At 40.3% G+C, this 251,029-nt stretch overlaps 4 protein-coding genes and 2 long non-coding RNA genes across 14 annotated transcripts; 3 read left to right on the forward strand and 3 right to left on the reverse strand.

Moving 5' to 3' along the window:
• Positions 1-354: 354 nt before the first annotated feature.
• myef2 (myelin expression factor 2) lies at positions 355-14,894 on the forward strand. Its single transcript, XM_042492069.2, has 17 exons — positions 355-549; positions 2,543-2,745; positions 3,494-3,546; positions 4,523-4,530; positions 4,629-4,722; positions 5,311-5,502; positions 5,603-5,756; positions 5,846-5,895; positions 5,980-6,040; positions 7,458-7,562; positions 8,077-8,121; positions 8,228-8,320; positions 9,563-9,658; positions 10,685-10,744; positions 13,190-13,347; positions 14,276-14,327; positions 14,510-14,894. The coding sequence occupies exons 1-17, from the start codon at positions 434-436 to the stop codon at positions 14,671-14,673; spliced, it is 1,704 nt and encodes a 567-aa protein (XP_042348003.1). The 5' UTR covers positions 355-433; the 3' UTR covers positions 14,674-14,894.
• A 514-nt stretch (positions 14,895-15,408) lies between these two features.
• On the reverse strand, positions 15,409-22,668 carry slc24a5 (solute carrier family 24 member 5). Of its 2 annotated transcripts, none has more exons than XM_042489412.2 (9): positions 22,335-22,668; positions 21,816-21,995; positions 20,208-20,291; positions 19,939-20,042; positions 19,674-19,774; positions 18,279-18,562; positions 17,962-18,168; positions 16,390-16,491; positions 15,409-16,127 (listed from the first exon to the last, which is right to left on the reverse strand). In XM_042489412.2, exons 1-9 carry the CDS (start codon positions 22,489-22,491, stop codon positions 15,805-15,807), a joined length of 1,542 nt encoding a protein of 513 aa, XP_042345346.1. In that variant the 5' UTR covers positions 22,492-22,668; the 3' UTR covers positions 15,409-15,804. The 2 variants fall into 2 exon arrangements, with proteins under 2 accessions (XP_042345346.1, XP_087931665.1); XM_088075539.1 differs by having other exon boundaries at positions 17,962-18,171.
• A 754-nt stretch (positions 22,669-23,422) lies between these two features.
• LOC148190371 (uncharacterized) lies at positions 23,423-208,503 on the forward strand. 4 transcript variants are annotated; one of them, XR_015777419.1, is made up of 5 exons: positions 23,423-23,807; positions 23,942-24,004; positions 25,575-25,712; positions 200,587-200,697; positions 208,048-208,503. It is a non-coding gene; the product is annotated as an uncharacterized LOC148190371 (long non-coding RNA). The 4 variants fall into 4 exon arrangements; XR_015777421.1 differs by lacking the exon at positions 200,587-200,697; XR_015777423.1 differs by lacking the exons at positions 200,587-200,697; positions 208,048-208,503 and adding an exon at positions 192,138-192,503.
• LOC121947165 (RING finger protein 148-like) lies at positions 28,060-31,121 on the forward strand. Its single transcript, XM_042492102.2, has one exon. It carries the CDS (start codon positions 28,491-28,493, stop codon positions 29,577-29,579), a length of 1,089 nt encoding a protein of 362 aa, XP_042348036.2. The 5' UTR covers positions 28,060-28,490; the 3' UTR covers positions 29,580-31,121.
• On the reverse strand, positions 57,602-79,218 carry sema6d (semaphorin 6D). Of its 5 annotated transcripts, none has more exons than XM_042492113.2 (20): positions 79,001-79,218; positions 72,270-72,441; positions 71,626-71,737; positions 70,514-70,574; positions 70,240-70,302; positions 70,014-70,115; positions 69,695-69,785; positions 68,450-68,569; positions 68,027-68,115; positions 67,035-67,252; positions 66,801-66,932; positions 66,029-66,184; positions 65,033-65,206; positions 64,557-64,697; positions 64,221-64,298; positions 64,034-64,092; positions 63,428-63,484; positions 62,767-62,949; positions 61,532-61,773; positions 57,602-61,424 (listed from the first exon to the last, which is right to left on the reverse strand). In XM_042492113.2, the coding sequence occupies exons 2-20, from the start codon at positions 72,391-72,393 to the stop codon at positions 60,306-60,308; spliced, it is 3,321 nt and encodes a 1,106-aa protein (XP_042348047.2). In that variant the 5' UTR covers positions 72,394-72,441; positions 79,001-79,218; the 3' UTR covers positions 57,602-60,305. The 5 variants fall into 5 exon arrangements, with proteins under 5 accessions (XP_042348047.2, XP_042348053.2, XP_042348061.2 ...); XM_042492119.2 differs by lacking the exon at positions 79,001-79,218 and adding an exon at positions 78,045-78,828; XM_042492127.2 differs by lacking the exon at positions 63,428-63,484.
• Positions 132,599-196,057, reverse strand: LOC148190372 (uncharacterized). The gene is made up of 3 exons (XR_015777424.1): positions 195,915-196,057; positions 145,397-145,491; positions 132,599-132,917 (listed from the first exon to the last, which is right to left on the reverse strand). It is a non-coding gene; the product is annotated as an uncharacterized LOC148190372 (long non-coding RNA).
• Positions 208,504-251,029: the final 42,526 nt, after the last annotated feature.

A 251,029-nucleotide genomic window follows, 5' to 3' on the forward strand; every position in this document is an offset into this window, starting at 1 on the left:
TTGACTTGGTGTTTTGGTGCAAACAATCAACATAGAAGAAGAATAAAAATATAGTAACTTTAAATAGAATAAGATAAAATATATATATATATATATATATAGAAGCAATATAAAAATATATAATGAAAAGTAGAATATAAAGAGCACAAAACGTATGTGCAAAAAAGTGTAAATGAAAGAATTGTAGATTTAAATGTGAAAACGCTTCATGTATATGCGTGTCATACGGTGCACAATCTTTTCAGATATTCCCATTTTATTTGTGCATTATGCCTCACTCCCTGACTCCAGTATACTACATCCCATTCAGCCATGCTGCCTAGCAACAGCTCCCAAATCTCGCGTTGGCGGCACAAATCTCACATCACATTTTGAACTGCGTAGCATCAGGGGCATCTTGCACTGTAGTCGTGTGGGGCAAAGTAACCTTAACATGGCAGATGTTGAAATATTTGACGAGGAGCCAAAGCAAGAGGAAACTACTGAATCCGCCCAGCCCGAATCCGAGGAGACACCCAACGTTACAGAAACACCTAATGGCGTGAAAACGTGAGTGAAAACGATGCATTGCTCTGTCCGTCCAGTGTGTGCAGCCGTTAGCTAGCTTAGCTAAAATGGAGTCGTGTGATGCTAGCTATTGTTAGCCAAAAAGCCTCTAACCTCTAATATGGTAACGGTTAAGTACCTGTGTGATGTGCATATGTTGTGTTTGTAGCTTACATTACGGCAAAATATGTCAGGCTGTGTATTTTTGTAACCGGAGAGAGTGAAAATGGTAATTGCATAACGCTCATCGTGGTGTAATGGGCCAAACCTTTTACGTTACCGGGTGCTAATCACGGTTGTCTGCTAACGCTAACGGAATTACGGAATATAGCTGTTAGCGCCTTTTAAATCAACAGACTAAATCTACCTTAACCCTCCGACCAGTTGGAAAACTCGAATACTTTGTTTCAGATGACAATAACAGCGGGCTGTAGCATCTCTGTTAACTCAAGTCACACATTTCATTGTACCAGGCTAACAATAACGTGTAACGTGACGCTAGCTGCAAATGGCTCCACGATAGTGCTCTGTTAGCTACTTTGAATGAACTACGCAAGCTATCGTAGCCCTGCTATTTTATCTAACACACACACTTCATAAATGGCAAGTTTTACAGCAGATAAAATGTTTCCAAAATGTTTTGCTTGTGTAAAATTTTAACTCTAAAAGCCAAAATTTCACCATATACAATGTATCCGACTCCCTATGTTTAGTTTTGTACCAATAATATTACGCATAGCAAAACGCTTGCAGAATCAAGTTACATCTATTACTTTTGAGAAAAAAGTGAATTCCTAATGTTCTGTATGGACATATATAGTATTCAGGCTTTATTATGCCACCTATTTTTACTATTTGTTCTCAAGCTAAGTAGTATCATTAATGTAGCTCTTTTATACAATATCATAATTTTTCGTGTGATATATAGGAAATTAGGAGCAACGTAAGACATAACACACTCACTCATGATGATTTTTTTGAGACTGGGAATGAATCCACAAAGCAGATATTAATGAAGTAAATATCAGTAAACATCGGGGGTGCAATAATTTTGGTTACTGCCACACAGACGATTTGATTTGCAGTGTTTCCGATCTATATGCTGAAGAGGGGCTTCAGGCCCAAGACGTCTATGTGGCAATAATCAGAATTATATTCAGAGCATGCTCTGATATTTAATTTATTCATATCTAATTGCAGTATTCAGCCAGTTTATAAAAAAAAAACCCTTTAATCGTGAGTGTGTTGTGGCTCATTTAATTTTTAAGAACTGTCTCTTATGTAGAGAAAAATAGCCTGTTAATAAATAGTTTAAATCCAAATTATGAACTTACCGGCTAATAAAGAACAGCTACAGTGTAGAGCCTTGAAGTAAAATTCAAGCATAACACAAAGATACCAATTTGCATAGTTATGCCCACGGACATCAACATTAACAGTAGACCCTGGTACATTTGATACCATCCCAGAGGACATATGTTGTGTAACACAGGTGATATGGAGAATGAGGTTAATTTTTTGTTTCCCTGTCTTACCTATGAACACTTAACAGATACACTTTTCAGTAAAATTGCCTCAATTTGTGGTGATTTCTTTTGGGTGGATGCCCATGAAAAGTTAGTTATGTTTTAGAAGATGAACCAAGTAATATGTTTGGGGACTGAGCAGTAAGATAACATGTATGTTGGAAAGATTACTACAGCGATGTTACAGTTGTGTCTTGTAAATCCATGAGGGTTGTGCACGTTTGTGTGCATTGCACGAGTTAAAGTAATCATTTAAAATCAATCAGTCGAATTAAGCTGTTTGATTCATTCTGTATGGCAGAGAGTTTTTTCAACGTAGAAAAGCCTACCTCTGAAAAGCAAAACACACAATAGGAACCTCATATCATAAATAAATTGACAGATCATTTAATTTACAGGCCACAGTGTGGGATTTCGGAATGTGGTTTTAAGATGGTGTCCTCTGACTTGTGTCTGTCTGCATTTTACAGAGATGCTGATGAAACTAAGCCCCCCAAAGAAAAGCATGATGCTAAAGAGAAGTCCTCCAGCAGCCGAAGAGGAAACCGCTACCACCCCTTCAAAGACAAACATGGTGGAGAAAAGAAGGGCACCCACAGGAACCGGGTGTTCATCAGCAATATCCCCTATGATATGAAGTGGCAAGCAATTAAAGATCTAATGCGGGAGAAAGGTAATGTCCCCAGTGATGGGGATGGTGTTATTCCTTCTCTCTATCTCTTCAGCTGATCAGAAGTTCTTGACCCCTTTTCCCTTTATTTATCAGATGTTGCATCCTGCTTCTAGCAGTAGTCAATTAGTTTGTAGCTTTTTCTGGATGTTCTTAGCGCAGATAGTAGGGAACCAATATAGTGTGATATTAGGTTATTGGAGTTCTATAAAAAATTTTGGATTAAGTTTGGGCTGATATGTCTGTGAGAAAAGGAAGATGAACTTAGTTCCATTGTCACTTGTTTTATGGCATTGTCAGCTCCAAAATGTAACCTCAAACCTGTAGTAGAATTGATTGTTGAATGATTTTGTTGCATCTGTTGCAAGGTGAATCTTGATTACATGAATGAAAATATTGTAATGAATTACTTATTGGGGTCTCAAGAAGCCCTTTAAAAGGTTGAAGGATAGCATAAAACTCCCAACTGCCATGAATGGAATCTGTTGATAAACTGATAATGTTGAAGTCTTTTGAATTTCCCAGGTTTTATGTAGCTGTGTTTCTCTCTGGCCTTGGCCTTTGGGTGTCTCAGTCACTGCCCAGAAAGGCATGGTGTTGTCTGGTGGGATGTTGGTCTGGGCTGACTGTTGATCATTAATGGGACATCTCCATCAGTAGCGGCATTGCCAAGGCCAACGGTGACTTGAAGATTTGGTGATTTAAATTCCTTTGTTCTTTTGGTATTTTTCCTTTTGTATGTCTCATGTAGTTGGTGAGGTTACATACGTGGAGCTCTTTAAGGATGCAGAAGGAAAGTCAAGGGTAAGTGATGTGGCCAACTTGCTGCACGAGGTTTTAAATGCCCTCAGCAGGCTCTCATTAATCAAGTGTTCTTTTAGGTTCTCATTCTCTGGGTCTTACTAAGTTACTGAACTGGAGATACTGTGGGTTGTGTTTAGAGCCTGATAGACGGCTAATGATTGATATTCATTTGAAAGGGAGATGTCCTGTTGATTTTTGGAAAAGTAGCCCAATGAACTAATTTAAGAGTGCACCTTTGCTTTTGTTGTTGTCACTTCAATTGGTGTAAAAGTTTGTTTGTTTGGCCATTTTCCAAAGGGAAAAGTGGGTTGTGTGATTTGTTTTATTGATTGACCCTCATGCCTCAAAATCTTATTTTACAATTTTGTTATATGGCACAGCTCTCTCCTCAAAGGAAAAAAATAACAGTTCCTGATCCTGTAATGTTTTTTTTGTTTGTTTTTTTAAAAATGTTTTTATATTAAATGGCAAAATAAATACTGTAGATATTACTGTGGACCACACAATCTTTTATTGCTGCTGTAAAATCGGTCAATCCTAAACAATGTACTTAATAAATTTAGTTCTTTTTTTAATTTTTTTTTATTTTCTACCTTAGTATTTGTGTCCAGTTCAAAATATTTAAATGTTTCCATTAAATTACAATGCATAGGTATGAGTTAGTGCTATATGTTTCTATTAACACTTTGTAATTTAATAAGTTATTATATGAAAAGTGCTGTCAACAATGCTTCAGATAATGAAAAAAAATGCTCTTATTTTAATCTTTGCAATAGACCAAACACAACCTAATATCTGCCAGCTTAATCCAGTGGACAAAATATGGCAGACATATACTATAGCAAATAATACAAGCATGTTGATACGTTAGATTTATAATGTTCCACTGCTTTGTCATCTATTTAACTGTATTTTGTTCACTCCCTCGGCTTTGGATATGTGCGTTACCTGGACTCTTTTGATGCTCGCTGGTTAGGGTTGTGGGTAAGACGCTACCTTATTTTCTCAAATGTAGAACTTTTTTTTTTAAATCTCACATGTGCATGGAGTCATCTGATGCCGCTGTTTTCCCTGTCCAATAGTGTGGTGGAGTTCAAAGATGATGAGTTTGTGAAGAAGGCGATAGAAACAATGAATAAGCATGACTTGAGTGGAAGACCACTCAATATCAAGGAGGTGAGAGCAAATAATGTGACATGATGAAAGAAAAACTGAAAACTTTGTTATTGTATGTCTGTCTTTAAAACAACTACTTGTTTTAGCTTAAGTTGGAAATAACCTTGTGTTTTTCATGATATGGAATGCATTTTTCAGAGAAGTGGGAGCTATGGAGTTATTAGGAGTTTTTAGTTTTTTAGTGTTCAGTGTCTTAATTTTATTGTGATTCAGAATTTAAAAAAATAATAATTATCCAACTGCAAACATTCGTCATCATGTTGTCTATACCAAAATTCTTCATATGACAGCTGATTGTACTTTTAGGGCCTCTCATTAGCTTTGAGCCATTTCTTGATTTTGTTTGTGGCTTTTCTGTGATATTGAAAGATTTCTAAGTTGTCACAAATAATTGAAACAGTAAATCAAATTATAATTTTAGTAGAATTAGAAATATGATAGACTGTGCATATCACCAAATATCAAGAATTCAATTGTGCAGTTGTCTATTTTCTTCGTTTTGCATCCCTTAGCTGGCTGATTCCAAGATCAGATTCATTTTAACATTGTTTTTGATCAGAAGTAATTTGTGAATTATTTTCTTCAAAGGACCCTGATGGGGAACATGCGCGGCGTGTGCTGCAGCGCATGGGAGGAGGACAACAGGGAGGTCGTGGGCAGGACATGGGGCCTGGTGGGATGAACATCCCACCCTCCATTGCCAACAACCCCAACATCCCACCTGAGGTCATCCATGCACTGCAGGCTGGACGACTGGGCACCACAGTGTTTGTTGCCAACGTGAGGAAGCAGGAAAAACAATATACAAATCTAGCTAGTGATGAACATATACGTTGATATAAGATAATGTTGTCTCACTGTCTATTTGTTGTTTTTATAGTTGGATTTCAAGGTGGGATGGAAGAAGCTGAAGGAGGTGTTTGGCATGGCAGGTGTGGTGAAACGAGCAGATGTAAAGGAGGATAAAGACGGCAAGAGCCGTGGGATGGGAACAGTGACTTTTGAGCAGCCACTGGAGGCTGTGCAGGCCATATGTATCCTTCAGCGTTGCACACTAAAATAGGAAAAAATGCAAAGTAATGCTACAGTTTAACTGTGACCTCCTCCTTGACTTTGCTCTCAGCCATGTTCAACGGACAGATGCTGTTTGACAGACAGATGCACGTTAAAATGGTATGTTATTTTTAGTTACTGTATAACTTAACAAGTGCAGAGGATGTGAAAATCAATTCTGTCATTTGTTGTGTGGTTTTATAGGATGAGAAATCTATTCCCCCTGATGATTTCCGTCAAGTAGAAAAAACACCTCAGTTACCACGTGAGTACACAGTCATCCCTCCTGTCAGTTGTTGATATCAGACTCATATCCATGGTAATAGGCTCAGTGAATTGTGTATTGCGCCAGCATTGTCAGTGAAAAAGATATGATACCTTCTGGGAACAAATAGATATTTTACAGTTAGAAAGGTTCAGACTTGTTTGCTGAGGCAGTATGGTAATGAAGGTAGGATAGCTGTTGGGCTGTTGATTTTATCTGTCACCTGCATGCTGCTTCATGAATAAACACATGAAGAAAGAAAAGCAGCCATTGCTACTGCAGTTGAATATTTGAAGTCTTGCATGCAAAGCATTTCTTTAGAATTTATCTTAAAAATGACTGTATAAAGTGGTGTGCAATACATGCAGTAATTGATTTTGTTTTACTGTATATACACCTATTATTTATTTATTTTTAATGTATTCATTATTCTAGATTTACTCATTTATATTTTACACTACATTTTGTATTGTGCGTCAATACAGCTTCTCCTCAAAGCTCCAAAGTGTCTGACTGAACAAACAGACAAATATTCAGTGGTGGAAAGTGACTTCTTTAGATTTCCACAGACTACTTTCTTTTAGTTTCAGGTTTAGTCAGACTTTGTATGGAATAATTTGAGACTCCAGGGCGCATCACTCGGTGTTTCATCCAGCCACTCGCACTGAGCTGTCATTATTATTGCCAGGGGCAGATTTGGGGGCCTGGGGCCACAGGCACATTGCCTTATTTTCAACCTTTCTCTAACTGGGAATGTTGGCAAGCTGTTGGCAACTATAGAAGAAATTGGCCTTCTAAAAACACTTTTCCCTGAGTAAAACAATTAATATTACACCGCAGAAGTTGTTGTTAGGGCTGCACCTAATGATTTTTTTTTAATCGATTGATCTGTCGACTATATTTTCGATTAATCTGTTTATTCCTGCTGACAAACATGAGTGTCACGTGTAAAAAAAAACACTGAGCCACCGTTTCTCTATATGTGCTGCAGCTGAATGCAGCGGAGGTGCGCCTGACAAGTGCAGCTCAGGCAGGCAGTCTGCATGCTCTAACTTGATAACATGGGCGCCGAAACAAAAAACAACACGCTCGGCGCTGCTTATGCACTCCTGATGCACGCCGTGTTACTGGCTTAACATCCTCCATGCGACACGTCGACACACGTTACATAAACCAACAAATTTATGTAATGGATTACGTCGATGTTTCGCCCCAGCCCTAGATCATGTAAAGATTTACCTCTTCATTTTCATTTTTACAAAACTACTTTGGTTTAAGTGCAAAAATTCTCTGTTGTTGTGTATTATTGATTGTTGATGAAGCTTTGTATAAATCGTGTCATTTCACTCACTCCACTCATGCGAGTAAATTACATAATTTAATTGTTCTCCTTTTTTCTTTTGTATTTCATATGTAGGGGGTCTTGGGGGTATTGGCATGGGACTGGGGCCAGGAGGGCAACCTATAAATGCCAATCGTCTGAGTGGAGGAGGAGCAGGCATGGGCTCCATGGGGCATGGAGGTCAGTCATCTCTCATATATTTGTCAATATGTTTGGGCAGAAATGCTCACACATCCTACAAACATTAAATCACATACTGTGTTGCATAGGGTTAGGGATGACAAATGCTTACCAGAGAGAATCAGATGCTTCTCCTCTAGTCAGTCAACACATTTGCACCACAAGGCAGCAATAATCTGTAGCTTTGAACGTCTTTATGTCATAGTTAGCATTAACAGACACAGTTAATGTGTAAACCACTCATCCATAAAGTTTTGGCTGACATTTTCACAGCTCATCTCTTGACCCCGCAGCAGCCTCAATATGGGGTAAAGCGATAAGACGAGCAGAGCTCCTACTTGCTGAAATACTACCAGGTGTTAGGATGTGACTGACATTATGCCAAAATTGCCTTTGTACAGTGTTTGAAAACCAGGCTACACACAGTGCATTAAATGGCTCCATACCCATTGGATGTAAATAGCCTTGATACAGTATGTGTTGGCATGTCCTGACTGCCATCTTTTTGCCTTAGGTATGGATTCCCAAGGGTATGGTGGAATGAACAGACTTGGAGGAGGTAAGATTTATGCTACTAATGAGTTTTTCCTGTCAGAGTTCATTATCAACTCTTTTGTGGAGGAAAAGAGGAGAATGATGTTCAAACTTGTTGCTGCTTCTGACAGGAATGAGCGGTGGCAGTGGCTTTGGGGGCATGGATAACATGGGCAACATGGGTGGCTTTGGAGGGAGAGACATGGCGCCTGGCAGGATGGGAGGTAAGTGAGCACATTGACTTCTACTGATGAGAGATGAGGTTCAGCTCGAGGGTTTACATAAGCTGGTATATGCCAGCTTTTTGCGGGTATCACGTGTAGTTGTCCAGCAGGTGAAAATATTCATGCCAAAAATGTTGACTAGGAAATATGCCGAATAACTTTATTAATAGCCAATTAAAAAGCTTAATCTTGTGTGACGGGAAAAATTGTGTGGGGTTTGGACTGAATGCAGCAGACTGGGAGAGGATCCCAACCTACAACATTAGTCAAGCAGCCAGTCAGACCAGAGGGGACGAAAAAAAACACAAAAGTGCAAGACAAAGAGAGGGACTAGAGCCGGCATCAAGGCAAAGCTGAGATGAGATGTGATTAAGGCTCACTCAGCAAATGGAAATCAAAGACTGCTCTGCACACATCATGACAGAGACATGGTTAACCTCTAACATCCCAGATCAGGCTGTTGTGCTGAATAGGTGGACCTTGTTCAGGGCCCAAAGGACACAAGACTCTGATGCAAATTTTAAAAATGCACTGCGCGTTTTGTATGATGCCACCAGCAGCAACATGCCCAAGTAACTGGATGGAATTTTCATAATAATTGTTGATCTGAATCAACTCATCCTTCAACTCTTAAAATGTAGCAGGACCATGGACAAATTGTAATTGCATTTTTTTAAAACTTTGTTTCAAAAATAAATCTACCTTGTTAATTAATTTATCCATCTTTTAACTTATTTTTGTGAAAATGAGTCAAAGCTCTACTGTGTGAATGTCCACATCTATGGTGTTACAAATCTTAAAACCTACTACTGAACCTAATTCCATCTTTTCCTTTATACTAGCACGTACCTGTAAGATAAATATAGATTAACCAAATTCACGATTATAACCATATTCCTACATAAAACCTGTCTTGGCACGGGACTACATATATATTACTTACCTTTATATTTACCTGCAGTATTTGAATAAGAAAAACAATATGTCCAAAAACATGTCTTAAATGTGGTAAAAGAATCTTGAATAGATCTTAAAAAGCAATAGGTAGGAGTGTGATACCTGTATATATCTTGTGTATATGGCTGGAATTCAGGATTAACAATGGCCATATTTGCTGTTGAAAAAAAGTCTAGTGTAAACCCTGTTCAGCTCTAGGATGGCACATTGTAAACATTAAGTTGCACCTCTGTTTTACTGGTTACTGAAGACTAAGGGTACATTTTTTTTCTTGTGTGTGTTGAGACATGTACCGGTCAGGAATGGGTGGAATGGATCGTGACTTTGGCCACAGTGACATGCCAATGAACCGAGGGTTTGGTGATTCTTTTGGAGGAATGGGTAAGTGATACTGTGATACTGCAGACTTAAACTTCAGACACAGTGGAGATCATATTGATTGACCTATCGCTAAGTCCAGCCCTCGAACGCCATGAGCTCATCATATTTCGTGCAGCCACACAATACTCTTGGACATCCTGCTCGTAGACCTCCATAGAAAAACATCAGAGATTTCAATTTTCCTGTGGTTTTATTTAAATTTCTACAGGTATAACTATAAAGTGGTCAAAAATGTGCATGAGGTAAATGAGGCTAGAGAAAAGTGTGTATTTTATCCTGTTCCCTAAATCTCACATAAACAGAGCTAAGTGTCTTTTTGGCTTAAGCTCAACGTAAAGAACATAAACAAACAAGGATGTGGACATTTGCTCTAAGGTAAGGCAGCATAGTGCTAGCTAAATTTTTTACAAAGTGACAAGTATATATAGCCTTGTACCTTATGTCGGCATCATCGTGTATAACATTACCTTGTGGCGAACTTTGGTAGGCAACGTTAGCTAAAAGACGTTAATGTTATGACCAACTTCAGCTTCATAATGTTAGTTCATCATGTCAAGTCTGTTCAACTTATTCTTAGTATTTTTGTCCCTTGATGATGGGACATCAGTGTTAACTTTACAAAAGGTTGTAGGTAAATCCCACCCAACTGAAAACCATTAATGGTAACTTAGCTGTAACTTTACAAAGAAAGCAAAGGTATAGTGGTAGGTAGTGATGGCATAGCGAAGACCCTTTTGATGGCTTCTATGTGAAGTAATGAGCCTCTGTCCCCAAAATTTCTGTATAGCATCTTTGGATATGTCTTTGACACTGCCATTGCCTGTTTATGCAGCGCACCGTTTGTTTGTCCGAGTGGGCTAAGGGGGCGGTGCTTAGCGATAGGTCGATCCCTGTGTAGTTAGGTTATAATGGAGTTTATGGATTGCTTTTTGTGTGCTGTTTTTTTAATCTGATTATTTCTGCTTGTACTGTTGTGAAACTGTTGTATGGTCTGATCTAATCTGCACTGACTTCCATACTCTTCAGGAGGAGGTTTTGGAGGAGGCATGGGCAGCGGTGGCATGGGACACATGGGGACTGGATTAGGTACATGAGATATTCAATCCACAGTTTTTCTAAATCTGTTGTATATCGATTGTTCCCCCTTACTGTAGATACACATTATCTTTGGAGGTCTGGTAAAGCTACAGTAAGCTCTCTTGCAGAGCCCTGGGCCACTTTACTGCTGTTGACATTTGAGAGTTATTATCCATTAGCATTTTACAGTCTTCTGTTTATGTAGCCAATCATGTAAAAGGGCGAATGAGTATTTGTGTACAGAGATGTGGAGTCATTAAGTGTCATGACTTGCTGAATAGGTGATGGGTAACAGGGTGGCCCCGGAGCTTGAGGGACTCAAATGACCTCAGTACAAGCATTGGCTTTGCTAATGTGTTGTATGTAAAGAGAACATGATGTCTTGGAGTACTGGTGTATGATGCAAACTGAAGTAGGATGGATGATGGTTGGATGGTGATCTACACTACATACAGTAGCACCAAGAGCCATAACATTGTATCTTTGTCAGTCTTTGGGCAGACAGGTGGAGCATGAGAAAGAATCTGATGTGCGTGTTAAGTGAGAGTAAGAAAAGCTAGAAAACTCGTTGAGCATTTGATCTGGACATTTCGCAGTTCTGCTATTACAAACATGGTACAGGGCACCCTGGTAATGAGGTCTAAAACCTGGAAATGAAAGAGCATTTCAGCACCTCCGGTTCCCTTGTCTCAAAGTCAATGGGTTTTTGGTTAGAAGCCTGAAACAAGGTCTGTGGTAAACACAAGTTTAAGAGATTTTTATTTTTTGTTCTACGACATAAAATGTGTAAATACCATACTCGCAAACTTAAAAGCTTTTATGTCTCTTAAATTGATGGTTGCTAACAAGTGGCTATGTAAGTCTACAGGATGTCATCACATTGAGCTGCGCTACACACGGCTTTACAGTCTCATAGTGGTGGCCACGCAGCTGTAGTTTAGTTTGTTTATAGCCTAACATTAGCTTTTTACTTCTGTGATCGCATTTAGGCTTAAAAAAAGAACAGAAAGTGTTCATTTGTGAAGATTATCTTGCTGAACATGACGAGTGAACATGATCGAAATTCCTATGGAAAAATCCCACAGGCTTTTTAATGAAAGAACCGGGTTGACATTAGCTTTCGGGCAGGCCCACAGGAAAGTCCCTGGGGCACTCTGTATGGCTAACATATTGAGCCTCTAAAGTTTCCTAGTAAGATCAGTGAAAACAGCACTTTTTAAGAATGATGTAATTTAATTTGTACATTACTAGATTTGGGGTGCTTTCCTCAACACTACTCCTTGTATGAAAAAATATTTGAAATTCTCTTTTGTACTTCATGTGTACAACATCTCCCCATTTATTGGAGATGTGTGATTGAGAAAAAAACCTTATGGCTTTATTTAACCTGTTCTTCTGATGATGATCTCAGTGATCTGAATGTAGAACATTTCATTGATTTGGGCACAAAGGGGCCCTTATTATTATTGCCATCATGCACAGCCATTCACAATATTTGCCTTTATTTAAATCATGTTCCAAATGACACCATACACCTCGACACACATTAGGCTAGTCCATTATAACTTGGTACGTCAGATTATAGAGGCTCATTAATCAAACTTCCTTTTATAGCAAAAGAGTCAATTTGTATTTTGTTCTTGAAATGCATAATAGTGAGCGGGCTGTTGTCACATAATACAATTTCACCATTTATGATATGATGTATAGGTTAATCACAACTAAAGTACCCAAACCATCTGCTTTTAGCTGCAGATTTGAGGTACCGTGTGTTGAGATCACGCTGCAATATCCAAACACAATATGATTCCCCGAAGAATCGCCTGTTCATTTATTGTGCTATTGTTGTCGTACCTCGTCGTGATTAGCACACTGGTTTCATGATTGAGATTATTTGATTAACTGAGAGTGTATTTACCTCACCACACCCTTTGATATCTAATCCACTTCAGAAAGCCCTTTTGCACTTTGCACTGCAGCACATACATGAACCAAAATAGCAGGTGCACCTGTCGACGCCCACACAGTTCATGCACTCAACACCCACCGCCTTGCTTGTTGCGGGTTTAAATGGAGCCCGTGGAGTTGTTCAATGTCAATGGTGTTAGAGAAGCTTTGTGTTTTGTATTCACAAGATAATTTACATAATTTCTATTGATTCTCTTCCTGGCGGAGTTGTTTGGTGACTAAGAATAAGCACAGATCCAAAATCTGCTTTTCCTGTAGAAACAACATCACAGTGACATTGGACTCACTGTTGTGGCTAATGTTTGAAGAGACTGAATACCAGTACAGTTTTCCAGTGTGAGCACACACTTCACTGACAGCTCATTTGACTAAATAAATGAAAAGCTGTGTATTAGATGGTGAAAGGCATCAGTTATGTTCAGTATATACAGTACGTTAGTCGAACTTGCTCTTTCATGAGTTGGTATGTGTGTGTGTTGATTGCAGGTGGTGGGATGGGAAACATGTCGATGGACCGGATGGGCTCCGGCTTTGACCGGATGGGCATGTCAGGAATGGACATGAACCGTGGTTTTGGAGGCTACGGAGGCATGTCGGACAGAGGCTCCGGATCCAAAGGAGGCTGTCAAATCTTTGTGCGAAATGTAAGTGCGGCTTTGATATCTTAGAACATGGCTAGTATAGAGAATCAGAAGTCTGTTAAATAGGATTGAAGTTACAGAGCCATCTCAAAGACCCCTCCACTTATGTCATTACTATTTCATTGATAAATATTTTTTTTAATGCGTTGATGCTCCAGTACTGATTAAGGTTTTTAATAGGAAACAACCCATGCTTGCCGTGCATTAATATAAATGGTAATGATGCTGTGAATAAGTTACATGATTGGTGTGTTTAGATGTATTAACTAGTGCTTTACTTCCCAGTAGAGTTTTGGCACATTTTCCCTCTGAATCTGACTCTTTCTATGATGTATTTTATTATATATACTTTATTGATGCAACATCTTTTTATTTGTATTGTAACTAGTTTTTCCTAGTCTCAAATATGTTGTCAATAGGCTTTGGCAGTGTCCAGAGTATGGGGTGTATGATGGTAGAAGTGTGTGGCGCACTACATACAATGAGTTAATATGAAAGAGGAGCGCCTGTATTTATCACAGTATTTGCCGTCTTTTTTAATTTGTCTATTTTAGTTTGTCTTTTAATGTATCTTTAATTTAGTCTTTTATTCTGTCTCGATCTTGTTTAATTCTGTTATTCGTGATATTATTTCTGTGTTTACTGCTAATATTCTTTGAATTGTATTTACTCTTGATTGGTATGAGTTGTTATTGTTATTTTTGTTTTGTAGTTGTTTCACTCTTTTTTTTTTAAACCCTTCTTGCTTCTGCTTTGCCTCTTTTGTCTTTGTAAACTCTGTAGTTAAAGATGCTATAAAAATAAATTTAGTATTATTATTATTGAAAACCATACCTTAGAGATTTTTAAATACTCCAGTATACCATTATACTGTGATACTGACCAAGCCTAGATGACAAATGTATGACTGAAGTATTCATCTGTGTTGCAGCTGTCCTATGATCTGACATGGCAAAAGCTGAAAGAGAAGTTCAGTCACTGTGGTATGTCTTTTGCTTCGAAAGAAACAATCTTTATTACTTTAAAAGCCATTTAAAGGCTTCTCTCTGACATCTCATCATGAACAGTCGTTGCACATGAATGCCAGATTTAACATTCATTCATTAACACTTTTAAAAAGCACTAGTTTTAAAATGCATTCATTGCTGATTCTTGTCTGCTGCAGGCCAGGTAATGTTCGCAGAGATCAAGATGGAGAATGGAAAGTCGAAGGGCTGCGGAACAGTGAGATTCGACTCTCCGGAGAGTGCTGAGAAAGCCTGCAGGATGATGAATGGAACCAAGATCAACGGCCGAGAGGTGGACGTCCGCATCGATCGGAACGCCTAGAGCTTTTGTAGAAGTCACACTAACACACTTCCACATTCAGCACACTTTGCCAATGACCTTTTGTTTTGTTTTAAAAACACAATTACTTCATATCTCCATGTGTCCACTGTTTTTTTTCTGTTTATATATACTTCATAGCTCTTTTATCTTTGTTTTGTAAACCCTTTTTAATTTGTCAGGCAGTTTATTTGAACAAATAAACTTTTTAATTTTTAAACCTAGTTGTTGTAAAATCTCCTGAGATCAAAGTCTCACATTTGTTCTTCATACTAAACCTGAGGTGCTGCTCTCTCTGGCATTATTGCTCAACACTGCCATGCAGTGGCCTCTCGGCGGTGGGGAAACTCCACATTAATCACAAAGGCAGCAGTTGGAATAAAGTGAGACCAGAATGGACATGGATTTTATCAGGCGTAGACTGCAGCACTGATAACGGGAAGCTATTTAAATTCACACATCTTTGAGATTTGTGGCAGTTTTTGTTTCAGCAGAAGAGAAACGGATGCTGTTACAAATAAGTATAGATCTCTTTCTAAAGTCCACATTGGTGCTGTTGTTAGCTGTAGTTTTACTTTTTATGTAATCGAAGAAAAGTGGAAAGTTTTTGTTTGTTTTTCACTATTTTTCCTGGCAGGTGATAAAGACTTTCTCATAAAAGCTTATCAGAATTACGTCGACGGGGCCCCTTTTTTGCCTTAACTCATCCGCTTCAAAAGGAGGACAAGGCCAAATGAGTTTAGTTGACACCTTTTATTACTCAACTCTTGAGTTGTTGGTTCTGGATTCATTTGGCCTCGGCACACACAGCTGTGACAGCAGAAGTCCTCTTTATGGGCCTTGAGTAAGACAGAAGACATCTCAGGACATGATAACAGGTCTTTGTTGTATAATGAGTCTGCTCTGGGTATGATGGGGACATACACAGGAGGATGATCTTTGGCACACTTTCATCTTTAGAGAAATATATATATTAGTAATGGAGATCATCCTCTTTATGGGATGTGACCAGCACACGTCCTTCGTCTTTGGAACCGTGTTTCCTCTTGACATTTGCATATTTATATTGTGTTTTTTGGCTGTTACTTGAATCTCAGTTTGAAAATATGGCTTCAGTCCCGGACAGGTCAGATCTCAGTCACTGCACAGTCTTATGGGATTATTCCCAATAATCCCCAGCTCATACAGGATGGACAGAGTGGCAAAGAGAATGTAGCAGAAGAGAGAAATCAGTCCCAATTTCCAGTCCAATTTCCAGCCGTTAACGTGAACAGCTACGAAAAGAAAGACAATTGAAAGGAGGAGCGTGGAGGAAATAAAGACAAGTCCTGAGCTGTTGACCTCTACGGGGTTGTTGGTGTCCACAAAAGCGGTCTTGATGAACCAAGGCAGGCCCAGGCACAGCATGTCGAAAACATTAGAGCCCACAATGTTGGACATGGCCATGTCAGCTTTCCCTGATAAACAGAAAACACGTTTATTTTTGACTTTGTCATTCCTAAAATATCTGATGGGAAAGTGAGTCAGCAAAGTGAATAAGCAATCAATAGTTTCCTCTTGTATGCCTTTCAGCAAGAGCTCAGTGCCCTGCTCTACATTTTAGTGTTCCTTGTAAAGAATAAGCTCACTAAGGAAGCGGTTGCTCTTTTTAAAAGTATTGTTTTAGTTTTGCTGGTCTCAAACTTTTTTCTCAGACTGTTGTGATGGACTGATGTTTACCTTCTCTGGCCACCATCACACTGGCCACAGTGTCAGGTATACTGGTTCCAGCGGCAAGCAGAGTGAGTCCCATAACTGTATCAGGGATGCCGAGGGTCTCACCTGTGTAAACATAATGCAAACCCAAAAATCAGAGTCCACCTCCTCCAGCAACATCAAGCTACACGTAGGAGAGAACAGCTGATTTAACTGTGACCAAAGGGTTAATAAATAATCACCCGAGGCAGGGTTGTGACAGGACTTTAGAAATACTGAGGTCATAAGACTGAATTCCTCCAGCAGAGCTCCGCCCACCTTAGAAAAATTCAAAGCCACTAACAACAATGTTTTGAGCATTTAAACACAATACAGAAGGTGAAACAGCTGTAAGAATACTGCCAAATTTTTGTCCCCTCAAAAAACTGTTAAACTCGGTATATAAATAAGGAGCCTTAAAAAACTCAACAGGTGTAATCTTTGAATATAAACTCCTTTTCATGTCACCATACAACCCCCCAAAATTTCCAGGAATATTACGGAAAACATGAGCCTGCGTCCTCAGTGACAGTTACGACTGATTGAAGGCTGTCGTGGGAAGTTGATCCACAAAAAAAGTATTCGGTTCTCAGATAGTTAAAAATACATATATGTAGATATATTACATCTTTATATTTTCACCACAATAATACAGAAACTGAATGTTTTATTTTATTTTGATTTATTATGTAATTAGTGCCATGAATATATTGGAATTGGCTGAATAAATCAGTTACACTGAATTATACCACTTAAGACTGCTGTAAAAAATGTCATTACACACAACAAAATTCTGTGACTGTTTCAAACTTTAAATGATTTTTACTGATTTCACTACTTTACTAGGCCAGAAAAATGTGATTGTCAGATTCCATGAGTTTTCATCTCAGGAGGGCTCCTTCCCTTCCTGTTAAACAATATAAGGCTGTGAGCAAGCAATGATGCAAATGCAACTGCATTTTAAGAGGGCAAGACAGCCCTTTCTAATTCTTGACTTCTCCAAAAGTTGTAGCAAAAAAAATAACCACATATTTTGAATTTGTCCAACATTGTCAGTAACATACGGTATATTTAAGTTGTACCTGCCTGGTCCCATGTCTGCTGTTTCATAAGACTAAACTCTCCTCCCATGTGAGCCTATCTGACTACAGGATAATAATCTCATTATACTTCGGTAGATCTACCACTGTCACATGATGAAGCTTCCCTCTCAGCCTGGTCCTGGGTCAGTTTTATGTTCTTGAGCCCGTGCCTTGTGGGTTCTTCTGTATGTACACCCAGCCCTCACATGACTGTTTCCTCAAGGGTGAAGCAGGCCGTAATCCTGGTTATGCACATGGCCCACTGGAGCTACAGTCAGCCCCTCTTAACTTTCCAGGACAATGGCATCTCAGGAATTAGCCAGCAGACCAACATGTGATTCTACTCTGCAAATGAGACATTTTTCTCACAAGTTGTGATCCGAAAAAGCTTCCATAACCTGGAGCGTGACGGGCTGATTTACACCTGCAGCTGAACTAACAACACTGCGGAAATGAGCAAAAGTTCTGATCTTACCAACAACAGTGACCATCCACACCAGTATGTATGTGAAACCAGAGATCCAGACAGCGGACATGAGGAAGGTTATCATGAACCATTGCTTCCAGAACCGTCTCCTGCAGTCAGGGATGGTCAGGAAGAGCAGAGTGATGATGGGCAGAGACAGAACCCAGAGGATGCGTTTCAGGTCGCTCTCCGGCACCGCAAACACACTTTTACTCTCTGCTGGGACAAAAACAAGCTATGAGTGGATTTGCATCACATCATCAGAGGCCATGAAGGTCAGACAAGCAAGAAAATGCCTAATAACCGCACCAAAAAGTGAGTTTTACCTTCAGGAATCTCATTGAGGCCATGCAGGCTGAGGGAGAGGTGAGAGTATCCCGAGTCGTCCTGAAAGATCCCGCTGTCTGTTCTGGAGCGACTGTGGACTCGCAGACTGGTTTCATCATTCCAGCCCATCAGAGGCTGCGTCTCAGTCTTCTCACCAGGTCCTTTACCCAGGCAGGTGCAGCAGGGGCTCAGCTTCCTCAGGACGAACTCACTGATGCGAAGGTCAAAGCACAGAACGACGATGTAGACGCCGTAGACCAGCAGCAGACAGGCAGCGTCATACCTGCAAACAGTACAGACACTTTCAGCATTTACATTCAGTCTTGACCTTGGGGAACTGCCTCAGAGAATTAGACTTGCTCAGATGTCAGCATATGACCAAAGTGCAGGACCACATGATAACATCAGAGCAAGTTTCATTTACTGAAGAGGACTGTGGAATACGGTCAAAAGCTCAGGCAATATCTAATAAAATGCTCCTTACTTTTTATAAAATTTGCCATAGAGAACATTCAGGGTATAATGACCTCGAAAACAGTTTTGTGTCTTAGCGAGTGATTGTTAAAATGTGTTTTAAATGACAAAAATGAACAGAATAAGGACACTATTTTGGGTTTTGTTTAAAAATCTGAAATGTCTCTTGTTCTTGCAGTGGTGGATGGTACATATTTACTCTATTATATGTACTTCAGTACAGTGTAGATTATTATTCAAGATTTAAACAGAAAAATAATCTCAGAGGATAAAAGCAAGTTGGAGACCTGAATTTTAGACTATATTGACAGAGCCTTCAGTCTATACTTAAATGTTTATTATGCAGAAATGTCAGTTGGCTACGGTTTATAAAAATGTTCGCCAACAAAAGTGAGAATAAAAGACAAGCCCATTTTCACGTGTTTGGCGTTTTGGCTCACTATATTTGCATTTTTCAGTGTCTCTTGGACGCCTTCTGCTGACAGTCTGGCACCCAGCTACCTTTTCATGCAGACTCGCCCTCACCTGAGCGCTGATACACACCCAGAAACAAATATTAAGAAGGAAATCAGAAAATACAGGTAGAGGGCAGAGTCCCTGCAGAAAAATACACCTTCACACAATTCTAGTGGGTCATGTGTGGTGATTGAAAGATTACGTCTGTAAGAGTCTGTACATTGATTTTTTGGAAAATCCTGCATATTTACATTTAAGTTTTCCAGTACACATGGAAATCTATCATTAACATTGATTGCTGGTGCAATTGCTGTGTTTATGAAATATAATTGTCCTATTTAAAGTACATTTATTATACTGTTCTGGCACAATAAACAGCTGTATTTGGCTTTGTCTTTTACAACTAGCTGTCATGTAAGGTTTGAAGATCATGTAACTGTATCCTGATGCACACTTACACTCACCAGTACACCTTGTTATCAGAAATGATGGCAATAACAGCAGAGACACTGATGCCATAAGCCAGGCAGTCCCTGAACAGTGGCCAGCAGGTGAGGCGGCCGGCCTGATAAAGGAAACAAAAATAAATGTTTTACAGCTTATACAACGCAATGTACAAATCGCTTCTTCCGCTTGACCCAGTAAAGGTGCCGCTCTCAAGTCCAGGTAGTGTGTAGTTGGCTGATCTTTGTCTGAATGCTGTGAGTGTGTGATTGTATCACAGTGTACCATAGAGGCCAAGAGTCCACACGCAGCGCAGATTCCTAGCAGGTTGTAGACGGCTGATCCCACGATGGTGCTGACCCCGATGTCTCCCTTTGTCACAAACACACCTAACACACATAAAGACTTCATCTTAGCTCAGAGGACTGGGACAGTGAGGAAGCATTGACAAAAATCACGAGGAAATGTTTGGATAACAAATACAGTACAGCGAAGACACATGCGACACAACAAATGTGCTGGTTGGAAATGCTGTGACACTGATGCATAATTACCCAGAAATGCTGTGACCAGTTCAGGTGCAGAACTTCCAGCTGCCATAAATGTGGCTCCTGCAACATCCTGAGACAGTCCCAGACCTGCAAGAGACAGAAAACATGACAGTTTACATGGTGTGGACAAAATAATAGAATCATCTCATTATACAAATTCCAATTCAACAGTAGCAGAAATTACAACCTCAAAAATGACCAGGACACGGTAACTAAAGCTTCATATATGTAATATTCACTGCAGGGCTACATCTAAAGTATGAAATTGCATTATTTCATATATGTATGTTATTTATCCACTCCCTGTAGGCTTAACAGTTAAGTGTCCAGCTTATTAACAGTTACTGAATTAATTGTTTATCCCACTGACAGAAAATTAATCAGCAATTCGTAAAACTCAGGGGACAAAGGGGACTGAATATACAGGGCCATCATGAGAGGAGGGCCCGCAAACATACTATGAAAAGCTGTAGATGCAGGGAGGGGCCCTAAGGGAATGACCAGTCCAGAATTTTGTGCTACGCCCCTGTTAATCTGCACAGTTTTGATAAAAGTTTAATTGTTATCATTTAATAAAGCAGAAATGCTATACAAACACACTAAGAGACTCACAAAAATGCCAGAAAGGGGTAAAACAACCACAGAGACACAAAATAATGGAAAAGAAACGTAAACAACTACAAAGTTATTCAAAATGACTCAAAGAGGCACAAAATAACTAGGAAAAGACATAAAATGACTATAGAAAGACATGAAATGACAACAAAACAATGCAAAGCAGCTACAAACAGACGTAAACTGACCCCTAAGTGACACAAAATGACACCTGCAAAAAGGTGCAAAGAAATTACAAAGAGGCTAAAGTTACTGGCAAGAATCTTAAATTAACACTAAGAGACATAAAACAACTAAAAGCATGCAAAATGGCTGTAAAGAGACAACATAAACTAGCAATAAGAGGCTAAACAACTCTAAAGTCTGTATGTCTTGCTCTAATAGAGGTGGTGGGGCCTTCTGCATGTCTGTGCCCAGGGGCCAGTGTGTCATCATCCATCCACTTTTTTAAAATTTCTACTTTTTTAAACAGAAAAGCCCATAGTATTCAATGAAATGACCACTGTGCTTATTGTTATTACCCAGGATGTGCAGCATTGGTTTGTGTTGTGTGTGTTTTTTTAAATATTCCTGCTATGCAATCAAAAATAAACACACACAGAAAATCAAACTAAAGCACTGCTCAGTTAAACACACATATGCACAGATCCGTGTAGGATCCTTTGATTTAGTACAGGGTGTGTAGGCTTGATGGGATGTGTGTTTTTGTTTTGTTTTGTTGTATTCCTTTTGTGTCTCCTATTTATTTATTTGGTAATTTAAAAAATCCTGGAGAAGAGCAGTGTCTGCACTAATGTGTGAACTCAGACAGCATCAGTCCACATGTAAGTATCCCTGCAGTATCTGTTCAGTCAGTCCTGTGAAGTTTGCCTACAGTAGTAATCTTATAAATCCTCATTGTTTCCATAATGACATTACATTAGGCTGCAGTGTGACAGCTCGTGTAATGATGCAATCACACCAAACCTCCCATAAGACACATTTCCTTTCACTTACGTTCACTAATCACTTCAAGTGATGGCAGAAAGTAATCATCACAGACTATCGCGACAGCCAGGAGCATGTAGAAAATGAGCATGAAATAAATGACCAGCCCTCCATCCTTCCTCTCCTGCACCGTGAAGAAACCCTCAGGAAACTCGGAGGATTGTGGTGAGATGCAGTCAGTCTCATTCTCTGAAACACACACACACACACACACACACACACACTGTCACAAACAAACACCAGCCTGTTGCTGTAGTTGCCTACTAAACTGCACCAACATTGTTTAAACTCCTGCAGGCAGTTACACGGTATTTTATGCCAATAAGACATGAGGATTAGTAGACCAAACACCGTCACACTTACTGAGCCACAATTGATTACACTTTTTAAAACACCTAAATGAGCCGTGGCATTTTTAATGACTCACTTAACAGACTAGAATAATAAAAAAAAATTGTGAGCGATTTAAAATGATTATAAAGTCAGCAAAATCCCGCACATCTACATAGACACGTATGATTTTCTTACCAAGAGCCCGACGCACCCTGGCAGAGTGGCTCTCCTGAGCTGTTTTTGCTGTAAATGATACAAGCTGGACCGTGCAATACAAAAATATTACAAATCCAAGAAAGTACGGTATAAAATCTTTTCTCCTCTTTTTCTGCAGAGCTGCAACCTTACTCATGGTAAAAAAAAAAAGTGAAATTAGCAATTATTCCAAGGAGTCATAGGCTATGTTTCTTTACTTTAATAAGCTTGCAAAAGATTAAAGGTGGACCGAAACTGCCTGTAAGCATCTAACACTACAACTACCCTGCGAGCTGCTGAGAGAGATCATTGAGGGGAGAAAGCATCTTTTAAGGTCCGGTGCTACCAAGAGTGGGGGATCACGAGTTGTGAGTCATTCCAGTCGACTTGAACATGCTCCTCCAGCCTGAGGCGCATCAGGGGTGTAATTCATGATCGACAAATCTCAACACACACACACACACACCTTTTTATATACCAATTATGTATATAAAAATTTTATTTTATTTTTATTTTTATTTTTTACAAAAAATAAAAAGAAATAAAAGAAAATAGAGAGAAAAATGAAGAAAATGTAGACGTGTAAGTTAGGCAGGTTGAAAAGCTTAACTTTTCGAAATGTATTTATTTATTTTTAACAAAATGCTTTGAAGCTTGATGTATCAACAAGTGGAGAAAATAATAATAATTTACTTTCATGTAGGCTACTGAGTGACTACAATCTGTCAGTGGGAGTTACTAAGAATTAATAAATAATAGATACGCACATAAATAAATGACTGACTGACTAAATGAATGAATTAATAAACGAATTAATAAATAAATAAAAGCATTTTTTTACACTGAAATTTATGTTGCAAAGCCATCATCATTCGTTAAAGGCCTACAAATAAGATAAAACACATAAATAACTTGTGACAAGTTGGATGCTTGCTTGATTTCAATAATGAGATACTTTTTTTGAGCATTCTTTATATTCAATTGTAAAAAAAAAAAAAAGGCAGTTTGTAAAAACTTGGCATCTACCTTGTTTAGGCTGTGATTTAATCACCACCCAGCTTGCAGGCCAAGTGAGCCAAATCAAACACACCTAGGAAGTCACGTGACCGGCCGCCAGGTGCATGTTGACTTCACCGTAATACATCCATGATGCTGAGCACGAGGAGCAGGTTTTCCTGTGTTAACTTTCCCTTACAAATCTCTCACTGACAGAAATGCATTAGTTTAACCCCTACTGCGACTTTCCCATCAAACATAACCAAGAAACCCCTCTCTCCTGTCAAAACGTCCCCTGAGTAACCTGCTAATATTAGCTAGTTTCTCACCGTTTACGATATTCGTAGACAAATATCTGAGGTCTTGTTGGTGAATATGAACAACATAGTTGAAATGCCGTGTTGTTATTAGCATTGATAAAGAGCTAACACAATAAGGAGGACTTTGCAGTGTACAAAACGCGAAGAAAAACGACCGGTGAGTACAACAACATGCTCGTTCATGGTTCAAGAAATGTGTTAATACTTGTGTGTGTGCACTGTATATCGTTCAAAACAACAAAACAGCTGTTTTTTTTAGCAGTAATATGTAGCCTGTGTTTGTGTCTGCAGCCACTGTGGAGGTTAAATCGTGTCCATGATGCTAGCAGGGCTTGGCCCGACCAGTTGCAAAATGCAAGTATATCGGCACACTTTTACCAGCTAGCCTACTATGGCGGTGACATGAGGCCTATCACATTTCTCAATTAAATGTGATAAAGCAGTGACTTTAGCGGTTAACATTGGCATATATGGTGCCTTGCAAAAGTATTGTTTTCCTATATCATTGCGCTACAACCTGTGGTCTAAATGGATTGTATTGGTATTTTTTTGTAATGAACCTACACAAATTAGACAACTTTGGTGAAATGAAATGAAAGAAAATCAGCTGTTTGAAAAAGATCTGTAAAATAAACTTAAAAGTGGTGTGTGCATATGTGTTCACCCCCTTTGCTATGAAGACCCTAATTATTTGGGGTCTTCTCCACTTTCAAATTTTTTATTTTAGAGATTTCTTTATTAGAACAGTTTTTTTCAGTTCATCTCACCGAAGTTGTGAGATTTTGTTTAGGTTCATTACAATAAAATACAAATAAAATCGATTCAAATTACAAATTATTCTCCAAAGTGACAGAGGGCCAGGGCCTAGATGATGTACAATATTGGATTTTTTGACTATAAATAACAACTCATTGGGCCAATAATCAATAATGATGTCGATATGTCTACTTTTTTTGCCCATCTAATTTTAGTGATCACCAGGTCTCCTCTGTGGTTGAATTAACCCTTTGAAACCTGAAGTGACACCACTTTTTTTGGCTGCTTTCAGATGCCTTTCACAAGTATTTTAACATTTGAACTCTGAAGATTTTGCTGTGATTTCTTTAGAAAACATGGGAAAATGGGCATTGAGCAACCTGGTTAGGAATGTTCCTTAAACAAATAGAATATTTCCCCAAAACAAATTTTTGGCTAGTAGAAATGCTTTATGGCTAGTAACTTTGGAAAACCACTAACCACAGTTGCTGGTGAGCAAGTGTCAGGGTATTTCATCTCTGAAGCATGCAGCTCATGCTTTTTGCACCTGCTGCAGTGTATCCACAGTGTTGTTTTTGTTTAATTTGTTTGAGTTTGTCCTCATTTTGCAGTTATTTCTCATAAGGCTACACTGGGGAAGGCTATTGTGGAAGTTGTAAAAATATAATTTGTTTGAACACAAGGGCTCTGTAGTGTTTGGTGGTATTTTTGATGTTGTAGCCTATATTTCGTAGCCCAAATATATTCTTTAATAAATATGATCATATCATCAACATTAGTGTCATATGCAATTTCTTCTTTATTGTCCCTTCACCCCCCCCTTTCTCTTTTAAAAAAATAATGTAATGCAGAAACTCAGCTTTTATTTTAACTGACCTACATTTTACTGTTACCTACACACCAAATTTCTTTTGTTAAGCAATCGTACATTTATTTGAGGATAATATTCTTTGTGCTCTTTCCAACCCTTCTTGATTTATATTGATATGACAAAAAACTATTACAATATAGATGTGACAGTGACTTTACAGTTGCAGTGTATTCAAATTATAGACAAGAACCTACTTATATTGCAACTTTTATTATACACTGGCTACAAGTAGACTTATGTGACACAAAAACGTGTGTGTGTGTGTGTGTGTGTGTGTGTGTGTGTGTCTGCCTGCAGAGTGACGGGTTCTTGGGCTTGTTTGGACATGCCCCAAGTTTCCCCCAAACCCCACAGACCAAGGAACACTCAAGGGACATTCAACAGATGGACAGCTTGTCTTGTCTTCACCGCCGAGACAGACCTGCAGGACAGCTGGTAGGCTGCTTTACTTACTTTTTGTCAAACGCCCTGCACTGAATTGTGATGGTTGCATGTGCTGAACTAACAAGGTTTATGAATGCAAAGCATGATTCCATGAAGATTGACAAATAATTGATTCCTAAAAAGTCTACTTGGCATTTGGATTGCATTAGTACGCCCGGCACGTTGGCCACATTAGGCTGCACATACTCTCTGTTGTTGTGATGGATGACATGAAGTCTAAACTGAGTTGTTTATTGTCAAATAATAGACATCAGTGAGTAAATGGCGCCCCCGTGTGGTATAATTGGAGTGTATTGTGGGCTTTTTTGATTCATCTTGTAGTTTGACTACATTTTGACATTGAGGAAATAGCTGTGTGTGACCATCCTGGTTGTCAGGGAGATCCTGAGTTTTAGTATATAAATGATCATTCATCTGTTCATTCTTTGTAACCGCTTGTCCTCGTAAGGGTCGTGGGGGGGCTGGAGCCTATCCCAGCTGTCATCGGGCGGAAGGCGGGGTACATGAAATAATCATATCCAATTTAAACTCAGCTTAAACAATGAAATGCTGTTTCAATCTGCTTCCTTTTACAAAAACATAGTTTATTGTTTATAACTGTTTTATATTCATAATGCCACGTTACATTACTAACTTGGCATAACTTTTGAGCAGAGTTTTAAAAAATGTTTCAGATTATTTCACAATTATGTGGCTATAATATATATTTGTTGGTATTTATTTCCAAGATTATTTATTTCCCTTATTTATTAATTTAGTACTTAATGTTTGGATCTGATGAGGATCTGTCATTTTTTATGTTTCATAGTTTTTCATTTTCAGTTTTTTTTGTCATTTTTTTTTGCCAGAATTTAATCACTGGACTGGCCAACAATACAGTATGATACTAAAACGACAAAATATCTTTTGGATAAAATAATCCGTATTCATTACATACACTTCCATCATGTATTATATCATCTTCAGCTGCACAATTAATTGTAATATTATCAAAATAGCAATATGGACAAGTGCAATATTCAAACTGCAGGAGGTGCAGGTTTTTTTTAATGAAAGTAAAATGTGTCACAACAGATTATATAAATAAAGCATTTTGGTGCTACAGAGATGCCCCAGCCAACAAAACATGTTCCACATGTATGGGAACACACTTGCTTGATACAGACACTAGCAAATAATGCCATCATCATCATTTTTATTTTTTTTCAGTGAAAATGAAATGCAAAAATTACCATTCCCAGTAAAACAGTGACTCATATTGCAATCAAAATATTGTAAAAATAACAGCAATGTGATTATTTTCCTTTTTTTTGTATTTCAGACAGCTCTGATATCAGCTGTTATTATTTCCAGTCTTTTGGCCTGGACATGTGAGCAAGTGCAGCAGCTTTTGTGTAATTTGATCTTTGACCAGACCCATAATCTACCAGTAGATGTCAGTATTGATCCAGAAAGTTTTAGAGGATATCTTTTACAGGACATCTTGAAAATGTGATTCATAAATTCACACTCGTAGGGTAGACTGTTTTTTTTAATGCAGAAACACAAAACATTTCCCTTCTTAAGTTAATATGGTATTAATGGGGTTCACACAGTGCTAAACTTCCTGCTGTGTCAAGGTAATTATTTGAGTTTCAGGAATTCAAGGGTCAAAGCAGCACCATTGTTCTTGTTATCAAGAACTGTTAGCTACAGCCACACTAAGAATAAACACAAGGCTCTTTTTTTATCTACAGATTTTTGTCCTATTGAGATAAATTATTTAATAGCACATTCCCGAGAGGTCTGAGTACTGCTGTGTGTGTGTCTGAGAACCAAGGTAAAATAGCAGCTTGCAAGAAACCTCTCCATCTCATTTGTCATTGGAAGCCTCTGTCAGTGTGTGTGTGTGTGTGTGTGTGTGTGTGTGTGTGTGTGTGTGTCTGTGTGTGTGTGTGTGTGTGTGTGTGTGTGTGTGTGTGTGTGTGCGTGCTTTCACTTGTGTGTAAGAGGATACAATGGAAACTCAACAATGCCTCGTTCCATCTCAGTTGTCACTGCTACATGTAGCTGTGTGGAATGAAGCTTTTTAAGTGCCTCTAGGTATCCGAACAAAGAGAAAACCTCTCTAAATGTGACCTTTAAAATGCTTTAAAGTTGCACACAGTATATAATAGTCTCTGTGTGTGTTTGTTAAAATGTGTGTTGGTGGCAGAGTGTTTGTCTTTCAGAGTAAATAACCACCAGGTAGAGGAGAATAACTTGTCAGTTTGCTTTTCACAACACTGGTCTCGGTCACAAAAATAGAGGAAGGAAACGAGCTGAGCTAGAAAAACTGGTTGAGGTGCTTTACTCATCATTACACAAGGGAAAGTCAGCTGCTTTTATTAGTTTCACAGGATTGCTCTGTGTTATTGACCTAAGTCCATGGAATTATCCTTATCATTTGCCTATCGCGTCTTGCCCTCTCTGTTCCTTGGCTCTTGAAACTGCACAGGTCTGTGTTTTTTGTGTACTTCAACTTGTTGAATACCAGCACCCTGCCCTCTCTGAGGAGTGCTCAGTGTTCAAGGTTCAGGAAGATAACGAGAGGTGAGTGGCTGACGCATAGCTCGTGTTGTGTTACCAAAGGCTCATATCAGATTACGGCAGACAGCAGCTCGGCTGAAACCATAGCTGTCTTCAGCTCGCTGTTGCTCGAACAAACCAGGAACTAGGACTAACAAAGGAGTTTTAAAGAAGCTAAAGGAACAAACTGAGGGCTACTGTTGTTTTTAGAAGAGCGTTACCATGGGTAAGAAGACACAACACTCTCTGCTGCTTTTCCTGTGTTTGTTGGGGCTTGTTCACCACTCTGCTTCCCTGGTGTTTTGGACCGCCATGGTGGAAATAAGCTACATTGACAGCCACAATAAGACTGTAGAGAAATACTGTGAGTGTGGCTTGTTTGGCCGTAACTCTCCCCTGGAGAAAACCTCGGGCATTGTTACACTTCCCAAGGGAGACCCCAAAGGCTGTGGCTCAGAACCTGTGTACACCCGCAACTCCAGCTCCCCACCTTGGATAGCGCTGGTTAAAAGGGGCAACTGCACCTTCAGTGAGAAGATCAATGCCGCCAAACGTCAAGGAGCGGCTGGCGTGGTGGTGTACAATGTGGACGGTAGTGGAAACAGCACCACTCACATGGCACACTCGGACGCAGCTGGCATTGTGGCGATCATGATTGGCAACGCTCAGGGCATGGAGGTTGTCAGGCTGGTGAGGAACGGGACAGATGTGCAGATGCTCATTGATGTGGGCAGCCCGCACGGACCCTGGATAGACACATACTGGCTTTACTTCCTGTCCATCGCCTTCTTCATAGTGACAGCAGCCTCCATCGCCTACTTTGTGTTTATCTCCGCAAACCGTATCTACAATCTGAGCATGCATAGGCGCGCTGAGAAGAGGCTGAAATCTGAGGCTAAAAAGGCCATCAAGCGTCTACAAGTGCGCACACTCAAGACAGGGGACAAGGAAGCCACCTCTGATTCCTACATGTGTGCTGTGTGTATTGAAAACTACAAGGCAGGGGAGGTGGTGACGGTGCTAACATGCGAGCACATCTTCCACAAAGCCTGCATCGAGCCGTGGCTGCTGGACAGGAGGACCTGCCCCATGTGTAAGTGCGACATTTTGAAGGCCCTGGGGGTCGAGGAGGAAGTAAAAGAGAGCTTTCCCGCTGAGTCGCCACCAGATGTCACTGTGATCACAGTGGCAGGAGGAGAAACCATGTATGAGGTGCCACTGACTGACCCAGTGAGCCCTGACCCTGAGAGACAACAACATCGCTATGACAACAGGGCCTTTGAGGCAGACTCGGAGGCTGGGAGAAGATGAACAGCAACGGAAACAAAACAAACCAGGACACATTCAAATTGAAAATTTTCTAGGATACACTGAACCAGCACAATGGAATCAAACTGTAATATTCCAACAGGAGAAACAATCTTCTCGTAATGCAAATAGATTTTAAAACGGATTTAAAATGCTCATGGACCTTGTGTAATTAGCTTGGATGACACTGCATTTTCCTTGTGTCTGTCTAAGTGTGTAAATACTGGGTGTGTTCATAAAGCCAACTTAGATGGTTAGAATAGATTCTTAGAGCTGATTAGTCGTGGCCTGGTGCCAGCGTCAGATTTCTGCTTTGCATAGTGTACACACCAGCTCGACACTGGTCAGGGAGGAAGCACAGGAGAGCATTTGAAAATTTGTTTGAAATTGAGGCCAAATTTCCACCAACAAAAAGCCTTGTTGGCTCATACTCCCTCACAATTGACCATTGTGTTTTAAATTCAGAGCAGGGTTTATTCTCTTAATAATAATGTTAATTTTAATTGCATTTACGTAATAAAATGAGAAAATACAGATAAAAGACAATATGTTCATAGGAGATACACAACCACACACACACAGATAATAAAATACAAATTAGTTTTGATACCAGTTAATTCAATAACTGCCACATAAATGCAGGTCAAAAATAGGTTTTCAGATTTAATGGCAATTAATAATTCAGTTAATGTGAATAATTGGACTTTCATTCTGCTCTTTTAAAAATGTGATTATGTTTTTCCATTATGTGAGGTTGTTGGGCTTGATTCACAAACACACCCTTATGAACACACCCTTGACAGGAAATGCAGCATGACACACATAACACTGCAGTGAGTGAATAACATCACCTGAGGGTGCTGGGACTCATAAGAAACATGGTTTGTGGAAACATGTTTGCGACTTATGAATCAAGAATTTTTAAGTCCTTAATAATATGTTGGCCCTGAGCTACTTTTGAGAATGTGGCAATGCAATAAATGTCGTAAAAACTGCACAATATGCCTCTAAAAAAATGCTATCTTGACTGTTGGATAGGGGGAAAATGATCTTTATGTGTAATGGATTTTGAAATTATATATATCGAGATTTATTTATCAATCATGTCAAGTTCTGTCTGTTAACGGCAATAGCTGTATAGTCCTTTTGCATCTCTAAACAGCTGATTTTCACGTGCAAGCACATTTTGTTCTTGAGCAAGTCTTCCAGGTTTTTCCTTTGAGTTATTGGGTGTTTGTTCAGTTCCTGTGGTCTACCTCTGAACTCTCGCATGGGTAAATTATGGAGCATGTTTAAGATTCTTGCAATTCAGAGATTAAGTGTGTCCCGCGGTAAATGATAAAGAATGATTTGTTTGCTGGTGGGGATATGCTGATAATGGTACTTAAATATATTTTTCTACACTGAATCAGTTTCACGACTGTTTTACAGATTCCAGGAGTCTTAAATTGTTCTGTAAAAATGATTGTAACTTGCTGTATTAAATCACATTGATGCTTCTTAGAATGCAATAAATCCCTCAAAATGAGGCCAACTTTAAGAGCATATGTGCTTGTAAGAATGGTGTTTCTGTGTGAATGTGCAGGTGTGCTGCTCTACATTCGGCAGGTCTATGTGTGTCTCACTTTCAGAGCTATGGTCTCGTTCCCAATAACTGTGGGAGAGGAGCGAAACTGTAATTACCTCTGCACAGGTGGGAGCCAATCCGCACACACCTCGAGCTTGAGCTGGATAATCATCATATCACATAAGTAGAGGGGCCTGACCGAGCAAGCAGAGATATGCAGCTGTATGCCAGCGGAATGGAAATATTATTTTTTATTATCCCTCAATTGTGATTGGGAAGTAGACCCACAGTTAAGTCTGTAATGAAATTGCGAGGCATCGTTTGAAGATTTGTGAGCATATTTTCTGGACTTGGGGCCTGTGTCATTATAAACAGCTGATTGTGAATTCTTAAATGAATGTGTGACCCTTTGGCACAGATTATGTCCTCAGGGTGGACATAGGTCGAGCAGTTCATCCAAAGAGTTATTTGTCCTCTGGGATTGTTTGTTTAAAGGATTTTTAGTGGTCTGAAGTGGTCAAAGTATACAGTATTTCACCAAAAAGTTCACAGTAAAATTGGATAAAGACTTACATTAATTTGCCTAACTGAAGCATTTGGTGAATTCTTAACATTTTTGTTGGGACCCCTTTGTGAGATCCTGAAACCAGGACGCAAAGCACTACTCTTGAGCGTCCTGTCACAGTCCTTACTTACTTCACATGCATCATCACTTATTTATTCAGAATATTAACCTCTCTTGGTGCCATGTCCTCAGTTTATCTGAGGCCACTATGGTCATGACATGCTTGTTAATCCATCCTTGCTCTGATGGCCCTTTAATCTTTTTCTTCCTAAATAACAATATTCATTTTAACATCCTTCATATCACAGCACCATGAGAGCAAGTTATTTAAAACTTAGTGTAGGGAAGACCGGGGTTGGTTGGCACGCTGTCACTCTCTGCTGTATTTTTCTGGCATTTGATTTATGTCAGACTATTTTATCTTGCAGCAAATAAAAGGTTTAGTGCACACTCAAGATGCGATGATGCATTTACAGACACCCCAATTTGCAAATTGGTTGATTCCAAGTACTAATCCAATACTATTATGTAAAATTTATTTATTTTTTCAGTTTTTCTTCGCCGCTCTTTAACAGTAGTTGCTAGTGGCTGCACTGGTGCTACAGTGCAGAGCAGTGAAGAAGAATTGATTTCAGGGAAAACTGAAAATTTACTTTAAAGTCAATAAATAAATAACTTGGTATCCGATAGCGGATCTAGCATTTTAGGCAGCATCGGAGGCATTAGCGATACTGGTATCAGTATATTAGCGATACTGGTATCAGTATTTGAACAATTCTTATGTACACAAATGTTCTCTTAAAAGTATGACAAAAGTCATGTCGTTCATTTGTGCCAACTAGCTGCATCAGGGGCAAATGTTGGCACAATGTTAAAATGCTTTAGTTACACAAAATATGAAGTAACCTATAGAGACAACACGAACATTTTATTCAAACAAGAACCATAAAGCTTGAACATTTATCGAATATCTACTCATCTTTAAAACATGTTGCCATTAACTATTTAAATAAGCATGATTAATTTGCAAGATTTATGAATCCTTCAAAATAATGTTAATCTCTCAAAATACAGTTACATTCACAACCATTATTGTTACAAACCAGCCCCAAAATCCCAACCAACTAAAACCAACCTCTCTCACATTTGACCCAACTTTTTGATGACCTCATGTTAACAAGCTACAATCACTCATCACAGACTTTCAAATCTTATATCAAAATGTAGCTCAATTCTTTGTCTAAGAGATATAACACGTTTCTAATTTTACAGTTCGATTAGTTAACAGACCAACTTTTGATACTCTAAAACTGAAATATTACCATCAACGAAATAACTAGTGCTTTTGAAAAGTTTTCAGGTAGTAGATGAGTGCAGGTCAAGACAGCAAACATTGTGATTTAAATTTTTTGTTTCTGTGACCTTCAAAGGACCAGAAAATATGGTGCCAACCCGCCTCTGTGTGAGCTGTGTTGAGATATGCGAGGTGTCCTGGTGAGGGGAGTTGGGGTGAAAGGTGTAGATGCTAAAGCATGTAGACAAACCGTCTAGAAGTTTGCAGCAAAAGCACTACAGTGTAAAGCCCTGAGGGTGAGCCGCGTGTCTCCTCTCATGGTGTTCCCTCTCCCCTCTGAGGGCAGCGTGCACTGGATTTCAGGCTCAGTGCTCTGAGCTCAGCAAAGATAGGTCAGATGGTTATAGTGGTATCACAGTGAGACAGAGAATCAATACTGAACTAACTGGCCAGGCTGGGAACAACTGGCAAGCCCTGGGTTAGAGGCACGCTGTGCTCAGCGGTGGCGCTCCTCTGATTTATTGCAGTTGTTAAAGCGAAAATTGAGTCAGAAGGTTTTCATTTAATGGCATACTAGTCTGTGGCCGTACTCTAATACCACACTTGACCTTCAGTTCCAGATAGGAATCAAACAGTGGAATTAACTACGGTAGTGGCCTGAGAGCTTATCTGCTCCCATACCGTCTAATCACAGCACATATCTCATGTTTTCGATGGCCATGAGTACACTTGGAGGCTTTGGGACTGAATAGAAAATATAAGAGGTAGGGCTTAGTTTGTGTTTAAATAAAGGTGAAGACGTTGCTTTATGTTCAGGCTTCAGGCCCGTGCTCCTGGCTGTGTCTCAGTGTGTCCATGTGAATGTTTGACACAGCCCTGCAACACCACCTGGTGGTTTCCGCTCGCAATGGATTTGAATTCAGTGCCAGCGAGCAAAACTGGTCTCAAGCTGGTCTCATCCTTTCATTTTTGCTCCTCAGGTACAGAGGGCAATTTCTTGCTTGAGTGCAAAGTACAGAGTAATAAATCCAACCATAATGAAGTAGAGTACTTCACTGGCTGTATACTTTAATGCCCCAGTTGAGGAGTTCTATCCATCTATATATCTATCAGGCTGTCTCTCTGTCCGTCTGTGTGTCTCCCTCTGCTGTGCAGCTTCAGCAGAGCGAGAGACTTTCTAATTAAATTACAGTAGTTGGTCTTGTCTCAGGCTCTGTTGTCCCAGACTGTCTGACTAATTATCTTAATGAAGGAGGGAAATTTGATTACAAAAGTGCAGCAAAAAAACAAATTAATCCATTTAGCCACTAAGTACAACATAAAACATTTCTTTCCTCTCTTGCTGCTTACAGAGACTATTAGATCAAATGCTCTGGTAGATATATATAATCCCCCACTCCACATCCTTAAAGTTTCATCGGCTCGGAGATGAAATGCAAATATTGGGTATACTAGTCAAAACTTCTCCAATTTCCAGCAGGATTTGGCCAGTTTGTTCACACCAGTGACTCTCAGCTTGCTTTGTTTGGGGTCCACGTTTGCAAAATGACAGGAGGCCAGGGGCCAGTCACAGCAGCCCCATACATGTTTCTGGGATTTTAGGACATCTCTAGTATTTTAGTGTGTTTCTAAGATTTTAGGCAGGTTCTAAGATTTTAGGATGTGTTTAGGGACTTTTAACATTTCAGGACATTTCTAGGATTTTAGGACATCTCTAGAATTTTAAGATGTTTCTAGGATTTTAGGACATTTCTAAATTTTAGGACGTTTCTCAGATTTTCTTGAATTCTCTAATTTCGGGACGTTTCCAGGATTTTAGGAAACTCCTACGATTTCACCACTTTCTAGGATTTTAGGGCACTTCTAGAATTTTAGGATGTTTGTAGAATTTTAGGACTTTTCTTGGATTTTTGGACTTTTGGGAGATTTTAGGACTTTAGCGGCTTACCGAGGACCTCTGTCTGGGGGTGCGGGGGATCCTTCACTGATGAACAAGGTCTGTTTTCATGCTGATTTATGCACTCTGGTACCTTATGTAAATTAAAGGTACAAAAACAATTCCCAGTGTGAATCACTTTAATTTTATAGTGAATTAGAAAATGGTTTGGGGGGCAGTTTTGGCCCACTGACTGTAATTTGAGTATTACTGGTTTACATTATTAGGGAGACTTTGGCTCAGTTCGACTTGGTTTGTATGTGGCTCAGTATTATCAATGCAGGGGTGTTTGCTGTGAGCATCATCTAATCAGGAACTTAGCATGCCCTGCATAATATTACCACCACAGCAGCAGTTTCAGCTTTGTCCAGGAGAGTCTTCTGTTTGATGTTGTCAACCGTTTCCTTCCTCTTGTCGTCCCTCTGGCACATCAGATAGTGCTGAGAGCACTGGACAAAACAACTCCCATCCTGTGTCGTTGTCTTACTGGCCTGTCCTGTCCTATCCTGCCCTGTCCTGTCCTGTCTTGTCCTGTCCTTTGACATGTTGGCCAGCTCATCCCACCATTGCTCTCCTTTTTCCTGCTGACAGACAGTAAAAGGGTCTGCTTGCGAGGTTAAAGGAAAAAAGAGGATGTCTGAAGAGTAAACACCTCTGACTCAAGGGCAGGGGAAGGAAATGATGTCACTTCTTGTTTTTTTTCTTCTCTCGTTTCATTTCGTGTATTCACAGAGTCGCTAAAAAATGTTAACAAGGACATGATATTAAGGAAAATTAGACGTGTGAAATGGGACACCCTGATAAGCTATTCGAAGCTTGTAAATAGGGGCCCAGACATTAACAGTACAAGTTTACAAATATGAATTTCATATATATATATACAAATAAGCTCTTTTTAATGACCGTCAAAGATATAGACATTTTTATTGAGCTTTCACGTTCATTCCACATCGTTGTCTACATCCCATATGACCCTACTGTAGGTGAAAAAACAGGCTTTTCGTCTGTTTTTTTGTATCACTCCTTTCTCTTGTAACTTTTTATTCATATAAAGTGCTCAATCTGGTTTGGTGTAGCTGCCAAATGGGCTGCAATGATTAAAAGTCTGCCATCTACTGGAGAAACATTAATACAACATTATGTTGACTACCTGAGACACTGAGGGAAACCTCCTCACTCATGATATCCTGGAGGAGTTGAATGGCTTGATTTGTAAACCGTGTGTATTTTATGTATGTGTATTTGTGCGAATGAGGTGGAGGCGACTTATAGTTAGTCTGACATTTAGAGCAGAAACTGATAGTCGTTTAGTCTAGTCTTCAGCTTTTAATTGTAAAGATTTGTTGCTTTCCTTTGTTTTATGTGACAGGAAATATGGCTTCATGACTAACCGAAATAGTATTAAAATTGCAATATGGATAAGTTCAGTGTCCAAAATGCAGGAATTGCAATTTCTTGATAGCATTATACATATGAGGCAATGTGGTGCTACAGAGGTGCCTCGCACTACAAATCATATTCTAGATGTAAGGAAACATGCTTGTTTGGTACAGACCCTAGCAAAAACCACGTTAACATCACTTTTGTACTTTTTTTTGTATTAGTGAAAATTAAATGCAAAATATATAATTCCCAGGTTGCCCAGTAGCTCACCTGATAGAGCAGGTGCCTCATGTACAAAGGCCTATGTCCTTGTTGCAGCAGCGGCTGGTTGATTCCAGCCTGTAGCCCTTTGCTGCACGTCATCCCCTCTTTCTCACCCGTTTACACTAAAAACTTGCCCTAGCAAATAAAGGTAAAAGCCAAAAAAAAAAAAAAAAATCTGAAATAAAATTCCCACTAAAAAGACTCAAATTTCAATAGCAATATCCATCAAAATTAGTGTAATATGATTTGTTTTTGCATATCATGCAGTCCTAACAGGAAACTAAATTTTTTTTTTTTTTTTAATTGTTGTTGAGTCCAACCAAGTGAGAAACCTTCAAGGCTGAAAAATAAAGTCAATGCGGAAGTGCCAGTTCATTATAAATAGCCCCTTGAGGCTGGCTTCAAAACAGAGTAAATCCCCGTCACCTATGTTAAAATGCCCAACTTAACCACAGAAACAAACATGTTTACAGCCTGATACAAAAATGGTTTTGGTCTCGTTAGCTAATGTTAACATTAATGACAACTGTACAGGGGTTGAATTATTTTTTATAACTCACCAGTTTACATTTTATTAAGGCCCAAAGTTACACATATTTAGGGGCGGGGCACCTTGAGTGACAGGCTGTCTGTGAGGAGTTGCTACACTCTGAATCAGATCCAGGCTTCAAAACGCCACTCAACAAACCAATGCGCAACACCACAGGAGCCACTTCCATTATTTTTACAGTTGCTGATCAAAACAAGCCGATTAAAATATGTTTCTCTTGGCTCTGGGGAGCAGTTAAGGCATTTAAAACTTTCACTCAATAAAATAAACTGTTTATTGATAATCAGCAGAATAATAGATAATGAAACTAACTGCTAGTTAAGATAAATTGAGTAATAATTATTGGTAATAACAGTTGTCGCCTCTATTTTCCGAACCTCCTGCCAGGGGGAGTGGGACACATTTGGTATTCTCTCCTGCTGATGCGGATTCCAATCATTCCCAACATTTGTGCATGTAATTGCCTCAGTCCTACCCCAATCTATTTGTCATCTATTTCACAAACACACACATCAGAGAGACAGCAAGAGAGAGAGATAAAATGAGAAGCTCTGTGTGCCTCAAGAGAAACCCACCTTTAAAGCAGAAAAGGTCTGAGAAACATGTCTGCATTCACAATCAGCCTCTGTCTCAACAGCCAAAGTGATGTCTCAGCACCGAGCGTGCACCTGTCTGGGACCGGCCCTGTACTTATCAAACCAATTTGCTCATTTTAAACCCGGCCAATACGAATCCTGTGTGGTTTTCCCGTCGATAGCCCTGTTTGTATATACTTCATGAAAATGATTTGTCAGCACTCAGTCTCAACGATTGAGCCGCGGCCATCACACGCTAGAAAAATATCCTCTTGTCTTACTCTGAATGTTGATGGCCTGAGGCAAGGCTTCAACCAAAGTTTCCTCTCCTGAAGAAACTGCCACTCAGCACAGTTTGACAACACGAATCAATGATCAAGCTGCTTTTCATCAACCGCTGCCATTTTCTGTAATTTTATTCATGCACATCTTACCGGAGGCTCACTTTTCAGAAATGTCAATAGTTTGTGAAAGTGAGCATGTATGTGTGTATGTGTGTCGCGCTCTCGCCCAGCAGTCCATCCATCCAGTCTGATTAACTCCTCATGTGTCCTGTTGCCTGCAGCGATTAATTAATGACCCATTTGTTTAATTGCAAAGAGCTTGCAGGACAAAGAGAAAGGCAACAGAGGGATCACGTGGGCATTGGAGGGGGAGATGTTTGTGTTCAGATTCTGACGAAAGGGAGAGAGCAGGTGAGATAGGTTTGGGAACAACTAAAATTGATGTCAGTTCAAAAATTTAGTGTGCACTAGTCCCAGGGTGTTAGAGACAAATAGGCTACAGGCTGCTGTGTCCCGCTGTTTCCTGCCGGCCTTGTCTTTTTCTGTCCCGTCGTGCGTGTCTGTGTGTATTTGTGTGTCTCCATCTATTCTGTGTGGGTGGGTGTATATGTGCTTAAAGTGACACAACAGAAGCTTCAGGTTCTTCTCTGTCTCTTTTTGTGTCGTTCTGCTGAATGTGCTTTTCCTGGATGCAGCACACATTGTCAACAGTCACCCGTTCGCTCTGACCATCTGTCGCAGGCCTGCCTGGGCTTCCCTACACAGTTTGTCCACAAGCTGTAGCTGCCATTTGGTTAACCAATAAAAGTCACTCGAAGGTTTGTCCTAATTTTTGCACCCAAAGGGTCAGTAACAGGACATGGCTCAACTTTGGTTGGTATTTTTAAAGAAATAGTCGCTAAGATTGGGGGAGTCTCAATGCCAGATTCTCATCTTTAGTATGAATAGAGATGTGTTTTGGTTTTGTTCCTCTTTGCATCTGTGTAATATTGTAGGCAGTGTATTTTATACCTAAAAAAAAAAGAATAAATGGAAGGATCATCGTTATTTTCTTTAACCCATTGAAGTCTGGGCAAATTGGCTTTATTTCTTTGAGAAATGTTGGAAAAAAAAGGCAAAAAAAAAATGTTCTTAAAAATATTTAAGAACATTTTTTGTGACACAATGTTAAATGTAATTATGGTCCTTATAATTACAGTTTTCTCCAAGCTTTTTACTTTTTCCCTTGACATTTTCCATAGCTATTTTAAAATAATTCTCTATATCTACAAATTTCTTGCAATTTGTGGAACGTTACTAACCAAGTTGCTCATTGCTTTTTTTCTTTAATCCTTTATTGGTGTAAGAAATCTCCTCAGTCTGTTTTCTGTTTCATCTGTACGCCTCATATCTGTGTTTCCTGTGTCTGCCATGTGTTTCCTTCAGCAGTCCAGGTTTCTCTGCATTTACATTCATGCCAAGTCACCATGCCAAGATGGGTTATGTCCACTGGCTTAAGTTGGTATATACAGCAGATGCTTTCACATTGTGAAGTAATATAGAAAATGGATGGGAAAGGAAAAGAGAAGAGGGAGGATGAGTCATTCATGGGGAGGAATAGGAGGAGGCTGCAGCAGCGGTCGAATCTAGAGGACAAGTCTGCACAGAAGGACAGTTTAGATGTTAAAGGGATACACTGCTAATTTTTAACAAGCTTTGTGTCATAATAATGTGGGTAAACTTCCAGCTGTCTTACCAGTGCCCAGATCTTGTCATCTGGCAGTTTTGAGCAGGCTCCTGGGCTGTTGCTCAAATTACAGATTATACTTCAGCATTCACGTATTGACCATCACCCATGTAGCCACCATGAAAAAGAGTATAGAAATGGATCAAGACAAAAACCTGCCCCTCCCTCTTTCTCTCAAACTCAGACGAAACTCTGATCAAAAATTAAAATGATCAAATGTTAAAAATACTACCATATTGCCCATTTTTCCTGAATGTTTTCGTAAACATGTTTTAGAGTTGTTTTTCATATTTCTCACCCAAAATGTTTCCAGAAATATATTTTAGCTCACTGTGTAACTGCAATATGAGATTGTTTGTTATCAGATGGCTGCCATTGTGTTAAATGCACAAACTCGCATTACGTCACCCAACAGCAGGGAATGCTTTTTGGTCCAGTGCAGCACAATGCAGTCTGCTTAGTTGTAGGTTTTCTACCTCACTTTGAGCAAAAGTGAATGTTACAGTCTTTTTCCTCTGTTTTCTCTGGTTATCTACCAATTTCAAAAGTATTTGCGTTTTGCTACAGCATAGACAGCTGTGTTTATGAAAAGACCATCTTTCCAGCAGTGAAATACAACTTTAAGAAAACTGATGAAGCATACTTTTTTTTTCTGAGAATTATCTGCCAGAATCAGATAATGTTCCCTTTAGAACAGGATGTGCTTGGGTGCAACAAACCAGCTGGTTTAAATTCAAATCAACAGTTAGACATCTGACAAATTATTTCTCCAAATCTTGCAATTCATACCCCAAATATTGTTTTATTTGAATGATACACACGGTTGTAGCCCTGAAAGGAAGCTGTACATTCAGTAGCATGAGCTCATGTTCTGTTGATCATTTCTCCCCAACAACATTGTCATCACATTTGTTCCTTGTGACTGTAACATTTATGTGGTGCAATACCATTTTACACACACCAGAAATCATGTGGCCATCAGAGAAGCCGCAGGCAGGAAACTAAAGTCTGAGATAACATCCCGATTGCATAATTCTCAGAGTGACTTCTTTTATTTTTCTATGTCACAAACTTGTACACTAAGCCACTGTTAACAGCACAAATCAGCTGACAAATGCAGAGTGTATCTACTGCATTGCATAATCTGAGTTCAACTGTTGTCACTAAAAACAAAACTGAAGGTTTGTTGGTTTGTAGAACCCCAAACTGCAGCTTTTGAGTTTGCAAATAAATATGTAATGTATATAATGTGTATTTAGACATGTGAGTACTTCTTTTTTTTTTAGTCTTTGTTTTTCAAAGAAATGCCCTAAAAGGATAGTTCAAACTTGTTTTTTTACACTAAAATCACAATGTCAGGAGCAGTAGAGGCCTCAGGGCTGACCAGAGGGGGTCTGGCTTGATCAAGTATCTGTCATGGATGTATTATAGGGAAGTCAGTATCTTTAGTTCCCTTCTGGTCAGCTGTTCATGTGCATACAAAAACCCTCAATTATTAAATCAACCAGCACGTAACTTATATGTTATTGTTTCATGTCTTAGTTTTGTCAGGTATCGTCTTTGTGTCTAATTGACCAAATTATCAGGTTTTCAGTAACTCTTTTAGTTTGTGCTGGCTAATATGCGATGCAATGTATTTTCTTTTGTAAGAGAAGACAAAAAGTGTTGTTGTTGCTGGAGGACAATAGAAGTCTTTGTCCTGACTTTCTATATGTGCAGGCATGAATTACATCCCAGTGAAGCGTCCTTTGTCCAGGCAATGGGATAGCTGGTCTGTGGTTGAGATGAGGCCTGAGCAGGGGAGGGATGTGGAGCTGAAGCTGGGAAATAGATACAAGTCCTTGGCTTCAGGTAGGGTCATCTAGAACACCACGTGACGTTGCGTAAACAAAGAGGATCTTGGCCTCAGGCTGGAGGAGGATTGTTACACCGATGAGAGAGAAAGAGGGAATCACTTGACAAAGTTTGTTTGTGTTCGTCCTCTCAAAACTGCAGCCACGGCTCTTTGTGAGAGTTTCCTGTGGTCTAGACTGAGTAGACTGAGCTGGGATTTGTGGTTAAGGTGAGGTGAGGAAGCCACCAGGGGAGTATCATGGAGCTCTCGCTTGGTGTCAGAAGTTTTCTATTCAGCAAACCTCTATAAATGGTTTGTGGGTTAATGATAAATGGTATTAGAATTGTTTTTGTGACAATTAATGAAAACAACTTTGGGTTGCCAAGTTGTAAAAAACACCCAAAACAGATTTCTTCCTTGGATGATACTTGCCGTGTCCTCTCAGCTAGCCCTCTAGTTCATCAGGAAGACTGATCACCTACTTTCTAGAAAATGCCGCATCTGAACCATAGTCCATTTATTAACAACAAATTAACATTTACCACTGCAGACTTGATGAATTGTGGTGAAAACCCTTTATTAATAACTTATTAACATATATTACTCCAGACATGATGGCTTTTTAGAAGATGAGGAACCACCGTGCCCACAGTTGTAAATGTCAATAGGTTGTTAATTAATGGATTTTGGTTTAGAGGCTGTGCAGCTTTTTTCCAGAAGTTAAATAGTCCAGCAGTTGACCAGTGGATGCCTTCAAGTGAATGAAAGGAATAGTGTGTCATTTTGTTTATTTGCATTTTGGTGTAGAGTTAGATAAGAAGATAGATAACACTCCCATATTGGTCGTTTGAATATAAATCCACATCCAGCAGCTGGGTGGCTGAGCACTGAGGGGAATGTGGTAGTGTGGGTCTGTCCAATATGTACAAAATCTGAGCAGTTTGCAGGCAACCAGCCATACAACAGAAAGTTTTTGCTTCCTGGAGTATACATGGTGCCATGCCATTGCTCTGAGTCTGATGAACCAAAATTGTAAAGCCCCATACAAGTACAAAAATGTCCGAATGGACATAAAGCCCATCTCTCTAAAAGCCTGTTATCCCCAAAATAAATGCCCCTCTCTCCAGTGTCCAGTTTCTCCAAAAATACACACTCCCTTTAGTTAGGGTCACTTTCTCAGTTGCATTTGACCCACCGATTTCTGGTGTTTTTATAACCTTTTGTATGGTCTCAGGATTATGTCAGTCGGGTCAGATTTGATGGTGCAATGCAAATATTCAATGATTCGTTTTGTTTTCCATACAGGGTTCTGAAGTTTGAACGGGTCAGTGAGACGTTAAGTGTGAGCTGCATTAAACAAGCTAACAATGCTGATGATGGGTTGCAAATGCACAACAAAATTTTTTGAAGAAACTAGAAATCAAACAAAAGCCAGAGAATCTATTGTATTAACTTGATGTGAGCTGTAAATTCACCACTTCTTCACCTTATGGTGCGATCTCTCTCTGCCTCCATGCCTCTGCAGCGTGTCTGCAGCTGCAAAGAGTAGTGTGAAAGTCAAGAGTACTCACTCCACAACCAAATCTAATGTAGTACACTGCAAAGAATAAAACAACAGCTCAGTCTGAAGAAATCTCAGTTGACAGGGTCTTTGACTGATAATTCGAGTCTCTGACTTTCAGGGACATCCCTAGTTTCCCAGTATCATGCACCATTTCCCAGCAGCATTGAAGACACAGGATCAATGTGTTTTTACCGACCCTTCGCTGTGTTTTCCATTAGCATTTGAGTTTTTCATCAACCAGTCCCTGCGTTTTTGACTTTTGTGTGGGTATTTTAAGCCAAAACATGATCTTTTTCTAACCATAACCAAGTATTTTTGTGCCTAAACCTACAGAAAAGTACAATGGAAATATTTTTTTCTGGTGATTGGGTTGTCTAACTGCAAGGGATGTGTATTTTTGGGGTATTTGGTCATTTGAACAATGGACATTTGTTTGGGGATGCCAGGTTATTGGAGAAATGGACTTTTGGTCCAATGGGTATTTTTCGGACTAACAGGGCTCCTTAATTTTTGACCATTGGGATTGGTGGTCCCCATCTATATAACCTCTAGTAAAACTTCAAATTATTTGATTAAACAAACAAGATATATCATGGTAGTTAGTGAGCTTTAGAGTTCTGGAAGGCAGATTTTGTTACAGGCCAGAGTCTGTCCAGATGTTTGTCCTTTTTTCCAGTCTATATGCTAATATAACTGACTGCTGGCTTCAGCTACTTATTTATCCAACAGACGTGAAAATGTTCTTCTTCAATCTCCTAATCTAACTCTTCATCAGAGAGCAAATATTCCTAATAATACCTAAAAATATAAAGCAAGTGTCGTACTGGAACAAGGTAAACAAGTATTCATTAACCATTAACGATGCCATTAGTTTGAACTTGCATACCTGTGCCTTATTAGAGAGCGGCAGTGACTTGGTTTGGACATTCACAACATTAACACAGATAAAACACACAGACTCACACTTTCCCCTCCCTCTCTTGATCCTCCTTGTAAATAAATGTAATTTACAGCCACTGAGCAGGATGGTCCCTGGGAGTTCAGGCACGGCAAGCTCAACTAAATCAACTTTGACTACAACAACAGCTCTAACAGCAGGTTGGTCATCGAGGAACTGCTTGGAATACAGGATCAATGAGAGGGGGAGCAACAGACAGAGAGAGAAAGAGAGATGGCTTACCGGAGGGGGAGGGATACACTTCCTTCATCTACATGCATGAGTACACACACACACACACACACACACACACACACACACACACACACACGCACGCTATGCTGACTCTTATCTGCAGCCTGAGGGAGTCAGTCAGAGTCAGCGAGGTCCCCCGCACAGAAATAGTCGCCACAGCTCTCCACGCCTCTTGATTACTGCTTTAGATCTCAGCAGGTGAAGGACAATATTGTTCAAGCATTGTATGGGAAAACCCAGCTTCCACTCCTCAGCCGTACCTCACATTTACATTTGTTTTTTGCCTCCTGAGTTCACACCCCTCTCTATCTCTGCACTGAAATCCCCTAGGAGAATATACGTGGGTTCATTATGCATATTTTGGTGTGGAAACCTTTTCCTGAGGGATTTATCTACGTTGATCAGTTTTAATTGTGTGTGTGTGTGTGTGTGCCCCTCACACCAAATGAGCCAGTATTTGCGACTGGCCATGTGAAGTGATGTGTGACGCTGGTAACTGCAGGCTATGATGGGATATTTTCCTTATGAGTGACTGGGCCGACGCGTCATTCTCTTCAGGCTTTTGTTTTCTTGCCCTTCGAGTCAGATTGTCTGTGTGTGTGATGTATCATGGGTGTTTGTATGAGTGTGCATGGCTTCCTGTGTGTGTGTGTGCTTGCGTGTGTGTGTGTGTGTTTGAATGGAGGGTTAAGAAATGGGCCTGTCAGAAGTGAATGATCAGACTAATCAGGTGGAACACAGCAGACAGCAGGATTAAGACACACTGGAGAGAGAAAGCCCAAATATAGCCAGGGTCAACAAACACTGCACGCTAGGGGAGTGTGTGTGTGTGTGTGTGTGCGTGCGTGTGTGTGTGTGCGTGTGTGTGTGTGTGTGTGTGTGTGTAGACGCAGTCTTGTGGTGTTCCACGATAGGCCTGTTTTTTTCTATTTAATTACTTTACTGTGTTATGACATGATAGTCTGGGAAAATCCATCATCAGCATCACTAAACCTTTTTTTCTTTGTGAGGAGTCTTGTCAGATTGGGGTTTAAAGGCACACATAAGCCCCTTTAACACTGCCTTTTCAAGGCGGGAATGTCACATCATTATTTCACCTGGCGGTTCTTAATAAAAGGTACGATTGTGGATTTTGGGCACAGAGTTGTCTTGTCTTTAAGGTTGCAGCGGAGGTGATAACAGCGCAGAATTAACGTCTGCATAAAAGGTACAGCCAGCAGGATGGGTGTGACCTTTCTGATGATGTTTTATGGTGAATGGTAAATGGACTTTCTCTTGTATCGCTCTTTTCTAGTTGTTCGAGCACTCAACGCACGTTCACACTAGTTGCATTCACCCACTCACAAGCACATTCAAGGCTAAGACTATTGAACAAGATGCCAACTGCTACTCAGTTTTTGAAACATTAACACTCACTCACACAGTGACGGCACAACCATCGAATGCAATTTGGGGTTCAGTATCTTCAGTTCGGATTCTTTTGCCACTTTTACGCAGAGATCGTGCTATAGGGCTGCAACAAAGTCCCCCCTTTATACCTCCCCTGCACTTTTACTCAGAACCAAGCGACAGCGGCATCATTCTGCTCTTGTATGTGATTGTACACTGCATCGCGGCATCCCACGAGCAAAGGAGGCATGACGGCCGTGACGTTTAACACACGAGTGTCTGCCTCTAGCGTTACATAAAACATAAGTGTCCGCAGCACTTTCTAAACCATAACAAAGAAATAAAACGTAATTCACAATCATTTACTGTCTCTGTTATATGCCAGCTGATCTCGTCCTCTGCTTGGAAGGTAAGGAGCTCCCAAACCTCATTATTTTCCCAGTTTGCGGACATTTATGGCCACCGTTCTCATTTGAATTACCTGCTATGCAAACAGCTACTTTTAAAATGTCCCACAGTGGGTTGCTCACATAAATACGTCATTAAAATGTCACACTTGTGCTGCCCATTGTCACATCTTTCTGGCTTTACCTTTTACATAGACCTCACGACAGTGCTGTAACTTCCTCCTGTCCCCGCTAAGAGAGGAGACCACTCTGTAGTGTAAATGTGGCTTTTGACATGCGCACTGGAGGAGCGCAGGATCAAACTGCTGACCACCAATTTTCTGTTACCTGGAGTCACCATGGTGGCTCGCCACTGTTTTGACGGCCCAAGATTCAAAAAAATGTCCCATTACAACGAAAGCCCATTTTTCCGACAGCGTTATCCCAAAAACAAACAGCCATTGCTCCAAAGTCGTGTTTCTCTGAAAATACACACTGCATTTAGTTTCGGTTTCTCAGGGGAGTTTGAGTCACCAATCCTGTGTTTTTTAACAACCTTTCTCGCAAGTGTATTTTACCAACCCCTTGCTGCTTTTGCATATGTATCTAATGTTAACCGTAAATGAGCCACACACACCGTTATACCTCTTTTGCTTCCGGGATGTCGGCATTTTATCTAAAATCACACACTGGGGTGCTGCTTTTTGGCTCTGTGTGAAAAAGCAAAGGTGAAGTAACGCAGGAACTTCATAGCCGCCCTGCGGGGTGATCTCTGTTACAAAAAGGGCTTCACACACAGAAACATAAACACACCTACAAATCTACAGCAGCATTTACACTGACATCCAGTATCATCTGCTTTTTCTATTGGACAGCTGCTTTGGCCGCTCAGCCAGTTAACAAACAAGCAGCTCTTTCTCCAGCAGGCTTTAATGGCATTAACTCCTAAGTGGAATGAGTTGTTTTGGAATAAAGCTTGACACATTGTTTACCTCCTATAACAATCAACCCATTTAACATAAATGAACCTTACAACCCTAAACGGATAGATCATCAGCAGAGGAGACAGCAGCCTGTGTTTATCTCCTCCATCTATCCATTTAGTTATCCAATCACTGATAAATGTACATGCTTGCGCTCATTTGCACAGACAAATATTGATGTTGCTTTGGTTTGTAATGCGTGGAAATCAAAACAATCATTAATATTAATGGCCACTCTATTTAGAGATAATGCTCACATTCATTATCATCCATTAATGTTTGTTTACCTAATTTGATTGGACTATAACCTCCACAAAGGCATTATGTGCACTCCCTGGCATTGTTTGTGTGAGGAATCCTGAAAAGGAGGAAGCTAATCGAAATGAAAGTCACCCTGTGAAAGTTAGTCATATTAGCTGCTGTTTCCAATCAGCGGCATGCTACAGCGATTGTCATGACACCGCCAGGGCTAACCTTTATCATATTTCACATCATGTTGTTATCTTTCACCTCATTACGCTTCCAATCAGACTTGCGCAGCATTGCCAAACGGTGTGAATCCAATTTTTCTTTCTCTTTTCTCCATCTTTTCCTCCGATGATTACGTTATTTTTTTTCCAGTTGTCTCTTTCTTATCTTCATCGCTCGTGTTCCTCCCTCTCTTCTCCTCTCGCGGCTGTCTCTCCTGAGCCGCTCTAATTAAACACGGGGTCGTGGTGGTACAGTCTTACAGCCGAGCAGAGGAGAAAGGCTCTAATTCCAGCTCTCAGGATGAAACTCTGACACACAATGGCCCTGCCATCCTCTCTGCCCCCCATAGATTCCCAACTGAAAGCCCTCTCCTCAGGCAGCTTTTTAATAGGCCTCCCCTCACCCAGCGCATACACCCACACACACACAACATGCATATAAGCACACATGCAAGAGCACGCAAACACACGTGCACCTATGCAGCAACAGCACAGACAGACGCACACACACACGCGAGCCATTGGCCCCCTGTGTGTGTCTGTCACTTGTGCTCCAGCTCACACTGCTTTGGGCTTTTTGAAGTGCTCCTAAGGCCAGTCGACTGCCTTTTTACTTTCCACATCATGCAGAGGCGCAACTGCTAAGCTAAGGCTACTACTCCGACTAGCCGGTATCGCAAGAGCAGCACTCAAGGGCAGACTGTCGGGGGCTAAAGGTTTTTGGCCATTTTCTCCACATGATGTCGATTTTTAAAAGCACTTTGTGCACAAAGATTTAGCTTGAAAATTTATTGTGCAAGCAGGTAGTACTCCTGACTGGATACAGGTTTCGAAATGGGTTTAGGTCTTTAATTTTTAAAGGAAAAGAAAAGCTGAAATTAGACTTTAAATTGCAGAAAAATTACCTCCATTTGATGCCATTAATCCCAGTTCGGCTGGCAAGCAGCTTAGTATATTCTTCTCACTGTGGTTATTGAGAGACAGCTAGAGAGAATAGTTTGGGATTTTACATTTTTTAAAAAATACCATAAAAATAACAAAATTAAAAAATAAGTATTGTTTGTGTAGTCACAGCCAGATATATATCTTATTCCTCTGTGCTGGTGACCTCAGTTGTTAAATTGTTAAAACACAATAACCCTGGCTGACATGTGTCTTCAGTAGCCTGAACATGAACACTATAGTAAAAGTGTATTGATCCGCTGCAGAAAATAGTTCCTGACGATGCAAGTTTTTTTCTAAAAACTACAGTGCCCACTTTTTTTTAGAAAATGACTGAGCCTTTTCAAAATGAAACTATATATTCGTAACGCTATGCAAAGATTTGTATCTTCAGTAGGGCAGGGTATCGTTAGAAAATTACAATATCAGTAGTAATATCAGCACTCTTAAAGTGACAAATACCAATAGAGTACTTCAACTGATACCCATAATATGAATGATGGTGTAGTAGAGTCATACTTTCGAAAGTCTTGTTGGCATCTTGATGCTAAACTTTCAACTGTTAATACACAGCACTTAACTTCACAATGAGATCTGTTTTTGTATAGGCCTAATTTTTATCTTTTAAGGGTTATTTAACCCAGTTTCCAGAATAAATATTGGAATTGTAAATTTTTGCAAACCACAGATATCTAATATTTGTACTTTGTTATGTAGCGGATGTGTTGAAACTTCATGTTTTAGCAACGCTGTGGTTAATGTGTGGTTATATTTACTCACGGAAACAACTTGGTTATGTTTAGGGAGAGATTGTGTTTTGGCTTAAAATACCTTTCTTTGGTGCCACAATTGCAGCTGAAAATGCAATTATTTCTTGCTACATGTTTTGTTGTTTGTCTGCAACCTGACAGCTGTCACACCTTGGTGCCATCCACAATGCCCTCCACCTCCTGATAACAAAGTCAGCGCATATACATAAAATCACAACTATGTCACTTTAGAAACATTAATGATAAAAATGTTACTACTGTAGCCAGGATTTTCAGAAATGTACAATGCCAGCATTTTCTTGTGCCACCTGGGCTGCGGTTACTGTAACGTCTATATGTTTGTCGTAAGACATTATTCTTAGCTATATTTAGAGAGATAAAAATGTCTGAAAGCTTCTTTCAGGTTATGCATGCAGTATGTGCTGTTGAAGATGGGGGTGGCGCTAAGCTGTATCCTGTAAGTCCAGGGTATTGGATCGTTGTTGGTGTGTTTTTGCCCTGAATGATAATTCCGCCTGTTGGAAAGACTAGGGGTTGTTGTGCAACATCTTGGCACTCAGCTCTTCCCTCCTTTCCGTGCCATCTTCTCCCCTCCGTCACTCTCTGTCCTCGCTCCTCTTTTTCCTTCCAGCTACCCTCCTTCAGTCCTCCGCTCTCTCTCGGAGACTGGAGAATGCCCTCAACAACACAAAGAGACAGTGTTCAATCAGGATGGGAAGAGTCAGAGAGAGCTCATCTGCTCAGTGTGACGCCCATTACGTATTGATCTGGGCTCTGTGCAGGGCGGCGAGGGCACGTTTGTGTTTGTATCTATATAGATGAAAAAGAGGGAAGCAACAGTTGCTGGCTCTGTGTCGGTCTTTGTGTGCTGATCTCATTGCTTCTCAATGATAAACAAGATTGGTGAGGGGATGGCTGTGTGGAGCAGAAGCAGAAAATTAGGCAGCTGATACAGCAGCGTGCTCGTGAAATCTCTCTGCGCTGATGTGTATAGACTATAAGCCCATTGATCTGTAGGGAGAATTAATTTGCTCTGGCACTAATGCAGGAGGGAGCTAACTTCACGTTGTTAGCCAACGTCAGATCCAAGCTATGTTCAATTAAGCTCGGTAACAAAAGCTGAGCGCTGCACTTACAACAGCCCAGCATAATCTGATTCATGGGACACAGTTATATAATATAATATAATAATAATAAAGTTGACCAAAACCAGCGTTACAAAGTGCTTTACAAATAAAATCACACTAAAACACACAGGAAAATTAAGAAAATTACAACTACAATACAAAAGAAAAATATAAAAACAATGGTTATTTTAAAATCAAACACAGTAAAGCCATAACATTCAGTCATTATTTACTCATTTTCATGCTGATGGAAACCCGGATGAAGTTTTATAGTCCCTTTAAGTGCAATGTCAGATGTAAGGTACAGTGTAACTTACTGATAATTACTGAGTACACTGTGCATTAAGAGTACACTAAGAATAAAAATAGACCTAAAAACTTTTAAAACATAAATATAGGAACGCCTTTCAATAAAAACAAGTCTTCAAAACTGATTTAAAAGAAGATAGTGATGTAGCAAGCTGGAGTTATATTGTTGTATTTTTGTAATTCACACAGCCTGTCTTTGCGCAGGTGTGCTCTGATCTGTAATGTATGTCTGAATGTGTTATTCCGATCTGAGCGGTAATTAAAAAGGCTTTGGTGTGTGTGGGGAAATATTGCTGCGCATGGCGTAAGCTTTTTATCATTATTACAGCATTTTGCTCATTCAGCCTCAGTGTTTGCCTGAGGGTAGGTCTACACAGCAGGCTGTTTATGTGTGTTTGTATCCGGGGGCTTTCCCAGGCTCAGGGGTTTGCAGGTGATTTGGGTCTCGTCGGCTGCGATGTGTACGTTCTCGTCAACCCTCGGGGATAGGGTGTGTGTGTGTCGGGGTGTGTCTCAGGGTGAGAGCCTGGGAAGATGTGATTTCTTTATGACAAAGCACCGTAATAGCAGGCTTGGCTTTAGTCATAAAGCAATTGGGATAATCCACTGGTTTACCAACAAAGCTCTCAGAACACCCACACTGTAAAGAGCCTGAGTCAGGCTTCAGAGGGGGGAAGATGAAGAGAGTGGAAAAAACAACAAAAAAGAGAAATAAATTGTTTTTCTACCTTGACAAAGCAGGTCGAGGGTTGTGTAGTGATCAGATGGACACTTTGTTGTCATAATCCTTGACCTAAACACGTGATACCCTTACAACAAGAGTTAAACTCTGTCAGGCGTTTACAGTCTTGAGTGAATATGCGCTTGATAGGCTTGCTGCAACTTGCTCCACTCACCTCTTCTTCAAAACACACTTTTACTCACACACGCTCACACACAGCTTGGTGAGCAGATGAAACCTGACAGATAAGCACCTTTACTTGCAGGTGCTGGAGCGTGGTCTGTGCATCTTAAAGAACCACATTGGACAGATAGTCATCTCACTCTCTCCTGCTGCTCTTAACACTGTTCTCTATCTGGGTCTCCTGACTGTTTCTCTCAGACAAGCCTGTATCAGCGGGTTGATGCTCTGCATGGTAATACCGAGTGACACGAATCTAGATTCAATACCTTGTTACTCTAATTTTACATAGTTCTGCCTTTAGCAAGTTTAGGGTGAGAGCTTGGAAGTTTATTATGCCTACACGCAGGTGACAGCCGTGGTTATCTGTCCCATTCTTGTGAATGAATGCAATGTCTTGGGAATGCCTTGAGGGAGTTCTGTCAGATTTGGCACAAACTTCCACTTTGACTCAGCGATGACCTGATTTGATTTTTGTGGTCAAAGGTCACTGTGACACTCCATCCATCTCATTCTTGTGAAGGCCCTGAGAGAATTTCCCCAGATTTGGCACAAATGATCATTTGGATTTGGGGTGCCCAGTAGCTTGGTTGGTAGAGTGGGCGCTCCATATACAAAGGCTGTATACTTGCCGCGGTGGCCGCAGGTTTGATTGAGATCGCTTGGATTCAGCAGTGTTAGTTAAAGGTCAAAAGTCAAGGTCACTGTGACCTCATAAAACATCTTTTTTTGGCCATAACTTAAGAATTCTTATGCTAATTATGACAAAATTTCACTCAAATGATAGAATAAATTGTGATGACTTTTTATACCCAAAATATTTTTTAGTAACATCCAATAACTACAGACTTAAATAACTATGAATAAAACTAGATGGACTCATGTTGATGTTCTTCTTCACTGTGTGTGTGACGTCCACCGTTCGCCGCCTGCAGGAAGAGGGCAGCAGACATTGTACAGTTAGCAAAAGTAGTGAAAAGTTAACTTTAACTAAAAGATAAAATGAAGTTCAACATATGTATGGAAGCCCTAAGAGGCAAGTTAGTGAGGGGAAGTAAGTAAAAAAAATAAAATAAAAACAATCCTGTAGCCACAAATGTTCTTATTTCTTACTTTTTTCTTCTTTCTTTTTTTTTTTTAAAGATTATTTTTTGGGCTTTTTATGCCTTTATTCCAAAGGACAGGTTAAGCATGAAACGGGGAGAGAGAGAGGGGATGACATGTAGCAAAGGGTCAGGCCTGGAATCAAACCCACGCCTGCTGCAGCGAGGACACAGCCTCCATACATGGGGCATCCGCTTTATCCACTGAGCCACCTATTTTCACAGATATAAAAAAGTATCTTATCCTGGCAAAACTTTGTCAGTTCTTCATAGATGAAAAAAAAGAACATAGAAATATTATCCTGGCATAACCCTTTTTATGTCATTAACAGCAGAGAGAATTTTATTTTACATAGATCACTATGTAAATACATGGATCACTGGATGGATTTTTTTCCCCTCACTTGCCTCTGAGGGCTTCCATACATAGGCATTACATTTGAATGAGCCTTTGGTAGCAGTCAAAACAATTATGAAATGTAACTCTCTTACTTTGATGATAAATATCACTACCAAAATTAGCTTACTTGCTGACATGTCAACATTTCACTGATGGCTTTAGCATAATAAAAGTATGCTTATGTGTTAATTGTAACCTGGAACGTCACGTCTCCAGAATATCTTGAGTGATAGCTTTGTGTGTCTTCATTATTATTTCCTCAATGTCTTCAACATTATAAGCTTGGCAGGGCAATAATACACCCTCTCTTGTCACATCTCATTCTTTTCAAATTCCCTTGTAACTTTTATTTAGCTGGACAGTTATTTTTAATGTTTCTTTTGTTTTTTTTATGCAGTTATACTTTTTGCATGTTTAGTTAAATGAAGATGTTCCTGTTGAGTGTTTTACAGACCATACCAGACTGTTCTTTGTTTCTGAATGTGTTTCTGCCTCCACAGTGTTGTGTGTGAGTCAGACTTTAAACTTCAAACACATCACAGGGAATTGTAAAACTTGATTACATTATCCAGTTGTAACTGAATTGAGAGAAGACAGGTGTGTTGGTGTGTGCAGGTAAAATAGAGGACAGAACATGCATTATTCTAATAGTGTACTCAAGGCTACAGAGCTACTGTATGCAGACTGAAAGAGGACAAAGAAAAAAAAACTGATGAGTAACACCATCAATGTTCTATTTTTTGTTAAATTCATTTCTGGCCTTGATTGTGTAATATAATACATTGCCTTTGTGGACTCAGCATAATTATTTCCATATGTCTCCCATTCCATTTTCCTCCTTAATAATAATGTCTCATGATAAAACACAGGTGGTAGTGCAGATGTGGGCATTAAAAAGAGGTTGTCATGTCATTTTCTGGAGGTTATCTTGGAACACAGCAGCCATTAACTGCAGGGGGGTCTTAGCAGCCATTATATAATGTACCAATGAATTAAAATCGCTGCAACCTAGTTCTCTCCCTCTCGCCATCTCTCTCACTGTCTCACTCTGTGGTGTCAAAGCAGTTGATTCTGGAGCTTGAAACTAAGAGGGGGAGAGCTGGGAAAAGTCGCTGTATGTGCTTTTGTCCCTCATTAAGCTGCTTTGTTTATAGTTTATCCACTTTCCAAAATATCTGTATCTACTCATAAATGCTTCCAAAATACTCGCCCCGTCCTGTCTTCCTCATATTTCAACAGTCCCTCTCTGCTTCTTGCTTTTGCTTGCCTGCTTTTTAAGTTTTCAGAGACCATGTGTGCCATTAACCAGCTGTCAGTGTAAGGGTGCTTGGCACATGGATTAGACTTTGATGGCTTTTCCACCACTGTAGAGGCTGTGCTGCAAAACTTTTTTTTCCAGTCCAACTCTGAGAAATTTCGGCTTCCTCCCTGTCATTTAATTCTGCTTTCAAATGAAGCATTACCCGGACACTCTGTCAGATTTTAATGCATTAGAGAGAGCTCGTGTACTTGCTAAAGCCTACAAAGAAACCCTCTAAGCACCTTTTCCATGACTGAGGCTGGTAAATGTAATTGCTGGTTTCACCTCCGGGCTTTTAAGAAAAGAGGACAGGAAGGAGTACAGATGGATGATTTTCGGTATAATCACCATCCTTAAATTTCTAAAGAGATGCCGCAGAGAAAGCCAGAAAAGGAGAGAAATGGACCAAATCACCCTCTCTGTGTTAGTATGTAGCACGTGTAGCGTGCATGTTTGTGTGTTTCTGTATTTTCGGCTCACGAGTGTTGCTTCTCAGAGCACATTTTAATCTGCACTTTCAACTTGAGCAATTTGCTTTCATCTTCCTGTATCTAGATGAGTGACCTTGTTGTGTTCCACTTACACTAACTAAGAGATGTGTATTTTTTTTAGCATCAACTTCTTCTGTCCCTTGTGAAGTGAAATAAACGCGCACACACACACACACACACACACACGTCTGTATGACAACAAACGCATGCTTTTTTGTCCAGGGAAAAGTCGGTGCTAGTAATGAGACTAAGTGTGGCCAGGCGGATGGACAAGTGAATGAAACAGCTACAGAATTACTGGCTGTGTTTGATTTGCCTCCACTAATTCAAAGAGACCATCTGATAAATTGAGAGGATGGGATGTACATCAGAATAGCAAGAGGCGCCTCTTTGTTGTTCCCCATTCCCAACCAAATCACACCCCAACCCCCGTCAGAACACCCAGAGGGGAGAATGTTTCCCTTGTGAGTGTGTGTGTGTGTCTGTGTGTGTGTGTGTGGGTGTGTGTGTTTGAGCAGGAGAGAGGGAGAGCTGGGTTGCTAGGAGGTGCGAGTTTTCAGGAGGTCCTGCTGAAAGCAAATGAAGGAGCACTTGTGTCAACATTCTGATGGCAGCGATGAGCCTCAAAGCCTCCCAGCCAAACAGCCATAGGGCTGTACAACCTCCCTGCTGAAAAAGCAGGAGGTGCACTCTCAGAGCCCTCCTGAACTTCTTCTTTATGTGCACATCAGTGAGATGAAAACCCTTATCTGACCTTAAATGTTTCCGTGGTTGTTGACTTGCGTCTGCAGGAAGTTATAGCATAAGTGATGGTAATATATGATGGTCAAAGTTGTCTTGTGGTGTTTTTTAAGATGATGTTTTGGCCATTTTTCTTCATTCGATAGTAAACAGTGAAGAGGCGTACAGGAAATGTGGGGAAGAGATAGAAGAGGGATGATATGCAACAAAGGTCCCTGGCTGGATTCAAACAGGGGATATTGCTGTTATGTGGCATGTGTTTTTAGACCGCTAAGCCACCGTAACATCCCGTGTTTGTGATTTTGATGCCTGCATTCCTGTTGTCATGTTTTGACACTAAATCCTGTTTTTATGATGTATTTTTCTGCATGTTTCTAGGCTTGTTATGATAACAGTTGCTCAGTCCTTGGGGACAGTAACAGGCCATAGGGTCGTCAATTTAAGTCCCAATATGGGCAAAGTATGTGGACTGGCAGCTGGAAAGGTGCCAGCTTACTTCCTGCTGAGGTATCCTTGAGCAGGGCAGCAAACAATAAAACTGCTCTACAGTATGTTGCTCATGGCTAACCCATGGTACGTCTTGTTGAATGTGTGTGCTGTGTGTGTAGGGACGATTGCAAAATGTATCAAAGCATCTCAACTGCCAACTGCTGCACATTGTAGAATAACATATGAGGCACCGATCAGAAAGACCTTGTTTTAGCAGCCTGAGGAGGCTTTTTAAAAGTTTTCAATTAGACTGAAGCATTTTGCTAACTGCTTGTGCACTGCTGAGCACCTTATGTTTTTGCAGGAGAGCGCCCTGAAGGCCTTGAGTTGAAAAAAAAAAACAACAACAAAAAACCCCAATAACATGAATTGAAGGGTGGGTCCTCTGTGGTGGAGATGAGTTAGAAGTTCGAAAAAATGACACCAAAATGTGTCTCAGCATATACTTTAACTCTTAATTCAGCTAAGTGAAAAACATTTAAGTACTGTAAAAATAAAAAAATAAAAAAGCTTGTAAAACAAATGCCCTGTAAAGAAGACAAAAAAAAATCAAACAAAAAAAAACCGCTGGTGCGCTGTACCCAAGTCTTGTAATGGTCATGAAAACCCTACTGTATATTCTGGCATCATGTTAGCTAAAATGTTAGTGAACTTCTTATGTAAACAAACATGCATGTAAACACAGGGGCAATATTGTAAAATCTATGGACATGACCTAGTACTTTTGCTGACTGTGATAAGTTGATGACTTGCTTATCGTGACAGGCCTACATGTTTCTGTATTTGTGTGAACTGTACATGACAGTCTGTCTGAAGTTCAGCATGTGCATGTTTGAGTGAGTGGTCATGCCTCAGTGAGCATTCTGCAAATCAGAAACACATGAAAAGGGACTCTCCTTCATCCAGCCGTCATGTCTTTATTCTTAGTTGGCAGCTAATCTTATCACAAGCCTATCTGTGCGTAACATCATGCATTTGGATGTTTATGCTGCATGCATCTAAATGTAAGCACGTGCGAGTGTGCGTGTGTGTGTGTGTGCATTCCTCCACAGCTCATTGGTGACTTAGATCTTATGCCTTGAGCAGCAGTTAGTCCAGATGTTTGGTGTCTAAAATGAACATGCTACTTTGGAAACTTTCCCACATGCTATCTGGTGTGGTTGACTCTGTGCTGGCCCCAAACTTCAAAACAACCCAGCTCTAAAAATAGTCTGAAGCCCTTAATCATTCTGCAGACTCTTCATGTCTCTGATAGTCAGCTCACAGAGCTCAGCGAGGACACATGCAGTATTACCCGCCCGAGTCATGCTCTAAGTACCGAACGCATCTCATGGCTCTTAGGCTGAGCTCACAAGGCACTAAGTATCTGATTGTTAACGCTTTGCAGCTCTCCGTCATGCTCTCTCACACCAGAAACACGTGACAAAACATATGAAACCCAGCCATGCTTAATTCCACCTCCTTGGCTTGAAAAACCCATCAAAAGCCACTTGTTCTGTGCCATAATGTTTTATTTCAACTATACATGCCGTGTTAAAAAAATCAACAAAAAATATCATGAAACAAAGACCATCATTATTATTTACACATTCACAGTACAACTTTACAACATATCTACACGCTCAAATACTCTGGAGATCGTATATACAGCTGGCCTGGCATCGCCATGTCGCACAGTATTTAAAATCAAAATTACATGACAAAATCTGGTTCATCTGCACATACACGGAGCTCAGACTGAAATATAAAGGCTTCAATCTAGATTGCAACAGAAAGACCCAGTTCATATTGCAATGTACAAGGCAGTTGAGCAGTGTATGTTGAGTGTATGTTTGCGATGTCAGTGTGCATGTGTCGAGTAGAAAAGAGAGCCCAAACACTGGTTAGATGACAGGCAGAAACATCTTTACATACAATCATCACTTGTAAACAAAATGTGGCTTTGGGCTAAACAGGCAACTGACTCTTGAATGGGATTGCAGATGTCACCCAAATAATGTACCCGAGAGAAATGATCCCTCAGTCGTCACCGCTGGCCAATAGAAGCGATTCCTTTCACTGCAATCCTGGGGAATTACGGACACTGTGTGACCGCCGCCCATGCCAACAGACGGCTTTCATGTGAACACTGTGTTAATACATTGGCTGTGGGCAGGATGTGCTGCGTTGAGCCGACTGCTCCACAGTGCAAGGTCTAACCACCCTACATCCCACTGTCAAGAAAATACATTCACTGCATGGCACCTCTATGGGGTGGATTAACACCATTCTTTTCAACACCGGCAGTAAAAGAGAAAAATTGATTCAAACCCCAAATATTTTTTTAACTGTCCTTTTGTACGACCACCATCCACAAGCGGAATACCCTCCAGTCAAATTCTTTTCACTTCGGTTCGGATTAGGTAGCAATTTCCCAACACATCCTGCTGATTTTCAAATTGCTCGTATAAAAAAAAATGTTTATATAGCATATGACAATAACATACAGAGGACCAATCGACATTGCCAATATTGTATACTGTAGTAGTTCATTTTGCGAATAAGGCACACAATGCACAGATTCAGGTTCACTTGCCTAAAAATATTTATACTCCTTATTTATAGTATTTAAGTATTTACAGGATCTTGTCATTCCCAGCATGACTCATTTGGACACATTGGTAAAGTGTTGTGTTGATTGTACACTGGCCACTTGCAGGGGAAGCTGCACAAGGGAACACGGGCTGCAGAACCAGCACGGCAGATGACAGAGGTGTTACATCCATGTATTGTTCTAGGGTCAGTTTAATATGCCTTTTTAATAGGATTAATGTAGAAGGAAAACTCTATTGTTCTTGTATTAGGGGACACACAAGGTTAACGGAACAGAAGTGCCCTGAAATGTTGAATTCATACACATGGGCTAAACCATTGGTGTTGCTTTAGTTTCATATGGTAAATTCTTTAAATAACACAGTAAAACATTATAAAGGCGAATCATTTTTGTTCAAAACTCATTTATAAGATGAGATGAGACATATTTTTTCTTAATACCATTGCTACATAAAGAAAGAAGTCTCTTAAACCACCAGTATAACTCCTACAGAGGGGCAGTGGAGGTTAGGGGAGGTTTCAGTCCAGGAGAGAAGCTTTTTTTTTCTCCCATGTACCAGTTTTAACAGTGCGTTTGGTTGCTCAAACTTCTAATTCTTGGCCTCTGTCTGCAACACACACACACACACTCACACACAAGCAGATGTGCACGCCACATCTTTCAAGAGTTAACCCAGTCTGGTTGAGAAATAAATGCATCAAAGACAAACGCCTACGTCTAAAACCAATAGCAGCAAATGTACTAAGTAAAATTTCCCAGTGAGTTACAGAGTTCCTGTCCCAGTATACACCCAGCATGACCAACTTAACCTCAGTCTAACCTAAAAACACTACAGAATGACACAAAAATATGGGTTTAGACTAAGTTCAAATGGGTTCAAATTGCACCAAAGATGTGATTATATTATTGAAATGAGAGACGGTGTACAAGTGTACAGCCTTACACAAATCTGCTTTCCAATCAGCCAACACACACACACACGCATTAATGTTCACTCTTTTTCTCTGTTCGCTTGCTGCTTGATTCAGCTGTCAGCGGTCATAAGCAACACGCATACTTATGATTTTTGAGTTTCCTCTCCCCTGCCCCCGGCCATCTTATTACCAAGGCATGGCCTACCTCTCCTCTTTGTTCAGTTCACATTAGTGGGAAAACAGTGCTCAAGGGCAGTGACAAACGAGACCCATTCTTCAAGTATTCCACTGTTTTTAATCTGGCACCACACACACACGCCATAGCGGCCCCGGCTGGTGTCCTAAACCTCGTACCTAATATGGGAACGGGCAACACCGAAGCCCAGATACAATGGGAAGCAGCAGATTCACCACTGTCCACTTTTCATATCCTGTGGCTACCGTGACAATGGAGGGGAAATAGAGACGTTGGGAGCGAAAAAGCCCCAAGGAGTATCTTTGGCCACATGTGTGAATTTCCCTTTTTAGTGTGAGTGAATGTGCATATCATTTAAAGGGGGAACACACCTCAAGTTGATACACAAACACACACTAGGCCCTACCCCATCCGTACCCCCCACCTAAGCCCTCAGGGCTCAAAGCTCTCCAGTCAAGGCCAAGAGCTCACTCCAAAGTGTCCATGCTCTTTTAATAACTGTACTTATTTACCACTCGCATCTGTGGAGTCTGTGGTGAAAACCCATTGGGTTTAGGGGGCACATCTGGCTTTAGCGATGGGGTCCGTTTAAGCCCTGTGCGAGGGAGTGAGCCATATCCACTGTAGCTGCTCTGTCGGGACACAGAGGATGGGTGGGCTGAGTGCATTCCTGCCCCCATCACTCCGCCTTGTGAGTCAAGTCTGGAGGGGGGTGTTGGGGGCATGTAGCCTCCTCTGTTCATACTGTGTTGGCGAGACACAGACACCCCCATGGTTACCCCATTTGGTGAGGTGGATAAGGAGTGCCTGTGAGAGGCACTCCGGTGGAGTTGATACCCCCCTCTTTGCCTCTCCAGGGTGCCCCCCATGCTGCCCGTTGGTGTTGTGGGAGTGGTGGGCATGGGCACATCAACCCTCTTGGTGGGGCTGTGCCTCGGCAGGGAGGTGGAGGGAGAGTACAGGGAAGCCTCACGGCTGGGCACCTTGGGGGGTAATTCAGTCAGTTCCTCCATAGGCTCCAGTGTGAGCTGCTGCCTCGGGCGAGGCCCCGGTCCCTCTTGAAGAATGGCCTTAGGGTTGGCCACTGAGTCATTAAGGTGTTTTAAAAGGTCATTTAGGGTATTTCTGGCATCCACAGACCTTTTTGGGTCTTTCCTACTTCCCTTAGAATCTGGGTTCTTCAGCTTCCTTTCAGACGAGTGTGGAAGTGTATCATCTCCGTTGTCAAGGTTAGGGTGGTCATGTGTGGCATTGGGCAGGACAACCGCACTAGGGATGTGGGAGTGTCCCAAGGCCAGGTGAGGGTGGGTGGAGTTAGGAGGAGCAGGAGAAGAAGGAAGGAACTGAGGACTCTTGGCTGATGAGTTTGGCTCATTACGAGGCCCGCTGGCCTTGCCGTGCGCCCTCTCCCACTGGTTTTTGATGGGCTGCAGGCTTTTCTGCTGAAGCACCGGGGTAGACTCTGGTGTAGGCAGGGCAGCCAGCTCTGGAGGCTGACAGCCATCCCGCAGGATCATGGTCTTGGTGTCTCCGTTGGGTGAACTCAGGTCTTTGCTGTTGCTCAGCAGATTGGTGTACAGCTTGGGAGCATCAATGTTGGTCTGGTACTCCTGAAAATGTGACATTAAACATCAAAAGTAACATTAGACAGCTTGTTCATTCACTGCTCTCTACAATAGACTTTGCTGTAGCATCAGAGCAGTTTATATGACTGTACCTTTACAGGGCTGTCAAAGAGGCCGTTTAGCTTGACAAAGCTTCCAGTAGAGTCGGAGCATGATGGCGCAGACTCTGCATCCTTGTGGACATGCCTCGGCTTACGGAGGAATGAGTCTCGATAGCAGAACACAATCAGACCAGCCAGGAGAGCACCCATGAGAAAAGCAGCAAACACGCAGGTGATGAGGATGTTCATGTGGACCATCTGGTTGGTCTCACCTGCTTGGATATCCCACACACCTATAAAACATTGAAGTATTGGTTAACCCCCTGGTGAAAATTGTCAGAGTGCTCAGCGAAGCGTCCCTCCCCGTTCAACAGCAGAAATGTGCATGTTTGTGTGAGAACACAACCATGCATGAGTTTCTGACTTTACACCACCCCCCCATACAAGGTAGTCAGTCAACCATAACCAGATATATTGACACATTCCAATTCATCTAAACCCAGATGAAGAAGAAATAAGGTGAAAGTTGGCAGAAGCTGTTAGGTACCCACATCCATTTCCCCATCTATAAGAAGCAGTTCTACGTTAGTTCAGAAGACTTAAAGTGTTGCCTTGATCCACGTTCCACTAGAGGCTTGTTGTCATGCGTTTGTACCATAAGGTTAGGAGTGCACTCTTATCTGTGAGGGAGAGCCAAATCAAGAGACCAACCAACAGGAAGTTGTTCAGAGGAAAGAGAGGCGTTGCTTGTCTCCATGGTGATGAGATTCTGGAAGTTTGTTAGTAACCACAGACATTGAAAGAGTTAGTCATCCACCGTGCGGCCACAATAGTGATGCGGCAGAGCAGGCCCAGTCAATGATCTACCAGCGAGGGTAAACTATTACTAGAGCTAGAGTTAAAAATCTATACCGGCAGAAACGAAAGCTAAAATCAAACAAAAGATTTTAAAGAAACTATTTGAGTGAGTGCAAGGTTTAATGATCAGAAAACTAGGATTAAGTAATTTAAAAGAAAGAAAGAAGGAACATAAGGAAAAATTAGAATTTAATGGAAAGAAAACAATAGTAACATGAAAATATAATGTGTATAGAAACATAAATGATGTATTTAAAAGAGAAATTAAAATCTGCCATGTTATCAAATGAAATCTAAATAGCTGCCAATGTGTGCACGTGTGTGTTTGCATATGTGTAGATTCACATTTGTGTGGCTTAGTGAGAGATGTTGGCAGCTATCAGATCAGGCTCATTGCAGCGTGTTGGCTGCCTCCCTGCGGGCCTTACCCTCTTGGCCCCCTGGGATTGAGTCTAAAGAATGGGAGGTGGCTGGGTCATCCTGCAGCACAAAGCCTGAGCCGTAGAGCTCTGGACCAGGCCCAGAGCTGGGGCTCTGAGTGGGTATGAGTACTGGGGGGTGTATGGGCCCACTGGGGTGGACAGTGACTGGCGCTGATGAAAACTCCATGTCTGTGGTGACAAACAAATTGTTAAAAAACTGTGCAGACGTGGGTGAAGCAAACTGTTATCATCCCGGTTAGTAGGGATGGGAAAATGGTCATTTTTAGGGTTAGTGTCTGACAAAATAGTGGATAAACCATATCACAGTTCACAGACCAATGAAAGTACATTCTTGTTTTGGTAATTTGGAAGGGGGAAAAGGGAGAGGTTCAAAGAGGAGTTGGTACACAACAGTAAAGATGGTAAGGGATGGTGGGTGGTCATGCAAGAGGAAGTGATGAGTGAGGAGGGAAGTGAATCTGTGCTGAGAAAGAGCACTGATGTTGCCCATGAGTCTGTTGTTTGTGACAATGAAAATGAAGCAAGTGATGTTAGCATTCAGGAGGTGTTTGGCAAGAAAAAGATGAATGGTGGCAGTGGTGGAAAGACAGGGCTGGAGATGCTGAACTCAAGGAAAGAAACCATTTGAGTAAAAGATCAAACTAACCAGAGGTAGGGTCGCCAAATGATTTGTAATCTGGCGCTGATGTAGTGCCCAAAAATGCTAAAAGAATTCAAAGGACAAGAAATCAGTATAAAAGGATTCAGAAGTAAAAACTAAAATTCCTAAGAGACACTAAGAGTGCAGTTTGGTTTAATGATAAAAGATATAAAGCACCCGCTATAGCAGTGTCCTTTTCTCACTAGAGGCCCTCTGGTTCTGATCAATACTGAGGTTCAGCCGGGTCATGTTTAGTTGGTACAAATGAAGGGACTGGCGTTTCACAGTAAAATCAGCAACATTTTCTGGCTAACGGATATCTTCAGACCTACCATTTGCACCAGCTGAACATGACCCTTAATTGTACATGTCCATGTTTCTGCCTCACAGGTGGCATAAGTTACAGGTGGCCATGTACTGTATGCAGATGTGTGTGTTAATATTACACATAGACTTATGTAGGGGCAAGTTACTGGAGTGGTTACTGGTGTGAGTGTGCAGGCTCATGATGTGTGTGGAGATGATGCATGTGTGTGTCTGTGTGTGTGTATCTGTGTGTGTTTGCATGTGTCTTTAGGTTAGACGCCATGGCAATGGAAATGAGATTCGTACCGTGACAGTCTCCCAGGTGAGCGGTGTTTCCAAATTCAACGTCCTGCTCATATCCAGTCCTGAAAAGAGAGCGAAGCAGAGATGGAGAGATAGAGAGAGAGAGATGAATCAAAGAGTTTCAGATATTCTCTCATTTTCTCATCTTTAATATTTGCACTTTATATCATAGCTGAAGGCTTGAACTCACAGAACACCAGGCAGTATCCTCTCACAGGCCCCATGAGGTTTCCAGCCACAGTAGGGGTCTCTTGATGCAATGCAGGACCTGGAGCCATACAAACAAACACACACACACACACACACACACACACACACCATCAGAACTCCAGGTTTAATCATTCTGGGAAGTGCTCTATAATCATTTGCGACTGACTGAACATTAACCAAAAGGCATAAGATGAAGCCGTTATCATTCCCTTTTATGGCATTTACTGAAAAACAAAACAATAAAGCCACAAACCTATGACCGACCGTACAAGTAGCACGTATAAACCCTCTACGTGTGCACTGGCGCGTCACTTACTTGTGGCAGGAAGAATGCCTTTCACAGCGACTCAGGGGAATACGGATGACGCAGCTTGAAAAGGCGACATACAGGCTGTGTGCGTCTTTGTCCACGTGCAGCGAGAGGACACGCTTGTCATCCTCTCGGTTAGACAGGCACCTGGGACGGGAAGAGAGAAACCTGATCAGGGGTTTATCAGATGAGTCTGTCTCTGGTTTCAGTCTCGGTAGATTTAATCACTTGTTAGGTGGAGAAGTCACATAAAGCTTTCTCTCACAGTTTAACAGGGTTTTAACCCCTAACACACAGCAGGGTGTTCGCATCCACACATAAGCACAAAAAACCCCAATCAGACACATACTGTGCATGCACAGAAAACAGACATCTGTGCCAGGATGCTTCACTTTAAGAGTTGCTGACTCCTTGGCCAGAAGAGGAAGAGAAAAAGAGAAGAGGGGCAGACAGGGATGTTAAAAACGTGTATGTATTCCTACTTGGCCCTGTTGAAGACATCTATCTCCTCTAGAAGCAGGCTGTCGTTCAGAGACACAGTCGAGGTCTTGGCCAAAACCTTGAGGACAACCCCCGACTCAGCCCCGATGAACACCACTGTGTAGTTCTTGTGAGGTCCTGCTTCATTGTCCACAGCCAGCGCTGTCAGTCTGTACCTTCACACACAGCAGAGGAGCATGTGTTACGCACAGTGGGGGTTATCCCATTCAAAACAGAAGACGCCATTTTGAATACACACATCGCTTTCGGCTCTGCAGTTACACAGTAACACACGGTGGATCCAGAGACATTAATATTGATATCTCCATATGTGACAAAATGCTAATTGGGTATTGAACCTCAACTGTTTTTTCAGTACTAATCTGAAGGTGTCTGTAGCATCGAGTACAGAAAGTTTTCAGATTAACATATTTCATGGTCATACTGTAGTATAGCTTTGTTAATTTTACACTATTTTATTAAGCCAGAGCTCTTGGAGAGCTACTTATGATAGACTGCCTTGAGTATTAAAGGTCCAGTGTGTAGATTTAGGGGGATATATTGGCAGAAATTGAATTTAATATAGTAAGTATGTTTTCTTTGATGTATAATCACCTGAAAACTAGAATCAGTGTGTTTTTGTTACCTTAGAATGAGCTGTTTATATCTACACAGGGAGAGGCTCCTCGTTTCATTTCTACAGTAGCCCAGAATGGACAAAACAAACGTTGGCTCTAAATGTGGCCCATTTGTGTTTTTGTGTTTTTGCCCCTCCGTGACAAACAGTGTCAGTAAAGTTCAGTGTTTATATTAGTTTAATCAACACCGGGAGAAGTTTCATCTGGTTGCAATCTGCACTCCTTACTGATAGATGCCACGAAATCCCCCTAAATCTTACACACTGTTAGTTAGTTAGTTTAAAATGATATTTTTAATAAGTACTTTAAATAGTAGTACAGTAACATAAAAAAATATTACAAATATGCTTCTGCGTTTACCTGACGCGAGTCTTGGTGAACCACGGCTCGTCCCCAATAGAAGGCACAGCTGTGTCCATGAGGGGGTGGGACTTGATGAACTGCAGGGTATCGTCCGGGAACTCGATGGAGCTCTTTAAGGACGCAGCTGGACCATGACCTGCACAGCACCCGGGTCTAGGATGGAAAGTGCACACAAACAGAGGGCAAAAGGTCAAAGATCAGCCTTCAACATCGCACACCAGGGAGTAATAATAGTGTGTATTGAAATGGATGAAAAGTGCAACGAGAGGGTGGGGGGCCGAGGAGCAGGTGCTTATTAGGATCACAAAAAGGCCTCAGCTGGAAACATAAAATATACATATGCATGGTTATCCTCCATTAATGATTTACTGGGGTAATGAGGTGCTTTGTGGACTTTGTGTTTTGGACACAGGGCAGGGCTACAAATATACGTGCCGACTGTAAACAGGTTAAATATGCAACGCGTCTAATTATGCCAAATTAATAATTTAATCATCAGCAGATGGTGAATGTGTGTGCTGGGTCAAGGCTAATAACTTCATCCCTTACTAGTGAAAAAGATTTGATTTCATTGAGTTTAACCTGGACAAAGAGGGGTTAAGAAAAGGGGAAAAATTGACAGGTGGTAAACAGATGCTGAGTCAAGCGCCACCTGCTCAGACAAGCCAAGTTTACAATCAAACATTGCTTTTGTTGTTTTGCCTTCTTGGATCTGTATGCTTTGGAAGATTCAGAATTTTTCTTGGGAAAGGAAATGTTCATCACATACCGAGGTTTGGGGAGCTTCTCCTCTGGAAACGGAGTCCATACTGAGTCAGGAGTCTTCTGCTCTTTGAAGCGGCCCCAGAATACTTTCTCGATGTCGGCCATGGAGAAGGCACACACTGCTGACCCTGGGATACTGTGGAGGAATAAATACATCAATGTAACATCAAAGCATGACCTCTGCATTTTTTATTTCCACCCTCGGTATTGGTCAAATCAACAACTGACAACAGCTCACCTGTTCATCTGCGTGGTGAACACACCCACCACCGAGGGAACTCCGTTGATGTGGATGATGTCAGTAATGGACTGAAGCACGTCAAAGTAGAAGAAGGACTCCCCGGGCACCGAGCAATTCAACCTCGCTTTCACAAAAGATGTCCAGTGCTTCTCCAGCACCCGCTGCGACCCACCGACGTCATTCTTACAGATTCGGGCCACACGAGAATACACAACCTGCGAGAAGGAGCGGAGGTTTAAGAGAGGACGGAGCCGGGTGGAAGAAGAAGGAGCGAACGTCACTAAAAACACTTAAACATGCTGAATTATGCATCCCTCCATTCTGTAGCAACTCGGGACAGACGACTTAACAAACACTTTAACTCTGAGCGTGGAGATTGTTCACCCTGACTGGAGCAAACATTTAAAAACAGAGCGCATCCGAAGGCTGGCCTGATGCGGCGCCATATCAATGTGTGTTTGATTGCACTTATTACCAAAGCTTGGAGTTTAAATGAAGTGTTTGAAGCAGTCGGTTTTGACGGTTTTAATTATTTACCAGTGCAAACCTCCATCAGAGGCCAGGTGTCGCCCAAGCATTAGTCAGGTTGAAATATTTATTGGCTGGTGGCTGATGGAAGATGATGACTTCCTGCGGACCCGTCTCAGTAGGGTCAAATCTGAAGTTCAAACATAGTGCATCCTAATGCCCTCTGCATGTGTCGTAGCGAGAGGCAGACGTGGAGCATACAATCTGCAGGAGACAAATCCTCTCGCTGTGTAATGGTTTTACATTAGTAGAACATTCCCAGCAAACACTGGCTGTTGAAATTTCTCGTGTATTCTAATGTGAAACTGTCATCGCATGAATGGGCCCCATTACCACTGGGGCCGATTTGTGGCAGAAACACACGCACTGAGGGAGGTGTAAGCCTTTTTTGGATAAAGGCCCGCATACTGTATCTGTGCAGAATATGTAATGCGTTATAAACGGCAGGTGCGCTGTCTTACCTTGCCCAGATTGCTGTGCTCCACCGCAATCTCTCGGTAGAAAAAGTACACATAATTCCCATACTCTGCTGCGTGCAGGAAATGAGGTTCTGAGGGAGAGACAGAAACAGAGAGCTGAAGTGTATTTCTGCACCGTCACCACCACTGTGCATGTTGAATATTTCAGGGATTTGTACAAGGCTGTATATGACTGGGGGTGACCTAGATTGCCTGGGAGAGAACAGGCCATATCCCCATGGAGCTTGGCAAGGCAGGAGAGCTCTCTATCACTTTAAAAACAGCTCTGACAGCCACATACATGCATACACCACGCAAAGGCACTGTGGGCATTTAGCTGGCTGGCAGGTGGATGCGTGTATTCCCAGGAAAAGCAAAGGGGAGAGGGAAATAAAGATTGAGAGTGATGAAGAGGCAATCGCTTACCTTTCAGCCATTTGGAGTCATATTTGATGGTCCTCAGGGCTGATCCATCACCCATGCTGCGATAGATGACAGAATCGCTGGCTTGGAAGTCAGCTACAGTTGCAGAATACAGCTTCCCCTCTGAAAAACAAAAAAGGAGTTAGGGCTCCCCTGAAAGCTTTGAAGCCTAGAGCTTCAATCGACAAAGTAATTGACAACAAAATCAGTATTTGAATGCTCCATATTATTAGCTATTCAGTGGCAAAGACTTATAAACTTTCTTTTGTGACTTTGACATGCATCTGGAATAGTTCAGAATTTGTAAAGATGACCCCCAAAGGCAGAGTGCCAAATATGTCAAAGGAAACTGGTATGACACAAATCTACAATGAGCTCACCTAAAAAAATGAACCGTAAGAAAAAGCTTAAGGCTCATTTATACTCCCTTTATGTCTGAAAATGCATGTCCGTTTCAAACGTTGTAAACTGACTCACTGACATTGTAACTTCCATGCATCCTTTATATAGCATAGATATAGCCAACAGATGACTCTAGAGAGTGAAAAGTTTCCCACAACAACAAACAAGATGACGTTGGAGGAAGTCATAATAATGCACCTTTAAACAGAGGCAGTGTTGTTGACAGCAGTGGTCTGTGAGGCCATTAAATACATCCCGATGTGGATGGAGAATTCTTTTAACTTTTTCACTATATATTAATATATATTATGATATCTTACCAATTTCTCAATGTTCTGCCATTATTTCAATTACTTTGTTGTCTCTTACAGTCATATCAGTCGCTTGAACAATGATTCACTGCATCCACTGTCTCTGTTGGTCCTAATCAAATGTTGAGCATAAGCCGTAAAAAATTCCTTTTTTAGCTATTATGGCTAATGTGCAACCTGTATGCTAACATAGGGGCTAATTGTCACTTTATTTTAGGTGCATTGACTGATGTCTTCATCTCTTATTTACCCCCTGCCCCAGCTTTGATTAATCATAGATATTTATCACTGAGGCTTCGATTTGGATAGCTCCTTAAAAGAAAACAGTTACCAAAAACTAGGATACACTTCCTTTCAATTCTTTGTTGTTCCTCCTCTTTTAAAATGCTTGATTGGCTGAGTTTGTTATCGCTGCAGGCACTGTTTTACCGTGGCAAAGACTCAGAGGTGATAATGAGAGCGTAAGTAGGAACCCATTAGTTCTTCTCCTGCAAGACTAACTATGTGTGTGGGCGGCTGTGTGTTTGACCCTTACCAGCGAAAAGGGCAACGTTGGTTTGCTTGGAGTCAAATGGGCATCGTGCCAGACCATTGATCTCCTCCCCATCAAACTCGAGGTTATCCAGCTGAAGGGAACACAAAAATCACCCACACATTAAGAAAGTTTCCTCGAGAGACACAGCGAAAACAAACACACATGCATGCACATGAATCAAACAAGTCTAGTCAAATATATCTAACAAGAAATTAAAATGAAGTGTGCGTTACCCAAATGATTTTAAGGGGTATTTGCACAATGTGTGTGCCTGTGTGTGCACATCTGAGCATGCAAGGCTGTGGCACTGGATACTGACCCTGTAGTATCTGCACATGGGGTTGAAACCGTTTGTACCGCAGATGAACACCAGGTCATCGTTTCTGGGAACCAGCACTTTGATGAAATTGTGGCACTCGTCCTGAAAACAGACACCCAACATGGGACAGTGTTTTTAGGGGCAGCCAGCTTCTCGGCTCACATGTTTAATCCTCAATCCGCTCAGTGGAATAGAAAACAAAAGGTGAAAGGCTTTTTATACGTACTCTGTGTTTTCCCTTGACGGCACACATGTCTCTGTCAGCTTGGCCCGATCGCCATGTTAGCTTCTGTAAAAAATCCAACATGGAGCATTAGACACACGCACGGCACGCCATACACACACTCACACTCACACTCATGCACGCACTCACACAGTCCTCCCTTTTCCACTCTCTCATTTTACAACCTGTCCAGTTTGTGATGAATGGCTCTGTATTTTCTATGGAGCCCTTTTTAGTGTGTGTGGATTGAGAGAGCAGCTTGTGGCGAGAATCTTACCCGGTAAGGAATGATCTCATTCCTGTAGGATTCTCTCAGACTGACCAGGTACACCTGATCTCTGTGGGCAGACAACAAAACACACACAGCTCAGTGACACAGCACAGGGATACATCCTTTTCACTTTTGCCATTTTAAAAATAAAAATCTGCGGCTTTATTAGCGTATATTTCATATAAGTATGAAATTCTGATTAAATGAAGAAAAAAAAGCCATTTTCAACATGTCATTTAGCCATCTCTTGTGTTTCACATTGTTAGAGGAACTCTGGAGCATAATCAGCTGCTCATTTGCATTGTTCCCCATTTTTTCTATTTGTTTGCCATTATGAGAATATTTCTCTAAATGGTTCCTGTCATTAGAGCATCTCATTTGCTGTGAAGGATGGTTTCAGCCTCCTCTTGCAGTGGGAAAAACACAACCTTTTAGATTGCAGTGATATAAAATCTGAGGGAAACCAATATTTCCATTTCAAAACCTGTATATTTTTCTGTTAAAATGAGACTAAAATATAGTTCAGTCAAATGTCTGTTATGTTAACAACAATGCATTGTTTTTTTTAATCCAACTGCCTACAAAATGAAAACCTCTATACCATTTTACATGACAACCACTTATTGTTTTGATTATCTGTGCTCATGAAAAATGCAATAAACCATTGGGGATCAAATTTTATCAACCCTTAGAGACCAACATTTTACTTCACTTTCAGTGAAAACATGCGAATACCAAAAACTGGCAACAAGGAGGATGCTGTGATACATGTGCTTGTGATTACAGGGGCTCCAGAGGTGGGAGTTTTATACTGTAGATGTCGACTTGATTTCCTGCTACAATATTAGTGCTGGCGGCCAGATTAATCCCAGTGCCCATAAATACCAAAAAGACATGTAAAGATGCCAAGAAATCCCTGACAGAGCGTCAGGCCGGCATGATAGACGCCTTTACTCGATCAATACCGCCCATATACATCAGATGCAGGCCTGGAAGCCACAGATCCAATAACACTAAGAGCTTTTCCCCCCTTACGCCACTGTTTACCTGCCAAGGAGTGACTGAGTATATTGGTATGGGGGATGTGTGAAGGAGATGGAAATAGTGTTTGAGTTTACCTGCCAGCGATGAACAGAGTGTCCTGTATCTTGGTCATCAGCTGAAAGTCAAGGCGGTGCTGTGACTCGTTGCCAGAGGGCCTGCCTCTGAACACAGGGTACCTCCGCGAAACTGTGAAGACATCACACACACTGTTAATGGGAAATAGAAACGGACTGATAAACCACACTACATTTAACTCGACTGCGCTGATTGGAGAAATATGCTGCATGTATGTGTGCTTTATACAAATCATCCTGCAATTAAGGTAATGGCACTGTACAAACACAGACGGTATATTCTGTGTAATTATATCTGTGTGTCATTGTGTTTGTGCGTTAGATAATGGCTGCCTATGTCAGCACATCTCTCCCTTCTCATAGCACACCACAGAGATGAAAATGAAATCCACTTAATGCCTCAACTGACCATCCAGCAGATTGATTTTATTACTATGAGCATGGCATGCTTGTGTCTGAACTGCTGACACAACTGGAAGAAGGTGGCTGCTGGTATTTGTCTTTATTTCGCATGCAGCTGGACTCGGTAAAAAGTGTATATTAAAGATTGCTGTTGTCTTTTTTAGTGACGTTGCAGTAATTGTAATCTCTACCCCACCTTCGCACGTCTCTGCTGAGCTCATTTTGCGTGCGTGTGTACTCACAGTGTGCGTCAACGACATCGAGGGGTACGGTGTCCTCTGGGAAGCTGACTGCGAGGAGAGTGCGTGAGGCTGTCAGCAGCAGCAGCAGCAGCTCACTGAGCAGAAGCGCAGCTCTCTGGCCCATGGCTGCTCACAGACGACACTTCCTGTTTCACTCTAGTGGAGATGTTACCTGGAAATGCACACAAAACGCATGCTTTTGTTGCTTGACATGTGAAACATTTTGGATTATATATTTAACCTTCTGCTTCAAACTGGGAGCCAAACCCTTAGTTTAACTTCATTTCTCCCACTATGTCCGTGAAACAGAAACATAAGGCACACATTATGCCCTCTCAGGCTTATTGATGACTGAGCTCTCAGTGGCAGTGCTTGGCGTATCCCCTCTACCTCTTGCTACATCTGCTGTCTAGGCGAAGGTCAGCCAAGTGACCGGTGGGGTATCTCGGTGTGTGTTGGATGCAGCGGAAGTCCACTCTGTTAGACGCGTGGCAGGCCTGCTGTCTCTGTACATCTGTGCTCCGATTGGTTCGTCCTGGGCCAGGCTCAACACTAATCAGCACATTGCAACTTCATCACCATCAATTGTGTAGCCTCTGCTCTGACCTTAGCTGACTTCTATTAGCGCTCTGTTGGCTGTTATTGCTCCAGCCTTTGCTTTGGGCGGGTGCGGTTTATTGCAGTGCAGTGATTCACTCGTCTTTGTCTCAGGAGGATCAAGTCATCTACAGTTGTTTTGACATAGTATTAATATTTGTTCATGATAGTTTGCAATGCATCTGATTGCAGATATGATATGCCAGCAAGTACATTGGTAATAATTCATTGTGGGAGTGGCAGGAGTTTAGTGTGTATGTTAGTGCGTGGAGGAGTGCTTTAGAGACAGACTGTGTCTGTGCATATTAATGATCGGTGTACATTCAAATATTTATAAGCCAAACAAATTATTCATGCAGGCAAAGCCTGAACGGATATAAACAATTTACCGGGAGACGTCACACAGGCAGAGGGATGGATTAGCTGGGAGCACACTGGGATACACACACACACACACACGGCTGCACATACATAATCACTCTTTCAAATGGTGTAATGCAAAGACTGATGCATGTGCATGCACACACACAGACACACACAGTATTGACTCATTTTTCAATTAGCCCCGAAGCACACCTGCTCCAGTGCTGTCTGTGGGCCCTGCCCGCCAAGCCATTAGTGCTTTGATTGATCCAAACAGGAAGCATGGCAGATAGGCAGCCAGCGGAGGCAATCTATGGAGTTTGCCATAACACTGTAGCCATGTGAGATCTCTGTAACTCATAACATGGTCACTTTCATCCGGTTATAGGCTGGAAATCTCTGAGGAACTTTTTAAATCGTTCCCGACTGTTCAAGACACCAGATGAGCTGTCATACACATTGTCGTCAAGTAGAAAATTAGCCATCATGAGGTGTTTACCTGACAACACGAATATACATCTATAAGTCACCTTTTGACATTGTACGTGGATTACATAATGCACGAATTGGCCTTCATGTTGATCTAAAGCGCACAGCATATTTTCCAAGCTCTAATAATCCAATTTTGGTCGGAACCATTCCCGTATGACGATGTGTCACTAAAAAAGAATAGAGGCGGTGGAAATGGAAGCGGAGAAATGCCAGCGTGTTTTAGTCATCAACAATGTGTAATCATGACTATTCAGCACTCTGTGGGATATTGAGGCCTCTGAAAGAGCGATGTCATTATGACTAAGTAATGCAAGGCCTGGACGAGAAAACGCTTAATCTCAATTAGAGCACTTAATAGTTAAATTATGTGTTTGATAATTTGACCAAATAGAAAGATTGAGGGCCTATATCTTATCCCATAACTGCAGTCATCGATGATGCCGGAGCAGTAACTCTAATCTAGATACAAATGAATCTCAAACGATCCACAGATCTATGCACACAGGCTCCCAGACCTATACCGAACAACAACTGTCAGCGACTTAATCTAAACGAGAAATGATGGCACCGCTCTGCAAAGAGACACCGTGGTGTTCCTTAAAAGCAGAGCAGCTATTTTTTTTTACTACCTGGTTCAGACGCCCTCACACCAAGAAATGTGCTGTATTAAAACCCAGGCAATAAATTGCTGAGTTTCTCAGAGAAGCAGGGGACAGGAATAGATACCAAACACACAACAATAGGGGTGAAAAAAGAGGAGCTATGAAAGGTAAATAAACCAAGCTCCACATTTCAATTCTATAGTGCTATCATACAGGCTGCAGGCGCTGCTTCCAGCCCAGACTTGGCTGTGTTCACAGGTAAATCATTTCCTTGGTTGTCAGAATTTAGAGTCCTGCTCTATGGCCCCTCTTCGTGAGTGCACACCACTTTTTTTATTCTCCCCCACTAAACAATTCAGGAGAGAAAAAAAACGACGAGAGGCCCAGCTTCAATCTCCCATGATTCCTTGCATGGTAATAGCCACACTGCGGAGGCGAAGGCTTTCCTCAGAAACTTTAATGTAAAACAGAAACAGAAGACATCCAGAGGTCAGCGATCTAAAATTACTTCTCAATCTCTAGTGAGCCCAGCGTGTTTTCTATTGACTATTCTTTTGCGCTCTCTGGTTCCTGCCCTCCAGTGTGTGTGAGTGTGTGTGTGTGTGTGTGCGCGCGGGGGTGTGTATGTGTGTGCACACACATATAGGCCTCAACAAGCCTAGAGATGCTGGGCTTGTCACGCAACTCGGGTGCCATTCAGCCTTGCCTCACTCTACCTCTGTTATTACAGGCTTTTCAATGTCCTACAACCACGCACGTTCCCCGCTGATGTTGTTGGCTCGGGCCCATGGTGTTAAACACGGGGAGGGGGGAGGAGGGGATTGCTATTTCTACTCATGGTGGGTGTAGGGGTCTGTAGCCCAATTCTGGTAGTTACTGCTGAAGATTTAGTGTTCAGAGCTCAAAATGACAGATTAACACATATTCTCCTCTTAGCTGTGCTTTCACTGGCATATGTCAGCCATAACCTCTACCCCCACTGCAACACTGAATGGATGTAAGTCCTATTGGGAGGAATTGGGGCCAATAAAAGGGAAGACAAAACAACAGCGAAGCGTGAGGTTTGGTAAATTGTGTGCGAGTGTGATGGGTGGATGTAATCCCAGCGGAACAATGGCCGCTGCTGCTCGAGGCTGCTCGGCTTGTCATCTTGCACCCGTAGTGATCTGTAAACCAGGAAATCAGATAGCCCAGGAGTTCAGTTTCAGGTAGGGATGCATGATATTGGATTATTTTGCTGATATCTGATATGCCGATATATAAAAACGAATCTGACTGACCCATATTAATATATCCACTTTTCCCCCCAATTTTAGTGATCATCAGATCCCTTCTGTGGTGGAATTAACATCATATCATGCATCCTTTTATCGAGATGGCCCACCAGCAGATGGAGACATAAAATACAATGCATTTGTATGTATATTATGTTCATTCATAGTACAAAATAGGAAAAATACGTCAACTAAGGGTTGTTTTATACATGTTCACTTTATCAATAATCCCCATATCCCATATTTCATTTGAACATCAATATCTGCTGATACCGGTGACGCCCTGATATTGCCCCTTGTTTCAGACATTTCACTCTTCACACTTATGGTTTAAAATATGTGCACAAGCACTGTCCAAAACTGGCTGTGTCCTACGACTAAGGTTGTCTCTGAGAAAGTAATCAAGATGCAGCCACACAGGAAAGTGAGTCAGCCAGATGATTAGAGCAGCCACCACACAGGCCCAGAAATGATTACTACTCCTTTTCCCACTCCTGTAATAACCCCCAGCCCTAATCGCGTGCTATTTACCTAAGGATCACTTCTGAGGGGCTTGGTTGGACTTGTTGCTTCAGAGATTTGGCAGGAGAGGGCTGTGCCACACTAAACCGTGCTTCCCTCCCTTTTCTTCACTACCTTGCAGAGAGGAGGAGTGAAACAGGAGAAAGGCTGTTCTCAGCAGTAGTTCTGCTATAGTGGAGCACAAAAGGGGCTGAGCTGCAGGTGTGACCAGGAAACAAAGGGGGCTTTGGGCTAGTCAACACAATAGAGCCCCACCCCCGGTTTGTGGACCTACATTTAGAAGAGCTGTTCTGGGGCTCCTAAAAGGGGGTTCAAAGCACACAACATAAACATACTGACTCCAAATGCTGCCTAAACTCTTACCACCCAACCAGTTTACCCCTGATCAACCTGGTTTCAGAGGAGCACTTTAGGCATATGGTTTAAAGGGTTAACACTGATGACTGTATGGTTCAATGGTGGTGGTTCCGGGGTTACAGCCGGCTGTAGTGGAGGTTAACGGTAATCGTTCTGGTCGCTGAGTTCTGACCCCGTGGCCAGTGAGGCGAAGTGAGACACACCAGCCAGCTGTGCTGTCAACTAACCCACAGCTGGTTCTGATGTTTAGACCTGGCCAGAGTTTTGCGCTCCTGCCAGAATCAAGTTTGTAGTTTGAGAAAGCTGTGACAGAGCTCAGACACTCCAGAGTTTTGAGGAAATGTATACATCTAGAGTTGTATTTCTGTAACTGGGTTGACAGATAGCACAGATTAATTTTGATCACAGACAAACACAATTTTAACATGTGTGTACACTTTTTAGTCTTTTTTATTTTAATTTTTTTTACACCAGGTGTGTGTAACTTAAGAATAAGCCCTTTGGCTGGTTATTTGTGTCATCTCTTTTTGCCCATTTACTCAATTCGGCACAATTTCCTTAAATTATGAGACACGGCAGAGTAATCCCTTAAACTACCCACACTTAAAAGCTTCTTTACGAATCAAATTAACCACCCTAATTCACCCTATATTCTTTTATGATCCTCCTGTTTCTTTTCCTTCTCTCACTGGTCATTTTTCAAGTTTTGCGTGGGGATCTTCCGCTCCTCTTTTTGCGCACACAATCCACGCAGCAGCCCGGGCTCTAATGCAAGCATTGTGCGGACCGAGGCGCAAAAGGCATTCAAGTTTTCTATCCGTGGTAAATCTTTTTCACAACCCCTTTAGCCCACATGTAGGACTCATACAAAAGACAACAAAGACGCGGGGGACAGCGGTGGAGTGACAACTGTGATGGAGCTGCGTTTTAAACTGCCTCCACGGCCACTTAATGCATGCACAGGGCTGGGCTCTCGTGCCGCTCTGCCTCCAAAAAGGTTACGAGCGCTTCTCTCCGGTTTATTATCCAATATAAGAATACCATAATGAAAATTGGGAATACATTAAAAAGATTAAAGGCATCAGTGGAGTGAGCAGTCAAGAGCCTGCAAGTCAAATTGCCCATCCTGCTCGTCTTTTGTTGTTAAATCTTGTGTTTGCGAGCACAATCATGCGCATGTTACCTTTAAACCAAGTTCAATTTTCGAATCGGAAAACACTTTAATTTATGCATTAAACCATTTAAAACAACTCTGATTAATACAAAACAGAATAGAGGAGCTATTGTGAGTGAAATTATGGTAAAATACGGACATGTGATTTGTCTGCAAGACCTTTCTAATGGATAAATCATAACCTATGCGTAAATCTTTATTTTTTTATTTTTCTGTATATTTTACTTTGAAATCTAAGTACTTGATTCCTTTAAATTGATTATGTTCACAAAGTAGATCCCCGGATAGCATAGGAGCCAGCACTGATGTGTCCTTCATTAAATTAAAGGTCCAGCTTACTAATAAAACATAAAAAATGCACTATGAGTAATTAAAAACCACCGAGGACACCTACCTTGTGTGTCCGAATTCACTCATGAATGGGGCAATCCGACTGAATGTCATATTCCTTTGGTAATCCATTCAAGAGAAAACACCCAGCATGTGATATTCCTGTTATTTTAAGCTCCATCCGGACCCCACTTTTTCTCCCTTTTATCCAGTTGCGCGTACAGATTTCAGCTCCGCTCGCCACATACGAGCATTTTGCCTGGCTGCTCTCTCTGACTCCGTCCCCGGGCCCCTGCGCTCTGATGACTGATCTTCAAAGCTCTGCTGCCACGACCACACAGCCCCCTCCTCCCTCATAGACCGACACACCAGCCCCCTTTCCACTACTATTAACTTTGGAAACCAGAGGGAAAAGACATAAACATTAACGACGCGCTATCCTCGCTACGGCGCGCAAAGACTTCATGTACAATCATTGATTTAATGCTGAGTTAAGATAATAGAGGGCGTGTGGACTTGACGGAGAGCGTGAGATCGCACATATCCACCGGGACCAAAACAAATTTACGCAAAAGTCTTTTCTGTGCTTTTTAAAAAAGCGTTATGACTGCACAACTTTAGTTTGACGCATGGCTTAAAAATGCAATGAACTTAATGTAAAGAGATTTCTGACAGCTTCAATTGGAGGGCAAACTCTCACACATAAAGGGGTGACTTTAGATGTGGTTACACCGCTTTATGTGCGCTGGAAAGACGTTTCCGAGCCGGGCACACAAATGCGCCCTGAAAGGAATGAATGAAGCGTAAATTGGATTGAAGCATAAGCAAAAAATAGCCCGCACTTGAACTATTTCTGTCCTGCAACCATCAGTTTTGCAGAGCAGCATAGCGACGTGGTCAGAGCAGATATTTTGTATCCCAGCAAAGACTTCTCCTCTCTAGTTTTCCCCCTCGACTTTCACTGCGTAATGCGGCGCAACAAAAGTGATATATATCCACGTAGCGGGCAAAGAAACTCACCTCATCTGAATTGCTTATTTTGTATCCTTTTTGTGTTGCTTGTAAATCCAGAAAAAAATGATTGTGCGCGTCGTAGTGAATCAACTTCTCCTGGCTGGGAGAAAAACAAACTAATGCACGGCAAATGGTGTAATTCGACCCGTGTTAAGTCAATCCATCCAGAGAGAGAGCCACAGCCTACCAATAAGCAGCGCTCTTGCTCCAGTCCCTCCCCCCACCATCCATCTCTCCTCAGTTTGGTTTGGGCTCCTCTGCTTTGCTCTGGCTTCCTTCCTTTCTTTCCTAGAGCTTGGAGAGAAAGAAAAAAAAGCGACCCCCTCCCTCCCAGTTCTCCTCCTGTGTGACCCCGTATTGCACCCCCCCCCTTTTTTGTTAAATCCCATCCCCCAACTCCAAGTCAGCAAGAGTGCCTAGTAAAAATCATTTCAGCTGAGTTGTGGCTGCTTAGTAAAACACAGCTTTAGAAATGTTTGGATTTAAGAGAGATGGCTGAAGCTCAAATGTCCTTCCAGTTCAGCATCCTGCAACTGATTTTGTATTTAAAGTGGTGAAATATAAATGTAAGATACATATAAGTGAAGTAAAAAGTTTTGCATTTATGTCACGTGTCATGCATTGTATCTTTTAGCAAACTGTTTTGCTGTTGTATACGTAACCCTTTGAAACCTGGATCGACATCCCTTTTATTGTGCTGCATTCAGAAACCTTTTTACAAGTATTTTAACCACTGAATCCAAAGCAATTGGTTTTATTTCTTTCAAAAACATGGGAAAAGGGCAAAGTGGCAAGAAATGTACCACAAATTGCAAGGAATTAGTAGATTAAGATTAAGATGAGTAGATTAAAAAAAATTCTGGATGACTATGTTCATGATTTAAAAAAAAAAAGTAAAATTATATATTTGGAATTATTTTACAGAATTATTCAAATTTTTGAACTTTTTTTTCCGGTCATTTCATTCTTTTTGTTGTTGTTGCTAATTTTCAGTTAATTTTCTTGTACTTTTTATTAATGCCTTGCTCATTTTTGCCTTATTTTTTCTCTAATATTGCCCATCACCTACTTTCTTTGTTTTTTTAAAATAGCAAGCCAATTTGCCCCAGGTTTCTAGGCATTAATATAGAAACACATAAAATGAACACGCCTGAAAAGAATAATGTTACATGGCCACAACCATTATAAACACAATAAATCTCAAGAGGTATTGTACATTATCCCTTCTTGTGTGAGCTGCAGCTTGCCTATACATACGCATTAAGCAGTTTACATGTGTATGCAAACACCAGTGTGAGTGTGAGTGTTTCCGTATGCATGCGAAGCTGAAGTCGTCATTGAACGTGTCAGGTCGTTCCAACCAGGTCTGCGAGGGCCGCACAATGGAGGCCCATTTGCACCCCATTAGAAAAGCAGGTTAGCAGATGTGTGAGAATCTCTCTCCAGCGAACACACACACACACACACACACACACACACACACTCCTGACAGCCCCCATTATGAGCTCAGAAAGTGGGATCTGCATCTCAATACTTGCACAGGAAACACTAGTTTGCACTGCTGATCTGCCTGATCCTGGTTTGGCACTTCTTGCATGTCTTTGTCCCCGCTTGTCCCTCACTTGTCCCACCCTTTTCCTCTTTTTTTTTTTTTTTTTTGAAGTGACCACTTCCAGATATCCAGTCTCTTCCTTGGACAGTACCGCTCTTTTTCCTCAGGCCCCCCTATAGTTTTCTATTTTTCTTCAATCTCAAGAGGGTTATCTCAACTGATAGAGTTTATACCATCATTTATGTGACTTTCAGCCCCTTTCTTATGGCCTCTCGTGCTTCAGTCTCACCGCTCAACGCTTCTGTCAGTACTAGGTTACCTCTGTTTGATGTCCCAGTATCCCATGGGGACTGAATCAGCACGAGCATCTATTATGGTGGGATGGGGGGAAGATGGATAGATCAATGTGTCGAAAGGTTTGCGCCGACGCAGGTACTGAGTGTCAGGATGGGTGAATATATATATGGATCTGTGGGTGTCCGGTGATTGGTGGGTGTATTGATTGGTCTTTTTTTTTCCAGTGAATTGACAGTTTTATCATGGGTGTAATGGCAATGTGACACTGTTTCAGTTGGTTTTAATGGGTTTTGTTGCACTATTGTTGGCTTTGACAATTCTCAATGTGATTGCAGTGTCATTATTTTTGCTATTAACATGAAGTGTCACCAACCCAGGCATGGTGAAAAGATAATTCATGATTATACTATCAAAAATATGCAATTTCTTTGGACCATAACAAGATGAAGATGACAGTTTTTGTTTCTTTGATTAGAATTTTCAATGCAAAACACGTTTTTGCTGGAACAGTCACATATTGAAGTCACGTGAGGTTAGATGACTATATTGAGACATATTCACAAACATAGCAGCAGATAGAAGTGGAGCAGATGGGTGAATAACAAAGGTTTTTGGGGCCGAGAGCATGTTTGGATTGATAGTTTGGATGGACAGATGAATGTATTGATGTTGGGAGATGGAGAGATGGATGGTAATAGTGATGGTGGGAGAGAAGAGCAATATGCATGGACGCTGGCAGGGTAGATGGAGGACAGAAGGCCTGTGCTGCTCCCAAAGCTGGCTATACTCCCCTGGGGACCTTGCAGTGTGTAGGTCAACCCCAGGGGGTGTGTGAGGGTGGGCCTCGGGGTGCAGAGGAGAATGTGAGGGCTTGGCCTTAGGTTGGGCCAACCAGAGAGTGCACTATCCTCCACTCCCTTATTTACTGCCTGAAATGCCACTACAGATGGCCATGTGTCAAGGATGGAGGCGGCAGGCTTAAGGTTGGGGCTAAAGGCTAAGGATGGAGTGACCTCCGGGGTCGGATGTTTTACTGCGACATCACCATTTCCCACCAGCTAATCGGAGCACTCGAGAATATGAAACCCAACAGGGCAAGTTAAGGCGACACATCTAGAATAACAAAAGCTACAAAATAAACTTGTTTTATTGAATTTAAACATGTCATAGACACCTCAATAAACGTCCTTTAATAATGAACATACAACAGAAAGACAAATAACCTGTTTACACTCAGTTTTAAGATGTGTTTCAGTGAAAAGAACAAAGTGGACAGCTTAGACACATTGTCGTTCACACCTACCACCACTTGTGTTTTGATTCCATTACTGCCTCTGCCTCTCCCGCTAGACGGCCAAAGGGCCCTGTGCACAATTATTACATTCCCATTCTTGCTAGTCAGTGGTGTCGGTACAGCTGGAGAGTAAGAGTGACGATTCTCTCTAGAGCAATCAGTGGACGGTAGTGTTTTTAGCTCCACCTTTTTACTGTCGGATCAGTGTGGTAGGTACCTTAACAGAGGGGTGACGAAAAAACAGGGAGGCATGAAACAGCCCTTTTTTTAACATTCACAACTAGGACTAAAAAAACGTCTTGTTTCAAAGTTATGCTATATTGTATATTTCGTTTACGTCATCTGAAAAACATCTACACTTATGGCCTGAGACGAGCCAGGTCCTTCAAAAATAAAAGCACCATGGGTTCCGCTTTGATATATTAAATTATAGCAATACTTTATGTAACTTTACTAAACAGTACTTTCTTAACTTACATACTTATTTAACATTGTAATAGTATTTTATTCAACTTAACCATAACAGTAGTTTATGTAACTTGATTTTATGTCAGTAGCTACTTTAGTTATAACAATATTTAAATTAATAATTTTGTTTTTTAATAGTTTACAGTAATTAAGCAAAGATGTATAAATATGGACTTTATTTATAACCATTTGATTTAATAACTTAGATTTTTAGTACCTTACAGTACTTAAGCAAAGATTTCAAAATCTGGACTTTATTTATAACTATTTGATTACTTTTTTTTTTTTTTAGTATTTTGCAGTACTTAAGCAAAGACTTCAAAATATCGACATATATATTGTGTATTCTGATATAGCCTAAAATTATAGCAGTATTATTTTAAAGCCATATCGTCCATCCCTATTCACAACTTTTGACAATGTGAATATAAAAATAATTGTTCTTTTGTGTAATGAAGAGAACTGAACCAGACTACTTTGTGGAAATTAGGCTAATGCATCTTGGTGGTTGTTAACGCTTTTTATCTAGTGCAGTCCACAATTGCACAAGAGGCATTTTAAATCTAAGTGTAAACAGGGTCAAAGACGTCTGTGCTGTGATTTGTCCAGTTTTCAGACCTGATGAGATGACAGTCACAGCAGCAGTGATGTGCTAACTAGGAGAAAAGGTTGTGTGCTCTGCGGCTTGGCATTGAGTCTTCTATCAGATGGCTGCCTCTCAGGGTGAAGGCAGTCTGGATTGAGCCTCCATGGTGACCTCTGATTGATTAAGAGGCCATTTCTGGCACTTGGCTGGCCTGGGGCACCATTTGTCACCTGACTGTGCAGTCCTGTTGAGAAGCTTCGTGTCCTCCAATCTACACTCAGGCCTTTTTTTTTTTCTAAATCCCCAACTCAGCCAGACCCACCAGGGCCACCCATGTCAAAAATCTGTTCACTCATTCTGGTGCTCAGCCTTTTGGATTAGAGTAAACACCAAATGGCATGTTGAAACATAACGAAATATTCTACACACGAAAAGCTTTTTTTCTGTATTTGTCTGATGCTCCTGTTTTAAAAAAAGCCAATTTAAGTTATATGGTCAAAATCGTAATCACCAAAAAAAGTATTTATTCTTCTGCTGTGATAGCAAGTGATTCTGCAGGTTCAGTTTGATTTAAGTAGTTCATAACTGTTTAGATCCACATGTCAAAGTTATTTTATTACTGCTCTTCAGGTGAGCTGCAAGTCACAGATTGTAGGTTTCACGATTATGCCGTCCACTTTACTTCATCAGCTTCTTTTATAGAAAATTCATCCTAACCAAAGGTCGGAGAAAGGTGACCAGTTTTATAGCCGACAGTTAAATGCCCTGCCTGGAGTTAGGACTGAAACATATATCTGTAATTTGCAGTGAAATGACCTGTGCTCTGTTTTCACATATTGCTCCTTCAGCTTCCTTTTTTTATGAGATTATTTTGTAGATGAGGTAAGGAGGGAAGCAAATCTATTTTGTCATAACTTGTTTTCCACTCTGAATTTAAGGAAATTACAGTATCTAGTTTGCTTTGATGCAGTCCTGATGACTGCCACATTTACTCAAGGAAATGCGCGGAAAGGTATGAAATAAATTCTGATATAATGTAATTGTGTTTATTAGAATTTTTCTCGGGGAAAATGAGAATGCTAATCATATTCATAGCCAGTGCTGTGGGTAATTTGCAGGCTGCGATAAGCTGCCATATCAACATGAACTGCTGATGATTGAGTGACACACCTGACATTTTCGACTCATAATTTATTGATCCTATTTCAGTCCCCATCTAAATGTTTTAATCCGTTTGGCTATCGAGAAGCTCGCATAGGAGAGCTATGTGAAATGTTCCCGGATTGGATCTGATGGTGACACAGCTGGCCTTGGACTCGTGTATGATGACGTGGCTTTAATGCATTGCCACCTTGACACCATTAGGACAATGCGTTCACCAATTAAGGATAGCACTCTTGGCCGAAGCCTTGGTGTGGGAGGGAGGCCTTTGTTAGGGGGCAAAAGTTTTATTACTTCTGATAATGATAATAAATGCCTCCTCCCACACACTATGCCCTTCATTACTGCATTGATCTCATAACATCTCTGCTAAAATCCATCACTGTAGCTCAGTTAATGAATGTTCCAAACATAGCAGTCAACCGCGCGGATGATCCAAGACCTTGTCACGTTCGCAGTAATGAAGTTAATGAGCGAACGGAGGAGTCGACATTTTCGGGGAGGGAGGATATGACTTTATATAGGGTGGAAGAGGATAGAAGCGGGATTTAGCAGGCTGAGGCTGAAGTGTGAACAGGGAAGGAAGAGCCACAGAGGTTGCACCGTTCACACGCTCTGAAGTATTCTTGTGTGTGCGATCTGGCTGGCACACATACATAGACAGACATGTACAGAGACGCACACATGCAGACAGGTGCTGCGTGTGGTACTGACTGTATGGTGAACAGCTGTGTGTAGGAGATTGTGCTGCGAGCTGGGAGGTTGCTGTTGCATTTTTGACCTTACCACCGGACGCAGCATTTGACACAGACAGACAGACAGACACACACACACACACACAGAGGGCAGCTGCAAGGTGCCATTCAAGGGCCGGAAAGCCAACTGCACACACCCACACAGAACTAACTGTCTCCAGCAGGATATTAGCCCAGTCCTATTTCTTATTTTTACCTCTTTCCCATTGTTTTTGAGATCCACATTCAGACTGTACACGATGGAAGACGCTTTTCCACTTTTTCCCACCAGTGGTGGTAAAAGTATGCAGTTCCTTTACTTAAGTAAAAGTACTAATATCACACTGTGAAAACACTCTGTTACGAGTAAAAGTCCTGCATTGAAAATGTCACTTAAGTAAAAGTAAATAAGTATAATCAGGAAAAAATACTTAAAACTACCCAATGCAAAAAAATCTAAAAAAAAGTTAAGGACTTAAATGTTTATCAAAATAGTTGGCTATGAATTTTCTGTCAATTGGCTTATTGATTAATCAACTATTTGTTGCAGCTGGACTTGTAACAAAATATATTTTACAAATTCTTCTTTTGTTTTTTTTTATGCAAAAATCTTAATTTGTAAAGTAACTATTAACTAAAGTAGCCCAACAAATGTAGTGCAATAAAAAGTACAATACTTCCCTCTGAAATGTAGTGGAGTAGAAGTATGAAGTTTCATGAAAAGAAAATAATTAAGTACAAGTACCTCAAATTTGTACTTTAGTACAGTACGTGAGTAAATGTACTGAGTTACATTCCACCACTGACTACCACTATACCAAATGAAGCCAAAATATCCCTGATAAGGCAGCTGCCATCTTGCGCTGTTGATGGTTATTGTGGACGTGCAAATATTAGTCCCTTTTCTGGAGAGATGCAGTGACAGACCTCCACCAAATACCTACCATCAATCCAAGCAGCATTTGCAATTATTCCAACTAGTCTGCAACAAGTTAATGAGACTCAATAAGTAAGAGATAAAAAAGAAACAGCTGTGACATTTTCACTGGCCTCCATGCTACTTTCTTTTGTCCACTAACCTGTTTTCACCCCTGTCCGTGATGTCGAATGTGACGCACCAGAAAAAAAAGACATACTCGCCTGCTGCATAGCTGTGTCCATGACTGTGGTCTACTGGCAATAGCAAAGGAGTTTATTGCCTATTTTTAGTGTTTTTTTCTCCTGAAAAGTGCCTTCATACATGTAATAATGTGGGTGGACAAGGGGTATTAAAGAAGGGGTGAAAAATAGAATAACTTCACTGATGGACTCCAGCTGAATTTTAGGTATCATGTCATCAAAGGGGGATTGCACTACAAAAGTGTAACGTAAGTTTAGTAGCTAGGTAGCTTCTGAGACATCAGCATACTAGCAATTTCAAAATTGATTTCTTATAACACTCGGTTTGGACTGTTCCCCTGAAAATCCTTAGTTTAGTGGGCCATGTAACACCAATACTTCAGCCTAGCCTTCTATGCCAACAAAAATCAGGACAACCTCGCCCTAGACATGAACGTGCCAAATGGAGGGGTAAGTGCTTAGTGGTAGGGGCAAGGGGTGTATTGGGATTGGGCACATTCTACATTTGACCCTGCAAGATAACCTACGTCTGCTGCACATCCCAAAACTGAAGTAATATTCCACAGTCTGTAACTGATCTGCCATACCTCTGACTCCAACCAGACCCCCAACCTGCCAGAGGGAACACTTAAACCACATCTGACGGCCCAAATATTTACCTACCCCCTTACCCAACCCGCGTACTGGTCATAAGCTCCAACGTCAAAACACTGTCCCACCTCCCATCCTGGCTGTCAGTCGCCAGCTAAGTCCTCCTTGGAGCTTGGAGGCTATCAGGGATTTAAGGGAAAAGCCCTTTATCCAGGGACTTTCTCTACAGGCTGGGGCGAGCAAATGCCTCATGTCAGCAAAACACCGTAAATGCTGCAAATGGCATCTTTTCTGCTTCTCAGAGGTGGCAAACAAACTTCTGAGAGAGCAAACACATGGTGTATATATTAGGAGTGAAATGAATGACTGGAAGGACTGTCGAGTTGGTGCTCGATTTTCACTTTATTTATTTTTATTCTACATCTGTGTTTGTAAGCATACATTTTCCTATCCAAGCAGGCATTTGTACTTGAGTGGGCGTATATAAAGGTTGCGCTGGTGGGATGTGATGCCACATGCTGATTAACCCTTAGGTGGATTGTATTGGCTAATCTGGGGAATTAAGCTCCCAGCTCTCAGGAATGCCGTCGGCTTCTTCATCCAGACCAGGTGTCCACACAAGCTGGGGGACAGTGTGTGTATGTCTCTGTGTGTGTCTGTGTCTGTGTGTGTGTGTGTGTGTGTTTGTGTGTGTGTGTGTGTGTGTGTGTGTGTGTGTGTGTGTGTGTTTGTGTGTGTAGAGGAGGAAATGACAGGAATCATGCTTTACGTCCAGGTGGTTGTGGCACACCTTATTACCAAATGGCCCAATTGTTATGAGTGAGAGATAAGAGATAAAAGTGTCACCTGTCCCTTTAATAAAGGTGGCATTAGGAGAGGCAGCAGGGAGGAGAGCAGCTGGAGAAGGTAATCCCGATTCTCCAGGTCAGCCATCAGACAAGCTGTAGCAGGCCCCGGTTACTCTAGCCTAATTAACATACACCAACAGGGAAATCTTTCCTTCTCAGACCCATGTTGCAGCGCACACCCAGCTCTCCAGCCAGCCGTTGCAGGGTTAATACTTTCCAGCCTCCACACTTGGGATTTTTGACCAGCTCCAACATGCTTCAGCTTCTGCTTCATGTTACACCTCCTCAGGGGATCAAAAGATAGATGAGTAAATGGGAAGTGGGGAGTTTTTCCTTGGATATATGACGGTGATGTGCGTCAGTGCTGTTTCATCAGTGAATTGTTTTACATAGATACAATTTCTGCATGATTATGTAAATTGTGTGAAAATATATATATTTCTTTGGTTTTGGTGAACTGACTTTGATAGTGTTGGTTAAATATTGATAAAGAACATTTTAAAAATGATTAGAGCTGTCAGCATTAACCCAATAATTCCAATGCGACTGAAGTATGTACATAATGCGTTTTTTTTTTTTTTTAATGGCGTTATTGGCCGGCCGACATTTCTGTCTTTAAGAGGCTGTACTGGGAATGATGATACTGTTGTCACATGACACTAGAAGACTTATGGAATTCAGCGGTACCGACTAGCAACCATTTAATGCTAGCTTCTCAGTAAGGGGGCTAAATAATACCCCAAAGTTTGGATAAAATTTGGCGATGGTAAAATGGCATGGTTATGTCAAAGGGGTCCCTTGACCTTTGACCTCAAGATTTTTGAATGAAAATGGGTTACGTCTCTCCTTTACAGACATACCCACTTTATGCCAGTCCCATGCAATTTCTTGCCATTATTGATTCCTAATCAAGACCATCTGGAGAAGAGCCAACCAACCACTATTTTGTAATGCAAAATAATGCAATTGAAAACACGTAATTAAAAAATGTGATTCATCTCAAGTAACTATTGAACTTATGCGATAACTGCGACTTTAAAAATGTATAATTTTACCGCCCTGATAATAATATTTTTCTACAACACTGGTCTCATTTGTATTTGTTCTGGCCATCATTTCTGTCAGTCATGATAGCTTTATTCTCACCAAATCTGAGAAAACGCACAACAAAAGGCCCAGAAAAAAACAGAAAGCCATCAAAGAAGTAGTGGCGATGATGGCTGACTGTTGTGACGCTTCACGTCGCCTGTATCTAAGTGCTTGAACACTCCACAAAGACTGCAGCCAACGGCCAACCAGCTAGTATATTCCGCACCTGCATGGAAGGAAATGATTTTCTCCAATAGCATGTGGCAGGAGTCTTATTTCATTCAAAAAGGGTAACCGAAAAACGGACAGGAGGGATTCAAGGTGCTATCCAGTTAGCACGTTAACAACTTAACCTGATGTTGAAAGAACAAAGAATATTTATTGTGCGCTGACAAACAAATAACACAAACGATTACAAACCGTTTCTGCAAAAGAGCTCAGCGGCTAAAAATGTAATATTACTGAATATAACAAGTTTGTTTTGATCTCACGCCCTCTTGACTTTAGTTGTTCCTTTGCTTTCCTCATTTCTGTTTCTCCTCTCGCGCATGTCGCTGAATTACAGATCAGAGTGATTCACCAACAGAGTCTCTGACGTCGATTCAATATTCTAAATCAGCCAAAGATAAAGCCGACAAGGGCCGACAGTGCGGGACACATCATAAAATACTAGGGTGACAGACCCCAGACAATACAGGTTGTAAACAAGCCAACGGTTCAGTTAAAGCAGAGACTTAGTCTGTAAGCTGTGATGAATGTTTACAGCAGACACTTTGGGTAATACTTTTACAATTTGTCTTCATTTTGTCTTCCAAATAACAAAGTCTAAACTGGGGTTTTACTCGACTGTCTGACTGCTCCTGTTTCTTGCTGTGTCAGAAAAATTTTTAGCTATTCCGCTGCACTCCCACATCTCAGCATTTAACTTTGTGAGCACTGTGTTATTGTTATTGATAGGAATGATGGCCAGAATTACGAAAACACGACTTGGGTTGTAATAAAAAATAATCATCATTCAAGATCTGTCTGTAAGGTGTGTGAAAACAAAGTTATATGAAATCTATCACTGCGGCTAAGCTTTCAGATGGCTCCACATTGGCACTCATTACTTACTTACTGCAGCGTAAAAGATTGGGAATATGTGCGAGACTTTCACTGACTGTCACCCACCAGGTGGAATGTGAAACACACACTTCCACAAACACTTGGAGACAGTCGTGTGGGGTGGCCGGACAGAGATGTGCAACCCTGGCGTCTGACCCCTCACACACTCCTCTACAACACACACTCGTCCATTGCTCATCCCCCCTCCCACGCATGCCCTTCCTCAAGTGTGTCTCCAGCTGAATGGTGGAAGGGAGGGCGTTCGGGGTTGGGGGGGCGCGAGGGTATCAGGTGTCATTTAAAAAAGCAGTTGTCAGGACTGGCTGAAAATGGAGCATGGCTTTATTCAGTCTAAATTGTAGCCTGGTGAAAACAGCGTGGCCTCTCTGTGCCCTCCCACAGTGGAGTGGCCATTTCTGTTCGGCTCTAAGAGTCGGTTTAATGGAACTCTATTAAGTGCTCTGTTATTATGGGATTGATTTCTTCTTCCTGTTGCGCCAAATGAATATTCCGATAGATTTCTCTGCTCCTGCTGGATGCCAGCTGTCATTGAATAAAAATAACGTCTTATGTCTCCCATAGGTAGATTATATTTAAATTAAGTAAACCTAACTCATTTCTCTGCTAAGTCATCTGGCTTTGGCAGCATCACACAGCTTTACACACACACAGCTATTTTTTCTCTCTATTAGCCTCACACACATAAGTGCATGTCCGAGCGCTCACACACACAGCTGGTGGGGATTACAGGAGAGGAAGCGGAGTGAACACACAGGGTTTCAGAGTCAAAACAACGGAGCTGGACTTGACCTTTGACCTGTATAGCCATTCATTTGTTGATAACATCAGTCAGCTCCATAATGCGACAGGTCCAGAGTGTGTACAGGCCATTAAGTGCACTCGGGACAGACAGACAGACTCTTTACAGAGAACAAAACCCCCATCTTTGACAATACACACTCCCTTCCAAAGGATTTAACTTAAGATAGTGATGACTGCAAAGTATATGGCTATATGATAATTAATGGCTTCCATTAGAGGGAAAACCCTTCCTCTGCACTTTTCCTGCTGGATGGAGTGCTGAAGTAGCTTAGCTCTGTGTTTCTGTCCTACCTGGGGCTATAGACAAGTGGTATCCTGCATGTAAAATAAAGTCTTTCCCCCCTCTGAGCCCCTCCTCCGTGGCCCCCATTCCTCAAGTTAAATCAAGTCTTCCCATCTCTGCCTCCTCCTCTTTCTCCATCCAGGCATAGTTAATAGGATCATTTCTTATTTTTTAATATCCCAGTAATCTACATCATATCACATTTCCTCCTAGTTTGTTGAGTAAGGTGATAGAGAGGAAGCAGGGAATATTTCCTCTCATGACGATTGAATAATGATCTCTGCATGTTATGGGTGCGTGTCTTTATCTCTGCAGAGGCACTTAAATGTGCATGTGTGTGTGTGTGTCGGTGCACTGTTGTTGTGGGATGTTAATTTTATCTCCCATTGGGCTCGTGGCCGTGTCGTGGACTAAGTAGAGTCATTTACCAAAGGTTACAGCTGCAGTCATGGATACCAGCAGATGATAAGTCATACCAATGAGCCTTATCCTAAGTAATCGCGCTTTATATTCAGCGCCGCTCTCCATTTCTCTGTCTCCCTCTCTGACGTCCGTCTTTTGGTCTGTCTGCATTTTTTTTTTACCCCTTTATTTTTCAGTCTGTTCCTCTTTCTTTTATCCCTCCGAAATCCTGCTAATTCCCACATCCTTTTCTTAATAGAGAAGAGCTAACCAGCATGTAGCTGTGAGAGGGTTATTATACAGTCTGCCATTTTCAGTGGATCACGGTATCCTCACTACTATATCACATCCACCGCTATGGAGATATGGAAATGAGACAGCGGCCCTCAACAGGGGCTCTCAAAACAATTATCTATACTTCATAGGCAGGAATGCTGCTGGGCCAGTGGCCAGTGCCCTGGGCTTTCTCATTTCTCTAAGAGCTAAATGTTGCTGACTTGCTGCTTTCTCACAGCATCAGCCTTGCCCTTGTTACAAACAGAGCTGAATGGAAGTCTTTTTTTTTTTTGCTATAGCTTGTCCTTGTGTTTGCAGCCAAATGGCAGAGACAACAGGTATTGTGTGACAGTGAGGTTAGTGGGGTTTTAGAGTTGGTTCAGCAGAGCGGCACAGTGGAGAGCCTGGAGGAGAGCAGATTGGAAGACTGTGGATGAGAAAAGGAATTATGTATCTTTAAAAAAAAGATGTGGATTTCTGCTAGGTTTTGATAGTTAATTATAACTTCTGAACATTAGACAGACTCATATCTTTGATTCTAAATGCATCAAATAAACTTGTTTTTGACGCCAATAGGTTTTGATTCCTAATAATGCTGTGTAGTGACAAAAATCTGGCAATACGATATGTACCATAAACAGGGGTTACGATTCAATATATTGCGATAAGCAGTAGTGTGGTGGTAGTTGGTGAGGTGAGCATACTACTAGGTAGATGGGTGGGCTACAGAGGAGGAAGTATGCACTTTCCTATATGTTCCAGTGGCGTTTAGGCTGATCGGTGGGTTTATTGTAAAAAACCTAGAAAAAGAGGAGGGTATGTTCTGTATACCTGCAGATACCCTCCACTACCCCACAGGTAACGGGCAAGACAATATATTGTGATTTCTTTGAAATACAACATTTAGGAAAACTGTTAAATGAAGAACACACCTCCATACGTATATACGCAATCGGACCAGTGGGACCAGTATTTATATTTAACACAGTCCCTGTAATGTAATGGCGGTATGTTGCTATGTTAAAGTGAAGGAGTCAAATGGCTGAAGACACATTACAGAACAAAATGAGCCACTGCCAAGAATATTTGCATGTAAACTGTAAAAAAAAAAAAAAAAAAATCCATAGTTTTTTTGTGAATCAATACAGTATCCAAAACATATTTGCATAAGCTATTCAGTAATTTCATATCCCTAATCTGTAGCCATATCTCGTATATGATCCCAACTTCTGTATCCGGTTGGTGAAAATTAGGGATGAATGATAATGGATTTCTTGCCTATATTCAATATGCTGATATATAACAAGATATGTAACTACTCATTTGGCTGATAACCAATGTCCATTATTTGTACACAATTAAAAACTGTGTAAAATCTATTTAAATGAAAGAAACAAAAAAGAAATGTTTTCATGATGGCCCACCAGCAGATGGAGACATGAAATACAATGTATGTAGTATTAAATTAATTATGCAAAATAAGAAATTACTAATGCTGCGCACTGAAATTTTCATATACCATACACCCCTGTGAAATTCCAGGAAGTTATGAAGGTATGAAAAACTAGATGCGGCCCAAGCCTAGTCTGCAGCCACTTTAAAAAAGGCCACCCAAAAAAATCTGCAAGAATCAGTCCCAGTTTACATGTATGCTATATTTACAATATTTTACTGCTTTACCTTGCCATCAGGCAGCCCTTCTTAATGGAGAACTGAAGTTGTTCTCAAAGCCACCACTCCGTTAGTAATTTTACTTCACAGAACATGGGAGTAACATGGAAAAAAAATATTGCAAAAATAGTGTAACACTTAAAGTATAACTTAAAGTATACCTTAAAGTATAAAGGCTACGTTTTGCTATGGCTCCTTTCCAGAGAGGTACATTGTTGCTGCCCTGCCAGGAAAGGACAGTCACACAATACATTAAAAAAAGCACAGCCGAAATGTCAGATAGGTTGAGCCACCGTGTTTAACTTTATATCTTTAAACATTACAGTTACAGCTGAAAAAGACAATGATAAAAGTTTGCCAATTTCACGTAATGTCCGCAGGTGAAATCACTTGACAGCTGTCTGCCTGGAAGTGATTGTAATTAGCACGACGTCAGCTGGATTCCGTCTGTTTAAATACTTCATACAGAAATACACATTACCTCAATCTCCTGTACCACTTTCCCATTTCTCTACATGCTTCCTTAGAAGAAATTCAACCCCACTTTATGACACAACTCCAAATTGCCAAAGTTTCCTATTTCTAGATTTGAAAAGCTATATCTGAAGATTTTACGTGAAGTCTTGCCAGCGTTATTACTGCAGGCTCTTTGATCTCCCTGCCAGAGTTTTTGAAAAGCAAAAACACTTTAAAAAACATGTTTCATTTGTAGTCGTCTATCAGTATGAGGGTGCATGGTGAAAGTTGGCCTCCTCGGCAGTCTCCTAAGGTCTGGGGTGTATCCCTAAATGACCTGCGGGGTCTTGATAAGTCTATGAGTCATGTGGATATTGCTCATGTGAACATGTAGTCAGCAGTAATTCTGTAATGAGCAGTTTGTGTACGTCTCTTTTTGTGTTTGTTTGCCCGCCGGTCTGAGCCTGTGTGTACATGTAGAGCCATGACTGATGCGCAGCCAATCCCTAAAGTTGTGGAAGATGTATGTGGGTGAAAAGTGAACTCAGTAATGAGCATGTGTATGAGGAAGATTCTGACTGTATGCTTGCGAGTCCGTCTATAGCCTAAGGGGGTTTGGGGCTGTGGTTTCAAGCTTTTGAACAGAAGGAGTGATTAGGCAGGAGAGGCAGACAGAGATGTGTGTCAGTAGCATGACTAGCCGTGTGTGAGTATAGGATGAATGTTTTGTGGTGGCTGGAGTTCCCCCTGGATCAAGCGCACACTGTTTTCAGATGACTGTTTTTAGCTGCAGCTGTCGCCCTTCGCTCTGGACATGAAAGACTGAAGGAAAGAAGAGTGAGATCTAAAGACCAAGGATCCAAACAAAAAACACAAAGCGACGTCAAGTCATTCTGCACAGCATTGACACTGTTGATTATGTGGGTAGAGCCGATATTACTGCCTGAGCACGCCAACGCTTTGGGCTGTAACACACTGACACACCTGGCTGAGTCAGCTGAGTCAGGGCATGCGCTGCTGGAGACATACGGGCGTGTTCATCTTTATTTACAGGAGTTTGGGTTGAATATAGGCTCAAAAGATTTTTCTCCTCCCTTTTTCCTGTTCTCTGTCTTCCACTCTAGGTTGGTGTTATCGTGCTTCCCCACCTCCTCAGTTTGTAATGTGCTTCTGAAGGCTCTGTGGGAGGAGATCAGCCCTCCTGTCCTCTCTGTTTGTGTCCTAACAGCCTCGTCCTGCTCCACACAACTTGCTGGCCACAGGCAGCCGAGGGAGTGCAGCACTAATTGCGCAGGTCACTGAGGTTACGCAGCCTCTCAGAGTCTCTCAGCCTCCGCCTCCCGCTCTCAGATGTGGTTCAGCCTCTACTCACCACTCTTTTACTTTATAATAAGGCATGACATCACAGTTTACATTGCCATAACAAATAAATACTGCACTCTGATGCTTGCAACTGGAAGCTCAAAATGCATAGCTGCAGTAGAAGTTTACTTTCTTGTTCGCTTGAGAGGTTAGTCATGTCGGGAATCCTTGAAAGCTCCCGCATTTTTCGGCATCAACCTCTGCTCATCTAAAATCATTTAGAGCCTGTTTTGTTTCCTCTCCTTTTTCCCTGCTGTGTGTGATGTAGGAAATGTAGGAGATGTCTGTCTTTTCAGGCGGGTTCCGTTGTCTTTTGTGTGTCTTGTCTGAAACAGCATGTCAGCCAGGCGGGGCGGCTCTGGGAGGATGTGTGTGAGAAAAAGAGAGTGTGTGTGCTGAATGAAATGTAAAAAGCAGTACGCCTGCCTGCACACACACACAACAGCCTTTGGCCTAATGGGAGCTGACACTCTGACAGGCTCTCTGAGCTCTTTATCTGGGCCTCTCGCCTCAGAACGTGCGTGTGTGTGTACATGTTTGTGCTGTGTGTTTGTGCGTAGTGTGTGTGTGCTTGCTCATGTGTGTGTGTGCATGTGTGTGACCCCAGCGGTGGTAGTCGCCAGGCCCCTAGAGAGTTCTTTAACCCCCTAACAGAGTCAGACTCATTTACATTGAAATGGGAGAGTGGCAGGGCCTCTTTATGGACTGTTTGCTTTCGCTCTATAGAAAAGCTTCAGCTCCACCTCTTGCTGTCACACACAAGTTCACGCACGCAAACACGCACATGCATACACACATGCAGCGTCACGCTAGATACATGGGAATTTGCTCTGCTGCAGGTCACACAGTTGGCTCTCCAAACTGTTTTGCCCCCTTTAAGGATCTGGATTGTGTGTGGATGCATGAGTTATGAGGGGTCACAAAGGGCCGCTGGTTCAGGTCTGTGTGACTGAGGCCATGTGGTTGTTAGCTGAGTGTTTTTCCACCTCTCACTACTCCTACCTTCCTAATGACTGCTGGCTAGAGCTGCACTGGAGTCCCCCAGGTTCCCGTCAGCTATAGCTGGTCCCACAGTCCAGATAAACGCTGCCTGAGGCATAAGACTCTAGATCAGAGCTCCCTCCTCAAAGAACTTCCTCATCCTCCAGAGGGGAAGCTCTGAATCTGACCCCAGACCTGTGTGTCTGTGCCGGCTCAAGGCTGTAAAGGTTCCCAAATCTGGCGGTGGCTGCCAGTGAGAGCGCAGGTCTAATTATAGCAAGCAGGAAGTGAGTGGGAAGGAACTCTTTGATGATCCATACAATTATATTTCTGTCTGGGAAGTACTGTGGCTGAGGAGGGGAGCATCTCTCCTCTTCTTTCACAAGTCCGTTTCACTGCCTCTTCTATAGCAAGGACTTGTGCCCTCTTTTGTAAGCCTAATGTACTGTTTTCCCCACTATCTCCCTTCTTATCTCTCAGTTAGGGCGTTCTATAAAAAAGGAGAAAAGAGTACGCTGTTTGAAGTCAAGTGGCTGGGTAAAGACCAAATAGAGCAATGTTTTCCACCTGTCTTGTTCTCTGTTCTCTAATTTCTTCCTGATAAATGTTCACTTGCACCAGCTCTCCCGCTCTGTGGCTGCAGCCCCCACCTTCAGAGTACAAATGTTTTTGTTAAAATTCACAGAGAAGTGCAAAGTGGAATCTATATTTAGCCTCTGTATGTATTGTGCATGCACATGTACATGCATGGTGTGTAATGTTGTGTTTAAATGTTCTGGACTGGTGAACTTAAAGGCAAAACTGCCGTACAATTTTTATTAGACTTTTTTTTTTCTCTCTGTACAAATATAGTCTTTCATTAAAATATATGAGTTTTTTTATATGCTTCGTGTAGAGCCAATGTAACAGGTGGTCAATAAATAGCCGGGTTGCTACAGAGCCATTGGATCACATGCTTTCAGTAGTGTATGCTGGGCTGTTGGGATAAAAATGTGTTTCTGATAAGGCTGAACAATATAGTAAAATAATATAATGGCGATTCAGTATGCAATTTTTTAAAAAGTTCCTCATTTTCTGTTTTATTCAATATATACAAACAATAAATCATTCTGTAGTGTAACCAACAAAACACTGGATACAGTCAACATACTAACTGCTCTTTAATGTGGGTCAGGTCTGAGCATTAATGATGAAATGAGATGACTGAATAGATATGATTTATGTTATTATTTAGCTGTTGAATTGCAAAAACCTTCACTCAACATAAAATTTTATATCTTGTTACTTCAAGCCTTGTGAACATGTAATATAAGCATTATAACTTACATAAAATCTGAAAAAAGAACAACAGGCCTTCTGTGAACATTAACTTATGAAATATCAATATAAATCTTACTGATCTGTGGTCAGTTATGGTAAAAGAAATCATGAAAACTAAAGTGCACACCAACTGTGGCTCTCTAAACATATTGAGATAACTCAAAGCTTGTTGCAAACATGTTGTTGATTTGACCCAGCAGTTGGTAAGCAAGACATGGGGAGTTTACTGGGGTCATTTATTCATGGACAAACTGAAACCCACACTCTAGTCTACATTTACTACCACTTGACAACTTTATTCTGTGCCCCGATCACCAACGGCTGTCTATTCTGAGTGCACCCGCCGTTCCACCGTCATTCTCTCCCTGTGTCTCTCTCTCTGTTGACCACTAAGTCATTTTCACATGGTAGTCCTGAGAGCATCAAAGCTTGTGCATGGCGTAGCATTTTACACGTTATTTTCTTCATCTAGTCTCATTTGCATGTCACAGGTGTTTCTGACCCTCTGGTTGGTTAGAAGTTTGACAAGTCTATCTGACATGAAAAAATCATTATTGACTAAACATAACTTTTAGTCAAGTTATGTTTACTTTATACTTAAACATAACTTAAGAGTAGATGTTTACTTAACTTTTTCAAGGTAATCTGATGCATAGATTGTTTTTGTGTACGATCAACTTGTCAGATTTTACAGTGTTAACAGAATATTTCGTCACCATAGAATTATAAGGATCTCGCTGACATTTTTGTCAAAATTGAGTTATTAACATTTTTTGGAGATTTTTTTAAAAATTAAAGTTATATGCATTTTTGAACTTTTTATTTAAAAAAACAAAAAGGTTTGTATCATTTATGCAGCTGTGAGTGCAAAACTTTGAAGCCTTATATCTCAAAACTCTTCAGGGCGCAGATAGAGCCTTAATTCTAAGGTGTCGATTTCATCCACAAAATTTCCATTTGTAAATCAGTTATTCTTACTGTGTTACCTTAAATTTACGAAGAAAACTTCGTATTTCTCGCCTGTTTTAAGGAAACGGCAAATACATAGATTAACTGATTGAGGACCGTGTTTAATAACAGCAAAACTATATTAAAACATCACTTTACAAACTCATGATTCTCAAACTTGGTCCCTAATAAATCAATATGTTTGACATTTTCCTTGGAAGCATCAGAGAAACATTTTTTTGCCATAAGTGCAACTTGGCATGACACATGGATTTTTCAAATGGTCATTTTGTGGGTTTGGTATTCCTTAAAAAAAACCCAAAAAACGTTATAGCATGGCTTTTGCAGTTTGAAAATTGCATCACCATGATGATTTGAATGCAGTTGTTTAGCTCTAGTTTCCAAATTTCTAATTTGCCATAATTAATATATTCCAAAAATATCTAATAAGGATTAAGGTTGGAGTAATTTTGCCTGAGGACAAACGGGAAGAACTTTGAATGATAGAGTGCGAGAGTAAAGTAGGGGCAAGAAAGCTCACAACTTGCCCAGAAGATGGAGAGATGAAAAAAGGGAACTCACACATTAATATCGTTTCCCTTAGCTGCTGATTTTAACTTCTTTCAGCCTGGAGCTAACAATTAATTACTATAAATTTTAATTATAATGACACAGTGTATGAATGTCCCTATCAGGAAAGTATGAATGAAGCACTTGTGTGCCAGTCGTGTGGCAGCCACACTGTTTATCAACGGGGCCGTGCCCTACAAAGAAATGTTCATGCGTGGTTGGCTTGACATTCAAACTGTGTTTTTAGGATGCAACAATTAATTTTAGGCACATTTATACATGTTTTAGCTGCACACCACTTCCTTTTCCTGTCGAGGATGAGTCACTGTGTGTGTGTGTGTGTGTGTGTGTGTGTGTGTGTGTGTGTGTGTGTGTGTGTGTGTGTGTATGTGTGTGGTGAGTTCAGTCACCGCAGTAAGAGCAAGCCACTCTCTGCCTCCCTGTGATGAGATCCAGATGGAAATTTTCAGTGGATTGCCCACTCTGCTAACCATTATGGTTCCTAAAATGTTCCTGAAATGTTTTTTTTTCTTTCTCCTAAAGTCTCTCGTGCTCTAAGATAGTTTTACACAGAAACGGACACTTTTAGACTTGCAGTTCATGTCCTCTAAATACTGCAGTGAATAAGTTAAATCTACTACATCAAAGGGCTGCTTCACTTTGCTATGTCAAGACCTATCGTGTGCTCCCATCATGCCTGAATTATCAAGAACGTCCCAAACATTACCTGCAGTCACTCACATCAAGAGAAGAAGAGAACTGTTTCTGCTTCTTTTCAGACTCTCCCCTGGATGTCTCATTTGCACTGCCACAAACCAGATCAAGAGGATCTGTCTGTATCCTCAGTCTTTGGTTGTAGGAAACTCAAGGAAACCCAAACAGGGTGTTTTGAGCTGTGACAAACAGACCCACCACGGTCCAAGAAAAAGGGCTTTCAAGTTAGTCCAAGTGGTCTACCACTTATCCCATCCATCAGCTCCCCTCTGGGTATGGGACACAGATCCAGGGTCAGCTTACTGTTCACAAAAATACATTCTCAAACTCATACACAACAACAGCTCGTTGTTGTCCGATCCATTTTGGGAGGTAGCAGGTTTCCTGCTGTTTTGTGGCTGGGAATCATATTTGTGATAGAGGATTTTTGATTCCAGTTTGTGATGCCAGTTTAAGTCTTGTACTTGCTAGGTTAGGTATTGTTGTTGTTTTCTGTCTGATGCCTGTTCTAAAACATTTTTTTTTAAATGGTACCGGTGCCTAACAGTTTCTGACCCAATACTTAAAAAAATACAGTAAATAAAGCACAAAAAGTTTAATGAAATTTTTACTGCAAAGGCAAGTTTAAACTTGAAATTGTTAGAATATAGTTGACATATAGTTGACGTTAAAAGTGTACTTAAATATACAGTATGAATATGGGTAAATATAAAGCATTAATAGCAAATTCACTATAGAAGAACGAAACCGGTCACATTAATTTAACACTAAATAACAATTGAAGGACTACTAACAGCAAAATGGAATTTGATTTGGGGTCTGTAATTGGCTCACTAACGCAGGAAAGACTCAGCAGCCAGACATTTCTGTTATATTTTTAGGAGTAGCTGAGACTGTCACTACAATAAGAACAGCTGGTCGACCTCAGCAGTCCACCTTAAGAGAGGCTGGGAGGCTAACTTACCTTGCTAACTTTGGTGCTAACCCCCTTCACTTTAATCAGCGGGTGACAAGTAAGACACAGGTGCTTGACTCGAGTCTTAAGGAGTCGTAACATTTATTCATTGACAAAAAGCCTCATCTGTTCACACAGTGCCACTTCACTTCATGCTCTGCTCTGGCTGCTGCAGCCTTATTGTCACCGCCACATGTTCACTTACTTGTGCTCGCTCAAATTTTTGTTTTTTTCTTGTTTGCGCACCCTCTCTGGCTCGTTATTCACATAACCTGGCACCAAAATGAGACTTCGAAATCTGCGTTGTAATTCGGTCCAGTAAGAACTGGTCAAAGTTTTGGTACCCACCCTAGTACTCGCTCATGACCCGGTGGCACAGACCCCCACATATGAGCTCGTACTAAAGTGTCTATGCTAACCATGTTGTTTGTTGCATCATTCACCAAAATACCAGGAGGTGTAAAAATATCATATTTTGTGAGGAAAAAGAACTCAATGAGTGTTACCCGTGGATTATGAGACAAAGGGCCCCTGGGCACAGAAATAAAGAAGGCCCCACCACCTAAATAGAAGCAAAACTCACAGACTTTGTGGTGGGTTTACCTCTGTAATTTTGACTTTTTTGGTTGTATTGTGTGTGTCTTTATGTTTGTTTTGTGCTTCTTTGTGGGTTTTTTATGTCTCTTTGTAGTCTTTTAGATGCTTGTTGATATGTGCTAATTTGTGTGACATTTTGCAGGTGAAGTCCAGGTAGACTCCTAACACTTTGGGGTCCCGGGCCATTGCACGGTAGGCCCGTTTAGGAATCCTTCCATGGATGAAACATACTACTTTCATGCTGAGTAACTGTAACAAACTCATATCTCATATCAAATATTCAAGGACATACTGTACTTTATCGCCTTTATACACTTGCTGTAAAGAGAGAAGTCAAATACAATATTTGACTCAATTGGTGAAATGAAGGTTGGAAGGTTGAATATCTCATAAGAAATGATTCAGCTGGCAAAATATTAACTCAAAGGAAGATTTTTAAGATCTCCTATTTTTAAAGCATTTGAAAACAAACTGACTGCCTTGATAAAATCCTGGAATATACTGATATTAAAAACTTTGGGAGGTGCACGACCATGTACCGTAACATCTTGTGTAGCCTATGTGCTTAATGCAAAAAACAGCGACGACTTTATATATGGCTTGTGCATGTTGTGCCGAAGGACATAATGCCGAGCATGAATCAGCCTCCTAGGAAGTGCACCAGGTCTTGGAGCCAGTTTTTGTGGAGGACAAACAGTGGAATTACACGTAACGAATTGGTCACACGATGCCTTTGGGCCCAAAAGACTCACATTACAAAGACTTATATTAGAAATATATAAAAAAAAAAACAGTTGATATAATTTTTTAAGCGTCACAACCTCCATGAAATGACTTGTTTTACTGTCAGAATTTGAACCTTTCAGTCTGATACCATTTGAAAAATAGACTTGGCTGGCGAAAGTGTCTAGTGTGCTTGATTTACGGGCCCAATGATACGGGAAAAAGGTGTGCATCATAATTTTGTTTACAGTAGTTGAAAGTGCAACTTTTAGAAACTTTGAGCAACTTTTATATGAGTGAATGGGGCCACACATCTGTATCCAGTTCTCTTTATACATCCATGGCATAAATGTAGTTTATGTATAACTTTAGGAAGACTAACATAGGACGACTATCTTTAAATATGGCTGATTTGCAAAAAAAAAAAAACAAAAAAAAAACACAAACAGGGCATGGGAAAAGGAGTGCCATGCACTCATTTGTGTGTGTGTGTGTGTTATTATAGTTGCATGTGTGTGTGTGAGAAATAAAGGATGAGAGATAGAGAGATAGCTTGTGAGAGTCTATTAAAGGGTTTAGATGTTCAGATAAATATCTAATGATTGTTATCCAGTGTGTTTATGAGTAGTAGTATTGTGTGGGATCATGGCGGGCTATGGGCTCTGCTTCATGTTTGCTTCAAAGAAAGCTCACGCTGAGAAAATGCCAACAGCTGATGAATTCTTCCCCAGCGCAGCAAGGTCAACCAGTTACCTTGAGAACACACATCTCCCTGTGCTGTTGTCCATTTCTCTGAAGATGAAAATGAATTTTTAAAATTGAACATGTATATTTCATTGTTCCAGACAACACAGGGGTCTTGGGGTGGTGCTGCTGAGGGGTTTTCATATCAGCAGCATCACACACAGCCACCAACAGTTAAATTTACAGAGAGGAAAGTGAGCCAAACACAAAAATGAAAACAAAACATGAATCTGTCTTTTATCTCCCTTTCACAGCCAGACATACCTGCTTATCTCCAGCTCTGTTTCACCTCTCCCTGCCTTTTACTGCCTACTAAAAACCACAGCTGCAAACTTTGCTCAAACCACTTTACAGTGATGACCTCAAATCTCAGCAGGCAGGGTACTTGAGTTGAGTTGTTGCGTAAATTTGTGTATTTTTTTTTTGTCAGACTTCACTTGTATTGAATAATTCACTGGCAGGCCTATATATAGGGTTAAGACCACTGTGGTCTGTATTTTTAGCTAGCTCCAGGCTTTATGTAAGGCTCTTTATATAATCCCAAGGTTTAATGGTACATTTTTTTCTGTTGGGCCACACTCATGATCAGCAGATACAGTGTCCGATGACTCATTATCCATCACATAAGACACTGACATAAGTCGTTTTCTCAGCTGTATCAGTTCCAGACAGTGTCCAGAGAATCAGGTCTGGACGTTGTCCAAAGTTTCTGTTTTACACATGCAGCACACAACAGGAGATTGTTTGTGTTAGATGTGTTTTCACCAACTGGAAATACTCTGGGTTAGGTGAAGGGTGGCTCCTCAGTAGAGGAAGCAGAATGTGGATTCGGGCAGGGGTTATTGGGCTATTACCTGCTGAGGCAGCGTTCATGCTTGTTGTGGTCAGTGTTGAATTTAAAGTACATGAAAAAACTAGCTTCCTAGCTAATATGAGCTAGCTTGCTAATAAATACTGTAACATATGATTTTTTTGCTCATTTTCTTACGTTCCATTCCTGTCTCCCAACTTACTGCCAGCCAGGCAGCGTCTTTCATGTGGGGCAGTTTGTATATCAAACAGTATCAGCTAGTTTGGGGCGGCTGTGGCTCAGAGGTAGAGTGGGTCGTCCTCTAATTGGAAAGTCAGCGGTTCCATGCCCGGCTCCTCCGGGCAACATGTCGAAGTATCCACGGGCAAGATACTAAACCCTTAATTGCACCCGATGCCGCGTCATCGGCGTGTGAGAGAGTGTGAATGATTACTGAGTAGCAGGTGGTGCCTTGTATGGTAGCCTCGGCCACCAGTGTGTGAATGTGTGTGTGAATGGGTGAATGTGACAGTGTACTGTAAAAGTGCTTTGAGTGGTCAATAAGACTAGAAAAGCGCTATACAAATACAGTCCATTTACCATTTAGTTAGACAAGAGTTTCACCTGCGCTGCATTCACAGACCTGAAAAAAGTCTGAATTTAGAGAGGGAGAATGATATAGAAGGGACACACACACAGACATTTGCGAGAAGATGCAAATTTGCTTTGCCACCAAAAGTAGATGTTTTATTTGTCCCTCTGCTTTTACTGAATGGAAATGATCGGAGGAGAATATTCTGGTGTTAATATCACCGTGCCCTTACAGTGCGGTCACGCAGCCAGTTCATATTTCGGTCATAAACAATAGAGTTTCTTGCTTAATTTGTCTGTTGGTTTTGGCGTCGGTGCTTACTGAGGGGAGTCTCCAAATTTTGTCTCTCTCCAGTTAGACATTTTCGTTACTGTCTTCATGTATATGACTTTTATTCTTTAAACCACGGATGGTCTTTTTCTTCCGGTTTGATGTGAATTACATGATGGAAATGTCCCTTATGGTGAATTCTTTGGACAGTTACCTGCACCATTCACACATGGGCTCAATGAGACATCACATCAACTATGTACTAAGGAGCTGTTAAGATGGATTAAGTCTATCTAATTTCAGGTCCAACTGATTCGGACATTTGTGTTCTTTATGTACAGCTCCTCTGGGTAATGTCCAGATAATCTCAGGTTTTTAGTGCATGTGTGAAAGGGCTCTACACATATACACACAGCCTGGCCCTATTATCATGCAATGTGTGTTGTCAGATGTGTGTGAGGACATAATGAGCACAATCTTTTGCATAGGTGCATAATTCTGTGCCAAATTTGTCTCCCTTAAAAATGTCACAAAAACCTTCCATCACTGCCTTTTATTGCGTGTTATATATATCCATCTACACACCACTGTAATATCACACCTCTGCCCATCCTGCACTGATGAGAATGAGTCACCAGCCAGCAGGCATTAAACAGCCTGAATGGAGGCTGTGAAAGAGTTATTAGTAAACACATTTATCTTCCTGATGTGCCCTCTGTGAAAAGGGACTTAAGTCTGCGTGTACCGGCATCCAGCGGTTTCTTATCTGGAGCTAAATGGAAGTCGTGGTGACAACCACAATTAGGCAGGACAGCACAGGATGGGAGAGGGTCACACACATGGTAATTACTCTGTCACCGCAGCGAGGCCAGTGACACTAAAATACCGGCTACAGATCAACGAACACACCACTGAGACAAATATACGCATCATTAAGACAAAATACACCGTTTCAGATATGCCGTCGCTGTGAGGAAGTTGGGCATAATTTGTGTCAGGCATCAGGAGCCAATGATGTGTTTATTAAGTCATAAAAATGTGAAACAGGTTCAGTGTGCACGTTTCTCACTCAGCTACAGAGTGAAGTTTACTGATCGACTTCTGAAATAAATCAGGAATGACTTGAATTTAATTAAAACTGTGTCTGAACTCTTGACTTCCAAAGGAGCAGCGGATGGCGAGTGTGCTGTGATACCTTATACACGTTCTTGGCAATCTCATTTGTTTGCTATTCAATGGCGGAGGTGAAAATATTGAAAGTTATCTCAAGAGTGAGTTATTATTGCAGCATGGGTCCAGGCAGGTCCTCAGAGCCAAAACAACAGTGTTGGCTGGAACGTCCTTTGAAAACAAACCTGAACTCTCTCTGGCACAGGACGTTTATTTATCCCGCAGATTTGGGCTCTATTGCTCCAGGCTGCCTGACACAGCCATGCTCCATATTTCATACATTCACTATGGATAAACAACAGTGACTCTGACAAGTCCTACTTATTCTGAAATATGTCAAGATGTATCTGTATGTGTGTGAGTGTGCATGTACTGTACGTGTGTGATAAATGTTAAATCTGTGACAGAGCAGCTCTGCCTAGAGCAGTCCTTGAGAAGTTGGTACTTTGTTGAATGATTGAACTGTCTTTTTCTCATATCTCCCCCTCTTTCTCACCCAGTGTGTATCTATCCGTCTTAGTCTCACCCTCTTCCCCATACTTATTGTTTGTAGTCACTTCCCTCTTTTTGCTCTCCCCCTTCTTTGTCTGAGACCTGGTGAGATGCTCAGATAGTAAATAAGAAAGTACACTGTACCTGCTCAGACATATTGATCACACACATCAGTCAGATGGCAAAAAATAGATTGTGATTAATGGTGACTGAAGGACTGGATGTGTTTGACAGAGTTTGTGCGTGTGTGTGTGTTTTTGTTATGTGTGCATGTTTTCCACTGGGCCCAATACGTTCTCTGGGATATTTACACCCAGAGTTGACTGATAACATAATTAAGGTCGTGTAGTGATCTGTGGCGGCTGTGTTCCCACCACACACACCAAACCCTGTCAGTAAATAAAGCTGTGGCCCAAGAGGCGATCCTGTGACACAACATATATTCAGTAGAGTTACACACACACGCACAAACACACACACACTGAAATGAATGAGGATTTCTGCAGTCATGTCACAGAGCAGAACGGTAGCTCTTAGTGAAAGTACATCAGCTCTTCTGTGTAACAAAAGACAGCTGATGTTTATTTGACATTGCTCATCCTTTTTATAGCAGCAGCAAGAGGTGTGTTTTGGAAAATGATGACATTGTGCAATTCTGCACACCTCAAATATGTTACATTTGCACATTTCATACATATCATGCCAACTTTTCTGAAGTAACGTTGTATATGAGCTGACTTTGTCATCTGAAGGTGAAGGACAAGGTGGATGGTATGTTACCTATACGCTGCAGACCACAGTTTGAGACCAACAAACAACAAAAGTGGTTGTGTTTTAGTGACCCTTTGCTGTTTTCACATGTTGGATAGTTTGACGAAAAGTGGTTCTTTTTTGCAGAGACATCACTGCTCTTCCTTCTGGTATAGTGCCCCCCAAAACTATGTATTTTAAGTCAAAACATGATCTTCCTAACTATAACTGTAGTTTTTGTGCCTAAACCTGACCACATGTTAACCACAGTGCTGGAGTTTCAACATGTCTGATACAAACTAACTTGCAAATGTAATGTATCTGTGGTTTACAGATACTGATTGGCTTGACCAAAGAGGCCAAAAAGGGCCACTGTTTTCTGAGAAATTATTTCACCACACACATTTCAGACGTATTGGCATCATAACAGTCTCACATCATGTTGTAAGGCTTCCCATTAAAAATGTCACTATGACTAAATGACATGGTCACTAGTAAACTAGAGTTTATTCCTCCCTCACTCACCCCTCACAGTCCCCTTAATGCTTTGGGGGATGTAAACAGGAAGCATAATGTTGCAATGGCAGCATTAAAAGCATGCCAAAGTAGCAAAACAGTTCTTGCATACAAGCTGACCACATGGATGTACTGACAACTATCACTGTATTACTTTGATACTGAAGAAAGTGGTTATTCTCCTTCTTCTAAAGACATAAGTGTCTTTTTAAGGGTTTTAAAGTACCTAAATGCCTCCAAGAGCTGTGCCTCGCCTGCTGCTGCAGATCTGTGGACCAAACTATCCTCTTGTTTTTTTAGAACAGGCGTATACACCTTTCATCATGCGCAGTATCTCTCCCTCTGTGCCAACCGCTCAACTTAGAGTCTGAAAACCTCAGGGTAAAACAAGCAATATTTAATATGTTAATTACCTTTGTTAAGCCAGTTCCCCATTTGCAGTCTTTATGCTAGGCTACGCTAATAAGCTGCTTACAGTAGCTTCATATTTATCCTGAGAAGTGTCGAGTTTCTCATCTAATTCTCAGCTAGACAGAAATTGAACGTACTTTCCAAAATGTCTGAATCTTTCCTTAATTTTCATTTTTAGAACTTTGATAAATCTCTTCATCCCGCCTGTGTGTTACCATTCATGACAACATCAGGGTTTTTGGATGTGTCTGAGGAGCTACTGTATGTACGACATAAGTTAGAATGACACATTACCGTCTGATATTAGATTATGGTTAATACTTGTGCTTTTGAAACACTTCAAAACACTGAAGTTGTTTTGCTAAGGTGGCAGTAACTTGGAAAAATACCAATGCATCATGCGGTTTTGCAAAATCCCTGCTTGTCAAACAATTTTGGAATAAAAGCCTCGATGTGTTTGGGCTTGCCCAGACTGTTATTATCACTGAATTGCTCTATTTAAATTGATACAAATGTCTCAGCGGTGGCCGTGATACATTTTTTTCTACATAAATAACTTTCTTCTTGAACATAAATCTGCACAATCTAAATTCTGAAGGACAAAGCTCTTCTTAAAATCTAGTTTGTTCTCTAATTGCAGATGTCAAGGAAGGCTCTGCTTTAACTTGTCCCACCATAACTCTTGAATGTGTGTATCACTGATGAGAGTTTTTGCAATGCTTTTTAGCTACTTTTCATTTTTTTCTGTCTTGGCTCTTTATTTTGTGTCATTTGTGAATTCACGTGTCGGTCTTTCCGTGTGTGTGGTTTCTCTTGAGACAGAAGATCATCCCTCTCTGCATGTTACAGACTGACAGGTCCCGTCATTGGAATGTTAATAGCAAAAGCCACTGCAACTAATTAGGCTGTATGTGAGATAGTTGTCACACTAAGCATGTCTCATCAACAGATCAAAACACCATTTTATCATGCAAATGTATGTTTTACATTGAAGCATATCTTTCCCTTAGAGGAGTCTCTATGAGTACATTTTAACCGCCAACCTCTTTATGGTGCACTTACCATCTATATCGTCAAAGGGGAACAAAAAGACCCTTCATCATATGACCAAGACTGACCAGCCAAATGCTTTCAGACTTGTGAGAGGATTAAAGACACTTTCAAACCAAAAACAAAACCTCCACATCTCAGCTAGCTGACAGACAAGTAGGATGAGAGCGTGGGCAGAGCTCTAAGAAGAACTCTTGGCTGGGAAAGCAAAGGGAAACTAGGCCAGAGAGGCCAGAGGGGTTGTGCGGTCCACTCTCCTTTGGTTCTCAAAGTGATGATTTTGCTTATGTAGGCACTGACAGGTCCAGAATGGATTTGTCTGCTACCACAAAGGTGTGGATACATAATAGGCTAGCACATAGTCCTGCTGTTACATTTGTTTTCCACTGAAAGACGAGCTTTAGTGTACAAAAGCTTTCAAAGGAGAGAGGATCCAAACTGCATCCGCAGAAAGGCAGTTAAATCTGAAAACACAGTTTACATGTGAAAATGATACAAAAGGATTTGCAGGTCATAAATATCTCTATCTCCTCCGAAAAGCCAAAACAGAAGAGGAAGAGCTCAATTTATTATTCTTTTCTTCTTTTGAGTGGCAAAGAGCAAAATAATGTACCACCTGGTAAAAAGTGGGGCAAGCACAACCAATTCTGCTGAGTCTTGGCAGGTACAAACCTGTCTGTCGCCTCCCGCTCTCCAAGAACACTTACATTGTGTCTCAACATAGTTGAACACAATTTTGTTTTTCTTGTTTACATTTTTCTACGTTTCCATTTTCAGACAACTGGAATGAGTATAAAACATAAACTGTAGAAAGACTGAACATAGTCAGCTCCACTGAACTCTGAATTATGTCATTTGAACCAGATTTGGCTGTTCAATGTGAATATTAGATGATTTGTTTTATTTTCCATACAAAGTGTTGAAGTTTAACACGCTCCTCATGGTGTTCAGTTTAACAGTGGCATTCACATCATATAGTAAACAAGCTAACAGCATTAATGACAGTTTGTAAATTGGCAAAAATATTTTTTGCCGATACTAGATATCAAACAAAAGCCAGAGACTGTATTGTATTACGTTGCTGTGAGCTGCAAATTCAATACGTTCAAGGAGAAGGTCTCACCTCTCTCCCCCTCTATGCTGCTGTGTATTTACTGCCTGCATGTCCGCAGCTGCAAAAAGTAGTGTGAAAGTTAAGAGTACTCATTCCGCAGCAAAATCGAAGGCATATTGGTCCCCAGAGTTTGCACTGCGCAGTGCTGGGCATTGCAACTGACGTGTTAACGCTGTCAGCCCTATAAGAAATATATTTTCGCATATTTAGCTTGTCCAAGCTAGCAACAGTATCTACGGGGGGTGGGACTTTGGATCGGTCAATTTGTTGTAACTGAGGTGTTGATCAGTGGCTGTTCACTTAAGATTTACTGGTGGCATAAAGGTTTGTTTTTACAATAACTACCACACAGCACCTGTGTCTAAGATGGCATGAATCTGAATTTCTGCTCCATTTTATCCACTTACCCGAAAACCTGACACAGGTGCTCTCGGTTTTATGTTTCAACAGCATTTCTGAAAAGCTCAGTCTTGGGTGTGAAAATGCCGGCTCAGTGTGGATGGAATGCCAAACTGGAGATTTGGCCAGTTTAGCTTGGACGTGGTCCTAGATGCACAACATCTTAGTGTTTCCTCATCCTGTTCTCGTCCAAGGCTACAAGTCCTACATAACTTCTTCTGCACTCCACTCCGCTAACCCAGTGCTTCCCAAAGTGGGTGGCTTGAGAACAGTGTGTTTTTAAACTTGTTCTGTCCGAGCACAACCCGTCACTTCAAACATTGCTTTACTTTTTCTTTTTTAAGGTGTATCACATTACCAGGGTGAATAATTAGTAGCAGCTACAGAAAATGTACAAAGTATTACATTCCCATTAAACTACAAATAACGACATATGAGACCATGCTGTAAACATAAATTGGTACTCTTTCTTCAGTTGTGTCCATTATCAGAGCAAAAACATCAAGGGAAGGAAGGGAAGTTAATCTGCAGAATAAATACTAGTAACTTTAGCTACAACAGCAGCAGCAGTGTTTGACATCAAGAACAGAGATATTAACCCGGTTGCTTACCCCTGTGACAAAACACAACCTCCCAAGAAACAAGAAAACACAACCTAACTCAGCTAGTTTTATCAGAGCTCTGCCTGTAGGATAGGTACAAAATTCAGCATTGGCTAAGATACAAAAAAGTTGTTTTAAGCGTGATCAGAACTGTTGGGTCATCAGACTGGACATTTGTTTGATCCATGAACCCAACAAAATTAGCGCATGCATGCATGCTTTCCCAGTGTCAGTAGACCAGAGGCTGTGTACAGTGCTTTGCAGCAGATGAGCATGCTCTCCGTTTGGTTTTGTTTTTGTTTTTTTGGTGTCACATTCGATGATATGATGTGGCCACAAAACAGCTTCATAAACAGTAGAAAGCATCATGGAGACCAGTGAAAATGCTACTGTGGTCTTACTTATTTAGTCTGTTTCAAACTAGGTGCCGACTACAGTTGGAATAATGTTTGTGTGGTTATTACCTCATGCTAAAAAAGGGCAAAAATTAGCCCGCCCGCGTGCTGTATTTTTATCACTGCCCATTGGAGCGAATCGGAGCTGGAGCCGATAAATACCAGTCCGCTCTCATTCTGAACTCGTAAAATAGAACCCCAAAAGGCACTTTTCACGTGTGCTTGAAACGCTGCTGGACAGTGCCATCAGGTTAAAACACTGCCAGTAATGATTTAATATAAGGAGCGCAAGGGTGCCTATAGGGCGGGAGTGGTGGTGGTAGGGTCCCACAAACAACAGACATTCATGCTTCCCCTGTGAATGGGATCTTTTTTTTCTGCACCTTACCATGTGCCTCCTTCCCCTAAACTTAACCATCCATGCCAGCAAGTGCATTTGTTGACACACTGGCATTGGTTGCCATGTGCTTTTGTTGCTTAAACATAATCACGTGCAGCATCGTCTCTCCATATGCATTTGTTGACATCATGATAGCAGCAGCATCCCAGGAATGCAAATACACACAGACAGATACCTCATACAAATAACACGTACAAAGTACAGTCCACTGCAAAGTGGTAATGTGACGAACTGGGATGAGAACGTGTTTTAAATACCTGTTGACTACTGCAGAGTCATTGTTCCTGAGAGTAAATGCCCATTGTAACCTTTCCCTTTTAAATACATAAGCCAGCTGTTAGTGGATGTTGGTGTTTTATTTGTCCATTCGGGGTTATGTTTTGATAAATGTGCCTTTTTATTAAGCACACTTAAGTGAAATTAAAATTTTTAATCAGAATCTTTCTGCAGTTACATCAGCTTAACTTAACACAGCAAGAAAAAGGGGACAAAAGTTGAATTTGTAATCTCATTACACCTTCAAACCTCCCAGATGAAGCCTTCAATCGAGCTAAACAATACCACATATCCACTGCATTGTTGCCAACCAGAAGTCAAACGGCGGCTTTCTAAAGGAAGACAATGGGCCTGCCAATTGAAAGCAGTCATTCTGTAGTCTTGAAGGAGGCCCTGTGTTACCACATCTAGTTTTGTGGGACCTGTCTAGAGCTCAATTCACAGAGTCTGAGGGTCTTTCATCTCCCTGGGCCTATCACTCTAAGCTGGGAAACAGGAGCTAAGGGACCCTCAACTCGCAGTACCCCGGCCTGGCTTTCCTGCCCTCAGACCCCTCCTACTCCTGCCTGTCGCACTGGCCCTCTCAAAGGAGCCTTTCAGTATTGTGTTGGGGCCCAGTTCCAGGTCAATGGGAGCCCAGAGATTTAGAGCTGGAGTCTGAGTGGGAACAAATGGTTTGTTTGGTGAGCGGTCTGAAGTAGCTTTAGAGCCTCCATCAGACCGAAGGTATTGCTGACTTAAGTATTTAGTATTACTGCAGCAGAACTAATATGACTGTGATGACAGAGGTGCCGGTGCCTGCTTTCAATCCTATCGCCTGGTCACAGGCAGAGTGAGGGGCGTAGGTGCTCAAACAAAAAGTTCATGTAATCTTTTATTTTTTTTTTTATTGATATCGCAAAACTTATTCAACACATCTCAACAAAATGCCACAAAATGTCCAAGATAAATTAAAGCTGGTGACACCTGCTGTGGCATTTTCAGAAACACAATTATACTGACCTGTGAGGGACTGACATTTAAAAGAAACACATTTGCACCCATCAGTGGAATTACTGCTGCAAATCCGATTTAAGAGACATATGAATATATCCAGGGTTGAGCAAAGAAACCAATTTAATTGCCACAGGCAGCGTCACTCAGGCTGAATCAGTACGTGTCCGTCTTGTTTTGATCTGCGCCGTTGGAGGAATGCCTCTGCATGTGGAAGGTCGTATCCTTGTGCAGGGTGTGCTTTGTCTTCTCCCCCATCTGCCCTGAGTGGCAGCTCAGCTTCATTTGGGAGACATCACCTCTGTACTCTATCTCTAGCTGTCTCTGCTCAGGCCTTTGTGTGAGTCCCAGCCGTTGATTGGGCTGTATAATGTGACTGATGTCCTCTGGGCAATCTGCTGTTGGGACAAGGACGTGCTCAGGTGATCCAGAGGCTGATTGGCGCCCGGCTAATGGAGAGGACACCGTGACCTCTGAGGCTGTCAGGTGCCAAACTGGTCTGTTAATTATGCAGCCAGACACTAACCTGCCGCTGGAACCAGCCTGCCACCGCCTGCGTGGCGTCTAGACATGCAAACACCTAAAAATTCACTGGCTTCACCAGTCAGTGGGCATCTGTGTGTGTGTGTGTGTGTGTGTGTGTGTGTGTGTGTGTGTGTGTGTGAATTTTGGACCATCTGGTCTCAGGCTGAACTGTCTCTCTGAGCTTTGTGTGAACATCAGAGCAGGGGATACTTCACTACTACTGCTCATAGGTGTGTGAAATGTCCATATTTCCCCCAGTTATGATTTCATGGCTGAGCAATGTTGGACAGCTGACCATAACATTTCACTTTCTGGCACTCCCTGTCCATTTCTTTTTCTTTTTCTTTCTTTTTCTTTCTTTCTTTCTTTCTTTCTTTCTTTCTTTCTTTCTTTCTTTATTTATTTCTTCTTTTCTTCCTCTCTTCCTTTCTTCCTTTCATTATCCTTCCATCCTATCTATACAGATCAACATTTTCTTCTTTATATTTAGCTCTAAGGATGACAATGGTTAACTGTTAAAGTCTGTGTAAACAGGAAAATGAGCTCTTGAGTTTGTGGCACCACAGAGAGATATGTTATTAACCACCTACCCAAATCTGAATGATTAAAAACATCAGCAATCCACATTTATAAGCAAAAACTCCACTCATTTATGAAGTCGTGCATGCTCCTGCATTGCCTAAAACACGGTTCTGCTAATGTTTCAAAATAAAATGCCTTGTTTCAACAACTGATGGGATTCTGTCAACAGACATGTTGGCAGAGGGCTTTTATTTTGAAATGGAAGCAGGGAACGTTGAGTATAACAGATATCTTTGTATTTTCTCATCTCTGTGAGAGAGAGGCTTTTAAACTGAAGTAAAAGGGGGTATAGAGAATTTTAAAATCACCGTTTTCACTGTCTATTTCTGCTGACAACGGCGCATGGCATGCAGAAAATAATCGGCAACGCCGGACTAAACGAAAAAGCCGTCTGGTATTTAACGTCATTTTGTGCTTTTGTATTAAAAATGAACGTATCAGTGATCAGTTAATGGGTGTCAGGCTGTAGAAAGCAAAATTAAAACAACCACAGCTATTTCGCACACATTGTTAGTATACTTCTGTTGACCTGTATAGCAGTGCCTTTCACCTTATCACCTGTGTATGGAGAAGTAATCAAACATTGATGTTTTTACTGCTTTATCTGCTCTCCTCCTCCCCCTTCTCATCATCATCATCACCCACCACCTCCTTCTTATAATCCTACCTCTTTAATTAGTCTTCTGTATGCTCGATCTACCCCCAACCCCCTTTGTCTCTGTCCTACATCTCCTTATTTGTTTTAGCTTCAGATGGTCTGGTAGATAGGCTAATTTCTCTCTCCTCTATCACCTTCTTTAATCAGACATGCCCTAAACCCACTGTGTTGTGCTCTATTACATGTTATACACTATACGTGTGTGTGTGTGTGTGTTTTTGTGTGTGTGGTCTATTTGGTTATTGCATTGTTAGAGGCGCTGGCTGCCACCACTATTTCTTTTGGACAGACAAAAGCCTTGTTTTGGATGAGGCATGTTTATTGTTCATGCTGACACTGCTTTTATGACAGAATGACTAATGAGTACACTCAAGTGTGTGTGTGTGTGTGTGTGTGTGTGTGTGTGTGTGTGTGTGTGTGTGTGTGTGTGTGTGTGTGTGTGTGTGCGCGTGTGTGGCATAAACACTATCAAAAACAATAGCAATTGGCAGCATCCTTAAATCCTGGCAGAGCACAATTTATGATTTGAAATGAGTGCGGTGTGCCTGTGAATGAAGGGTAACTGAAGGACACTGGCGAGCATCCGCATCCTGCAAACCTTCAGGGAAGCCTTTTCTGAAGGAGATCTCTATTGTGCTGCAAAAATTAATTAATGTGAGCACACGGCACCTTGTCTCGATGGTACAAAGCTCCATGATTATCTACAATAAAAATAAAGATGGAGTTACTCTTCACCTTTGCCTAAAAGCTGTTATTGTTTAACAAAAATAAAACCTAATCTTTCTATTCATGGTCGTCGGGTCACTCGCCCATAAAAGTTCAAGTCTTGCTGTCTGTATTGCACTTAAATCAACAATGTAGACATTTATGCTCCATCGACAGAAGAATATTGAACTCTTCACCAAGCAATAAAAAGCAATAAGAACATGGGTCAAAGTCACAGCACTCACACAATACTATAAATAAAGAAAATATGTCCCTGCGGCTTCATTTTGAAAAGTGTTTATGTGGAATAGAAATGCACTTGTAAAGTAATAAGAATCAGGCCGAGCATGCACTTAACAAGATATGACTACAACAAAATCAATTATTATCAAGTAGTGCAGATAGTTTGGTATATATCTGTGAAGCTTTTTTTTAAGAAGGCGAGTTTTAGAAGAAGATTTACCACGTCTGTTAAGTACTGAGTGGGAAGGGAAGGTCAGCTCAACAATGAGGAGAGAGCAACAGAGTGGAGGCTGGGGGTTTTCTTTGGGGTTGTACCGGAGAGGAGATAACGGGTATGTTGTAATGTCTGTGGACGTCTGAAGGTCACTCACGCTCCTTGCTCCCACGCATGGTGATGTCATGCAGGAGGAGGATTGTTAACCAGATCTGGCATTTGATGTATATTGAAATACGACTGGGCGGTATGGCCATAAATTTTATCATGATAAAAAATTCCCTATCAGTTGATTTCATAATCATTACAAGTCAAAAGTCAAATCATTATTCTTTTAAGTTTAAAGGCTGTTTATTGCTTCTGCATTAAAGTTGATGAAACCATATGGTTAACTAAATTATGTTTTTTTGTCAGAACATGTCAAACAGTGGAACATTTCACAAATCTGTAGTGAAGTCAATACAGTTATAATCAAAATAATGTCAATTAATAAAATGATTAACAGGCAAAGAAATCTTTTGTACAGACGGTTCAAAACATTTTGTAAGTATTTAAGCTGACAATGTGAACAGAAGAAAGAAATCCCAAGAGTATTTTCTGCCGTCACAATTCTGACTGCTTGCTTTTTTATTGACAGTGTTTACTCTCAATACTTAAGTATATTTACTATGATAAAATTACTTATGATACGTAAGTACAGTAAATGTCATACTTAAGACTTTTACTCAAGTAATAGTTGATGTTAACATCCGCCAAAGTTGCTAAGAAATCTGTACTTTTTACTCAAGTACATCTTTCAGGTATTTTATCCACAATTGTGAATTTCTGCCATTTCTCAATCAAAACAATAACAACAGGGGTGCCTGGTGGCTCAGTGGATGGAGCGGCGCCCCATATACAGAGGTTGCATCCTCGCCGCAGCGGCCCTGGGTTTGATACCGGCCTCGACCCTTTGCTGCATGTCGTCCCCTCTCTCTCTCTCCCCCTTTCACACTTAAACTGTCCTGTCCATTAAAGGCAATAAAAGCCCTAAAAATAGTCTTAAAAAAAAACTACAGACAATAACAACAGAGAGACTTTGAGAGTGTTGTGAGGTAACGTGGGATCATTCATTGCAGATGACAGTCTGTCTGAGATGAGTCAGGTCGAAATCATGTTCAGGTATGAGACGTATTAAAGTGTTATTTGTGTTACATTTAGTCACAGTTTTGTCAATTTATTCTAATCAAATAGCTGCAACTAACATAACATTGCTAAATGACCATTAGCATTAGATGAGTTGACTACTCATAGCCTACAGCCACTGTAGCTGACTTTAAGTGGCAAATTCAATTGTGGGGTAGACCAGCTGTTATACTATTGTATATAACTTCATGAGCATGTTGAATATAGTTGTAATGTTACAATGTTACCATACACATTAGCTCAGTTACTGCATTAGCTCGATAACGGTAGGCCATGGTGATTGTTCTCGTCTTCTTCTGTTTAATGACTGGTGGCAACTAGAGTTTAAATACAGACATATGGGTGGATTAATTATATTGAACATATATCATAATATGATGTATATCTATCAAGCAAAATTATATCAAAATAACTATTGTTTTATTGCCCAGCCCCAGACTGAAAGATTGTTCATTTTCCTTCTATTTTTTAAATTTTTTTATCCTCAAAAGTCTTAGGCACGGCATGTAAAAATAGATTGCAGTTTTATATCTCACACTAAATCAGTTGAGTTATCATAAAATTATATAAAACATTTACCAGACTGTGGGAACAGGAAATGAATGACCAAGGCGAGTCTTGGTAGCTCATGCTCTCAAAGTTTATATTTTATTTCCTAACTTTTAAGTTCCAATATTAACTCGAAGTTAAAGCTATGGGGAAGAGAAGCCTGTGAAGACAGTGATATACTAATGAAAAGTTTTACTTTCCCCAAAACAATGTGTATAAAAATAGTCAGAAGCTCATACAAATTATTTGTGTACAGTTGCTGCTGCCTCATATTGCTCACAAAGTTGCACTGCATTGAGGCTGCGCAAAGATTAGAAGGTAACTGCAACCGAGGGAAAGCCAAAATAGCAATGTTAAAAATTCTTAGAGCTATCTTAACACTGATGGCGAAAGTAAAAAAGTAAGAAATGCCTCTGAGGGATTTCGAAGCAGTTTAATCAGCATATATTTTAACAAGCGTATGCCAAGTGAAAAGACATATTAATCAGTGAGACATGTGAAACTATTTCAGCAGGGGAACTTTGCAGAGTTAATGTGTTTGTTTCATCAGTAAAAGTATTTGTTTTCTTTGCAATCTTGTTGCGCTTTGATTTTACAAATTGTATGCCAACGTCCTTAAGCTCTGAATACATCTATGGAGGTCGAATGAGTCAGTCCCTCTCATTGTGCCATTCCTTTCCCACCAAATACATTTTCTTCTTTTTCAATAGCATCTCTCTCTGTGTGTGTGTGTGTGTGTGTGTGTGTGTGTGTCTCTCTCTCTCTCTCTCTGTGTGTGTATGGACACAGCTGGATGCTAAGTGAGCAGAGACCTCTCGCAAGAGAACAACGCCTGAAAGTGGAAACTTGTTTAGTGATACAACATCAAAGTGTGAGTGATGAGATGTTAAATCAGTACAGAGTGAGTGAGTCAGTGAGAGTCTGGGCATTTATATCACTGTGTGTGTATCACTGCCCTGTTTTCCTGCAATGAAACCTTTACTGTAATTATATGGTAGCCGCCATACAGAAATACTGTTGGGATAATTATTGAAAAACATCACCACTGAACTTTAAAAAATGTCAACACTGAACATAATCTGTGGTTTTGTAGAGCTGTAGAGTAGTTGGTTGGAGCTGTTAATTATATTTAATATTTGATTCTGTTTTGTTTAATGCAGCCTGCATTTATTGCATGCTTGTAGCTATAAAACAAAGTTTAAGCCATTCACTGCAAAAACATTTGCAAGCTTGCATACCAATTTGGGTTTATTTACTAACAGAAGACACTTTAATTGATCACTGTATACAGGAAGTTCTATTCTTTTTTTAAGATTATTTTTGGGGCTTTTTTTTTATTATTTAATTGGGCAGCTTAAGCCTGAAAGGGGACATGCAGCAACGGACCGATGCCAGAATTGAGCCTGCGGCCACTGCAGCGAGGATGTAGCCTCTGTACATGGGGCACACGCTCTACCAACTGACCTAATGGGCGCCCCAGGAAGTTATAATTCTAAAGTTCACACAGATACAGGGTTTTGTTTTCTTCTTTCACAACAAACCAAATAATGGGTTCAATGTTGGGTTAATGCTCTGCACTCAGTTGAGGAGTTAACACCCCTTCCCAGTTTCACTGGTTCAAAGAAACACAGGATTCAACTCTGAACTATTGCGAAGCATCCTGCCATCCATGTGTTGCTGGTGTAGTTATTTGCTTTGGCCTGACCTATCAACCGGATGGAGCTCTCATAGAAAACATAGAAAACAGAGATCAGCAAACTCCCATGCATTGCAAAAAGGGTGTCGCATACGTCTTTGTATGTGTGTATTTGGAATGCCAGATATGTTTGTGTGACTCTGCATCTACAGTACTCTCATGTCCGATTCTCTAATGGTTTCCTGGGTTTCTATCCTGCAGCTTGCCAGTTAATATTTCACTCAGATGGATGTAAATGTCTATGAAATAGTAACAGGGACAAAAAATTATGTCTGCATAGTCTAGTGCAGTTTACTTCATCCAAGCAACCATTTCGCTGACTGTTTGGATGTTTGGTCCAGAGTCTGACAGTGGCATTTTTTTATTACTAAATCAAAACAAATACTCCTTCCATTTTACAGCAACTTCAAATTCAAGTTAGTAATGAGCAATGACAAAGTAGGCTGAGACTCCCATGACTGGAAACATTTGTGTTAGAGTTAAAGCTGGGGTAGGCAGTGTAATTTTGGCATCATTAGGCAAAAATCCTGAGTGCTTTGCCCTGACCTCCAAGCCCTGACTTCCCACTGGATCAGCAAACTTTCTGTTGCTGCTGTTACACGGGTTAGATGTGGCATTGCCAGTCCATTGTGACACCCAGTACTTGGGAATTTGAGCTGGTCAAATTAGAGCCACTACAGCTGCAGATCGAAGCTCCGTCTCCTAAGCTTCTGCCTGCTCTCTTACCAGGAAAGCAGTACACTGCAGCAGAGAGACGGAGAGTTAAGTGCCTGCCTGTCTTGCTAATTATTGTCTCATTTGTGGTCTGGTAAACAGAGACAGAGGGACAGTGGGGCAAAGAGGAGCTGAGCAATGAACTGTGTGCAACTCCACAATGAAAAAAGACAAAATAAATCAACATTTGGGAAACACTAGGCTATGTATGAAGCACATGCATTTACCCATGGTTGTCTGGTAAAAGAGGTTTAGGACAGAGTTGCAGGAGGAGGTATTTGCAGATCCTGTCTAGTATTTTTGCCTGCCCCAGCTTTAAGGACAAGCCATGCTAAAACACTTTCTGTTGTGCTTTCCCAACACTGTCTTCTTCTAAGTGCTCCCACAGTCTCTATATTGACAGATTACTAAGAGGAATGGTCCGCCTGTCCTCTTTATATTCAAAATGAGGTTAGATTAATGATATCATCGCATAAATTGGATGCTGGATGACCAGATGGTTTCAGGGACATTGCGTATGTGCAATCACAAAAGGCAATGTAAGGACATATTCTTGAAAAAAAAAAAACAATTAGTGGATTGTTGGTTTAGCCAACAATATTTCCAGAATATAAGTGAATTTTATTCAGTCGCCTAGAGCCTCTTGCTACTTGTACAAGGGCAGCCCGTCACTAAAACATCCATTTGCTATAGCCATTTTTTCTCTACAGGGTCATGGCAATCTGACTCTAATTCCAGCATGCATTAGGTGAAATGGAGGTGAATGAAATTTCTTTTGAAATGCTCACAGCGTTCAAAGTAGCATTTAAAAATTCAAAAGCAACGTCTCTTTCCAGAAACTGTGGCCCAGTTTTTTCTGGATAATCCACAGAGGCACTGCCACTGGAAGCAGTTTGTGCAGGGACTGTTTCCCCAGGAAAAAGTAATTTAGACAAATCCTAAAGCATATTGTTTTGTTTTTACATGAGTAAAATCTTTTTAATTCATACATTTGTTTTGGCAGTGGTAATGCAACTTGCTGATTTACTTATGATTTAACAGTTTGCTTGCTTCGCTGTACATTGACATATAAGGAGCAGCTGGTTGCAACTGATTCCTTTACATGAAACTATTACAACACTACATCACTATTAGTTACTGTTTTAAATTGGATAGATAGGATAAAAAACCCACCATTATTAATTTATTGAAAAGTTTATTTATCAGTAATAGTTATTCAAATTGCCGACTTTGAAGGGGTAGCCCAAATTACTTTGTGTGTAGGCACAGCATAGTTTCACATCTATCTGGATGGATTAAGTTTTTTTCTTCCCAACCAAACCAGAGTTGGTGATTGTTAGAACAGCGCAAAGATGAACTAAGACTGCTTTTGTGAGTTTTGTTTTTTTTTTTTTTTTGTCTGGTTTTACAAGGATAAAATTAGTGTTTTTTTAAATGGGGTGTGGTTGGTTTGAAAATAGCGGTTTTCCTGGTTAAACAAAGAGGATCTGACTCTTTATTAAAAAAGTCTATATCTGTAGGGATTCTTTCCATAACGTTATCTAACACTTGTAATAATCTGAGCCTGTCAGTGGCAAACACAGCACTTTTAGTGGACATAAACTGATGGTACACAAACCCTTAGTGGTTACAGTGCAGCATGTTTTGTTCTTTCAGAGTTTCATAAATTGTTGGACCCATTAGTCATATAGACACAAAAACGTGAAAAAAGGGTCCAGTTTGAAAAGACAGAAGTTCCCCTTTTCACAATAGCACACATACAGCACAGTGGACATGTTTTACAAGCTTATAAAACTGTTCACGTTGGAACTATAGTATGCATTGTGTAACCATGAATTATGAATTGCCTAAGCACCACGTCACTACTGGTGTTTTGAAATATACCGCTGTGGATGAAACGCTGTTCTCGTGTGCGAAAGCATGTCCCCTGACGCTGAGATCCAACGTCACTGGAAGAGACAGAAATAACGTAGATAATCTAATTTAAATATTTATCCTCGGGAGACAAAGGAGGAAGTGCTCTCTGGCACCACTGGCAATAGTACTCCTCCATTCCTCTATGTCCCTCCAACAAGTCAATAATCTAATAGTTCATATCTTCCTCACTCCAGATTTGTCAAAGGTATTTAAAACACTGTTGTGATGGAACTGGTGAGCCTCTGGTGGCAGATATCTGGGTTTTTCCTGATGGAGTTTTACATTAAATATCTGCAAATGAAGATTTTAGACTAATAAAATAATAACTCAAACTGATGAGACAATGAAAAACACAAGAAATGAGAGGAAAACCACCAAGGTTGCACTCAAGGACGAGTCAGCATCAGGGATGTTGCACATATTTGCCAGGTGTGCCTCTCTCTCTCCTCTCTTTCTCTCCGTCTCGCACACACATACTCACACTCGGCACCTCTTCTCCAAAAAACCAGGCCAATCTCCTCCTGTCTGTGGAGATTGAGCTGCTCATCAGAGCCTGTTAATTACACCGTTCTCTAAAGGGATGACAAGTTAAGCCACTCTCTTTTCCTGGTTGGGTCTGAGGCATGGAGGCGGGCCCAAAAGCTAATCTCAATAATCCATAGGGTGGAAGGACACATCTTTGCTGTCATCAGTCATTGACGATTTCAGCTATTGGCTAGCGGAAAATAGCTGTCTCCGTCTCCTGCCAGCTTCTACGGAAATATTAGGAAACATACCCGGGTCCCTGCACAGCACTTCACCTCTGTGGTCCTTTAACACCTCCCCCAACCTCAGCGTCCATCTCTGCTCTCCCCGATGCCCTGCTCTATTACAGCTTGAACAAGGACATAATTGCAATTTAACACAGTTACAGACACAGAGGAGATATGAGTGTCTAGTGGGAGCTTGATGGCTGGGTTTTCCTGCTCCCTGGTCTTCAAGGCCTCCTCCCGTGGCGAATACAACACGGCCTACATGGGAGCACTAATCTCTGTATGGTGGGACTTTCACAATGTCTTTATAGCGTTTTTTTGAATATGCTTTGTTATAATGTTTTTGCTGCAAAAAGGTACATCCGGTTATATCTGTACCTCCTTTTGCTGAATCTTTGGAAGCACCCAGTTTGTCATTAGCAGTGCCCCACCTCATCCATGTTACCATCAGAACATGCTAATGCCGCTGTCTGTTTACTCACACTCCCTTTTTGTTGTTATGTTATGATGATGTTTGGAAAAGGTCAAGTGATGCATCTGTTTACCCTAACCTTTCACCAAGAGCTTTTAATTAGTGCCAGCATCACTCAGCATATGGCGTAGTTTGTGTGGGTGCATGTGTTTGTGGGTGTGTTAAGTCGGCTCATGTACATGTACAGATGGGTGACAAATTAAAGGAGAAAAACCGATACGAGCCACCAGAACAGCTTCACCAGTCTATGGCATAGATTCTGTGAGTCTTTCGCACTCTACAGGAGGGATGGAAACGCCATCACTCTGAAAGATATTCCCTTATTGGGTGTTTTGACAATTTTCGTGGATGGTAGGGTTGGGTTGCGAAACCTGGTGCCAATATGGTACGACCGCTACCTAAAGACTGAATCACAACGTAGTTTTCTACCTCAAGGTGGACCAACTAATCTCATTGCGGTGACAATCTCCAAATGCAGGACAGCCAAACATAAATTGACAACATATTCCATTTTTTTCTCTATCATATCAACTCTTGTAACTCTTGTGTTTGCCTGTGTAGCAACTCAAGCATGATTAACACATTCATAGTTATATTTAGGCACTCACAGCTTTTGGTTAATGTTACGGAAGCTTTTTGTACACTCATCATTTGCCCGGTCCACCTCCTTACAACTTGCACTTTTTATTTCCATCATTGCTAGTAAACATAATCCAGGCAGCAGTTCCTCCTCTTTCAGAACATAACTGGCAAAACAAATCAGTGTGTATTAATGTATGACAGGGTTACCTCATGTCTTGTCTTGAATCATCTGCATTCAGTGTTTCTTCACTCACTGATTCATTTTTCTCCTTTCATTTGTCAAGATCAAGATCAAGATAAACTTTATTGTCCCCTCAGGGAAATTTGTCTTGGGCCACAGTACTATACAAAGCTGCAATCACAAGCTATACGACACAGACAAACAATACAGCAAGGTGAGAAAAAAAAAAACAGTCTGACACAAATTAGATGTCACCTGCAGATGAGGAAAGAGAGTTACATGGCCTTCATGTATTGCACCTGCCCTATAAAACTGCACCAGCCTCTCCTATCACAATAATATTGCACAGTATAATAATGCACCAACAAAAAAAAGAAAAAAAAATGTAACTGTTCATGAATAAAAATAAATAATATCCGTGACAGACAGAAAGACAGACGGCATATCACAGATACATAAGTCTTACAGAGCTAATACACAACAGACAAAGAAAATGAATGAGTATATGACACACCACAGATTGAAATTCCATTAAAAAAAATGTTTTATTTATTAAGACCTCATATGGTGATAGGAACAAAGCTCTTACACTGTAACGGGCCTTTCTGCACATGGATAGTCTTTACCTACATTAATGTTCGTGCACAAGGATTAAAATGAAATCAAATAACGATAATAACAAATATAAAATAGCAGGTATTATACAAGGATAAAATAAGATAGAATAACTTCAATAAGAGCAAGATCGATAGAGGTTAAAAGTATCATAACTTATCAGTAAAGATAAAAATGACTAGTGGCTAGAAGCCATAAAATTGCTACAGTTGCTAAAATTGAGCAGGTTACTTGTTAAGTAGAGCAACAGGAGCTGTCACCCTCTTTTATGAGATTGTTTATGCAAATCAAACTGTGGGAGCAACTTTGGATAAAAATAGGGTCAGCAAACATGTTGGTCCATGTGTATACGTGTGTGGATACTCAGGAGTCAACTCAGCAGTTTGCCTTATCGCCTTGTATCTGAGTGAGCTGATAGCGCAGCGGCCTGTTTAGCACTAGTTGGATATTAATTGGTCTAAAATGAACAACAGACTAACCCCTTGAGCAAACAACCCAACCCAGGTCGCTTATTACTTCAAACATAGTCTGATACCTTCACACTTGTCCGGTGCTGTATTATTATTTCACTTTGATTTGACTAAACAAATCTGCACAAGGACTTTTTCTGAGAGCTGTTTTTAATTCTCAACTTTTCTTCCATGCTTCGTTCTCTTCATTTATTTCTTCAGTCCTTCCTTCCTTCCCCTCCTTCCTCAAACGTCGCCTTACATGATGAAGTCTGTCCACTCCAGCCGTTTTCTCTCTAGCCCAGTAAATATCAATAGCATCTGGGTGATATTTACTGGTGTGGGGAAGATGAATGCCCTGCTCTAAATGCTTCAACCTCATTGCCTCTTGGAGTATTAGTCATGTAAACAACGTCTGCTTATTAATGGTAAAAGCTTTCCCTAATGATCCACACCTCACATGAGTCTGAAATATCAAGTCAGGGCATAAAGAGCAGCCATAGATCATCATAATGAATGATGGGAGGCTGGCAGAAGGCTGGGGGAGGAGACCTGTCCCGATGCTAATTCACTCTCTATTTCCCCGCCTGATTCATATGCTGTTTGGTCATAATACATCAAGGCTGTATGATTCTTCCATTAAAGCAGCGAGTTTTGCTTTCACTTCACTGGAGGTTATTTGTCAGCATTATAGGACACTTATGTATTTGGTAGTGATGCCAGTTTTCCCTAAAAGTCAACAGCAAGAAGATACACAAGTAATTGCACGGAGAGATGAAATCACATTCTGACTTCCCTTTTTTTGCGCGTCAAGTTGTGCTGAATCCCGAAGGCAACTCCAGCATGAATGCAAGTAATTTACAAACCTAATCAAATGTGCTCAAAAGGAGCGCTATGTGTCTTTAAACGAGTGTGCTGTTATCTGGCTGACATGATCAATCCCCTGAGAGAATTCATCAAAGCCCTGTTGTCTTCATCACGCTGGATGGTTCTGAAGAAAATTGGCATGTATGTGAATTTGTTCTTGTCAAATGTCGGGTAATCAAAAGCCAGCCAGCCGTAAATAAACAAATTCACTTCACTACACAGTGGCATACTAACTAGCTTCACCGCAGTATTGCTCATAATGGGGTGTGATTATTTTTATGGCGCTGCTGAGCGGTCAATGACAATGATAATTCCGTAATGAATCAGAAGTGTACCTGTGAATTTGCTCTAATTGCCTCTGTCACTTATTCACCACATCCGCGAGCATGTTAGTTTTAATACGTCCATTCTGTGTAAAACACCAACCCGTCCGCATCACATCAATGGGATAATGAAAGTGCCTCAGGGAACAATGGTTAGGGGTCAGGAATGGGCAGCGGTGCATTAACGTTGCTGTAAGAGTGTTACATTATCCACGATGCAGGTGGATGTGCCTTCAGAGCCTCTTAACTCTGATTATTTGATTCACCAATTAGCTCTGAAGGTTTGGATGGAGAGGCTAATGGATGGGAGACTTAAGCGATGTCAAAGCTGCCTGCCTTCAGTGTTTCTTTTTAGCTGAGACCAGCGAGATAAACCCACATGACATGGTGATGAACATGTAGTGGGCATCACATGTAAGAAAAGGTTTATTTTAAAGGGATAGTGTGGGTACTCTGCAGTCGGGCTGTATGGGGTACTTATGCATAGTCAGAGTATTAAATACTTTGTGAATGTGTGATAGTCTTGGTAACATCTGCAAACATCTGCAAATGCAGTTCTGTGTGTGAGTTGGTGTGTCAAGTGACTTGTGTGTTTGTGTATGATTGTCACTCTGAGTTATTGTTGTTTGCAAATTAAAGAAATGACAGATAAGTTTTGTTTAGTTTTTACTGAATATTTCAAGACAAACTGTTTTTGTTGACTCATAAGAGTGTAAGTTAATAATATAATATTTTTGTCATGTCATTAAGAATATTGTTATTGCAAAAATGCCCTGAAATATCATGACATTACTTCAGGGACATGTCGCCCACCCCTATTTACACTGCTTTAATTTTTAGCAATTTCTGCCGGCGAAAAGAAGCTGTTTATATTGCTCTTTTCAAACCTACTCCATTGAGCACAAAAAGTAATTTAACATCTCTAAAACTGGAGCTGCTGGTCCACTGCCTTTTTCGGTTAGTTTGTTTGTGTTATCGTGTGACATTGGCATTTGAAAAGGTTAGTTTGGTTTCACCAAATTCTGGTGGCTTTGATTAGAGCAGATGGGGAGCTGAAGCTGTCCCCAACGGCCAAACTGAACGGCTTCCCCATCAGAACGGGTTGTTCTCATCAAGGTAAAGCTGTGCAAATATAATATAATATAATACATAGCACAGGCTTAAACTGTTTTGATAGGGAATGTGTTTGTAATTTGTTTTTAGAATAAGAATTGTTGTATTTTTGTCTTAGAATGAGCTGTTTATATCTACATACGGAGTAGGTCCTCTTCCAAGGAGCCCCATCATATTGTTCTACTGTAGTCCAGGAAGGAAAAACCGAAAACTGCCTCTAGATAGGGCCATTCACATGTTCATGAAAGCCACCGTAGTTCTCCTAGGCGTTTGGCACACTGGAGAAACTTCAATTCTGCAACCTCTCTGTTAAATGCCACTAAATCCTACACACTGGACCTTTAAAGATACAAATGAGGTGTTTTCGTGTTGCTGCAGTTTCTATAGCATCTGTGCGTGAGAGAGAAAATGTGGGAGTATTGCAACACAGGCAAGACACAACCAGGGATTATCCCTGCTGTTTTCTCCTCTCTGTTCCTGGCCTCCAACTTGAGCAACCAAGCAGCTCTGGAGCTTACACTCTGTTTTGAAAGACTGGGAGGAATTGTGTGACTAACCTGTACAGGAGGGGGTGGAGATTTGTTTTGAGATATTGTTGGGTGGAGCATTGGTGGCATGAATCGAAACATTATCTGGAGTGGTACAAGGACCTTGGAGTGTTGCCAGGTTTTCTTTTTCTTCAGAAGTTAATGTTTGCAAAAAATTCCCAAAAGGCAGTTGAATGCATTAAAGCACTAAATTGCACATTATTGTCATCACAGTATTTTTTTTTCAACATAAAGCCTGTGTTACTGAGTAGGCGAGTGCCAATATTGAAATATGTGTGCTCACTAAGCAGGGAGGGTCTCACGAAAATCCGAGTTGCATCTTGGTAAGTGCTGAATTCAGTGTTTTTTGAGCTTGACCCATACAAGGGACTAAAACTCAGGAATATGTCAGCCTCTGCTGGTTAGACTTTCACCATTTTTCAAGGACATCCTGTCTCTTACAGTTCCTTAAACATCATGAAAGTCAAATACCTACTGGAGTATTACTTAAATCAAGATCTGTGTGTAGTCTTTACACTATATGAGTGTAAGGTGTAGTCATGACAAGTAGTTGGGAAGCAGGGTGGCAGCTACATAAACAGTAGTTGTCAGTGATTGGTTGTTTGTCACGCTGGCATGGACAGTCACAGCTTCATGTTAGAGATAGCTGCTATTCGGTCCACTGAGCCTGGATCTTTCAACTTGCATAATCATCAGCAATTCTGTGTGCTGGAGTGCCTTAGTGGGCAGAGAAAATGAGCTGATATCAGCTCAGAAAATCACTTTATGTTGCTGGGATCATTTTAAAAAAGATGGTAGTCTTTGAAAGGCACCGGTTTGGTAAGTTGGCCAAAATGCTATGTAGAGAACATGTTGTTCTGCATGAAATCTGGTCCCAAGAAACAGATATTCCCTAACCAAATGCCGCGGGTTGTAGAATAAACAGTAGCTTGCAATTTGTATCAGTCCTCTGTTAACATAGGGCAATATGAAAATTTCATATCATCAGTATCCCGGCCAAAATAATTGCAATTTAAGATATAATACTGATAATGATCAAAATAGGCTCACAACTCTTTAAATGCCAAACACTGGAATTACTTTGACTTATATTTTGTTAAGAAACAAGTATTTTTTTAGTGCATCAGAGCTGGGACTAGACAGCTTTCATTCCCAGCCACTTTGTCACATCCCTAGGTGTGTCATATCAAAGCCAAAGGCAGCCTTTGGGGTCTTTAAGAGACACATTGGGCTTTCAACTAACAATACAGAACCATAGCCAGCAATACTTATTTAACCTTTTTTAAACAGGAAAAATGCCATTGAGAGCGAGCGCTCTTTTACAAGGATGCCGTGATTACAGAACACAAAATCAATAGAGGCACTCAAAAAATGCTGGCAGCAACTGATTTAGTATAATGAGTGAGAAAGTCTGCATAGGGTGGGAGAGAGGGGAGGTGGATGGGTCACAGAAATTTGGACTTTCATCCTGGAGACCACAGTTTGTGTGCTGTGTGAAACCGAAAGTCAGTGTTGTCTTAATGTAACGTTACGCAATTTATGTACAACTGCTTCACACTCATGTCACTCAGGCAATGTATTTACGCCATGTTATGTTACGCAACAGATATACTTATTTTAAGCAGAAACATGTTTTCCCCAAACCTAATTAAGTAGTTGTTTTGCCCAAACTGTACTGTGACAGTTTCACAAAATCATCCGCAATATAAAATATTTAAGACTGGACTTGAATATTCGGCTATTTAGACATTTGTTAATTGGGTAGGTAATGGTTTTCATTTTAGGGATTTGGATATTTTTGTTTTGTTTTGTATGTTTTTTTCAGAGGACAAATGTTATGTCAATGTTTGTGAAAAACAATCTTGATTCTTAGTTGTTGGAGTTAGTATGCTCCGCTTCTGTTTCGCAGGGCTTTGATGGTTATTATTTAGTTATTATGAGTAGATTGTAGGTCTATAGTAATTTGTCTATGCTAATTAAGATTGTCACATGCTGTGTAATGTCAAAAAAGTGCATAGAAAGGTCACTGAATCCAACAGCTCTGGAGTTTGTAATGCCTTCATCAGTCTAATCCAGTCTTTCCTATGACATTAATAACCTGTGTGCGGACTGAAGCTTCGATATTTTATACTGTACCATCCCTAATTTTCTGTCAAGTTTTGTTTTTTTATCACTTTCATTTTAGCCTGAGTGCATTCTGAAGCGTTTAATTTGAGCAGTCATCCAGTCAAATTCCCATTAGACCTGCAGTCTAGTCACGTAGACTTTACTGTGCCTGCTTATGAGGTCACCATTCAACGGTCAACTGCCCAGTAAGCACTGGAAGAGATCAATCACCATTTCCACTCTGACAAACTCTAGAATCCTGTCCAAGAAGGGCGATCACTCCCATGGGTCCGGATCAAATCTCCCGGTCTCACACATAGTGCATTACTTATGACCAGAGAGCCACTTGACACAGGAGTGGTCAAGATTATTGCTTTATTGGTGGCAAGAGGATGTCATTTGAGATGCAGCACAAGTAGCCAAGCTTTAAAAGCACAGTGGCTCTCAGATTCCCACTTGTAAAAGTGCTATCAGACCTGTCCAGCCAGCTACGGCGCCTGTGCTAGCCTTGGCACTGGCACTAGGCTGGAACTGGGCCGGGCCTGGGGCCGACTGCACATGAAAACACAGGGACCATATCCTGAGAGGAAATACAATCCCTCGCTCCTTCCACAACTCCATCCCCCACTGTCTGCTCCACCAGAGCCTGGATCTTCTCTAGTGAGAAGTGTGTTTGGGATTGTGTGTATAAGTGCCGGCATGTTTATCTTGTGTGAGGGCAGCGGGTGTGAGGGGTCACTGTGTAAATATTGTTGGAAAAAGGAGGTCTTGTGCCTGCGTACGTTCCATGGAAGAGTTTGCTTCTCTGCGTGCATTTTCTTTTTCCGCAGTCCCACATGTATATCATCCTGTCAAAAGGGATTTTGTGTAGCTTTTAATGTGAACGTGTCTTAGCTAAAGCCTTACAGTACGCTGTTATGTGGAGAAGCGGGGCTGAAAGTGATGACACAGGATCACTTCGTTTCACCCCGCAGCCTCAGCTTGACCCAGGGCTGTATCATAATAATAGCTCTGTGTGACAGCCATACTGCTCCACTCAGAACAAATGCTAGATGACAGTTGTTCCTATGTGAGGACCAGCAGGCTCTAGCTGCTGCTGGTGGCCTCTCTTCAGCTCCATTGTACTGAAGGTAACAATACAACTGAATGGTACAGAGCCAGAGCTGGTGATGCTGAGGCAGTTGTACACAGCACCCAGAGCAACATGCGGCTATTAATAATGTAGCTGGGTCAAGGCACTGGGGAAAGGATGAAGCCGAGAATGGTGTGTTCAAGGTTGACTTCACATCACTGAATGTACATATTACATACATACACAGCACTGGAGTCCCTGACTGATAAAATAATGGATGTAGCTACCATGACGTCACCTGTTGGTGTGTGGGCTGCCATTTTGAAGCCTCTTGTTCTGCCTTTTGGCTGTTGCCATCCATTTGGCTGATTGGGTGGAGCTGTGAAGGAGCGAGGGGTAGGGATGTCCCGATAAAGTTTTTTTTCCCCCCTGATCCCAATCTGATTCTTTTGACAATGAGTATCTGCCAATACCAAGTCCCGATCCGATACTTGTATTTATCTCGATAATACAGCGGCACTATGCACACTTCAAGTACTGTAAAGTTATTAAAATTAAACAAGTGTATATACTTGACAGTTAAATATCTCTGCATTGCAATACAGGAAACATGTCTGCATCTGAATTCCTAAGGTTTGGGTTTTTTTTTTTCTTCAAAGTAAATAAACTAAAGACAATAAAACAGACTCAAGTTTTATGGCTCCTATCACAATTCCACATAGTGCAGCATTTGTTTTTTTCAATAAAATAACAAAATAAACAAACTAAAATGTGTCTTTAGAAATAGCTCCTTTAGTGTAGCATTATAATAAAATTACAGAACACTATATATGAGTAGTTTGATCACAATTCCACTTCAAAGGAGTGTTATAGCTGAACTTTAACATTCCCACTCACAACAAATAAAAATTGATCACAATTCCCCTTATTAAAGCATTATAGTAGAATTAGTTCACTAAAAATGAACATAAAATTCAATTCCACTTAAAGTGGTGAAGCAGCTTCAGTTGAACATGAAAATAATCTGTTTCTACTTACTGGAGCAGCAGCATTTCAATAAAACCTGAATATCCGCTGCAAGTCAAACTCTCCGTTTATGACACCTGTGTGACGGCGGAAGAAAGAAAAGGATTGGGCGGGGCGTGTGCTCAAAATAACCAATCCTGATCAGTTAAAAAAATGCCTTGAATGGACCCAGTACTGATCCTTCTGGTCTTATTGGGACATCCCTATTGAGGGATGGATCTAACTGACATCCCATGTTTTCATATGAAATCCTGGAGAATCAGGTCCAGGTCAGATCCCTAGTTTCCCCTTCACACATGTAAAACTCAACAGGAGATTGTCTTTGTTGATTATCTGATGCAGTCTCACCTGTTTGGTCTAGGTGAGGGATAGCGCCTGGGTAAAGTGTGCAGAGGGCAGGACATGATGCAGATTACAGCACGGTCACATAGTCTTTTTTTAATCTGGTTATAAACAACTTTGTCTTTTGCTGGAAACATGTTTATTTCTGCTGTTAAGTTGGACATTTCAACATCTATGAGGGTCTATGGGCTTTGGCATGCTTTTGGAATCTGCCTCTAGTGGCCATTCAAGGAACTGCAGTTATCGTCACTTTCTCATTTGCTTAATTTTGCAGCCCCGCCACCTGACTGGAATAGCAAGGTGCATGAAAAATCCCTTTGTGGTTTGCATTTCATTCACACTCTCCAATCAATTCCCAGTTCCAACCAATCAGATGACACGTTGAGCCAGGTGTGTGAATGCACTACTAATCCCATACCCATACACCCCCTTCAGGATCAGGGGAATCCCCAAGCTTCAAAAGAGCGATCTGGTTCACTACAGGCTGGCCAGGTCGGATGGCTTTGACAGGGTCATTGTTTGTAATGGCCATTTTGTGGTTGGGGGGGACACGGGAGGGTCGAGTATCAGGCCGCCTGGACAAACAGTCACCCCACTGTTCTGCAGCAGAGAACACACAGAGAAGCCTCAATTAGTTTCTCCAGTAATCTCCCTCCTCTGTCACATGATCTGGGCTGTTTGTAATAACACACAGGGGGCCGGGGCCGCCCCGGTCAGGAAATGAGATGATCCATGGATGACAGCTTAGACACACAGCAGCCACTTATCTGTTATTACTATGCTGCAAAAACAATCTCACTCTCCCCTGTGTGTGTGTGCACACATGCATGTGTTTGCACGTGATTGCAAGGACACGCACAAAATGAAGTGTGATATCAAAACAAATCAGAGATCAGGAGATTAGACGATAGTTAAGGCTAATCCAAAACTTTATGTGTGTGTGATTGAAGGGTAATCACAACTTGTTGATACCACTGCCAGGTTCACTGTGATTTTGGAGCTGTTTTTTCTTATAAGGACACTGCTGTTAAACCTTGAGCAATCCTTTCACTGTAATAGGCCTCTGTCAGCCCACCAGAGGCCCAGCGTCTGAAATAATCAGCATCAACATCACCTGTGTCATGTTCTCTGTCAGTGATGTGGATATTCTGCTCCGCCCTGTACTGTATCCATCCTCTCACTGTCCCGCCGAATATGTAGGCACTATCAGTTAAGGAGCAGGACTGCAAATGATGACTATGTAGAGTGTACACACAGATCTCCATAAGAGAGAGAGAAAGAGAGAGAGAGAGAGAGAGAGAGAGAGTGAGAGAGACCTCCTCTGAAAAGCTTCAGTTCAAAGGCTGAGACTTGCCTCTCTCTTTGGCTCTTGGCAGAGTCAGAGATCAAAGCTAAACGCCGAGCAACAAATGTGTGTTTCTGTCACTGGCGATTTGTCTGTGTGTTTGATCAGCAGCCTCCCTTATCTCCCTGCCTCACTCTGCTGCTAATATGCAGTAATGGACTGCCTTTCATGAGACAAGAGACGGGAGCTTGATGTGAAGGATGTGACTGAGGTGAATGGAGCAGATGGGAGGACACTTTGCAGACAAATCACACAGATTCCTGAAAACTTGACAGTGCGTGCACAGTTATATGTCCATGCACATAGATTAGAAATAATTCATGTCCATCTGTAATTGGTCCGACATTACTGCCCTATAAAGGCTTACCTCTGAACACTGAAACTGAGAAAAATGGCTTTTGACTGTTAAGCCAAATATGGTATGTGTAGAAAAGTGGTATTTCACATTAAATAGGTATTCATAAAATGATTTAATGCCAAAAAGCCATGATCAGTGATTTGACCTATGACCCCAAAAATGCATTAAAATTGTAGTTACTACACTCTGCCTTCGTATGACTTTACGCCCTTGGTCACACTGCCTGCGTGAGCAGAGCTTCATAGTCAGTGTAGCTGCTGAATATCTAGATATTTGGAGTCTCGTCTTTTTTTTTGAGTTGATATGCACAGGTTTTTTGTTTTTTTTTTTACAAAAAAATCAACAGTAAAAATTGATTTTTTTTATAATCAAACATTCAACCTTTAATTACAATTTCAATATCTGTATCTGTCACAGTCAGGAAGAATATAAATTTAACTAAACACCTCCTGTTTTGTTTCAAATTAAAGCCTTCTGACAACATTTATGTGGATAGAATACCTTTATTTGTTAACACAAGGCAATTTATAGTTAAGTATTTGCAGTTCTGTGTTGTTGACAGTGCTGTGGCTTGCACGGCTTCATAAATTTATGATACAATACAATAAGATAAAATGCAATGCGATGTGATACTATATGATACAGTATATCTTTATTGTCCCTTTAGGGAAAGTCTTGCACACTGATGCTGTGCCCATAAATGCCATCACAGCTGCGATAAAACAACCACATACAAGCAAAACAGCACTAGGTTTACTAAATCACACCAATAAATTGCATGTGCAAATTATTGCACATACATTGCACATAACACATAATGCACACACCCCATTGTTGAGACATCATAGAACTATTTCACATCCCTGCAGTCTTAAGCAGTGTTGTTTAAAAGCTAGATAGAGGTAGGAACAAAGGAGTTTTAAAACAGTTGAGTTTGCAGTGGGGAACTCTGTATCGTCTGCCAGAAGGCAAGAGCTGTAGCGTATCGGCTTTTAATTGTGACAATACAAAACTCACAGGAGCAGGGAATGCTGTGGTAGCAATGCTGTCTGTGTGAGCACTGCATGTGTGCGAGCCGCAGCAGTTAAGCTATTTAGCCGTCATGCACTGCTCACTCAGGCAGTTTGGCCTCGGTGTTTAACAGCTATATAGATAATGTAAAGTGCAGTAACTATAATTTTTTTTGTCTCATATTTTATAATATGAGGAAAAGTGTTTCATTTCATATTAGATTTAATTTGTACTTACATTTGTACAAGCATAGTAACAGGAAAATTTTAAATAACTGTTCAGTGTCATTTTATTGGTATATTTATTTAATCAGTGTATGACATAAATTCATCATCTTCATCACTGATTTTGTCATTGGCATCATCCTCATTCTCACATTCACCATTTACTGTACTATGCATATGCAAATACACTTGTAGTATTTAAGATAACTTTATTGCAAGAGCAACATGTTTTGACTTGTGGCCCTCATCAGGGTCCCTGATGTTTCTACAGCTTTGATTTATCTCTCCTCTCCATGCACTTTTGACAAAAGTGAAGTTGCTCCCAAAATCCTCACCCTGCTTCTCTGTTGTCCTAGAAGCCCAAAACTCCAAGAACCCAAGGCAGAATGCAATAACTAAACTTATTGTAGTTTCTATTGGGGTTTTGATTGGATTTTGTAGTTACTGCAATTTCTGTACCCTATTTTCTCTAGAACAGAATAAGATTGAACCAGGAAATTTTGTCGCAAGACAGAAGAGATAATTAATTTCAGTCAATTTTGACCATATTTGTAGTTACTGCAGCTAGCCTTTGTAGGGCAAATTACTGACAGCATCATGCAACATGCACTTTTTGATAAAGGCTAATATTACATTATTGAAATAGAGATATGCACACCTGATCCTCTCTGACATTTCCTAGATTACAATCCTAAAGCACTGATAACCTCCCTCACTCCCAGTTTCTCTCCCTCCTCTGTCTTATTCAGGGCTTTGCATATATTAAGAAAGCAGGCAAATAAACTTCCTTTTCGTAGTTATTTGGATAAAAGAAAATCCCGGCTTTGACCTTTTTATGTTAAAATCCATGTGCTCGTTGGTAAAAGGATAACAAATCCCACAGGATGGTTTGAAAGGCCTGTTTATTCTGCCCTTAGTCCGGCGAAGGAGGAAATAGCTTGGCTTTTCCAGTTGCTATGTAAATACTAGAAGAAGTGTGCCACTGTGCTTCAGCAAAACCGAGCATGATGTTTTTATACTGTGCTCTTAACTTCACGAGCGGCTAATTCACACAGAGGTGTGTGCCCTCACAATGAATTAAACACTTTTTGCTGGTTAGAAGTTCTAAAATTTCACTGGAGTTGGATTCTGTGTTTTTGTACATCTGGGGACAGATGCTTTCACACTTTTTTGGAAGAGTGGCATTTCAAAAGTGTCTGACCTAGACAACCATAATGGCCCCATGTCCTCCCAAAAGTGAGAAAGTGACGCTATCAGCCTCTCTGCTAAATTACTGTCCCCATTGACTCCTAATGCCAGCAAGATGGGTCTAATTAGAAAGGTCAGATATAGCAATAGATAGGCGTATTTTATATTTGTGTGTGTGTGTGTGTGTGTGTGTGTGTGAGTGAGAGTGAGAGTGTGGTTTTGTGAGGTGGGAGAACTCTTCCCGTAACAATGTGTGCACTGACTATTCCTGAAAGCACCCTGCAGATAAAATGACTCCAGTAAAGAGCTGTGTTTAAGACACTAAACTATTATCCCAGTCCCTGGCCCCCACTGAGCAATCACCTCTGCGGTCCAAGTCAGGAGAGCTCCAATGACACCAGCTGGCTGGCTGGAGCGCAGACCGCAGGGTATTGGGACCGTCTGAGTCCACCTCCTTCTTCTCCTGCCAGCTCCGCCTCACACTGTGCACAGCTGGACAGGAACTAGATTAATGTTGTTTGTGGGGCCAGCGTTAAACAAGAGTTCAATGACGCTGTAAAGGAGGATGGGTTTGTTGTTGTTGAACCAAAGAGGCAGTAAAAGGCCAAATCTGAATGTGCCTTTTGAGATGTGTCCTGCATGCACCCAGGGTCATGCTGGTTAATTAGAAATGGTGTATTTTGGCTTCATCACTCTTCCTTTGCTTTCTTTTTGCCCCTTTCGTGAATGATATATATATGGGTCTTATTCAACATCAAAGACGGAAATATACATATAAAATAACATAAAAGAAAGTGGGTAAATAAATGATAAATATACTCTGTGCCACAATCTCCCCTACATTTTAAAATGTCTCTTGACATTTGACACCTTTATGATTTTAACAATATGAACTTAAACACACTACAACTTCAACTTTTGTTACACAGTTACTTTAACTACACAAATGGTAGGAGTCACCTCACTCTTCAGTGTCGATAAATTACAGTGGTCTCCAAAACATTAAGGGAGCTTCAGCGTTTGGCAAGGAGAGTTTATTATAATGTCCATCATATTAATATCACTATTACTGGGTACGCCGAGAGTGGTATAAGTCAGTTTCTAAGGCTGTTGTCTGTCCCTTCATGGGTACAGGTGGCGTGAGGGTGACATGGCACTGTCTTTAACATCAGTGCAGGACAGGTGTTGTTGGACCTGTGCCTCCCTTGTGTATCCCTCCAACACCACACTGTCCTCACCGGTGTAGTGTAGTGTGGGTGTGTTAGGCCCCGGAGTATGAGGGACTGGATGTGGGATTTCAGAAACAATCACAGGGCTAGAGAAGGTTACGATGGAGCACTCTTCAGCTGCAACTTCATAGACAGGGCCATCAGGAGTTTTTCCTTGGACGATAATGAGCACCTTGTCCTCCTAGTAGGATCTGAGTTTTCCAGGTCCCCCATGCTCAGACAGTCTCCAGGTTGCAACTCATGACCAAATGTTTTCTTGTCATAGTGCACCGTTCCTCCCGCAGCCTTCCTGGTTGCTGTGTGATTAGCGATGGAATAGGCCTCTCTCATTCTTCTTTGCCAGTTTGTCACATAGTCCTCATGCCTTTCATGTTTGTCACTGACATCCAGGTTGAACAAGAGGTCAATCGGGAGCCTGGGGTATCTGCCAAACAGGCGGAAATAGGGGGAGTAGCCAGTCGCCTTGGAGCGTGTTCAGTTGTAGGCATGGACAACTTTTGGCACAGAAGTCTTCAAGTCTGCCTTCTCCTCCTCTGTCAGGCTCCTTAACATGCTGATCAGGGTCCTGTTGAATTTTTCTTCTTGACCGTTCCCCTCTGGATGATATGGGCCAGTGTGGGACCCTCGTATACTCAGTTCTTTCAACCTCCCAAGGAGTCGGTTGTGAAACTCCTTTCCCATGTCATGGTGGATTTTACATGTTAAGCTAAATCGGAGGACGAAGTTATTAAATAATCTATCTGCAACAGTTTTGGCGTCCTTGTTTTTAGTGGGATAGGCCTGTGCAAATCGTGTGAAGTGATCTATTACAACTAGGATGTGTTCACGTCCCTGTTTACAGGTCTCCAGCTGCAGGAAGTCAATGGACACCATCTCAAAGGGGTAGGTGGTCGTAATAGATTCCTGTGGGGCTCTCATTTGTCTTTGTGGCTTTTTCTTTTTGAGGCACTCACATTTCTCTGTGACAAAATGTTCCACGTCGACATGCATCCTCGGCCAGAAGAATCAGTCTCTGATGAGGCTCAGTGTTCTCTCCACTCCGAAATGTCTCGTCTTCTGATGAAGCTTGTGGAAGAAGAAGGGCATGGAAAACTCGAGGCAGGACAACTTGGTCTTTCTCCACTACTCTTCTGTGTAGTACTCCTTCACCACTGAGATATAGCTTCGACCACTATCTTAATAGGACACACACGTCAGGATCTTCAGTGTTAAGCTCAAGGCTTGAGGACCTCTGTTGACGGCTGAGGTACATGAGAGCTCTGCCAACCAAGAACATCGGAGGAGGCATCTTGGACTAGGCTCAGTGCTTGTACACACACACTTTCTCAGGTAGGTTTCTTTCTTCTGTACCATTGATGGTATTAGGGTGAATCTCCTCTGTGCACTCACTCATAAAGCTGGTGATTTCAAGAGGCATACGTGATAATTCATCCGCATGTGCGTTGGACTTGCCAGGCTGGTACTTTATGGTGAAGTTAAAGTCAGCGAGCTCTGCTTCCCAGTGATGACCAGTGGTGTTTATCTTTGCAGTGGTGATGACATACAGTAGGTGAGGGGCTTGTTGTCAGTGTCGACAACAAAGGATGGGGCATGATACAGATGATCTCTAAATCTCTCACAGATGGCCCACTTCATTGCCAGGAACGCCAAGTTGCCTGAGTGCATATGATAGTTTTTCCCAGGAAGTGCGAGTGTTCTGGAGCCAACCATGTCCCACCTTGTCTCTGATACAGGACGGCCCCAAGTCCATCTTGTGAAGTGTCACGATGTAGTACAAAGGGCTGTGTCAGGTGCCTTTCTCACTTAAACAGAAATTATTCTAATTAAGGGGGTGGGGGTGGGCATGGGTGGGCAAACTGTTATTAGTGCTGGGCTGCTGTAGAACAGCAGGGGAATCGCCATGGATGTATGTAAATATAAAAAGCTCATTCAAAGGTAACAAAAATATAACAATTCAAAACATAGTTATGAATATTATTTAGCATTTCTGCCAACAGATGTCCCTAAATGTACACAGTAGGCCTTTAATAGCCCATGAGCCAAATATAGCACAACACACGGATATATATATATATATATATATATATATATATATATTTAATAGAATTATTCAAGGTGCTTAAACCTTGGTTATACTGATGGTACATTTTTTGCAATAGCTGTCGGTGAGATGCAGTATAAATAGCTTCCATATTTGTACAAGTTAGAGAAGCTGTTGCCTCATTTATTTCCAAAGTACCACATCAAGCTTAACTAATATTTTACCTAATTTACTTGTCACTGGTATGGCGAATGGCACACAGTTCAATAATATATACAATTATTGCATTAAATATTGCTACAGTACAACCCAGATAATGATATGCTCATAAATCACAGCCCCATTTATTTGGTAGTAGCAGCATTTATGCTGGTTTATGGTAGAGTTGCTGTATTTTAGAAAGTGTTTCATCCATTTATCCACTGATTTGCCCTGTGGTTACCCCCTTTCACGGCAAATGCCATTACCTGCAACACGCACGCATTATCCTGTAAATTTATATAAACTGATTAATTATGATGCATCGATCTTTGTTGTAATTTTGATCTAGAATATTTTCATGCTGCTTGCTTTTAATGTGCATCAATCATATGCTCCCATGGTATTTTATCTAATTGGTTAATTTTGTATGTTGATTTATCTTGTCCTTGCAGCCGCCTCATTCACAGATTTCTTTTTGCATGTAAATTTTGTTGTCTTCATTTTTCCAATGTCATTTTTAACGGTGCACTTAGAGGTACTTGTGCTACATTTTATTAATAAAAGATACCTTATGCATCAATCAGTCATTCAATCAATCATTTATTTGACCCATGAACCAGAACACAGAGTTTAGCAGGATGCTAGTTCAGCTGGTGCCCATCTTCTCCATCTTTCTATCAATGTTTACAGATAGTTACATTTGAAAACCTATTCTCAATATATATATATATATAACAGTTCTTCTGAAAAGTTTTCTTTTTATGACTGCAACAATATTTCCCTCCTTGTTTACACTGTTTTTTGGGGGTTTTTTCCCAAGCAGGGCTGTCAGCATTAACATGTTAATTGTGATACAATTACGGTCCGTACATTTTGGGTTATACATTTTAACTGCATAAATCGCTGGCTGACATTCCTGTCTTTAAGAGGCTATAACAAACTTTTAATGTTAGAGTGATAGTACTGATATCACACAAAACTATAAAATCTGAGGAATCCAGTGGTACCAACCATGCCAGGAAGAGGGCTTCATAACACTATAAATTTAGGCAAAGGAAAAATGTCATGGCCATTTCACACTGGTTCCTTGACTTCTGACCTTAAGGTATCTGATTGACAATGGGTTTCATGGGTACTCATGAGTCTCCCCTTTACAGACATGTCTACGTTATGCTAGTCCCATGCAGTTTTTTGCCGTCATCTGATTCCTAATCATGACAGTCTAAGAATTGCTTCCCCTTGTCAATATGGACTTCAAAATTGTTTTGTAACGCAAAATAATGGAATTTCAAAAATGTGATTAATCATGATTAATTATTGAAATTTTATTGAAGTGATTAATTGCAGTTAAAAAAAATTATTCATTTCAATGAGCCTAGTGAGTGAGTGTTTTGAGTGTTTTTGTATTCAAAGGTAGAAGGTAGATTTATTCGTCAGTTTTTAAACTTTGTTTAAAAATTATATTTGTTCTTGATTCTGCTACATCTTTGAGTATGGAGTATATTTGAGTAAGAATTAGAGTGTGAAAATGGCTGATTTTTTAAAATTTTTTTGCTGAGATGTAAAACACAGGGATAAGTATTGCAGAGCAGATTACAAGTGTAATGACAGCAGCCTAATGGCAAATCTGGCAGGCAGACTGGAGAGTTGAGGTAGAAGCAGGGGGATATACTCCTCTTTACAATGGGGACTCTGCTTCAACTAGCAGAAAAAAATGACTTAGATATGTCTCTCGGAGAAGAAGACGAGCATTATCTTCCTCTGGGATTAATGACCTGCACTTTGGGTTGTTCTTACAACAAGAGAGAGGATTAGCTGTTTATCTTCAGATGCTTTTGTAGGGATATGATCTGTCGTGAACCTCTGAAACTGTAATCACATGCACAGAGAGTGTCTGGTTCCTGGAGGCAAGGGGACAGAGAGAGTGAGAGTCTCAGGGGGGATAGGGTAACAGGTGGGCTCAATGCCATTCAGTAAGGGTCAGACAGCACAATGCTAGCATCTCCCTTTGATGCTGATACCATCTTCTGTGTGTGTGCTCAGCCCTGCTCCCTATTTCACTGCTCAGCGACTTTACATCCAGTTGCCTCCAATTGTGTCTGCAGAACTGCCCCCGGATCCAATAACGCAGCACCACTGTAAGACAATTACCCGCTTTAATAACGGGCGTCATTACACACCCAGTGGATAGAATATGAAATACGAATTCTGAATGCAAGTGCGGGCCCGTGTGTTTGTGTGTATGTGAGAGGCATCAAATCCCATCTGTACCCTCACTGATCATTACAGGAAGTCTTTATGAGTTTAGTTTCATTAGAGCCGTTAGAATTCTCCTTAATGACAATGTTTAGGTGAGAATAATTTTCATTATGTGAGTGATGACTGGTTTGTCACAGCCTAAATCCCCTGTGTTTTATTATGTGCACAGAAAACGCATTAGCCAACTATCCAAAATGTGGCTTTACATAAAAATCCAGGCGTCGTGACCATTGTCAGTCCAACAAAAGCATTACCGCAAGAAACAAAACAAAGTTGTTTTTTTTTTAACCAAGCTGGAACTTTATAGCCGTTGAACAGTCATGCATTTTCATTGGCTTAGTGGACTAATGCCAGCCATCCATAGCGTGCATGGGACCATAACATAGAGAGAAGGAACTGAGAGAAAAGACGAGTGGAGAAGGAGCTGATAAGTCATTTATGAGACATAAATTATTAATAAGCATCATGATTGCAGAACAGAGACTGAAAACACACAACGCCATCTGGACTATGAGTATGGTTTGTCAAAACAAAATGGATAAATGAAATTTTGATTAAGTTTATTAGTGGGTCTGGATCTAATTTACACAGCCATTCACTGCCATTTGCCCGAGAGTGCTCGGGGTCAGAACAGTGATTATCTTGCTGACAGTATGGCGCAGACGTAGGCATCCTTAGATTCTGAGCTACTCAGTTCAATGTGTGGTCATTACAATATTATGATAATGTGCTTCACTTTTATTGTATAGTAAAGGTTTAATGGAGTTGGATTAAGTTTATGAGAACAATATAAGAGCGAACAACGTCTTTACTAATCTTCTTATGTGGTGTGATAACAACAGTACTGGATGTAGAGTTTGTCCATACTTTATATTGGTAATTAAAGAGGCTGTACTTTTTCCCCATGGGCTATTTCTGCAGTTTCAAGGGTAGTAAGAGAAATAAAAAAATTAAAAGTATTCAGCCATTATTATAAATTGGTGTGATGCTGAACTGTAGTAATTCTATTTTCACACTAATCACTGAGGTACCAGCTATTATAGGCCGACTAGCCAGACTATTATAGACAGACCTAACCTGAGTTGTAACGCCTTAAAGCCAAGCATCAACATTGAGAGTGTGAAATAAATAATAAGCAAGCAAGAAGAGAAGTTAAAATAGGTAGCTGAAAATAGTCAATGGTTCAAGTGATTAGTCAAAATTAGTTCATAACTAAAAATTAAAATTATCAGCCAACATAGCTGTGCAATATATTGATATTATATCGATATTGTGATATGAGACTAGCTACTATTTTAAATTTTTAATGTCGTAATACAGTAAGTGTTTTTGGCTGTAATACAGTCAAGTGGTGTAATTTTTTGAACTTACAAAAACTTACTTACTTTATAACCACATTGACGATGAAGATTTATCGAAAATCTCACTGTTTAATTTTTTTTGTGAAAGCAGTCAACCCTACAATGTCATCACAATATTGATATTGATGTCTATAATATAATAATAGAATATAGTGTATTTGTGTTTTCTACTTGCTTTTCTTCATATTGCCCAGCTCTAGCTATGTATTCAATAAAAAGTTAAAACTATCTTAAAATAATGGATAAATGGTTGGATTAGTGAGCTAAAAAGTAATTGATAATGGAGTCAATAACTGGGTGAAAGTAATGAGTAAACAGTTTAATAATTGGAAAATGGTAATTTATAAACCACTAAAAGTTGTAGGTAGGTAGATAGATAGATAGATAGATACTGACAAACTAGAGGAAAAAACAACAAAGAGTGTCTTAGGAAGGTGTTTGACTGCCAGAACAGCTTCAGTGCACCTTGGCATTGATTCTGCAAGGTTCTGAACTCTGCTGGAGGGATGAAACAACATTCTTCCAAAAGATATTCTGTCATATGGTGTTTTGATGATGGTGGTAGAGAGCGCTGTTAAATCTCTAAAGTGTTCAATTGGGTTGACACCTGGCGACTACAAAGGCCATAGCATATGATTCACTTTTCTTTTGACTCATCAAACCATTCAGTGACTCCTCGCAGCCTATGGATGGGAGCATTGTCATCCTGGAAGAGATCGCTCCCATCAGGTTAGAAATGTTTCATCGTAGGCTAAAGGTGATCACTCAGAACAGCTTGGTATTGATTTGCAGTGACCCTTCCCTCGACGGGGACAAGTGGACCCAAAACATGCCAGAAAAATGCCCCTGCAGCATAACAGAGAAACCAGATCCTGTCACTGTAGGGGTCAAACATTCAGGCGTGTACCGTTTTCTTGGTGTAGGTCACACATGCAGCCCATTGTAGAATATGATGAAAGGGCAATTCATGCAACTATCACCTTTTTCCATATCTCTACAGACCATTGCCTATAGTTTTTGCGCCACCAAAATCTCAAATATGTATCCATCTTTGTAAGAAGGGGTTTATGCACTGCAGCCCTGCTAAACAATCACTCCATATGAAGTTTGCTACAATATACTGGTTGTAAGGTACACCGTGTAATTAAAGCTGACAGTTATCATACCATATACATTTGATTAGCTATGATGTTAGGAAATAAATTGCAGTTGGATAGAGAATCTCACCTTCATTTTAGTCATTTTTAAATGGGAGACTTTTTACACAAGTTTCAGTAAAAAAAAAAAGGTTTCAAGTTTCAATTATAGTGGAAATACATTTGTTCAGTCAAGTCTAACCTTTCTGTTTTCATTCCTTTATGGGTTGTTTTGAGTTATTATTATGATTCTGAAAACCGTGATACCATGAAACAATATTTCTGGTTATCATACTGTGGAAATCTCATAGTGTCGCAATCGGACTTTTGTGTTTCCTTACATATTGCAGTAATGCATCCATTGTGAGCTGTCAACCACAATTTTCAACTCTATTTACTGATGTACACTTTTATGTAATGCTACTTAACATCGACTTTAAAATCAGTTGAAATGAACACATTTGTAAGATGATGGGGTACGATTAAGGGGCACTTGAGCTGATCTGATAGGTATGTTGCGGTGCTTCAGACAAAAAAGGTCGGGAACCATTCCTTTAGTCTAATCTATATAACTAGTTTCTGGTGTCCATTGTTTTTCTTATTTATTTTTCTGCTTAAAGTATGTATTTCAGCAGAACAGCACTGTGCACGAAGTAATCCATGCATGTCTGGTGCATGTCTGGCCCTGTCTCTGCAGCCCATAGGTCTGTTAGAAGATATCCTTACCTCGACTACGCAGCACCAGCTAGGGGCTCATATCATTCCTTGTTGCTTGAGCAGGTGTTTTACTGCTGTGGGAGCGTTGGCACACGCCCAGAGATCTAGAAAGAAAAAGAGAGAAGGAGAGAGCGAGGAAAATGAGAGATTCTGTCATGCACTGGGTCAGAGGAATGCCTAACTATAATCATCTGTGATGGTATAATCATAGCTCAGTCAAACTTCACTCCAGGCTCATATATCCCCCCTCCTCTTACCACAGTGCAGCGCGCTCTCTCTCTCCCTCTGATATGAGTGAAACTGGCAATCTGACTTTAAAGAGCCAAGTCTCAACTTCGTCAGAAGAGTCTTTATCATTCCAAGAGTTTCTTTTTTCAGGCTAATCTACGAGCGCTTTCCCCATTTTAATCTGCGTCTGTGTATGAAGAGTGTCCCATTGGGGCTGCCATACACTAGAAGATTAATGAACCCAATTTGCAAAAGTGACCTTTTGGCTGCTAAAGCACTGGCGCTGCTAAGCCTCTTAATGCCTGCTTTAAAAAAATGTTGTTATAGAGAGCAACTCTTCAGATAAGAGCAAGGAAAAATAAGCATATCAGAAGTTAGAGGAGGAGTCTGGATTAAAGTCAAAGTGATGTGGCCACCATACTAGCCCTCAGAAGACATGTTTTAGTTTAAAAATGTAGGATGATCAGCGCATTAAACAACTTAATCAGAAGTTAGGATGATACTGACACATGCTGTAAGTACTTCTGACAATGACACTTAAACTAACAACAGTCAAGCGTCATGGGTTCACGTCATTACAGGCACATCCTTACAATGGAAAGACAAAAAGAACCATGTTGTGAATATACATAAAATGATTAAGGCTTCATTAAACTGCCTCCTCTTTAGGAATCCACAGTTCCCCTGGGTGTTGGGCATTTAAATCTTTTCGTCAGTATGAATCTGAAGAGATATTTAATGACACTCACTTCAGCATTACATGACGAATAGTTAAGCTCCATCCTTAGCCCATTAGGAATGTGTGTTCTTCATCAGTCACAAGATTTTCTGGCATTTCATACCAAAAGAAAATGGCAAAATCCTCTTAAAGAAATTGGAAGAGACTGCAGAGAAGACACGGCGAGTTCAAATATTTACTTCAAATCGGATTTATTTTGATCTACTATGTCTTACAGACTAATGAAACCCAGAAAACAAGTAAATGGTGTCAATACTATTAAAAAAGACACCCTATAAATGTTACTTATTGTTAATCATTAATTTTTCAGATCCTGACACATTGTTAAAGGATATTTTGCTATTTTCATCAGGGAGGAAGAGATAAAGATGAAGGTCATTCCCATCTGTGATTGTCTTCCAGTGGCGGATCGAGAATATTCAACGCCCTAGGCAAGCTTCCTTTACCATCCCCACCCTCTTACAATTATTGTGTTTATTACAAACAAGTATAGAAGCTAATGAGAAATCACAAATTAACAATTTTGACTAACAAACAATTAATTAATTAATATAAGCAACATGTCCAACGAAGGAATACCACTGTGCACATTTGTCTTCTTTTTTTTTTTTTTTAATCTACTGCTCCCAGAATGGCTTTCGTCTTTTCATTTACTCTTACTATGAAGCTGCTTTCAAACTGCTGTGCTGTAACTGCTCTGACAGCCGCCTTTTGTGAAAGAATTGACCCATAATGCAAAGCATTTTTTTAAGTGACTGCGATACCAGTCAGATGCATTGATGTACACTGGCAGAAGTGTAAGCTAGCTTGCAGCTGCATACTGTAGCAAGACAATGCAAACTACTGAAATTACCAGAGATTGTGACATATTTGGACAGTTTACCAGTCGTTTGAATTTTCGTCGAAATGTTATCTAAGGCCCAGTTTTTCTTCTGGTAGTCCCATATTTACTTTGTGAAAAAAAATACTTTTACTTTAAAAATGTTAGTTTCAGGACTCCCTTCAAATATTATTTTAACTGAATTTGAGAAGACAAAGTAATTTTGTAATGATTCAACTTCTCAGATTCAGTCAACTTAAAATTTAAGATAGCATGGACCCTAACTTTTTAAAACAAATACCCTCTTTTTTACAGTGTATAAATAATGGGTGCAGCTACCATGATGTCCTCCATTGGTTTGTGGACTGCCATTCTGAAGCCTCGAGTTTAGCATTTCAGCCATCACCATATTGGTTTTTTGAGCCAGAAGTGACCATAGTTTGGGTGAGAGGCTGGAGTTTGGGGAGGAGCAAGAAGTGAATCTAACTGAGAAGCAAAGGACACTATTGGTAGACAGTCTGTCATAACTTTTGGCCTTAATAGAATGTAAATGGGTGAGTTATAAAAAAAAAAAAAAAAAAATTCACCCTCTGTACAGTTGTCACAAATGAAATTAGAGACAGAAACTTTTTTTCGGTACCAGGCTGTAAACATATTTATTTATGCTGTTAAATTGGACATTTTAACATTGGTTTTGATGGGGATTGGTTCTGTTTTGGAGCCAGCCTCAAGTGGCCATTAGATGAACTGCAGTTTTTGGCACTTCTGTATTGGCGGCATTTTGAGGTTGCCACTTTGGTTGCTAGCACCGTAACTCTGAGCATTCAGTTACCAGATCCTCCATCTTGCCTTCTTTCTGCTTCCATGATGTCCTCTGTTTGACTGTCTGTGCAGGAGGCAACCACCAGAAGTTCAGTGTGTTGAACTCAGAACAGCAGAGAAAAATCTGTCCGTCTCATTAAATATACGTCACATGGGCAACAACCACTTTCTATCCCTACCACCATGTTGGAAACCGCTTCCCCTGTGCTGCTTTCTCCTCATTAAAATGACCGTTACCGTTTGGCACTGTGAAAGCCCCTTAATGCTCTTCTTACACACTCCACTCAACTGAACCCATCAGTGGTCTAGCATGTTCTGACTGTGCCTGTCACTGACTGATGAACACATTAAGGTGAACCGCATTGCCGGGACTCGAGGTGGTACCCCAACTATAGACTGACCATTAGCATTAGATCTTTAGATAGTTTTTTCTTTATAATCAGGGGATAACTTGGTGCTATAAAAAGATCTGCCACTCTTGTTCACTCTAGTTATTTGTCCATTCGCTGAATATCTGTGTGGCATTTCAGTTACAGTCATGACAGTAAAAACATGGTGAAGATCTAACATGTGGAACAGGCTCATCTTGAAATTTGCATACCACACCCTCAGCTCAGTTAAGCCATTAAAATTAAAGCTTGTTGGCACAAGGCCCAGACAAATTGTAGTTGACAAAATGAAGGAATGGAGTGGACAGCAGACAAACTGAGCCGCTATCATCTCAGTGAGACAGAGGAAATAAGAATTCCACAAGCGTTTTTATGTCACTTGCTGCTCATCAATTTAAAAACTCTTTAGTCTTCATGTCCCGAAACAAAAAAAATGGGCAGGATTTCAATTTATTTGGAAACGCTGTCCATTCAGTGTACAGAGTCTAAAATGCATTTACTGCATTTTGAAGGTACATTTAACTTAGGAATATGGATATTACACTTCTCAGACACAGACTTCTGAGCATTTGGGTAAAAAAAAGTGATGGCAGAAGCACTTTGAAGGCGCATTTTAGCGTGAGCATCTGTTATTTTAGGTTGGTTTAAAGGTTTGTAACGAGCAGTCTCAAGCTGTTCTTTCTAGCCCACAGTCCCGCGAGCCATCACTCTCACTGCGAGGACGTATCAGCCAGGCTTTTAGAGGTATTGTAAGTGCACTAAAATATGATTTAGCTGTGGAGCACTGCTCTAATTCTTTAGTCATTTCTCGTATTCCCTGCCATATTTATTCTGTTAAGATGAATTAAATGCATTTAAAGGGAGTAAACTGAGCAGTGGGGCGCCTTGCCATGCTCCAAATTATGAGGCAGAGTGGTTATTCAGCAGTCCCTTTCTCTGATGGTAAATAGTAGAGTTTAAAAGAGGCTGTGGATGGTTTTGCCATTGAGTCTGACATTGGCAGAGAGATTGATTATAGCGTCATTCATTTGACACAAATGTATGTTTTAAAGCAAATGGGCGAAACATCAGATCTGTCAGGAATATAGATGAGGGTGCTTTTGCAGAGGCAGTCTGATAGCAGATATATACCACACTGACTGGGAGGTATTTTTATTCCTCTCACTGAGATCCACTTTTTTTTTATTTTTTGGAGTTTCTTTCACAGTCTGTATATGTCTGCAGTATGTGTGCACTCTTATTATGTGCTTGTGTGTGCGTGTGTGTATGTTTATAAGCGATTGAGTGTGTGACTAACCAATCTTGTCATTGAGGAGAAGCATTCTGGCAGTACGGTGTTATGTCATATAACTGAACCTCAGTCCACAGACTGCATCCTGTCAAAAAAATTACCTCTCTGTTTCTCTGCCTTCTCTCTTTGGTCCTGGGTTATGAAAATGTAAAAATCTTGTGAAGTTTCACATTCTCTTAAAAGAAATGGAAATTATATTCATTTTAAATAGGGTTGCGCAACACATTGATATTGAATCGGTATTGTGATTTATACAACAGTTAGTTCCCGCCACGCAATTTGATTGGATAAACATGAGCACTGGCACTTTTGACTAATCATATATCACCCAGACGTTCTAAACCGTTAATTATGTTAACTGTTAATGAACCTACTTTAATGATTGTCATAACAAACATTGCACTGCAAAGAGACACATAATTAGAAAATATCATCAGAGGTAAATAATAAATGGTTGTCAGAATAGGACGTAAGTCTTGTCTTTTCCTGGTTTTAAAGGCTCCATTAAAGTGATGTCATTTTTGGAACTTACCAAACTGTTGGTCGTCATATCCACATTACTAATGATTAGTTATCAAAAATGTTAGGTCAATGCTGACATTGAGGCATTTCGTATAAAATATTGTGGTATTTTAATATTCTCCAAGTGTGGAAATTGTTTGCTATATAGTCACAGATAGAACAAGCATCTGGTACCTATAAACAGCATAATTAGGCTAATCACTCTTTTGTATCACTTATGAAAAGACCTTTGATATTTCTTACACCACTTGATTTGTGTAGGAAACAAAACTGGCAGATCTCTTTAATTTGTTACAAAAATGACAAGAAAAACAAGGCTTACTGTTATGTAAAATAAATATTTTTGCACTTTCATTGCACTTTAATGTGTTTTTCCCATGTTTAAGGGCCACTGGATTGTTTTTCACTCTGGAATACATCAGACAGCGCATGTAGAGCATTAGTGCTTTTCAGCCTGCCCGCTGCTCTGTGTTTGATTGTATTGAGGAAGTAGCATAATGTTGTTTTTTAAATGGACAAGAGCAGTCTGTTGAGAGTGTGGTCATTGGGTGAGGACATTAGTTACCCCCTCCTCATTCACACAGCGTGCTCACAGGAGCCGAAGCTGTCACCTAGCAACCAGCAAAAAGTTTCGGGAAATTCCTGTGTGTCTTTGCTCAAAGCAGAAGATGATTGAAATTGTTTAACTGGAGCAACAGACACACAAGTTTGCCAAATAAAGTTATATACAAGAATAGATACTGTACTTTTAACCAGGTGTCTTTTTCTCCTTATGCCCTGCGTGGTCTCTATTAATACAGCAATATTCTGCTTTGTGAGGTAAACACAGTCTGTGCTCAGCTTATTATTGAAGTATTTAGCATCTGTCTCTTGATAAGAAAAGCTCAAAACTAATTAATGCCATCTGAGAATAGCGTGCAAAAATGCTCCTATGTCCTCGCAGTATGAGACTTGTTCACAGTGGGGAGGGGGACAGACAGAAAGAAAATTAATTTGAGACAGGAGTGGGCAATGAAAAAGGGAGGAGGGGCAAATACAGGCGGAGAGAAAGAGAGGTAAAAAAAGAAAGAGTCCAGGGAAGCAGTTCAGTCTGGCCCAGGCAGGGTCCCTGGGTTCCCCCCCTTGGTTCTCTGTTTACACACAGAGAAATTTCGGACAATTTCACAGCTCCCCTTTCAGTGGCCATTGAAAAGGGACAGATTCCTTCCTGGTTACTCACCCTCTATCCAGTGAGAGTGGTTGCTATCATGGGAAAATCCAAACCTTTGGCATCCTTAGTGGGTTAGCGCTCTGCGTCGTGCTATAGCCTCAGTGCAAACAGCAGCCCCGCGTAATGCCTGTGAAATCTGTGTGTGCGTGAGGTTCAGGGCGCATTGCTGGGATTAAATCAAACAGGACCCCTCATTCAGGGGGTCCACTCTGCAGTGCCGGGTCTGTTTGCATTCATGTGGTTCTTTCAGTGAGGTCCAGTAGGAGCGTCTCTCTCTGTTTGCTCTGCGCTGGAGAATGTATACGGCATTGTTTCTTATATGTGAGCTGACCCTGCCAGATGCCACGGCCACAAAAACCTCTTCTCCTTAATCAGACAAGAGTGCTCAGAGGGCAAGGTGGCACACCGCCATTCATGCCCAGTGGAAGGAGAGGAAGATGGTGAAAGGACGACATAATTATGAATGGATGTGGCAGAAAGGGAGATGCATGATAGGATGGAAGTCTGGCACGGGAAAACAACGATAAGGCGAGGCCTGCACCGTATTTCAAGTGGATGGAAGAGGCCCAGCTCTCTTTATGATGCCCTTAAATATGCTTAAACTAGCCCTGGTCTCTCTGCCCTCCGTCTCTCTGACAGGAGCTATGGGCCTCTTTATGTCTCGCCCCAGGTGTCTCGTTACACAGCCACCTTAACACACACTCTGAGAACAGACTCATATAGAGTAATGACACTCGCAGCTGGTGTAAGCTAAACTATTAGAATAACATTAGGGCCAAGCACAAAAGCAACCGCAGAAATTTTGTGACTCTGTACGTGTTACAAGGTTATAGAAGCACTTAAAGGGATACTTTGCTGATTCTCAGCCAGCTGATTCTCAGCATCATAGCAAGTACGTGTAAATGAACTATGGTAAACTTTCCTCCGTCTTACCACCACCCAGACCTCTCTGCACATCTCTGAGCTCAAATCAACTGGCTCTTTGACTGTTACTCAAACTATACATTGTTCTACTGCATTTTTGTTTGCGCACCACCATAGACACAAAGAGTTTAGTGGTGGATTGAGAGAGAGCCGCCCATCTCTCTCTCTCTCTCTCTCAAACTCGGACCAAACTTCCCTACTTTTTACCAGTGCTAAGATCTCCCTATTCATCTCTCAGTTAAAATCTGCTGGCTCTTGGGCTGCTGCTCAAACTACAGATTCCACTTCCACATTTTTGTATGCCCATTAACATGAACACAAAAGGTATAGAAGCCGACCGAGAGAGAGACGCCCATATCTCCCTCTCTCTCCAACTCAGAACAAACTTCCTATAATCTCACCAGAGCCCAGATTTTCCTGCACATCTCTCAGCTCAAATCCACTGGCTACCAGACTGCTGTTCAAACCACAGATTGCACTTCCACATTTTTGTATGATTGTGTGAGTGCAGAAGCGACTCGAGAGAGCTGCCCCTCTCTGTCTGTCTGTCTGTCTGTCTAACTCGGACCCAACTCTGATCAAACATAAAAACTAGGCAGTGCTGATCAAATACAAACCATGATTCTGTTTCAGTATTGCCAATTTATCACCAAAAATGTCCTCAGAAACATATTTTAAAGCACTGTTTGGCTATATCACAAGAGTTTGTGAAAAGGGAGGAGGCTGAAAAAGAACTGAGATCAAAAAGTAAAACTAAGCAGTGCTGATAAAATAAGAGTTTTGTTTTTGTGTTGCCTATTTCTTAACTAAAATATCTTCAGAAACATGTTAGTGCCCTGTTGGGCTGTAATATGAGAATTTGTGATCAGGAATTGAGAGCCATACTGTTTTCTTTATTGTAAAAACGGAGGCTGAAAAAACTGAGATCAAACAAAAGAATCAAGCTGTTCTGATAAAAATACTATAGAGAACTACTACTATGTTACTGCATGGCCTTTTTCTTGCATAAAATGGTTTCGGAATCATATTTTAGCTCACTTTTTAACTGTGAAATGAGAATGTTTGTCACCAGGCAGCTACCATATTGTTTCCTGTGTAAAAGTGGTCAAGCTTGCATTACGTCACCCACCAGCAAGAGCATTTCCTGGTCTGATGTGGTGCTGTGCATTCTGGCAGTTGTCGCTTTTCTACCTCTTGAGCAAAGGCAGATGCCATAGCCCCTTTTCTCTGCTTTCTCTGGTCATGTAGAACCAATCTCCAAAGTATTTGTGTCTTTCCACTGCATAGACAACCCAGTTTTATTAAAAGACCAACTCTCTATCAGTGATTTACTTCTTTAAGCGTGTTTGTGTGCAGCGAAATTTTAGCTATGAGTTGAAACCATGGGGATTTTCTGGTAAATCCCACCAATGCAAAAAGAAAAGCACTCACAGACTCATTCGTGATACTGTGTGTGTGTGAGTGTGAGTGAAATTGCCATTTGATTTGAGGTAATTTAGGTAACCAGGTGCGCTTGGCAGTGCTCCTCTATTCTATTATCATTGAATATGGTGAAAGTTGGTGGGTTATGTATGTAGTTAGTGTGAGTGGTGTGAGACAATCTGAGGCGTAGCTTTGAGCTGAGTATATTGATCGCTCTCAGCATCAAACAGAGAAGGCAGCTGGGAGACAGCAGGAGGCCTCAGCGTTGTCGAAGCCCACTAGTGTACTTCCTTTCGTATTTTGCTTTGTTCGTGCACTTCCCTCCAGCGCCCCGCACCGTCCCCCAGCACCACCTCCTCCTCCTCTCTCAGCAATGGCCACTCAGAAGGCAAAAGAGATGGGCAAAGGAGGGGAGGAGTGGAGGAGAGAGCCAAAGAGAGAAAAGGGAGAGCACTTAGTCTGTAGGGCATTAATAAGCATAGCTCTTGGTGAGCAAGCGCTTCCTACATTCCCACACAAAAAGTCATGCACAAACATACACGCACATATTCAGTCGCTCGCACACTCAGTGATGGTTGGCCACTTGCCAGCGGCTCCCTGGGGTTGAAAAGAGGGTATGTGTAGTGCAGACTACAGCAGGAGTGGCTGTCTGAGGGAATGGCAGAGTGTGTGGAGCGCTGTGCCACTGTGGGACGGTCCATTATCCATACCCCTCGGTCTGCATTTCAATGGTTCTTGCCAGAAAAGAGAGAGCCAAAGCGTCAAGCAACAGGCAAAGGCTTCCTCTCCTGAGAATCATATGTGTCTGCACATTCACATATCTAAGTTGGCTGCATGATTCATATTCAGGCTGAGTGAGAGCAGCGATGTTGTTCCTGTTTTAATGACCTCCCCTGTCATTCGTCTTATCTCCAGCCTCATGTAGATGTGGCATGCTTAGCTGGCAGGGACTTGGGTGGACTGGGATGGCCTATTTGACCTGTGTGAACAATAAGCTGCTGGCATGACCACATGCTGAATACCACACTAATAAATCTGGTAAATAGAGACGTCCACAAAATTTTAAGCACATAGGTCATTTGTACAAGCAGCTTATTATGACCTGTTTTTATGTTGATTGTTAGGCCACAACCTGTATGATGGCGGCAAAGGAGGAAGTCAGGTGACGAAGTATAGAGCGACAAAGTCCTCAGAGGAGATCAGGGTGTATGGATGGGTAAAACAAACACAGGACTTTCACCCATGAGAGCACTGTTTGCGTCCTGTGTGAGACCAAAATTCTGCTTTGGCTTATTTTAACTTAGGTTCTTGTATTTAACTCTTTAGAAAGAGTCAGTGGATTGTTAGGTTGTCAGGTTGCCAGGTTGTCAAATACCGACACAACCGAAAGCATTGGTATTTGATGACCTGGCAATGAGAGTCAACAATCAACTAGCTTTCTCCAGAGTTACACACAAGACTATCAACTTGCATAAATAAGTTAAAATAAGTCACTGTTGACTTTTGGTTCCACATGGGATACATACAGCAGTCTTTATTAGGAAATCTTTCTCCAGAGTTACATTCTGCACTTTTAAATGTACATGACATACTTAACTTACATCATTTACATAACCCGAAATTATGTACGTTTGTGCCAACTTATTCTAACCCAAACCATGATCTTTTTTGTGACCCTAGCCAAGTAGTTTTATTGCCTAAATGCAACCATGTATGTCAACATTCACAACATTAACCACGTGTAAAACTGCAACAGTCATATTCGGCCTGTTCTGTTGTTTAAGTATGAGGAGTGTTGATCTCCTGCCAGCGGTCAGGGTGCTTATTTAGGATACACTCCTGCAGGTCATAGGAAAGCCACTTCAAACCAAAGATTCATAATGAGATGAGTTAAAAATTGCAACTACTTGTAATGAACCGGTTTGCAACAATTTGAAAACCTGCCAGTTTACACTAATATGAACAGATGAGATGATGTATCTTCTCCATGGCAACAACTCTCTGTACTTGATTTCCAGCCTTTCAAGCTTATTTTGTAGCTGGATATAATTTGTAGCTTCTTAAAATATGAATGAGGAAAGTGATGGTGAGATACTTGCTACAGTTGCATTTCTGAAACGGCAAAATTTAAATAACCAATAATCTGAAAAATCAGTCGAGTAATGTGTGTGTGCGAGCAGCAACAGCAACCTACCACCTGACACCTACACATAGTCAGGACAGACATAGGCCTACATGTAAACAGCCTTGGGGATGTAAATGAGAAGGGCTCAGTGGGGATGGAGGGCTGTTGTCAGAGAACGCCACAGCAAGCACACATGCAGTCTGCACTTGTTTTAACTGGACCAGCGGACTTTGCTACAAGATAATTAACTACTGACACACGTGGCGTGCCACCGTTCCAAAACTAGCCGCTGATGACTTGACAAGCTCAGTTGCAGGTGGCACTATCAGCCAGCTTGAGTCAAACTGAGACTGGCCAGATCACACCACTGCAACGTTTCTCTACAATATTCTACAACAGTTTCATCTTGTCGCCAGTCTGGGCTTTAGTGGGTAGAAACAAACAACCTGTGTGGCTGCATGGGTTGGAGAACTTGTTGGTCAAAGAACTTAACAACCTCCTGTCTCAGCCTCGATCAGAGATGCTGGTTCCTGCATGTATGGCCACCTGGCTGCATCCACCTCAGCCCGCAAGCGTTTGGTCATCTTTAGGGAGTGGCACGACCAGGACGAAGGCCAACAGCCTAGACAGCATACACAATGACCAGAAAATAAACCCACCAGCTAGAGCAGAAAACAGGCAGCAAAAAAAAAGAAAAATATTGAAGCAGAATGCAGTGAAAGTGGTCAAGAACAGGAGAGTGAGTGAGTTGGGGATTTATTTGAGTGACTAAAGAAATACACATTCAGCTACAGCATGAGTCATTTGCTCTTCTTTTACAACATATAACAAAATTATCTGTTTTTTGGATAAATATTTCTATAATGTATAAGTGTCACCAATGAGCTGAGTTCTCACATAGCCTTTAGTTCCACTAATAATAGGAATAATTGCTCAATCATAAAAAAAAAACAATCCCCATTGTAACATCTGACTTAAATGTTCCATTTCAAGAGATTTTTTTTCATTCCACCTCGTCTAAAGCTGAACTTTGTGTCGTGTCATGTCAACACTGCTTTTGATTACTCTCCTTTTTAGGAAAATCTGTACTCTCTCTGCACATGCTCACTCACTTGACGCCCCCCCTGGGATGAGCGCACTATTTTTTCCCTGTATTGTTTGTCATTTACTACCGCATTTACCTCTTTTCTGAGCTGTGTGTCTTTCTCGGGGGAACCATCTTTGAATGAGGTGATGTTTACCGGTTTTGGGGATATAAAGAAAAGCCGTTCAATAACTCCAGGAGTGGTTACATTCTGATAGTGCTGTTGCCTCAGAACAAAAGCACAGCAGTGAAAAATAAAAGTGGCACAATATTTAGTGGGACAAGCACATTCCTGGCGAAACTATCTGAAATATTTGCTCATGATAAAAGTGCCAGCGTCATTGTAATGTGCATTTAAAGAAGTATTTTGCCGATATAAAGAGAGTCCTCACATAAAACTAGGCAGTCTGTGCTGTAAAAAGATGCAAATACTTTTGGGTGGCAGACAATATGAAAATGTGTAAGTACAGCCTGTAACCCAACGAGCCAACAAAACTAAGAGACTCTGCTAAGTGACGTAATTTTCGCCATGGGTGGGAGGAGGGATATGTAGCCACTGGATAGATGGTGTGGAGTTTACCAAAGTTAATCAACACACATTACCCACATTGTTTGATACAAAGGTGGTTGAAAATCGGCAAACATCCCTTTAGGAATCATTATTTTTTTACTTTTTAGTGTGGAATAAGTAAATGGGACACCTTATGTGATAAATCTATTCCAGCTGATAAAGGACTGTCAATTAGGTTTTAATTGAATTAACTGGAAATGAAACAATATTTGAGAAAAAAAAGCACTGTACTATATAACATTTTCCACTGAATAAGTCCCAGGACAGAAGAATATAGCTTATTGGAAAGAAAGATAAAATCAAGAGGATAGCTTCTTAGTAGAGATAAAGAGACTTTGTTGGCAATCACCTCAGGGGAGTCATTTTAGTGTGAAGTGGCTGGAGCAGTCTTTAATTTATTATTGATCTCCTGGTTCCATCAGACTTGTCTGTTTGTACATTAAGGGGGCTATTACTGTCCTTCAAAGCATCCCCTGTCATTTAAAAGACATTTGGCTTATTTTATTGGTCTGTAGGATAGATTTTCAGCACTGTGAGGGACAGGCAATGTTTAGCTAAATCAAATGTTTGTGTAGGTCATTTCAGAGGAACAATAAAGGCTTAGTCACTCCTTGGTGATAGTAAGAAACACGACTGTACTTGTTTCCATTAAAAATTGATGAGGCTGTTTGTTTGCCAATGTAACATGGGTTTGTAATTGCTTGTGTGATACAAGAGCGATCTATCTATATTCTAGTCTGTGTATTCTACCAGAGGTCATTCTCATTTCTAGCCCCAAGCACCTCAGTTTCTCCTGACTTAAGGAAAACATGGAATATTCAGGAGCTGTAGAGGAAATGTGCATGTGTAAAGGTACACTGAGCAACTTACTGCCTCGAGGCAACGGTTGTGTATTTTTAGCCCTGACCTCCTCCCTCTCAGATGGTCAAGTTCATGTAAACTTGCCAGTCATCTTGATGAGCTGTCTACCTCAAAATGGATTCCTGCCTGGGGCCTGATTTACACAGCATGCATGCAGCAGAGCCACAACAGATGTTGAACACACCTGATATGCAATAAAAAAAAGTCAATCCTGGTGGTCACCTGTGTTTTGGAAGCACAGGTTTTATTGGCGTCATATTAGCTTTGTTGAACTATTGTTTCTTCCGGCTTGCTTCTTTCTTGCTGCCTTTATTGCTTCTCATCTGACGTAACTTTCCTTGACTTGCCTTAATAACCACAACTCCATTTAGCTCCAGCCACAGCCCGCAGACAGGAAATGTTATACTCCTGTTACACCTCAACAGAGGAGGCACACAGGCACCACTTCTGAAAATGAACAACTCTATTGCCTGACAAAAACATCAACAGTCAAAGATTCAGCAAAACTGCGGCTTACATTTAGTACTAACATTTTTTTTTAAATTCAATGCTAATGTTTTCTATATTTACGCATGGCAAATATGTTCAGATCAAGGCAAGATCCTGATGAATAGACTAAGGTTGAGGGTTAGGCAACAAAACACGTTAGAAATATTGGGAGGAGTTTGTAGTTATGGTTCATACAAAGGTGAACACCAAGTGCAGGTTTGTGATGGAAAGCAAACTCTGGTAGCCTGCATCAAAGTTGCTAAACAGCCATACCTGACCACCACCACACCTTAACTTCCTGCCTTGCTACACGTAGGGCACACTACTTTTTGCTTTGCCACTGAATGTAATAATGAATAATGTGTACAGATTTTCCAGGATATTGGGCTGACATGGAAAGCCAATTTTGGGAAAATTCCATATATTTCGATATATATTGTGCCATGTGTTGTACTGGTCTGTTGTGGTGAAGAAGGAGCTGAGCCAGAAAGGAAAGCTCTTGATTTGTGGTATATGTTCATGAGTTTTGGGTAGTGAACAAAAGAATAAGATCAAGATGCAAGTGGCCGAAATGAGTTTCGTCTGTAGGATGGCTGGTTTCAGGCTTAAGTCTCAGACAAACTTTTCACATTGAACATTGGCAATGTCGGTGGCAGCTTTGGTCACATGTGGCTCTAGTCAGAGTACAATTGAGGGTCTGCTGGGAGGTAAGCTTGAAACTAAAACTAAGAAGATGCTGTTGGGTCCAGAGTGAATGTCTTGTAAATATCCAACTTGAAGCTAACTTCACCGAGGCGCAGCGGCTGCAGCTGGCTTAAATGCAGCGTTTAGGCCTGGACTGGAGTTTGAACAAGAGATAAAAGCATGCACAGTTGGTGCGCTTGCTATGTGTGCAGACACGCAGATGCAGAAACTATGAATTGGCCCTTAGAGATAGGGTGAAGAGCTCAGACATTTCGAGAGAGCTGGGAGTGGAGCTGCTGCTCCTTTGCTGCCAAAGAAGCCAGCTGAAGTGGTTCGGGCATCTGATCAGAATACCTCCTGGGCACCTCCTGCTAGAGGTTTTCTGGGCATGTCCAACTGCTAAGGGGCCCTAGGGTAGACCCAGAACACGCTGGGGGGATTATATATTTTATCTGGTCTGGGTACGCCTTGGGATCCCCCAGGAAGAGCTAGAAATTGTTGTTTGTGAGAGGGATGTCTGGAATACCTTGCTTAGCCTGCTGCCCTCGTAACCCAGGTCAGACAAGCAAAAGATGATGGATGGATGGATGGAGGGATGGAGGGATGGATGGGTATATTCTCTATAAATATGTTGTCAGACAGACACTGAAAATGAAGCCTATAATGTCTTTCTATTCTTTATTGCTGTGTAAAACAAGGATACTGCTGCATAAGCAGAGGCATCAGCAAAGCGTCATTGCCAATAACAGATTACACAGCCAGACTGACAGTTAACAGTATTATTTCCAGGGGAGACATCGGTCTTACTACAGCTGAGATCCCATGGTCGTCCTCACTCTCACTTAAACATTACACTCAGGCTGTGTTTTCTTTGTTAAACTCACCAGGCAGTATTACAAGTAATTTATATTACATGAACCACATAAGAAGTACTTGATTACTATTCATATCACTGCATGTGAACATATTCACACACACACATTTTTACATGTTGGAATTATAATTAGCCGTATTCCTCCCACTAGTCCAAACACTTCGTTAACATAGCGCACTGTTTCAAAATATCTGACATGCATTAAACATGGCTCTTAATGAACGTGACCAAAATGGCGCCAGCTTGCTTTGATCTACATGAAGGATCTCTGAACATAATTATTCATAATCTCTGTTTTGTGTGCATGGGTATGTCGTGTGTCTCTGTTGGACTGTGCTCTGCTGCATGCTGCTCCAAGCTCTGGTGCGAAGTAACACAGGAGCCCTCTGTCCCCCCTCCTCCTCCCCTCACATTCACATGGAGGGGTGTTCGGAGGCCAAGCCATCTGCGTGCTCCTCATCCACTTTGGAATTCATCATTTAGGCACCTTAAATGACCCCACAGACCAGGTAGCCACCAGCAAGCTATGTAATCAGCCAGCCAGCTAGCAAGCAAACAAGCATGTCAGCCAGCGGAGAACACTTTCGGCCAAGTATTTGAGTTGGGGGAAGCAGCTGAATATATTTGGAATAGACGAGTTTCGGAAAGATAATCATGGTTTTTGCTGTGAAAAGGGAGCAGAAGGGCAAGCAGAGGGTCTGGCTGAGAGGGTAATGGGGCTAATAGGACTGGTAAATGAAAAGCCAGATGATGATAACTCGGCAGCTGATTCTATCTCGTATATAGCCTCCGCGGATGTGCGAGTGTGTGTAAAAGAGACAGAGAGAGAGAGAGAGAGCGAGAGCCAGGAACTGAAGAGGAGGGAGTGGTACAGAGGCCAGAGACCTCCCTCTGGATTTGATGAATCCTTCACAGTTCTGAGAGCTTTATGAAACATTTATGATGGACGTCATTTCTTTCTGCTTCTCTATCATTGTCTCTCTATCCGCCCGTCTTGCTGTGTCTTTCTATCAGATAGAAGCATGAATTTCAGTCAACTAAAATTACACACCTGTGTGTACCTTAGTTTTTTTTTTGGTTTTTTTTTTACCCTGACAGCCAATCAGTTTCTCTTTTTTTCTGACTCCTGCAGATTGAATGCTGCCCACGGAAGTGAATAATTCATCTATGTATTAACCTCAATACTTATGAAGTGCAAAGCCTCTTTGTACCCATAGTGTCTCTCTCCTTCTCTCTCTCTGTCACACACACACACACACGCACAAAGACACACACAAATAAAGAAGTGCAAAGATCCGACTGGTCTTTGGGACTGAGCGACTTTTTTTTTATGATTTATTTACTGCTCACCAGAGCTGGTTTATGATGTGAGGTTTCACACACATACGCACACCCATCCACCCATCCACACACGCACACATACACACATACACACATACACATACACATGCGCATACTGTACGTGTGCATTTAAGTGCACTGTCAACAAACAGGGGATCAGTCTCTTCCCCATCTGCTGAGTGTGCCAGTTTGCCGCAGGCATTAAGACACCTTCAGATGTTTCTCACACACACACAAACACACACACACACACACACACACACACACAGAGATTCACCCACGACAGTAGGAAGAAAGTCACACCACAATAGCATATTCAATGCAAAACTGGAGCAGACAGCCCAGTAACAAGAGGCATAAATTACTCTATCTCCCTATAGGAGACAACCCCGAAGAAAAATGGAAATGAGATTCCATGGAGAGAATTGAGTTTTCAGCAAAATGCAGTGATCATTTTCCTTAAATATTATCACATTATCTACTGGATTGTGGTTTCCTTTCCAGAAAAACCCTTCTATTTGATCCTGTTGGTGTCTTTAATGAGAAAACTTACATTTCATTCTAAAAATTTAAGGTAGCACTTAGCAGAAAACGATGCAATATATCCCCAGCTGCCACACCTCAAAAGACTACCTCATTCAATCAATAGTTTTTGGCTTTGTGCCGAATCAACTGCCAAATTCCCGACAGACTGTATTCCATCGTTTGTGTTCGAGCTGCATCAGATGGCACTAAAATCATTCGGAGGGATGCCAGCTCTCAGGCTGCGGTGGTAATTGTGGCTGTTTTCTTGGTTTGATCTCATTCCAGCTCATGTGCATTGACACTGTCTCTCGAGCCTAGATCTCCGTGTCTAAATGGGATTGGACAGTTTTGGTATCATGACCTCCGTTCAGCTCAGCATGACAGCAGAAATGTGGATTGCTGTCAATGCATTCCCATTAGCTTACCTACTGTATGGATTTTTCCTTGCACATAGATGGCTTTCATTCTATGATATCGAGCTCAATCCCCCGTCCCGAATGCTCCCTCTCTGTTTGATTAGTCCCAACCATTATCCTCCATTTTCAAATCAATATCTTTACCCAGGCCAGTCTGTTGGGTGGCAGAGGCACAAAATAACTTCTATTGAGAGGTGCCCTGAATCATTTGTCAACATGCATGTTTTTGGCTGACTGCAACATGTTTTGTAGGGCTGCACCCAACTCTCACTTGAATCATATGTGCCTGATTTCGACCATTTGTTCATTTTTTTTACCATGTACAGTTTTAGAGTTTAAACAGGGTTTGACAGGGTATCAGGATAAAGGGTCATGCACATAATAGGCTATAGTAAACAACCCAAGTTAGCCCTGTGAGCTAATGCGTGCTAACTACACCTCTGGTTCTGTTGGGTCGCAGACACAAAATGAAGTTTGCTAAAAGGGTGCCCTGTATTGGTCATCATGTTTGTTATGCCCCATTTCGTCCAAAAATAGTATCTATATATGGTATTTTAGACAAGACACTGCAGCAGACAAGCATGCCTTTCCTCCCCTTTTATTTATAATTTTAAATTTTTTACTGGTGTTTTGTGTTAAACGTCACATCAGGAAATCAGGTTAGCAAACACTAGAAAGCAACATGGAGGCCAGTGAAAGTGTTAAGTTGGTTACTTGGTTATTTGTCTTACTTATTCAGTCTCTGTTTCAAACCTGGTGCAGACTAATTTGGATTTATGTTTGAGTGCAGCTTGGGCGGAGACAGAAGGTATTTTGTGACAGAACATCATTACATCTCGCCAGTAAAGGGGCACTCAGATGTTGTATTTCCATCACTGGGCTGGAGGCGATAAATACTCGTGACTACTGCAGAGTCATTGGATCTGGGTGTGAGGACAAGGACTTTATTGACTAATTTCAGCATGTTTAGTAGCGCTGTAACTGACTCAGAATTATGTAAGTCAAATCTGATTTGGCTGTTTAATATAACACGGAGAGGTCTCCAACTCATAATAGAAGTATTGCACTTTCAGGGGGCAGACCTAATGTTTAGTGCATGTTTTGTGAAGCAAATGTAGACTTTTTTTACATCAGTCCATTTCCCAGACTCTTATGAGAATTTGGGGTTCTAGTCAGCATAATTACCCAGATAATTCAGCAAACCAGCTTCTTGGAACTAACCCAAGGCCTATTGATGATAACGCTGATTATGATCAGCTGACAAACGCAAAAATTATTTCTTCAATCTAGGTCAGACTCCTCAGTTGGGGTTGTGAATTTTGCTGAAATTCATCTGGTGTTTGGTCTTTTAAGTAGGTCAGTTAGATCTTCCCAACTGGCTATTTCTGATTCTTGTGCAAGCATTTTGTCTTCCCATGTTTTATGCTGTTAAATTGTTTTATTTTGTGTTATTGATAGTTAATGAGTTACATCTACAGTTGCAATATGAACACCTGTACAGTCTACTGCAGTGTGATAAATTATTTTTGCATTGCCTATATCTTGCATCAGGTGTTTTCAGAAACATATTTTAGTGTATTCTTTAGCTTTAAATTGAGAAAATTTGCTCCAGCCGGTTGACAGTGCTTTGAACTGTGGTTAACTATTTCCAACATGGGGGTAACAAATGTTCTTATTTTACAGCTCAACAGTAACTAAAATGTGCTCCTGAACACATGTGAGGCAAGAAATGGGCAATGCAGGAACAAAATCTTCATTCATATTTGATCAGTGCTGTCTAGATTGACAGTCTGACTGCAGTTCATGAGCAGTGATTGACAGTTGCATTAGAGACTCCTCAGTTCTTTTTGAAGAGTAAGGTAGAGTTTTGCGAATGCCATAGAGTTCCTGAGACCCCGGAAGCTAATGTAGTCCTGGTTCCTTCGTCAAAAAGCTTGTGGGATTTTTCCATTGGATTTTGGATCATGTTGCTACAGCTACAAGGCTATAAAACCGTGTTTGTCATGATGTCATGATGAGCCACTTGTTAGCAACCGTCTTTTTAATGACACATGAAAGCTTTAGAGTTTGTGAGTGGAGTATTTGCTGATGCATTTCATGTTATGAAATGTTCAAGTATCTTAAATTAGTGTCAACCACATACCTTATTTAAGGCTTCTAACCAAAAACTCATTAAAACCCCCCCACTGACTTTAAGACAAGTGAATCTGAGGTGCTGAAATGCTAATTCATTTACGGTTTTTAGGACTCATCACTGGGGTTCTCTGGTCAGGAGAGGAGGACGGACATGATTTTTTTTTTCCATCTGTCTCATGTACTTTTTTTCAGAATATAGTGAGTTTCAGCAAAAATTGCAAAAAAAAAGTTATTTTCACGAAAGTTGTAGCTTTCTGACTGTAGCTTTAAGTTCCATATGACTGTAGAAGTTCTTGATATTGTGTCCCAGTTTCACGGCTTTTGAAAGATGCTGAATAATTGAAAGTTTTCTTATTTATGAATCTGCTTGCACAAAGCTCAGCAGGTGACGTGCTGAGAGGGCTTATCAGCTGTTTAACAGGTCACAGGCGTCCAGCTGGCTAAGCCCCTTAGCTTGTGACCAGAAGCACCCCTGACGTGATGTGACTCCTGATACCGACTCAGATAAAGCTTACTACACCTACACCTGGCCGTCTAAGCTTACTACCACTCTCCTGCTAGGGTATGTCTGTGTTTGTGTGTGTGTGTACGGACATAATGACAAGCAGGCGAGTTTGCTATAGTATCCATCTGTACTGTATCTGCATGGCTGCCTGCTTAGTATTCCCAGGTGTTGTGCGCTAAGCTGCATGTAGCTCCAGACAAAAAAACAAGGGCGAGTTAGAAAAGAGCTGTGAATAATACATGTGCTGTTGAATTACATCTTGACACAGTTAAGAAAATTTACAATAAACCTCAGAGACAAAGGTGTGTGTGTACGCATGTGCTGGCATGTATAGTAAATGTGTGTGCAGGTGCGTCTGTGAAATGGTAGCTGGTTGCAGGTAATGGTGTGTGACAGCGGAGCACCTGACAACAAGGCAGGGACTGGGAGGGCTACCAGCAGCAGAGCAGAGTAAACAGTGAGGGACCTGCGCCCCGTCCTGCCGCAGAGCCTGTGAGCATACAGCCATTTAATTTACTTACTGCACTAATGCAATTATTGCCACAGTAATTTACAATGTCTAAGAGGACGCTGTCTTTGTGTGTGTGTGTGTGTGTGTGTGTGTGTGTGTGTCGTTGTGTTTAATTAGTCATGCTGGACCTCTTGAGAGAGATGTCTATGGTGTGTGAGTTTGGGTTAGTATAGCAGTGTGTAAGTGCTTGTACGTACACACTTTATATGTGTGTGCAGTCTCTTGAAATGTATGTCTATGCCAGTGTGTGTGTGTGTGTGTGTGTGTGTGTGTGTGTGTGTGTGTGTGTGTGTGTGTGTGTGTGTGTGTGTGTAAACAACACCATCTGCCTGTGACTGTGGAGCTAAAATCCCTGATAGCCTCTCGTCCCCGTTTCAGAAACAGCTGATCAGTCATCCAACTAGCTGGCTGGCAGCTACATCAAAGACATCGCTGTCTCCGGAGAGCCATGTGTTACACACTCAGACACATCACCTACAATAACATGTTCACTTGAACAATGTCATCATATTGGTTGGAGCAGAATGGCAGTAGCTACAACAAAACTGCACTCAGGTGTAGCTTTGAGTGGCCCAATGGTGTTTAATGAGATTAAAGGAGGCAGAAAGGTTGAGGTCAAGTTTAGGATTGGAATAGACCCACAATGTTTTTACATTAGACTATTAAAATAGTATTGGTAATAGTGATTTGACACAAAATATATTTGTGCAATTTTTATTGCTTTCAACTGCAAACTCACCTGCCAAAACTAGATGTACCAATCACTATGTGAACTGTTGCAGTTAGGCATTCAGTAACATGATAAATTGCCTGTCCAATTTTCATTAAAATCTGACTGGTGGTGTTGTAGTTACAGCATTTCAAAGTTAGAAACTTTGTTGTACAATATCCACAGTGCCAATCTTCTTTAAGGCTGTGCCAAAATCACCCAGTGATTCAGTATTTTTTGGAGCAGTGTTGTGTATGTTTGTGTGTGTGTGTGTGTGTGTGTGTGTTTGCGCATGTGTGTGTGTGTGTGTGTGTGTGTGTGTGTGATATCACATTAGTGTTAAACATTTTGACTCTAATTGTAGCAGCCATGTAAAAGGGTTGGGTCACCACAAATACAAACTATATATTTATTCATATTATAATCTTAAGAACAGACTGGAAACATTATTCATAGGTAATATTGCTTCAGTGCTGTAGTACAGCTGTCCACAACTGTCCACAGTGAGGCTGACTACCCAGAGTAATCAATTTTTTTTTTTTGAGAAGAAACATTGCTGTAGAATATTTGAAATTTCATTTTGCACTGTGAAAAGTGCGAGCACACTTTCATTGTACAGGGTAAGACATATTCTTTGGCAGATATCCAATAACCTTGGCAAATAGAACATTCAATAACTAAATTGTCTGGTTTTTTTTTTTTGCAATGCAGTAAAAAAAAAAATTCTTAAATGTAACCAATTTAAATGCTTAAATCAAAACAAATCAAACAAAACAGTAGAGTTTTTTTCATATTATTTTGTGGCATGTATAGTGTGAGTCAAACATAGTGAAGGAATTCATCATTAATTATGCTTCTTTTAGCACTTACATCTTCATTTGTAATGTCTGATGACATGTTTAATATCGTGAAGTAGGACAATCAATATACAGTATTACCTCTTTTTCACCAAAATTAACACATAGCCAATATGCATGTTTTTAAGTGCAGGAAAACTTTTTGGGTTTTTTTTTTACTGGTGTGTCACATTTGATTCTGTGGAAAACAGGTTAGTAAACAGCTGAAAGCATCTTGGAGGCTGTTGAAAATGTTACCATACTTACTTCCTGTTTATATCTGTTACTTGTTAAGTATTTCTTTCATACTCTATGCAGATTTATTTGGAACAATGTTCGAGTGCTGCTCTGATGGAGACGGACAGTATTTAAGGGTGGCGCATCATTGTATTGTGTCGTGAAAGGGATGAAAGTTAGTGCATTCATCCTGGTGTCTTTTATACAATTGGAGCTGTTCGGGGCTGGAGCCAAAAAATACCCATGTCTACTGCATCGTCATTTGTCCTGGGAGTGAATGCCAACTGTAACCCTTCCCACTGAATACAAAAACCAGATGTAATCAGGTGTTAGTGTTTTTTTGTGCAGTCACAAAGGGGCTTATTTTAGATTTTTTTCTGTAATTATTATAAAGGGAGCATGTGATACTGTCCTTGCAGAGTATTAGCCACTGGTGCAAACAACTCGCTTCGTCTTGCCTCACGTGAACTCCTTGTCGTGCCTATTCGGCCACTAGTATAGCTATTAGACATCCAAATCGGGTAAGCAAGGTCAGTGTGTCACTGGTAGTTCTCAGCCTTAACCAAGCACGGCTCAATCTTGGCTGCGCTCCAGTCAGAGACATATTATTAGACTGTACCTTACCCCGGCACCTAGCCTGCTTCAGCACGAGAGACTTACCTCACACAGGCCACGCTAATTAAATCTCCCAGACGCCCGGGCTTTTAATAAAGCCTGACATGACAGCTTGGCCTGTGCATGTCAGTGTGACCCCATAACCCGGAAGCTGCCCCGTGTGTTTGTATTCATGTGTGTGGGTGTGTGTGAGTGACACTCAGGCTGCGGGTCTTGCCATTGGGGGAAGGGGCAGACACCTGTCTCCAGCCCAAAGAAAGGTCAGTTTTCAGGGGTATGGGAACGACCGTGACTCAGCAGCTCTGCTGCAGAGGGCAGCTACATTAGCAATACAAATCATACCACAGGGAAAGGAGCATCTGATTATCATTTTTTCTCGTCGGTGTCATGGCTTCACTTTGTATGGGAAAGTGAGTGCGGGCATTGATTCTTAATAAATAATTTTGCCATTTCAAACTTGAGCAGTTGCCCTGAAGATTGATTTTCTTCCACTTTCATCTACAGTTTCTAAATGCATCCCGGCCACATTTGAAAAAGAGCAATTTTATCTTCTCATGTGGAAATACTCAAGTATACACTAAACAAATAGTTTTGAACTGCTCAGCCATTAAGATGGAGCCTGCCTGCAGTCGTAGATTCCCTTGTTTTCCACAAGGTTGAACTTACAGGAAAGCTTTTGGATGGATGGTTGGATGGTTGGATGGGTGGATGGATGGGAGAGTGGGTGGGTGTACATTGGGACAAAAGGTTGGATGGTTTGATGGATGGTTGAACAGAAAACACTGAGTAATATGGTGACAGACTTTCAGGCAGAAATATAAACAGGCAGAGCTTGGTGACATCTGTTAAAAAGAGAAACCCTCTAAACAGCTTTTGTGGATTAACAGTAAATGATTAAACCCTGTTAGCATATGGATAAACAAGTTAAGCTTATGCATCAGCATGTGTGTATGTGTCAGTGCTCTTCCTGCTGCTAATACCTGCCACTCCCAAGGCTCTTGGTCAGGTAACAGAACAAAAAAACACGGGAGATATCAGTTTTGTCTCATTTAATAACAGCATTTAATGTACTCTTTCAAATGTGACCTCACCTTCTCCTAAATTTCATATTGCACCTACCTTATTGCCTCTGTCATTCATGTGGGTGGTACCTTTTAAAATTGTGTACAATTGAGAGTAACCAAATCATTTTCAGAACAAATGGTAATAATAGTGATTAGGTATTATCTCAGCATTATCTCAGCAGCAGCATAGAGCAATCTCAGTCTACTGACCTGGATTAGAGGGAAATATTCACTGCAGAACAAAAAAAAACAACTTTATTTGTCAAGGACAATAAGCAGAGAATCAAGAATGCATTCTTGATGAGCAAATTAGCTTCATTGCAGAACCATCTTTGTGCTCTGTTTGATCTATTCTGCCTGTGTATTTATAAGTCTGCAGAAATTTTATAACAAGCAATAATTAGTTGAATCATATTAGAGCGTGTGGTAATGGTGCTGTGGAAAAAGCAGGTAAACTGGGTCATGTGCAAGAAGACTTTGACCTATATTCAGAAGCATTGAGTTTCTAATAAAGCAACTCTTTCCAAACAGTAGAATTTTGAAATATTTATTATGCCACCGGTCCATTCCTTCATCTTCTACTCAGTGCAATATGGTTTTGTTTTGTCACTTTAGTTTTGAAATTCTCTGCGCTCCAGACAGCCAAGATGGATTACTTTGAATGGGCGTCTGTGCCTGCACTGCCCATTCTAATTCAGCCTGGCTGCCACACCCACAGCTGCTGCCTGGGGCCAGTGCGAGAGCCGAGAGCAGCGGGACAGAGTGGAGCAGCGGTGAACTATGGCTGCATGGGGCCAGACTGAGAATATAGGTCATCCAGCCCCACAGATGAAAGATGCATAGCACTGGCTGCTGGGTGGAAGCGGGGTGGAGATGGAGTAAATATAGAGATGCTTCCAACTCCTCAGCATGGGCAGTTTAGATGACCACAGGGAGGGATAGAAAAGGGCATGTGCAGGGTAGATGCAGAAGGGGAGGATGAGAGTAGGAGTGGCATGCAATCCAGGAAAATTCAGGAAATGTAGTGTAGGGAGAGGCATGGGTGGGGTGTGTGTGGTGGGTGAATGAGACTCACAGGAACAGGAGTGTGTCAGTGTTTGTGGGAACCAGTATCAAATGCTCTTTCTTACTGATGAAGGGGAAATACAAAAAGCAGGCTCCCCTCCTCGGAGCAGCTGCGGCTGGCACACAATATCGTCCTCTGTTCGCCTGTGGCTGGTGGTGATCGGGTTGCGAGTGTAAAGATCACACTCACAGTGCACATATCCTTTTGTTTTCTTCAAGAGTTGAGATTGATGTGGTCACTTTTATTACTCTGAGCAGTGCGGCTTCACTCGCTGTAGCGTAATCTTAGTGACACAATTCAAATGCAATCTAAATCAACTGTTGATTTGTCTAATGTATTCTACTTTAAAGGGACAGTTAGCCCACATTACAAAGTTTTTTTAAATTATTTTCCTCTGGTAGTGTCAGTCATATGAATAGTTTTTTGTTCTGTTTTTTCAGGTTTCAAGAGATCCGTCTCTAAAATTTCTTGCTGCCATCTCAATACAATGGAGGCGAATGGAACTTTGTTGCGGTGCTCGCGGCACTGAAAAAATGTCCTGCTTACTCTGGAAAATCCACCGAACACACTTTCAACAGTTTTCTTTAGAAGTACTTACCACTGAAGAAAAAGCCCTTTGAAAACTTTTGACTGTGTTGTGTGGATTTTCCAAAGTAGCAGGGATACAATTCCTGGGAAGAGTTGTTGCAGTAGATTCTTTGAGCAACACAGATGACATAAACCCTCGTTGGACTGGAGAAGCATCAGATTTTTCAGAGATGGATATCTCAAGACTAACGTTAACGGTACTGTATGTAACTTTTTACATGCCTTTATTATTTATATTGCAGAAGGGTGAATGGATTGTAACGTAACGTAAAAACTGAGGCCTTTCTCGACTTTTTTGGCTGTGTGTAAAAGCCTGTGGACTTCTATTTAATTCTGGATTCAGGATGAATTTTGCAGAAAATCCAAAAGATGTTAATGACCTTAAACAAGAATTCTCTTTCTGGTAGAATCCCCTTAAGGCAAACTTTTCTGTCATCACCCCAAACGTGGCTTTACAGGCTCGTTGTGATGGCGATGTCATGTGACCATGCTGTTGTTTGTTTATAGCCTAAAGGCCGTGACACACCAAGCCGACGTTCACGAACTGGCGGCACCAAAAGCTCCCTGCTGCATCGCCCTCACATCGCTGTGTCTTGGCCAAAAAGTTGCACAGGAACATACCAAACAAACAGCATGTATGTTTTGCACCTGCAAGAGAGGAGATACTCCTCCACACCAGCAAACGGTGGTCCATTGTAATAGTTATTTAAAACAGGAAACCGTAAGACTGCCATGATGCCAGTTAGCCAGTTAACGCATGAACAACACAACCCAATACTGAAAGAACAAAGCATATTTACTGAATCAGTAGAAATAAAGCCGATGAGGATGGATGAGGGCCAATGATTAGCCCATCGTGGGCAGGCAGCAGACCATCGGCTTGGTGTGTTATGGCCATAATGTCACCTTTTCGCTGCTTTGGATTGCATTTAGACCTCAGAAATGATAAAAGTATTGTTCATTTGTGAACATTATCTGGCTGAACAAAACGCAAGTATCATTAACTGTAGTTTGCCATGGAGCTTATTTTCTCCAGTGTAAAAATCCCATAGGCTTTTTGACAGAGGAACCAGGGTGATACTAACTTTAGTGTCAGCCTGCAGAGAAGCTTCATCCCTGAAAAACTCTGTTTGATTGTATTTTTTTCCCAGTATTCTAACAACATGATGCTGGCCAGTCCTGGTCAGTCTCTTGTTTCTCACTACTGTAGCCGCTAGGCAGGATGCTGACTGCAGTTCACTTAACGGCCTAAGAAAAAGGTGTTACTAATAACAAGAAATTTCTGAACAATTACATAACCTTCAATAAAATCAAAACTATCTGGATGTGAGACACCACTGGAGGTAAATTAGAAAATGTGTTTTTCTGTAATTTCGATGAAACAACCCCTTAGTTTTTCAAAGAGAATTATCACAGAGCAAAAAAAAAAATAAAAATAATCGTGCTGTGTTATCAGAGAATAAAAGTTCAAAGAATGACTGTTTGATGTGTGAGTCTAAATGTGGTCCATTTCAAGGTTTTCTAAGCTGGCAGAGAATTCTCTCTCCTGCTCTCTCCTCTGTCACTCCCTCCCACCTGCAGCCTGCTCCAGTCGAGGTCAAACTTAGGCATGCACTCATGATAAGTGGCCTTTTGTTAAGACAAATGTTTCAAGAGGTGCTTGTCAAAAATGTCTGGTTCTAGAGGCAATGGCTAATTTATGTGCATAACAAAAGAGAAGGCACTACAATCACTCAGCAACTGTACGTGCAGAGTTTCCTTATTAAAACATAATTATGCACATTATTCAATCACATTAGTATCCCTCCATTGCCTGCTGTCCATTAGTCCCATCAGATAAAGTTTTAAATGACCTGTAAATGCAGGACTTGAATTAAGCGTTGTGATTATTCCCCGCCTGATAGTCAATCATTCTGTTATTAAGCAACACTTGGTCCTCATCATGCCGTCCCTCCTCCTGCATCTGACGCCAGTTTGTTACAAGAGAAAAACAAAGAGATTTCTATCACTCATTAGCTCAGTTCTCCACCCCTGCAGCCTCAGTGAGCTAATAATGATCATTTACCTCAACGGTAGAGAAAAATGACAGAGCAAAAACTGCATGTGCTTTGGCCTTAGCATTTAAAAAGGTGCTGCAAATCCTACTGACAATTACCTGAGTGACTTTTCATTTATAAAGATGGAAAAAGTCTAAGAAGGGGTATACACTGGCTGCTAGTGCTGTTCCATTTTGGCCAAATCGCACCTAATTATGTAGCTCAGGCTACCTGAAGAGAGCAAGGGAGTGAGAGGGGCAGGCAGAAAGAATAAAAAAAACAATAGGATATAGGCAGGGGCGACAGTGAAGGGCGGGGTGACTTTGTGACAGATAAAGAAAGAGCGAGGCAGCGCGGACAGAGAGGCGACATGGTTGGACGTGGGTGTGTTTGTGGAGGTGAGAGGGGCACAGAGGTACGAGTCCATGGTGAGGGGCTAAGAAAGGGTCTGTCTGGGGACGACTAAATGTGAAGGGTCATTGCTGAGATTGGTGCAGCGCCTGCTGACACAGACAGACAGTCTGTCTCCCCTGCACTAAGGAGTTTTGGGACGTGGAGACTCAGCTGCTGGTTTAGACGACAATCAAAGGTAGAAGAGGCAGTCAAGGAGAAGTCATTCCAACCCCCAACAGAGATTCTTCCTCCCAATGCTCACACAGACAATAGGCAACCTTTTAGACGCCCTACAGATCAAGTCAGCTTTAAAGGAACGGTGCCACAAAAGCCAACTGATCAAAAGCTTTGCGTTGTCTCGTGTCACTGCATGTCCAACTCTGTTGCCTAACCATGATGTATACACAGCTAATTTACATTAGTAAAGAAAGTTCTGTGGGAAACATCATGATTACCTTATTTAATCAACTTAAAAAAAAAAATTGTATTGAAAGTATATGCAACATAATCACTTTCTCTGTTTACCTTACAATATCTGTGTCAGATATTATAAGAGACATTACTGCTGAGTTTTTTTTTTTATTTATTTTTTGATGCTTTGAGCACCACAAGCCAAGTGCCATCTAATTCCATTATATTGGAGAGAAGGCTGATAACTCCAAAACTCAGCAACTCGCACCAAAACAAACTAGACTAATGGATAGCACTTCAGGTAACAGAAAAAAAATATGTAATTTGGGTTTTGGGGTGAACTGTCCCTTTAACAAGTACTTTAACAAATCTAAACCTCATACCAGCACATGATATAGAGCATGAACCCCAGTTTCTGATGTCAGACCCCGTTAAAGACAAAACAAAACAAACTATATATATAAATGTATATAAATGTACTTAGGAAGACAAAAAAGAAATAAATCAAACTCACGGTTAATAAAACATGGCCACTCATAACATTCTTGTATTACATTAATGCTTAAAGATCCATTCAGGCTGTTAAGGACAGCCTCAGTTATTTCAGCAAGTAATTATGAGGGACAAAGTCCACACTGAGAGGTGGTCGGGGTGGATGGATGGGTCAATAAGATGCCAGGCTTTACCACAGAAGACTGTTTCTCATTTCCTGTTTTAAAACACATGTCAAAGTTGATTTCTTTTGAGCATGACCATGCATTTATGTGATAGCACTCGTTTTTGTACCTAAACCTAACTAACCACGTCATCAAACAGATTTATCTCTGAACAGTGATTTTTAACAGTTTTGAAAGGCATAGACAAATGACGCTGTCCTGCCAAAATAAGAGCATCAGATCAGACAACACTTCAATGTGTCACTCTAGAGGGCACGCACAAATGACATGTTTTATCGTCTAATTTGGAGGACTTGTTGTGTCATCCATATTGAATAGCAGCATGAACTAACAAAGAGACACTATAACAGAAGGTGTCACCTGTTTTTGCTCATACCATCAGTCACTGTCAGTTGAATGCTGATTAATTTGTAATGGTGACAGCTTCATTAGCGCAGACGAGGGGACGAAAATGGCAAAGGCAGTAGCCATTGCCTCATCTGCTCTGCTTGCTGCCACTTCTATGACAGCAAACATATAGGTCCAGGACTAAAGCCAAGCTGCCATGTGCACTAAAAACTGGTGTAAGTTTATGTTATTGTCAAGAAAACACAGACAATTTTAAAAATTCAAATACAAGTTGTAGTTTGAATGATTTTGTTTTAAATTTTATACCCTACATCAAGATTGCTCCAGTGGAACAACAAAAAACAGATAAGCATTATTACTTGTCTCATATGAATGAAGAAAGCACTAAGATAAGATTGCGACTTCCCTGCCTGCCAGCTGTTTGCCATGGTGACCTGCACCTGCTACACCATGGGAAGGTCATCGTCAATTGAATCAGTGTAATTTGGGTGCTTCTCTCTGCACCCATCTCAGAACATCTAAATGCATTATGGGCAGAAATCTCCTGGGTGCATGGGTGTGTCTGCCTGTCTGTTTGTGTAGATGTCTTTCTCATGTGTTAGTTGGTGTCTTTCTCTGTCCGTCTTTGTGTGAGCCAGCGTGATGCAGAGGCCCACAGCAGATGAGCCATTGCAATGATTGGCTGGTCCCTGCCGTGTGCTGATAGGTCGCTGTCTCTTCCTGTTCAAACAGGGGTCTAATCAGACACTTTAGCAGGCTGTCTTGTTCAAACACACCATGCTCTGCACTGGGGATCTGGCAAACACAGACTTGTATTTATGTGTGTGAGTGTGCGTGTGTGCGTGCATGTTGAGGGTCAGTATAATTAGTGTTGGAGAGGAGATGGAAGTGGGATGTAGAAATCTGTCTTGCTCAATTTTCCTGCAGCCTGGTCCTCATTCTGTCATACCACCCTGTCCATAATACATTCAGTCCCTCATCTCCTACTGATGATGAAGTGTAAATGTGTGTGTGTGTGTGTGTGTGTGTGTATGCTTTTCTTATAATAATCAATAACTCTAAATAATACAACAACAATGTGTCCTGTGATGAGCAGATATCATCCAAATACAGCAAGGTGTGCCTCATACACACACGCAAGCACGCACGCGCGCACACACACACACACACACACACACACACACACACACACACACACACACACACACATACACACACACAAAAGCGGGTCACCTGCATCAGGTTGTCATCAGCTGCTGATTGGAGAGACTCTGTGTTCATTGATAAGGACGAAAAAACACTCATTTTGAGAAACATGTCCCCATTGTATCAAGCTGTGATGGCCAATTAAATCCTCTCTTCTTTGCCCCCTTTTTTGCTTTTCTTGTCTTTTTTTCATCACTTTTTATCAGCCTGCTATTTTTTTAACACATAACACAGAACAAGGTTTAACCTTAATCCAACAGAGAGGAGCCCCACTATTTCTGAAATTTCTTCATATTGAACGCTTTACTTTTTCAAATCTCTGGCAGGCTTTTTGTGAAGCTGCTACAGGTGCTGCAAGTGTTATCGTAGCAGGGTTTGACAGTAATGGTTGCCAGGTTTGCCAGTTGAAACCAATTTCAAAAATTGGCAACAATTCTTGGTCTTTGGTTGACATCAGTGGCAACCACTTTTCCGTCCCTTCAAGAGGTTGCAAAGTTGTTTCTGCATGACCTTGTAGTTTCGTCCAATCACTGCCACTTGAATGAAAATCTGACAATATAAAATGGATTAAATCATTTCACCATATAGCTGCGTGCAGTGTATTGATTTGCTCAGCCCCTCCTTGGCCCACACACACTCTCTTAGCCTTATTCCCCCCCAAAAAACAAAAAATAAAACGCAAACACCCACTTACATCTGGCTTTTTAATGTAATTGAAATATGAACAGTTGACATTCACACCTGGGTCAAATGACTCTGCAGTTGTCACTGGTACTTATCGCCTCAGGTGAGCGCACTCGGATGTTAGCAGCTGCTGCCAGCTCATATGAACCAAGCAGAAAGTGCAGGAGCAGTGGCGCATGGAGACGCTCCTTCAGGGCTGCATCAAACAGCAGCAACAGTTGATTGTCAAACGATCAGCGCTGACTTTTTAACATAAGCAAAATAGCAAAAACAAAACATGCACCCCAAAATAAAATATTTGTTTAATATTTGTTTCATTAGTAGGATTTAGTTATTGCTGCTGCAGTCAGAACCACAACCAGGCAATGCTACAGTTGACATTTGCACATATGTTGGTGTGTCTTAGAGACAATCGCAACACAAATCATATTACACTCAAGATTCTGTGAATATCAGATAAAACATAAACTACAGAGAATTTTGCTCAGCTACCACGATAAACCTTTGAAACTTTCTTTTATGTCACCTTTTTATTATTTAGCTGATGTATAACTGCATAGTATCTTAACTACTCAAAATATAAGTCGACTTAAAATAGCAACCATATTAAAATGGATGTAACATGACAATATTATTAGTATTACTTTGCTTTTTTTTTTTTTTTTTTTTTTCCCAAAATGTTTATGTATGAAACCATGCATTTATATTTTATTTTTGTATGTTTTGTAATGTAAAACCCCAATAAAAAGAAGTTTAAAAAAAAAAAAAATAGCAACCATATTCAAGATGATAGCTGGTTGCCAGTCTGGCAATTATTCTTAAAAGTTGGTGTTTTATTGGGGCTTATTTGCTCAGTCTCAGAGTATTAGTTTAAAATTCTGAAAGGGAGGGTTGCAAAATGCAGCCACAAGGGAGCAGGTTAGAAGAAGAGATATAGATTCTTATTGCACTTTACACAACCCCAAACCTTTAACGCATCTGCAGTGCTACTAAAAACATACTTGCACCAATAAATCATCACATGTTCTAGTCATGGCTGCTCAAAGTGTTGCATAGCACAGGTCTCAACATGATGGCATTTCAACGCTTAACCCGTTACAGCTGCAGTAATTGGCAGTCTAAGCCAGACAAAGTGTCTGTCTTTGTCTGTTTGACTCTAAGATAAAAAGAAAGTCCCTGAGTGATGAGTGTGTTAGGGCAGGCAGGCTTTTCAGAGCTCCAAGAACAGCCGCATCATATGGTGCATTAACACCAAGAACTTTTCCTCTGTGCAATATGATTATAGGCATGATTTGAATTATAGAAGCATGTGTGCAAATTCCTCTTTAGAAATCAAGTATAATCTTCTCCAGACAGAAACTTAAACATATAAAGATATGCCATGCAGTAAATGTCTGTGGCCTTTGGCCATGATGGACATAGTTCGTCTCGATTCCCTCAACCTCTCTTTAATTTTACTTATGACTAATTGTCTTGGCACCTGGAGCGTACACTAATTACAGACATTTTCATTTAAGAGAACGTTAATGCCAAAGCAGAGAGTTAAACCTTCACCTTTTCTGTGCGTGTGCATGTGTTTTCACTTGTAGGTATAATTGTAGGGACATGATGTGATGGGCTTATTATTTGGGGACAAAAAGCAGATCCCTAAAAGGTAAACAATTAGATTAGAAGGTCATGACTTGTTTTTTTTTTAAATAAGGTCAAGTTAAGGTTAGGGTTTGGGGTCAGACATGCTATGGTAGTGGTTAAGATTAGGGTCAGTCTCCAGGGGAAGTAGGACTGCAGTATCCTTGCAGGTAACAAAAACAAGTGTGTTGTTTTATTTGAATCACTCTGATAGTTTTGGAGGGCTCCCAGATAGTGACTATAAGGCTTTTCAGTATGTAAACATGCACAATATAGTCATTTTTTTGCCCTTATTCCGAAAAAGACAATAGTCTTACCAAACTGTTTACATGTCTAATTAGAATTAATATTCCACTATTAGTTTTCATTGGAAAATTCCCATTTACATGCAGCTGCATACTCTGATTTATGTGCCCTAACATGTCATTTATCAAGTCAAAATATGGAAAAGTAGAACAGCTGCAGCCACTCGTCATTTTGCTTCTTTGCATCAGCATAGGATTTTTTTCACACTCCCTCTTTCCTTCATGCACCTTCTTGTAAAGGTCATTGCTGTGATATTTACATATATAACCAAAGTTTCAAGTTTCAAAGTAGGTGTGTTTCTTCTTCTGGACAGAAATGCGGGATTTTCTTTTGCATGCATCTCTACCCCACATTCTTGCATACTGTTGGCAAGTTGGTGTGTGTGCAGTGTGTGAATGACAGCACACAGAGACGACCATAAACAGACTACAGGATGTGTGTCGCAAACTGCGGTAAAAAATCCAGTTGAGACGCATATTTGGAATTGGCTGTACACATGTGAAAATAATGCTCCTAAAGTGAGCACAAGTATAAAATGTGCTATATAAATTAGGTTGACTTGACTTGAAACCGGAATAATACAGGCATATCCATCATGTCAAATCCTAAATTTGGAAAATGGCCTACTTCGGAATATTAAAATTGATTATACTGTTTATATGACCCATGTCTACTTCAGAGTATCGTCATATTGGGAATGAGAGGGGAATATTGGTGTGCATGTAACCATAGACACTGTTGGGGCAGGTGTGTGTGGGTGTGTGATGGTGGGTGGATGTGGGAAGGCAGCTCAGGTGTATGTGATGGGCCTGAAGCACGCAAAGTCTGGGATTGTGGGTCCTTTGGGTTTGAGGCTTTTTTCTGAGCCCTCACACACACACACACACACACACACACACACACACACACACATACAGTAGACACACACAAAGATCATGCCTCTGTGCGTAAATCCCTCTGTGCTTGCTGGTTGAATTCCACAGAGGTTAATTAAAGATAATCAGAGGGAACCACTGTTCTGCCACAGAGCAAACTCCACTAATTTGTTATCACTGAACTCTTCCCTTTGTCTTCTTCACAGCCCTTTCTGCTTGCCTAGTCTTTCTACCTGTGTATGTGTGTATGTGTGTGTGTGTGTGTGTGTGTGGGAGGGTGACTGTGAGTAAGGAATTCTGAATATATTTTGGTGATGGTAGTAGCCTTAAAGGTGTTTTTAGTCCAGGTTTATTCTTGACTGTAAAACTTCTTTCCTGTCTTTTTCTTCTTTCTCATGCTTGGAGGAACTGCCGTATAAAAGTCAATTACAAAACTTCACAAGCACATTTTATCCTCGAACGCACTGTGCATAATAGATTAGATGATTAAACAGGTATCACATTGTGTGATCATTGAACAATGAAGATTTTCTGTAAGTTTAGAGCACAACAAAGCTCACAGGCTTGCAACCCTAGAGTTAAGGTAAAAAAAAATATTGCAGTCATACGTCATTGCTAAAATAACTCTATCACTATATTGAGAGTGCAAGTTATCAAAAAATGCAGTTCAGTGCCAGAACAATGCCATCTTGCACAGAGAAAAACTAATGGTTTGAACAAATTTTGGGGTGGATTCTAAACATTCAAAAGGTAGCATTCAAGTGTTTTTCACTTTCAAGACTGTTGTGTAGTAAATCAGATATTAATGGTGCAGTGCTGTATTGTGCCCTTTACCCAAAATGCTTTGCATTGGTCAGGGGGAGTTTAAGAACCACTACACTTCTGCATGGTTTGAAGATCATTACCTGTCTGATGAATTTTCTTGTTAGCTAGGAGCACCTTTTAGCACAAATGGCAGTCTTTGTGTGAAGCTGGTGAGGGGTAACGATATTGTCGCTACACTTGCAACAACTGCCGATTGTTAAAATCACCTACAGAAAAATTTCAGTTTTAAAAGTGATGAATGGGGCCCGAGTGTATGAGGAGCTGGGGCTTCTAAATAACGACACTGTTCAGATATTTTTGAAAACGGATATATTTTCCCTCTGTCCATCTTTCACAAAATATCTCCTTCCACAATAGAATGCACTAGTTACTCTAACTAGTTACCTTTTTCAAAACACCTACTAGGGATCTCATCACTGTTGATTCTTGTTTGATAAAAGAAGGAGCTCATTCAAAGACACAAGAGATGCTGTGGATATGCTAAATTTTCCCTTACATTCCTCAATGACAACAATTCCACTCTCAAAATGGTCCCATCTTCTGCTAGTTTGGTGGGGACTGATCCAAAACAGTTGTTTCTCTTAGACTTTAAGACATGAACACTGAGATGGTGCAAAAACACTGTATGCTGATGCCTTTGTTCGTCCGAGAAGTGGTGCGGCAATAAGGAGTGTAAAAAAGACATTCGACAAATTGAGGGGATGATGTCATTGTTTCCCTCTTGGGGAACATAAGTTCTGAAAAATCTGCACCCATGGGGGCATTTAAAAAAAAAAAAAAAAAAAAAAAAAGAATCTGTTTTAAGTGACCTAAATCTGTTTTTTTGTAGACAAGAGGCCAAAATGTAGAAGAAAATATCCGTTTCCAATCGATCTATGAACGTGTAGACAGGGCCTAAGACTAGGGGGTTAATGCTTCTTAGTGTCATGATCCTTTTATTGGGGCTTATTTACTCTTGAGCATAACACGTAAACACAACTGTGAGTTTTATGAATGATAACAGTCAAAGATTGAGGTCATACTCCAAGCTAAGAATCTGTGTAACGATGCACGGCTGTAGTGGGGTTTAGACATAAAATAACAAGGCAGTCAAAGCAGGGTAAATAGAGGTTAAAAATATCCCTGAGCAGACTTCTGCTCTGTCATCGCTCCCCCTTTGATTGATGGCAGGATGTGTCATTCCTATCATTGTTTTTTTTTCTTTTCTTTTTTTCTGGATCCCCTCAGCTATTTCATGAGAATATGTTAATTTCACATTCCAATTAAGAGGAAGTCAGTCAAAGGAGGTGAGACGAGGTTTAATGAGAAATAATTGGAAATTTTTCAGCTTTTTGCTGTTGCACAAAATTGAAGGGCAATATGGTTAGAAGTCTGTGTTCAACCAAATTAATTTAATTAATATCTGCAGAAGTAAACAGTAATGCAGGAAGATGAATTCTTTGAAAGGAATGTTCCTCATAATAATGGCTTATTAGCAACCATCTTGGGATTCTGTGTAAAAATTATATTCTGAAAAGCACGAAGTAGTAGAGCTGGATCACATTTTACCCCAAAAATTGCAGCCTTTGCTAATTTTAGGGCTAATTTATGACAAGACCTTATAGGCTGTTTTAGGGTTTGGTGCCTGACAGACAAAGAGAATAAGAGAGCGTGTGTTGGCCAGATGCCACACACACACACACACAGTCAGCTGGACATTTTTATTAGGTGTGTATCTGTGTAAGTACATTCACATGTGTATGTCTGTGTGTTGTGGGTGCATGTGTGTTAGTATGTGTGTGTGTGTGTAGGTGGTCATGCAATGCCGCGGGTCATCAATAATGTATCAGCTCTACTCTCATGCATTTAACACTTGGATTCACTTGATTTACTCATCTGGCTCCTCCACCACAGGGGGATAAAGTTATCATTAAAACATCTCCTTCCTTCCCTTCTTGCTCAACAAATTTACCTTTAAAGTGAAAAAAATTGGTGATATGGAATAAATCCCTCAGTAAGTACCAAAAGGAGATGCAGATAGCATAACACATACAGTTACCCACTGAGAAATATTTGACTTTGAATCATCCATGAAGTGGGGAATATCATAGTCTGGCATGCAGCACAGCTGTGCATAAAACAAATTAAAAGTGGAACCAATTTTAATTAAAATGGAAATTTAAAAGCCAATTAAGTATAATTCTGTCACTAGATACAGTATGTAATATATGAGCTTGTTTGCATATGAAAGGCACCTGGAAAGGGTGAGCATTCAAATTAATTTGTTTTTTTGAATATGGATATCTCTTAGCCTCTGAAAGTCAGCCCTGGAAATTTAAGTCTGGACGACAGCCACTGAGAAGTAATTGAGCCTGGCAGCTGGAAGCAGGACCAATCACTGAGCTAATGGGAGTGGTTCAGATTATATGACTTGGCGGTTCCTTAAAGTTTACCTCCAAGCACATTTTAAAGTATGTAAAAATACTCTGTTATGATTAGTATTTTCTTTAACATGGTTTTCCTACATAGAAGGTAAAAAACAAAACAAAAGAAAACAAAAAAAATACTGGAAATGAGCTGGAAGCATATATGCTTTTTTTTTCCTCATTGAGAAACTCTGGATCTGGCCTCCTTCCGGTCCACAACTACTGCTTGTGGTAGGTTCCTTTGTGCTTCCTCCCAGCCCTCCAGGAGATGCGATGGGCATTGAAGCCAATTTTTTGTATTGGCCAAAAGGTAGAATTAAAACTTCTGAGTCGGTCACATGATGCCTTTGGGTCCCAAAATACATTTTCTTATAGACATACACTAAAAAGGAGACATGGGTAAATCATTGAATACATTTTTTTAAACATAACAATCCCCGTAAATGACAAATTTCACAATGGGGATATGATCCATTTGGTCTGATAACTTTTCAAAAGTTCATAAGAGGCACACGATTAATTTATTTGATCCCCATTCTAATTAGTGCTGTGCTAAAGAAATAGTAGGGAGCTTGGCTGATGGAAGTCTCCAAAGATCTTGCTCTATGGATCCAATGATGTGGAAGATCCAGGTGATTTTACACCTGCAAAGTTAAACTTTTTTGGTTTTAAGTGCCACTGAGCAACTTTCATTGGAATAAACGCAAAACCAGCCTCCAATTCTATATCACTTTATACGTCCATGCTTTCTCAATTCAATTCAATTTAATTATTTGTCCCAGTGGGCAATTTGTGTTACAGCATGTATACAAATATAGGAAAATGCAAAAAGCACAAACAATATGACACAGAAATATACAGCAGCAACAACAGACATTAATATGTGCACAGGGTGACCTGCACCTGTGCACATTCAAGCTCCATCTCAAGAGGAGATTAGTAAGTATCCACCATAACTCCATAGGGCCTGCAATAATTAAGTGAGCATTAAATATGGCATCCCCCAAAAACATATCTATTTCCAATGTATTATACGTCATCACCATCAACATGTTATGACAGTCACAATGATGCAGCATTAGGAACAGCACCATCAATGCCGATGCTGCAATATAGCACCCAAGTACATTATTTACAGTCACTGCCACTTTATCATCATCCTCATCATCATCACCACAAGTATAACTGCTGGCTCAGTGCTTCAGGTAGTAGATTGAGCGGTGAAAGACCAGTGTGTATCAAAATGACTCGCCTCAATGTTAGAGCAAACGTCAGATTCAGCTACATGTTTGAAAAAATTACCCCAAAATCAGCAAGACATTAGTAAAAAGTAAATTACCTTAAAATTAGTTAAAAAAAAAAAAGAAACAAAAAAAAACAAAAAACAAGGCAAAGCAGACTTGTAGAAAGTTCTTAGAAATATAATAATTCTGTAACATAATTTTAAATATGTAATTATGATAGTTATTAATGAATTTTTCCAAAGCTTTTTTATAATTTTTCCCTGGACATTTTTCTCTGTTTTTTCCCAAGCTTTTTTGAAAAATAATTTTTTCTAAATGTATTAATTTCCTGCAATTTTCCCCCACATTTTTTAAAAGAAATCACACCAGTTTTCTTATAGTTCAAAGGTTTAAATGCTTGTGTAAGCCATCTGAAAACAGCACGAGGTAGTGATGTTGATCCAGATTTAAAGGGTTAATTGTATTTTTCCCAGCTCACATTTTAATTTCAGATTTTTAGGAAGTGCACAGATAATGCCTCCTTCAGAAGAATGTGAAAAGACATCTCTAGTGACAAACTTTGCACAGATACAAGTCAGTAAAGTCAATGTCAAACATATGAGGGGACAAAAACAGAAGAAAAACATGTTTGGTTTTTTTTAGGGGAGGGGGACTTGAAACTCTACAGCTTCATGGACATTTTTTTTAACGAAATGCTGGATATGAAAAATAGCAATCTGTTCCAAAACACAGCTACTGTGTTTTTCCACTTTTGAAATTCATCCATGTTGGAAGGTTTCTGTGTAAAGGAGCGCAGTTGTCAGTCATATACTTGAAATGACTCCCAGAAATGCTCATTGAGCTCTGCCAGACCACAAGCAAAGTGTGTGGTTATGAGTTCATGCACTGTTAACGCCTGGAGCAGACTCAACAACACAAGTGAAGTTCAGGTCATCTTCCATCTTTCAAAAAGATGATATTTTTCCCCATAACAGATCACTGCAGGTGCATTGCTGAAGCTGGTCTACTGTATGTGAGGTCACATTTCATCACTCGTTTTCACAACTGTTTCTTCACTCTTTCAGTTATGTCTGTTAGTGTGGTTACATTCATGTTTCTGTTATTTTACATGCACATAATGTTTTCTCTTTGGCTACAATACATTAGCGTAGATTTATCATACCTTTTATGTCAATCACGATTGTTGATAAGCGTGCAGATGCTCTGTCTTGTCTTGTCTGAATCTTTGTGTTACAAGGTGTTGTTTCTATCACCCGTATTGAGCTCAGCACAGATGTATGAACCTCTGTGTACAGATGAATGTGAGTTTGATTAACCATTTGAAAGCTGAGCAAAGTTGCTGATTTTTTTTTTTCAAAAACACTGGAAGAAGTTACAACTTATGAGTTACAAGAAAATTACCAGAAATTTACCAAAAAGAAAAAAAACCAAAACAAACAAAAGGTAAAAGTAAATAAAAAGATTAAATAAGATATTTTAGAATAATACACCACTAGTAATTATAACTATAGGACATTTTCTGTATTTTTTTTAAAATTAATTTCTTCCTCCTTAATAATAGCAGCTAAGACTAATTTTCTGGTCATTTTCTTGTCAACTTTTCCTAATTTCTTGCAATGTGTGGGGCATCTCTTAGGTTACAAAGGTTTAAATGTATGTGAAAGACGCAGCACAAGAAAACTGGTGTCTTTCCAGGTTTCAAAGGGTTAAATATGAATCTAAACCCATTGCAGTACCTCTTTATCAGTGTAGGAAGTTTGCATCCTGAATTTAAGATTATTATGTCACTCATTTGTGACCTGACTGTGCCATTTTACTCTCAATAAAACTGTATGTTCACCCAAATGAGCTGGTTTCAACAGGAGCTAATTATTAGTAATTGTAGTCATTATTATTTTGGCTAATGCTTATTATAATCCAACTTTCTACAGCTTTAAAGGTCAGGCCGAAGTCACAGCTGACATAAGGGGATTTGTCCGTGTCCTTTGTTGAAAAAGAAAAGAAACAGATAACCAAACGAAAAGAACAGAAAGTGGGAAGTGAAAAGAACAGGAGAGAAAATGGATGATTGAAAGAGTGGAGAAGAAAACAGATGATTGGGAGAACAGAGGAGAAAAGAAATAGATGGAGTCTGGAGAGAGGGATAGGTGGAGGAGGTGGTGGAAAGGCCTGTTTATGTGCAGAAACATTAATCTCTGTCAGTCTGTTGGTCAATATTGTCTGTGGTCTCGACCATTGGATGTCGCTGTAAATGATTGATATGGCAATAACCTGTTTACCCAGGTGGCTTAAAGCAGTGGTATTCTTGCCAATATTGAATAAACAGCACAAATCTACTCTCCTCTGCAATAGTATACGATCCAAATGCCTGTGTGTGTGTAGAAACCCACACACAGGCACACACTCCTCAGGGGTACATCAGTGGTGGTGGTAGGGCTGCAGGGTGTTGCTGGGGGGGGAAAAAAGATTCTTCAGCTGGATAAGTTCAAAAATCTGTCCTGCGGAAGTGCCCTTGAATAAGGAGTTGAATCCCTACTTAATTCACCTCCTGTTTTAGTTGAAGCTGCACTCACTCAGACACATCTTCATCATTTCCAGACAGGATATTACTACTGAGTCACTGTTTATTAATTTTTAGGGCTGGAGTTATGCCCAACTGGCACTGGATAGAGAGCAGGAACACATCTAGACAGACTGCCAGTCCATCACAGAGATAGCAAACTCACATTCATACCCTAAAAGTTTATGAAAATACAAACACTTATGTCTCTACTCTACCTTCCAAGTCCAGACTTTTAGTAGACCATTTTACTGCCTCTTCAAGGACTTCCATTATTCTACTGTTATACTAGCTGTTCTTTGTAAAAGTTACAATCACGAAATTGGGAGATACAGTTCTTCCGCCTGGCAGCAAGGTAGTAACAGTGCCAAATTGTCGTCTGTGTAAAGCATAAAGCATATATAAAGATGGGTGATGGGTCTTTATCTCCAATATGCAAAAGTGAAAACAAAATATCCCAGATATGACTAGTGACATTTTTTGGAGTCAGAGTCTGCGCATTAGTGATCTCCATGCTGTTGAAGTTCCTGCAGCAGCACCATGGATCGCGAGCAGACTGATTGGCACACATAGTTGTCAGTTATGATGTCAAAGGCCCTTTTTATGGCATCAAATAAGTAATTAAAACCAGTCTTATCCTAAAAACCATCTTTGTAAAAACTGATTTGGCCTGTACTTTGAGTTTTTAGTTTGTCCCATGTCCCATTCACAAACATGGAGGGAATGGGTTAATGAGCCATACTGCAGCCATACACCAGGGGACGATCATGGCAGCTTTACTTTTGGAGAGCTGTGATGTCATCCATCTTTAAATACAGTCTATGGTGTAACAGGGACAGCTGGCAGTATGGGACCGTGGCAGGAAAAGGGTATGACGTTTTAACGACATGTTATGTGTGAGAGATTTAAAAAGCAGCAAGCAGCAGTTAGCAGCTAATTCAATGAAGATTATCAGCAGCTGAAAATGTCTGCAAATTGTGAGGTTCAGGAACTCTTTACCTTCTGAGCAGAGGGCGAGATTAACAGCCATATAACAGGGACGGTAAATGATTGTTATTGCTGTGTAAGTTAAACTAGAGCCTGATGCTGTTGTGTTGCCCATCATGCCACTTTTGCTTCCATGATGCAGGCATGCTGTCCAAAATCTGACAATTAGGCAGCATGATGCCTGCATTGTTTAAAACGCAAAGGTGCCTCAATGAAGAGACTTTGTAGGGCCCATATCACTTGATCACTTTATGAGAATGGCTAGTGACACAAACACATTGAAACAGGAAAACATCCCACATTCTTGTGTCTATGAGTGACAGTTCCAACTAACGAACCACGCAGCGGCTGCTGACATTTCTGCTCTTATAAATCAGTATCTCTGAGGTTACAGTGAAGTATCCAGAAGGGCCAGCTGCCCTCTGTGCACTAAATGACCTGCATCTGGATTAGAGCTGAAGGTCTACTGAGAGGCAGCAGGAGATAAGATGTAGTGCCACTCCCGAGGCCTCAGCCCCTGGCAGAGTCACTTCGACTTTTCCTCTGCTGTCTACACCGTCTCCACCCACCTCAGGGCTGCTGGTGTCTGAGCTGGCCATCTTATCAGCCAGCACTGCTATCCCAGTACGTGCATACACACGCACACACACACACACACACGCACGCACGCACGCACACACACACACACACACACACACACACACACACACACACACACACACACACACACACACACACACACACACTGAGCAGAGTGCCTCTAAATGTAAACAGATTAGATTTACTATTGACCAGCTTCCAGTGAACTATAGGAAACTTCCATCATCTCATTACAAGATGCATTATGCTGTTAGGTTGTTTGTGTACTGAAATGTTTTTACAGCAAAGCTTGACACAACACCACTGTCACACACTGCATGGAAATTTGAAGTGGATTTTCAATGTCTTAAACTTTTGTGTTTCAAGCACCTTAAAAAAAGAATAGAACCCAATTCTTATTATCCACAACTATCAAATTTAATTTGCAATTTCATGACATGCCGTTCCATGCAATGATTCCTTTTTAGCTTTTGCATTTACACAGGTATGTTCTTTCAAAGTTATGCAAATTATGTCACCTTTACATCAAATGCCTTTTTAAGTGATTTCATAGTCTCAGGGAAATTTTCAGTGACATAAGAAATTTACCCTTGTTGTGGCGCGCGCCCATGTTCACTATCATTCAATGTAAGGTCACAAAGATCATCTCAAGCTGTATAGGACACCTTTTGCTTTGTGTGTTTGTTGTTATATGTTTATGTGTTAATATGTTATATTTCTTAGAGTTTGGTGTATTATTTTTTCCATCAGGAGCAGAATGGGAAATTATCTCAAGAGAAATCTAGTGGTAGTTAAAAAAAGTGACCCCGCAAAATCCCCAGTCTGCAAAATTTTATAATCTGTGACTAAAAACTCAGTTGTCTCCAGATAAAATAGGGTGTCAGAATATAGCCTTAAAAGACGTTAAGTCTTGTAGTGAGTGGTACACAAGAATAAGACTGAATGCATAAAAAGTGACAGAAATTAGGAAGACCATCATTAGAGATGATTAGAAATGTGTTCCCGTTAATTGTTTTCTTAACATTTTATATACTGAAAAAAATTAATTAATTTATTATTTATTTATTTGTGTTATTTTGCATCCTTTATTATACTATATACTTATAATGGATATAAATAAAAACATACTATTATTGACATATAGCGGCTTGACATTATTACTAATTTCTCATGTTGAAATTCCTTTTTAAAAAATATTATATTCAATGTAGTTAAACTGCTCTAATCCAATGATGTTTACAATGTTGTAAGTGATGTTTTTCATCTTTGCACATGTTGTAAAACTAGCAGCTCCTAAGCCTTTTTAATGCTTGCTGAAAGTACATCCAAACATTTGTTGATAGTGGCTTAGACCTGTTTGTCTATGAAATTAAAATAATTAAAAAACAACCTTTAAGTCAAAATAAAAGTAGACCTTCCCCAAAAGGAGCTGCTGCTGCAAATGTTTTGATGAGTTTTAGTGTTTTACATAATGTCACACATATACAGTTGTGTGGTTATGGATGTTTTATGATACATTTTATTTCACAAGCAAAGAGACTTTAAATATGCTAATGTAATTTTATTCTTCCAAACTTTTCAATGTAAGAATGGCAGACTGAGAGGCTGTGCTGAACCACCTTCCATTATATATTTCACAATGTGTGGCTATTAAAGGAGATCTATTGCTGGCAAGCTACTGCATGCAAAGACATTAATTATACAAGCCCTGGTCCCCAATGCTCAACAGTATTGACTTTTTACCTGCTTTAGCCATTTTCTATTCAAGCTAATTAAAAATTTTGTATGACTTTTCCTATTGTAGAAGAAAGGGATGCTTCCAGGCTGCATGGAGCTGCAAATGGAATGAAGATGTAATAAAGCTTAAATAGGAGGAGGGCGAGGCCTTTCTTACCAAAGTGTCCTCTTATTCATACATGTTCTGGGTCTTGCAATAAATAGCTAATTTCCAGCCAGAGATTTCTTAAAGCATCACACACCTTTTTTTTGCAAGTATGTCATAAGTCCTTGAGAAGCAAAGAAACATCTGGGCATTGTCAAAGAGTGGTGGTGTCTATCTAAATAGAACTTACAGTACTGAAACACCAAGCCAGCAGTTGGCTGTCAGCCGTCCGCTGCCATTGAGTCATCATCATCGAGTGTCTGTGGCCGACAATTGCTTGCAGTTTGTGCACTGAGTCCAGCACTATAGGTATCAGTCAGCCCTTATCAGCAACTGCTCTGCTGACTCTGTACGGTGAATTGGTGGCAGATGCAGGGAGTGAGAGAGACTGTCTCAGTGTGTAACTTAGCAAATCAGTATTTTTTACCTATTTGGTACAAATGTTGTTTATTCACTCTGTTGATTGTGTCTTTTCTCCTTCAACAAGTGAAATGGTTACAAAGCCAGAGCAACACACATTTTAGATAATCTGAGATTGTTCCAACAGATTGACATTGGCAAGACAGGATATCCTGGTTTGCCCTCCTGCTGTGTGTTTTGCAAGTGGCAGCTATTATAGAGGGGGCTAGTCCAAAAGTAATACAATTTGCATTCAAGGATTATGTTGCTGATGATGGTTGTAAAAGGACAATGGCCATATCCAAGTATTACAACTCAAAAATCAGACATTTGTACCATTTGACTCCCCCTGACGGCTGACTTGATGACCGCCCAATAACTTCAACTTTCACTACAAAACCAACATAACAAAGAAAGGAGTGTGTCTTTTATACTAACTAAGTTGCTTTTTGACTGGTCAAATGTCAGCTACAAAGCTTGTTAGGAAGGTAACATTTGACCAGATAATCAAAATTTCATATGACTTGTGAATTACTTACTTACTTACCTGTGACTTGCACATGTGGGACTTACTCCCTGCTCTGGTATTTTGAATGACAACTCACAACTTACTGTATACTCGCATGATGTTGCCCTTGTAGTTAAAGTGCAACTGTGGTTGAAAACATGACAAAGCACTTATCACTTGATCAGTCAGCCTTTGTGGATGCTTCTTCTTTGAGGTCAGTTTGTTTTGACAGTGTCCAAAAGTGTGACTGAGAAAGACAGGGGCAATCCTGAGCCACACTGAGTACTTTTACTGATATGATCTGCAGGTAGATCATTCACTTTATGAACTATGTAATTCATTTTTTGCCATTTGGAAAATTATTTCAGGAATAACTGTGTTTATGTGTGCGTACACCTGCATTCATTATTAAATGTGTATGCCTGCCTTCCAGTAGTTGCCTTGGACAAAGAAAATACACTTTCATTGGTAGTTTTGTAAAGACCTGCCTAAATGAGAGACATAGTGTATCAGAGTGGCAGGGGGGACTTTCAAAAGAACGTATCAAAAAATGTATTAACAGGATGTTATTCTCCTTGAAGAGAAGAAAACCTTGTAGCTGGTATTTTTATCAGATGAAAGATGGAGCTGAGGAGACCTTCCAACCTCATCTTTGTGTTGATGAGAACGGGAGGAGATACGAAAACAGTTTTCTTTGTAGAGCTAGGAATGAGCACGGCTTGTTGAAAAAGGCCCCCTTGTCAGCCAGAGACCTCAGTTAATATATTTTGGAGAAAAAGGAGTTCGGCTCGCTATGTAGCAAAGGAGGATAATCAGTAGAAGTCTGCCATATATTAAATGAGCATCCGTCTAAACGAAGTTGTGCTTGTTTATAATTTGCATTGTAAATTAACCCAAATTTGCAGTTTTCATGAATATGCACGGCCTTTTCCTTTTGCAGCCAAAAGAGGACACTTTTGGCTTCATGTCCTGTAGCCTATTTAAGCTTCATCTCTCACTGTGGGAGGAAAGACCATGTGGTTGTGGGTTCTCTTTGCATAAAATGAAAGCCAAATGTGAAGTGGCACGTTAGAGATCTTTGTAGAAAGAAAGCTCTGAGTTGAGTGAGCCAGGAAATAAATACACAGTTTTGAAAATAGATCCTCCCTACAACCTCTCCGTATGGTTTCAGTGAGAAGAATGAACACTACAGTCAGCCACAGCTTGTGCCCAGCATAAGGACATCAGGAAGACGGTGTTTACACTTGTTGAAGAGAGTGCACAAGCTGGGCCAAACCATTGCTCCAACTTTTCTACAGGTGTCTCTTTGTGACTGAATGTGCATTAGCATAAAAAGCATAAATGATGCCATAAATACTCCGAAAAATATTGTAAATGGGAGAATTTTGCTGTTTTCTCATATTTTTGGGGATTTATTTCTGTGGTTCCTGTCAAGATGTCTGAATTGCTGTAGTGTAAATCATGTTTTTAATTTTCTTGTCATTAGCATATCTATGTATCTATGTATTGATTTGTTTATTGTGTGTTTGTGTGTGTATTACTGTGGTTGGCATCTCACAATAGGCTACCTTGGTGCTCAAAAATACCATTCAGGTTTGGCGAGTTGCCATGGTGCCAACTTGGCCTAATATGTTGATGACACGCCTGTCTATTTACCAAATCTTAATGAATGTGGTACATTCATTAAGATTTCTTTCAAATGGTGAAGTGTTTTTTTTTTGTTTGTCCTCCAAAATAACCTCTAAAATGGATTGAATATTTGAAGACCGTTGCATCCTCTATACTTACTTACATTTTACTATTTAACGTCATAAAGATACAGTGTTGTACCACATAAGCCTAGTCCATCAATGTTATTATGAGGCTGTAAAGGATATACATTCAGACAGCATACCAAATATAGATTTAACTAATGCAGCTTTCTTTTGTCATAAATTTGTTGTACTTTATTTATGTTCTACTTGTTTGCCCCAAGCCTGTTATTCTTCAATTTTTGGCCTATACATAATGGATGCTGTGTGAGTGATTCAGGGTGGAGTTTGGTTCTGGGGCTTGCAGGCATTGCAGCGAGATAGAGTAAGGAAAGGAAAGGGAGACAGAGAGAGCGGCAGACTGACCGAGAGTCTGAGCCAAGCCTTGGCAACTGAGCAAAAAAAGAGATTATTTGCCTCAGAGAAAAGGAGAAGAAATCATGGTGGACAGTAGGAAAAACCTCTGTTTGTGACCCCTGTCTGGTGCTGAAAGATATGGAAGACATTCAAGTTTTTGAAGTGCTTTACATCTAAACGGTATAGAGAGGTTTCCCCGCAACATGACATTTTGATCCAAACATTCCCTGTGCCAGCATGTAGTGTCATATCTTTTTTTTTTCTTTTCTTGTTACCACTGATAACTGCCTAAAGGTACACTGTGCTTGCCTGATGGGTAAAAAACATCGTCTAGACTCATTGTAATCACTCCTAGAGGAAGAAATTTATCATAAGAGATGAGTCACAGAAGCCCCAACAGACTAATTGACCAATACACACACACACACACACACACACACACACACACACACACACACACACACACACACACACACACACATTTTACTCCCTTCATCTTGAGAGACATTCTGAGAAATACAAAAAATCACAAAATGAAGTAGATCAGACAGGTGAGGAGTGTGTGGGTTCAAACAGTGCTAGGCCGCAATCAGTCCGACATTCACACTGCAGGAAGACATCTCCCCATTTACAGAAATGGAACCACTGTGTTGGCACAATTCAAAGGGCCTTAACAAACAACATGCAGGGTCATCTGGCAAAAGAAGTTTGATATGACTCAGGCACTGCACTGGCCAATCAAACATACTCTGTTTACCAAATAGTTGTAACAGAGGGTAAAAGGATAGGTGCCCTGATGACCAGAGTTGTTGTAAAATCCTGTCTCATAGTATTAAAAAACCACTGTGCAGTTTCTTTTGGCATCTGACAAGCCTTCAAATTCATGGATCCATCACTCAAACTAGCCTTCCTGGATCATATTTCGTCTCTCTAGCATCCGACATAACAGTCTGATCTCATTCTCAAGTGATCAAATACTGACATTTTGTCATGCCCCTTAATACCAATGCCGAATGAACCCCTTAGCAGGCTTTAATCCAACTCCAATGTAACCCAACTGCAGCAATATTTGATGCAGAGGGCAGCTGCTGAAGTATAAAGACACAGAATTTCCACATATTGTGGAGGGGGTTAGGTGAATGGGTCAAACAAACAACAAACTTTCCCTCAGGAGATCGCTGTTTGTGTCCTGTGTGAAAGCAAAAGTCAATGTTGTTTGTACGTAAAGTTACATAACCCACATAGGGGTGTCATGTTGTTTGTCACATAGGTATGTTACTCACATAATGTATATGCGTCACATTACGCTGTGTCTAAATGCAACCCCTGAAACAAAAAATTGTTTTAACTGAAACATAATCTTTTTTTCTAACCCTAACCAAGTAGTTTTTTGAGCAAACCTAACAGCAATAGCTTCACAACATTAACCGCATGTTACACCATTTTTCACCACGGGAAAGCCTTCACATCACAAACAGTCGCTAAAAGGCACCCTGTAAGTTGCTATGAGACACAGAGGGGGGTGTGACAAAGTGTCAGCATTTGCTGACTTGGGAATGAGAATTGATTGCCGACAAAACGTCTGCTTTTTTTTTTTTTTTAACAAAGTGCTGTTTCTAGGTCTGAATGTGTAATTAATATATCCATGAGTGCACTGTTTGTTACAGTTTACACTCAAAATCCAAATTCTCATACTTCACTTTACCTTCTCGCTAATCTTAAAGTAAGGAGCAGTAAGGAGCCATCATGCAGGGCTGACGCTGCTAACAGGAGGCTGATCGACAGTCTAAGAGTTTGGGAGTGTCTTTCGCTTGGAACCATTCTTCTTCCAAGTATTGATCCAGGGCAAGGCTAAAGCTGATAGCTGAGCTGCAACCAGCTTGGGAGCTAACTCCCGGTGTTCCTGGTGCTGACAGACAGGCCCAGACCTGCATCATTATTACAGCACTAAGCATTGGCAGTCAGGCTGCACTCTCTCCTCTCTTAGCCCATGATAAACTACTGACGGGACTCCAGGCAGATAGGTTTTTCAGCATACATCAGCTCCAAAAAGCACATCAATTATTCAACCTTACAGTGGCCTATTGTAATTACTCTGCATTGATAGGCTGCCAGCCATCACGACCATAAGTCAATGAAATAAGCAACGAGATGCAAAAACTGTACTCCTGCGGCACTGCCAAATGCAACCTGATTAGGTTGTCCTTGTAGCCGGCAGGACACTAAGCCACAGAGACTATATGAAAGGAAAAAGAAAAAAGCATGCACACATCTGTATGACAGCATTGATAGATGCCACGCTGGACTAGCGGATGTAAATGCTGCTTCTTGTTTCTTGACATAAATTTTTAATGTAGCCAAATCTAATCTGTGACTTGCTGGGCATCTTAATGCGCCATGACTAGTAAAGAGTGGAAGTCACGATACGCACCGAGGGAGTCCGTTAAAGTAAGTGATCAAAAGTCATCAACAGGCTGACAAGCTAATAGACTGACATGTACACACAAACACAGACACACAGACAAATGGACAGACCCACGCTCAGAATCAGAGTTCAGAATGCTAATCAATGTCTTCCTGTTTACATTTCTCATGACTGTCTCCTTGCCTTCACTTTCACAAAGCCCCTGTAATCTCCACAGAATATAGATTGGTTGCTCATCAGTCTGCGCACGAGCTAGTCATACGAGATAGCAGACAGGGATTGAGGAGTAAAAAGGACAGAGAGAGAGGAAGAAAGAGCGAGACAACCCAGTCTCACCTCTTTAGTTTTATCGGACAAGCACATGCACTCTCAGTGGAGAGAGGGAAAAGAGAGGAAAGAAAGAAAGGTGACTTACTTCTGAGCGAGGGTGACGGCAGACAAAGAGTAGGTGCTCCTGTGCGTCTCTGTGAGCCTGATTGAGACGTAACAGCCTCCACTGACACAGATGGAGAGAAAGAGACAGGGGGGAAAAGAGAAGGAGAGTGGCGAAAGAGATGAAGAGGGAGACTGGAGGCTTGACTCAGAGCGCTGGCTTTGCTTTGTAGTGTATACTGTGGAAGTGCGTGTGTGTATGTGTGTGTTGGTGCTCTATTTTTTTTGGTTCAGAGAGATTCCTTGGATGGACTCTGTAACCAACTTGCTCCTGAACCTCTTGTTCTCTCGGTGCTTGCATTTCCACCATGTGTGCATACAAACACACAAACACAGCCTTTCCAAGTTGCCGTATCACACAGCTGGAGTGTTTAGCACAACTCAGATAATGCCATATTCTGTTGGCTTTTTTTTTCACCCCCCCTCTCCCTACATACTGATTCATAGGCAAATAATGAAAGCATCTCTGCCCAGAGCAGGCAGGGAGTTTCAGTGTTTTGAAGAGATAAGGAATTTGGGCTCCATTCACACCAGAAACAGACTGAGACAAATTGATCCCCTCATTCTCTCGGTCAGTTGTTTGTAAGTGAGAATAATGCCGAGAGCTGTCAGTTCAGTGATACACTCACTGATATCCAAACATTATTATTATAGCTTGTTTAAATTTTTTCTTTTCTTATTCCATAGAGTCAATTTGAGTCAAATTGAGCATCCTGCCCTCGGAGACACACATAGAAATCTTTAGAGGAGCGGAAGCTTTTGCAGCATGCAATTAGCCCTTTGTGGGGTTATTGTTGTGGAGAAGCCATAGAAATCTGGAGCATAATGATGGCAGGTGTGGAATTAGCGTTGTCTCGTTTCCACGCCGCTGCTGTGGAAGCTCTTACTGAACAATCTTCTCTCAAGTTTGTAGCGCTTTTTTTTTAGCATCCCAATGACAGAAACTTTCAAACAAAGACGTCAGCTGTGACTGCTGCTTGGCATGAACACCGATGTAATGAATATTAAGCAAGCATGGGTGGATTTTGCAGACTGGCTGGATGCGAGCCTTCTTGTTCTCTTGCGAGGCCCATGACAGATTGTCAGGATCACCTTGTTTTTTTAAGCTCCTGAAAAAATGCTGACTGTAACCTTACATGTCAATGCCTTAAATTAGCCTCTCTTCTTGTTTTATTTTCCCCCTCGCTCCTTTTCCACCTAGCATCTTTGTAGGTAATTCCATCCTGCCACACCCACAGCAACCTAGTTTTATAAAAGCAGGATGAATATGATCGCTCTGACCGTGCCATCTTCCCCTTTTCTCTTTCAAAAACTCTTTGGGCTGCGGTCCACTAAAGCATGGACTCTGTCCTGTAACCAGACCAGTATTTCTCCCTGGGGTTTGGGGATTTATTGCCTGTAGCATTTATGGAGAGGTCCCAGTTGGAGATGAAAGCACATGCACACACAAACACATATAAACACAGAGGAAAGGAGGTTAGAAATGCTAATTCAGACACACAGACGGGGGGTGTAAATCCAGTCCTCATTGTGAATTCAGCACGTTGGTTGTATTGTGCAGCGGTGAGCCCCTTTATTCAATTGAGCTGCCATCCATCCTGGCTATGGCATGGAGCAGGCACGTACAGGGAGCTCCCACAGGAGCCTTAGACTCACTCAAACACACAAGGGCTGTTTGCATACACATCAACAGACAGTGTGGGGATACAAAGCCCTATTAGGACTATAATGGCCTGATGCAACTCTCTGTAGGGTCATTATTATCAGCCGAGGAATGCCAAAATGTCGCTTTTAGGAGGGTGGGTGTCTGTGTGCATGAGGTGCTGTCTCTCTGAAGCTGCCCGTGTGTGTGAGTGTGTGTGATTATGAACATGTGCATTCATGAGTGTATGCTTAAGCCATGGTATGTTATAAAACCCCTCCGGATTTAACATATGTGTTACTGTATGTGTGCACACCGATGTGTAGTGTGATGGTGGAAAAGTATTCATAGTAAATAAAAGCTCTGTGAAGGACTGGCGACCTGTCAGTGTTTTACTTTGGAGGACAGTCTCTGTAAAGAGTAAGTGGGTAGAGATCATGGATGAGTGGATGGAGTGAGTGAAGGAACTGAAAAAGAAGTAAAAACTCTTAAGTCAAATCTTTACTTAAAAGGGGTGAAGTACTCCAGTAATAAAAAGAAAGGTCAAAACTGATTTCCTGATATTCTGAATGCTGGTTAATTTGGGACAAGCTCCAAAACACACTGGATGAAACCTAGCATTTTTTTTTAGCATATTATGTACTTTTTTACTGGCTGAGTTATACAAGTACTGTCCATCCCATGACTAAAAGCAGTGTTGTGTACATAGACTGTTTAAAAATAATGGATGTAGCCAGCATGATGTCACCTGTTGGTTGGTGGACTTGCTTGTTAAGGCTTCAAGTTTAACATTTTGTCAGATGCCATCTAGGGTTTTTTTTAATAGCCAAAACTGACCATATTTGGATGAGAGGGCGGAGCTGTGGAGGTACGAGTGATGGCTCAGACTCATACATTGTAGTGACACCTCAGAGACAGCCTGTCACTCAAAGTGACCCCCGCCCCCTAATTATCATACATTTAAGAAAATAAAATGTAAATAACAGAGTAATATAAACATTCAGTCACTCATGCACTTGCTATAAATGGGAAAATTAGCAACAGCAACCAAAACTTTTTCTTTGTACCAGGCTGTGAACATGTATATTTCCACTGTAAAGTTTGACATTTTAACATGGGGGTCTATGGGGAGTGACTTGCTTCCTCAAGTGGTCATTTGAGGAACTGCAATTTTTGGCACTTCAATTTTGCTTTATTTTTCAGCTCCAGAGGATGACACTTGATTATGTATAAAATTTGGGGAGTCTCTTTTAAGTAAAAGTATTTAAGTATTTTACGAAAGGCTTGTTTAGGTAAACCCTAAGAATCAGAGAGCTGCTGGCATCTTTTTGTACTGGACGTAGTCCAAAGACAACATGTGACACTGTTCCCACTGACTTTGTCAGATAAAGGGTGCCAGAGGGGAGGGACTTAACCCCCAACTAGCTGTCATCATAGTTAACATTGTTTTAATCATTATGAAAGGAAACAATCATGACTTCTCTTAAAATACATGTATTAAAGACATAAAGCACATTTCAATCATGTATCTTCTAATGTCTTCTTCTAACTACAGAACAAATGGTCAAATATTGTCATCATTTTTCTTTTGAGACTTAATTTAGTAGGTTGAAAGGACACTCGGCTCTGCATTCAGTCAACACACATTCATGTCAGGTGAACTCAAGTTTAGAACTTATATAATAAAAACTAGAAAATTTGAAGTTTAATAAAATTGAAATAAAAGCAAAAAATTCACACTGCAGCTGCTGAAAAGTTTTGAGTAGCCTGCCATAAACACTTGGTTCAATGCAGTCAGATGGCTGATATATATATATATATATATATATATGTGTGTGTGTATGTGAGTGTGTGTGTGTGTGTGTGTGTGTGTTTGTGTATTTGAAAGGTCTTTCCTGTTTTTATGTAGTAGAAACTCTGCTTTACAAATAGATGTTGTTTTGTATGAAGAGTTTGTTTTGTACAAGGAGAACAAAATGCTGAATAATGCTTCAACCAGACTGACTATTCAAAGGGCAGAAAGAGAAAAGGATATCTTCGAGTAACACTCAAGTAAATATAAAAGAACTCATCACTCATTTGTGAAAGGCACTAGAAGCTTAGCTTAAAAATGCTTTCAGATTTTAACAGGAACAGGTTCCTGTTTCAGTGTCAAGTGCACAATAATGTCAATAATATGCTGGACTTAGGCAACGTATCGCTTTAGCAAAGCTATTCTTCAAACTTCACAAAAGAAACAGAAGGTTTATCCAGGGTTAGCACTATTGGAGCTGGATCAGGGGGTATCGGGTGATTTGTCAGGCCATAGTTTGTTAGCTATTTAATCTAACCACTGAGTAGACTGCAGAGAACCCAAAGAAAAACAGGTTTCCAAAATATTTAGAGCCCAATTGCACTGTTGTGGTTCAATAATGACTGAGAGTCACTTAAACTTTTCTGGACCTGAAAACAAATTAACAATCGAAAGGTATTCAGGGGAAAAAATGGTTCCAACACTATTCTCTGTGGGGACATTGACTAAATGGCAGTTTGAATCATTAATTTTTCTTTTGGGTACAAAACTACTTAAAACATAAATAATACATTTGGTGTCTGAATTATGCTGTTTTGTTTTTTTTTGTTATCTCTGTTTAGAAAGCCAGTAGTGAAAGAAAGCCAAAAACTTCAACATAACAGGTTATTCCAACCTTTTAAACTGTAATGTATAAATGTATGTTACTGACAAAAGGTTAGTCATTCCCACTAACTTTCTGATGTTCTACAATGTAGGGATGGTAGTTGTCAAATAAATGTTCTGGGGGAAAGATTTTTGTCTAAAATGTGAAGCAAAAGTTTCAAGTAATAAAAATGTAAATGCTCGAGTTTTTAAAAATTGATTATTACTATCATTATTATAATTATTGACATTTCTAGAGTGAATCTGATTAATTGCTGAGTTGCTTTTTTTTTTTTTTTTTTACTATTGACAACTACTGCCATTTAAAATATATGGTTGTTTTTTTTTTTTTACTAGTTCTGTGTGCATCAGCCAAGAGGAAGCTGGCACTGGCCGAATCCCTATTAAGCCTGTGAGAGAGATGGCATATCACCAGCGTATCCCCTCTCATCTGCCCACTGATGGATGGTGAGAACTATAATTGTGATGATTGGTGTGAGGGGCGCACGAGTCTAGAGAGCAGATGAGAGGTGTTTAGCCGGCATAGGTGGGCTGTGGCAGAGCCGCAGCAAGGTGAGCTATGGTCTCTGGCCCCAGTTATTATCAAGCTGAGTTATAGGCCTCCGCCTCCTCCACCAATCTGCACACATTACAATGCCAAGCCACGACACGCAATCTTTCCTTATGCTCTACCTCTAGGATCCACCCATGCCCAGTCTCTCTCTCTCTCTGTTTCCTGTCTCTCACTCTCTTTCAGCCTCTTTAGTTCATTTGTGCACCCACTCTCCATTTATAGAAATACAAGAAATCTAATGAGTCGGAGGTGGATCTGGCATAAATCACATAACCAAAAAGGAAAAGCTGAAATCTCAGTGGAGAACCATCTGCCCAGGTCTTTATGAAAAAGTGCTGCTTCCCAACAAAACAATCTCTATGCCTATGTTTAAACTTGCCAATTCCAAACTAATACCTTGACTGATATTTATTTCAAACATATCAAACAACAAAACAAAACAAAAAGATTAAAAAAAACCAAAATAACAATTAAAATGGATGATGATCTATACAGAACTCAATGATTAGACTCTAATAATAAACAAAAATAGATCTTACATGCTGGAAAATGAGTAGGAGGAAATAAATACCTAAATATGTAATGCTCCTAACCACATAAAATGAACCAGATCTAGCGTAGTATATTAACAAATTTTTTCAAAAAATCCAAATCTTTTCATCCCTAAACAATCTTCAGCTACCCACACTCACAAATCTTTAATAGACATGTGATTTAAATCATTTTTATTCCTATTGGTGTTGCTTTTTTGTCTGATACCAGACAGAATTACACCTTCAGTCTGACACTGTGTTCAATCGAACTAATTTCCTTAGGGTGATTTAGAGACAAATGTATCCGCCTGAATTTAACGTCATTTTAAGTCCACATTGATGCAGAGCCATGCCATTGTTCTTTTCCTGCTGGGATTTTAAGAGGGGAGCAGAGTTAAGTTAGACAAACTACAATTTTTGGTGATAATTATAAGACATATTGATTTAGAACAGTCTTAATAGCATCATCTATCTGGCCTTTAGCGCACGCCATTGTTGTATTTACTCCTTATTCGTTCTGGCAAAGCAGCAACCTTGGGGCTGAAAATTGCAGCCAAAAACCATAGTTCCTCTAATGGCCACTTGAAGCTGGCTCCGGAGGCCAGCCAACTCTCATAGATCCCCATGTTAGCCAGACTTAACTGCAGAAATTCATGTCTTCAGCTTGTTCCAAAAATAGGTTTTGTTCTTTCATGACAATGGTATGGGGAGGGGGTGATGAAATTTTATATAACTCACCCGTTAAATGTTATGAAGGCTTGAAGTTCTGCATAATGAAGGGCAGGTGACTTTGAGTGACAGGCTGCTTTTCAGTCAGATCCACCCCTCGCTCTTCCATAGCTCCAACCCCATGTCCAAATATGGTCACTTCTGGTTCCAAAAAATCAATATAGTGATCGCTGAAACGCCAAAGCTAAGGCTTCAAAACAGGAGTCCACAAACCAATGGGTAATGTCCCGGTAACTATGTCCATTATTTTTACCATCTATGCCCCCAGTGGACCGCTTGTCAAGATGTTAGTCCCGCCCGTGCTGATAATTGGCAAATCCAGTCCCACCGTGGCACTCATTGGTTGTTTTTTTTCTTTTTTCATTTTAACCAACAAATCGCTGTTTCATGTCACATTGACAGAAGAATCAGTCAACTCAAACTCAGTGGAGTGGGCTGATATAAAGTTTTGAACCTAGGCAAGTCACTATGTGTTGCAAAAAAACTGTAGAAGAAAAAAAACAAAGAAATTACTACAAACATATATTAAGCCAAAACAGAATAGAAAATCCTTGCATCAAAATGTCCTGAGCATTTTGAGGCAAACCCAGGACACCAGCTCTCATAAATGACACACCCTCTGCTCTATAACAGCAGAAGACAATAAAGCCATTACCATATATAACAGGGTTACCATATGTGAGTGGCAGGGAGGCATCATTGCTCATATGACATTCATTGTGTTGCTGCCTGCTGGTGCAGAATGCTGACATGCAATGACTGGCAAAAGTCAGCAGGAGCCCTGCTGTCTCTCACCCTCACCTCCTGCTGGGGAGGCCTGTGTCTGCACCCTGTAAGGGAGGGGAGGAGGAGGAAGAGGAGACAGACGGAGAGGGAGAGAGAGAGAAAATCAAGTTAGGGCGAATGGAACAGGCCATATCCATCTTGTCCTTCTCCTTATGAATATGTAAACCAGACAGGTCAAGTAGGCATCAATGACTCTCCTCCCCCTGGAATTAAAGGCAAGATGAGGAGAGGAAAGAAAGGAGTGCTCCCTCTGATGCTTTCATCCAATAATAGTGGATCTCTCTGTGGCATGTTATAGATACCTTTGAGGTGTGTGTGTGTGTTTCGTTTTGTATCCATGCATGTCACTGTGTTACAAATGGAAAAGCCCAGCAGTCATTTATTAAATACAATTGTTACCAGAAAATTGCCTTTTCGATAACTGTCTACAGTTTTGTCACATTATGGAAATTCAGAGGAGAAAATGTACAGAGCCTTCGGCAGTTCTTCGTCCCTTTCGGCGGTGTAATGTGGTTGGGGTTTCTCTGTTTTTTCTCAGATGTGGAGGGAGGACTTGAAAGCCTTAATATCATGAAGCTCATGCCAAAACCACTCCCTTCCCCTTTCTTTTCGCCTGCCTTCCCCCTCTCATGCTTCCCTTGGATGTGTGTCTTTGAATGAAACATTGGCACAGCATCACTGAAAGAGCATACCTCACCACAAGTCTTTTTGAAGGCCCAAGACGAGAAAGAAGCATTTGGTCATTGCAGTGGTCTGCTGCACTTTAAAAAAAACTCTCCATACTGTCACTTATAATCCATTGATCAGCTGTCCTTGCTTGATTTGTCTTGTGTATATGCTTGATTCTGTGTAGACTCTTACAATGGCAAAATGCAATCAATATTTTCCTAGATACTTCTTCCTGCACAATTATTAGCAAAACCAATGTCCAATTAGAGGATTTAAGGACAGTAATAATGTTGAAATAGATAAAACAAAAACATTGAATCTGCATCAAAATACCACAAAACATGCAGAAAGCTTGTAACAAAAAGTTACAGAGGCTTTATATAATATTTGACACAAAAAGCACACAAACAGAGGAAATTCATCATATTTTAAGTGGATATCCAATTAGTGTAGTTGGTAAATGCATTAAATTGAAGCAATAAATTCCTTAGTGCGTGCTGTATTAACAGAGAATCTGAGTTTTTCTGAATTTTCCTTCTATCACAGCCTTAATTATAAAACCTACATGTACAAGGATGCATTGGACTCGAGTTCTGATGCTCAACCCCCAGATACTCCCCAAACCTTCCCAGCAAGTGGAGGTGGGCGTCTGAAAAAAGTAAAGGCATCTGAAATAACTTACTACACTGTCCAACTAGAACACCGGGAAAAGTTTCCAGCCACACTTAGTGATTGCTAAATACATGTGTGCGTATATATATATATATATATATATATATATGAGAACTTCATTAACAGAAACAAAAACGTCACGGTTCAGTCGACTATTCCAAATATCATCAACTTAATTCACTGAGTCAGCGGTAAAATGCTCTACTTGCTGTATTTCCCCAATGTCTCAGTTGACGCCGAGTGAGATTCTTGGTGGAGAAATTTTTCTATGTAGACAACTTCCTGCAGAGTGTGCGCACACCAGGCGAAGCCAAGCTGTTGCTGGATCAACTCCTTGCCACTACAGGTTTGATCTGTGTCAGTGGGCTTGTAATTATACAAGTGTCCTGAGTCACTTACCTCAAGAAGCCAGATCTGAGAGCCTGGATCTGTGGCTAACCCGAATTAAGTCCAACCCCCCTGGAGTAAACCCTTGGCCTCAGCTGGAATAGGGAGAAAGACTTCCTCAGCTACGAGCACAGACCTGTGACTTACGAAACTCCAACCCTGAGGAACATCTATAGAGTCCATCCATCTCAGTATGACCCCTTGGGTTACCTCTTACCCTTCTCACAAAGTCAGAAGGGCCTTCCTTCCTCCTGCAGAGCACAGACACTTGGCCAGAGTGGCCCAGCACAGAACCACTCAAAGACCAAATCAAGCTCTAGAAGGCCACCCTCTGTGAAGTGACAGTCACCTCCCCTAACTCTACAAGTCTGAGTGACAAAGTGTATAACACCTGGCAGGGGCTCCTGGATGCTACTGCTCAGAACCTCAATGGGCATATCCCCTCCAGTTCTCTACCTAAAACGGAAGAGTATCTTCACGCAGAGAACGCCAACGCGAGCCCAACAGTAGTCGTTTCCTGAAGACTTCTAGCTCCTTGCAGCAGGAAAACCGGTCTCGTCTGGGAATTGCTTACTCAGTTTGGCTCCTAAAATGGATAAGTCCACAAACCTCATATGAGTGGCAGCCGACTCCAACGCTTAGAAGGTCTGGATGACTTGTCACCACACCATGTTACCCATTTGCTCATCCAAATGTATGATGGTGACCTGCACCATCCTTGTCCAGAGCGAGTGTTCACTGAGTTGCGGAGAGCATTCTGGATCATTCATGGGCAGGAGGTCATTCACAAACACCAGCATGCATGTGTGTAATGTCAGTGCTGGAGAGCTCAGCCTTCTATCCCCAAAATGGGGGATCTTCCCATGGCCCGTGTCCGCCTACACAAACCTGCCTTCTACTCCACTGACCTGGACTGTTTTGGGCCCATGCTGGTGAAGGTAGGCAGACGCCACAAGAAATGCTGGGGAATTCTATTTAAATGTCTAGCCACCAGGGCTGTACACTTAGATCTTCTAAGAAGTATGGAAGCAGATGCTTACTTGATCGCAGATGCTTACTTGATCTGCAGAACTGTGGTCTGACGAAGGGACGAACTCTTAAGGTGGGGATCGGAAACTTAGAGAAGCCTATGCAAACATGGCGCCCACATTGCAGACTCATCTACGGCTAAGTTCCAGTTTAACCCACTAGCAGCTCCACACTTTGGCAGAGTGTGGGAGAGAGAAGTTTTGTCCGTCAAGTCTGCACTTTACACCTGTGATGGTGCCCAACCTTTTACTGAAGATGTCCTTCTTACAGTGCTCCTGGAGGTTTAAGCTATCCTCACCTCCAAACCATTGGGCTATGTATCGGTGGACATCATGGACATTGACCCTGTGACACCCAATAGTCTGCTGATGGGGCAGTCTACCCTGAGACAGAGAGCTTGAGCCGCAGACGGTGGCGGCATTCACAAATCCTGGTGGACCACCTCGGGTGCAGGTTCATGTGGGAATATCTTTGTGGCTTGCAGACTAGACAGAAATGGCACTCTTCTCTTGAACTTCTTGCTAAGACAGTTGTTATGGTGGTGGACCCGCAGCTGCCTCGGACCCTGTGGCCCATTGGACGTGTAATCAAGATTCATCACAGTGATGCTGGATACATCAGGTCAGCTAACCATGAAAGGACATGTGTACACTTGCTCAGTCGCCTTGTTGGTAATGCTGCCAGCTATTCCTACTGGAGAGGAGGACAACCGTCGGAGCCCCTCACCCCCCTGAACCTGACTTTGTGCCTTTTATTTGAAGCAAATGTGCTCTATACATGTTTTACTTGTAACCACCGGGCCTGGACATGACGTAGTTAGTGCTAACGTTAGCCTGTCATTGTGGAGATTAGCGAGGGCTCCAGTGGAGTGTCCCTGTATTGAATTTGGGTCATGTTTGTTTGTGGATGATTTCCTCTTGTCCCTGAGTGATCCAGTTTTTGTCACTTCAGTATTGAGTCGAAGACCGAAAGTAAGTGTCTGTTTATGCACTGTTTATATTTACATGTGCGCAGTGCAATGTGAGGGTTTAATTTAGTTTGACACTGCTGCATTATCTTTATGTGACCACCTTTAACCACATCAATAAAGGAAAGTTATTTCCTGAAGTATATTTCTTGTTCATATGTAACATCCATGACTGTTTCTGTTGAAACAATTATTTATACTTGATATTGATCTTTTAACCTTGGTTGGTTAATTTAATATATACATTTATTCATGCTGTCTGTATACAGGAATTTCTTTATTCATGTTTTACAGTTGATGTGGTTCTCTTGGCTCCATCACACCATGACCTCCAGCATGCACTGGGGCAGTCTGCAGCTGAGTGTGAAGCGGTCAGGATGAGTCAGCACCTCCTAATCTGAGTCCATGGTTCTCTACTGGAAAACTGTGGACTGTTTCCTCTGTGTGGGGAGTAAGTTGCTGCCCCAAGCGAAGGAGTTTAAGTATCTTGGGGTCTGTTCACAAGTGAGAGTAGAACGTACTGTGAGATGAATAGACGGTTTGGTGCGGCATTCGAAGTGATGCTGGAGTTGCATTGGACTGTCGTGGTGAAGAAGGAGCTGAGCCGGAAAGCGAAGCTCTCGATTTACCAGTCCATCTATGTTCCAATCCTCCCCTATGGTCATGAGCTCTGGGTAGTGACCAAGTGAGATCGCAGAAACAAGCAGTCGAGGTGAGCTTTCTCTGGAGGGTGGCTGGGTTCAGCCTTAGAGATAGGGTGAGGAGCTCGGACATCCGGGAGGAGCTCGGAGTGGAGCCGCTGCTCCTTCGCGTTGAAAGGGGCCAGCTGAGGTGGTTCAGGTATCTGATCAGGATGCCTCCTGGGCGCCTCCTGCTGGAGGTTTTCCAGGCACGTTCTACTGGTAGGAGGCCCTGGGGCAGACCCAGAACATGCTGGAGGGATTACATATCTTGTCTGTCCCCCAGGAGGAACTAGAAACTAGAAACTAGAAAGCGCTGCTGGGGAGAGGGACGCCTGGAGTACTCTGTTTAGCCTGTTGCCCCCCCGTGACCCGGCCTCGGATAAGCAGACAAAAATGGATGGATGAATGGATGTTTTACAAAAGATTATTTCCTGTTACTGTTAATATTCCAGTGTCTAATGGGGATTTATTTCATTGTTATTACAGACTAATGGCAGTACTGATTTGACCTACTGAAATAAATATACTGGAAACCAGCTCCATTTTAAGAAGACATTACGCTTCATCATTGTTATTCGTGTGTCCTGACTGACACACCATCATGTTTACTGCTTATATCCTACACGAACTAGCCCCTCGAAATTCCCCCTTAATAAACAAAGCTTATTCTTAGGTCTGGCTTAGGCTTGCCTTGGACCAGCCCCTAGTTAGTCTGGTAGAGGCCTAGTCTGCCCGAGGATTCTCTATGTTACTCTGAGCTCTTCTCTTCCTCTCTCCCTTGTCTCGCAGGTCCCCATGGATTGGGATGGGCCTGGGTTGGGGGTTGTACTGCTGTTTTCCTGCCTGATCCTGCCTCCTTACAATGACCCTCCATGGGTAATGGTTTTGTTTATTTGTTTTGGTCTTATCTGTCCCTCATTGTCCTGTGTTCTATATTGTAGTTTATTGGAACTTGATTCATTACTTCATTCACTTATTTACTTTAAATGTGTTCATATGTGTGTAAAGCGCTTTGTAACTGTGTGTTTCAAAAAATACTATATGAATGAAACTTAACTTATTTACTTATTAACTTACCTTCAGTTGATTCTCATCTTTCTTGTCCAACTAGCCATTTTTTCCAAATGTGAAGAGATTTCCTCAGGCCTTCTTGAGATTTTGCATTCATAAGAATGACACAAATGAAAGGTCACAGTGACCTTGACCTTTGACTACCAAACTCTAATCACTCATCACTGAGTCAAAGTGAATATGTGTGCCAAAGATAAATAAATTCTCTCAAGGTGTTCTTGAAATGTGTTCCTAAGAACAGGATTTTTTCTTGCTGTGTTTGCCCATACGCATATAAATTGCTATGCTAAAATGTTTTTTTTCAGGATTTTGGACAACATATAATACTCTGACATATTTTCATGATTTTGGAAGACATACTAGTATGTTGTTTTTTCAATATTTTTTCAACAACATACGAAACTGACATTTTTTCATGATTTTGGACGACATATTGTTCTGTGACGTTTTTTTCGTTCTTTAAAATGACGATTTTTCATGATTTTGGAGGACAAACTCTACTATGACATATTTTTATGATTTTGGACAAAATACTACAGCGTGAAGTTTTTTCATTATTTTGGACGATGTACTAGTATGATGTTTGTTCGTTATCTTGGATGACATACTAAACAATGAACATTTTTCATGATTTTGGATGACATTCTATTTTATGACATTTCTTCATGATTTTGGATGACACGCTATGCTTTGTTTTTTTTTATGATTTTGGCTGACATACTGAAAAATGAACATTTTTCATGATTTTGGACAACATTCTATACTATGACATGTCTCAACATACTATTTTATATGGTTTTCTTGGATATGATATACTGTATGTGGACATTTTTGCTACATTCTTTGCTGTGGGGTGTCCCAGCTATATTATGGTGTTTTTGGCCATATTTGAAAATTTTAATGCTATGGCGTGTCTCAGCACACTATTGTACGCTGTGTAGAGGTGTTTTTAAGTGTTTTTGCGACGTGTCAAGTTTTGACAATTTTGCTATACTATAGCCTTGCTCTTTCAGTCATTTTTGCGACATGCTATATTATGGTGTTTTTGGCATTTTTTGCACGTTTTAATGCTATGGCGTGTCTCAGCACGCTTTTTAATGTTGTTTTGAGGTGTTTTCAGCTGTTTTTGGGACATGTCAAATTTTGACATTTTTGCCATACTATAGCCTTGCCTGTTTCAGTCAGTTTTTCAACATGCTATATTGTGATGTTTTTCTGATTTTTTGCACATTTTAATGCTATGGCCTGTCTCAGCACGCTATTTTACGCTGTTTTGAGGTGTCTTTAACTGTTTTTGTGACGTGTTAAATTTTGACAATTTTGCCATACTATAGCCTTGCTCTTTGGGTCATTTCTTCGACATGCTGTATTATGGTGTTTTTGGCAGTTTTTGCACGTTTTAATGCTATGGCGTGTCTCAGCACGCTATTTAATGCTGTTTAGAGTTTTTTTCAGTTGTTTTTGGGACATGTCAAATTTTGACATTTTTGCCATACTATAGCCTTGTTCTTTCTGTCATTTTTACAACATGCTATTGTCATAACCCGGCTTTTGGGCCATGAGAAATCAGAGAGACGCACCAAAACAACGACTTAATAGTCAAAGCAATTTATTTAAATAATGAAGTTTAAACATAACTTAATCAAAAACACATTGAATGGGATGTGATTCTCAATAGATCAGGAATGTAAGCTGTGTTGTGTGAGTGGTAGCATGATGTGTAGGGTGTTGTATGGTGCACAAATTATATGAACAAAACCAAAAAGTAAAAGAAGGACTACATCGCCAGGGAGGGGTGCCTGCTGGAGAAGAGAGAAAAACAATTGTTAACTCAGCTCATATACTAGAGTACTGGGACCAGGTGCTCCAAGAAAGCACTGATTAACCACTCATACTAGAAATCATGAGCAGACCCTGCAGGCAGGGCTCAGAAACAGCAAGTGATATCAAATCAAAATCAAATCAAATCAAATCTTTATTTGTATGGCACTTTTCATACAAAGAGTAACACAAAGTGCCTCACAGAGATTAAAAACAATAACAGAAATGAAAAACATCAATGAAAATCAAGAAAAATACAGACAGCCTGACCCTCCCACCCCCACATATACGTACGCAACAACACACACACAATCATGTAGATATTCCCACACATATTCGCAAAGGCACCCGAACATCCACCCTTACCACCCACACACACGCACACATACACCAACACACACCAATTGTTACTAAAGAGACATGGCTAGGCACTGAGACCTGAGGCGAGGGAGAAGCTACCTTTGGGGGCCAACCTCACTGAGAGAGGTCACGGTCCAGCACCGCCGGGGCGCCGCCACAGAGACCATCCCAACCTGGGCGGACAGGAGTGCCCGCACCAAGATGCCGAGCCCTCTAGCCACCCGGGCCGAAACAGTCCACGGTATAGCACCCCCAATGGTGGACCAGAGACCACTCCCAGTCCGGTAGGCCCCGATGAGGAAACACTGGAGCTAAAAACTAACACAATAAAATAAGGTAAAGAACATAAAAGCTAAGAACGTAAGGGACTGAAACAGTAAAATAAGACAAAGAATACAAGTGCACAGTAAAATAGTTTAAAGGTTATAACCGCTGATAATTAGATAAATAAATAAATGGGAGACTAAAACAGTGGGATAAGATAAAATAAAAAAGTAGAATAAATAAATAAAGTAGAATAAATGAATAAATAGTTATATAGTTATATTATATCACACTATGTTATGTTGTTTTTGGCAGTTGTTGCAAGCTTAAATGCTATGGCGTGTCTCAGCACGCTATTTAATGCTGTTTTGAGGTGTTTTTAACTGTTTTTGCGACGTGTCAAATTTTGACAATTTTGCCATACTATAGCCTTGCTCTTTCGGTCATTTTTTCGACATGCTATATTATGGTGTTTTTGGCCATATTTGCAAGTTTTAATGCTATGGCGTGTCTCAGCACGCTATTTCACGCTGTTTTGAGGTGTTTTTAACTGTTTTTGGGACGTGTCAAATTTTGACAGTTTTGCCATACTATAGCCTTGCTCTTTCGGTCATTTTTTCGACATGCCATATTATGGTGTTTTTGGCCATATTTGCAAGTTTTAATGCTATGGCGTGTCTCAGCACACTATTTAATGCTGTTTTGAGGTGTTTTTAACTGTTTTCGCGACGTGTCAAATGTTGACAATTTTGCCATACTATAGCCTTGCTCTTTCGGTCATTTTTGTGACATGCTATATTATGGTGTTTTTGGCAGTTATTGCAAGTTTTAATGCTATGGCGTGTCTCAGCACGCTATTTAATGCTGTTTTGAGGTGTTTTTAACTGTTTTTGCGACGTGTCAAATTTTGACAATTTTGCCATACTATAGCCTTGCTCTTTCTGTCATTTTTTCGACATGCTATATTATGGTGTTTTTGGCCATATTTGCAAGTTTAAATGCTCTTGCGTGTCTCAGCACGCTATTTAAAGCTGTTTTGAGGTGTTTTTAACTGTTTTCGGGACGTGTCAAATTTTGACAGTTTTGCCATACTACAGCCTTGCTCTTTTGGTCATTTTTTCGACATGCTATATTATGGTGTTTTTGGCCATATTTGCAAGTTTTAATTCTATGGCGTGTCTCAGCACGCTATTTCACGCTGTTTTGAGATGTTTTTAACTGTTTTCGGGACGTGTCAAATTTTGACAATTTTGCCATACTATAGCCTTGCTCTTTCGGTCATTTTTTCGACATGCTATATTATGGTGTTTTTAGCAGTTTTTGCAAGTTTTAATGCTATGGCGTGTCTCAGCACGCTATTTAATGCTGTTTTGAGGTGTTTTTAACTGTTTTTGCGACGTGTCAAATTTTGACAATTTTGCCATACTATAGCCTTGCTCTTTCGGTCATTTTTTCGACATGCTATATTATGGTGTTTTGGGCCATATTTGCAAGTTTTAATGCTATGGCGTGTCTCAGCACACTATTTAATGTTGTTTTGAGGTGTTTTTAACTGTTTTTGCGACGTGTCAAATTTTGACAGTTTTGCCATACTATAGCCTTGCTCTTTCGGTCATTTTTGCGACATGCTATATTATGGTGTTTTTGGCAGTTATTGCAAGTTTTAATGCTATGGCGTGTCTCAGTATGCTATTTCACGCTGTTTTGAGGTGTTTTTAACTGTTTTTGTGACGTGTCAAATTTTGACAATTTTGCCATACTATAGCCTTGCTCTTTCGGTCATTTTTGCAACATGCTATATTATGGTGTTTTTGGCAGTTATTGCAAGTTTTAATGCTATGGCGTGTCTCAGCACGCTATTTAATGCTGTTTTGAGGTGTTTTTAACTGTTTTTGCGACGTGTCAAATTTTGACAACTTTGCCATGCTATAGCCTTACTCTTTTGGTCATTTTTTCGACATGCCATATTATGGTGTTTTTGGCAGTTTTTGAAAGTTTTAATGCTATGGCGTGTCTCAGCACGGTATTTAATGCTGTTTTGAGATGTTTTCAACTGTTTTCGGAATGTGTCAAATTTTGACAGTTTTGCCATACTATAGCCTTGCTCTTTCGGTCATTTTTTCGACATGCTATATTATGGTGTTTTTGGCCATATTTGCAAGTTTTAATGCCATGGCGTGTCTCAGCACGCTATTTCACGCTGTTTTGAGGTGTTTTTCACTGTTATTGCGACGTGTCAAATTTTGACAGTTTTGCCATACTATAGCCTTGCTGTTTCGGTCATTTTTTTGACATGCTATATTATGGTGCTTTAGGCCATATTTGCAAGTTTTAATGCTATGGCGTGTCTAAGCACACTATTCTACGCAGTTTAGAGGTGTTTTTAACTGTTTTTGCGACGTGTCAAATTTTGACAATTTTGCCATACTATAGCCTTGCTCTTTCGGTCATTTTTGCAACATGCTATATTATGGTGTTTTTGGCAGTTTTTGCAAGTTTTAATGCTATGGCGTGTCTCAGTACGCTATTTCACGCTGTTTTGAGGTGTTTTTAACTGTTTTTGCGACATGTCAAATGTTGACAATTTTGCCATACTATAGCCTTGCTCTTTCAGTCATTTTTTCGACATGCCACATTATGGTGTTTTTGGCCATATTTGCAAGTTTTAATGCTATGGCGTGTCTCAGCACACTATTTAATGCTGTTTTGAGGTGTTTTTAACTGTTTTTGCGACGTGTCAAATTTTGACAATTTTGCCATACTATAGCCTTGCTCTTTCGGTCATTTTTTCGACATGCTATATTATGGTGTTTTTGGCCATATTTGCAAGTTTAAATGCCCTTGCGTGTCTCAGCACGCTATTTAAAGCTGTTTTGAGGTGTTTTTAACTGTTTTTGCGAAGTGTCAAATTTTGACAATTTTGCCATACTATAGCCTTGCTCTTTCGGTCATTTTTTCGACATGCTATATGATGGTGTTTTTGGCCATATTTGCAAGTTTAAATGCCCTTGCGTGTCTCAGCACGCTATTTAAAGCTGTTTTGAGGTGTTTTTAACTGTTTTCGGGACGTGTGAAATTTTGACAGTTTTGCCATACTATAGCCCTGCTCTTTCGGTCATTTTTTCGACATGCCATATTATGGTGTTTTTGGCCATATTTGCAAGTTTTAATGCTATGGCATGTCTCAGCACGCTATTTCACGCTGTTTTGAGGTGTTTTTAACTGTTTTCGGGACGTGTCAAATTTTGACAGTTTTGCCATACTATAGCCTTGCTCTTTCGGTCATTTTTTCGACATGCCATATTATGGTGTTTTTGGCAGTTTTTGAAAGTTTTAATGCTATGGCGTGTCTCAGCACACTATTTAATGCTGTTTTGAGGTGTTTTTAACTGTTTTTGCGACGTGTCAAATTTTGACAACTTTGCCATGCTATAGCCTTACTCTTTTGGTCATTTTTTCGACATGCCATATTATGGTGTTTTTGGCAGTTTTTGAAAGTTTTAATGCTATGGCGTGTCTCAGCACGGTATTTAATGCTGTTTTGAGATGTTTTCAACTGTTTTCGGAATGTGTCAAATTTTGACAGTTTTGCCATACTATAGCCTTGCTCTTTCGGTCATTTTTTCGACATGCTATATTATGGTGTTTTTGGCCATATTTGCAAGTTTTAATGCCATGGCGTGTCTCAGCACGCTATTTCACGCTGTTTTGAGGTGTTTTTCACTGTTATTGCGACGTGTCAAATTTTGACAGTTTTGCCATACTATAGCCTTGCTGTTTCGGTCATTTTTTTGACATGCTATATTATGGTGCTTTAGGCCATATTTGCAAGTTTTAATGCTATGGCGTGTCTAAGCACACTATTCTACGCAGTTTAGAGGTGTTTTTAACTGTTTTTGCAACGTGTCAAATTTTGACAATTTTGCCATACTATAGCCTTGCTCTTTCGGTCATTTTTGCAACATGCTATATTATGGTGTTTTTGGCAGTTTTTGCAAGTTTTAATGCTATGGCGTGTCTCAGTACGCTATTTCACGCTGTTTTGAGGTGTTTTTAACTGTTTTTGCGACATGTCAAATGTTGACAATTTTGCCATACTATAGCCTTGCTCTTTCAGTCATTTTTTTGACATGCCACATTATGGTGTTTTTGGCCATATTTGCAAGTTTTAATGCTATGGCGTGTCTCAGCACACTATTTAATGCTGTTTTGAGGTGTTTTTAACTGTTTTTGCGACGTGTCAAATTTTGACAATTTTGCCATACTATAGCCTTGCTCTTTCGGTCATTTTTTCGACATGCTATATTATGGTGTTTTTGGCCATATTTGCAAGTTTTAATGCTATGGCGTGTCTCAGCACACTATTTAATGCTGTTTTGAGGTGTTTTTAACTGTTTTTGCGACGTGTCAAATTTTGACAATTTTGCCATACTATAGCCTTGCTCTTTCGGTCATTTTTTCGACATGCCATATTATGGTGTTTTTGGCAGTTTTTGAAAGTTTTAATGCTATGGCGTGTCTCAGCACGGTATTTAATGCTGTTTTGAGATGTTTTCAACTGTTTTCGGAATGTGTCAAATTTTGACAATTTTGCCATACTATAGCCTTGCTCTTTCTGTCATTTTTTCGACATGCTATATTATGGTGTTTTTGGCCATATTTGCAAGTTTTAATGCCATGGCGTGTCTCAGCACGCTATTTCACGCTGTTTTGAGGTGTTTTTAACTGTTTTCGGGACGTGTCAAATTTTGACAATTTTGCCATACTATAGCCTTGCTCTTTCGGTCATTTTTTCGACATGCTATATTATGGTGTTTTGGGCCATATTTGCAAGGTTTAATGCAATGGCGTGTCTCAGCACGCTATTTCACGCTGTTTTGAGGTGTTTTTAACTGTTTTCGGGACGTGTCAAATTTTGACAATTTTGCCATACTATAGCCTTGCTGTTTCGGTCATTTTTTCGACATGCTATATTATGGTGTTTTTGGCAGTTTTTGCAGGTTTTAATGCTATGGCGTGTCTCAGTACGCTATTTCACGCTGTTTTGAGGTGTTTTTAACTGTTTTTGCGACATGTCAAATGTTGACAATTTTGCCATACTATAGCCTTGCTCTTTCAGTCATTTTTTCGACATGCCACATTATGGTGTTTTTGGCCATATTTGCAAGTTTTAATGCTATGGCGTGTCTCAGCACACTATTTAATGCTGTTTTGAGGTGTTTTTAACTGTTTTTGCGACGTGTCAAATTTTGACAATTTTGCCATACTATAGCCTTGCTCTTTCGGTCATTTTTTCGACATGCTATATTATGGTGTTTTTGGCCATATTTGCAAGTTTAAATGCCCTTGCGTGTCTCAGCACGCTATTTAAAGCTGTTTTGAGGTGTTTTTAACTGTTTTCGGGACGTGTCAAATTTTGACAGTTTTGCCATACTATAGCCCTGCTCTTTCGGTCATTTTTTCGACATGCCATATTATGGTGTTTTTGGCCATATTTGCAAGTTTTAATGCTATGGCATGTCTCAGCACGCTATTTCACGCTGTTTTGAGGTGTTTTTAACTGTTTTCGGGACGTGTCAAATTTTGACAATTTTGCCATACTATAGCCTTGCTCTTTCGGTCATTTTTTCGACATGCCATATTATGGTGTTTTTGGCCATATTTGCAAGTTTTAATGCTATGGCGTGTGTCAGTATGCTATTTAAAGCTGTTTTGAGGTGTTTTTAACTGTTTTCGGGACGTGTCAAATTTTGACAATTTTGCCATACTATAGCCTTGCTCTTTCGGTCATTTTTTCGACATGCTATATTATGGTGTTTTTAGCAGTTTTTGCAAGTTTTAATGCTATGGCGTGTCTCAGTATGCTATTTCACGCTGTTTTGAGATGTTTTTAACTGTTTTCGGGACATGTCAAATTTTGACAGTTTTGCCATACTATAGCCTTGCTCTTTTGGTCATTTTTTCGACATGCTATATTATGGTGTTTTTGGCCATATTTGCAAGTTTAAATGTTTTATGCGTGTCTCAGCACGCTATTTCATGCTGTTTTGAGGTGTTTTTAACTGTTTTCGGGACGTGTCAAATTTTGACAGTTTTGCCATACTATAGCCTTGCTCTTTCGGTCATTTTTTCGACATGCCATATTATGGTGTTTTTGGCAGTTTTTGAAAGTTTTAATGCTATGGCGTGTCTCAGCACGGTATTTAATGCTGTTTTGAGATGTTTTCAACTGTTTTCGGAATGTGTCAAATTTTGACAGTTTTGCCATACTATAGCCTTGCTCTTTCGGTCATTTTTTCGACATGCTATATTATGGTGTTTTTGGCCATATTTGCAAGTTTTAATGCCATGGCGTGTCTCAGCACGCTATTTCACGCTGTTTTGAGGTGTTTTTCACTGTTATTGCGACGTGTCAAATTTTGACAGTTTTGCCATACTATAGCCTTGCTGTTTCGGTCATTTTTTTGACATGCTATATTATGGTGCTTTAGGCCATATTTGCAAGTTTTAATGCTATGGCGTGTCTCAGCACACTATTTAATGCTGTTTTGAGGTGTTTTTAACTGTTTTTGCGACATGTCAAATGTTGACAATTTTGCCATACTATAGCCTTGCTCTTTCAGTCATTTTTTCGACATGCCACATTATGGTGTTTTTGGCCATATTTGCAAGTTTTAATGCTATGGCGTGTCTCAGCACACTATTTAATGCTGTTTTGAGGTGTTTTTAACTGTTTTTGCGACGTGTCAAATTTTGACAATTTTGCCATACTATAGCCTTGCTCTTTCGGTCATTTTTTCGACATGCTATATTATGGTGTTTTTGGCCATATTTGCAAGTTTAAATGCCCTTGCGTGTCTCAGCACGCTATTTAAAGCTGTTTTGAGGTGTTTTTAACTGTTTTTGCGAAGTGTCAAATTTTGACATTTTTGCCATACTATAGCCTTGCTTTTTAGGTCTTTTTTTCGACATGCTATATTATGGTGTTTTTGGCCATATTTGCAAGTTTAAATGCAATGGCGTGTCTCAGCACACTATTTTATGCTGTTTTGAGGTGTTTTTAACTGTTTTCGGGACGTGTCAAATTTTGACAGTTTTGCCATACTATAGCCCTGCTCTTTCGGTCATTTTTTCGACATGCCATATTATGGTGTTTTTGGCAGTTTTTGCAAGTTTTAATGCTATGGCGTGTCTCAGTACGCTATTTCACGCTGTTTTGAGGTGTTTTTAACTGTTTTTGCGACGTGTCAAATGTTGACAATTTTGCCATACTATAGCCTTGCTCTTTCGGTCATTTTTTCGACATGCCATATTATGGTCTTTTTGACCATATTTGCAAGTTTTAATGCTATGGCGTGTCTCAGTATGCTATTTCACGCTGTTTTGAGATGTTTTTAACTGTCTTCGGGACGTGTCAAATTTTGACAATTTTGCCATACTATAGCCTTGCTCTTTCGGTCATTTTTTCGACATGCTATATTATGGTGTTTTTAGAAGTTTTTGCAAGTTTTAATGCTATGGCATGTCTCAGCACGCTATTTCACGCTGTTTTGAGGTGTTTTTAACTGTTTTCGGGACCTGTCAAATTTTGACAGTTTTGCCATACTATAGCCTTGCTCTTTCGGTCATTTTTTCAACATGCTATATTATGGTGTTTTTGGCCATATTTGCAAGTTTTAATGCAATGGCGTGTCTCAGCACGCCATTTCACGCTGTTTTGAGGTGTTTTTAACTGTTTTCGGGACGTGTCAAATTTTGACAGTTTTGCCATACTATAGCCTTGCTCTTTCGGTCATTTTTTCGACATGCTATATTATGGTGTTTTAAATATATTTGCAAGTTTTAATGCAATGGCGTGTCTCAGCACGCTATTTCACGCTGTTTTGAGGTGTTTTTAACTGTTTTCGGGACCTGTCAAATTTTGACAATTTTGCCATACTATAGCCTTGCTCTTTCGGTCATTTTTGCAACATGCTATATTATGGTGTTTTTGGCCATATTTGCAAGTTTTAATGCCATGGCGTGTCTCAGCACGCTATTTCACGCTGTTTTGAGGTGTTTTTAACTGTTTTCGGGACGTGTCAAATTTTGACAATTTTGCCATACTATAGCCTTGCTCTTTTGGTCATTTTTTCGACATGCTATATTATGGTGTTTTTGGCCATATTTGCAAGTTTTAATGCTATGGCGTGTCTCAGCACGCTATTTCACGCTGTTTTGAGGTGTTTTTAACTGTTTTTGCGACATGTCAAATGTTGACAATTTTGCCATACTATAGCCTTGCTCTTTCAGTCATTTTTTCGACATGCCACATTATGGTGTTTTTGGCCATATTTGCAAGTTTTAATGCTATGGCGTGTCTCAGCACACTATTTAATGCTGTTTTGAGGTGTTTTTAACTGTTTTTGCGACGTGTCAAATTTTGACAATTTTGCCATACTATAGCCTTGCTCTTTCGGTCATTTTTTCGACATGCTATATTATGGTGTTTTTGGCCATATTTGCAAGTTTAAATGCCCTTGCGTGTCTCAGCACGCTATTTAAAGCTGTTTTGAGGTGTTTTTAACTGTTTTCGGGACGTGTCAAATTTTGACAGTTTTGCCATACTATAGCCCTGCTCTTTCGGTCATTTTTTCGACATGCCATATTATGGTGTTTTTGGCCATATTTGCAAGTTTTAATGCTATGGCATGTCTCAGCACGCTATTTCACGCTGTTTTGAGGTGTTTTTAACTGTTTTCAGGACCTGTCAAATTTTGACAGTTTTGCCATACTATAGCCTTGCTGTTTCGGTCATTTTTTCGACATGCCATATTATGGTGTTTTTGGCCATATTTGCAAGTTTTAATGCTATGGCGTGTGTCAGTATGCTATTTAAAGCTGTTTTGAGGTGTTTTTAACTGTTTTCGGGACGTGTCAAATTTTGACAATTTTGCCATACTATAGCCTTGCTCTTTCGGTCATTTTTTCGACATGCTATATTATGGTGTTTTGGGCCATATTTGCAAGGTTTAATGCAATGGCGTGTCTCAGCACGCTATTTCACGCTGTTTTGAGGTGTTTTTAACTGTTTTCGGAATGTGTCAAATTTTGACAATTTTGCCATACTATAGCCTTGCTCTTTCGGTCATTTTTTCGACATGCTATATTATGGTGTTTTTGGCAGTTTTTCCAGGTTTTAATGCTATGGCGTGTCTCAGCACGCTATTTAATGCTGTTTTGAGGTGTTTTTAACTGTTTTTGCGACGTGTCAAATTTTGACAATTTTGCCATACTATAGCCTTGCTGTTTCGGTCATTTTTTCGACATGCTATATTATGGTGTTTTTGGCCATATTTGCAAGTTTTAATGCTATGGCGTGTCTCAGCACACTATTTAATGCTGTTTTGAGGTGTTTTTAACTGTTTTTGCGACGTGTCAAATTTTGACAATTTTGCCATACTATAGCCTTGCTCTTTCGGTCATTTTTTCGACATGCTATATTATGGTGTTTTTAGCAGTTTTTGCAAGTTTTAATGCTATGGCGTGTCTCAGTATGCTATTTCACGCTGTTTTGAGATGTTTTTAACTGTTTTCGGGACATGTCAAATTTTGACAGTTTTGCCATACTATAGCCTTGCTCTTTTGGTCATTTTTTCGACATGCTATATTATGGTGTTTTTGGCCATATTTGCAAGTTTAAATGCCCTTGCGTGTCTCAGCACGCTATTTAAAGCTGTTTTGAGGTGTTTTTAACTGTTTTCGGGACGTGTCAAATTTTGACAGTTTTGCCATACTATAGCCTTGCTCTTTCGGTAATTTTTTCGACATGCCATATTATGGTGTTTTTGGCAGTTTTTGAAAGTTTTAATGCTATGGCGTGTCTCAGCACGGTATTTAATGCTGTTTTGAGATGTTTTCAACTGTTTTCGGAATGTGTCAAATTTTGACAATTTTGCCATACTATAGCCTTGCTCTTTCGGTCATTTTTCGACATGCTATATTATGGTGTTTTTAAATATATTTGCAAGTTTTAATGCTATGGCGTGTCTAAGCACACTATTCTACGCAGTTTAGAGGTGTTTTTAACTGTTTTTGCGACGTGTCAAATTTTGACAATTTTGCCATACTATAGCCTTGCTGTTTCGGTCATTTTTTCGACATGCTATATTATGGTGTTTTTGGCAGTTTTTGCAGGTTTTAATGCTATGGCGTGTCTCAGCACGCTATTTAATGCTGTTTTGAGGTGTTTTTAACTGTTTTTGCGACGTGTCAAATGTTGACAATTTTGCCATACTATAGCCTTGCTCTTTCGGTCATTTTTTCGACATGCCATATTATGGTCTTTTTGACCATATTTGCAAGTTTTAATGCTATGGCGTGTCTCAGTATGCTATTTCACGCTGTTTTGAGATGTTTTTAACTGTCTTCGGGACGTGTCAAATTTTGACAATTTTGCCATACTATAGCCTTGCTCTTTCGGTCATTTTTTCGACATGCTATATTATGGTGTTTTTAGAAGTTTTTGCAAGTTTTAATGCTATGGCGTGTCTCAGCACGCTATTTCACGCTGTTTTGAGGTGTTTTTAACTGTTTTCGGGACGTGTCAAATTTTGACAGTTTTGCCATACTATAGCCTTGCTCTTTCGGTCATTTTTTCAACATGCTATATTATGGTGTTTTTGGCCATATTTGCAAGTTTTAATGCAATGGCGTGTCTCAGCACGCTATTTCACGCTGTTTTGAGGTGTTTTTAACTGTTTTCGGGACGTGTCAAATTTTGACAGTTTTGCCATACTATAGCCTTGCTCTTTCGGTCATTTTTTCGACATGCTATATTATGGTGTTTTGGGCCATATTTGCAAGTTTTAATGCAATGGCGTGTCTCAGCACGCTATTTCACGCTGTTTTGAGGTGTTTTTAACTGTTTTCGGGACCTGTCAAATTTTGACAATTTTGCCATACTATAGCCTTGCTCTTTCGGTCATTTTTGCAACATGCTATATTATGGTGTTTTTGGCAGTTTTTGCAAGTTTTAATGCTATGGCGTGTCTCAGCACGCTATTTAATGCTGTTTTGAGGTGTTTTTAACTGTTTTTGCGACGTGTCAAATTTTGACAATTTTGCCATACTATAGCCTTGCTCTTTCAGTCATTTTTTCGACATGCCACATTATGGTGTTTTTGGCCATATTTGCAAGTTTTAATGCTATGGCGTGTCTCAGTATGCTATTTCACGCTGTTTTGAGATGTTTTTAACTGTTTTCGGGACGTGTCAAATTTTGACAATTTTGCCATACTATAGCCTTGCTCTTTCGGTCATTTTTTCGACATGCTATATTATGGTGTTTTTGGCAGTTTTTGCAGGTTTTAATGCTATGGCGTGTCTCAGCACGCTATTTAATGCTGTTTTGAGGTGTTTTTAACTGTTTTTGCGACGTGTCAAATGTTGACAATTTTGCCATACTATAGCCTTGCTCTTTCGGTCATTTTTTCGACATGCCATATTATGGTGTTTTTGGCCATATTTGCAAGTTTTAATGCTATGGCATGTCTCAGCACGCTATTTCACGCTGTTTTAAGGTGTTTTTAACTGTTTTTGGGACGTGTCAAATTTTGACAGTTTTGCCATACTATAGCCTTGCTCTTTCGGTCATTTTTTCGACATGCTATATTATGGTGTTTTGGGCCATATTTGCAAGTTTTAATGCAATGGCGTGTCTCAGCACGCTATTTCACGCTGTTTTGAGGTGTTTTTAACTGTTTTCGGGACCTGTCAAATTTTGACAGTTTTGCTATACTATAGCCTTGCTGTTTCGGTCATTTTTTCGACATGCCATATTATGGTGTTTTTGGCCATATTTGCAAGTTTTAATGCTATGGCGTGTCTCAGCACGCTATTTCAAGCTGTTTTGAGGTGTTTTTAACTGTTTTTGCGACGTGTCAAATTTTGACAATTTTGCCATACTATAGCCTTGCTCTTTCGGTCATTTTTGCAACATGCTATATTATGGTGTTTTTGGCAGTTTTTGCAGGTTTTAATGCTATGGCGTGTCTCAGCACACTATTTAATGCTGTTTTGAGGTGTTTTTAACTGTTTTTGCGACGTGTCAAATGTTGACAATTTTGCCATACTATAGCCTTGCTCTTTCGGTCATTTTTTCGACATGCCATATTATGGTGTTTTTGGCCATATTTGCAAGTTTTAATGCTATGGCATGTCTCAGCACGCTATTTCACGCTGTTTTGAGGTGTTTTTAACTGTTTTCGGGACGTGTCAAATTTTGACAGTTTTGCCATACTATAGCCTTGCTCTTTCGGTCATTTTTTCGACATGCTATATTATGGTGTTTTGGGCCATATTTGCAAGTTTTAATGCAATGGCGTGTCTCAGCACGCTATTTCACGCTGTTTTGAGGTGTTTTTAACTGTTTTCGGGACCTGTCAAATTTTGACAGTTTTGCTATACTATAGCCTTGCTGTTTCGGTCATTTTTTCGACATGCCATATTATGGTGTTTTTGGCCATATTTGCAAGTTTTAATGCTATGGCGTGTCTCAGCACGCTATTTCACGCTGTTTTGAGGTGTTTTTAACTGTTTTTGCGACGTGTCAAATTTTGACAATTTTGCCATACTATAGCCTTGCTCTTTCGGTCATTTTTGCAACATGCTATATTATGGTGTTTTTGGCAGTTTTTGCAAGTTTTAATGCTATGGCGTGTCTCAGCACGCTATTTAATGCTGTTTTGAGGTGTTTTTAACTGTTTTTGCGACGTGTCAAATGTTGACAATTTTGCCATACTATAGCCTTGCTCTTTCGGTCATTTTTTCGACATGCCATATTATGGTGTTTTTGGCCATATTTGCAAGTTTTAATGCTATGGCATGTCTCAGCACGCTATTTCACGCTGTTTTGAGGTGTTTTTAACTGTTTTCGGGACGTGTCAAATTTTGACAGTTTTGCCATACTATAGCCTTGCTCTTTCGGTCATTTTTTCGACATGCTATATTATGGTGTTTTTGGCCATATTTGCAAGTTTTAATGCAATGGCGTGTCTCAGCACGCTATTTCACGCTGTTTTGAGGTGTTTTTAACTGTTTTTGCGACGTGTCAAATTTTGACAATTTTGCCATACTATAGCCTTGCTCTTTCGGTCATTTTTGCAACATGCTATATTATGGTGTTTTTGGCAGTTTTTGCAAGTTTTAATGCTATGGCGTGTCTCAGCACGCTATTTAATGCTGTTTTGAGGTGTTTTTAACTGTTTTTGCGACGTGTCAAATTTTGACAGTTTTGCCATACTATAGCCTTGCTCTTTTGGTCATTTTTTCGACATGCTATATTATGGTGTTTTTGGCCATATTTGCAAGTTTTAATGCTATGGCGTGTCTCAGCACGCTATTTCACGCTGTTTTGAGGTGTTTTTAACTGTTTTCGGGACGTGTCAAATTTTGACAATTTTGCCATACTATAGCCTTGCTCTTTCGGTCATTTTTTCGACATGCCGTATTATGGTGTTTTTGGCCATTTTTGCAAGTTTTAATGCTATGGCGTGTGTCAGTATGCTATTTAAAGCTGTTTTGAGGTGTTTTTAACTGTTTTCGGGACACGTCAAATTTTGACAATTTTGCCATACTATAGCCTTGCTCTTTCGGTCATTTTTTCGACATGCTATATTATGGTGTTTTTGGCCATATTTGCAAGTTTTAATGCTATGGCGTGTCTCAGCACGCTATTTCAAGCTGTTTTGAGGTGTTTTCAACTGTTTTCAAGACGTGTCAAATTTTGACAGTTTTGCCATACTATAGCCTTGCTTTTTCGGTCATTTTTTCGACATGCCATATTATGGTGTTTTTGGCCATATTTGCAAGTTTTAATGCTATGGCGTGTCTCTGCACGCTATTTAATGCTGTTTTGAGGTGTTTTCAACTGTTTTCGGGACGTGTCAAATTTTGACAGTTTTGCCATACTATAGCCTTGTTCTTTCAGTCATTTTTACAACATGCTATTGTCATAACCCGGCTTTTGGGCCATGAGAAATCAGAGAGACGCACCAAAACAACGACTTAATAGTCAAAGCAATTTATTTAAATAATGAAGTTTAAACATAACTTAATCAAAAACACATTGAATGGGATGTGATTCTCAATAGATCAGGAATGTAAGCTGTGTTGTGTGAGTGGTAGCATGATGTGTAGGGTGTTGTATGGTGCACAAATTATATGAACAAAACCAAAAAGTAACAGAAAGACCACATCGCCAGGAAGGGGTGCCTGCTGGAGAAGAGAGAAAAACAATTGTTAACTCAGCTCATATACTAGAGAACTGGGACCAGGTGCTCCAAGAAAGCACTGATTAACCACTCATACTAGAAATCATGAGCAGACCCTGCAGGCAGGGCTCAGAAACAGCAAGTGATATCACACTATGTTATGTTGTTTTTGGCAGTTGTTGCAAGCTTAAATGCTATGGCGTGTCTCAGCACGCTATTTAATGCTGTTTTGAGGTGTTTTTAACTGTTTTTGCGACGTGTCAAATTTTGACAATTTTGCCATACTATAGCCTTGCTCTTTCGGTCATTTTTTCGACATGCTATATTATGGTGTTTTGGGCCATATTTGCAAGTTTTAATGCTATGGCGTGTCTCAGCACACTATTCTATGTAGTTTAGAGGTGTTTTTAACTGTTTTTGCGACGTGTCAAATTTTGACAATTTTGCCATACTATAGCCTTGGTCTTTCGGTCATTTTTTCGACATGCTATATTATGGTGTTTTTGGCAGTTTTTACAAGTTTTAATGCTATAGCGTGTCTCAGTACGCTATTTCATGCTGTTTTGAGGTGTTTTTAACTGTTTTCGGGACGCATCAAATTTTGACAGTTTTGCCATACTATAGCCTTGCTCTTTCGGTCATTTTTTCGACATGCTATATTATGGTGTTTTTGGCCATATTTGCAAGTTTTAATGCTATGGCGTGTCTCAGCACGCTATTTAATGCTGTTTTGAGGTGTTTTCAACTGTTTTCGGAACGTGTCAAATTTTGACAGTTTTGCCATACTATAGCCTTGTTCTTTTGGTCATTTTTTGGACATGCCATATTATGGTGTTTTTGGCCATATTTGCAAGTTTTAATGCTATGGCGTGTCTAAACACGCTATTTCACGCTGTTTTGAGGTGTTTTTAACTGTTTTCGGGATGTGTCAAATGTTGACAATTTTGCCATACTATAGCCTTGCTCTTTCTGTCATTTTTTTGACATGCTATATTATGGTGTTTTTAGCAGTTTTTGCAAGTTTTAATGCTATGGCATGTCTCAGTACGCTATTTCACGCTGTTTTGAGGTGTTTTTAACTGTTTTCGGGACGTGTCAAATTTTGACAGTTTTGCCATACTATAGCCTTGCTCTTTCGGTCATTTTTTCGACATGCTATATTATGGTGTTTTTGGCCATATTTGCAAGTTTTAATGCTATGGCGTGTCTCAGCACGCTATTTCACGCTGTTTTGAGGTGTTTTTAACTGTTATTGCGACGTGTCAAATTTTGACAGTTTTGCCATACTATAGCCTTGCTCTTTCGGTCATTTTTTCGACATGCTATATTATGGTGTTTTTGGCCATATTTGCAAGTTTTAATGCTATGGTGTGTCTCAGCACGCTATTTCACGCTGTTTTGAGGTGTTTTTCACTGTTTTCGGGACGTGTCAAATTTTGACAGTTTTGCCATACTATAGCCTTGCTCTTTCGGTCATTTTTTCGACATGCCATATTATGGTGTTTTTGGCAGTTTTTGCAAGTTTTAATGGTATGGCGTGTCTCAGCACGGTATTTAATGCTGTTTTGAGATGTTTTCAACTGTTTTCGGAATGCGTCAAATTTTGACAATTTTGCCATACTATAGCCTTGCTCTTTCGGTCATTTTTTCGACATGCTATATTATGGTGTTTTTGGCCATATTTGCAAGTTTTAATGCTATGGCGTGTCTCAGCACGCTATTTAATGCTGTTTTGAGGTGTTTTTAACTGTTTTTGCGACGTGTCAAATTTTGACAATTTTGCCATACTATAGCCTTGCTCTTTCGGTCATTTTTGCAACATGCTATATTATGGTGTTTTGGGCCATATTTGCAAGTTTTAATGCTATGGCGTGTCTCAGTACGCTATTTCACGCTGTTTTGAGGTGTTTTTAACTGTTTTCGGGCAGTGTCAAATTTTGACAATTTTGCCATACTATAGCCTTGCTCTGTCGGTCATTTTTTCGACATGCTATATTATGGTGTTTTTGGCCATATTTGCAAGTTTTAATGCTATGGCGTGTCTCAGCACGCTATTTAATTCTGTTTTGAGATGTTTTGAACTGTTTTCGGAATGTGTCAAATTTTGACAGTTTTGCCATACTATAGCCTTGCTCTTTCGGTCATTTTTTCGACATGCCATATTATGGTGTTTTTGGCCATATTTGCAAGTTTTAATGCTATGGCGTGTCTCAGCACACTATTTAATGCTGTTTTGAGGTGTTTTTAACTGTTTTTGCGACGTGTCAAATGTTGACAATTTTGCCATACTATAGCCTTGCTCTTTCGGTCATTTTTGCAACATGCTATATTATGGTGTTTTGGGCCATATTTGCAAGTTTTAATGCTATGGCGTGTCTCAGCACACTATTCTACGTAGTTTAGAGGTGTTTTTAACTGTTTTTGCGACGTGTCAAATTTTGACAATTTTGCCATACTATAGCCTTGCTCTTTTGGTCATTTTTTGGACATGCCATATTATGGTGTTTTTGGCCATATTTGCAAGTTTTAATGCTATGGCGTGTCTCAGCACGCTATTTAAAGCTGTTTTGAGGTGTTTTTAACTGTTTTCGGGACCTGTCAAATTTTGACAGTTTTGCCATACTATAGCCTTGCTCTTTCGGTCATTTTTTCGACATGCTATATTATGGTGTTTTTGGCCATATTTGCAAGTTTTAATGCTATGGCGTGTCTCAGCACGCTATTTAATTCTGTTTTGAGGTGTTTTCAACTGTTTTCGGAACGTGTCAAATTTTGACAGTTTTGCCATACTATAGCCTTGCTTTTTCGGTCATTTTTGGGACATGCTATATTATGGTGTTTTTGGCAGTTTTTGCAAGTTTTAATGCTATGGCGTGTCTCAGTACGCTATTTCACGCTGTTTTGAGATGTTTTCAACTGTTTTCGGAATGTGTCAAATTTTGACAATTTTGCCATACTATAGCCTTGCTCTTTCGGTCATTTTTTCGACATGCTATATGATGGTGTTTTTGGCCATATTTGCAAGTTTTAATGCTATGGCGTGTCTCAGCACGCTATTTCACGCTGTTTTGAGGTGTTTTTCACTGTTTTGCGACGTGTCAAATTTTGACAGTTTTGCCATACTATAGCCTTGCTCTTTCGGTCATTTTTTCGACATGCTATATTATGGTGTTTTTGGCCATATTTGCAAGTTTTAATGCTATGGCGTGTCTCAGCACACTATTTATTGCTGTTTTGAGGTGTTTTTAACTGTTTTTGCGACGTGTCAAATTTTGACAATTTTGCCATACTATAGCCTTGCTCTTTCGGTCATTTTTGCGACATGCCATATTATGGTGTTTTTGGCAGTTTTTGAAAGTTTTAATGCTATGGCGTGTCTCAGCACGGTATTTAATGCTGTTTTGAGATGTTTTCAACTGTTTTCGGAATGTGTCAAATTTTGACAGTTTTGCCATACTATAGCCTTGCTCTTTCGGTCATTTTTTCGACATGCTATATTATGGTGTTTTTGGCCATATTTGCAAGTTTTAATGCTATGGCGTGTCTCAGCACGCTTATTTCACGCTGTTTTGAGGTGTTTTTAACTTTTTTTGCGACGTGTCAAATTTTGATAATTTTGTCATACTATAGCCTTGCTCTTTCGGTAATTTTTGCGACATGCTATATTATGTTGTTTTTGGCAGTTTTTGCACGTTTTAATGCTATGGCGTGTCTCAGCACACTATTCAATGCTGTTTTGAGGTGTTTTTAACTGTTTTTGCGACGTGTCAAATTTTGACAATTTTGCCATACTATAGCCTTGCTCTTTCGGTCATTTTTTCGACATGCCATATTATGGTGTTTTTGGCAGTTTTTGCAAGCTTTAATGCTATGGCGTGTCTCAGTACGCTATTTCACGCTGTTTTGAGGTGTTTTTAACTGTTTTCGGGACGTGTCAAATTTTGACAATTTTGCCATACTATAGCCTTGCTCTGTCGGTCATTTTTTCGACATGCTATATTATGGTGTTTTTGGCAGTTTTTGCAAGTTTTAATGCTATGGCGTGTCTCAGCACGCTATTTAATGCTGTTTTGAGGTGTTTTCAACTGTTTTCGGAACGTGTCAAATTTTGACAATTTTGCCATACTATAGCCTTGCTCTTTCGGTCATTTTTTCGACATGCCATATTATGGTGTTTTTGGCCATATTTGCAAGTTTTAATGCTATGGCGTGTCTCAGCACACTATTTAATGCTGTTTTGAGGTGTTTTTAACTGTTTTTGCGACGTGTCAAATGTTGACAATTTTGCCATACTATAGCCTTGCTCTTTCGGTCATTTTTGCAACATGCTATATTATGGTGTTTTGGGCCATATTTGCAAGTTTTAATGCTATGGCGTGTCTCAGCACACTATTCTACGTAGTTTAGAGGTGTTTTTAACTGTTTTTGCGACGTGTCAAATTTTGACAATTTTGCCATACTATAGCCTTGCTCTTTTGGTCATTTTTTGGACATGCCATATTATGGTGTTTTTGGCCATATTTGCAAGTTTTAATGCTATGGCGTGTCTCAGCACGCTATTTAAAGCTGTTTTGAGGTGTTTTTAACTGTTTTCGGGACGTGTCAAATTTTGAAAGTTTTGCCATACTATAGCCTTGCTGTTTCGGTCATTTTTTCGACATGCTATATTATGGTGTTTTTGGCCATATTTGCAAGTTTTAATGCTATGGCGTGTCTCAGCACGCTATTTAATGCTGTTTTGAGGTGTTTTCAACTGTTTTCGGAACGTGTCAAATTTTGACAGTTTTGCCATACTATAGCCTTGCTCTTTCGGTCATTTTTTCGACATGCCATATTATGGTGTTTTTGGCAGTTTTTGCAAGTTTTAATGCTATGGCGTATCTCAGTACGCTATTTCACGCTGTTTTGAGGTGTTTTTAACTGTTTTCGGGACGTGTCAGATTTTGACAATTTTGCCATACTATAGCCTTGCTCTTTTGGTCATTTTTGGGACATGCTATATTATGGTGTTTTGGGCAGTTTTTGCAAGTTTTAATGCTATGGCGTGTCTCAGTACGCTATTTCACGCTGTTTTGAGGTGTTTTTAACTGTTTTCGGGCAGTGTCAAATTTTGACAATTTTGCCATACTATAGCCTTGCTCTGTCGGTCATTTTTTCGACATGCTATATTATGGTGTTTTTGGCCATATTTGCAAGTTTTAATGCTATGGCGTGTCTCAGCACGCTATTTAATTCTGTTTTGAGATGTTTTGAACTGTTTTCGGAATGTGTCAAATTTTGACAGTTTTGCCATACTATAGCCTTGCTCTTTCGGTCATTTTTTCGACATGCCATATTATGGTGTTTTTGGCCATATTTGCAAGTTTTAATGCTATGGCGTGTCTCAGCACACTATTTAATGCTGTTTTGAGGTGTTTTTAACTGTTTTTGCGACGTGTCAAATGTTGACAATTTTGCCATACTATAGCCTTGCTCTTTCGGTCATTTTTGCAACATGCTATATTATGGTGTTTTGGGCCATATTTGCAAGTTTTAATGCTATGGCGTGTCTCAGTACGCTATTTCACGCTGTTTTGAGGTGTTTTTAACTGTTTTTGCGACGTGTCAAATTTTGACAATTTTGCCATACTATAGCCTTGCTCTTTTGGTCATTTTTTGGACATGCCATATTATGGTGTTTTTGGCCATATTTGCAAGTTTTAATGCTATGGCGTGTCTCAGCACGCTATTTAATGCTGTTTTGAGGTGTTTTCAACTGTTTTCGGAACGTGTCAAATTTTGACAGTTTTGCCATACTATAGCCTTGCTCTTTCGGTCATTTTTTCGACATGCTATATTATGGTGTTTTTAGCAGTTTTTGCAAGTTTTAATGCTATGGCGTGTCTCAGTATGCTATTTCACGCTCTTTTGAGATGTTTTTAACTGTTTTCGGGACGTGTCAAATTTTGACAATTTTGCCATACTATAGCCTTGCTCTTTCGGTCATTTTTTCGACATGCTATATTATGGTGTTTTTGGCCATATTTGCAAGTTTTAATGCTATGGCGTGTCTCAGCACGCTATTTCACGCTGTTTTGAGGTGTTTTTAACTGTTTTTGCGACGTGTCAAATTTTGACAATTTTGCCATACTATAGCCTTGCTCTTTCGGTCATTTTTTCGACATGCTATATTATGGTGTTTTTGGCCATATTTGCAAGTTTTAATGCTATGGCGTGTCTCAGCACGCTATTTCACGCTGTTTTGAGGTGTTTTAACTGTTTTCGGAATGTGTCAAATTTTGACAGTTTTGCCATACTATAGCCTTGCTGTTTCGGTCATTTTTTCGACATGCTATATTATGGTGTTTTTGGCCATATTTGCAAGTTTTAATGCTATGGCGTGTCTCAGCACGCTATTTAATGCTGTTTTGAGGTGTTTTTAACTGTTTTCGACGTGTCAAATCTTGACAATTTTGCCATACTATAGCCTTGCTGTTTCGGTCATTTTTTCGACATGCTATATTATGGTGTTTTTGGCAGTTTTTGCAAGTTTTAATGCTATGGCGTGTCTCAGTACGCTATTTCACGCTGTTTTGAGGTGTTTTTAACTGTTTTTGCGACGTGTCAAATTTTGACAATTTTGCCATACTATAGCCTTGCTCTTTCGGTCATTTTTTCGACATGCCATATTATGGTGTTTTTGGCCATATTTGCAAGTTTTAATGCTATGGCGTGTCTCAGTACGCTATTTCACGCTGTTTTGAGGTGTTTTTAACTGTTTTCGGGACGTGTCAAATTTTGACAATTTTGCCATACTATAGCCTTGCTCTTTCGGTCATTTTTTCGACATGCTATATTATGGTGTTTTTGGCCATATTTGCAAGTTTTAATGCTATGGCGTGTCTCAGCACGCTATTTCACGCTGTTTTGAGGTGTTTTAACTGTTTTGCGACGTGTCAAATTTTGACAATTTTGCCATACTATAGCCTTGCTCTTTCGGTCATTTTTTCGACATGCTATATTATGGTGTTTTTGGCCATATTTGCAAGTTTTAATGCTATGGCGTGTCTCAGCACGCTATTTAATGCTGTTTTGAGGTGTTTTTAACTGTTTTTGGAACGTGTCAAATTTTGACAATTTTGCCATACTATAGCCTTGCTCTTTCGGTCATTTTTTCGACATGCTATATTATGGTGTTTTTGGCCATATTTGCAAGTTTTAATGCTATGGCGTGTCTCAGCACGCTATTTAATGCTGTTTTGAGGTGTTTTTAACTGTTTTTGCGACGTGTCAAATTTTGACAATTTTGCCATACTATAGCCTTGCTCTTTCGGTCATTTTTTCGACATGCTATATTATGGTGTTTTTGGCCATATTTGCAAGTTTTAATGCTATGGTTGTCTCAGCACGCTATTTCACGCTGTTTTGAGGTGTTTTTAACTGTTTTTCGGACGGTCAAATTTTGACAGTTTTGCCATACTATAGCCTTGCTCTTTCGGTCATTTTTTCGACATGCTATATTATGGTGTTTTTGGCCATATTTGCAAGTTTTAATGCTATGGCGTGTCTCAGCACGCTATTTCACGCTGTTTTGAGGTGTTTTTAACTGTTTTTGCGACGTGTCAAATTTTGACAATTTTGCCATACTATAGCCTTGCTCTTTCGGTCATTTTTTCGACATGCTATATTATGGTGTTTTTGGCCATATTTGCAAGTTTTAATGCTATGGCGTGTCTCAGCACGCTATTTCACGCTGTTTTGAGGTGTTTTTAACTGTTTTTGGGACCTGTCAAATTTTGACAATTTTGCCACACTATAGCCTTGCTCTTTCGGTCATTTTTGCGACATGCTATATTATGGTGTTTTTGGCCATATTTGCAAGTTTTAATGCTATGGCGTGTCTCAGCACGCTATTTCACGCTGTTTTGAGGTGTTTTTAACTGTTTTCGGGACGTGTCAAATTTTGACAATTTTGCCATACTATAGCCTTGCTCTTTCGGTCATTTTTTCGACATGCTATATTATGGTGTTTTTGGCCATATTTGCAAGTTTTAATGCTATGGCGTGTCCCAGCACGCTATTTAATGCTGTTTTGAGGTGTTTTAACTGTTTTCGGAACGTGTCAAATTTTGACAATTTTGCCATACTATAGCCTTGCTCTTCGGTCATTTTTTCGACATGCTATATTATGGTGTTTTTGGCCATATTTGCAAGTTTTAATGCTATGGCGTGTCTCAGCACGCTATTTCACGTTGTTTTGAGATGTTTTTAACTGTTTTCGGGACGTGTCAAATTTTGACAATTTTGCCATACTATAGCCTTGCTCTTTCGGTCATTTTTCGACATGCTATATTATGGTGTTTTTGGCCATATTTGCAAGTTTTAATGCTATGGCGTGTCTCAGCACGCTTATTTAACGCTGTTTTGAGGTGTTTTTAACTGTTTTCGGACGTGTCAAATTTTGACAATTTTGCCATACTATAGCCTTGCTCTTTCGGTCATTTTTTCGACATGCTATATTATGGTGTTTTTGGCCATATTTGCAAGTTTTAATGCTATGGCGTGTCTCAGCACGCTATTTAATGCTGTTTTGAGGTGTTTTCAACTGTTTTCGGAATGTGTCAAATTTTGACAGTTTTGCCATACTATAGCCTTGCTCTTTCGGTCATTTTTCGACATGCTATATTATGGTGTTTTGGCATATTTGCAAGTTTTAATGCTATGGCGTGTCTCAGCACGCTATTTAATGCTGTTTTGAGGTGTTTTAACTGTTTTTCGAACGTGTCAAATTTTGACAATTTTGCCATACTATAGCCTTGCTCTTTCGGTCATTTTTCGACATGCTATATTATGGTGTTTTTGGCAGTTTTAGCAAGTTTTAATGCTATGGCGTGTCTCAGCACGCTATTTAATGCTGTTTTGAGGTGTTTTTAACTGTTTTTGCGACGTGTCAAATTTTGACAATTTTGCCATACTATAGCCTTGCTCTTTCGGTCATTTTTTCGACATGCTATATTATGGTGTTTTTGGCCATATTTGCAAGTTTTAATGCTATGGCGTGTCTCTGCACGCTATTTAATGCTGTTTTGAGGTGTTTTTAACTGTTTTTGCGACGTGTCAAATTTTGATAATTTTGTCATACTATAGCCTTGCTCTTTCGGTCATTTTTGCGACATGCTATATTATGGTGTTTTTGGCCATATTTGCAAGTTTTAATGCTATGGCGTGTCTCAGCACGCTATTTCACGCTGTTTTGAGGTGTTTTTAACTGTTTTCGGGACGTGTCAAATTTTGACAGTTTTGCCATACTATAGCCTTGCTCTTTTCGGTCATTTTTTCGACATGCTATATTATGGTGTTTTTGGCCATATTTGCAAGTTTTAATGCTATGGCGTGTCTCAGCACGCTATTTCACGCTGTTTTGAGGTGTTTTTAACTGTTTTCGGGACCTGTCAAATTTTGACAATTTTGCCATACTATAGCCTTGCTCTTTCGGTCATTTTTTCGACATGCCATATTATGGTGTTTTTGGCCATATTTGCAAGTTTTAATGCTATGGCATGTCTCAGCACGCTATTTCACGCTGTTTTGAGGTGTTTTTAACTGTTTTCGGGACGTGTCAAATTTTGACAATTTTGCCATACTATAGCCTTGCTCTGTCGGTCATTTTTTCGACATGCTATATTATGGTGTTTTTGGCAGTTTTTGCAAGTTTTAATGCTATGGCGTGTCTCAGTACGCTATTTCACGCTGTTTTGAGGTGTTTTTAACTGTTTTTGTGACGTGTCAAATTTTGACAATTTTGCCATACTATAGCCTTGCTCTTCGGTCATTTTTTCGACATGCTATATTATGGTGTTTTTGGCCATATTTGCAAGTTTTAATGCTATGGCATGTCTCAGCACGCTTATTTCACGCTGTTTTGAGGTGTTTTTAACTGTTTTTGGACGTGTCAAATTTTGACAGTTTTGCCATACTATAGCCTTGCTCTTTCGGTCATTTTTTCGACATGCTATATTATGGTGTTTTTGGCCATATTTGCAAGTTTTAATGCTATGGCGTGTCTCAGCACGCTATTTCACGCTGTTTTGAGGTGTTTTTAACTGTTTTCGGGACGTGTCAAATTTTGACAGTTTTGCCATACTATAGCCTTGCTCTTTCGGTCATTTTTCGACATGCCATATTATGGTGTTTTTGGCCATATTTGCAAGTTTTAATGCTATGGCGTGTCTCAGCACGCTATTTCAAGCTGTTTTGAGGTGTTTTTAACTGTTTTTGCGACGTGTCAAATTTTGACAATTTTGCCATACTATAGCCTTGCTCTTTCGGTCAATTTTGCAACATGCTATATTATGGTGTTTTTGGCAGTTTTTGCAGGTTTTAATGCTATGGCGTGTCTCAGCACACTATTTAATGCTGTTTTGAGGTGTTTTTAACTGTTTTTGCGACGTGTCAAATGTTGACAATTTTGCCATACTATAGCCTTGCTCTTTCGGTCATTTTTTCGACATGCCATATTATGGTGTTTTTGGCCATATTTGCAAGTTTTAATGCTATGGCGTGTCTCAGCACGCTATTTCACGCTGTTTTGAGGTGTTTTTAACTGTTTTCGGGACGTGTCAAATTTTGACAGTGTTGCCATACTATAGCCTTGCTCTTTTCGGTCATTTTTTCGACATGCTATATTATGGTGTTTTTGGCCATATTTGCAAGTTTTAATGCTATGGCGTGTCTCAGCACGCTATTTCACGCTGTTTTGAGGTGTTTTTAACTGTTTTCGGGACGTGTCAAATTTTGACAATTTTGCCATACTATAGCCTTGCTCTTTCGGCCATTTTTGCAACATGCTATATTATGGTGTTGTTGGTAGTTTTTGCAAGTTTTAATGCTATGGCGTGTCTCAGCACGCTATTTCACGTTGTTTTGAGATGTTTTTAACTGTTTTTTGCGACGTGTCAAATGTTGACAATTTTGCCATACTATAGCCTTGCTCTTTCGGTCATTTTTTCGACATGCCATATTATGGTGTTTTTGGCCATATTTGCAAGTTTTAATGCTATGGCATGTCTCAGCACGCTATTTCACGCTGTTTTGAGGTGTTTTTAACTGTTTTCGGGACGTGTCAAATTTTGACAATTTTGCCATACTATAGCCTTGCTCTTTCGGTCATTTTTTCGACATGCCATATTATGGTGTTTTTGGCCATATTTGCAAGTTTTAATGCTATGGCGTGTCTCAGTATGCCATTTACAGCTGTTTTGAGGTGTTTTAACTGTTTTCGGGACACGTCAAATTTTGACAATTTTGCCATACTATAGCCTTGCTCTTTCGGTCATTTTTTCGACATGCTATATTATGGTGTTTTTGGCCATATTTGCAAGTTTTAATGCTATGGCGTGTCTCAGCACGCTATTTCACGCTGTTTTGAGGTGTTTTTAACTGTTTTCGGGACGTGTCAAATTTTGACAGTTTTGCCATACTATAGCCTTGCTTTTTCGGTCATTTTTCGACATGCCATATTATGGTGTTTTTGGCCATATTTGCAAGTTTTAATGCTATGGCGTGTCTCTGCACGCTATTTAATGCTGTTTTGAGGTGTTTTCAACTGTTTTCGGGACGTGTCAAATTTTGACAGTTTTGCCATACTATAGCCTTGTTCTTTCAGTCATTTTTACAACATGCTATTGTCATAACCCGGCTTTTGGGCCATGAGAAATCAGAGAGACGCACCAAAACAACGACTTAATAGTCAAAGCAATTTATTTAAATAATGAAGTTTAAACATAACTTAATCAAAAACACATTGAATGGGATGTGATTCTCAATAGATCAGGAATGTAAGCTGTGTTGTGTGAGTGGTAGCATGATGTGTAGGGTGTTGTATGGTGCACAAATTATATGAACAAAACCAAAAAGTAACAGAAAGACCACATCGCCAGGAAGGGGTGCCTGCTGGAGAAGAGAGAAAAACAATTGTTAACTCAGCTCATGTACTAGAGCACTGGGACCAGGTGCTCCAAGAAAGCACTGATTAACCACTCATACTAGAAATCATGAGCAGACTCTGCAGGCAGGGCTCAGAAACAGCAAGTGATATCACACTATGTTATGTTGTTTTTGGCAGTTGTTGCAAGCTTAAATGCTATGGCGTGTCTCAGCACGCTATTTAATGCTGTTTTGAGGTGTTTTTAACTGTTTTTGCGACGTGTCAAATTTTGACAATTTTGCCATACTATAGCCTTGCTCTTTCGGTCATTTTTTCGACATGCTATATTATGGTGTTTTTGGCCATATTTGCAAGTTTTAATGCTATGGCGTGTCCCAGCACGCTATTTAAAGCTGTTTTGAGGTGTTTTTAACTGTTTTTGCGACGTGTCAAATTTGTACAATTTTGCCATACTATAGCCTTGCTGTTTCGGTCATTTTTTCGACATGCTATATTATGGTGTTTTGGGCCATATTTGCAAGTTTTAATGCTATGGCGTGTCTCAGCACACTATTCTATGTAGTTTAGAGGTGTTTTTAACTGTTTTTGCGACGTGTCAAATTTTGACAATTTTGCCATACTATAGCCTTGGTCTTTCGGTCATTTTTTCGACATGCTATATTATGGTGTTTTTGGCAGTTTTTACAAGTTTTAATGCTATAGCGTGTCTCAGTACGCTATTTCACGCTGTTTTGAGGTGTTTTTAACTGTTTTCGGGACGCATCAAATTTTGACAGTTTTGCCATACTATAGCCTTGCTCTTTCGGTCATTTTTTCGACATGCTATATTATGGTGTTTTTGGCCATATTTGCAAGTTTTAATGCTATGGCGTGTCTCAGCACGCTATTTCACGCTGTTTTGAGGTGTTTTTCACTGTTTTCGGGACGTGTCAAATTTTGACAATTTTGCCATACTATAGCCTTGCTCTTTCGGTCATTTTTTCGACATGCTATATTATGGTGTTTTTGGCCATATTTGCAAGTTTTAATGCTATGGCGTGTCTCAGCACGCTATTTAATGCTGTTTTGAGGTGTTTTTCAACTGTTTTCGAACGTGTCAAATTTTGACAATTTTGCCATACTATAGCCTTTGCTCTTTCGGTCATTTTTTCGACATGCTATATTATGGTGTTTTTGGCAGTTTTTGCAAGTTTTAATGCTATGGCGTGTCTCAGTACGCTATTTCACGCTGTTTTGAGGTGTTTTTAACTGTTTTCGGGACCTGTCAAATTTTGACAATTTTGCCATACTATAGCCTTGCTCTTTCAGTCATTTTTTCGACATGCCACATTATGGTGTTTTTGGCCATATTTGCAAGTTTTAATGCTATGGCGTGTCTCAGCACGCTATTTAATTCTGTTTTGAGATGTTTTCAACTGTTTTCGAATGTGTCAAATTTTGACAATTTTGCCATACTATAGCCTTGCTCTTTCGGTCATTTTTTCGACATGCTATATTATGGTGTTTTGGGCCATATTTGCAAGTTTTAATGCTATGGCGTGTCTCAGCACACTATTCTATGTAGTTTAGAGGTGTTTTTAACTGTTTTTGCGACGTGTCAAATTTTGACAATTTTGCCATACTATAGCCTTGGTCTTTCGGTCATTTTTTCGACATGCTATATTATGGTGTTTTTGGCCATATTTGCAAGTTTTAATGCTATAGCGTGTCTCAGCACGCTTATTTCACGCTGTTTTGAGGTGTTTTAACTGTTTTCGGACGTGTCAAATTTTGACAGTTTTGCCATACTATAGCCTTGCTCTTTCGGTCATTTTTTCGACATGCTATATTATGGTGTTTTTGGCCATATTTGCAAGTTTTAATGCTATGGCGTGTCTCAGCACGCTATTTCACGCTGTTTTGAGGTGTTTTTAACTGTTTTCGGGACCTGTCAAATTTTGACAATTTTGCCATACTATAGCCTTGCTCTTTCGGTCATTTTTTCGACATGCTATATTATGGTGTTTTTGGCCATATTTGCAAGTTTTAATGCTATGGCGTGTCTCAGCACGCTATTTAATGCTGTTTTGAGGTGTTTTCAACTGTTTTCGGAACGTGTCAAATTTTGACAATTTTGCCATACTATAGCCTTGCTCTTTCGGTCATTTTTTCGACATGCTATATTATGGTGTTTTTGGCAGTTTTTGCAAGTTTTAATGCTATGGCGTGTCTCAGTACGCTATTTCACGCTGTTTTGAGGTGTTTTTAACTGTTTTCGGGACGTGTCAAATTTTGACAATTTTGCCATACTATAGCCTTGCTCTTTCAGTCATTTTTGCGACATGCCATATTATGGTGTTTTTGGCAGTTTTTGAAAGTTTTAATGCTATGGCGTGTCTCAGCACGGTATTTAATGCTGTTTTGAGATGTTTTCAACTGTTTTCGAATGTGTCAAATTTTGACAATTTTGCCATACTATAGCCTTGTTCTTTTGGTCATTTTTTGGACATGCCATATTATGGTGTTTTTGGCCATATTTGCAAGTTTTAATGCTATGGCGTGTCTAAACACGCTATTTCACGCTGTTTTGAGGTGTTTTTAACTTTTTTTGCGACGTGTCAAATTTTGACAATTTTGCCATACTATAGCCTTGCTCTTTCGGTCATTTTTTCGACATGCTATATTATGGTGTTTTGGGCCATATTTGCAAGTTTTAATGCTATGGCGTGTCTCAGCACGCTATTTCACGCTGTTTTGAGGTGTTTTTAACTGTTTTTGCGACGTGTCAAATTTTGACAATTTTGCCATACTATAGCCTTGCTCTTTCGGTCATTTTTTCGACATGCTATATTATGGTGTTTTTGGCCATATTTGCAAGTTTTAATGCTATGGCGTGTCTCAGCACGCTATTTCACGCTGTTTTGAGGTGTTTTTCACTGTTTTCGGGACGTGTCAAATTTTGACAATTTTGCCATACTATAGCCTTGCTCTTTCGGTCATTTTTTCGACATGCTATATTATGGTGTTTTTGGCCATATTTGCAAGTTTTAATGCTATGGCGTGTCTCAGCACGCTATTTAATGCTGTTTTGAGGTGTTTTTAACTGTTTTCGGGATGTGTCAAATTTTGACAGTTTTGCCATGCTATAGCCTTGCTCTTTCGGTCATTTTTTCGACATGCCATATTATGGTGTTTTTGGCAGTTTTTGCAAGTTTTAATGCTATGGCGTGTCTCAGCACGGTATTTAATGCTGTTTTGAGATGTTTTCAACTGTTTTCGGAATGTGTCAAATTTTGACAATTTTGCCATACTATAGCCTTGCTCTTTCGGTCATTTTTTCGACATGCTATATTATGGTGTTTTTGGCCATATTTGCAAGTTTTAATGCTATGGCGTGTCTCAGCACGCTATTTCACGCTGTTTTGAGGTGTTTTTCACTGTTTTCGGACGCGGTCAAATTTTGACAATTTTGCCATACTATAGCCTTGCTCTTTCGGTCATTTTTTCGACATGCTATATTATGGTGTTTTTGGCCATATTTGCAAGTTTTAATGCTATGGCGTGTCTCAGCACGCTATTTAAAGCTGTTTTGAGGTGTTTTTAACTGTTTTTGCGACGTGTCAAATGTTGACAATTTTGCCATACTATAGCCTTGCTCTTTCGGTCATTTTTGCAACATGCTATATTATGGTGTTTTGGGCCATATTTGCAAGTTTTAATGCTATGGCGTGTCTCAGCACGCTATTTAATGCTGTTTTGAGGTGTTTTTAACTGTTTTTGCGACATGTCAAATTTTGACAATTTTGCCATACTATAGCCTTGCTCTTTCGGTCATTTTTTCGACATGCTATATTATGGTGTTTTTGGCAGTTTTTGCAAGTTTTAATGCTATGGCGTGTCTCAGTACGCTATTTCACGCTGTTTTGAGGTGTTTTTAACTGTTTTCGGGACGTGTCAAATTTTGACAGTTTTGCCATACTATAGCCTTGCTCTTTCAGTCATTTTTGCGACATGCCATATTATGGTGTTTTTGGCAGTTTTTGAAAGTTTTAATGCTATGGCGTGTCTCAGCACGGTATTTAATGCTGTTTTGAGATGTTTTCAACTGTTTTCGGAATGTGTCAAATTTTGACAATTTTGCCATACTATAGCCTTGCTCTTTCGGTCATTTTTTCGACATGCTATATTATGGTGTTTTTGGCCATATTTGCAAGTTTTAATGCTATGGCGTGTCTCAGCACGCTATTTCACGCTGTTTTGAGGTGTTTTTAACTTTTTTTGCGACGTGTCAAATTTTGACAATTTTGCCATACTATAGCCTTGCTCTTTCGGTCATTTTTTCGACATGCTATATTATGGTGTTTTTGGCCATATTTGCAAGTTTTAATGCTATGGCGTGTCTCAGCACGCTATTTCACGCTGTTTTGAGATGTTTTGACTGTTTTGGCGACGTGTCAAATTTTGACAATTTTGCCATACTATAGCCTTGCTCTTTCGGTCATTTTTTCGACATGCTATATTATGGTGTTTTTGGCCATATTTGCAAGTTTTAATGCTATGGCGTGTCTCAGCACGCTATTTCACGCTGTTTTGAGGTGTTTTTCACTGTTTTCGGGACGTGTCAAATTTTGACAATTTTGCCATACTATAGCCTTGCTCTTTCGGTCATTTTTTCGACATGCTATATTATGGTGTTTTTGGCCATATTTGCAAGTTTTAATGCTATGGCGTGTCTCTGCACGCTATTTAATGCTGTTTTGAGGTGTTTTCAACTGTTTTCGGAACGTGTCAAATTTACACAGTTTTGCCATACTATAGCCTTGCTCTTTCGGTCATTTTTTCGACATGCCATATTATGGTGTTTTTGGCAGTTTTTGAAAGTTTTAATGCTATGGCGTGTCTCAGCACGGTATTTAATGCTGTTTTGAGATGTTTTCAACTGTTTTCGGAATGTGTCAAATTTTGACAATTTTGCCATACTATAGCCTTGCTCTTTCGGTCATTTTTTCGACATGCTATATTATGGTGTTTTTGGCCATATTTGCAAGTTTTAATGCTATGGCGTGTCTCAGCACGCTATTTAAAGCTGTTTTGAGGTGTTTTTAACTGTTTTTGCGACGTGTCAAATTTTGACAATTTTGCCATACTATAGCCTTGCTCTTTCGGTCAATTTTGCAACATGCTATATTATGGTGTTTTTGGCCATATTTGCAAGTTTTAATGCTATGGCGTGTCTCAGCACGCTATTTAAAGCTGTTTTGAGGTGTTTTTAACTCTTTTTGCGACGTGTCAAATTTTGACAATTTTGCCATACTATAGCCTTGCTCTTTCGGTCAATTTTGCAACATGCTATATTATGGTGTTTTTGGCAGTTTTTGCAGGTTTTAATGCTATGGCGTGTCTCAGCACGCTATTTAATGCTGTTTTGAGGTGTTTTTAACTGTTTTTGCGACATGTCAAATTTTGACAATTTTGCCATACTATAGCCTTGCTCTTTCTGTCATTTTTTCGACATGCTATATTATGGTGTTTTTGGCAGTTTTTGCAAGTTTTAATGCTATGGCGTGTCTCAGTACGCTATTTCACGCTGTTTTGAGGTGTTTTTAACTGTTTTCGGGACGTGTCAAATTTTGACAATTTTGCCATACTATAGCCTTGCTCTGTCGGTCATTTTTTCGACATGCTATATTATGGTGTTTTTGGCAGTTTTTGCAAGTTTTAATGCTATGGCGTGTCTCAGCACGCTATTTAATGCTGTTTTGAGGTGTTTTCAACTGTTTTCAGAACGTGACAAATTTTGACAATTTTGCCATACTATAGCCTTGCTCTTTCGGTCATTTTTTCGACATGCTATATTATGGTGTTTTTGGCCATATTTGCAAGTTTTAATGCTATGGCGTGTCTCAGCACGCTATTTCACGCTGTTTTGAGGTGTTTTTCACTGTTTTCGGGACGTGTCAAATTTTGACAGTTTTGCCATACTATAGCCTTGCTTTTTCGGTCATTTTTGGGACATGCTATATTATGGTGTTTTTGGCAGTTTTTGCAAGTTTTAATGCTATGGCGTGTCTCAGTACGCTATTTCACGCTGTTTTGAGGTGTTTTTAACTGTTTTTGCGACGTGTCAAATTTTGACAATTTTGCCATACTATAGCCTTGCTCTTTCGGTCATTTTTTCGACATGCCATATTATGGTGTTTTTGGCCATATTTGCAAGTTTTAATGCTATGGCGTGTCTCAGCACGCTATTTAAAGCTGTTTTGAGGTGTTTTTAACTGTTTTTGCGACGTGTCAAATTTTGACAGTTTTGCCATACTATAGCCTTGCTCTTTCGGTCATTTTTTCGACATGCTATATTATGGTGTTTTTGGCCATATTTGCAAGTTTTAATGCTATGGCGTGTCTCAGCACGCTATTTCACGCTGTTTTGAGGTGTTTTTCACTGTTTTCGGGACGTGTCAAATTTTGACAGTTTTGCCATACTATAGCCTTGCTTTTTCGGTCATTTTTGGGACATGCTATATTATGGTGTTTTTGGCAGTTTTTGCAAGTTTTAATGCTATGGCGTGTCTCAGTACGCTATTTCACGCTGTTTTGAGGTGTTTTTAACTGTTTTTGCGACGTGTCAAATTTTGACAATTTTGCCATACTATAGCCTTGCTCTTTCGGTCATTTTTTCGACATGCCATATTATGGTGTTTTTGGCAGTTTTTGCAAGTTTTAATGCTATGGCGTGTCTCAGCACGCTATTTCACGCTGTTTTGAGGTGTTTTTAACTGTTTTTGCGACGTGTCAAATTTTGACAATTTTGCCATACTATAGCCTTGCTCTTTCGGTCAATTTTGCAACATGCTATATTATGGTGTTTTTGGTCATATTTGCAGGTTTTAATGCTATGGCGTGTCTCAGCACGCGATTTAATGCTGTTTTGAGGTGTTTTTAACTGTTTTTGCGACGTGTCAAATTTTGACAGTTTTGCCATACTATAGCCTTGGTCTTTCGGTCATTTTTTCGACATGCTATATTATGGTGTTTTGGGCCATATTTGCAAGTTTTAATGCTATGGCGTGTCTCAGTACGCTATTTCACGCTGTTTTGAGGTGTTTTTAACTGTTTTCGGGACGTGTCAAATTTTGACAGTTTTGCCATACTATAGCCTTGCTTTTTCGGTCATTTTTGGGACATGCTATATTATGGTGTTTTTGGCAGTTTTTGCAAGTTTTAATGCTATGGCGTGTCTCAGTACGCTATTTCACGCTGTTTTGAGGTGTTTTTAACTGTTTTTGCGACGTGTCAAATTTTGACAATTTTGCCATACTATAGCCTTGCTCTTTCGGTCATTTTTTCGACATGCCATATTATGGTGTTTTTGGCAGTTTTTGCAAGTTTTAATGCTATGGCGTATCTCAGTACGCTATTTCACGCTGTTTTGAGGTGTTTTTAACTGTTTTCGGGACGTGTCAGATTTTGACAATTTTGCCATACTATAGCCTTGCTCTTTTGGTCATTTTTGGGACATGCTATATTATGGTGTTTTGGGCAGTTTTGCAAGTTTTAATGCTATGGCGTGTCTCAGCACGCTTATTTCACGCTGTTTTGAGGTGTTTTTAACTGTTTTTATGACGTGTCAAATTTTGACAATTTTGCCATACTATAGCCTTGCTCTGTCGGTCATTTTTTCGACATGCTATATTATGGTGTTTTTGGCCATATTTGCAAGTTTTAATGCTATGGCGTGTCTCAGCACGCTATTTAATTCTGTTTTGAGATGTTTTGAACTGTTTTCGGAATGTGTCAAATTTTGACAGTTTTGCCATGCTATAGCCTTGCTCTTTCGGTCATTTTTTCGACATGCCATATTATGGTGTTTTTGGCCATATTTGCAAGTTTTAATGCTATGGCGTGTCTCAGCACACTATTTAATGCTGTTTTGAGGTGTTTTTAACTGTTTTTGCGACGTGTCAAATGTTGACAATTTTGCCATACTATAGCCTTGCTTTTTCGGTCAGTTTTGGGACATGCTATATTATGGTGTTTTTGGCAGTTTTTGCAAGTTTTAATGCTATGGCGTGTCTCAGTACGCTATTTCACGCTGTTTTGAGGTGTTTTTAACTGTTTTTGCGACGTGTCAAATTTTGACAATTTTGCCATACTATAGCCTTGCTCTTTGGTCATTTTTTCGACATGCTATATTATGGTGTTTTTGGCCATATTTGCAAGTTTTAATGCTATGGCGTGTCTCAGCACGCTATTTAATGCTGTTTTGAGGTGTTTTCAACTGTTTTCGGAACGTGTCAAATTTTGACAGTTTTGCCATACTATAGCCTTGGTCTTTCGGTCATTTTTGCGACATGCCGTATTATGGTGTTTTTGGCAGTTTTTGCAGGTTTTAATGCTATGGCGTGTCTCAGCACGGTATTTAATGCTGTTTTGAGATGTTTTCAACTGTTTTCGGAATGTGTCAAATTTTGACAATTTTGCCATACTATAGCCTTGCTCTTTCGGTCATTTTTTCGACATGCTATATTATGGTGTTTTTGGCCATATTTGCAAGTTTTAATGCTATGGCGTGTCTCAGCACGCTATTTAAAGCTGTTTTGAGGTGTTTTTAACTGTTTTTGCGACGTGTCAAATTTTGACAATTTTGCCATACTATAGCCTTGCTCTTTCGGTCATTTTTGCAACATGCTATATTATGGTGTTTTGGGCCATATTTGCAAGTTTTAATGCTATGGCGTGTCTCAGCACACTATTTCACGCTGTTTTGAGGTGTTTTTAACTGTTTTCGGACGTGTCAAATTTTGATAATTTTGCCATACTATAGCCTTGCTCTTTTCGGTCATTTTTCGACATGCTATATTATGGTGTTTTTGGCCATATTTGCAAGTTTTAATGCTATGGCGTGTCTCAGCACGCTATTTAATGCTGTTTTGAGGTGTTTTCAACTGTTTTCGGAACGTGTCAAATTTTGACAGTTTTGCCATACTATAGCCTTGCTCTTTCGGTCATTTTTTGCACATGCTATATTATGGTGTTTTTGGCAGTTTTTGCAGGTTTTAATGCTATGGCGTGTCTCAGCACGCTATTTAATGCTGTTTTGAGGTGTTTTTCACTGTTTTTGCGACATGTCAAATTTTGACAATTTTGCCATACTATAGCCTTGCTCTTTCTGTCATTTTTTCGACATGCTATATTATGGTGTTTTGGCCAGTTTTGCAAGTTTTAATGCTATGGCGTGTCTCAGCACGCTATTTCACGCTGTTTTGAGGTGTTTTTAACTGTTTTCGAACGTGTCAAATTTTGACAATTTTGCCATACTAAAGCCTTGCTTTTTTGGTCATTTTTTTTACATGCTATATTATGGTGTTTTCGGCCATTGCTGTAAGTTTTAATGCTATTGCGTGTTTCAGCAGACTATTCTATGTTGTTTTGAGGTGTTTTTAACTGTTTTCGAGATGTGTCAAATTTTGACAGTTTTGCCATGCTATAGCCTTGCTCTTTCGGTCATTTTTTCGACATGCCATATTATGGTGTTTTTGGCCATATTTGCAAGTTTTAATGCTATGGCGTGTCTCAGCACGCTATTTAATGCTGTTTTGAGGTGTTTTTAACTGTTTTGCGACGTGTCAAATTTTGACAGTTTTGCCATACTATAGCCTTGCTCTTTCGGTCATTTTTTCGACATGCTATATTATGGTGTTTTGGCAGTTTTTGCAAGTTTTAATGCTATGGCGTGTCTCAGCACGCTTATTTCACGCTGTTTTGAGGTGTTTTTAACTGTTTTTTGCGGCGTGTCAAATTTTGACAATTTTGCCATACTATAGCCTTGCTCTTTTGGTCATTTTTGGACATGCTATATTATGGTGTTTTGGCCATATTTGCAAGTTTTAATGCTATGGCGTGTCTCAGCACGCTTATTTCACGCTGTTTTGAGGTGTTTTTAACTGTTTTCGGACGTGTCAAATTTTGACAGTTTTGCCATACTATAGCCTTGCTCTTTCGGTCATTTTTTCGACATGCCATATTATGGTGTTTTGGGCCATATTTGCAAGTTTTAATGCTATGGCGTGTCTCAGCACACTATTTCACGCTGTTTTGAGGTGTTTTTAACTGTTTTTGGACGTGTCAAATTTTGACAATTTTGCCATACTATAGCCTTGCTCTTCGGTCATTTTTCGACATGCTATATTATGGTGTTTTTCGCCATATTTTCACATTTTAATGCTATGGCGTGTCTCAGCACACTATTCTACGCTGTTTAGAGGTGCTTTTAACTGTTTTTGCGATGTGTCAAATTTTGACAATTTTGCCATACTATAGCCTTGCTCTTTCGGTCATTTTTTCGACATGCTATATTATGGTGTTTTTGGCCATATTTGCAAGTTTTAATGCTATGGCGTGTCTCAGCACGCTATTTAATGCTGTTTTGAGGTGTTTTTAACTGTTTTCGAGATGTGTCAAATTTTGACAGTTTTGCCATACTATAGCCTTGCTCTTTTCGGTCATTTTTTCGACATGCTATATTATGGTGTTTTTGGCCATATTTGCAAGTTTTAATGCTATGGCGTGTCTCAGCACGCTATTTAATGCTGTTTTGAGGTGTTTTCAACTGTTTTCGGAACGTGTCAAATTTTGACAGTTTTGCCATACTATAGCCTTGGTCTTTCGGTCATTTTTGCGACATGCCGTATTATGGTGTTTTTGGCAGTTTTTGCAGGTTTTAATGCTATGGCGTGTCTCAGCACGCTATTTCACGCTGTTTTGAGGTGTTTTTAACTGTTTTTGGGACCTGTCAAATGTTGACAATTTTGCCATACTATAGCCTTGCTCTTTCGGTCATTTTTGCAACATGCTATATTATGGTGTTTTGGGCCATATTTGCAAGTTTTAATGCTATGGCGTGTCTCAGCACACTATTTAATTCTGTTTAGAGGTGTTTTTAACTGTTTTTGCGACGTGTCAAATTTTGACAATTTTGCCATACTATAGCCTTGCTCTTTTGGTCATTTTTTGGACATGCCATATTATGGTGTTTTTGGCCATATTTGCAAGTTTTAATGCTATGGCGTGTCTCAGCACGCTATTTAATGCTGTTTTGAGGTGTTTTAACTGTTTTTGCGACGTGTCAAATTTTGACAATTTTGCCATACTATAGCCTTGCTCTTTTGGTCATTTTTTGGACATGCCATATTATGGTGTTTTTGGCCATATTTGCAAGTTTTAATGCTATGGCGTGTCTCAGCACGCTATTTAATGCTGTTTTGAGGTGTTTTCAACTGTTTTCGGAACGTGTCAAATTTTGACAGTTTTGCCATACTATAGCCTTGCTCTTTCGGTCATTTTTTCGACATGCCATATTATGGTGTTTTTGGCAGTTTTTGCAAGTTTTAATGCTATGGCGTGTCTCAGTACGCTATTTCACGCTGTTTTGAGGTGTTTTTAACTGTTTTTAACTGTTTTCGGGATGTGTCAAATTTTGACAGTTTTGCCATACTATAGCCTTGCTCTTTCGGTCATTTTTGCGACATGCTATATTATGGTGTTTTTGGCCATATTTGCAAGTTTTAATGCTATGGCGTGTCTCAGCACGCTATTTAATTCTGTTTTGAGATGTTTTGAACTGTTTTCGGAATGTGTCAAATTTTGACAGTTTTGCCATACTATAGCCTTGCTCTTTCGGTCATTTTTGCGACATGCCATATTATGGTGTTTTTGGCAGTTTTTGCAGGTTTTAATGCTATGGCGTGTCTCAGCACGCTATTTAATGCTGTTTTGAGGTGTTTTTAACTGTTTTTGCGACGTGTCAAATTTTGACAATTTTGCCATACTATAGCCTTGCTCTTTCGGTCATTTTTGCGACATGCTATATTATGGTGTTTTTGGCCATATTTGCAAGTTTTAATGCTATGGCGTGTCTCAGCACGCTATTTAATGCTGTTTTGAGGTGTTTTCAACTGTTTTCGGAACGTGTCAAATTTTGACAGTTTTGCCATACTATAGCCTTGCTCTTTCGGTCATTTTTGCGACATGCCATATTATGGTGTTTTTGGCAGTTTTTGCAGGTTTTAATGCTATGGCGTGTCTCAGCACGCTATTTAATGCTGTTTTGAGGTGTTTTTAACTGTTTTTGTGACCTGTCAAATTTTGACAATTTTGCCATACTATAGCCTTGCTCTTTCGGTCATTTTTGCGACATGCTATATTATGGTGTTTTTGGCCATATTTGCAAGTTTTAATGCTATGGCGTGTCTCAGCACGCTATTTAATGCTGTTTTGAGGTGTTTTCAACTGTTTTCGGAACGTGTCAAATTTTGACAGTTTTGCCATACTATAGCCTTGGTCTTTCGGTCATTTTTGCGACATGCCATATTATGGTGTTTTTGGCAGTTTTTGCAGGTTTTAATGCTATGGCGTGTCTCAGCACGCTATTTAATGCTGTTTTGAGGTGTTTTTAACTGTTTTTGCGACGTGTCAAATTTTGACAATTTTGCCATACTATAGCCTTGCTGTTTCGGTCATTTTTGCGACATGCTATATTATGGTGTTTTTGGCCATATTTGCAAGTTTTAATGCTATGGCGTGTTTCAGCACGCTATTTAAAGCTGTTTTGAGGTGTTTTTAACTGTTTTCGGGACCTGTCAAATTTTGACAGTTTTGCCATACTATAGCCTTGCTGTTTCGGTCATTTTTTCGACATGCTATATTATGGTGTTTTTGGCCATATTTGCAAGTTTTAATGCTATGGCATGTCTCAGCACGCTATTTAATGCTGTTTTGAGGTGTTTTCAACTGTTTTCGGAACGTGTCAAATTTTGACAGTTTTGCCATACTATAGCCTTGTTCTTTTGGTCATTTTTTGGACATGCCATATTATGGTGTTTTTGGCCATATTTGCAAGTTTTAATGCTATGGCGTGTCTAAACACGCTATTTCACGCTGTTTTGAGGTGTTTTTAACTGTTTTCGGGATGTGTCAAATTTGTACAATTTTGCCATACTATAGCCTTGCTGTTTCGGTCATTTTTTCGACATGCCATATTATGGTGTTTTTGGCAGTTTTTGCAAGTTTTAATGCTATGGTGTGTCTCAGCACGGTATTTCACGCTGTTTTGAGGTGTTTTTAACTGTTTTTAACTGTTTTCGGGATGTGTCAAATTTTGACAGTTTTGCCATACTATAGCCTTGCTCTTTCGGTCATTTTTTCGACATGCTATATTATGGTGTTTTTGGCAGTTTTTGCACGTATTAATGCTATGGCGTGTCTCAGCACACACTGGCAAAATTCTCAAAATTTGACACTTCTCAAAAACACAAGCAAAGAGCGTGCTGAGACACGCCATTGCATTAAAACTTGCAAATATGGTTGAACACAATATAGCATGTCGAAATGATGACCAAAAAAGTAAGGCTATAGTATGGCAAAATTGTCAAAAATTTCACACGTCCAAAAAACAGCTGAAAACACCTCAAAACAGTGCAAAAACTGCCAAAAACACCATAATATAGCATTTCGCAAAAATGTCCGAAAGAGCAAGGCTATAGTATGGCAAAATTGTCAAAATTTGACACGTCCCAAAAGCAGTAAAAAAAACAAACTTCAAAACAGCATTAAATAGCATGCTTGGACATGCCATAGAATTAAAACGTGCAAAAACACCATAATATAGCATGTTGAAAAAATGACCGAAAAGGCAAGGCTATAGTACTGCAAAAATGTTGAAATTTGACATGTCCCTAAAAAAGTTAAAAACACTTCAAAACAGCATTAAATAGCGTGCTGAGACACGCCATGGCATTAAAACATGCAAATATGTCCAAAAACAACATAATGTAGCATATCACAAAAATGACCAAAAAAGCAAGGTTATAGTATGGCAAAATTGTCAAAAATTTCACACGTCCAAAAAACAGCTGAAATACCGCAAAACAGCATTAAATAGCGTGCTGAGACATGCACTAGCATTAAAATAAAATAAAACTCACAGAAACACCATAATATAGCATGTCGCAAAAATGACCGAAAAGGCAAGGCTATAGTATGGCCAAATTGTCGAAATTTGACATGTCCCAAAATCACTTAAAAACACATCAAAACAGCC

The sequence above is a fragment of the Plectropomus leopardus genome, chromosome 1 (genome assembly GCF_026936395.1).
Source record: "Plectropomus leopardus strain MGB_pleo_1.0 chromosome 1, ASM2693639v1, whole genome shotgun sequence".
In the NCBI taxonomy this organism is placed as follows: Eukaryota; Metazoa; Chordata; class Actinopteri; order Perciformes; family Serranidae; genus Plectropomus; species Plectropomus leopardus.

Coding starts and splice junctions, on each gene's coding strand:
- myef2 (XM_042492069.2), top strand. CDS start 434: ATGGCAGATGTTGAAATATTTGACGAGGAGCCAAAGCAAGAGGAAACT. Junction 4,723..5,310: donor GACCACTCAATATCAAGGAG/GTGAGAGCAAAT, acceptor TTTTCTTCAAAG/GACCCTGATGGGGAACATGC. Junction 7,563..8,076: donor GGGCTCCATGGGGCATGGAG/GTCAGTCATCTC, acceptor TTTTTGCCTTAG/GTATGGATTCCCAAGGGTAT.
- slc24a5 (XM_088075539.1), bottom strand. CDS start 22,491: ATGAGTAAGGTTGCAGCTCTGCAGAAAAAGAGGAGAAAAGATTTTATA. Junction 18,563..19,673: donor TCTGATAACAAGGTGTACTG/GTGAGTGTAAGT, acceptor TACTGTTTGCAG/GTATGACGCTGCCTGTCTGC. Junction 16,128..16,389: donor TGTGATGGTGGCCAGAGAAG/GTAAACATCAGT, acceptor TCTGTTTATCAG/GGAAAGCTGACATGGCCATG.
- LOC121947165 (XM_042492102.2), top strand. CDS start 28,491: ATGGGTAAGAAGACACAACACTCTCTGCTGCTTTTCCTGTGTTTGTTG.
- sema6d (XM_042492113.2), bottom strand. CDS start 72,393: ATGGGCCAGAGAGCTGCGCTTCTGCTCAGTGAGCTGCTGCTGCTGCTG. Junction 68,116..68,449: donor TGACTCCAAATGGCTGAAAG/GTAAGCGATTGC, acceptor TCTCTCCCTCAG/AACCTCATTTCCTGCACGCA. Junction 67,253..68,026: donor AGCACAGCAATCTGGGCAAG/GTAAGACAGCGC, acceptor TCCTTCTCGCAG/GTTGTGTATTCTCGTGTGGC.